This window comes from Blennius ocellaris, assembly GCF_963422515.1.
Source record: "Blennius ocellaris genome assembly, chromosome: 21".
Classification (NCBI taxonomy): domain Eukaryota; kingdom Metazoa; phylum Chordata; class Actinopteri; order Blenniiformes; family Blenniidae; genus Blennius; species Blennius ocellaris.
In genome coordinates this window covers 17,294,164-17,582,521 of record NC_137670.1, presented here as the reverse complement: position 1 = coordinate 17,582,521, position 288,358 = coordinate 17,294,164, and the positions used below count along the sequence as shown (strand labels likewise).

Genomic DNA, 288,358 nt, shown 5'->3' with positions numbered 1-288,358 from the left:
ATTAATTCATTAGGAAATTTCAATTGATTGGCAGCCCTAATTATTACTTACTTGGTGGCTACAGGGCAGAAATCTGAAGCACAGGAAGAGTCAAGGAGCTGCTACCCTTTCTAAATGGTGCTGGTGGGAACTGCAGATGGAACAAAAAAGAAAAGGAGAATGGCATAAGGCCAAGTAAATCCCGTGTAAATTAGGGGCGAGAGAAAGAGCACCGGTTTATGGAAGAACAAATCCAGACGGCAACATAATCCCATACTGAGATCAAACTTTAACACCGGAAAATGACCCACTGAGAGTCGCACAGCTGTTTATTTTAAGAAACGTCACATAAGGTAGCTGCCATGTAAGTGCTTTAGAGAAGGACTGGTTGGTATGCATGTTTATTTTAAATTATGCATTGTCCCCCTGAGAAGCCTGATGGTGACACAGTATAGAAGTTATACTCGGATTTGAATGAGTGGGGAACATACATTTTGTTTTTAAATTGATTTCGACAATTTAAAACCATTGTAGAGTTAGCTTTATTCACATTGTCGATTAGACACACTCAGGTTGGCGCTGTGTTTGTACAGCAGCCATTATTACACCTATTGCAGCATTTATACCGTCCACATTCTAGCGTTTGAGCGGGAGCACATCTCTCTGTAGCTTTCCCCACGTCAACCAAGCAGATCCTTTGATGGCCCGTGATAAGCTCTATTGCCATAGCAAAAGCTAAAGGGAAAATTATACAACCTGCCATGAACACTATTTGCATATTATCCACTCGTACAGCTGTAAATCTGCTCTTGGTATCTTGAAAATACGACGGCTTGTGCAGTGTGTTTGGAGCAATGAATTTTTGATTTACACCCTCGCGCCTTCCCACACTGGAACACGTGGTCTTTCTCTTCAGATCGGTGTACATTATACATCACAGCTGTCACATATACGGTGTGAGTTGACCTGGGTTAACAAAATGCTATCTAATATTAAACTGTTATGTCACCGTCTCTGTTCAATGTCCATGTATTGGACGAGTGTGCACACATACAAAACAATTTAAATGAATCATGGAAGGAAAGAAAAAAAAGGTTTTTGTTCTATTCACTTGTCTTGCTCAACAAAATATTTAAGGTTAATACAAAATTAAGCTGATGGACCTTTTGTAGTTGATTTGTCTTTGTAAAATAGTCAATATTTTTATTCCTATGATTGATGTAGCACAGAGAATACAGTGTAAATCATGGCAGGTTGTTTTACTCTGGAGGTTTTCCAATTACTGAGCCCATAATTAGTGGGGGTCATCAGATTCTTCTGACAATATCTAATGAATTCACATTTGAAATAATAATTAAAAAAACATTTTTTAAAATGTTTGAGTCTGCAGGATTTATTTTGAAATGCATTCCTAATGTAGAAACATAAGAAACAAAAATTGTATTTTTGACACCATAACAATTCCTACAGAATTATCATTAACGTTGTGTATGGTTTGCTGTACATTTAACAAGAAATTAGTCTGGCTTTGTGTCAACCTTCCCCTGCTGCTTCTTGAGATTTTTTTTATTTACCCCCTGAAATGAACAGATTGAATCAGATTAATGTCGAGACACGCACAAAGACAACTGAGTATGCTTTGTGAAATTGTGATAAAGCATATCTCAATCTTGATCTTTTGAACAATCTGATAACAATAGACGTCTGACCAGGTTTTTTGTGTGTATGTACACAAGCTGACTGACTGCGGCCCATTTTACACGACAACATTTCAAGTGACGCAATTTCACTTCACCACAGTGCAACCTTGTGAAAACAATGTCCGTTTACATGTAAAGGGCAGAAATGCAGAATACAGTGAAGTTAGCATGCTAGGCCATGAGTTGGTATTGTTTTGTTTTTTTGTGTAATGAAACCACTCACACTTGGACAGACGATGAAGTTGGATTGCTATTACGTGTGATTCTCAACTATAAAACTATTAACTACCACGAGAACATAGACTGGGAGTGATGACACTCTGGAGGCCGCCATCTTTGTTACTGTCCATCCAACTGCACATGTGCAGAAGCACTATCTACGAAGGTTGTATAGCAGTTTTGCGTTTCCCCCCGTTTCCATGGAGACGGAGTCAGAGCATTTTCAAAAACCTGCGTTTCAGTGTCAAATAATAAATCAAAACACAAAAAGTATGTCGCACAGCAACATCTTCAGTGTGGTGCAGTGCAGACGTAGTGGAGCAAACATGTTTCATGTGCACGTTGTGAAGGTACAAAACGTTCAGTATTCAGTCGAACCGCATTCAGGTGAAAGATGTTTGCTATTCCAGATGTTTTTTGCACAGATGCAGCGCGTCATTCGTGGATCCGCGTTGCTGTCCTAAGCCAGGACAGATGTCCTTCATTAAGACCACCAGGCTTCGCGTGTTGATTGATGCCAACTTTCTTGTTTTCAATTGCTCTTTTTCATGGAAAAAACATCTTTTCAAATTGAAAATGCATCACAATCTCAGTTCTATCACCGACTGTGCTAATTTAGAGTGGTTTGATTCTCATGCAGGCACACTGATTTTGACTTGATGTCGATAGTAAAGCATTTTCAAGCAGACATGGCGATGGTGTCTAGTTGCACTGATACAACACAACACTCATCAATCAGACTAAGAATGAAGCTGTTTTTGCTTGAGTTATTCAACATCTTTTGTCATCTCTGTTTACACAGTAAATCTGCTTCAGGGAATCTAACAGATTCATCAATCAACATTCAAATACATTCAAATGCTCCCTTTTCTTCAATCCTGGATTTCTTGGATTCCCAATATATTAAGTGCATAAACAAAGGATGCTTTCTCTTTATTCTATGCTCTATATCAGTTTATCTCCTGTGTAAACAGATTGGTGTATACATTGCTTATGTGGATTGCATAAGCAGCTTGCCTGCGTGCGCATGTGACGTGAGCCTCCGTAATTATTTAGCAATTAAAATATTTCTAATAATAAATTGGATACACAGGACATAACCTTTTGCATCTCGGTGTCAATGGGCAAATCAAAAAACAGATATTCTGAAAAAAGTCTATTTCTTTAACTATTTGCTTTTTATTACATGCAAATCTTGGTGACTTATGTGGTTCTACATGAGCCAGTTTGACTAGATAACAATTTGGTGTTCCATCAGAGCTTCTGGCTGCAGGGGGAAAAAAACAAACTAAAAATATCAAGCGTGATTAAAAATGAGTCGAAATCTGTTGTTTTCAATCCGATAATTAAATCACAGCACAGCGGAGTTGCTGTTAAAAGGCATCTTAAGCATCTGGGCAAAGAATTAGTGTGGCCGATGATGCAAACGACGATGGGGAGCGGAAAATAAAGCAGCAAGTTATGAACAGTAGCTCCTGACTAACGAGTGCTAAGATCCACTGATGTGCTTTGTCATGTGAGGTGGACTGTAAGTGAATCATAGCAAATCTGTTTCCTCCTGATGCACATTGCCGGATAGATGTGGCCGTTTCAGATTTATAGCAACAGTTAGTTCTTCCTCGGGCGACTCGCCATCTCCTGATAGATCGCTCGTCAAGATGACTGACAAGTGCTGCTGAAGAGCTTTTCCTGCCGAGGTCTTGGAAGCTGCGACCAAGGAAGTTATGGCCTATATGGAAACTTAAAGCATCTTCTGTGGGGGCCGATTAAAGTGCAGTGAAATTTTGGCCGGGAGACAGCGATAATATCTCACGCTCTTGTTTGTAGGCAGGAGACAGTTGTTGACGCAGCAGAAATGCAGGAGGGATTCCCTGTTTGTTCACCTCTCTGCTTTCTCACTGGGGGATTTTATAAACCAAACCTTGAGATGGTAATCGTTATTTTCATTCTGGCGGGACAAATATTGCTATTACTGCATGAAAGACACAACGTGGGGAATTTGGTCCCAATCGAAGATTTCTAGTATCCTGGCCAGCTTCTATTCATATTGCATATGATGCCTACGCTTTCAAAAGGATTCCAATCATCAATATTTCAAACTCACTAAGGTACTCAGACTAAAGTTATGGAGTTATTTCTGTAATGAAAATGAAGAGTGACACATCACTGTGGAAAGGAAGCTAGAAACTTTCCTTCAAATAAGCCTGATTAGTGTGAACAGTACTGGAGCTATTACTGCACTTTCGCTGTGAGACATTGGTAAAGCTGGCAGCACTGACTAAGTGCTGGTTCACTCATTAGGTTCAGCCAAAGATCTTACCATTCTTGATGTTTCAACTAATGAAGCTGAAGCCCCCCGTTTATGCTACAACTGTTTAAGAGAAAATGATTTGTTGCTTCAGAGAAATGTTGTGTTTACATAACGTTTTCAAAGAAATGTCCGTTTGTTTACGTGGGTAACAATATAGTTAGCATGCCAGGCCACAAGTTGGCACTGTTGTTTGTTTATTGTCATGAAACCACACACAAAGAGAACAATACTCTATATACGATAACAAAACGCCTAAAACCCACATCATTGTAGCTAAATTATCAAAATAATCATTCAATCTTTCCATCTGGAAAGCATCAATAAACTATTTATAGAATCTTGCACCTTAAAATTCATAAATATCATATGCTTAAAAACATTACAAATACTGTTTTGAGTGAAAAATAAACATCTTGCCATCTTTTTTTTTTTTAAATTAAGAGAAAATAATTCTATTCTAAGAGGATTCTGTGTATTTACAATAGGTAGTGTGAGAAGCAATGTTAAATATAGATGTGTTTCCTTTTTGGGATATTATGCAATGGACTTAGCGAGGACATTGTGCAAATCCCTGTTGTGCTTCAAAAAAACATTGAACGGTAAAATAATTAATAGTTACAATGAAAAAGGACTTCTTTTTCTTGTATTACCTCTATTATGTTCTAGTTGTCTGTTTTGTTTTACTTTGTTTTATTTTTCTCTTGTATCAATGGTGTCCTGGTTTATAAGGCTGATTTCTGGGTGTATAAGCAAACATCAGCCTTGGCTCCAGCCTACACCCATTTCAGCTACAGAAATTGGAATAAATAAATAAATAAATAAAATAGAAGAAGAAGAAAAATCAAAACAAAAACAAGTGTGTGTGAATGTTTATGCACTATAAACTGAATGCACAAAAATTAAATTTTTGCACTGTAACTGAAAAAAACCATTGATTCATTCATGGGTTTCCAGCAGGCGATGTCAGAATATCCTACCGCCAACAGCTACTCAGCAACCAGTGGAAAAGCAGCAGAATACGGTGCACATGAACAGTGTCGCAGTGGTAAACAGTAAAAGGCTTCCTAGAAACCTTGGAGCTGTGACGGCAGAGGCCTTGTTTACACATCCTAACATCCGGCTCCCGGAACATTTTGACATTGTCCTTCTGTGTTGAAACGCCATATGTCTACGGACGTCGTGAAACATGTTGTCATACCCAAATTTGAGATCCACGTTGCACTGGGTCATCAAGTGAAGAGCTTTTCCGACCTCTAAAAATCATTTGGCGTGTGGAAGCCTTTAACACAGCTGCTGAGAAAGCCCGTGCTGAGCTTCACAGTGAGGCGGAGAGACGCGGTTTGTAACTGCACTGCGTTTATCACAACAACCAGTTATTAGCATTACTGTCAGATGTAGAGGTGTTATGGTAACGCAGTGTCTCCTTCTTCATAGGACCTGTGACAGCTGCGGCCAGTTGATGGGCTAACACCTCTGTAATGGACTGGTGACCTGCCCAGGGAGACGAGCGCCCACATATAGATTCACACCTAAGTCCAGACCAGAGTCACTAATTAACCTAACAGACACTTCTTTGGATGGTGGAAGAAAGTGCGAAGTGGAGAAAACAAGGAGAACAAGGAGAACATACAAAGGTATTTCAATGGCAATACTGCCATTTTACCAAAGATTCTAATCGAAAATCTACTTTCAAAGATGGAAATATGTCTCTGCAAATGTTGGACATTACATTATTTTGTGTGTTTTACTAATTTAAACAAAAAAGTTTTTTTTTTAAGATTCAGATCCATCTTTCAATGTCACTTAGCTGAAAATTCAAATTAATGTCTGTGCCATCGCAAATGTCACCCCGCACACAGTACGTGATCCCAGAGGAACACACAACTGATTAATTCTATTAGAACAATCTGTATTGTTTTGGCATCAGAGAAAGAAGCAGGGATAGCATTTCGGCGCTTTTCAGGCTGACTAATGGAATGCAGCGCCGTGACATTTCCGAGTGAAAGTCAGGTGAGGCTCTCTGTAACGTGTACACAGGGACAGCTACACACAGTATATGATCTCGGCGAGAGTGCGTAGATGAGTAGCTTGTGATGGTTTGAACCGCTGGAGATGTTCAGCCAGGAGGAAGTCTGTGATGTGCTTTTGATAAAAGATAAGAACACGCGGCACGGCGGTGGAGTGGGTACATAAATCAAAAGACAGATAAATGATACGAGATACTGCCAGTTCAGCAGATGACACTTGCTACTTGTTTAGGCGGCGCCACACCAGACAAAGCATTGCTGAATTGCGTCCGTACACGCGCTGGCCTCTGATCACATTTGAGGGGCTAAAAAAAAAAAAAAATACAAAATTGGCTCTCATACCCAGAGGATATTAAGCTGCTTCAAAGCACAAGCATTACATTTAAATTATGCTAATTAAATAAAACAAAGACCTTTGCCAAACAATGCTCAATGGTTTTCACACACCTGTTCTCTTTTGGATGGAATATTTGGTTAATTTTCAGGCAATTTGGCTGAACAAGCATGTCTGTCAATGACATGTTTCTGTCTTAAGGGGGGTAAAAAAATCATTTTCTTAATCTCCAATACTATCACAGATGAAGACAGAGGTACAAGTAGACAAGTGCATCACTACTGGAGATAAATTGCAAATGACGGTGAACAAAAACTTGCCTGTTTTTTATTTATGGTGCCATTCATCATTACTAAACTTGAGGTTATTTATAAAAGAGCAGACAGGCAGCGGAGGCCGGTAATGAATGTAAAAACATCCATATGCATCATGTTCGCCTGGATTGGTGCCAGTGTTTTTGTTTGTTCTCTGCTTCTGGAAGGCGTGCCGAAATGAAAACGCAAGAGATTTTGTTTCCTGGCGTGCTGAAGTCAGGTTGTAGCAGACAGGTCTGTGACTGTACGGGCCCCCTTTTTCCATTCCCCACGTAGACTCGGCCCCCGAATGTGCCGGCGAGCGGTTCTCCACCGTCAGCCATGGATTCCAGCACGTGTGGTCCGATTTTCTGCAAGCATATACTCTAATTTGAATCTTTGTGGTTGTGCTGTATCTGCACATGCTTCGCCAATCATCGTCTCTCCATCGTCTCTGGCAGGATCCTTCCCCCGGGGATGCCGCTCGACGCAGAGAAGCACATTCTTCTTGCCTTCCTTGCAGAATCTCCTCGGCACTGTATTCATATAGGGACGCTTTAAGTGAGGGAGCAGATAAAATGTGGTATGAGTATGAGAGTATGTCATCATCTATCACATCTTTTAGGAGTGGGATTCCTCTCCGCAGCAGCGCAGCAGTCGTGTCAGCCCAAGTTTAAAGAGCTGGGTGCGAAGCTCAGCTGCGGAAATGACATTTAACATTTTACCTCTTTCTAATCAAACTCATTCCTGCAAATGTTTGAGCGCAGCACATCCTCCTGCAGATCCCGGGTTATAGCGCAGCGAGTGTATCTGGAACATGAGTGTGAGGCACCGTATCACAAAGCCAGACCATCAAAGAGTCGACACAGAAAGGCAGTTTGGGGTCTCCAGTGATTTGCTTGTCAGAAAGTGCAAAGAAACTCACACAGACTTGCCATCTTCACACCATGTTGCCCCTTGAGATAAGGCTTGTGATTTAATCATGCAAAAAAAAAAAAAAAAAAAAAAACCCAGAAAATGAAAGACGGTAAGCAACCTCTCAGAAAGTTAGGACGAACTATATTTAACAAATTGTTTTCCATTCGGTGGTTTTGAATAACCTTGGTCTTTTGTTTCAATTTGGTCTCATATTCTATCTTCATTATTCTGACATTCTACGTCCAGTGAAAATGTCTTCATTGTGAGATGGTGGATTTGTTGCTTTTCCACAGTTTAGCGAAGGGACTAAATGTTTTGAGAATTACTTCAGGAATGTCAATAAATGTACTTGCGAATGTCTCTGATAATCAGCTGACTAAACAGAGCACAACATTAGTCTTATTCTACCATCTATCTTCTGTATGTCTCTATCCATTTCAGGTAAATGCAGATCAGACTCAATAGTCCATCAGAGAATAGAAACAGCGATCTGCGATTTTAAGTCCCAGTACCTGGATGGTTTTCAAAAGAAAACGGAAAAAACAACACCCACTAGTGGCTCAACATGAAAACTACATAATTGTATGTGTTTCTGCCATTGCTGTGTAGACGTACCTGCTCAGAACGTTGACTTTTCTGAAATGAAAACACAAATAAGAGGCATTTTCACCTGAAACATTACATTATAAACAGAGCCTTGAGTCAACAACTGGCCTCAAATGAATGAATGTATTCGAGGAATGACCATAACAGGGATAGCATGCAAACCATGTATAAATATTCCCGGTCCTGACAAACCCCAAATATTCGGACGTATAACAGTTTTGCACAGAAACGCCTATGTTACCATTGTGATTTGTCCAAATTAAAATGCACATCACATTTAGTTATTAATTAAATGTGTGTTTTAATACTATTCATCTCAGTTTAAACTCCACTTATTCCATTTTTGAGAGGATTTATTTTGACAGTTCATGCAGTGAAAATGCAGCTTTTCCTGTTCTCGCTGGACAGATTTGGTTAAACTACTCATCCAGATGTGTTTGCAGGAGGTACAAAGCAACAGGTGTTTTTTAGAACATGGATGCCATTCCTACTAGACGTATCGAGAACAAACATGCAAACTCCACTCAGCGAGGCTCCCACAGCTGGATTTGAACTGTTGCTGCTGTGAGGTGAAGGTTCTCAGCGCCACACCAACATGCCGCCATCATATCAATGAACCGCCTGTGGAAAAAAGCTGCGCTTGATGTCTTCGGTGCACATGCCAAGGTGAGTGCCGGCAGGTTTCATAACCCCCTCAGCCTCTGTTCAGGGTGCCATTAAAAATGATCTCACTGTGGAGATGAGCCCATTTTTGGCACATCGATGTTTCTACTTAACCAGGAAAGTGCACCTCTTTGATCATAAAGATTAACTTGGAGACAAAAAGTGAAATCTGCCTTCAGATGTGCTACTTTCAGGTGTGCTGCCTCCGTAATATTAACACGTTTGGAAAGACAACCCCACCCCCACCCCCCCGACACACACACACACACACACACACACACACACACACACACACACACACACACACACACACACACACACACACACACACACACACACACACACACACACACACACACACACACACACACAGACAATCTAATGGAAATCCAAAACGTAGCAAATTAAAAGGAAAATCTCTGCATTTTGAGTTAAAAGTTTAGCATTTTCAAAGCCCGGAGATAAGACACTCCATTGATCTCCAGACTCTGTAACTCCAGCCTGTTTGTCAGGATGTTCAGAGTTTTTGACAACTGCTACAATCCTGCAGCTATGCCTGCCGCACATCAAACACTATTCTCCACAATGAGCAGACTGCTTAAGATTCAAATAATGTTTATCCTGGGATCTGAAACACGCATTCTAATCATATCTTGTTGGAAAAGATGAGCCCTCAGAACAATCAGAAGTTAAAATCTCCCACTGCTGGGGCCTCTCATACCAATTTGAGGCATTATGATGCGTCACTCCAATGACTGATAGTGTTTAGGAGTGAGAGACAGCAATGTATTGTGAAGTCAATACATCACCTGGCTGAATCTTCCCTGGGAAACAATATATATATGTGGTATTTTAAAGTAAATGAACAAAGGTGTTTACAGGAAAACAACTGAATAAAAGTAATCAAAAAATGAGCATGCCTCTGTAATGGGGCGATGCTTGTGATTAGGACATCAATGAAGGCGACTGCGTTGAGTGTTCTCCAGACTGTAGGAGAGATTAAAATACAATTAATCTATTTCTCACTTGCCTTTGTACAGGCTGGTCCTCAACATAAAGAGCACGGTTCACTGGAGCTGCACTGTGTGTGGACATCACAGGACGCATCTTTACCGGACAATCGTTCCAAAATGAATGAAACTAAAAACGTCTAAAACTTAAAATAACAGTCAAAACCAGAAAGAAAGCAGCTTGGAAGGACAACCAAGGCAGAGTGCAGAAAGGTGATTCAACAGTAAAGCCGGATGTGACGTCTGCAGCCGCCTCTCCTCCGCCGCGTCACAACAGTGACCCTGCGTCTGATAAAAGGACGTCGTCACACAGTGACGCCTCAACGCCTGTGGGAGGCGACGGACATGTTGGCGAGTTTTTGGGCGTCCTCGCAGTTTAGATCATTTGTGACATTGGTTTTCTCTTTGAATGTCACTCATGGTGTGTCGTGCGGATCGATACTAAATCAGTGGCACCTTCGAACCGAAATGTTGGTTGGAGGTGGTTTTAGAATGAACCTCGAAAGGGCGGATTGGGGGGAAAAAGCCATGGCTAGACTCTTTTGTCTTCAAAAAGAAATATTTGTGAAATAAGAAAGAAAAGAATGTTTTTGTTTCATTTATTCACATTTGGGACGAAATACCCTGCAATATTAGGTTCTCTGAACACTGCAAGCCTTTGATAAAAAAAATTAATAAAAAATTGGTTTCTCATTAGTAACAGCAGTTTGGTTTTACCTGGATGAAAATGAAAACCAGTGGTGTTGCACATCAGTAACAGCGAACAAGTCCACATTGATTCTGGATTGTTGTTTTTGTTAAAGCTCCTACGATAGCGGTTCTTACTGTGGGTTTTCAGACCGCCACGAGGGAGTGACTGTGATGATAAGAAGAACTCGTGATTCATCAGCTTGGAAAAGTTTGGTTTGCAAACCTTGAGAAAATAAATCCTCATAACAAAACAGGAATGTAGACTATTTACTTTCCAATGCTTGCAGTGAAGCCACACTGATGGCAGTCGTGGTCAGCAGTCTTTCTTCAACGCCTTCTGAAGTGAAGCTCAGCAGCTGCAAGATCACTGATTTCCTGTTTTCATTGGGTTTTCTGAATTTTTTGTCTTTTATGACAAAATCTAAATTGTAAAGTTGTGGCCATTTAGTTTTCACATTGTCGAACTGAAACCTGAACTTTAATTGGCGAACAGCTTCACTGGATTCTTTATGCTGCTTCCCTGATTTAAAACTTTTTCACTAGTTGAGTTCCTTTCAAGTGATGTTCTGTCGCATTAAGATCGAGCCAGTTCATGTGAAATCTCCCACAGTGCATTGCAGTTCTGGGTAATAATCGTTATGTGAAGCTGCAAGCGCACACATGACTGTCCTCACATAAATTAGACACGCATGTTCTCATTCTGACAGTTTGATCTGAGCCGTCATGTGGACTCGCTGCAGCTGCACAAAAAAAATAATGGCTCCAAAAACGTGTAATCTCGTGTGTGCATGCAGATCCCTGTGATGAATTCCCCCGTGCCGAAACGGACTGCGGACGACTTCAACAAATCCTGCAGGACACTTTCAGAACAAAAGGAGAAGAAACAACTGAAGTCAGTAGAAAGTTTTTTTGTTGGTTTTTTTTTCATAATCTTGGGGAAAAGTTGATCGCTGCGTGGTGTACAGCGAGTTCACGGGGGAAAGTTCCTTAAAGGTTATACAAAGTACCCGTTTCAAGCACACATATGAGGTATTTTCAACCTTGTCACCGTGCAAGCACTCAGCTCACACTTTTTTTCTGTTGCGACGTTCTTGCTGCCACAGTGCTCGGCTGAATGCGACGCTGTCAACTCTCTACAACTGCAGCTGTTCATGCACGATTTGAAAAAAGCCGAACCTCCATCCCTGCGATCCCCCTCACGGCTCCGAGTCTTCAGTTCCTCTTGGGAAAAGATTATCGCTGTCACTCTTCGCTTCCCCGCTGTGCCGAGTTAGGTAACTGTTAGTGGGGAGTAACAAGGTGAGCAGCGAGATAACAGTCGAATCCAAATGTTGACACAATATTATCAGAGCAAACCGGGGGAATGGATGCTGCTTGACGAAATCTAAACATCAAGAGAAAGAAGAAACTTCAAAGTATACCGGGTCAGGCACTGTTATTACTATTATCCAATCCATCCAACATAATTTGATTGACAATACAGATGATGAATAATACTTTAGGTTATCTGTTGCTTCTCTTAGATGAAGATTTTTACTTCCAACAATAATACCGAAGGTGCAACTGTGGAAGTATGTTGCTTCAAATGAGTGTGAAAAATCTGCTGGCTGTAATAACCAGAGTGCAATTTGCTGGGAGAATGCATGTGTATCACCCCCCCCTCCTGTCTGGTCTATGTATCCCCACTTCAGTTAAATTATTATTTTTAACTGCAGGGAGAGATAAAAAGTATCTCCCCATGGTGGCTATTAAAATTACTCCACCAGCAGACTGGCCACAAAAAGAAAAAAAAACTGTTAGATAAATGTCTTTTTAGAAATCTGACTAAAGTGTGGTTGCCAACTCTAGAGTGAAATTGACCCGATTAATTTTAAACGTGCAACTTTTTAATAAAAGAGCTAAAAACTTTTTAATTTTTTTTTGACAATTTCCCACAAATTCAAGTGAATCTGAAGCGATATTACGTGATTTACTTTCTCATGAAAATAATTCCACTCATTAGGTTATACATATAGTTTAGATTTGTTTTATTTTTTATTGTATTTATTTTTTTGACCAAAACTGTAAGTCATTTGGTTTATGGAGTTTTAAGAACTGTTGACCCATTTTGACATTCTCACATATCCCATTTCACCCATAGTTCATATATTTCAGCCTTTTTGCCATAATTGTTAAGCCATTTAATAGTTGTACCCATTTTAGTTTTATTGTTATAATCCTTTTCAGATATTTCTGGTTACCTCTTTAATGCTGCCTGTTTTTAGTGGCTAAAGCAAATGAGACTTTTCTCCCAGTGAGGACATTCATTAAAACAAGATCTTTTTCAAGGCTTTCTCAAATGAAATAACGCATGCACAATTTTCAGCATTTTCATAAACAAAAGAAGTAAAGATGGAAAGACAAATTACAATTATAAATCTCAGCTGACCAATGAGAAATAGTTATGTAATTTTAGCGAGGTCATGAAGTTGCCAACAAATGAACAAAATTTGAAAAATGATGCATGTTTATTAGTAAAAACATTTTTTAAAGCGCGTTAAAAAATCCACAACCTTCCATCTGGAAGTAATTCTATAAAGTGAAATAATTATTTAACTATGGGAGAACATTGAGTTTGATGTATTTAAACACCATCAAAGAGGAACGTGAGCAAACATGAAACACCAAAGTCTTGTCCTTCAAACTCTGTTCTTAATTTTACTGTAATATTTTAGGGATTTTGGTGTAACTCACTGTAACACTGACAAATCAATCTAATGAATGGACGCCACAGACTTCACACACATCAGAACCTAGAACTTATAGGGTGATATTTTGGTTTTTCACCCACGTGACTAAGTGATGTTATAAATAGTTGTGCCTCCATTAATCGCAAATAAACACAGTCTCAAAATGGCAGTTAGCACAAGTGATAATATACATTTTTAAGTGTGTTAAACATGTCTTTCTCCTTGTAAGATATGTAAGCAGAGATGTGTGGATAAACTGACACAGATGGTGATAGATGAACATACAGTATATGTTGCCTCCTGGTTTGTTTACTGATGTTGTGATGTGTGATCTGGCTGCTGTTCCCCAGTTTGAACATCACATCTCTACAACTATTCAACGACATGGGTTGGTATGTGGTGGTATGCAGTGTTATAAGGATATGTGTGTGTGTGTGTGTGTGTGTGTGTGTGTGTGGGCCGTGTGTGGGCCCTTTAACAGATGCTGGGTGCTCATGTTGTCTTACTGGTGTGTGTAAGAGAGCGAGCGAGTGTGTGTGTTGGAGGTGAGAGAAGCGGGCGATCGCAGCAGGTCTAACTTCAGTACAAATAGCTGTACATGTCGAGAGTTAATGGAAAAAAAATGCTACAGGTGCTGAGCACGAAACCCAGTGCGATGTCCTGCTTCTCGACTGCTGTGAAGCGAGTGAAGCTGAGGACGGCTTTGACCCCGGAGCAGAAGTTAGCCTCCTGTGTGTTTCCCAACCACTGTCTAACTTCTGTGATTGAACCATAGAAACTGTCCACACAGAAACAAAACACCAACCTGATATGAAATCAGCACTGCAGAGTCTGGAGCACTTAGTTATCTCCATGCAGCCTTCCCTCCTCAATGCTGCAATCCATCTCTCCCTTCTCTCAGGGTCAGCAGGGAAACGATTCAATGAGAGCTATGACAGATTTCCTGCCTGTCGGTGGAGCCCACAGCTACACAAAAGACACCCATCTTCACTGATATCTGATCAAATTATGCTTAAAGTGTGACTGTGTTTAGCGTGTTGTTTCCAGACAGGGGACGTCCAAAATGACGGGCCCAGTAGTGCTGCTCGACCTCTCATGTCACCTGAAACAAACCCATGAATACATCCATCACCGAACCTGCTCCGACCGAGGAAACAACATTCAACAGGGTGACCCAACAAAAACAGATACGCAAAAAAAACTCCCGGGGTAAACAGAGGCCACGTTTACTCACCTTTAGGTTTTCAAAAATAACATTGTTTACACTAGATTGTTTGTCAGAAAATATTAAATTTACACAGAACCACGACGAGCAATGGCAAACATATAGGTGGCCATGTAACGAGACTGGTTGCCAATCAGAATCCTAGAAAAAAACACAACAATGACTGGCACATATTACTTCCTGTTGTTTCAGCGATAATGTCACGGGGGTTGTTTGTTTGGACTGACTGTGGAGCTCAATGCAAGAAAATATTGACTTGGAATCATGCCGACTAAAGTATAGGGACATATTGGTACTGTTTGGAGAACATTAAACACAGATCACACGCAAATCATGCTGATGACGCTTTTGTTGCATACTGTGACTTTAATATGTCGCCTCCCCCTGTCTCCGTGCAAATGGAAAGGCAGTTTTTCCAAAGCTCCACTTTGGACGGAGTTTTCAGGTGGAACTATTTTCTGTGACTTCAACTGAATTTACATAGAAACGAAAGGCTCCAACGCATTGAAATATCACAGTTTTCAATGTTTTTTTTATCGTCACGTAAACATAGGCTTAAAGAAAAGCCCCGGGAAATAACATCCCATGATTCCTTGCACTGTCTCACTTGCCACATGTCTTAACTGTTTCCCTTTCTGTTTTATTTTAGAACTCACCTGTCTTGTCACAGTCGCTGCACACGTGTTTGTCCTGTCTGCCCTCCCTCCACGCGTGATTCTTCTTAATGCGATTCACCTGGAACTTCCCCTCCCGCTGTGTCGAAACCCTCTTCCCTCATGTCTGTGTTGCCAGATCGTCCAGATCTCCTCGTGTTTTTGGACTCTTGCTCTCGGTTTTGCCGCCCCCCCCCCACTTCGGAATACTCTCCGATCACCTTCACCTGGTTTCTAAGCCGTTTAATAAAACTCTTCGAACTTTAACACCTGTGGATGAGTCTTCTTTTAGGTGATCCTTGACAACCTGACAGCTTCGCCGACATCCCGCAGCCACAGCAGCTTCAATACTTATTGTCAGTCAGCTCCTCTGTTCAGCTCTGTCAGTTCCACTGGTGAATAAAACCCTCTCTTTCTCTTCCAAGGTGTTTTTTCTTGACAAACTATTCAAGTATCTCATTTAAGTGTCTCATTTGTCACCTCAAGATGTGAGATAAGAGTCCCCTCGAAGGATTGTTGGCTTTGCAGCAAAATTAAAATAATTTAGAAAGGTTTATTCACACAGAATTAAATGAAGGGTTCAGAGAGCCTCTACAAAGAAGCTGAAGAGCCACGAGTATCCATACAACTGCTTCAAACTCGCCCACAACACACATTCTTCTTGTTTTGAGTGGTCATTTTTGGCTTAATGCTGAACTTTACCTGTCTATTGGAATGTGCAGCAAATAAAAAGGATTTTAAGCAAGATGTTCAACAAAACACAAACAAAAACAACCCGTAACAGTTGGGCCTGTTGCACTGTTGGTTTTTTACATTAAGTCTTAGACCCTGTTTATACCACAATGTTTCAAGTGAAAACATGTCACTTTTGCATTTTTACTTTGGAAACATTTTTTGCGTTTACATGGCAAGTTTTCAAAACAATGTCCATTTACATGGAAATGGTAGAAACAGTGAAGATTATGTCGTGAGCATGCCAGGCCACAGGTTGGTGCTGTTGGTTGTTTTTGAAAATAAAAGCACACACTCATGCACACAGAAAATGAAACGCAATAAATGTGGACAATAATGGCCGCCGGTGAGTGTGGCCACTGTCGTACCTGTTCAAGCATCTTAACAACTATGTTTTAATTGTTATTTACATTTTTATTTAACCCTTCCACGACCTTCACCATGTCATATCCTGGAGGTATCAAATACAAGAGACACACTGTTGAAGAAGGGTTTATCATACTTTGGTTACTTGACTTGAATAACATCGATGCAGCCTCCAGAGTGTCACGACTGCCTGGGACTGCAGTTTTATAGTTGTCAGTCATCATGATAGCAAACCAATATCATCATCTGCATCTTGCAAACAGACATAGTTTTCAAAACTTTGCCATGTAAATGTGAAACTTTTCTGAAACGAAAATGCGTTTTCACTTGAAAGGTTGTAAATGGGGCCATTGTTTAATTATTTATTTACTTATTCATCCTTTGTTTTTCACGCTGCCATTTCGTCCAAACTTTGCTTGTGAATGATCTGACCTCAAGCAAATGGAAAAATAACGTTCATTATCAGGTGTTAAAAATGTATGACTGTTAACTATAACTGCTAAATGCTGCACATTAAGTGTTCAATCACAACCACATCTTAAAGTTGAATATCAAAATCTAACATATTGCTTTTGGCGGATTGGTTCCTCTTCAGCTCCCTCATGCTTAAAAAATGAATATATATATTTTGGTTTGTGACTCGCAGAGTAGACATACTGTCCTCTTTTAAGACATGACACTCTCGCATCCTGGATGAACTCGGAACAGTACTGCTGGGTTTTTATCACATCAACAAAACCAGGAGAGAATGTATCTTATTGTTGGGTTCTTCTCTGTGAAAGTGTTGTATTTTACGCTACCTAAATAAAATTGAATTGAATCAATTGCAGATCACTGATCTGTGTTTTAGTTTGGCAGTCGAGCTTCAATGTTTGCAATAATTTGTGATTTATGACCTGATGGTCGAACCAAACATTTAAAAATGGGGACTTAAACCAGGAAAAACAAAAAAAAACATCCGTGGTTTATGGCCTCATATGTACAAAGGCAGCAGGGTACGATTCTGTGCATTATAGTATAAACAGTACTCATTGTACTTCAGGGAAACTTGTAGGAAGTGGGCTTCAGTGTCGAGGGTGCAGAGAAGTATACTGCCAGGAGAAACAAAAGAAGATATATTACATCCAGCACTATCAATCTTTTCAACACAAAAAACATTTAATAACATTTCTCAGTGGGAGCTCAGTATGTGGTTCAGTATGCACTCCCCAGTAACAGGAAGGTAATTCAGATCACTGGCAATATATTACAGCCCAAAAAAAAGATAAAAAATAATATCACAATGTGTGGTTTTCATCTGTTCGCAGCGGGAAGGACATCCTGCAAGAGATGAACCTCTTGCTCCGGACATTTAATGCTTCAAAGCGTATAGCGTAAGGTGCTCAAATGTTCCCTGCTTTGAGAGATAAGTCCTGCAGTCTAGAGATTGATAAATGCCTTTATCACTCTGGCTCTCTACTGTTTAACTGTTGTGGTGATTTCAGCCCAGGATCACGGTTTCTCATCGGGCTGCAACGAGCGAAATAAACCGAAGTCGCAGAGACGGAGGATAAATGGCAGCCGCTGCTTTCCGACACTCAATCCCCAACTGGATGGGAGAGATAACAGCTCGCACATCAACAATTGTAATTCAGAGATTACACCAAGTTTAAAGCCACGTGAGAAAAGTGTCATTAATTTCCCCTTGAAATGAGCAGGATTAAGTTTCTGCCACTTCAGTATACCTGTGTGGAGAATAAAAGGAAGAGCTTGTATATTTTGGATCATGCCCAATGCCTTTTTGCTCGTGATAATCTGTGCTAATCTGTAATTGTATCCATTTATCTAAGATGTCAGCTTGTGAGGTCACTTCACCATTTGTTTCTACTGTGCTTTAAAGTCCCCCCCCCCCCCCCCCCCCCCCCCCCCCACCCCCACACTCAAATCAACTGCCAGTATTTCTAGACTTGGATTGACACTTTAAATGAAATAACTATCAAACAAGTCAAAAAGAGGCCACCTTTGTATCGCAGTACAACAAAGAGCTGTAGGGGGCCTTTGGTTTTCGGTGGTGGCAGTGGGACGCTCCGCTGAGAAATGTCAGGCTGTGTGGAGAGTTTCATGCCAGATACTGTACATGCCTTCATGTCTTTGAGTTGCCTTCAGCAGATGAGACGCCTCTGGTTTGTGTGTTTTCAGTGTGTTCAGTTCCCGGTGGTGGTGGTGGTGGTTGTGGGGCACTTTCTCCATCAGGACCACAATTCCTGACAGATTTACAGGAGATTGAGTTAAGGCAGCCCGGCTCAAATCATTATCTGTGGATCTGCAGTGCAATTGCATCTAAAAATAAAGATGACCAGCAAATGTGCAAAACTTGCAGCATGGCCACCGGCTGCCACGGAGAGCAACACCTGGAGATGTCAGCACCGGCTTCCTTACTCGCTGAAATATCTCAACATTCACTTGTTAAAACTGACTCTTGTCCAAACAAAAAGTGTCATCACTATAGTTTTATCTTAGTATATGCACATTATAGTTCCCCCTGACTTTGTTGCAAAGGTAACAGCAGGATATTTACACCACACACTGTCATGAACAAATTCAATCTGCAGCCAACTGATTGAGCAATTTGCTCAGCAATTGAGCACAATAGGCCATCAGTGTGCAGGAATACTAATGTTTCAGTGTCTTACCAACAGAGGAGTAACAAGGAGTTGTTAGATATATATATATGTATTAGTAATGATACGGATGGTAGCCAAATAGTGTGGAAAGACAACCAAGAGCTTTGCTTTTAAAGTAATGAACTTCATCATAGCTACAAAATAAATGTCATTAAAGATAAAGAAAACAAACAAACTTGTTCAATATAACAGATGAGGTGGACAAAAGTAAACACAGTAGAATAAGGCCTGGGTGAAATTAAACGTGGAAAGGATGTTAAACAAAGTGGTAATAACATATTATATCCTTTACAAACAGGGATGTGGAAGCTACCGATCACAACCGCTTTACAAATGATTAATATAGGAGAATATAACAGTTGCATGGAGAATGAACTACTTGTAAAGTAACAGTCTTACCTAATTATGATGCCTTCAAAATGTTCCAATCACTAATTATGATGACCAGTTGAGGTTACATTCATCAGAAGGACATATAATGCACACGCATTATTTTCTGCTTCAGTTAATCATTTAAATGTGCTTTTTCAACTGCAAGTGCCTGAAAACACAAACTTACACGTCTTCAATGGTAACTGGGTTGTTATTTCATAATGGAAACCAGTTGCGACCACGTTACTGCCAAAAGCAGCTGCGTTGAACAAGACGTTGGTTTATAGCACGTCATATCCAACTGAAGTGAAGCACAGCCTGAAGCTGCAGGTGTGGCGGGAAACAGGATCGTAGTGGCTTGTAGAAATGTGTGAGAAAGCAGGTTTGCAGTGACCCAGAGGGTTAGTATGCACGGCACGGCACGGCACGGCACGGCACGGCACGGCCCGATCACGCAATAGCTCGGAAATTGGAAGGGGAGAACAACATGGGGTAAAGCTCTTCTGTCTTACAACTTCATTGCACTTTCAGTTAGAGACCATTGTCCCTTTCATGGTGCAGCAGGTGTAGAGTCAGCTTTCTTCATTTTTCAGCTTTTTAATGGTCCGTGTGCTTTTAAATTACCACAAAATGTGATTACAAGGAGATTCAAACTGTCAGTGAAATACACACAGAATTCTGTTCTTTCATGCTAAAATGTACTTTTAATACAAGAACTAAATGTTTCTCAGTGGAGCAATTTATAGTCAAAACACATATACATAACTTTAATCCTCTCCTGTGGCACATTGTTCATCGAATGGGAATATGTATGAGACATTAAGAAAAACTTCAGCTTGAATTTTTACAATAAGGAAAAAAAACATTTTAAAGGGATAAATCACATAGAGTTGCTCACAAACAAATGAAAACAAATGACTTCCCCCCTGCCAATGATAAAGACGACCGTAGAAAATACTCCATTTTGCTCCAACTCACTGTCGATGATTCACAAATATATTGTTTGTTTTCATTTTTCCTTCTGCAATAACAAGTGTAATGAAAACAAATGAGGTAAGCGTTGAGGTTTCAGTGCATATTGTCTCTTTTGATCCCTAATTTCAGTACAACTGCTCAGCTCGTCTTCAGATATAAACCAAACAAAAACACACATTTGCAGGGTCTGATCATGAGCGGGGCTTGTTACTTACACTGCAGCGTCCACAGGGAAGGCAAAGGGCTCTGATATGAATACGTAGTTCAAAAACAAGAAGCAAGGAGATCGAGGATTCAAACAGTGGAAGTTAAAATGGGGTATCGGGCACACACGTAGCCCTCCCTCGGAAGGGATGAATAATGTAAAATAGACTGGTTGGCTGTCAAAAGAAACTTCTCGTAGATTTTGGGTTACTGCAATCTGCTTTGCTAAACAGACTCTTTTCATCAAGGGTTCAGAGCAAACTAGGTATTTTATGAGCTCCCATTAACACAATCCCCCCCTCCAAACCATTAGCACTAAACTATTAGCACTAATTTCAGATGGACAAGAAATGAGAGAGAATCAGTTTTGCATAAATCTGAAGCTGACCTACATGACAGGAGAGAGTAACTAAACTGGGTTACACTTTGATGCGGAGGCATTCTGGCTCGGGCTTCATGTTATTGTATTATTAAACCGTTTTGAGCATCTGCTGAAGTGACCAGTGACACGGAGTGGTGGCCGCTGCTCCTGCCAGACGTGCAGGCGTATACATATGTGCCAAGCTGGAAGCACTTCACACATGTATCTTTTATTAGTGTTGTCCGACGGCGATGGAGCGCTGACGCTGCAAGCGAATGCAGATGTGTAGCACACGACCAGGAGTGTCCAAAGAGACAACAACCTTGATAATATTGATTTAAACATTGAAGGATTGTTACTTTTTTTTTAATCTGCATATTATTCGAGAGACAGAGATTATTTAAGTGTCCCCTTAAAGCAAATGTATTCTGCAGATTAATAATAAATGATAAATGGACTTTACAAATACTTTACCACTTCTGCAGTCTCATGATCAGTGGCTTTTACTTCATTGGGCATCGGTGGCCATGAAGCTAGAGAAGCAGACTTTTGATTTGATCTTTGCAGGTTCTTGCCCAATGTCACTTCAAAACATAGATGGCATGAAATGAGGGATTGAAGCGATGTTCCTATATTACACTAAGTGATTTGACCCCTGATCACGTAAAGAACTGCTGTGACAGCTTTCACTTGTAATTTATTGTATGGGTACAGGAATAGCATCTTTTTTCCCCTCATTGTTTCCGAACAAGGCAACAATCTACGGAAAGAATTTCCCTTTCTATGGAAATAATATTTCAATTTCCACCTTCAAGATCAACTTTCCTCTTTTTGCTTAGCTATGACGACTGATTGGACGGAGAAAATGAAGTCCTCCACTGCCTGATTGCCGAGGAGTCCCCGGCTGCAAAGACTCTGATTGGTACACTTGATAAATAATTGATTAATAATACACATACTGCAGCTATCATGAGTTAAAAATACCAAAAACTGAAGAATAACCGATGATTGGCTTTGGGGTTTGACTTGGGCATGCCAATTTTTGCACACTTTATGGAAAAAGCAATATTTCTACCCAAGGCCATATAAAAAAAGAGTTCTCATAATCACTGATTCATATTGTGAAGTTAAATCTATCAATAACTATATATAATATATACAGCAAATATATATTGAATCACTTTCTCACAGTGATTACATTTTCTTCTTAAATAAAAGTATACATTTCATTATGCCATAACTTTTATAATTTGGACAACACTATTAAACTACACTTTTTATTCCACTGTTCTATCACTATTCCTTTCTTCATAATACTGACACTGAATGAACAAAGCTTTGGTCATACATGCAACTAACACAGATGTTAATTGTCTGTCGTCCATGAATGCAGTTATTTCTTTTCTTTACCTGGGTAAATAAGTTCTGTGAGTACCTTTGCTCCAGCACGGCACGTTGCACTCTATTATTTGTGTTAATGTCTTATTTCTTCACAGTGAGTTGATGTTTTTGCAAGATGACACTATGACACAATGAATAAATCTCACAGACATGGTTTCATACAGTGAAAAATGAAACAGGCAAATCTTCAGAAGCAAAGCTATTGTGTGACATGCAAATATTGTTTGTATGTAAGTGCAGAAAAACTATTTACTCCAGCCATGTGGCACATCGACAGTAGCAGCGTTTTCACAATCTACATGGAGAGGGCATTTCTAAAAAGTTGTGTTTTCCCTCTTCCACCTTGGGAGTTATTCTCAAGTCGAGCACCGTTGTCACGTAAACGGACCCCAAAACCGAACAAAGGTTTTGTGTTTTCACTTCAGAACGTTGTCATGTGAGTCCTGGGGCCTCCATTGGACCCAAAATGTTCATCATTAAGCCATAGCCATACTGCTTTTACCTCCTTTTTCTCTCCAAGCAATAAGTATTGAACATTATGTATTTTATAGTTTATGTCTGTACTAAAAGAAGCAGCAGCGCCTGACATAGAATTTTCAAAAAACTCAGGATTAATATTGGCGGCCATGACAGGGGAAACTGTCAGTCCAGAGGCAGGCGTGGTAAAAAGAAAATAATAATCTGTAGGAGTCCTGTTGCCCAACATCTCTTTGTATCAAATTAAAAGGCCAGAATCGCTGTCCTCCTCAGAGGGTGTCAACCCTTCTTGTCAAAACCTAACGAGTCATTTGCTGCACGTTATTGTTATTGCATGACATTTAATCCAAGTCATGATATTAGCATAATTTCCTAACCCCTCTTCTTAACCTCTAGTCACCTTTAATTCATTGCGCTGACTGTAATTCTTGTCATAATTGTTGGAGCTGCCGAATGGGGCTGCCGGGGATTTGATGGATAGGATACAACTCCGGGCAAAGAGCATCATCCAATAACGGTCACAACACTCCTGAATGAATGCTGACTTTCTCTTGTGAATTGTTTAGAATACAAGTCTAATGTGCATTACTGTCTAATGGTGTCGGGGCGGTAGCACGATTCCTGGAAAGCAGTGCACATAGCAGGAGGACAGAGGCACAAAAACAAGTCATCAAGTGTGCAACAATAGGCTTGTCCTCGTCGGGAGGAGAAGCGATCGGTGACAGAGATGGGGACCCTGCGGCACCTTGCTGTGTGTGAGCTGTGCACTCCTGGCCTGCCTCAGTAATGGCGTCTTGGAGAGATGTTAACCCTTCGTGGCCCGCGCTTGGTCAAGCGTGACGATCCAGAGCCAAGATCAAAAAAATGCCTGTCCTGAATACGAATGGTTTCGCGTCGGATCTCCAGAATAGGACGGATATTGGTGTCTGCAGTTCCCCCATTGATTGTTTCAGACCCCGTTTACGCAACAAAGCTTCCCATTGGACAAGGAAAATGTCTGTTGTGTTTTTGATGTCAGTTTTTACGACAACAGTGACTCTTTTTGAAAACAGCTCCAAAGGTGGAACTTTGCTCTGACTCCATCTCCTTGTGAATGAGGAAAAACACTGCTGCGACTATAGATGGACAATAACAATAATAACAATGGCGGTCTCCAGAATGACTGTTGGTGTACCCTGCCATCGTTTATCTTTATAGTGTATTGTTATCAGATGCACGTGTGTGTATGTGGTTTCATGACCAACAGTGCCAACTGGTGGTCTGGTAATGCATTGTTTGTGGTGTTTCAGAAAATGGACATCATTTTTAAAACGTTGTTGTAAACTCAAAATCTTCCTGACACAAAAACTCAAAATGGACGTGTTTTCAATTGAAATGCCGTTGAACAAGACCTTAGTTGTGATGTACCTCAGGGGAAAGTTCTGGGCTTCCAGTTTTTTTGTTTTTTATTGTTATACACTACTTTGATAAATTTGTAGAAGCACACAACTTTATTTCTATTTTGACCCCACAACTAACTCTCACTTGTCAATTACATTAAAATTAAAAATTCAGATAAACCTGGAGTCAATTCCATTGGTCTAAATTTAACACAGCATCGTATCCACCAACACCAAAGCACATTTGCACATTATATCCATCTGTCTTTCATAGCACTCCAACTCAGGGTTGCATGGCGATGGAGCTGATCCGGGTTCACGGGTTCCGGTTGGGTGAAGGCAGACTACACCTCTTAACCCCACCCTGACGGAAATATGGAACATTTTCACGATGAGGCGGAAATCAGTCATGGGCTGGAGTCAATCTCAGCTGAATATGGGTGAAGGCAGGATAAGCTAGAGACAGCTAGCTCATCACAGACACGTTCAAATTTAATGCCTATGGGCAAGTTAGGATTATGAATTAATATCGAAGTCGAATTTTTTTTGAGGAGTGCCCAGAAAAAAAGCTCATGCAAACACTAGTAAAACACTGATATTTACACAGAACGTCCCCCCAAAGCCCAGAGCCAGTCTCTCTTCTCTAACCCTGACTTTTACGAAAAAAAAGTCCAAGATCAACTCTCTACTGATTCTGTTTTTTATTTCGATAAATAAAGATATTTGGCCACAACATGTCGGAGGTTTCTAGAGAGAAAAACTAAACCAAACGGACACATTTATGTGACTTGTATGTCCTTTCACCTGAAACTGCAATGCACATTTCATTGGAAATGGGCCTGGAATACATCTTATTATGCTTTTCTTCTCCATTCCACTCAATTTTCTTGATGAGACTTTTTGCGCTAAAGCCTTCATAATATACACCCAGGAACTAATTTGTTTGCCATAATAATCCACGCAATAATGGCTACATTTAGATTGCAAGTGTTAATGTTCAATTCTGATTTAATGCTCCCATTTTCCAAAGAACAATGCTGAAGACGTCCTACTTAAGAGGCTCGTGCTGAAACTCAACACACACTTAGTGTACCCTGCATCGCAGCATATATCCATTAAACTTTATTTTCTTGATGAGACATGTACAGTAATGCAGCAAAGAGACAAGAACTCATTTGTTTTACAGAATTATCTTGGCCATAATGACTTCCATTAAAATTGCATATGTAATGTTAGTTTCGGATGTAATTCTCTTATTTTATAAAAAAAAAAAGAACTTAAATGTATCGTGCACAAGGCTATTGCAGAAAAGCTTAATATACTGTAAAAAGTATAATTGCTTTCCTTGAACTAGATCTGTCACTCAGATTGGAGCAAATAGATGACCTGACAGGTTCTTCATGAAACATGTCGATCACATCTTCCCACCTGGACGAAAATATAAAAGTTCAATTAAATGAGATGTGAATGTTGATATTGAGGTCACATTGCACAAATGTACTAACATATGACTAATTCAGATTTTACAATGTCAGATTTTAGTTGTTCTTTGTAATTTAATTTTCTCTGTCCAATCTGTTGTTTTTAAAAACAGTAAGCCCGATGTATAATGGAAACCAGCATCTGTAAAATCCCATTTTACTTCCTGCAGTGTGAACCTAGCCACTTTCAGCTCAAAATCTTAAAAAAGATTGAAAAGATTAAATTTTCCGAAGGCTTGTCCACAGCCTGAAGCGTAGTGAAGACTGCGAGGTCACGCCACGGTGTTGTTCAGACTGTAGCACATGTCCCTGGAGTGTAAAGCAGTTCACTTGCATCCTGCTGAGACATTTTGCACAACGCAACCCAGTACATGTTTTGATGCAAAATATCGGAGAGGATTCCGGATAACTCGAGAACAGCATTTTCCGCTCTGAACTAATACATTTATATTGTACCTTATACAATAGTTCTATGCCAAACTGGCTTTTCTACAAGCAGGTCATCTGCAAAGTGTAGAGCTTCCCACAATCTGCAAACAGACACATTACCGTAAAAAGGACTCAGTATTTAAAAGAAAAAAAGTACATCCTTAGATTTTTGTATTTTTTTCTTGCTCTTCTTGCATATGGATCACAGGTGTCCCCATTAAACCACTCGTCTATCAGTATTCCCAGTTGCTTCGGCAGGTAGTGGCTTCCTTGCTTCCCTGCACACTAAACACCTTCCTTTCCCTCCATGAATGTAGAGCCAGATTGTGTTTTCTTCAGTTTCCCATCATTTATATTTGCCAACCAGTCTGCAAATATCCTATATCCAAACAGCAGCTCTTCAGCATCTCCTGCTCTGTTTTATTTATTTAGGTTTTTTCATCCACAGTCTGGCACTAGTTGACTGAAATGTTCTTTTCATGGTGGAAACATATTTGTTGTGTCGGTGCCGTCATCCAATACTTTCATATCAACTTTCATATCACGCATCACAGGAGCAAATGTTATTTATTTCCCCCCACTATTTTTAAAAGAACTAAATTTGTTGTTAAAACACGCGAGGCAGGCAAAAGTTAGCTTGTTATTACTCATGTAAAAATGTTTGCTCATTACAATCAGTCGTAAATAACAAGTTTAGTGTGATTTTAATGTTTTAATAATGTGCTGGGAGCTGAGCCGTTTTGTTGCTGTGACATATTAGAGCTGTCACACTGTGTGGGTCAGTCTGATGACTGATGCACTCGTTCAGGTTACCTGAAGTCATCAGTTACTTGGCGGAAGATGCTTTTTGTTGGTCGTTATAATGAGGTAATAATTAAATAGAAGACAAAGCTTCAACAAAACAGTGGACATGACAACAAGGACCTAGCAGACAGCCTCTTTAAAATATTTGTTATGAGGTTAACAGTTTGCGTCTTAGAGTTAACAATTAATGAGCGTAGATCAAATGAATAAATTGTACAACTGATCAGCAGCAGGCTCGTTGAGCAGTCTCTGATTTTGTCTTTCAAAAAGTGATAGAAATAATAAAAAGTAGCACTGTTTTCTAAAAATAATTCTGTCCGGTGAAGCATTTTTCATCCTTCATCTGAATAGGTTGTCGAGCTCCAGCTAACAGGAACTGTGCCCCCGGGCAAAGGGAATGACGACACCGATGAATAAACAACTGTCTGTATCAGAGCTGTTGTGAAGAAACAACTACTGTAGTTGATGAAAGATCTCAGGACGGAAACACAGTTTCCACTCCACCTCTTGTCAAATGTTTATCATTGGAGTGAAATCTGGTTTCAGGCAGCACATTTAGGCATTTTTATGCTTTTCACATTCGATTACGACGGCACAATGACTCAGGGGCGATTTTGCCTCTCAAACCTCATCTTACCTTGGACTTATATTGTGTTTTAGGCGCCATAATGTAAATGCAATCAGGAACAAATTTGAGAGGTCACATATTCTCACCGGATGTGGAGAGGGTGTCAAATTTACTCGTCCCCAAGTGTAACTATGTCAGTGAGCAGTAAAGTAGCCTGAACCGCATCTGCCCTCTGTGATAACGGCGGCTAAAGTTACCCTGAAATTGCACTGAAATTAGCTGTCGTTGGGCCTGAAGTGACAAGAAAGTGACCCCATATCCTCATGCAGGTACTCGGTGCTGTTTCAACTGAACTTGAGATACAATATTGAAGTGAATAGAATGTAAATGACAGCCGGCTGTCAGCAAATCCACGAATCATCATCTAAATGGCACAAGATTTTCTTTTGCTCGTGTTTCTAAATATTACAAGAGAGCGCCAAATGCATTACAACCCAACTCTGCACAAGAGTTATTTTCATACAGATGAGCCCTGCTGTGACCACTACCAGCTATGTTTAAATGTCAATTCTAAGTCTCAGCACTTCAAATGGCTAGTGTAACAATAAATGAGGTGATCTACATGAGAATTGTTCCTGGAATATATTTAATTCTTGGCAATATTAGGCACTTAAAATGTTCTGATGAAGCAGATTCACATGTGGACTGAATTCGACTGAGATCAATGTGTTTTTAACAAACTGCCCGCAAACAGATAAATATCTGCCAAATGGCATCTCCTTCACAGAGCTAAGTGAAACTACGTGAAACTCGGGCCTGGCTGGGAGCTACGGATATAAAACCGAGAGCACGGGCCGATTAAAAGTTACACGGTCGACAGTAGTTGTTTTGTGTCCGTCAAACTTCACGGACAGCCCAACTGCTGCAAAATGTGCCGTTTAAATGAAAGAACAGACACCGCTGCGGGGCCTAGTGAAAGGTGAATCAGATGATACAGGGTGTGGAGGAAAAATAATAAAGCTTGGTAACATAGCTCAAAGCAACACAAGGAATACCAATGAGTGACCTCAAAGATATTTGTCATTGTAAAGAATAAGCCCATCTGTTAACTAAACCTGTATGAAGACTTCGCCGGCAAATCTGCTCCTGTTGCTGGTTGCAGAAGCACAATATGCTTCACTGAAAGTCTGACATAGAAAGCAATTTTCTCACAGAGTTTCTCATCTGGGCTACAGTTGTGAAGTGATTCGAATGATTTCGAGGAGACCTTTTTAACGGGCGCATCTTGTGTGCATGTGCAATGTGGCGGCAAAAATAATCATTTGGGTATCATTACCTTTTTTTCCTGGGAGAAAATGGCGTTAAAGCCTCATGATGCCCTCCTAATGCTGCCGTATGCAGAGCAGAATTCAGCTGCAGACATGGTTCGTTTGCTTTATTATTCAACTTAAAGCTCCACTATGTAGGATTGAGAGACACTGAAAAAAAAATAGAAGATGGCATAACTGCATTTTCATCATTATATTATCACCCTTGAATCACCTTTGAATGAGTTCTTCATGTCAACATAAGCAGTGGAATTTGTGAAGTCGCTCAGAATCAACAAATCACACATCTGCATTAGTGCGGGCTGATTTTCATGGTTTTTCAGTCTGCCAAAGTTGAAGAGGGTGAGTGGATGACTAATGCAATCTGCAGCTTTACTGATAGTTGTCGTTAAATTTTACAAATTTTGAAATGTTCGGAAATAACCTCCGAGGGTGACAGACGCTTGCATTCCAAAAGAAGTGCTCCTGATACACCTCTGAAGACCAATCCCCGTGAGCTTAAGGGATTTCTGATGTTGCTGTAGAGGTTAGAAATCCTAAGTACAGGTCATGGGAGCTTATTTGAGCTGACTTTATTATACCTGTAGTTGAAGGTTTGCTGCAGGCGGCTGCTGTATCTATATTGTCATCCAAGAACTTAACATGAATTCCTTTTGCATTCTGCTTGCCTTCCATAGCACTTTGTTTCTCTCCTCCCACACACCTCCTCATTGCCTCCCAGGATGTAAATCTCTAATGAGGGGTTGAAAATATATCACAGGAGGAGATTTGTACAGAACTGGGAACAGACTTTAACGGAAAAAAAAACACAGAAAAAACAAAATATCACCATGAGTATAGGCGTTGAATACATCAAGTAACCTTACTGATCAACCAATGCAGGCTTTCATTTAATCACAATTAGCACAATTCAATTGTATGGGTTCTGGATGAAGACTATACACTTTCTATACGCTTACAAGGACAAACATTTGAGGAATAGTATTCAGAAACATACTTTGCAGCTGCTGGAATCTATGCCACTTTAAAACACAGTTTCTTGTATGTAGGTCAAGCAACTTGCACTGCTTGTTGTGAGGGGCATTGCATGCAAAGACGCTTAGTACAAAACTTACTTCCACGTTCTCTTTGACAAAACTACTCTGACGGATGTCAAAATATTGGGACAGTCATCGTGACGGAAGGTAAATATCAGAGTCTGAGTCACAAAGGAATGACTGAGGTAGCAATGATGGAAGGACAGACGGAAGGACACTGGAGAGAAGCAGCTGGGTCCGGCTAATATTAGAAATGGTCAAAATAGGCATTTGGGCAAATGTTTACCTTCCGCGCACATCAAGGTGGCACGAACACACGCATGCCTGCACCTTTGGATTTATACATTCTGTGCATCCCACAACGAGCACGTATCTGAAGTCCCTGATATATTAGTGTCAATGCAGGAAATGTCACCTCAATAAATCCCCTCTCAAAAATAAATCCCCACAAGCGGTTTTGGTAGTTCAGTTTGCTCAAACAGCCAAACATCAACACTGAAATTTCAGATGCTGGCAGACTGCCAACATGCAACTATAGTGTGCAACCTGTTATCCTCGCTTTTTGTTTTTGTTTTATTCTTAGTGAGAGTAATCGCAGTATTCGCAGTGGAAGAAATCAGGCTTTAAAGCTGGTGAAATTACCTAAAAAGCACAAGGCTGAATTACGAGAAGTTACTGTTTGATCAGCCCAAATGAGCTGGAGGCCTTGAAATGATTTCCCAACAAGTGGCTGTGCTAAGAGTTGTTAACAGTACGTCTAAACTCTAATAGCTCTCCCAAAAAAAGGGGGGCCGAGCCATTTATCCATAGTTTCATGTAATCATCAGACTGGTATTACAATTTAACCTGCCATGCCTAAAATAGCTGCATTAATAACCTATTTGGAGGCAGTATAGATCTGCTGAGAGGAAAAATAGAAGCAAAAGCATAATGGGTCTTTTGTGTGCCGCTGTACTGCTGCCATGGCAACGGCTACCTGTTTTCACCACATGATCTGATTGGTTCGCAGTGTTTTTCTGCTCTGTCCACAAAATCCTATTTACGCTCTTTCCGAGAATTAAACTGAGTGCACGGAGCTGGAACCTGGGCATAATTAGTCTAAAAACAGGCAGCCGAGGCCGGGACAAAGTTCACCGGCTATCTTCGTTAGCATTGGGTTGGACTTCAGATCCACATTCGCTCTTCACATCATGGATTAAATAAAGTGCTGGAAACATTCCTTTGAGATTTCAGTCCATGTTGACATGATAACATCACACAGTTTGCAGCAGATTTGTTTGCTACACATCCAAGATGTGAATTTCTCATTCCAGCTCTTCCCAAAGGCGCTCTGTTGGATTGAGATCTGGTCCCGGTGTCGGCCGCTTGAGTATGGTGGGCTCGCCGGTCTGTTTCAGGAGGCTGGTTTGGACGAAATGGAGCTTTGTGAGAGGTAAAAGCAGTTTTGAGAAGACGGATACAATGTGCTCTTACACATGGTCAGGAACAATGCACGGGTGGGCTCCAGTGTAAGTAATGCTTGGTTGGTATTAGCAGGTCTAAACTCTGCCAGGAAAATATGAGCCCTGAGGCACATTACACCAGCATGAGCTGTTGATACAGCCCAGGACGGATCTGTGCTTCCATGTTGTTTACATCCAAGTCTGAGCCACCATCTGAGTGTTGCCACACTCATCAGACCATGTTATGTTTTTCCAATTTTCTATCTATTTTTCCAATTTTTCCAGGTCATCTGAACGTGTTGACTTATTCTTGCGGTTACAGCCTGGAGGGACACCCAGTGGAGTCCTCGGCTGGTGTAGCCCGTCGGCTACACGGTCTGGTGTGCTCATCTGCATACCCCGGTTGTAATGAATGGTTATTTGATTTATTGTTGGCTCTGTCGTCTTGAACTAGCCTGCCCATTTGGGTCTGACCTCCAGCATTATGAGGGTGTCTTGAGGATGGTGAAGCTTCTGACAGTAATTACGGAATTATAGCCTCCAAACACAAAGGTTGATATTCAACACAAGGCTCAAACAAAGAAACGCATGTTCATATTTGTTTTTCTATTGTATCGTGTGTGTATTGTAATTGGCATGTTTTTTTTTGTTGGGTTTTTTCTGGCTCCCAGCTGCACAATGGAGACACACATAGATAATAAGCGAATGCGGGTGTTGTGCTGGCCCAGCAGTTGGCACTGTGGCCTCACAGTGAGAGGTTTCAGGGTTTGAATGGAGGCCCTGCTCCCCATGTTTGAATGCCAGTTTACCTCCTGATTGTTTTGGAATCCTCTGCCTGCTGTGGGTTTTACAACCAACATCCAACCTCATGCAGCTCAGGTCAACACGGATCTTCAAATCGGCCACAAGTCTTAACGTATTGTGGGGATTTTTTTACATAGACTTATCATTTTTGCGAGTCTTGACGGGCCTGCCAATTTGGTGAGATTTTGAGCGTGTTTCGGGGGTCAAATTTGAGCTGATTGACATATTTTTAGTGAAAGAAAAACGAACAAATAATAATAATAAGAAGAAACGAACGAAATAGAATATGTAATATCGCCTGTAGGTAGTGGCCAGGCCTCCTGCTCATTATCATCAGCTGTTTAATGTGTAAATTGGGTTGCAGGAAGCATGAGAAAATGCACAGTTATCATTATTTTGAAAGACAGTGGACACAGAAATGGCCATGCAAATGTTTTGGAACTACGACTGTTTGATAAGTTCAAGTGGGTATTTTCATGTTCTGGTGTTAGATCTTTTTTTCATTATCGTTATCATCAGCAGCACATCAAACGCTTGAAATGTTTTCCTCTCCATACAGTGCTAATTGTAAAAATATATGACCTTAACCCTTATCAGAAATGTACATATTTAGTTTTATTTAGGTTTGATGAAAAAAAATACATACATTAAAGCTTGATGTAAAGATCATGTGTGAATGCCATCTCCAGGACACTCGTGTGTCTCATGCATTTATATGAAAGGAAATGTGTGCGCTTGCATGGAAATTAGATCACTGTTTGTCACATTTGGAGTGAAATATTGAGGTCTTGTTTACTGGGACCCTTTTATGGCGCATCTGATATATTCTCTTATCAGTTTCAGAAAATGTCATTGAACGTCAACTAAGATAAATGCTTTTGTAGTTTGAATTATGAATGAATCACATTAACAATGTTCAGATGCCATTTCCCATTCTTTCAAGTCACTTCAAGAAAATGTGCCGAAGTTGGGATTTTGCATAATTTAACAACAAAATCGAGTGGGATCTCTAGTGGGGTTTCTATCAGATCTTTTCATTTAAAAAGGCTGGCAAGAGTGCACGAGCAAAAGTTGTTTCACGAAAAAGGACATTCAAGTTGTCTTTGTCTGACGGTTTTGCTTTGCCCCCGAAGGGCCGGTGCATCGCTGCCGTCTGTCTGCTCACCTGCGCCGCCGCAACCAAGTGTTCATGTGCAAATGACTCAAATAGGCTCGAATCATCGACGCTGGGATGCAAATTTGTGGATTAGTCCTTCATCACACTGAGTCTCCAGGGCGCAATCGTGTCATTCACAGTCGTGCTAATAAATACCAAGCTCATTTCACACCGCGTTTCACTTCGATGTTGATGATATTAGAGGCATTATCCACTGCGGCCGTGTGCTGTATGGGCCAGAAGAAGAAGTCTGGGGCGGGGCAATCCATCAGCTCTGTCTTTAACTGCACATTTGAGAGTGGGGACAGGAAGGTAGGTTCAACCGTGAAGCCTGTATAAATAGATGGCACGATGAATGGATGATTAATAGAAAACAGAAAAATGAAAATTGAGGCCACAAGACTGTGGCACAAAAGCAAAATAACTTGTGTCGGAGACAGTGAATCAGAAAAATTATCGCAGGTACATAATTAAGTGGGAAGGAGCTGCCTTTTGTATCTTTATTGCTTTAAAAAGAATCACTGATCTGTAACTTTTTATGTCATAATTACATTGAATGTTGCCGAATTAAATTCTCTGCACTCAGTCGTTGATAATATAACTACTCATGCCTGATTGCAAAAAAGAGTCCGTTTAATTTTGGCTGCTGGCCCATTGAAAGAATCACCAATTAATCCAACAGGTTAACCACTTCGCTGTGCATGGTTGGTCTGGCTTCCCTCTCATCAGGATGAGATCATCATAAAAATGGGCTTTAATGTCCCAAAATGATCACAGACAAATATTTGTGGACTTTTCATATCAAAACAACAGATTAAGGGTTTTCACAGTGGAAGTTTCAAGCTGTTCACACAACTGTTCTTCTACCAAGTGATCACTTATTTTCTTTTTATAAAACTTCTGGACCTAATCAAGTTTTTGGATGATAAGAAGAGGCAATAAAAAGGAAGAAGTTAACTTTTAGGTGTGTGATGCATCTTCATATACAATCTGAAACCATTGCAGCTGACACTAATCATTTTTAAGTCACTTCTCCATTTCACATACAATCATTTGTTCAAAAACACCATGGTTCAACAAAAATCATTATTGGTTTTACCCTTTACACGTATATAATCATCATTACTTCTGCTAACTTTTCCTCGATACCCGCCAGGAAAGGTGAACTTAAGTGTTTTATCTGTGTGAGAGTCATTTAGAACATGTTTTTGGTTGCGTTAACACTGTAGCCCAGGTTTAATTTCTGAGAGGATCAACTGCATGATTAAATATCTATGTCCAAGCTTGAATTGATTTCAATAGAGCTTTGGCCAATTGTTTAATACTGTAGTACCTTTTAAATGTTGTCATTCCTGGTTAATTCAGGACACAACAAACAAAGGAAGTCATTAATATGAACAAGATATTTGTGTAACTCAACAAATTACCAAACTGAAGAAAACACAGATTTTCCAATGTAAGAATACTGACATTTGAAGCCAAGAATAATTTTGACGGTGCCAAAAGGAAGCAAGTTGGATGCTTAAAAGGCACCAGTCTGCCAGGTGAGAAGGAGACTGATTGCCATTTTGGAGAAAGCCATGCCACCAAGAAGGGGAAATCAGTTTTCATACTACACCCAATTATCCTGATCCAACACACCAACCTTGGGTCCCTCTGACTTGAACAGAAGCCTCATTCCAATAATGACCAAAAGGCTTCCAAGTCATGCAGCAGGGAAGACAAGAAAGAAAAACTGTCTTCTTTACGACATCCACTGCCATGAGAAATGATAACTATCTGTTGCGAGAAACAGAAGACGCTACAATTTATGCATGTTTAAGTTGTATCTGCCTCTTGTGGGGTATGAAATTCACAAATCCAATTCATGTTTGTCTAAGTGTTCACAAGTGACCCTCAGAGAGCGATGCATGCGGTCCAGGGAGACGTGTTGTATTCTTGTTTCATCTCAGTTATATCAGCTTCGCTGCTCGTTTTCTGAGAACAATTTGTCCTGACTTACTGCTAATATAAAGGGGAAATGTCCCGCTTGCTGCCTGCTTCATTTTAAAGTGCTGAGCTGATCGAGCATGGCTTTTATGAGGAAGATAATGTGGCTAATTTAGCGACGTTTATAGTGAGATTCAATTTTTTACACTATCGAGCCAGCATTTTCATATTTTAATGAATTTTATGAAAAAAAATAAGGGAAAGTAAAAGTAGAACAAAAACAAACAATTTGTAAGTTCATTAGCCTTCTTGTAAAGTAATACGGGAAAACAGGAAATATAGCTCCTATTTATTTATCGTAAAAAACGTATACATTATTTTGATTGGGCCTATTCTATATTAATTTCTATTCTATCTTATATTACTTTTCAATGTAGAAGCAGAAGTCGAATTACAAGTTAGATTAACAACAATAAAAATCAATTCAAATGAACACGTTTTATTTTCTTTTAACATTACATTTTTATACATAATTTATTCTTTTCCATTTTATTCTTTACTCATTTATGTTTTGGCATCAACTGTGCCTCGAGTACAGAATCTCATCCCATGTCAAGCAACGTGTATTGACAATTACGAAAAAAATATTTAAATCCAGTAATCCTTGAAAATGTAATCTAAAAAAATCACTAGCACTTTCTTCTCAATGTGAGTTTGTATGTTCTCCCTCTGCAGTTCTGGGCTTTCTTACCACAATCCAATATCATTAGTTTGAAGCCAGTTGGTAATACACAAATGCTCAAGTGCCCATGAAAGTGTGTGATTGTGTCTGGATAAATAGATGAACCAATATTCATGTTTTAAGACATGACATATTTTCCACAGTTGGCTATAACTCTGCAGATGTAACCTCTCAAAGAAGTACTGGGAGTTGCTAAATCATTGCTGTTGTATTGAAAGCAAGAGCATGAAATCCGATAACGGGCTCTCGTCTCACAACATGATGGAAAAGAGCCAATGATTGATCGTCTGCGTTATTAAAACGGATTGTTTGGCAGCGTGGTGAGTAGCTGTACTTTCTGATTTACCTGCACAGGAAGTGCTTCTCCTTTCCAGCTGTACCACAGCCTCCTTTTGAAAGTCATCAAGTGGAAACAATGAATGATTTACTGGGAGAATGTCTGCAGTGAAACCTGTTTAAACCACATGTTTTAATTGAAACTGGTAGAAACACATGTCCTGAATTGTCTGTAGGTGTGAATGTGTGTGAGTCATTGTCTGGCTGTGTTCGACCTGGCGACCTGTCCGGGGTGCCTTTCAACCAGCGTTGGCTCCAAATGCTTCCAGCCTTGTTTGCCCTCACAGGCTGCATGAAGCAGACATACAAGGTGGTTGAGGAGACAAAGGCACCAACCCCCCCCCCCCCCCCCCAGAAAAACAAGACTAATTTTGCATTTGTACTTTTTATATTTGTTGACAATACATCACTATACTAATTTTCTTTTTTGTGTGGAAACATTTAATAATATGATTTGAGAAGTGTTTTTCATCTCTTATAAAACCTGAATCAAGTGCACTCCCTTATTACTTGTAATGAAGCAAAGCCATTTCTGCGAGAGATGATTATTTTTCATTTGGATAATGGCATTAATATATGCAAGACTAATATAGATTATTTGCAACATTTTACGGCACCGGAATAATTCCTATTATCTCAGATGGCAAAGAGGGGACAGTGTTCCATCTTCATGCATTTATATAGAAACAGTTTGTTTTATTATTCATATATAGACCAGAGACAGTCAAAGCATATTAAAAACAATCTAATGTACTTGCTATTTACAAGCAAAGCCATATGACTGTACATCGCCACACACACCAAGTGTCACACAAGTTTTGTCGAGAGTGAAAAGCAGATTTGCAGATCATGTCACTCAATTTGTTGAAAAGCTCATTTTGATCAAGGGTGACAATTAGGGGAGCATGGCCAATCATTGCAATCTGTAGGGGTCAGCGAGTGCTAATGAATGGTGGCCATTTTTCAGACTTCATTAATCGTGCTTTGCAGTGAGTATAATAAATGGTCCTCACAGCAGTGTTATTGGCTGGTGGGCATAGCAAACAGCACACGGCCATTGATCAGCCTCGAAGGCTCCACATCTGGTGCGTTTTTGTTTCCATGTTTGCCCTGTTCCTCTGTTCCTTTGTTGTTTCTTCTGTCTGCAGTGGAGCCTTTTACAGCAGCCTTGTATTTCTAAAGCAGGTTTTTATTATTACCAAAGACACTACTACGTGACTCACAAACCAAACCAAATAATAAATAAAAAAATCAAGGTTTTTACATGCAATGTATGCCACAATTCTTGTACCTGCAGCGATCCATTGACAGGCGAAATGCTCCTAAAACCATCTTTAGAGCAACGCTGATGCTCACAGTGTAGCTCAATAATTACAGATTTGAGATGCAGGTAATCTTGTTTGAATTTTAATGTAGAGTGAACACTGTTGCCCGCAGTATAATGAGAACTGTGTGGCGCCATGATGTGACAGGTGGCTAATGGGGCATTGTATACCAATGCCCCGTCATGGACGGGAGCCTCAACGTTAAATGCCACTTGCTGTGGCAAATAATAAGAGTCTCGCCCAAAAAATGATCACAACAACGAGAGCAACTCAACGGTATAATAGGCATTTAAAACTGTGACTACAGCGCAGTTTTGCTAGCTTGTTCATTTACTTGGCCTGCAGTCATCTCGTAGACGAAAACCAGACGACCGTTTGAAACAATCACATGGCATGTGTGTCAAGTGTCAGAAGCTGAAAGACATCTTCCACCTCCCGACATGCAAGCCACCTGCAAGAAATTGGGAATGTAAATGTTTTCTCTCCCAGTCTCTGCTCATCGACATACATTTAGCTTTTTCTTTGAACGGTGGTATAAATTCAGAAGTGTGCTGCCTCTGCTTTTCTGCTGAGAGCATGTTTCTGTCCCGATGCGGCATCAGATCTGTGATTATCGTTGCTTTTCTTTTGCTAATCTCCTGTGCCCACCGGCTTCGTATATTAAGCCCTGATAACATTTTAACAGGAGTGCCTTTGGCTACCTGACTGTCCTCCTTCCCCTTACATGTTATTGCCACTCGATTTCTGAAATATGTAAGGGGGCATATATTCTCCTGCTTCCACTGTAATTATAACTCAATTTCACCTACAGTTTAACAATTTAAACACTGCTGCCGTTCCGCCTCTCCACTGAAACTGCAAGAGTAGCTGTAATTGAGATCCCAGCATTTATTTTCCTCACGCCGTGCCAGCGCTGAAATGAATTGAGACTGTTTGAATCATATCATGTGCAACTTCATCTATTTGTACAGAGCCATGTCTAGATTAGGTTGTATCAAGCTGTTGGCTATTATTCAACGGACTTGCTATAGGTTGCTCTACCTGTATTCACATGTGACTGCCGGGTCAGCAGGAGGGTGGCACGTTGTGGAGAAAGTTGATGCGGTGAAGTGAAGGTCAGTCGGAAACAATGAGGTCAATGTTTATTGAAAGCAATGTTACCTTAGAGAAGTTGTACTATACACAATATATTTTGTTTTTTTGAGGCAGTAGTTTTCTAATGGTCTATTTATCCAGCTCACTATCTGCAACAATACACCTTGGTAGTACACCAATTACCCATTGTTCCTTTTGTACGCGTTGCCTCTTTTCTGTGTTGTTTGTTCTGACTCTCTTCCCTTTGACCAAGAATGCTGTATTCCTCTTTGGCTCGGGGAAGAGTGCTCACTGACCCAATTACTATGAAACAGGTAGCGACTTGGCTCCTGGCCTCTAACGAGGGAGCAGGACAACGATGCAACAGAAAAAACGAATTAGAGTACGAAGTGATAACATAGTGGATATCACAATTTACTGACAATAGACGCCTCTCATTAGATGCTTCTGACCATGCTTCATCATGTTACACCGTCACGTCTCAGCATCGGGTGATTTTAATGAAAGTAACCTCTGTCAAAGCCCCAGTTCAACGAAAGCCTCCTGTATAGCTGCGTCTATATTTACTATAGAGATTCACTTTTCCACATAGAGGAAAATGCAGTCATGTTGACAATTAAAAGGTGTTTGTAGTGTTTTCCAAAGTTGCAAATGTAGACTCCATAGCCTAAAGCCTGGTGTTTAAAATTACAAGCACACACTGACAGAAAACTGCCATAAATGACGTGTGAAATTTAGTTTCCCTTTGATCAATATTTGAGCATGATTTTCTTTTCTTTTTTGCAGTTTATTCACTGAATTATCAATCAGGTATTTTGTAAATGTCACAAAAATAGGATCACGAGTTTGCATAATCACCTGCACGGTCAACCGGCATGCATCTTTGAACGAACCACGACGACACAGTCTGAAGCCGCACGCGGTGAAAACTTAATAATTCAATTCAATTCACTTTCAGTTACACAACGCCAATTACCACACAGTCCTGTCACGGCACTTAATATTCTAATGAAAAGTATGAAAACCGCCAACAATCCCACATGAGCAAACATAGCCAACGGTAGAGAAAAGAAAGAACAGAAAAGAAAAACCTCCCTTTTGACGGGAAGTAACCTCCAGCAAAATCAGACTCGGAGGTGGCAGCCATCTGCCTCCACCGGTCGGGGTTAGGGGAGATCAAAAAGCAAAATAATCGAGCTACAGAGAGAAAGGACATAGAGGAGAGAATAAGAGTGGCTGATAATTGTATGGAAACACAGTTTAAACAGTTTAAACCTACAGCAGGGTAACTAACAAACTGGTCTGTTGTTCGACATTCATCCAAAGTAAAAAGTTTGAACCCTGATCTTAAGGTTGACCAGGGTGCAAAATGTGAATTGGATGTGTTGTAGTTTGTCAACGTTCCTGCTCACTGCCGTCGCTGTGGCCCACTCGTCCTGTGACAGTGTTGTGTTTTCATGATTACTAAGCATAGCGACACTAAGACACTCCATGTTTCCGTGGCTGCAACCAGTGTTGCTCCAGGTACTTTGTGCAATTTGTCGAACCACTACACTTTTTTTTTCCCTTTTATGCTCCATCGCTTCCTGTTTTATTAAGCACACGGCACACTTTGATATATTTTTCGCACAAAGCCTAAGGGTTTTTTCTTCTGAGCAACAAAGCCCCTTTCTATGAGCCGCACACTGAAGACGGCACACACACACACACACACACACACACACACACACACACACACACACACACACACACACACACACACACACACACACACACACACACACACACACTCCTGGTCCTATGACTTCGTGATTGTGGCAGGTTTATGAAGTTATCTGAACAAATATCAACGATTCATCAAATCTCGGTGGTGGTTGTTGCCACAATGCCTTGCTCATTGGGAACCACAAGTTAATTGTTGTTGGTTTTTTTTCATTTTCAACCAGCAGACGATACAAGACACATGTACATCTTGCTGCAGTTGCTTTCATAATCACACGGCATGTTTGGGGCTGCAAATCTGAAAAACTCAACAGAAAGTGAATGTTTTTTTGGGAGAGAGGAGCCTGATGGCTGAAAGCTTTTAATTCAACGCTGGAGAGCTTTTAATGTTTTTAAATCACCATTCATGGCATTTGAGGTCAATGGTCAGACAGTTGGCAAGACCTTGGTCTTGTACAGACCCAGGAACCACAGAGTTTTAACAGCCAAACAACTGAGAGTCGAATCAATCTTTTGACCTCAGACTGATTGATTTTAGCACTTAATATGGAAGGAAGCTACTGGAACAAAACAGACATGAATATTATAGTATCACAAGGCTTCGCTGAATGTCATCAGGACAGTTACAAGTCTGTAGGATGCTAAATGTAAATAATTCACACGGATCTTCAACCAATCTGATGTAGACGTAGACGTCGTTGAATTACAACTACACACACACACACACACACACACACACACACACAGACACACACACACACACACACACACACACACACACACACACACACACACACACACACACACACACACACACACATTTTTCTTTTCTTTAAAACAAATTGTAGCTGTACTTGAAGGTCTAAAGGCTTACTGCCCTGCACGCTGTGCTCAGTATGTACCGGTGGATATAGGGCAAATCCTGAACAGCAGGAGCTTTTCTTCCTTATACAGTGCATCTTTCAGTTTCGTACTGCAGAAGACAAATCAACTTTAGCATTAGCAATAGTTTCTCAGCCTTATAAACACTTTAAATACTACACCGTGATCTCCTATTAACAATATCAAACTTGATATGACTATTGTGAAGGTGTTAGTATGCTGTAGTTGCCTTTACCTGCAGTCAGCAGGCATTATCACCTCAGTTCTCCTTTATGAATAAAACCGTAGGATACCTGAACTTCTGAAGTTGGGTTATCTGCAATTCCCTCTTATAGACTCAAGTCAGCCGTCCACCTTCATCCGTGGGGTTATGCAGTTTCATCCTTGACTTGGAAAGCGGCTTTCCTTGATAGAATGCCAAACAAGATCGAAATCATTCTTTTGAGTTCAGCTTGAACTTTTGAGGCCGGTATGAAATATCACTGTGTGCTTAATGTTTGTGTGCTATAGTCATAAGCAAATGATTTATACTGATTTTTTAACTGATTTATAAAAAGAAAAAAAAAACACTTTTAAAGCTCTTACATTTGCATGTATGCACATGGATGTTTTTATGCAGACTTACATTGAGTTCTTGTAGACTTATTGTAAAGTCCAGCCATAATTAGTACTTGAATAACATTAACACACACACACACACACACACACACACACACACACACACACACACACACACACACACACACACACACACACACACACACACACACACACACACACACACACACATATATATATATTTATTGGCTCCAGGGATTGGCTCCAGTGACCCTACACAGAATTAGATGGTATAGACAATGGATGGACGAGGATAGACCAGGAGTCAGTGAGCTGCTGCTCTGGAGTCACATGTGGTGTAATTTTTCAAAAATGTTCTGGCTAAAACTGATAAAATAGCTCAAACTACTCAAAACATACGGGTCAAATCACTAAAAACGGCTAAAAAAAAAAAAAAAAAGTTAAAACTGCTAATGTAGCTAAAGCTGTTTTATAATAATGGAAATAAATTGCTGAAATTGATAAAATAGCCAAGATGCATGAAATCAACAAAATGGGAAAAATCTGTGAAACGAAAAACTGCTGAACTTGGCGAAAAGAGCAAAAAACAAATATGTAAAAATATATCCAAATTGTAGCTATGAAACATCATGAATCCAAGGTAAGTTTTTACAATGTAAAGCAATTTTTAGATATTTCAAGATTTTCTTTTTTATTAATTTCAGATAATTGACATGATATGTGGCTCTAGACAAATGTTTTTTGGTGGGAAATTAAAAGAAAATGGCTCTTTTAGTCATACATGTTGCAGATCCCTGTACGTACCCATCACAGTGACTATGCAAATTGCAGGAAATGCAGCTTTGCAGAGAAACTACAGCATTTCCAATGTTTCTTATGTCCTTCATTGTACAGTGATCAGTTTGAAAATGTAAATAGGATTAGACTGACCTTCCAACTTGTCTTCACATTGAGATTCTATTGATATTTCCTACAATGGCACGAGTCCCAATAAGTCGAAGTGCGACGACATTGATGTCCCAACCAGTACAGCAAAGCAACGCCAGTGGCCATGGATCAGCTGGTTGAGTGGGTCCACTTCCAATCCCAGTGTGTCCTTGGGAAGACTCCAAGTTTCAACACACACACACACACACACACACACACACACACACACAGACACACACACACACACACACACGCATAGATGGGGGAAAACAAAACAACGTACAGTGACCTAGGATAAATCTATTAACATAATGAAGCCCTGTGACGTGACATCACATCCCTTCTAATTTCTGCATAAGTAAGTGTATCAAAGTTAACAGTGCATCGGTCGCCCTGCAAAGCTTTTTAGTTCCTGCAAGAGCAAAGGAAAGGTGGAGACGTGTGATAAGGAGGGCAGAATGGCTTAGAAATTACATGCTTTATATTAAAATCCCTTTTCTTTAACAAAGTCTTACTATCACTGGCAGACCTTGGGTGAACTTTTTGCACTTGGATAATGGGTGAGAGTGCTAAATTCCCTTCTAAATTTTGACAACAGAAAATTCAGGTAGCAGAGTTTAATGTGCTGTTTTAGACTTTCTCTGCTGGTCCAAAAGGTTCTGGTTGCTGTAAGCTGCATGTGAGGATGGGTGAGGGTGTTTTTTTTTAAACACCATCAGATATTCATGTGTTGGGATCCACAACTCTTTCCTTTTCATTTTCAAATAACTGGAAACTTCATTTGCCACAATGACATTTCAGTCAGTTCAGTTCTGAAAAATGTTTTTTTGGCAAAATTATTAAGTACTCCATTCATCTGCCTGTTATGCTGCTTTAGCCGTTGCAGGGTCAAACAGAACAATGGAACCACTGCCTTCAAACTAATTTTAATTGTGGAAAAACACCCAGCTGAATAAAGACATTGCAGACACATAACAGAAAAAAAAGAGTAAAGACAGAACGAAATGTTATAAAAGGTCAAGTGCTGAGCTTTTTGTCTGAGCAGAGGGCGTTTCAATTTCCCACTTAATTGCTGTTTTGTATAGAAAGGTAGCAAATGTCTAGGAGATTTCAGCATAAAACGGTGAATTGTGAACAAGTACATAAATATATTATTATAGTGTTGAAGCAGCCGAGACAACAGAAGTAGTGACATAATATATAATATAATATTTAGGAGAAATACAATTGTAATGGTATAATATCAATATGGAAAGAAAAGGAAGAAAAGAAAAACAGAATGTAGTAAGAACACACTATAATAATGATGTACATGGTGTGAATATGGAAATTGATTTCCACTGGTGTCTTTGTGTAATACTGTTGCTGAGTTGATGTGCTGTAATGGATAAAAATGCGCTGAGGAATTCTACTGTCACATTACTGTTTACATTTCTTGGTAAAAAAAAGGAATTTAGCCTTGTTTGGGAAACCGTACACTGTCAAGTAAGAGAATCTGAAGTGATGATACCTGGAACATCACATTTCCTCTCCAAGCTCGGTGCAACTTTCTCTATCGCACCACGACAGTTGGTGCAGAACACAGTTAAGCACAGCTGGCCTTACATCCCCACCTGCCAGCACTGACTGTAACCAAATGTTAGTCCTGGAGACATCAAAGTTTTCAAACAAAGTCTGTATGGACTTTAAAACCCGAGGAACAAAAAAAAAAAAAGAAAAGAAAAAGAAAAAAGTTCAAACATTGGTTCTCATTCTGTAGAGTTTGATGTTGGATCTGCTCCGGCTCCTGGATCTGGATTTCCCCTGAAAACATGATCATTCGCTTGAAACACAGAAGCTGCCTTCACTCAGAGACAAAACCTACTTCTGCTATGGAGGGAATCCATACTTGGTACTTACTGTAATTGCCGGCCCACTTGGTAGAGCTCACAACATGGAATAAATAAATAAAAAGGATAAATTCGCCTCGACAGCTGCGGCAGCGCACACATTTGGCTCAGACTGTTCCGTTTAGCAGTTAAATAGCTGCCTGATGGAAAATCTGGCCGTGGACTTGTGGCTGTGGTAATTTAATAATTGATTTTCTTGATTATGATGTAGAATTTGTCAGATTAGGTAAAGAGCGGTGTCCTTGAGTATACCGACAGAAAGTAACTCATGAAGCTGTACTCATTCTCAACCACATGTGTTCTTTGGATTTCATGCCGATAGGAGGTTCGTCATATATGAAACACAAGTCTGTTTTCTATTTTTTTTTTTATTCTACTTGAGAAAAGCTCCTTTATACTTTCAGTCTTTTGGTATTCAAGGTCAAAACTCTCTGTTTTGAAGTCTTCGTGTTTCCCAGGTAACACCATGGCGAATCTGACTATTACCCACATCAGAGTCAGAGTCATCGCTGGATACACGTGTAATTCAAATCTCTTAAAATGGAGACGTGGATAAGTGTCTGCAGCCACTGCAAACACGAAAAGGTGTTTTCCACCTTCGCAGTAAGAATAGTAATACGTCGATAAATTATAGATATGTAGCTGCTGTTGAACTGGGACTGTTTCCTGCTTTATATACATTTCCCTTTCTCCTACATCATGTTGAGGCATTATGGAAATAATGTAGTCGAGCCTGGAGCCACAACTCTCCTGCCTTGGGCCGATGCCTCTTGTTCTGACGTTATCATCAGCTTTGCCACATTTCAAGTTCATGTTCCCCTCCCTGGAGCTTCCGTTGTCCCCTGCAGCTGCCCACTTCACCCTTGGCCATTTTCAGCCGGGCTGCTTTTCATGCTCGGGGTTTGAAGTAGCCGCTCAGCACCCCTTTGGTCCCCCCTCCCTCAAAGACTTGCAGCAGAAAGCCTGAAGACGGGTCGAAGGTCGGGAACTCGGGAACAGTCAACGCGGTGTTGGCGCTGAGGTGAAATTCAGATTGTTTTTCCTTAAGGGGTAACGACGTGCGCTCCCCGCTCAGTGTGGATGGCAAACCTTGTTAGCTTTCAGGTTGTTTTTTTTTATCACTCACAGTTTTTTAATTTGAGCTACTACATTGTGCCGTGTGAGCACAACAATCCCAAACAGTTAAAGCTCTACTCATGGTCCGTCCATACCAGACCACAGTCCACAGTGTTTCCACTGACTTATTATGTGTCAGTAATAATATATATTAAATATATTAAATATTAAATTAAATAATAATAATATATGTATATTATTAAATGATTTATTTACAGGTTGACTGTTGTAATTGTTCCCACCTTTGATTATCAGGCAGCATCAACTTAACTTGTCCAGATGTGATTGGTAATTGAATAAAACATTCTACCTAAACAAATGGAATTCTTCCAGTCAAGTCAAAGAAATCCATAATTTTGTTCATTTATCTGAATTTTATCTGTCGTCACTGCCTAAAAAAGTTGTCAGCGGAACCCCCAGTCATTGTTTAGTTTGTTAACAAACAAGATTCAACGATTGAAAATGCTTTATTGTTAAAAAAACCAAAAACGAATTCTGTTAGAGCAACACAGCATAGTATGTTGTGGGATAGAAGGAAAGAAAGATAACTAATAAATAAATGAACAAAATGAATCCAATGAAATGATACAATGCATAATTAAGGCAAGTGTTTTCATTGATCAGAGATAGTTGACATAAAGAAATATGATAGTTGTCCATCTTGTGTTTGATCATGTGTGTGTTCTCGTATTGTAATTATGTTTCTACAAACTGACACTCTTCATTGCGGCTCTAAAGTGTGTTGTAGTAGTTTTAACCTGCATCACATTCATTTTTCTTTTAAAGTGTAATTTAATTAAATCTAATCTAGTTCTAAACTTCAGTAATTCCTCCTTTATTATGATTTTTCGCAAAAAGAATTAAAAGAAATATTGTTGCATGTCTAAAATTATTCAGAGGTATGTTTCACTTACATTTAAAATCACATAGTGATGACTAATCATTATTTATTTCTATGTTTAAATAAAGGATGGTATCAAACTGGCCATGAGCCTTTTGTAAATGCTACATAAAATTAAGCTATAATTAATTACCCTTCCATTATAGTGTGCTAATTATCAGTCAAATTAAATAACAGTGTGCACTGCAGTGTGCTTCGTCTCAATTTCCTTTGCTGCTCTAATATGATTATTTGCTCTTAGTGGAATTGAAAAGGTCTTAAAGTTCATTAAACATGGATTCCCCCCCCCAAAAAAAAAACATTGTTCAGATACTCTGAACTTTTTAATTGTGAAATTGCGTTATCATGGCCGAGCGTGTGCAGAAATGACCAACACAATTAGCGCTGTTAAAATGGGCGCCGCGGTGCAGCGTGTCTCCTCCATGCAGGTTCATGTGAGGACGTGCATTTTCAAAACATCGGATCAGATCTTTGCGAGGAGAGCTGACTGTTCCAGCTCCACTGGAGCCCAACAGACACCCAGGGGGCCCTTGGTTTTAAAAAAAAAAAAAGAAAAAAGAAAAAAAAATTTGGCGAGAGAGGTCTGCGCGTCTTTTTGGCACATGGATGCATCACATTCCACTGTGTGTGAAAGGCTGAGTTAAAACTATGGCTGGCTTGGTGGAGAGGGCCAAAGGACCGGGGAGAACTGCCGCGAGCAATTAAGGAGCTTTGATTCACTCTGTGGTATTTCTGCTCTCCTTTGCCACAGAATAGTCATTAGTCAATACACTCGTGGTGTGAAAACAGACAGGTAAATAACCAGATACTTATGTAGTGAGGAAGATAAGCAGCCCGATAGAGAGATCACTTTCCACCCCCTTAATCAGGAATTGATTAAATGCTTGGGAAAACTTTGAATGGCATACATGACAGTCTCGCTTTTTGCATGAATCCACATATCTACAGAGCAAACTGTGACATCTTTTCTCTGCGCTGCTGCTTTTCCTGCTCACACTGCCCGCCAAGATCACTCCCGTGTTAAAATGAGTCCTAAAAATTCGTCGTTTTTAACAAAACCGACGCTTATCTTGTACAACATTCCTGAGCCTGTGTTAATATTTTTAGCCCCGTTTTTTTTAAATTCTCACATCCTGTTATGAGTGTGATTCTGAGGGTAGTCGGGGTTGGAGGAGTGGATTTGAATAACATGACATATGGATGTGAATATTAATGCGGAGTAAATGTACTCTGAATATGATTTAAATGTTTTAGAGAGAAGTCTGCTGTCTGAAGCGCGTGACACTCCTGAACTGCTGGTGCATTGTCAAGAGAAAAGAAAGGGGGGGGGGGGGGGGGCTCTTGAAGACACAATTGTCAGCTTGGGAGGATAATGCTCTGCTGCTCCACTTGACACTTGAGAGAAAGTATGAAGTAATTGGAGGTAAATCATCAAGTAATGATACTCTCTTTGTAATTACCTGGTAAACTACACCACTTATTTGGACACATGAATTGAGTAAAGTGTTGCTTTCCTTTGAAAAAAAAAAAAAGGTTCAGATGTGCAAAAAAACAGTACTTCATTTCAAATATTAATTGTATATTAATCAAAAGGTAATGAGTACAGCTAATTAGCATGTCCATAAAAAATTAATGGTAAACATTATCTGAATTTTCCTTTTAAAGTATTCTCTGTTGGTATTCCTTTTTTGGAATCTGTCCCGATCCACTCTGTTTGCGGAATGCTTATGTTGAAAAGTCGGATTGGTGAGTGATTTTTGCCCTTTAGAAACCTGAAAATGTCAGATATGCTGATAATGTACAAGCTTGGAAAAGAATTATAAGCTTTGGACTGACTTAATTAGGTTAGTGATCTGATTTGACTGTAAACTTGTTTTGGTTTACAGAACTGATGTTCCTTAAAGCTTTTCGACTGCAGCTGTGTGTGTTTACAACACGGGATGTCTCAGACATCCCGTGTTGAATCAGTGTGAGTGATTAGAAGCTTCGGATTGTCTTTATGCATCTAAAAAGTACACAGGGGATGATCTTAATTTTAAATTAAAAGCTTGTCAAGAGCAATTAAATCCGGAATGGCTTGCTTCAATCTAAAAAAAAAAAATACAAATAAAAAAGTAATTTCACACAAAGGAACAAAGCAGCATCTCTTTTTATTCTGATGAAATAAACAGTGCAACACATTAACATCTTTAGCAGGGTGTCTCGGATGCCCCACATCCACTTCAGGCGCCAGTTTTCCCTTTTAAAGCAGGAGTTAATGAATGGAAAGTCACTGTAGCCCACAACACAAATGAAGTGGATGAGCTAAAAAAATATATATGAAAGGGAGATAAGCGCAACAGAAAGGATGTGCACCTTCCTTAAGGCGTAAAAGCCCCAGCCGCCCAAATCAAGGAGACTTTAGAGGTACAATGAGGAAAAAGCAGCAAGTCTACTGATGTGTTTTACATGACAAATGAGTGCTTTTAAATAACCATGAAAAGCTCTAACACAGAGTATAGAAACCAAAATCCTAAAGACCAACGCTTACAGAATATTTAGATATGTATAAAATCAAATTGCACCAAGCTTCAGGACTTGAATCCTATCACAAACTACATAAAGTAGGTAAACTTAGGAGCGTGGGGAATGGAAAAATAAATAAAAAATCAACACTCCAGCCCTCAGAGAAACAAAGATGAGAGCAGGCCCCTCTCGGTCTGAACCGTAGCTAAAGTTGCATTCAGGTGTGAACGTTCCCACTGCACGCCGTTAAGCCTTCATCTCCAGCAGCCGCGGGACATCGTCCCGGAGTTTCCTCCCCGTGCGAAAACACGGGACTGTTGTGGGATTTTAAGTGAAATTGAGCGCCGTCTTTAGCACCCGGCTCAGTTACTAGGTAAGACGTTTGAAATGAGAGATAAAAGTCGGAAATCGCCCAGCGGGCATTGAGCAATGATTTTCTCATCTATCACCATGAGAGATCATTTTCATTCCAATTTGTTGCTGCAAGGAGGAAATAAAAGCATGTAATCATCTAAAAGGCCTTCCACTTGCTCCACAAAGCATTTGGTGGCGTCGGAAAAATGAAGACTCAATATGGATGGATGTTTACACAATAGTCTTCTGCACTTCGGAGCACTAAATATTACGACGAAACGAGTTCGAGCAGCAGTTGGATGAATCACGACCCGAGAGCACGTCGACCAGCCTCCACACTGTGGCTCCTCATTTAATATTTCAACAGCTACATATTTGAGAAAGATAACTGGTCAATCATTCAGGCGGTCGTAATGAACAATCACGAGCCACAGTGCTCATAATTAACACGTACTCACGGTCGCCTTTTCCTTTTTTTCTCTGGCTCTTATCAAGAAGACACTTTCACTCGGATGTTGTAGCGAATTGGGTCCATCACATATGCTGAAGGCTCTTTCCTCTTTCCACTCTGATAAAGTTATTAATTAAAAACAGGATGTGCAGCGAGAGGAGATGAGCCTCCTTTCCTCTGTCGGCACAGACCTTTGGGAGAAATGTGTTGCATCGACACGCCGAAGCTCACCGATGGTGTAACTGTATATACAAGAGTGGGACTGTGCATCAAGTATTCATTTACTGAATGTGCTTTAAATAGTTTCAAATAATCCTTTTATCATTGTTTTAGACATAGTTTTTAGAGCAATTGTGTTTGTTTTTCTGTTAATTTCATATTACTATGCTCATAGTGTGGCTGATAAATTTCATCTGCAATGTCCGTCTGTTGTATGATTGCTTGTCTCTTCTGTCTCACCCCACTTTTCTTCGTTCTGTGTAACAGCTAAAAGTTCTTTATAAATAAAGTTATTATTATTAGTATTAGTATTATTATTGTTATTAATAGTAGTAGCAGTAGTAGTAGTATTGTTGTTGTTATTGTTATTATTATTATTGTTGTTGTTGCACTAGTCACACTTTAGCCATGTATAATCTTTAATCTGTCTTCTTAATGTCTCAACTTCAATTACCCATGGGATTATAAGTGTTATTCTATTCTATTCATGATAATGTAGTTAATAGTTAATACTGTTAGAGCTATTATTGCAACATTATTAATATCTATGCTTTTGCTAAGATATAGACATTTTCATCATGTACACTTTGCACAACAACAAAGAAAAACTTTAAAGTTTGAATTCAAAGATTATTAAGGCACCTTTTTATTGGACCTTTTTACCCGAACAAGCTCACAGAACTCAAAACTTTTTGTGTGAGATAAGATAAGATAAGATACGCCTTTATTAATCTCACAGTGGAGAAATTTACTAATAGTGTAACAGATTACACAAGAATATTTAAGTGATGTTGTTACATGTTTTAAGTTCATATAATGTAATATTTAAATGATTTATTTAAAAAAAAGTTTCGAGCTCTCTGAGCTTGTTTGGGTTTATATTGTATGCAAATAGTGCTGATTTGCTGTTACACTGTACCTTGAGTGGACAATTTGATTTTACTAGAGGGCCACATGGGGGAAAAGTACGATTACATTACATAGTAATAGGACTGCAAGTTCAGTTCACTGTACTTGTAATGAGCACGTTATAGTACAGTTCAGCAGTACTCAGGTGGGTCTATATCAGGTCTCTTGGAACCTTTTCTTCCGAGCTACTTCTGGACACACTATTATTCACCATTCATCTGAACAAAGTTTAGTTTGTTTTTAGAAACGTTTTTGATTTGAAAATGACTTGGAAAAGAAAATGTAGTATATTATTGAACCTGCTGCGCCCCAGCTGTGCGGTAATGATGGCTCGGTCAGGTTGAGCGAAGTCTTGCATTCCTTTCGAGTGATACCGACTGAAACTCCACATGACCAAGTTGCAGGGCATGAAAGAGTTAAAGTCTCACAGCTCAAGGCATGTCCTCAAACAGCTTTTCAGACCTGACCAGCAATCAAATTCAGACACAGTGTCTACATAGATCCACCTCACCCACAAAATTGCATGTTATTAGCTGATGTTATGCATTTTCTAAATAATTTAAAATATGATTCATTAATTTTTAATTTCACTGACTTAGTCATCAACTGCTGGTGATTTTAGCTGAGGCATCAAATCCAGTTGCCTGCCCAAGTTGTCAAAATCCAGTTGGTCTGGATGTAAAAGGCATCATTCACTATTAAGCATATTTTCCTAATAACATGGACCTATATGCAATACAAGCAGAAAAAAAGCATTTGAAGTCTTCCTCTGAGTCAGTTTTCTGCTGTCTGATGGTTGAATTCAACCTTCTTTAAATACTTTCCCAGGATTTGAAAGTCTCATCGTCTTTTCTTTGCACTTTAACATTGCCATGGTTACCAGTGGTGTTCATGGCCATATGGAGCTGCCTAAGGGAGGAGGGAAAAAAAGATATGCTGTTTACTTCTTTATATACAAACTCCTAATTTCACTTAGCTGAGCTGAAGCATGTGCAGCATAGATTTCTGATTCATTCTCAAAGATAATTATTGTTTTCAGTTCCAAACAGTGATGTTATGATCACAGTGTGTGACTCAGCTGAGCCCATTCTGTGTAATGGTAAATGATTGCTTTGCGGCATATTTGCTAATGTAACATAATAGATTAAATGAATGAATAATATTGCAATGAAAAATACAATGCACAACGACCTGGTCAGCCTGTGACATGAATACCAGGTACAGGCTCAAACAGAGGAGTGTTGACATTCATCATTAACTGTTCTCATTGGTCTATTTTTATCGTGACTGTGCTACTTTCTGTTAAATTCGGTGATCAGTTTTGAAAGCAAACCACTCCTTTGGGAGTTATTACATGTCAGCGATTCTGACAACCTATTTCTAGAAGCAGCTGTATCATTAGCAGACTGAAGTGTGCTTCACGCCGTTGCTCTGGCTCATTGTTTGTCCCACACCCTTGAATTAGTCTGCTCAAAAGGTGTTGATGTTAACAAACCATCAGCAGCAGCCGCCCATGTCCATGTGACTTTCTCATACCATTAGTGTGTCACCGTGACAACCCCTGGCATGTGTTATTTCCATTCAGTCACACCCCTAGTATTCTTTGCCTTGACCTTATCTTCAGCAAAACTCTCACTCAGAAAGCATCATTATATACTTCCCGTCTTTCAATATGTTGCCGGATTACGTGTCATAAACACATATTTTAAACCATGAAACCAAAAGACGGGAAATGCTATCTGCTTTGGCGAAGTCATCCATCAGCTTGCCCACAAAGACAGATTGTGGAGGTGATGAGGAACATTGAGGAAGTTCTCTAATCAATATTGACAATCCAGGAATTCATGTCCAATTGAGTGTTCAGATCAATTCCCAGTGCTGGATGCTTCAGTGATGAAGATGGCCCTTTAAGAGACAGATGCTTTATTGGGTGGCCGATCTATGGGGGGTTGCACGGGTGGTGGGTCACACTTTCAAGGTGTTTGTTCTGTTGCTGGGCTTCGCTGTGGGAAGGTTGCATGTTCCCTCTGCTTGTGAGTTTCATCGACATATTCTGGTTTTTTTTTTTAACCCTGAATTTCCTATAGGTGTGAATGTTCGACTCCCATTTTAATACGGTATAGAAGATGGACCGAAGTTGGATATATGGCCATTCCTTTCCCATAAAACACATAAAACAGGCTCATGAATTCATGGTAATCATGGTTTTAATCAAATTAGGCATAAACAGATAATCTGGGAGACAAGCAGTTTGTATTGCTGTAGTCCAACAATGATAAACCTCTTCATAATCACATCTCCATCTCTGGATAAACTTGGGGCACCAATTAACCTGAAAAGTACCTGGAGAAAACAAACCCACGCACAGAGAGAACATGTAAATTCCACATATAAAGGCCCACAAAACCCAACCTGAATTAAACTTGGAATGGTCTCACTATAAAGAAACAGTGAGAGCCCCGACAGCACTGTGCAGCCTGGAGCTTCCCCTAATCATGCCTGCATGATTGGAAAAAAGTGCCTATTTCTCATCATTTATATCGAACTATTTTCACTGCACACCATTTCAGCCAGTGTATTCTTAGCAATGGCTTCAGATTTAGACAAAAAAAAATAAAAAATTGAATCCCCAAAGTTTTAAATGATAATACTTTTTATTTCACAACTTTGATTTCATGCATCCATGAGAATTAAGGATTTAGTTGTTCAGTCTAAATGAAACCCAGTAGCATGATAAAGTGGATGTGCAGGAATGGGAATGAGCAGAGTTGAGCCATATTACGTGTGCTACGTCATCCAAGGTTCTTTCCACCATTATAGCGCTTACATCCAGCACCCAAGTGTTTTTCTTTATCACAGCACCTAAGCCAAATGGACAGGAAGAAGCCCGGCATGTTCATTAGATCGCAGACAGTGAGTGTGCATTTACATTTAGGTTCTCTTGTAGCTGTCATCTGAAATCAGGTGAAGTATCCAATGGTCTCGGCTATTTTTGTTGCCTGCAGCAATTTCATTAAATTATAATTTATAAAACAAAATATAAATACGTTCCCACATTAAAAAAAAATGCATGCACAGTGTTTTTTGCACGAGTGTATCATCATATTTGCATTTATATACAATAAACAGAATCATGTGTATGGGAAATTTGCCCTTGAACTCTGAACCTCAAACAATGTCTAAATTTCGCTCTGTGGGGAAAAATACTGCCTGCAATATTTAATGTGATGGTGGGAATCAAAAAACTCTATTTTCCTTATCGCCACCATTGCAAATCTCACCAAATTGCTTTTTTGCACCACCATGAAAAAAAAAAAAAAATCTGACATTTATTAGTAACAAAACACAGCACTTGCATGGATGACAGTCTGTTTTGAAAGTAGGCAATATGCAACGGAAAAGCTACTGTAACCCATGTAATTTATCAGTCCACAGCAATTGATCCTCCTGCTCAGAGTCGGCTCCTGTTATGCAAACATACCCTAACGCCACACAGAATATCCAACGTAATCAATTCCTAGCAGCCACAGTATGTATGCAAACCAGAAAATTAGACATGTTTCTTTTGTCAGTGTGTGTTCTTTGACTCGCTGTGAAATCCTGCTTCTCACCCACAAGATATTACTTCTCCCTCCTTCTCAATATACTGTGTGACTTATTGACTCACTCCACTGTACAACCAACTGCACTGTTCACTCTCAGGTTGCAGGACTGCAAGGAAATCTATATATCAGAAAGGAAAAGGGTGGGCGGGTGGGGGGTGTCGAATCTGTTCCTGTAGGGCTTCCTACCTCAGGAACAAGCTCGTGTCCTTGTCAGTGACTCAGACTCGACGGTTTTCAGATCCGTGCTCCAGACCCGGAAATTCAGCACAGCTTGCAACATGCAGCTTGTACCTCACTTTCCTCTCCAGCAGACTCTGCTGGTATTGTTGGATATCTAAGTGTGATTAGTGGATGTGCTGTTGTGTGTGTGTGCGCATGTGTGTGTGTGTGTGAGTACACACAAGGCACAGCAAGTACCAGAGTCTGACTGCCTTTAATGCAGGAGCGTTTTTCCTCTATCTTCTTTGTATAGTATGGTTGTAGCCGAGTCCGAGTTGCCATTTTCCAACTCCAAATGGTGCTCTATGTATATTCTTGACATGACCAGTTGAATGTGTTTAGTCTTTAACCTTATCACCCTGCACAGGTCGGAGCATTTTTTAAATTAAAAGATAAGAATATTCCGTGGGAGTTATTATTTCTCAGCTTTGACATCACTGCAATTTCTCCTCACTTCTACAGAAAGCAATATGCTGAATTCCTCTCACAACATCTTCAAAAGCTCATGTGGATTTTGATATGCGCCACAAATGATGCATGCAACTCACTGTCTCACCTTGAGCAGCGTTTTGTTGTCTTTAGTGTGTTACATGAAAGTTACATCCTCTGATCTCAGATCGACTTCACTTGGGGCAAAAGCAGATGCTAACTTGAACTGTGAATTGTAACTGTCTCATTACATCGTGGATAAATTGCTGCTTGTAGTTTTGCCAAACAGGAATTTACTGACAACATTAATGCCGCACCTGCTTTCTGTCAACAGTAGCCATTTTAGTTTGAATTTAGGACTTCCCAATGTGGTAGTGCTTGTGAGCGTGAAAGTAATACAAGACGTTAGTCCTTATGTACGAGTTATAAGCTTAATTAGTATTATGATGCATGTCTTCACATATAGACTGACTTTGTTGTAACTGTTAAACCTATAGTTTGGCACTCCAGTCCTAATTTGTCTGTTACACCTGCCCGAAATTCTCTGACACACCTACTGGGTGGCAAACCATTCCTCAAAAGTAATTCCACTATATTTGTTGATAGACTGTTTTGTTAAACTGAAATTCGGTCAGGATTAGCATTAGCATATCCGTCTTGTAGATTTAAATGGTGTTGTCCAATTACACATACTTTTTTTGTGAAGAGAATTGCATTCATCAAAAATGCAGAAGGATTAAAGGAGCATTCTGCGACTCAAGCACGTCGTGAAAGTTGCAGCAACATTAATTTAAAACTAGTTTCTCATCCTATGCATAAATGTAACAGTGGAGAAAGTTCTGTATTCTGAAGAGTCTTTCCCCATCCAAACCTACTCCCCCGTACTCCGCTTTGCAATATGCAGGTTACTCGTTTCTTTGCGACAGGAGTAGATGTAAAATGTAACTTGGAGACTTTTCCAACACTGGCTTAATGCACGGAAGCTCTGCTGAACAGACTGGTTCGGATCAAAGCTCGGTAACATGTCGCTGTCTCACCTTCTAAACACTTTTTATGCATAGTGGGATAGTTGCTCATTTCTGATTCTAACTTTGGAGGTTGCATGGTATACCGGGGCATGTTCCACAATCCAAAGTTTGCAGGTTGTGGTAGTATGTGACTAAAGCACCTGTAGGATGTGTGTGAGACTGTGTGTGTCTCACCGTGTGTTGGCACTGTGGTAGAGCTCCAAGCTGTCCAAACTGTGAACATTTCACTCACTGTCAGCTGATATTTCTCCTGCTCCCGCTAATCCTAGAACTTCACAGTTTCTGTAGTTTTGCAAGAAACTATTGAAATGCCTCTAATCGTAGAAGAGTGTGCGTGTGTGTGTGTGTGTGTGTGTGTGTGTGTGTGTGTGTGTGTGTGTGTGTGTGTGTGTGTGTGTGTGTGTGTGTGTGTGTGTGTGTGTGTGTGTGTGTGTGTGCGTGTGTGTGTGTGTGTGTGTGCCATGTACAGGCTTAGACAATTGTGCTGCCTTCACCATGCCATCGTATGGTTCCGAGAATAGTCCTAAGAAAGATTTTCAAATTTCATCCTATAGCTGGTGTCTTTTCTATTCAATCAGTGACTGGCAGCCCTTCTTGGCTGCTTCAGAAGAACGTCTGTGTTCTGCTGTAATCCCAAACCATAAATCCCTGGTGAAGCACGCTGCTGCTAGGCCACCACGATGAGCCTGCAGTCCAGGAGGTGCAGGGTTTTTTTTTCTGGGATTCCAGCTCTCTCCATTAAATCTTAAAGCCTGACTGCTGCAGAGTGTGCGTCATGACAATGGTACATGCGATACTTGTCTGAATGTGGCCCGCTTTGTGTGTGGGCGTCCCAGGACTAAGAATACCTCGCTTAAAGGCTTTACCAGCAGAGAGCTCACCTTAAAAACATACTTTCATCCATTTCTCGAAATGCTTCCCACTTAACAATGGTGCCATTAAAGGGTCAAACCATGGATTTCCTTCAAGACTAATCACGCTGAGCTTTGCAGGAATCTGCAACAACATTTTTTTTGCATTTTCTTCGACTCTGTGAGAAAGTCTCAGCTATATCTCGGCTCAAATATATATAAAATAATGGATTCCAGTTGACTGTCACTGGCTTGACTGCAGAGTCGGAGAACGCTCACCTTTTGCATTTAGACAGAAAACTAGAGGAGCTGCTCCACCTGCTTTCCCCTTGACCATTTCTCAGCTAGAATATCTCTGAATGTGACTGCAGCCTTTGGATGGCACGGCAGTCACAGGCGGCAGCCATGGCCGTGCCTCGGTTGTTATGTTTATGGCGGTGACACATTCGTTTTTAATGGCTGTTACAGTGTACATGTGGTGTTTGTCTGTGTGCAGTAATGTTTCTGTTGGCTGAGCTCTAGAATGAGGCCGCTGTATTTTCTGGAAGTCCTGCAGTGTGTCAGTAGCGTAAGCTATCATCAAAGCACTGCAGGTCCAAACAGTAGCAGCTGGACTCGTTCGAGGTACCGTAGGTGGATCCACGCGACAATATTCATTGTCCAAACAAGTGGTCATATATTGTGATGGCCATCAGAGCTGCTGTGCACGCAACCAGCAGCTGGACACGGTTGGAGTTCAGCTTTTAAAATGAATCATAGCCTCTTAAAGTGTCCTGCAAAGTATTTCATTCGCTTCCAGAGTGTTTCACTTAACTGGCATTAAAGTACTCGGCTAACTGTTCATATGATGACAGAAGAGTAAAAAGTATTATGCTGCATTGTGATGGTGAGTCAAGGAAGAAGTAGTTCTTAAAAAAAGGGAAAGAAAATCTTACCTAGACCTTTCAGGCGCACTGTAATTACCTACTACGACTGAGAGGACATAATTAGAAATGTGTTTTTAATTTATGTTCTTTGCAAGTCGTAGAAAATGACTTGTAATCTTGCTTGGACAAGCATGTTTTTGAACCCACAAAATAATTACTTTTAAATAATTAAAAAAATTATGAATTAATATCATTTGATAACAGGTGTCTCATTGTTTCACAAACCTGTTTTCACATTATCTTTATAGTGAAGCTGTGAAAACAGCGACACATCTGTGTGATGATCCAAAAATATGACATTAACCACAGGAGGCTAGAAATTACTAGTGGGAGGCAAGAACTGTGAGGAAAATGAGCGAATGGGCTTTTATTTTTGCTTCTTTTATAAGTATCTGAACTATATCATCAAGGTGTTCTTTTACAGTTTTCCTGATGAAAAAGAAAAAAGTCATCTTGAGGTATTGTTATTCGTGTGGTGAAATCTTCCAGCAAAGTGGAGACATACTGTTGCATGCTGAAAAGACCATTTAGCAAGTATAATTTCATTCCATAATTATGGCCATGTGAATAATATGGCCTGCGCTGCATCACACGATATGTACACGTTAAAGCCAGGAAGTCGGCAATTACACTTTTATCCTGTGCATGGCTCCCGCAAATTAAAAGCTTGTTTAGTTGGACTCACGCTGAGCGTGGCGTGGGGACCTTTAGAGAGCATTGCCACAGAGTGAGAAACATTTTCTTGGATGATTTCGCAATCTACTGTGCTTCTGATCTTCATGTTCTTTCAGTGAGGTCACCGCCCCTTTTTGGTCTAAATCAAGGACAAGCATTAGGGTATTATACATTCAGACAGATCCCCATTGTTTTGTTTGCTGTACTTGTTTGCTGTACATCGAAAAACTGTTTCTAAGTTGAGTTGAGTCTCCAGTGTTTAATGAATCATTCACCTTGTGCTTTCAATGGGAATGCTTGAGTTAATGATGAGACTTCAGAGGCCTTTACTATTCAGTAGGATTAACAAACCTAGGATATCTCTTTGTTACCAGGGTTGACTTACTCAGACATCCGAGAGCCTAATAAGTGGTACTACGAAGCAGGTTATCAATTTGGTAGCATTTTCTCTCTAGGATCAGTGCACGTTCACATAAAAGAGGTGGAGCGTGAAACGTCTAAGTGATCACAAACCCTGCAGGGCAGCTTACGTAATGGAGGAGCAGACAATATTCCAAAATATGAAGAATCACAAAGGCCAAAAACAACACTGTTGTCACATCGAAAACCAGGAAGGAATGTTGGCAAAAAAATTAAAAAATAGAAAATTCTAAATTGCAGACTGTGTTAATGCATAACTTTATAAGATTATGCCATATTGATTCATCGGACCGCACTCTGATCAGTCCATTTCAATTCATAACGGCACAGACGTTTCAAGCAGAGCTTCCTCACTGCTCTTTCTTTAAGTTTAAGAGCGGATCTTGTGTTGGAATATTGATAACTCTATGTGACACCACGAGTACTTGTGTGTTCCATAAATTCATATTTCTAAAGATATGCCATGTGCGATAATCATAATTAACCTCATTATTTCAGATGCAAAGCTAGTTGAGCTAAACGGACTCGGGAACAAGTCAAGAACCCGTAGAGAAACACACTTTGTGTGCTCAGTGAAATGGCTTTATTTCAATAAAGGATTGCTGCTCTCGCTAAAAATGCTTTACCTTCTCAGTGCTCCGCTCAGGGTCTGCACACCAATCAGGATCCTCTAAAAATGGGCAGGTCATTTTCTAAGAGATGTGATAGGTCAGGAGGTGGTGCTTTTATACTCTTATCCAGATCATAACCTTCTCCAGAGTCCGACATGTTTTGTGTGCTTCCCTGCTCAAAAACACCTGGACTTAATGCACGCGTCCCCATGGAGCTCTGCAGAGAGCCGGGCAACGGGCCGATTATCAGGTGTGATTGAAACGGGGGCACACTGAAACCACGAGGGACTGTGGCCCTCCAGGAGCAGGTGAGCTCATCTCTAATCACTTCTTGTGGACATCAAAGAATCTATGAGCTCATTTATTTGCACAATTGAAGTCTAATCAATAGCCGATTGATGGAGCTATCAGACATTGTAAGTGATCATGTAACAAGTATTAGACCGCACCCTTGAGCACTGGCTTGAATACGAGCGATCAAATTAGCACACCTCGACTTCTCTCTCATACCATGAGGCTTTTTATACTAGTTTGCCTGATTTTGTTTAAGAAATGCAGGAATGGCAACTCGACAAAGACCCTATCCTGAAATGAAAAGGAGATGAAATTCTTCATAAATGACAAACAGCTCAAGGGTTGCCAGGTTCAAGAAGACAAAACCAGATATTTTGAAAGTGATAGGAAGCGTGTGTCTTGTATCCTGATATCCAAAATCCAATAATATGTTAAGACACTTTAACCGCAGTTCTTTAATTAGCTCATTTCTGAAATGCTTGTAGGAGCATCAGATCAGATTATTCCAAATTAATTATTGAATTTTAGTGTTTGTGTAAATGGGCCCATTGATAATTATTTCACCTTAATCTGAATCATATTGGGCTGCTGCAATCCAAGGCACAGATTCAAGTAAATACAGTTTGTCGTCCTGAAGGGGGGGGGGGGTGTTGCACACTCTACCGCATGACAGCAAAGTTTCTCACGACCTCAAAATAATCCATTGTAGTTACACGGCTGCGATTACACTCATGGATAATTTAAGATTCTTCAAGTCAAGGTCGGCCAAAACCAATCTTTGCAGCGAGCGTTTTCCTTGTTGCTTGAAATAGTGTCTGAAGGAGAGCTGTCTTTCAGATGATGTTATTGTCTCCCTCCTTCCACACAGCTTCTTGGCTGTGGTCTACAGCTCTTGTCAATATGGACAGCCATCAATCTGAAAAGACTTGTGACTGACATAATGACTGTCCGGAGGGTCGTTGCTTTTTTTTGTCCCCACTGATGGCGATGTCTGATGTGATGAGGAAAAGTATATAAGTGTCTAATTTCAGCGCTTTTGGTGAAATGACTTAAATATTTACAAAATCAAGGTCACATTATCTTCAAATTTCTGAATTCAACAACATGGCGTGTAATGTCAGACTTTTAAAATGCAGTGGCATTGCTCTATGAAGGCACATGGATATGGAAAAAAAGAGAATAAAAGCCTTTAATTTGCAAGGCATAGGGCTTTGTGGAGGAGCAAAGGTTGAGTGCCTGCTTCCTGGGCACAGAGTGCAAACTTAACATGCGCCATAAAACCACAGCATCCACATTAACAGAAAATCCAGCAAGCTGTAATAACCTGCTTGGGAAGACGTTGGTCCTTTTGAACTTCAGAAAAGGTTTGGAATATTATGGTTGACAGTAAAAACGATACAGCAAAAAAGTAGAAAGTTTATAATTTCTAGATTTAAATGCAACCCTTTCCAAAGAGAAAGCAAAAGATGCTGATTGACAACAGATGGTACACGAAAGTCACTTTTAATTCTATAGTAATTGTCAGTTCAATATCAGATTTAATTAGCCTGCTTCATAAGTTACATTAAATACACTTCAGTTGATCCAATACACATAAGTATGAGATATTGGATGCCTCGTTTTGTTTTGATTGTGGCTTTGAATACATGTTGAAGACCTAATCATTTTAAATCGTGACAAAAATAAACTATTTTGCCAAGTATGAGAGCGAACACATTGGATGGAAAGGTTTTGGTCCATTTGCGAAGGTACATGATGCAGAGTCTCAACATTTCCTGTTCGTACTTTAAAAAGTACAGTCACTTTAACGTCATTTGCACATTAACTTTCATTCGCACTGCTAAAAGCCTTTGGCTGTACATACCATCTCCATTATGTCATTGAAAAAAGTTCTTTCAAAACGAATGAGACTACAACGCCAACCAGAAGAAGAGGCCTTCAAGAGAACTTTTAGCTTGTGCTTCAGAAACAGAAAAGTCCTTTACTGGGAGAAAAGCAGTTTTTTTTCTTGTCAAGTCTGAGCTCTCACTCAGTTCATACTGAGTGAGAGTTTGCCTTTAAAATATTACCTGATGACTGCACTAACAATTATCCTGCATGGAAAAAAGAGATGAAATTATAATTTCCCTCCCCTAATCCAATGATTTTGTTCTCCTCACCTACAGTTACTTCAGGTGGGGGCTTTATATGTCTTTAAAACAAGCTGAGGACATCTTTTGATCATGTCGTTTATTTATGATGCCCCATTTCAAACTCACTTGCTTTCATCTGGTGACAAGTTAGCAGTCTGAGTTGGCCTAAGGTGTGCACGACTGCCACAGTTCAGTAATGATATCTCCCTCCACAGACTACCTGCACGCAGAGGAATTTTAACCTTTTAAAGTACACTAGCAATGGGTTATATTGACCTACAAGGAGTGATGGAAATTAGCTAATCAAAAATGTTGGAGGTTACCCAAGAGTCACACTCCAAATTGGATGGCACTTGAACATTTGCAGCATTACAAATGGCTGTAATTGCATAGTGCAGGCTTAGATCGGAGAGATGCACAAGCAGATACGAAACTGTTTGGGATGGGGCTTCGTAATGACTTGTAAGTGGTGATTATGTCTTTGGAATAATTTGTTTTGGAAGGATTGTCCATCTGAAGTCTATGAAAAAAGAAAAAAAAAAAGAAGCTTGGCCAATCTGACGAAACATTCACCTCATTTAGGGCAAATGTATGGTTTGTATGACTATGCAGCACTTGCATTGTTCTCAGCCAGAGTTGGCGGGGTGACAGCGATTTACCATTTCAGGTCAGTTCATCAGCAGAGGATGAATGGTTCAGGAAAAGCTATGAAATATTGTGAAAAATAACTCGCACAGAGATAAAGTGTTTGTCTTCCTCGACAGGCTCACTGGTTCACTTCAACTCACAATTTCACTTACACTGTAAATGTGCTCAAATTGTGAAGAAGCTCTTTTATCTCCAAACTGCTCATTATTTGCTTAAGCAGCCTTTTTCTGCATCGACTCAAAATTGTTTAGATGCCATTTGAAAAAAAAAAAAAATCCTCCATTTCCAATCGGAAAGCCACTAATATTGCTCAGGGTGCTATCTGTGTTCATGCTGAGGTGGATATCAATTAGGTGAGCCAAGCATGTAATTGATTTCCACCCTGTTACCTTTAGCTCTGGTATTTGTGATGTTGGAGACAACGCCGCTGTTGGCTGTCTTTTTCTGCCGCCGCGTGTCAACACCTCCACACATACATGCACTTTATTACAATAATGGGGATAAATGTGATCTATGAATTTCATTTAGGACACATGAGCCACTGCTCATTGTCATTTCATTAACTTTAGCCGCGCATACTGTGAGACAGACACCGGGTCATAACCAAGTCCCTATTAACGCCATTACAATAAAATCTGATATATGAGAAGGAATGATGTTTTTTTTCCCCCCTAATCAAAACGACTGATGTGCTTTGAGTGCTTGTCTGGCTGTCTATTCCGCTCACGTCACGGGAAAAGGTTGTATTCTCCTCTTTGCTCGTGGCAATTTGAATAATTCAGTCAGATGTGTGGATGCGATTGGTCCTGCGACCTGTGTCTGTGCGGTCTACCTCACTGTATGCGGCGAGGAGATAAGGAAGTGAATCAGAGACAAGAGATACCTCGGGGAGGCTTGAGGTGCGGGGAAGGATGGGGCAACCCTGGGTCAACTACCTGCCCAGGAATGACAAGTCATGCCAGCAAGATGCGTGAGACTTAGGAGATAACTCTGGCTTTTTTGATAAGTTGAGTTTTGAGAGAATACGATAAGCTGGGATTTTGAGGCTTTTTGCCCCTATCTGACTCCACAGGTTGAAAGGAAAATGAAACCAATTCTAAACTGTACCATTATAAATGCGAGGCTGGAATGAAAAGAGGGCAAATCAGAAAATGTGTCAGAAATAGAGAAGCGTGTGGAATAGTTTTCGACCGATAATTACTTTGTTATTTGCATGTGTCACATGGAGGGGGAGGAAAATGTTTGATTTCAGGTATTTGTATCAAATTCAGCCTTGTATTTTCATGACTAAGCCCGTGACATAAATATTAGTTGCTGCTTGGTTTGGATCATATTCTGTGAAGGTAACTGAATCTCGCAATTCTTGCTGTGGACAGACTGTCTTTTAAAGATTTGCTTCTTTTAAGTATGAAAAAAAAAAAAAAAACCACACTACTTTGTAAAACATCACAAACCAAACTGTACTTTAAGCTCATGAAAAATGTGATTGAAATTGCTTTTGCTGGCTGTTCATATACAGTTTGTATCATGTAAATTAGAAAATTAAATTGCACTAAAGGGACACAGGACAGCACGGATGTTATAAAAGGAACCAGAAAATAAAAGGAACCAGAAGGATGTTTTTACACTGATAAACTTGATAGAGGAAAGCATGCTCAGGCAAAAAAAAAAAAAAAAAAAAAAAGATTATGCTTCAGCTGACAAGATGCCCCATCTTCTGTATATGTAGAGTGATAAGATGAAATCCCAGCAAGAAAGATAAGTGTGAGTCTGTTCACTTGGATGTCATTCATAAAGGCAGAGGCCCGCAGAAAGGGGAAAACAAATTCCGACGCGGAGATGGAGTGCTGAATGTACCCTTTTTTCCTCCCCAGTCCTCTCACACCAGCCTTTTTAAAATTCTGTCAACATAAAGTAAGAGGGGTTACTCATGGAAATAAAGAGGCAGAAAGAGAGGTAATTTTACATGCAGCCTACGGGTCCAATAGTTTGTTTTGTGGTCCTTCTGGGTTCTCACATACTCAGAAGGCAGCGCTGCTCAATGCTTCAAGGTTAACACTGAAGTGCTGTTTTCATTCGTACATTCCTGGAAAAGCAGAGTGCCTCAGTCACTAAAAGCCCCTGTCTCTGTCTGCCGCTCTGCATTGTGTGCGTATGTGCATGCAAATGAGTGTGTGTGTGTGTGTGTGTGTGTGTGTGTGCACATGCGTGCCTTTTCTTTCTGCCTACACATATACACCATCTATCAAAAGGGCCTCTCTGTTCCCTGAACTGGGAAAAAAAAAATGTTGTTTTACCACAAACTGTTGTGAATACAAACCCAGGCAGTCTGTCTGTTTAGCCTCAGAATCAGGCCGAGCTATCGCTGAGGCGTTACCTCAAAAGACCTTTGTACAGTGCGTGCAGTGAGAGTGTGTGCATGTGTGTGTGTGTGTGTGTCTGTCCTCTCGAAAGTGATATCTCAACTTCTCTCAAAATGAACAATGTCATCTGTAATATGTCACGGCGATTTCAGATGAAACCACCCGGCAGTTCCTCGTGGCATATCAAACGGCCAAAAAGCCACCCATTGGTGGTTTTCTGTATGTCATTACCAGCAGATGTGACGCGGCCGCGATTACGGCGAGGAAGAGAGCCTCTCACCCTGCCTGACAGTAAACAACAAGGCCAGCGTAAAAATGTGTGGAATTGCTGTCACACTTCGGCGACGTCAGGTCTGGTTGACATGACAACTTTGAAGTCGTGTTCATTTGTGAAGTCATTGCTGGAGGTTGTGTGATCATTATAAGGAGCAAAAAAAGCAGGTTGAAGGGAAAAAAAAGAAGAAAATAAGTCAGGAGTGGGAGTTACATTGATACTATTAATGACTTGGAGCTCGGGTTTTCTAGCACCATGATGATAAAGGATATATAACCGCTTATCTTTTGTCTTTTGATTCTGTGCATACACTACAATCGCTGACTGATCTGTTTTTTTATTATGTCTTTAAAGGTGCTGCAGAAATATTATTGTGACAAGCATGTTGAAAATGTGTTCACTTTGCTGATTTCCAGTGAGTCCAGAGTTTGCATGTACATAACATTGAACAAATGAGCTTTCTGGCTGTCATCCTACCTATCAGAGAAACATAGGAAGTAGGTGGTCCCCGTGTCACTAGTGTTGTATGTGACAGTTTGACAGCTGAAAATGCTAGGGCGCTAGTTTCCCTTCCATCTGTGCTGTTATCCCCCAGCTTCTTTCGGATTCTGTTTTCTTACCACAATCACCATGTACTTTGCATTAATTAGGGTTCTGCTTCATTGCATTTCTGTGGGAAATTGCTTTGTCCTGAGATCCAGTGAACTGGGCTTGCTTGCTATTTTAATAAGTACAATGATTTTAACGATTTGGTACCTGACTGGATTTGTATGCTTTACAGTCTCACTGCAGTTCAACTCAGAGTGGTATATTTACGTGCATGCTCGCGCGCATGCATCAGCCACTTTATTAAGGTGCACCTGTTCAAACACCTGTTCAACCAAAACTCAAATAAGCTATTTAAATGGCTGGGATGGGGAAGAAAGGTGATTCAAGTGGTTTTTTAACATCGTATGGTGGTTGGTGCCAGATGGCTCATTTGAGTGTTCCGGAAACTGTTGATCTACTGGGATTTCCACATACAACCAACTCTTGGGTTTACAGGGAATGGTCCAAAAAAAAATTCTAAATCCAAAAATGTCAAACCTTGAAAGTAATGGTGCACAACAGCAGAAGACCACAGAGGATGTCACTCCGTTCAGCCAAAAACAGCAAACGGAGGCTACAGTTCACACAGGCTCTTCAGGTTAGGACAATAGATAACTGGGAAAACACAGCCTGGTCTTTTGAGTTTTCACTTCGGCTGCCATGGTTAAATGGTCGGATCAGAATTTGGTGTAAACAACATGGAATGATGGATCCATTCTGCTGCTGCTGGTGTAATGGTGTGGGGTTTGAGATTATTTTGGCGCACCAATGAATAAATGAATGAATGAATGAATGAATGCATTTATTTGGATTTTCTACATGTACATACAAAATAAAACATACAAATATAAATGCATCATTTTGATGAAATGTAAAAATAAAACCGAGGACGACACAAAAAAGTAATAAATAAGATATTATACTGAACCATTAAAAACAAAATTGCACAAAAGTACGGTATACATTTAGAATATAAAGATAAATACATGTTCTACCTAAATAAATCCATTGCACAAAATTATTGATCACAAATGTATATATAGATCCCAACATACAAGATATCAACTGAGCATGTCCGTCCATTTATGACCACAGTATAGGATCTTGATGGCTACTTCCTGCTGGATAACGCCACGTCACAAAGCTCAAATCACCTCAAACCAATTTCACTGGACCCCAATGTTCTCCATCTATTAGAGCTTCTTTGGGACTTTTAACACCATGTATGCTCAAAAGAACCTCCAGCCCTGCTTCTTCCTGTGAATGTGGTTCATGCTGTTCTTTCACAGAAATGAAGGGAAACGTCTGACACCTTTACTGAAGCTGATCACCGGAGGTCAGTCACAGCTCATACTCTTTCAACAATTGTTTGCACCTCTGTGCCAAGTGTGCTGCTTCAGGAATATCTGTAAAACAAACCATGATAATACAATATTACTGATTTCACCACTGGTTTGGATTCTAGATTATACCTGAGTGCCTTCCAAGTATCACAATGTAGATGCGCATACATCGTACTGGTTACTTTTATAACGCCACGTTGTACCTTGCTTGGACAGTGTGAGTATAATTGATCAGTTGATGAACAATAAAATCTAATTTTGCCAATGTCATAGTCAGCACTGCAAATCTGCTTTAAAACTTTTTTCCATGAACTCTCCTGTCTTCTAAATAAGTTTGAATCCCCATAAATAAATTTGCCTTGCTTTGTCTTGATAAAGGTGAAGGATTCTACTACAACTACTTCTACTGCTGCTACTTCTACGACAACTACTACTAATAATAATGAAGTAAATCTTATTAATGACATATCTGACTAATCCGAATGGATATATATATATATATATATATATATATATATTGTATGTGTGATATTTGTATCAACAAACCAGCAGACCAACTATAGCAGCAACTACATGGCCTTCCCTCGATTGGCGTTTATGCAAAACAATTGCAGGGACATTTTCTTTGTGTGTATATCACCTTGTAAGAGGTGTATTAAATTTTATATTTGCACGTTCTTGCAGTGTAAATATGCAAAATGGCGCCACAGTATGAATACAGGGTTTTAGAATTGGAGTGGGAATTACTTTCAAAAGACAATGTAAAGACAGTAATAAATGATTGTACAGATTCATCTGCAGTAAGTGTGTTTTCTCACTAAATGTTATTGGCCTTCCAGTTTGCTTTGTTGTCTTTCATTGCTAAATTGCAAGTGGAGTGCATTAAAGATAGTTCATGCATTACTTTTAAGCACAGTGGCGTTAGTAATTACCACAAGGCTCATATGAGTGCTATGTAAAGATGCAAGTGTTTCCCCAGTAAGGACTTACTGTGGCAAAATTAAGTGTGTATGGTGGAGAATGGTCCATGTGTATTAATAAGCAGTCCTTTAACAACAAGCCTCCATGCTGTGTGGCTTAACTGATTGATTAGCTCAGTGGCTTCTTGGCTTGAAATCGTTCGTATTTTGTAACGTAAGAGGCAGAGACGGATTTTGACTGCTCCCTACAAAGCAACACGCACCGCATGTTTTGTTTTGAGACTTCCTGGGCACATTTCTTTTTCTGCATTAATATGTAGTGTATTCCTAATTTGACCAAATGGAAACATAGATAACAATTCCACCCATGTGCTTGTCTCATTATGAGCAAAAACATGACTGTTTCCCCCGAGTCATTCATTGTGTTTTTCTCATGTTGCCCCGAGTATTTGACACTGGTCTGAGGGCTCTTCCTTCACACCAATTAAAAATGTACTCACACACACACACACACACACACACACACATGAAGATGCAGACTATTTAATCACACAATATATCATGTGTTATTAAGCCGGGTTTTGAATAAAACATAAAGGTTAGTCTCTCCCAAATTATTCTCACAGGAAAAGGGAAAGAAGAAAAAAAGTGTGGGCATATTTGTATGGTGCTGTCCTGCAGCTTGAATTAATCCTGCTGTGAATTTAGAATTCGGCTAATACGGTTTCTTTCATGGTCAACTAAGACACGCAAAACATATTTAGCTATATTTTATTTTGGATTCTGTTCCAGAACGGTATGTTGAATAGACCTCAGCCAAAGTCCCTTTTTTCACGGACATTTCTTTGTAATAGTGACTCAAGAGATTTGGAAACATTTTATTCAAAGCCCCTTGGTAGCAAAATAAAATATTGTGTTGGAAATTGCTCTTTCCATTAACCACGGGGTAAGATAAATGCAGTGAAAAACAAAGGCTAATACTATCTCTAGGAGATGCAGTTGGTGCACAATTTAACAGATATTTACCATCCAATGATTACGATCCCCGGAGACAGGACAACCCACCGAGTAGGACACGAACTGGTGGTAGAGGGAGGATTGCGCAATGAGTCTTTGGAGGTCAGCTTAGTGTTTGTGGGCGGGAAACTCACAGCTAATCAAGTATGGAGGCTCAATGCATCGATGGTTTCAGGCATTAAGGCAAACGGAGAAAGCGTGAAGGACACTGGGATGAGCGTTGTGCACCAGCTGAGACGAGAGATGTATGAGGTACCGAGGAGTGAACGCCACTATACTTGACTTCCTCAACGATTGTCATGGATTGCTTCCTGTTCTATATTAGCTCATGTATAATGAAGAAAAATATGAACTTCTGAAGGGACGTATAATGAAAGAGTAAAAACCTTGTGCTCGTACTCAAACATTGGTAATCTGTCACGTCTGGACTGTTTGATTACGTTTGTTCTTATGTGTACAAAATGTCTCACAGAAAGATCACTTTTATTCTGAGTTTAGAGACCATTCTGTGTGGAGTTTGCATGGACTCTCCATGTAAGTTTTTTTTTTTTTAAATGCTTTTTGGTATACTGGATTCTCAGAATTAGCTGCAAATGTCAATGAGATCTGCTCCAGTTGTTTTCTGACTCCAAGTCGGATAATATAAAAGATGGATGGATGAAGATATAAACATGATGGTGCAGTGAACATCACCACGTTTCCCCAAAACAATGGAAGTATAGACCTTTCTTTGAAATGTTTGTATGTTCTCTCTCTGCAGCCCTGACTCTTTTATGTATACTTTGTCTTCCTCCCACAGTCCAAAAACATGCCCTTAGGCCTAATTGGCAGCTGCATTGGCTCTTGGTGTGAGCATGTGACTGTCAGTCTCCCTGTGTTGCCTATAATGGGCTTTCCACTAGTCCAGGCTGCTCAATATCAAAATAAACTGCAGCCCTAACTTGGGTGACCCTGTATCATAAACCCCTATCAAGCAGGTTTAAAAGATGTGCGCGTGGATGTGAAAACATATGCACAGAGAGAAAACTACAAACAAGACAGGATGTTGTTGAAATATTGGATGGTTGTGGAGACAGGGTTCAGTTTGAATAAACTTTCATCCTAATAGCTGCCGGGTGAGTTGCATTTGAGTACAGACAAAACTTATTACAATTGACACAGCCAAACTGAAATGATGAGCCTGTGCAGCACTGTCCCCAGCTGGGGAACCCCCCCCGCCCCCGCCCCCGCCCCACCCTCCCAACATTAACGAAGAATGAAATCCAGTAACTAAATGTTGTGATGTGCCCACTGGCAGCAAAAGAGGAGGTCCACCGCTTTTGGCAACAATGGCAGCGAGCAGCTGATCCCATTTGTAAGCGTATGATTTGCTGCTCTGACAATAGAGAATGGAAACGGCTAATTTTTTTTGATGTTCCTCATTGTAGACTTATGAGACAATCACTGCTATATATCTATATATATAATATTGTATGCCTGCTACACACTGATAAGATGAATCCAGTGAACTTTTTGAGATACATACGTAAAAAGCTTTGGCGCCTTGAGCCACACCGCTGACGTCATGTTGATGCTCAAGATCAAGATGGTGCTGATGCTGATTTTAATCACTCCATCAGCACAATCACACATCATTAAAGTTGTATATAATTACACTAATTAAGAAAAATAATACTTGAGGGTGTGTATTTTTCTGGATGTATTGATTAGAACTTTTGTTTTGCTGGTTATTATGTATGGATTTCCAGTGGGCTCATACTTTCTCGACCTTTCCAATCAGCACCATGGACAGCTCTTGTTCTTTTTTTTCTTGTATCTGCTGCTGTTCGCTTTCAACTCTTAAATAAGCATGAGATTTTATAACAATTTGGGTCATTGTTACATATCGGGCTCTAACAAGGTAAACTGTTCACTGAGCTGATGTTTAGCTTTGACCAGTGCTTAGGGCATTTTTACTCTCACAGCTCACAAACTGTTACTGAGAGCAACGATGGGAAAGATTGATTGCTCTGCTGTTCACACAGTAAAACACATTGCATCTTCACCTTTGACTGCATTCGTGATGATTTGGGGACCCAGACTGTTCCACAAACTAAAATCTTTTTGTCTTGTTTTTTTAATTGAAAAGAAACTCATGGTGTGTGGAATAATAAACTGCAGCTTGACATGCACTACTTGAGCTCTGACATGACATTAATCCAACCTATATCAGAGCCTCTCACCAGCTTCTGGTATTCTTGAGGATATAAAACACCTCACTGAAAACGCAAAACTACATCAGATGAGGATTCAGACCTAATCTTACCCACGTACTGCTGATGTACTGTCACAAATGTAAAGGACATTATAATAAATTGGTCAGATTCTCAGCTCGCACTGTCAAGGAAGTTTGGGTTTGACATTCAGCAGGAAGATTCTGTCTCTTTTTCAATAGTGGACATGTTGCCTAACAAGGTCCTTTGCTCTCTCCTGCAGCAGGTACCTACACCTCCAGGTTCTGCTCTGACAGGCAACCTATCTAACATTCAAATAGAGACTTTCCCTCCAACACGACCTGCATTATATTTGCAAGTGCATTGATCCCACAAGAGCAGGGATTTCCAAGTGGATGAATTAGATGCAGTCAGGGAGCGCAATGTGGTTTCTCCTGATTAACTTTCTCATATTCTCATTTAACTGAGTGCTGAAGGCCAAAGGGAAAACTGCAGCGCCATTTATAAGGGAAAAAGAAATCCTCGGAATTTAGAGATGAACTGAGGCTCTAACGCAGAGCTGACGTCTGGGAAGAGCCCCTTGCGGGAGTGGATCATACAATCTCAGGAGAAACTACACGCAGTTACCACCCTGGATTTTCTTTTTTTTTTCTAGCTGATGGAGGAAGACCAGAAATGGAAATCCACAGAAATGTGGGGCCAGCTAATTATTCTTATTGCCTGAGGAAAACCCTGAGCTGTGTGGCAGCTTGCATCCAGAGTTCAGCAGAATCACACAGGGACTTCACCAAGTGCAGGAGCAGTGCTAAGCTTTCCACTGATTCACCGGTCGGGATTGGTGAACCCCATTAAGTGCTAATCCTGTTTTACAGGGTTGAATTAGGGCCAATTCAAGACTGCATTCACCACCTTTTCTGGCCACACACACACACACACACACACACACACACACACACACACACACACACACACACACACACACACACACACACACACACACACACACACACACACACACACACACACACACACACACACACACACACACACCACAAGAGTGCATCGCAGCAAGACCAGAAGAGCACTAGATAATAATTTTTCTTATCTTGATGTGGGTACTGGTTGCCCAGTAGTCTGTTGAGAATTTTGCAGATACAGCACAGGGTTGTGTTTGATCGGGAAATAGGCCCTGTTGATTTCCAAGAAAAATTAATGCACACCCTGACATGTTTTGTGGTCGTGCAAAAACACTATATTCCCATTGACAAGAAAAAAAAATGATGTGTCTATTCCTGGATGTGGACAAGGTTACACATCCTGGAAGCTATGCTTAGGAAATATTGGCTCTCTGGAGAAGCTTGAATGAAGCCACCTACAGTGGGAGGAGTCATTGATTTTTAATAGCATGCAGAGGGTGGTGATCAATACAGTGATGGAATTTGTAATTGTTTATGCACTGTGATGTGGGTTAAGGGAAAAACCACATCCAAGGAAGGAGCTTTTTTCCCTTCAAGAAACTGGAAGGTAATGGTGTTTGTGGGGGTTGGCGAGAGTGAGAGGTCATCTATTTCCTTCTGAAGACCTCATGCTCATCATTCACATTATCTGGTGGCACACTGGTCGAGATAATAGCTTTGTGTTGGAATTAAGGAGGCCATGTCAATTTTATACAGGTTAATGACAATGGACACAATGGACTCCGCATTCGATCGCAAGTTCATAAAGCTATAAATAATCTAGGACCAGGAAATACCCGAGGGAACCGACCAGATGAAATGATATTTACCCGTGACCACCCTCCAGGATCAGGATAAGTGGGAATTGCGGCAAAATTAACTTGACCGGCATCAGTGGACATTCATCAAAGGCTGTGACCTTAATGGCTCCCTTCAAGCAGAGAGGTGGTTCCCAATTCCTCACACATGAATGAAGGGGACTGTAGGCGCTGAAGCTATGGTCCATAGACTTTCATGGCCTTGAATCACACCAAATAAATGGATGAATAAAAATTTAGACCCAATAGATTGGATAGCCCAACACAACATAACACAAGTGATAATTCAGTCTAGACTGTTTTTTAGCTTGGTGATTGAGGTCACATGTGGTCACAAGGGGCATAATTAGTACATTTGTTCATTTTAAGACCCACATGGTGTGAAATATACAATAAATAAAAAACCAAACAAACTAAGCAACAAGCTCGTTATTTTTATCCGGGAAGCTGTTCAGAAGCACATCTTCTAAAAACTCAAGTTTTAGACAATTTAAGCCAACATTTCAGCGCACTGAATAAATTCCTCCTCTGGAAATCCTCATATTTTTTTCTTCCTTTAAGAATCTTCAAATGTTTGAAAGGGGTAAAAGAGCACAGTGAATTCCTGGGAGGGAACGACTGTCGACAGCCTGTCAAGTTCAAAGGCGTCATCAGAGTGGGACACTACCTCCACTCCTGAAGCAGTAAACAATGCAGTCAGACTCATCATACACATTAGCAAAGCGGCTCAGGAAAATCCGCACTGGAACATGAATAAGCATGGAGTCACATTGCTGCAACTGTGTCAGTCATCTTGTGTTATTTATAAAGATCAATTGAGAACCCAACCTCGGGGGTAATGGGAATCGGTATTATGAAAACAGAGCATTCAAAATGGCATCATTGTGGTGTCATTTGGGGGAAGTGGGGAGTTTGAGATTTATCACAATCTTTGCCATCAGCAGTTTTATTTGTAATGAATGAGAATGGTTTGGATTCTGTGGGAGTTATTGTGAGGTTAAAGGTCATGCACCATGTTTTTATAGACATCGGATGGGGGGGGGCAGGGCAGCAATATTGGTAGATTCTGACTCTCCCTGTTTTCTTGATCTGATAGCACAGCACAGATTTTAGGTCATATTTATCATATTCATACTGCCTGGCCATATTCTAGACTGTTTTATAGTTCATCTCATTATTTTATTGCTGTTTAGTTTGAAGCAGGCCTTTGATCTTGATTGCGTCTCACTTCATGTGTAAGTATGTGTTGATATGACAATACAGCCATGACTCATTAAATCCATCTCTCCTTTTCCCTCCACACCACTTTCCTCCATGTTCACAGTAAGACATAATGAAAATGCCAATTGTCAGGGATTATGATCACAGTATATACCCACACAGACTTTGCAGTGACAAGATCTGTTTTGGACTTGTCAACGACTCCTTTTCCATTGTTGAAAAATAAATCGATCCTGCTCTAAAGAACCAACCAGCCAGCCTTAAGTAATGCCTCTACCATACTTAAATCACTGTGACAATGCTTCAGCAACCAGAGGAAATTACTGTGTCGACTTTTGTGTCTCTCACAGAATTTTTATTTTTTTTTAGATACTTATCAGGATCAAAAGTCTCCAAATAAACAGTTTGCTGAAACTGAGCTACTCTCCTAACACACAAACAGCGGGTGAAGTGGTTCATGTTCTATCCTGAATGCATCTTCTGTCATCTGAAATCACCTCTAAGTTACAAGAACCAGGACAGAAAATGGAAGAACAGAGATAACAATGTACTGGATCTTAAAACACAATGTGCAGTTTTAAAGATCCTTTTTTTATAGTTCAACCGACAGTGAAGAGGGGACGGACACATCTCAGAGGCACTGAGGTTTTTAATCATTCTTATATTTTGGCATGTCTGCTAAGCCTCGAGCTGAACATAGACATTTAACATGAGAGATATGTATTCACTCTGAAGTAACATGAGTGAAAACAAAACTAAATGAATGACACTGAGGATGGGTTAGTGTCCGAACTCTATGAATGAACCTGCAACTGTGTGGTATTTGGTGCTATGTAAAGTTGGATTGAATTGAATTGAATTGAATTGAATTGAATTGAATTGAATTGAATTGAATTGAATTGAAGCCAACTCTGTGTAATTATCTTTGGCATCGCAGACAACACCTACTTGCTCAAGTATTAAACTTTGGTGATTGGTTGATGAACTAATTCCACTTTGTTAATGCCTGTTAAGAGCCATAAACAATAAAAAGCATGACAGGAAGAGTGCTATAACTTTCACTTTGAAAGTGAAACTAGCTGGGTAAGTGGTGCAGGATGGAGCAGTGGTTAGCGTTGTCACGTCTCAGTGAGAAGGCCTGTGTTTGAATACTCGCCCGGCCTTTCCGTGTGGAATTTGCATACTTGGGTTTCCTCCCACACACACACACATGCATGTGAGGTTCATTGGTGACCCTAAATGGCACCAAGGTGTGAATGTCAGTATGTGTAGTTGTCTGTCTCTCTGTGTTTGCCCTGGCGACCTGTCCAGGGTCCATCCTGGCTTCACCCATAGTGAGCTGGGATTGAGCCCCGCGACAGTAAAAAACAGGACATAAGGAAGATGGATGGATGGAAGTCATCAAGCATGATCTGGTTGCACTTGTGCCGCTCATGGTTTTGCACAATAGCAAATTTCCTCATTCTGACTTGCCTTTATTCACATTACATTCATGATTCTGCACGATAATTAATTAAATTTTTTAAAAATCTCTTGTATTACAGTCAGTTCTAAAAATGTGTGCTTTAATTAAAAAAAAACCCAACTTTTTAAATCCCCACTCAATTATTCTAAAATAATTTTTTGTACAAAATGACAGATTGTGGGAGACGTCACTTCTCCAGCTTCTTCAAAAATCTGTGAGCACTGAAATACACTGGCTGCAAGCATGGAATCACAGATGATTTATTCATCTTTACTGGTTCAAAACAAAGACATAAAACCTTGTGATTTTTGTTTGGAATGCTTCAAATTTCATACCAATATATCTCCACTTAAAGAAAAGGACACAATAACAAGAAATATAGCTTTCAACACCGACACTCCTCTTTTTAGATAACCATATTTGATTTAATTTTTGTTTTTAAGATTGCACCATTCATACGTTTCTTTTATATAACTCTATAACCTTTGCCCTGTATGTTTTTTTTTTTTTTTTTTAATGTCAGCCAGTCACACCGCCAATGGAAATCGCCCAAAGCACTGGTGTCCCATGTGAACTGTAAAATAAGGGATTCATCTGCTGCTGCCCGCGGAAGTATCAAGTTGAAGGAGCTGCTCTAACTCGCTCATAAATTATGAGCCTGGTGTTGGGTTTGTTTGCTCTTGTGTGCCGCTGCTGGAAGACATCGGGGTGGCGCCTCATCCCTCTCCCTCCCCATCCCTCCCTTCTCTCCCCCACAATCTCCCTGACTCCCTGGGGTGTGTCTATGGTTGCTCCTCTCCTATCTCTCTCTCTATCTGTGTGTGTGTGTGTGTGTGTGTGTGACAGAGAGAGAGAGAGAGAGAGAGAGAGAGAGAGAGAGAGAGAGAGAGAGAGAGAGAGAGAGTTTGTGTGCTGGTGTTGCAGCCGCTTCCTCCCTCTGCCTCCCATCTGCATCTGCTGCAGAGCTCAGCCAACACGCATCCATGCTCTCCTCTCTCTCTCTCTCTCTCTCTCTCTCCCTCCTCGGCCGATGAGTGTGTGAGAACACACACCTGAAGACGAGAGGAGGGGGACAATTGGAGAGAGGGATGGGGCAGTAGTCACTATTCCTCACTTTGGAGCGTTGAGGACGGTGAACCGGTGAACCGGCGGCGGGGAGGGAGAGGGAAGCGCCGGATGGGATAGGAGCCGTGAAAAAACCCACATCACTCACCGCGGATTGAGCAAACCTCTCTCTCTCTCTCTCTCTCTCTCTCTCTCTCTCTCCAGTCTGCAGCCTCCAAGAACAGCCGCCGCATCATTTTTTTCAGAGCAGCAGCCCCCTCCCTTTCACTCCCCCCCCCATCACCATCCTCGCCTCTCTCCGTCTCCCTTTTCCTGCTGCTTGCACCACTATGGGAATGCAGAGAAGGTAAAGAAAGAGAGAGAAAAAAAATATGTTTTTATCCTCCTCTCTCCATCCAGCCAACACGGGGATCTATCTACCATCACCCTGACGCACGGCTATCATTCCGGGAGAAAACGACCAAGCGCAGGGATTGGACCTGGATCACTTGGATGCTTTTTTATTTTTATTTTTTTTCCCCCTTTTTTCTTTCGCCTGCTCTAATACAGCAGAGCATTGCCAACAATAACACCCGCCACAAATCTCATCTCCACCGGATCCCTCTCTCCGTTATTCCCTCCAGTTTCGGTGGCTGGATGAGCGGCAGCTGGGTGGCCGTCCGCGGCAGCAGCAGCAAAGTTGAGGCAGCCGACAGAGACGCCGCAAGTGCCGGAGAGGCGGAATGAACTCAGACGCAGCCTGACGGGACCGTGCCACATGAGAACAATCACTGGTTTGTATTAAAAAAACAAAAACAAAAAAAAAAAATTACATTTTTTTTTTTAAAGACCATATGCAGCCGATAATCAACCGATTGAGAGCGGAGAAGGGTGCCGCCGTAGCCTGGCTGCTTGGTGTGCGCACGGACACACGCACATGGATTTACAGCGCCAGTCTGAAGCCCAGCGCGCACCGGATCGATATTCTTCTCCCTTCCTCTTTTTCTGTTTTTTTTTTTTTGTTTTTTTTTTTTTTGCGACGGCTTCTTAACAAGGGAGTGAAGCTTCTTGGGATTTATCATCGCTTCGTTAGCGCTGAACGACAGTGAGGACCCCCACCCCACCCCACCTCCTGTACCCCACCCCAACCCCCTCACCCTCACCTGTCCATAACCTGTGCGCTCGCGAAGGAAGTGTGCGGCTATTTTCTTGTTGCATGTGTGTGCGTGTGTGCCTGCGTGCGTGTGTCTGGGTGTGAGTGCGCGCGTGTGCGTTTGGTTTGTTGTCCGCCAGAGGGAGTGTAGGTTATACTGCTTGTGTATGCATTTGAGTGCTGTGCCAGCTTTTAATTAGTAGTACGTGACTGTGAGTATATATATTCTGCTCGTGAGTCTCGGTTCATGTGTTGATGTTTGTGCATGTAGGGATACAGGCTAAGGCTTTGTCTTGGTATTTCCTTAAAGATGCATAGCATTTCTCCTGCACCACATCTCCTTCCTTGTACTTGCCCTTGTATGTCTCGGCCACCTGTTTGACCTCCTTGAATATCACTAAGAAAGAAAGAAAAGAAAAGAATTCAATCTTCAGCAAGATGAGTGAGCGCTCGGGTGCAAGCACTCTGGCAGCCATGACACTGGAGGAGCCAGGGGCTGAGCAGGCGTCTCCTCGGGCCCCGGGCCCTCTCCGCTGTGGCCCCTGTGCCGTGTGGCCTCGCCAGCAGACCTGGCTGTGCGCCGTGCCCCTGGTCATGGGTTTCGTGGGACTTGGACTCAGCCTCATGCTACTGAAATGGATTGTGGTGGGCTCCGTCCAAGATTACGTTCCCACTGATCTGGTGGATCCGAAAGGTAGCATTGGACAGGACCCAATATTTCTCTCCAAACCCAGTGCCATGCCCAAGGGGCCTGACATTTCCACCACCACCACACCTTTGGCCGCCTCTACAACAGCAATGGTGTCGACGACCACGCCGTTGGCGGCGGACGGCACAGCTCCTGCACCCAGAACTCGTTCAGAGCCACCAGCAAACCATTCTGCCAATGGCAGCACTGCCACAGGAGATGGCAACCGTGCCCCACACCTTCACAACCGTGTCGGGACGCGCATTAGTGGAACTGTGGCGACCACCTCTGCTACCCGAGCCACCCGGCCACCCAGTGGCAAGGAGTTTCCCCCTCGAAGTAAAGGAAGCAGCAGTAATGGACGTAATGGAGTTGCCAACCCAAAGCCGGGGCAGACTTTGGTCACCATCACCACCACGGCCATGTCCACCACGAGCACAGCTACCGTGAAGACCACTGCCAAGGTGCAGCTGACCACCTCCCAGCCGGCGGCCCCAGTCAAGCCCACATTGCGCCTGAACTACGGGCGTCCAGGCAGAGGCCCGTCGACCCGCCCGCACCATCGCTTCCGAACACGTGAGTTCAATTTTTCCTATTACTGCTATGCAAAGAGTACAATTGTTCAAAGGTATCTGTGAAATGCAGGATGCTTATTACTGAAAGCCTCTTTTCTGGGCCTTTACGGCAGGAACAGTGCTTCATTATTAGTTTGCAGTTGTTACCTACGTACAGCATATCTATATGCACGAAACCCCTTTCATATGAAATGCTTTGTTGTACTTCACCGTCTCAGAATATATTTTTCTTTTCATAGCAACATGGAAAGTGGATACTCCAGCAGCTTAACATTAATCGTATTCATTAGCACAGGCAGATATCAGGGGATATTCTCAGTATTTTCAACCTTCTTGTCTTTATCTATCACTTGTGCATTAATCCGATATGAATCTCACCCCTGAGGGAGTTTTTTTTTTTTTTTTTAACTCCATGGTTTAAGTACCATGAAAGGCAAGGTTCCAATCTAGCAGATTTTATATTGTTTTGTCTCTGAGAGTAAAAGCTTTGTGATGTGCGCTGTGACTGAGGACAGCATATTTGTGTTACGAAAACAAGTAAGAGGAGCTGGTGAGGTGCCGAAGTGGGAGAAAGGCTAGCTCTCACCTCCTGTCTAGAGAAATCAGATATAGCAAGGCCACACATCCTATTTAGATGAAAGGATACTGGGAGCAGAATGTCGCAGGTACTGCTTTCACTCTGCAGGGGGATGTGGAGAGGCAGAGGGAGAGGAAGAGAGAGAGAGAGAGAGATGGGGGATAAAAGAGGCTTTGGAAATAAGATGCAGAGAGGGCGGACAACAAGGTTTCGTAGGACAAGTGGAAATAAACAAAGTGGAAAATATGGAGAAAAGAGGAATATTTTGACGGCAACATAAAGTTGAAGAGAATGGTGGAGGAAGCCAGTGGATGCGGCGAGCGTAACAGAGCAGGGGATGGGAGTGGGAGCGATGAGAAGAGATAGATGGCAGATGGAGAGGGCTAAGTGAGGAAAAGGCTTGAGGGAGCTGGAGAGTATAAAGCAGGGGAGCTAGGAATTTTGCATATTTTGCATTGTGTAAAGAAGGAGGACTTTGTGGTTATTAATTCCACGAGGGGCATGCTTTTGACATCACACAGAATTTATCTTTTTTTTTTCTTCTCAGATGTGGGTGGGGCAGGATGTGATCATGAGTGCTAGTAAAGCTTTGTAGAATTTGGGGTTTTCTCCAACTTATGAAACACTTTCTTTTTTTCAGAAACGCTGCTGGAACTTTGCAGGGATTTAATTGGTTCCTCTGATTTAATGCTCAGTTTTTGCACATGATAATCTATATTTAGTTTCATTTTCTCCTTTGCTTCCTGTAAAGGGCTTATTATGGGAATGCATTTTGAAATAGTTTCCTGTTTATCTTGGGGCAAACTGCTCGAGAGGACACTGGCAACGTGTTCGTACTGTATGAAAACTGAAACCATTATTTTCTCCTCATTCCTGCCGTGGATCGTATGTTTGAACAACAGCGCCGGTTGGTTACATCCTCTCGTTTTTCCGCATCAATGGCATCGATTCCACTGACAAATAGTGATCAAATGACATTTCTTCTCCAAAGGTGGGGAACATATTTCCAGGAGAGGCGTTTCAGCAACTGGAATCAGTATAGCGGTTGCAGTTTCGCTGCTTAGGAGGTTGTACTGTAAAGGAGAGAACGGGCTTTGGTCTGTTCATACGTTCAGAGATCACAGGTTCCAGTGGTACCGGATGTATAGAAAAGCCTATCGGAAATCATCAGACTGCTTCTGCAAAAACAACCCACTGACCGAGAGTCAATTACATCACTCGATAAAGAGCTGCCAAACAGCTGAAAGCTGCCAAAGCACGCAGCCCCCTCGTCTGAACATCAGGAAGCATCTGTTTGTACTGTACAGTGTGAAAGGGCACAGTCTTCAAAAGCCGAGGCTCACTTTGGCAATGCCACTATATTTTTAAAAAGCATTAAATACTAAAATGTAATGTTGATTTTGATTCAAGGTTTTTTTGTTGGTTTGTTTTTTTTTTTTTTGATGAGTTTCCATCCTGCACGTTGACATCGTGCCGAGTGGGCTGACATTTTATCCCACTTGTTGATTCTTTACTTTTAGTAAATATCTGTCAGGCAGCAGGTGGCACTTTACAAGCACTAAAAACACAATGCTGCCATATTCAATCAGATTGAAATCAGCAATCTATCCGTCTTTTAAACCCGCCCAATCCAACTTTCCGTTGCTGGAGGCTGGAGCCAATCCTGGCTGACAATGAGTGAAAGTCGGGGCTACACACCAGACAGGCAGCCAGTCCATCACTGCACTAACACAGAGAGACAAATCATCACACACACACACTCGCATTCACACCTACAGGGAAGTTAGAATCACTAATTAACCTAGCAGACAAGTCCCCGCACGCTATGAGGGCGCCAAAGTGCCATAATCCTTCCACGCAAATGTGCAGAGGGACCATGCAAACTCTACACATAAAGATAACCAATACAATCGCTATGTGGCCCAGTTGAAAAATCAATGAACACAATTTTCTCCCCACCAATACTGTAGAAAAAATGCCACGCAATTAAAATGTGCATGCAAACTGAAAGCAGGAGAACAGAAAACCCAACTCTCAGCCTTCCCAATGTTTGTCAGAATCACTGCAGCAGCAAGAGCATTCGGTAAGCAAAGGTAGGAAATGATTTAAAAAAAACAAAACAAAAAAAAAACCTCTGGCAAACATGGTGATATCTAGAGAAATAGATTCTGGGGATCTGCACCTGTCTGCTGATTGTTGGGGGGGAAAAAAACACCAAACATCATTAATATCTTCAAAGCAATGTCATTTTAACAGCCAGATACCTCACCAGAGAGTTATGGCAGTCTTACGGCTATTGTTATCAGCACATGAAAGCTGTTGATCACTGTCATAGCATGTGCAAATTCATGAAGAGATTTTATTGTAGGATGAAAACGTTTGCAGAGAAAATGATCTTTTTTTCTTTTTTTTTTTTTGCAGCAGCAGCAGCATCATTAACACTCCAGCGCTGACTTTCCATACGCACATGCACAGACTGTATGAGATAGTGTGACATGACATTTCATCACTTTTATTTCAGTATTCAAGGTGTAATGACATAATGATAAGGCAGGATACGGCTTTTTCTGTTGACATTTCACTAGTGTGATGTTTACTCATTACTTACTCTTTTGCCAAGGGTCTTGGATACAGTTTATTATCATGGCCCCGAGTCTGTGCATGAATGTTTTTCTTACACTCATTTGACTGTCGGCTAATTGTTCTTTGTGTAAAACAGATTGAATACATTGCTTCTTGTCTATCATGTGAAATCTTTGTGTGGCAAAACATTTGTATGGATAAACACACTGCAGGGTTAATTTCTAAGGGCTACTTTTATTCGGGGACACATTTTATTGAACAGATAAAGTAAAGTACTCCGTGGCATTGGAAATGGACTCTACTTACAAAGTGTTGAGCTTCAGCAGTCTCACAGCTCTTTACACTGTCAGACACATTCACCTATTCATGCGCACACCCAATAGCAACAACAATAACCGCCTACCACGGGGAACAATTTGACGTTTAGTGTGTTGTCCAAAGACACTTAAAGACATATGGCCGGGGCGAGATAGGAAATCAAACCACCAACCTTTGACTTGGAAGACAACCCGCTGAGTCACAGCTGCATCGTTGTATTAAAACCAAATAAATTTTTATTGAACTATTTATATTTGCTCTTTACATTGCTCTCATGGTTTATGTTTTTGATATCTCTTTGAAATGAACCATTGAATTCTCACATTTGGTTTGTGCTCAGGCTGGATGAAGTCAGCTCAAACAAAACTATAAACAGGAGCACATTTGGCTGGAATTTAATGTTCAGTGCTCACTGTGGACCCTATTACTGTCATTACTCACTCAGTTTAGTCAAGGCTATACTGTGTTGAACAGGTTTTCATTGCAATATAGTGCTTCACACTGCAGCAATGAGTTAAACCTGGGCCTCCTTTTCCCTTCAATATTACATGTTTTCCCATCGTCCCTGTGCTGTTTATATTTGTTCGTATAACCTTTGTGTTTTGCATGGACGTCCTGTGATATGTGCACTGCACCGACAGTGTTCCTCCGTGCAAAACGTCTCTTAGTCTTTTATGAGGTTAACTCTGGAGTCTTTGGATGCAGCCACCTCTGAAGCCCGACCCTATCAAGCTCATTGTAATAGTGTGTAGAGTTGTGCAATGCAGCCTATTTAAAGTGTAATGATACGCAGAAAATGTCTCGGCTGATGATGAAATACTCTGTAAAACATGGCTTCAGGTACATTTGCCTTTTACTCACAGCCCAGCGATCTCATGTTTTATGTTAAGTTGTGTGCTAATGCATTTACAATGTTCGATCTCGGGTTTCAGGTAATCTGGACTCGTGACGTGTTGTTGTTGTCCCCCTCCTCCCAACTCTACTTACTGCTGTGGCTCCTCCTGTTTGGTGAACATCTAAAAGAATCTCTCTGTCCTAGAAGACGGATGAGCTTTGTCCGTTGGGGAAGATGACATATTTTAACTGGCTTCTCAGTCTTATACCCCCGCCGCCCCCCCCCCCTTCCCTGTTCTTATTGTGTCCGCTCTCTGTGTCATTGTATTCCACCATCTATTTTTGTTTCTTTTGTGCTCTGTGTCTTCCTTTCACTTCGGATTCTTAGCTCACATTCATGAGCATATGGACAGTTTCAGAGAAAGAAAAAAAAACAACAAAATACTGGCACACGGGTGAACAGAAACACAAGCACGTAACGTACATACTGCTCATGCTCATGAATCTATCATTTGATTTTCCCGATTTGAGGCTGTTATGTATCCAGCTCTGCTCTCTGTATACAAGCCCCATTGGCTCAGAAGTGAGGATATAACAGGCGATCGGAGCAGTGCACAATGAATGCCTGTTGGGGAAACCATGGGACGTTGTCTTGGCTCCGGGCCCATTCCACTCTCTTCTCAGTTGTAAGGAATCTTCCTTAGTGAAGTGTGGTTGTAATTCCATGCACATCTCCCTTGCCTGATTCCAGTCCTTTGAATGGCCAGGCACATTCACATTTTTTGTCGAGCGATTCAAGGGTCTGGTGTTGGATCAGTGGCTGTCTTCTCAGTTGGGGAAACAAGCAGCGTCTTTTTAAATGTGGGAAGTGCCGCATTGTGTGTCGCCGCCTTTACATTTTTTGGGAACGTTCTCGGGCTGATTGAGAGCCAGACTGCACAAGACTGACACCACCATGCAGACTGGTATAAATCAACCAACTGAAACAGCATCTATTACATCAAAACAGCTGTGCACCAAAGGAATTTAACGCGAAAAAGATGAAAAAAAAAGGTCTTCTTTGGTTCCCCGTGGGTCTAATTTATCAGTTTGCTCCCTTGCCACTGAGGAAAATTAATTGTTAGCAGTTATTTAGTTAGAGCCACATCTTACAGCCACTTGTTCTGGCAGTTTTCTTTGTGGTGTTCAGTTAATTGAGCTCTTCAGTTTGCTATTGTTTCTTTAAATAAAAATTAATTTACCCTAAAAAAAAAAGAAGAAGAAAAGGAGACTTTGATCATAAGTGACAGGCTGACATTTCTGAGCTGCTTCTAATACCAGTGATTCCTCACCTGGGCAAAAAAAAAAACTTCAAACGCACACTCTGGCTACCATGATCAACCGGGGTTAAATGAATCACCCTTAGAATACAAAAGAAGCGGTGAATCCTGGAGCAGAAAGTGAACAGCCGAGGATCATATACTTGTACAGTGAAACAACTCATTTTCCTTCAGGTTGCCAGATAGACAGGAAAACACACAGTCAGAGATGACTGTTTTCTGTAATGTCACAGGGAAAAAAAAAAGAAATGTCTGCTTTTCCAGACATGCAAGCACTGCTGTTTTTTTTGTTAGTTTTGTTTGATGTTTTTGTTGTTTATTTTCCCCCCCTCCCCGACTTTACACGGAGCCTGGGCAAAGTACTACGGTAGAACCAGTGGACCGTGTAAGGGGGATTAAAAACAAAGATATAAATCCAGTTTGCCTCTCTCTCCTGCTTTCTTTCTCTCCAGGGAGGTCAGGCTCAGATTTGCTGGGCTGCCTCTGAGACCCCTCTGTCTCTCCCGAGACATGCTCTGCTTGTTCGCTGAGGCTGGCTGAGGCAGGGCTGCTTCTGCACAGTGTGCAGCTGCACTGATTTACAAACACCTTCTTCGTTGGAATGCAAGCTCTTTTGCCTCACTGTTTTTTATTCATCATTGTGGATCCCAAGTCATTAGGTCAGTTTTCAGTACAAACTGTTTTCTCGACTGCAACATGTGACTTCAAAGCATTTGGTAGCATTCAGCTGAATAGCAGCATTTTTTTTTATCTCTTCTTTTTCTTCGAATGAAAATGTCTCTTCAGGAATACCTGGTTTACTCAACTAGCAATGAGCACAGATGGCTTGCCTTGCCACTGTACATCAGTGTCTCATTTAAGTGTTCTTATAAACGGTTAATTATTTAAAATGAATGGGAAAGTTATTTCAGTATTCATAAAGCGCTCACATGATGACAGGACCAGAAATTATTTATATTAGCTTTGCTACAGGTTGCATTAGCTCCAAACAGTCATTCGCATGCACGTAAGTCTACTGAGATGTGTACTACTTTTATTAATGTTCAAAAACATCTACCCAGGCCAAGTGCGAGCAAACAGCTTCGGAATTTCTGCAAATTAATCAAAGGGATCGAATAAAAGAGGAAATCATGAATTAACCCGATAATATTGACAAATTTGAGAGCCACGAGCCCTGGAAACGAAACGCACATATACATATTTCTTTTATCTTTTTAAATGAATGCAGCTGTGCAGCATTCCGCAGCGCTGGCCCCGAACATCCATCTCGCAGACACTTGACACTGATGGGCACCAATTACAAAGCTGAATACATCAGTGTATTCAGCGGGGTAAGCCTGCAGTCAAATTATCCTGGAGTGACAACCCGGTGAATGCTTGAAATTTTGTGGGAATTGATCCCATGCCCTTTCCGCTGCGAGTGTTCAGCTCTACCCACTGAACCTCAAAGAATCAATAGCGAAGAGGGAGGGAGATGGAGCTTTGAGTCCGGACAACTGGCAAAGATAGAGAGTGACTAAAAGTGAGAGAGAGAGAGAGAGAGAGAGATTTTTATGGGTGAAATACTGTCAGAAACCATAAGAGCATGCTCCAGGAGTAGGAATCCAGCTGCAAGGTAAAGGCATATCGACATCACAGCTGAATGAATGAGCCTTAGCCAGACATTTTACATTTCTCCAACCACCATTCTACCAGTTCTATTATCTCACTCATTCTTATGCAGATTGCCCTCCAGGTATTATCTCTATTTTATAAAGTATTTCACTTCTGTCCAACCGCCACCATGTCTACATGATATACCTATTCTCAACTGATTTAACAGATTATGTAAATCAGTAAAATTCATTATAGTATATCTTATACAACCTCAAATACAACCGTAGACATGTATGTTATTGTCATGCATAATGCAAACTTATGATAAGAGGAAGCATTACTAAAGTTAAAACACAGCTTTTCTCGATAGATAACTTCATTAAACAAGCATATATTGTAAAACAGACAGCAGAAATGTTACTTTTGACCCTGAAAAGTGATCATTTTTTTTTAATCAAGTAATTGAGATAATAGGCAAAATAATGAACACTGCCAATAATTAATATTTTTTGCCCAAAACACAATTATTGGTGCTGTCAAAGCCAATTGTCCAGTACTTATCATGCATTACCACAGTGCACGCTGGTTTTCAGAGCATCCCAGACAGAAACAAACTGACATTAACAGGCAAATATGAAAAATGTGTTAATGGATCAAAGCAGGTCAGGTAAATATGAAAAGTGTGTTAATGGATCAAAGCAGGTCACACGGTAACAAACATGTGCTCTATTTTGCTAAGTGGTCCTGTACCAGGCCTGTAGTCTGACAGCCATGACTCAAAACTTGGACTGTTTGTTGCATGTTGTTTTCTATCAAATTTGACATTTGATGCTAAAGTTGACCGTCTTTGGCAGAACTTCGGGCTGTTTACGTACCCGGTCCTCATCAGACGAGTTGGAAAGCCCCAAAGCTCAGCCGTGGCTCTAACCCTAACCTATTGTGAAGCTCTCCCAACTTATGTGGGGTTGCAGGCCTGGACCCAAAGGAGCTTTGTCTGTCTGTCCTTTCCTGTTGTATGGAGCAGACTTAGACAACATGACATGAAGTCATGCTGACTGATTCCTTTTACATATCAGACCTTGAAAACCACTTGCAATTAGAGGGGGTTCTATACATTTGATTACCATTTTCAGTAGCCCATAATGCTGATCCTGCAAAGCTGGAGTTACTGGTAGCGCAGAGAAGACGGCTGCATTGCTGCATATGCTTTTTTTTGGTATGCAGGCATTGGATATGTCATCAGACATTAAGAAAAATAGGAAATCTTATGTGAAAATACTAATATTGTAGGATTATTAAGGTAACCATTAACCGCCTTTAAATAAATACAAAAAAGAAACTCGCCATACATTCTATAAATCATATTCATGTTTATTTCGCTGTCGAAGTCATCAGACACTGAGGTGGATGTGAGTCATTATCATGTATCATGTATGTGTTGCATCCACAGAAATACTACCATTGTGCCACTGCGGCATTATATGTTTATGAAGTTTATCCGATGCTTTTACGTGATAGTTAACCCTCAGACAGATGTCAGTGGACTAGATTGCTGGAGGAGAAGCTTACTGTAAGCACTGACTGGGGCCATCTTAGGGCTTCTTAATGTCACAGTGTGATTTATGTCGACAAAATGTCCACCGGGAGGTGGCAGAGAGAAGAAGAGGTAGGGCGGGTGTGGTGGGCACCAGCTGAAATATTAATCTATGGGAAGAGAAACATGTGGAATGTGTGTTGCCGGAAGTGTGAATAATTGATGAAGCTTCCTTTTTATAAAGTGCTCAAGCTGTCCTGTGCTTGGTGGTCTAATGGCAGGAACATGGTATAGGATTTTACTCTGTTACCCACAGGGTCGCTCTCAGGAGTGAAGGCACCATGAGTCATAAGCGACTTTTTACATCATGAGATGTTCCTGACAGGAGTGCCACTGAAACTTTGGATTGCTGTTCGACTTGTTGGTTCATCTCTTTTCATGAACATTGCGGCGCCGCCCCTCAAGATTAGAATAGTTACTAATGTCTCCGTCGAGAAATGAAGGTGTCCCTCGCCTTAGGAATGAAATAATCCTAATTGAAAGAAAACAGATGGACCGTTATTGTCTGCAAATAGTAATTCCTATCAAATTGGAAAAATGGGAGGAGAGAACAGTTTAAAAGCCTGGTTGAGGAAGGACTCGCCAGCGCTTTTTTTAATCACATGCTGACAAGCCGACTCACACACCAGCCCACCGCAGAAGATATTCAATTACAACCGTATGGGCCTGCCTCTAATCCTAAAAAGAACTGCAACTTTCATTTATTCATTCATTCGTTCTCTCACTCATTCATTTAAGTGCGCAGAATGCAGATAGCTACGTTGCTGATAGCTGGAGGGGCTCTGCGATATAGTCACGCATGTGCTTAACGCACTGTAGAGAGGATTATAGTCCATCATATCTGATCTGAGACTGTTAGATCCCAATATTGAATTACAGACCCTGTGGGGTCTCTGCTTCCGTTATCAATTTGCAAACGAATAAAGCGGAAAAGCGTTGAAGTGGGAGCTGCAAATTTTGGATGTTGGCGAGGCTTTCAACAGGTTTTGGTGCCTTTTGATGAGCCTAATGGTTTCCAATTTCAGGACTGAAAGTGGCAATGACTGCAGGGCTATTTTTGATCCTGGCTAGTTTAGGTTCGTCTCACTTAAATGTCTCCCATTCCAGATAGATTACAACTGTAGTGGTTATTTAAAGTCTTCATTAACTTTTCTAAAACAAAACATTTTTATTTCCCCTTTCAAGCTGTATAGGGGGTCATAAAAGTAGAGTATTTAAGATTTTAGGATACAGAAAGAATGATCCAATATGTCTTTTATGAAATCACATTTATTTTTAGAATAGTTTTCAATCAGTCTGTATAAAAATACTGCATCACTGTCTGACACATATACACAAAAAAAGTGTTAAACTCACACATTTCATGCTGATATGGAAATATGCCCCCTGTTGTGAAGTATAATTTGAACACTATGTCACCACGTCTCTCAAACTTCCCAACATCTAAGTCATCGTAGCACCGGGCGTTATTTTCAGTCACGACTTTTAAAAAAGACAAAGGGGAGGTGCGCACCATGTGTAGCGTATGATTGTTCACGGTCCCGCTTCGCACATAGCATCTGGGAACATGACGAGCCGGCAGGAAAAAAAAAAAAAAGAAGAAGTGTGGATGGCGGAGGTTGCAGCAGTCGGATTGATTCACCGCAATGTGTGGCCCGCTGCCACCCCCAGTGACTGGAAACATGCCACGGCGCCCTGGTTGAGATGGAGAGGGTTGTTGTGACGTGTGGAGGAGGAGGTGGAGATGGAGGTCACCTCTCGCTCTCTCGTCTCCCTCCCACTATCATTCATGCCTCTATACTTAGTTTATCCTTTTTTTTTTTTTTTAATCTCGTCCTCCCGTCCTCTATTTTGAGGCAGCCTCCTCTCCTTCCCCTTGCCCGTCTGTGCGGGGTTTGCTCATTCACCACGTCGCGGAGAATGTGAACTCCAGCCAATGAGAGCTCTTATCATCCGAGGGTACCGGAAGAGATAAGAGTATCATTCATCATTCTGCATTAGCTGCTGTTCCCACTTCCTCCAAAGAATTCCCAAGGAAATTATGACAAGAAATCAGGACTCTTTCATTATTGTTATCAGCGAGTTGGTTTTTCCTTTTATATGGCACTGAAATTCTTCATGTTGGAGGATCTTAAAGCTTCATGGGTGCACACTCACTTCTTTCCATGACAGCTCAATGCCTTACGGAATAATTTGCATTGAAATCATTTTGCACCCGACCTCAAGATGTAACACCGTAACTATCAAATAGGATTACAAATAGATTATCCAATTCATTTGTTCTTTTGTGACACAATGCAGATTGCAACAGAAGTAGAACTAGCTAAGTTTTCTCACAATAAAACGAGACAAGAGCTTGTAATTCCCCATCTCACTTCATCCAAACGGGAAAATAGTCGCTCCTTCAGAAGGCAAAAATTGATTTTTCTACCTCAGAACTCTTTAAGGTTTAAATTGAAAATAAATCCTCCCGCTACTGTTTTTTTTTTTTTTAACAGTAGATTTTTTTTTTAAATGTAGCAATGGTAGTGTCTCAGATGATGTCCTGGAAATTAAAAACATATCCCGCGAAAATGGGATTTCTCTGGTCAGACAGCTGCTGCTGCGAAACTTAAACAGTGAAGTTCAGATGATCTTCTCCAAATACTCCTGAGGTTGTTTTTTGGGGGGGGTAAGTGTGGCAGATCACAGTTCAAGTTCTCTTCTCTTTTACATTTCTGTGAACTATTTTAAGAGGTTACAGAATATTTCATCTTGTGCTGCTGGACTGCTGATTAAAACTAAAGTGAGGCTGCACGCTACACGAATTGAAGTGGAGTGATAAGCGATTGTAAAACAGCACTGTATATTTTAAATAGAGCTGCCTCCATGTATTGTTTGTGGCTCTCTTTAAAGTAATTCTTATCACACATAAAGCCTCGTGTGGTTGAGGAGGACCGGCCTGCAAAGCAGAATCTTGTTATTAAATGTTTGTTCACAGTTGGTCTGATCTCCCACTGTGTGATATCATGAAAAATGGAAATGTTCTTTAAAAAAAACTCCATGAAGGGAGCACGAAGAGTGTATTAGAGAGGGACATTTTGTGATGTAGTTTCACTTCGTTTAAATCTTTTTTTACTGTGATTCCACTGATCTCATATGGTGTCTTGTTTAATCTCTGTCCATTTCCCGTCTCTCGCTTTATCCAATTCTTTGGGGGAAGAATATGTGCTTCCAGTAGGAAAGCTGCTCTCTGTATGAATAGCATGCATTGTGATTGATGGAATATTCATTTATATATAACCCATTTAACCTGGCTGTGAAAAATGTTGCTTTTGTCAGATTATTTTTTTTTCATATCTGATACTTCAATATACAATCAAAGGTGACCTAACGCCCCTTGTTAAGCTGCAGCAGATGCCATTATTTTCACACACCGTGTCAGAAGCCCCAGGTGCGCTGATCATGGAACTGATGAATAGTGAAAGAAGGAGAGCGAGTGGAGAGGGAGATGGAGACAGGGATCAACAAAGGTCCTCTCATGTTATTTTCCTGGGGGCGTGCACAGCTTGTCTCATGTGGTAATCCATGCATAGTAAAACCTTATCCATGGGGATAATGTCAACTCTCTCCCAAAGATAACGAGACAAAAGCCCTTGCACAGCGATCACTCCACATTGTGTTTCATACTTGCCTAATCTGCCATCTTACTTAGTTCAGTTCTATGGATTTGTTGCTCCAGCTCGCCGATTAACACAAACATGCGCCCAGTCTGGACTGTGTAGCTTTGTCGAGCTTTTCTGTTTCCTTGACTCTAAAAAGATAGTGGACAAAAATGACTGTTATTTCATTTCAACTACATCAAGTGTCTATTCTGCTTGGGTAAACACAACTGCCAATATGTTCTTGAATCAAAAAGGCTGCATGGAAAGAGTCTGTTACCAATGGAAGTGCAGTTGTTATTACACAGTACATCATCAATAAAGTCACTGGGGAGTAAACACATTTATCAGGCTTCATATTTTCCAGTATTAGCTGTTATTTTAGTCTTGGATTGAGTGTTTTAATACCCGCTGCACTCATGTATGTTTGATTACTCATTGCCAGTTGATTGAGCAGCTGCGAGCGGAGAGTCGGTGTACATAACCTGCTGCGCCGCTTTGGTAAATGGAAGAGCCAGCTCTCGCTTATCTTTGCGTGTGTGAGCGCTTACCTTTTTCCTCATGCGTGTGTGCGTGTGTTTCTATGCGTAGACTGCTGTTCTTCAGTTGCACAAGTATGCGGGATCAAAGGATCATGAAAGGACTTTTAGCACAGTGGTTCGTACTCGGCGTGGCCTAAAAGATCCAAGGGTTTAAGGAGCCTGAATCGTCACCGCACACAAAGAGCATCCGTCACGTTCACACCCGAGCTATCAGACAACTCTGTGAATTATATATTGAAAGTTCCCCCTCCAAACATCCCGGCACACAGACATCTTTCTCTCTGGCTCATTCTTCCATCTGATGTGGTGCATTGAATCATTGATAGGACATCCACAACAACAACGCTCCTGCCCATAAAACACCTGTCACAGACGAGCGAGATGTGGAATCCGTTTTGATCTTTTGAATAGTGACTGAGCTGCAAAGTGGTGCATATTGACCATTCATGATGGTGAGAGGTTGCGTTTGCCTGCTGCTGTACCTGAGCTGACACAGCGGAGTGGGGAGTTGCTGTGCGTCGTTAGCTAGGGAAATCAGTTTGCGTCCTATAAAGCTAATAAAAAAAAACATAAAAAACCAACAAAAAAAAAATAACGGCAACTGATGTTCTCATCTTCATAATTCAGTGAAAAAGCATCAGAGCGTGTGAGTGACATTCACATTCCTCGGCTTTTTGCCACACGTGTGTCTTCTCCGTGTGTGTGTGTGTGCGTGTGTGTGTGTGTGTGTGTGTGTGTGTGTGTGTGCTTACTGAGGAAATGGAGACACCAAACCCTATCACATATTTTTCCATGACGGCTATTAATGGAATGGAATGAAGGGCTCGGCACAAGTGAGACACTGCCTGTGCAGGCACTAATATGCACTCCTCTCTCAGTCATCAAGTATACTCTTTGATCCCAGCTGGAGTCAGGGATGCTTCAGGGAGATGATGGAATATTTTATTGCAGTTGTGGGATCGCAGTTGTTGGGGTTGCCTCAGTCCAATGGTTTCACCCTCTCCCCTTCATAATAACTTAAGCTTTAAAGCCTCAGCCGGGTACCCAAGTGACTATTTTGCATGTTGTTACTCCTAAACCGTCTGTTTTACAAAAAGACTGCATTCCCTTTCAATTTGTGTGTCAAATAAGGGTGGTTTGGGACTAGCAGAAGCTGGGAGGGGGAGTGAAGATGAGGCTGACACGAGCCAGAAAGAGAGCCTGTGGCATTAGAGGGAATAATGAAGATTAAGCTGAGATCGGGTAGGGGGGAGATTTGAGGGTCAGTGTGTGAGATCAATGTATGGAGGAAAGTTAAGATAGATGAAGGTGAGGGCAGACAGATTTCCTGTTTCTCAGAAGTGGGAACCGTCCTGATTAAAAGAACCCACATTTCTCTGAGTGGCCACGTCACCGCCTGATCAGATAAGGAAATAAAGCACAAGGCATAATTCATGGCTTCCCTCTTGGTGGAGGGTTTTGGGGACTTTAAAACCGACTGCTTTTGCACGGCGAACAGTGGAAATGCTGAACACACACAATATACATTTCATTGCTAACTCCTTGCCAAAATATGAGGTTTTTATGGGAACAACATTGACGACTTTGTGTTGTGAACTGCTTGGCTACCTGTCATTTTCCACTATAAGAGCATTTTCTTTCCATTAGGAGTCACTGGCATATATCTGAAACAAAGCATGAAAGCATTATTGTATATGACAATAAACAAGCCTGTGCTTTTGTGTTGGGTCACGTCCAGGGTAAGGCCATCAAACGCTGGGCATAAGTCAGAAAATACAGCACTTGTTCTTTGGTAATCCACAACAGCTGGTGTGTGTGTGTGTGTGTGTGTGTGTGTGTGTGTGTGTGCGTGTGCGTGTGTGCTGCGTGCGTGCGTGTATACATGATGGATTTCATGCATGTCCATACGTGTGCGTGTGTGTAGAGAAACATAGAGACGATGGCAGGGCCAGATGGGTCCAGCTGCAGATCTGCTGGCCTAGATAAAGGCCCGATGGGTGCCACCCCCTTCATGAAGTGCCAGCGAAACATTTAGCCAAGGTGTTAAAGGCTTCAGTGGACATTTGGTGCTGGGTTTTTGTTGTTGTTGTTGTTTTGTTTTCTGTTTTTTTGTGTGAAAATGTCAATCTAAAATGCCAAACATATCCACGGAGAACTCGGGGAACCAAACTTGTGTAACTCCTCACCCAAATTAGCAATGATATATGTAATTTTAAAGCAGACTTGATTTGATGTCAAGCATGACAATGATTGTTCAAAGATACAGTCCAACAATTTGATGACAAAACACACATTTTAAACGCTTGAGCGTGCATACTTGTTGAAGTACTAACAGTTAATTAGAAGTCAACGTTCCTGCCTGCTGATACTTAATTGGTAGAGTAACCATTCGATTAACTAAGCATATTGTAAGACTAATTAAAATGCAAGACAAAGAAAAATCCCATTTGATTTGACCAAGATTTGGACAGCGCCTGCAGACAGTTGCTTGTACTTCTACAGCAGCCATTTCAGAAAACCTCAGCGCACAGCCCACTCCCACACAAACACTTAAATGGCCATTATGAAAGGGAGAGGTGGAAAGGTGGCGCTGGCCCTGAAGAGAGGCAGTAGGTGTGGTGGCCGGCCTGTGTCCTTTTCCAGGGGACTCTAGGACAGAAAGAGCCTTCACCAGCACCCCGGGGAGAGGGGAGACAGATTAATGCAGAGGCTTTAATATTTCAGATGAAAATGTATTACCGCTCTCTGGCTTAGAGCGCAGGGGTTGAGTCTTGCTTGCTCTTTCCCCTTTCTCTTCCTATGTCTTCCTGTCTGGTTAGCAGCATGACTGAGGGGTAGATTCCCTGCCTGATGCTTTCCCGTCTACTCATTGTGACAGGAAGTGGCAGATCAGCAAGAGACAAATCTTAAATGAATCGTTGAGTGTGTGTTTTTTGTGCGCATGAGTCGGGTGGGGGTGGCTCATCTGTCGCTCTGTGAGTCAGTGCACTTGTACTGAAAGCTCTTGACCTTGCAACTAACCCTCCCCGTCTATCTTTACGTCACCTTGGATGAGTGTTAGGGGGACGTTCTGCCACTCATGCTGCTGCTGCCATTTAAATCCCTCCGAGGAGCGCCACACCCGCTGATGCCTCACCGGCCAGACGGCCGGTGTCTTCAAACGTCAGAAAAATCCATTGTGATTACATTTTTCATCTGATCCGCTGGCATCAGCTCTGGCTAAAGATTCAACGTATCATATATCACAGAATGCATAGGTTCCCAACATGCCTGCTGGCAAGTAAATCCACCCTAAGAAGATTAAAACAGACAAACCCTATCCACATGTGTGTGTGATCAGGCCACATAAGGGAGCTTCATGAAGCTAAGCTCAAAGGCTGTGTCATAAGGCACCTCCTGGGCACTCATGCACCAATCTTAATTGAGCGATGGCAAGCCAATAGCATGTTCCTACTCGTCCCAAGCATATATTTTCAATGCTCAACGTCTTTGACATTTTCTTTTGACTGAAATATCACATTTATCATCGGCGCTTTCAACAGATTGTCTCATCGCAGCAAATGTTTCATGTAGAGACTTGCCTTTGGTTCAGTTTATGTAGAAACTACAAACCATAAATAATCTTTAAAATCAGATAATCCTCAGAAATGTCTGATATATTTCTCTTTTCAAGTGACCCGGCTTATTTTTTCCTCCTTGATGAAATAATGATGCAACTGTTGCTGCTCTAATTTCAAATAAACTGATAAAATCAAGCAAGAATCGGGAGAAGAAGAGGCCCTGCTCTACTATGCAAAAGAAAATCAGCTTGATTTATTTACTTTCAGTGATATTTACTACATTCTGCTCACTTTGGATGGAGCTGCAGTGTTTGATTCATAACCACAGTTGACATGCACCACTCTGCAATACATCCATCTTCCATACTGTCTTGTCCAACTTATAATCACAGGGGGCAGAACACTATCCCAGCTGGGCATATATATATTTGTTAACACAATCATTTATTAGTCCCATTATTCAGTATATTGTTATTCCTTTTCGTTTTTGTACACCCAACAAAACTGCTATATTGGACTTTAATCGCATAACAAACTCATTTCAGATCTCTGCGCATGCAGACTTAGTGTAGTACCTGAATAATCCATGCTGAGCTATTGCACCACGTTAATTAGACAGATACTCACTGGCCAGGTCGGGCTGTTTAGAGTACAATCATTGTAATCACTTCACTCCACTGGATCCCATTTATAAAGCGGGGTTAGGTCAGGGTCATTATGACAACATGGCAAGCAGAGCAGCCATGGCATGCTGTTCTCCAGAGAGAACCTGGTGGAGGGGGGTGGCTGTAGGGCCTCTGGGAAACGCTTCTCCGCTTGTGGACGTGGGGTCGTATAAGGGGTTTCCTCCCCGATACGATGCTCGATGGCCCGATAAGTCTCCGGAGGGAGATCGTACATGTGCACACCCCGCTGATGCACATGCTTTGTAATTATATCTCATGGTGGCAGGTACTTATTTCTCCTTTTCATCCTTCTTGGTTTTCATAGGAAATATATGATTGCTCACCTTCTACCTCCCACTTCCTGGACCTGCCACTGTTTCTTGAAATGGTCAATTGGGTTCATCCGTACACTGTACGGTCACAATTTGAACGGTTTCCGTCTGCTTCATGTTCCTTCAATTGCACACAGACTTACAAAAAAAACTCTTGCATGCACGCACGCACGCACACAGACGCACGCACACACGCACGCACGCACAGACGCACGCACGCTCACACGCACGCACACACACACCAATGGTTGCTGCCATACATGTTGCTCGTCCTCCATCAGGAGATTGCCTCAGGGCAGTTTGGCACATGCGCAGGCGAATGTACTGCCAATTGACCATTTTTCACTCCCAGAGTGAAAAATTTCGAGAACACATGCAGACACCGTCATCACGCATACGCTGCTGTGCTTCTCTTAATTCTCAATTTCTTCATTTTGCTCTCTGCTTCGACCGCACACACACACACACAAACACACACACAAACACACACATACCTCTGCAGTTCACCTCCCAAGAGGTCTTCTGCCTTTACCCAAGCTAAGCACTGTGTTAATGTGCTGATGGGGTTGTGCTCGTCACTTCCCCCCTTGTTTTGCCAATTTTTCCCCTCTTCTTACCCCATATCCCTTTTTTCACACCTCTCTTACTGATCTTTTCCACGCCTGTGGATGCATAGCCTTTGAGATCACCACACACACACACACACACACACACACACACACACACACACACACACACACACACACACACACACACACACACACACACACACACACACACACACACACACACACACACACACACACACTGTTGGTATTTTACTATGAACAAACCCTCCCCAACGTCATTGATTTGACAAACAGGATGACAGCTACTCGAGGCCCAGAAGTAGTTTTAATTGCCAGTGAATTGTAAATTGCATGCACATTTGTAAATGCAAGATGCTATATGGTTAATGAGCTCTTTTTTTGTGAGTGTGTGCTTTTCTGTGTTTTACTTGCCATTGGCTGGACAGGTATCAACAGCAGTTCAAAAGCATTGTGTCTATGAAGGCATTAGTTCCATCTTGCATTAAGGAAGGAGAATGTTTTCAGCCTGACTTGGCTCTTTGTCAGTGCAGTCAAACCAGGGCAGACACACATACATACATCATTTATTTAGTATTGTGATGGATGTGGTGCAGTTCAGAGTGGCTCCATGGAGGGCAATGTTGATCTGTCTTACTGGTTCTTAAAGCAAAACATGATTACTTTTGGGATGGATTGCTCGAGTATTTTTGCACATTAGCTTTTCCCTGACTGAATCCCAATAAGTTGTGGTTCTTTTTCCTTTACAACTACCTCACTTTCTCATTTGCGGCATACAAATGTCTCAACTACATAGTGGTTTAGCTTTTCGATCTCCTTCACATTTATTGAAGTGGCATCCTGTAGCTTTTGTGAAATGATGTGTAACTAATTTTCAATTTTTCCTGTAATTCTTTTGAGTCTTGTAAAACAGCTCTCATCTTGCAGTTGAAGCTGAGTGACCCCAGCTGACTGTGTGTGCAGGTTGATTACATCCTTGACTGGTCAGTCTGGCAAAGCGGCAAGCGAGCAGTTGAAAAGCATTCTGCTTGATTTAAAGTACAACAATATAATAGGGATGGGGCCGATCCGATCCAGTATCGGTATCGGCTTTTGATATCAATGTAATTCATGGAAATCTCTGATCCAACCTGCAGAGATTTCCATGAAGCCTCGTCTGCTTTACTATTGCTGAAATGACTCCACAGTGTTTCCCTGCAGGCTGCTCTGCTCGCTGGCTGCAAAATGTGGAATGCATTTCCTGAACAAAGGCGGGTCTCAATGAGTTGCAGACTAATCAGTCAGGAAATCCATTCCACAGTTTGCAGCCAGTGAGCAGGCTAGGGAAGTTGCACTGTTTGGACGTATTTGGACGTATTTTACGCTCAAAACACCACAAAGTCATTGTGCAGTGAGGCACCGCTCTGCAGCCAGGCATCACCTTTTTAAAATGCCAGCTCGCCAAGGAGAGTGACGCTGACAGCGGCATCTAAACAATGAAAAGCTCACCCCTTCGCTGCAGCAGGCGATTCATACCTACTCCAAGCTCTCAGAAAATAATACCAATCATCTGTGCTGCGTTAGTGAGGGGAAAATTGCTGTTTCTGCTGCGTTGCTAAATACATTTTCCAGGAATTAATGAAGTGATTCTGAGGTTTTAAGATACAACAAGTTTATTGTGAGACGATGACATCACACAGACCCCCACACTGTCCACATTCAACAAAAATAGTTTTCCTTTTCTGATTTTATACCAACCTCAAGTTGCATTTTTGGAGAATATTTGCATACATTTGAATATTTCATACTTTTCTGTAGAAAAGAGTTTAATACTTCCTCATATAAAATCAACAATAATGACATTAATATTAAAGCAAACAGAGCTCTGGTATTGGAATAGTATCAGAATCAGCAGATATTTAAATTCATGTATCGGGATCGGATCAGAAGTGAAAAAATGTGGATCGTGCATCCATATTTCATATTTATTATCATTAGTAGTTAGAGTGGTGCAGTGTTTAGCTCTCTCACCTCCAAGCAAGAAAATCCAGAGTTTGAATCCAATTTTTTTAATCCGACATTCTGTGTGGTGTTTGCATGTTCCTCCTATTTACATTTGGGTTTCTTCTCGTTTCCTCCCACAATTCACTGTTGTTGTCTCTGTGTCTGGGTCTGTGATTGCCTCCCGACCTGCCCCATTGTCAGCTGGGATCAGGAACCCCTTAACCTGAACTAGATAATAAATAGAAGATGAATGGATATCAGCGTGTGTGAGATAAGGGATTTCTTTGCACTGTTACAACAGCTGTCTTAAACAAATTATAGATCAGGAGCCACGTACGGCCTAATTTTATCTTGAGTGGGCTGGACTGGGAAAATAGTGCCATAATAACACTTAAATTTAAACCTTTCTTTTAAACTTTTTCTTTGTTGTGGTGCAGAGTATACAAGATAAAAATGTCTATATTTTCATGAAACCAAACAATTGCTGTGACAAAATCACTACAATCTCAACATAAAGCCAATTTTAATTGAATATAATTGTGGCCAGAAGACAGTGAAATGTCTAAAAACCTCTCCTATAGCTGTTGCATTATGGATGTTTTAACAAATTCATCCTGGCAGAATGACTTTGAGCGCAGCATCACCAATATCTCAGCTCAGGTCTCAGTTTTGTGTTGCGTTCCCGACTCTTTTCTTAAAAAAAAAAAAAAATCAACAATGTTTTATTTGGAATTTTTTCTGGTGGGCCAGATTGGAGCCTTTTGAAGGCCAGTTTTGGGCCACGAGCCTTATGTTTGACACCTCTGTGTTGGTGGAGATGGAAGTAATATAATGTCAGCATTTAATTCTAATCTTGGTGCATGTAGTCAAATAATGTTTTGAAAAATCTATCAGCTGCTTTAGCTTTGTTTTGGAGCTCATTTATGTTTTCCTGAATTGGTTGAAATGTTTTTCATGGAAGGAGGAAAATAGGCTTGTTTGATCCAAATGTTGCAGACCACAGCACACGTTCTGTTCACAGTCTCTCCCGGTCCAGTATTAGTCTCTCGTTATTCCTGCTGTCTATATTTCTGTTGTTGTTTTTGTCTTGTTTGGTCTTTTCTGTGTGGACGCTGTCATCTTTAGTTCCCCTGCTCGGGCCGGCGGTAATGACACAGCATTAGGAGCAGAATCACTGCTCTGTGGCCTCATTGTGCTGTCTGCTCGAGGAGAAAGTTGGTCCGTCCAGTCAAGGAGCTGTCCAGTGCTGAAAGTGGCAAAACAGGCAGCTACAACGCTGAGCTTTTAGAGGTCAGCGAGAGTCAGCAGAAGACAGGGTGAAACAGGAACATGATGTTGAGAGGCCCAGACACAGTCAGAGCAGCTGGTCAGGGAAGAAAGGGGGAGAGCGGGGGGAACTGTAAGGGGAGAGGAATAAAGGACAAAATGGGGAATGGAGCAACAAGAGTATCATTCTCAGTTACACAGTTTCACATGGTGGAGCCCCTCTTTAAAAGGCCAATTACTCTGTAATAGTCCTAGACTGACTAGGTGATTTCTCACTGTGCTGAGTGGAATGGCAGAACAGGAGGGGAGTCAGTCCAGTGGAGAGACCCAATCATCATAGCAGTGGAGTGAGGGGAGTCAGGACACACACACACACACACACACACACACACACACACACACACACACACACACACACACACACACACACACACACACACACACACACACACACACGCGTGTAATTGTCACAATGTCACCTAATTCATTATTGAATGCAACCTTCAAACACGAAAAACCTCCTTCAACAGGACGGCGATGCCGGGAATGTGCCACATGTCTTTTTATCTTTTATTTTATATGAAATAAAGTGCTATGTTCCTCTTAATACAACACACTCTCGGAGTGCTAAATCTAACAAACTGAATTGAATTCTTTTTTTTCCTCTATGTTTCAGTTTTAGTTTCTGTATTAAATTTATTAAATTGGAAGTGAATTCAATTTTAAAAAAAGAGCTTTGCTGCCTTTAATTGACAACCATGATAAATGGTGGTTCTCTGTCACCTTTTCCCTCCTGAATCGCACTCGCCTCGGCCCACACCGAAAATACCCTTCATTTCTCCTTCTGGCTTTTATTTATTTTTCAGTCCCTTTTCCCTTTTTTCCCCTTCCATTCAGCATGGTGCTACTGTGCATTTAACCCAGGCAATATATTATAGTAATTAGTTTCCTGTAATTTTGAAGGATTTTAGCTTGACTATGTGTTGCGGCCACGTCACTTTGGATAAAAAAAACAACAAAAACAAACAAAAAAAATCAGGTATCAGGTATGCTTATTATAAATGACTGAGGGGATTTGAATTGCTGTACAATGCAGTCACACCGGTGACAATGAAAAGATTATAGTCACACAACATGTAAGCTAACATTGTGTCCACGAGGTACGCTATGAATTTCATTAGCAGCTGAAAGAATAGCCAGATTAGCTGTGGCAAAGTAGCTGTGGCACGTTTCAGTTCAGAAGGGAAAATATGATCAAGTGCTGCAAGGAAAGACTGCTGCTGAGTGACCAAACAACACTGGGAAATGTAAAAGAAAGAAAGAAAGAAAGAAAGGGTTTTGGAGTACACAATGAATGAGTGGAAAGATTTCAGAGTTCAGTGTACAACATCTGTATCTTTTCAAGTACTATATAACAGTAAAAAATAAATTACGAACAGGAGTACTTTTGGACCTTTTCAATGAAATAAAGAAATGAAATGAAAATATTTAAGATTATATTGAGGGAAGTCGGAAGAAGAGATGGAAGAATAAAAGATGGAAAGAAAGTACAAGGGAATACATTTTCAAAAAGGAAAGAAATGTTTTGACAATGAAGGACGGAATAATGTCAAGGAAAGAACACGGAAATATGTAGGGAGGAAAAACGATAGCGGAATAAAGGAAGTCGACGAGGGAGGGATACAAATTTGATAGGTGGATATTATGGAGGCGGGGGTGGATGAATGTGGGTGTTTGAAGTGAGTTCATTGTTCTACACATGTTGATACGAGTGGGTTGCAGTCATATTTTCATGAATGGTTCACTTACACCTTAAGTATGAATAAGAATCTTCACTGCAAAGCTGAATTTAAATCCTGAATTACTCGTCTCTGCAGATGCACTGATGTTTGCCACAGTGGGCTGTTGTCCGTCATGATGAAGCGGACTGTGCTGCGTCGTGTTTAAATTCCTTGACAGGCGAGCTTTTCAAAAGTGTCAGAATCTAATCTAATTAGATTGTTGCTGGAAATTAAGTAGGGCAAGCTCAGAGCACACGATGCAGAATTCCCTGACCTCCTACGCCGACTTTAATGGTTCCTCCTCTGTGGCTCCCTTTAAAAGCCAACTTACCACAAGCTAATGGCTGCGTATGAAATTTTAAACACATATGGATGGGATCAAAGATTTTCAGATGTGCGTGACAGGACCATGCCATCCCCTGTGGCCCTCGCTGGCCTCGAGTAAAGATCCTTGAGTGAGGTGATGCGGAAAAGACCAGATGACACCGCTGCTGCTGCTGCAGCACGACTGAGTGTGTGTGTAGTCGCAAGGGGCAGTGTAGCGAGAGGGATGATGGAGGTGAACAACAACTTGCCAAGAATGTCTCTTAAAATGATACACATTTTTTGCATGTGAAGAGGTACAGCGGGTCGGCCCTCTGTCCAAGATTGAAGGAGGCAATGGCTGCCAAAATGGACTCCTCCCAAAACATACAGGCTTCTGCAAATATTAAAAGGCTGTGACTCTGGGCAGATGCTTCGTATGTGGGAGTGCTGAGAGCGTGTATGCACATCCTTGCTGACTATTCAGTGGAAATTATCCACATTTGGAGTGTACTCTGTCTGTACTATTCATATTTTGCAAATGTGAAGTAAGAGGGGAAAAAAAAACATGTTTTTGTGTGCGTCACTTCTTGACTATTTTTGTGATCGTTGGCACTACTGAACTAGCTTTTGCATGCACAGCTTCCTCTGTGCAGCTGTATGTGCTTGTAGACTAGATTGAAATGCACTAGAGGGCCTTCTAAGATATTGATGCTGCTGCTGCCTTCCCTTTAGCTGACAATTTGACAAGAGTTTTTAGTGTATAAGCATGACGAGGGAGCCACCGGGGACAGTATGCAGACGGACAGAAAACAATGGAGCGACAGCTCAACAAAAATAAGAAGCGCGAATAGTCACAAGTCTGAAAAGGCACGGTGCAGTTTGCTGGTAGTAGCAAACATGGGAGTGGGAATGTTTCTTTATAATATTGATCAAATAGTAGCAGACATATGAATGCAATCGATTGGAAGTAACATTTAAAATCGAGACACGTAATGGGACACTAAAGGTATAAGAACAGCTTTTTGTAATACATATTTTAAAGCTTTGGAGGAGAACATGCTGGCATTTTATCTCAAACACTGATACAAAGACGGGCCAGCTTCAAAAACACGAGGAATGAAGGAAGGACTGAGAAAAGAAGCAAGGATTTAATACATTTTGAAAATATCGTGTATTTTCGTTAATTCATCCCCTACCCACATACTTTTCTCATATTTCAGCTTTTGTTATTTCAAAGAATACTATTGGCTCAGCCAGACAAACTATATTTTTTATTGAGTCATAAAACTGTTGTGAGATTTGTTTAGTGACTTTTCTAAATTGTGTTGGGGTTTTTTTTTCCCCTTGAGAAATGCTTTGTTACTTTGAATAACTATACTAACCCGATTCCAATAATGTGCCAGTTTCCCAGCAATAAACACTTAGATTGTAATCCACCAGGAGCCATCTGATCAGTCACATATTTATACACCAGGTGACGATGATACCAAATGTATAATTACAATTATAAAGAATAACAGGATCGTTCTGAAACAGCCTGAGCACACAGAGGGAATGTGTCAAGAAGCTTGGAGCAACCTAGCCAGCGTAACAAATGATGCACGTCGTAAGTAAACACATTCAGTTCAAGCATTTTTTTATTCTTTTTTTTTTTTTGGAGAATTGATGCGTCCAGATGTGAGGAGAGCAGTTAATACCCAGGGGCATCTTTTGCTGTCAGAATATGTGGCATTTGGTGCATAAAATGCAGAGCTGTTAAAACAGATCCGTTCAGACGACGAGCTCAATTTCACAAGTCAAATCAGGCTGCTTTAATGCATCAGTTACAAGTCCTTATTGCCAAGCCTGGTGGCGGCGGAGTAAGAAAAAAAAAAAAGAAGCAGGGCCCATATTTGTCTGTGTCTGCCGTCTTCCAGAAAGTCAATAATGTTCCAATTTCTCAAAGTAAATGCAAAAAGGAGTGATGTGGATGGGAGCGGTGAGTCAGGGCAGGCCTATCTGGGGCCTTTAAATTGAATCTTTCCAGATCAGGCATCACTTTTTTGCCTGCGCCTTGTAAACAAAGACTAGTTGCATATTGTCTAATCTAGGATTAGATTCACCTGTAATTGGGTCTGTGTGGAGTGAGTTAACTGTTAAATTGCTCTTCAGTGAGGGGAATGCCACCCAGCGTGCCTGGGCCAACCATCTGGGGAACACAGCAATGAGCCTCTAACAAGATGGGAAGACAAATAGCGAAGGCGTACTGAAAAAAAAAAAAAAAAATCGAAACACTCGCAGTCGTCCTGGCCGTTAGATACACTAGATTTTGAACTGCAGCCGACATGATAGCCAAGACCATAAACATCCCTGTCCACTAAACCCGTCATTGGCCGACCACAATGACGGTGGATTGCAGCCCGTGTGAGAGGATGTTGTGACCACATTAGAGGCATTCATTGGTGCATTTGGAAGGTGGGTTTATAATGATGCAGAGTGGCAACCATTAGTGTTGTGGTGTGGTAATGGTAATAGTCCGGCTATTGCAGCAGGTGCTTACAGGGGTTATGGGCCCATTCAGACCTCATCATTACAGAGCAGTTAAGACTTGAATGAGGAATAGCTCAAATCGGAATGCGAAGCAATTTAACATGTGCATGCTTCATGTGTTGCCAGCCGTCGTAAATGCTCCTCCTAAATCCATGCCCATTATTGATCGGTGTCGTCACTAATAGTGAGCGCCGTCCGGACGTTTCTCGTCTCTCCCACTGATGAAATCAACACCTCAACACTCGCATGATAAAACCATGCTGTGTTACCATGGTTGTCATAGAAAATAGCTTGATTTTATTTATTTATTTCTTGTGAATCCATCTGCCCGTCCATTTCTGAGGGTTCCACAGTCACAGGGATCTCTTTGTGCTTGAGCCGCGTCGTTCGAACGGGATTCATTTTCCAGAGGCATGAGGGTGAAATAGTTGCCATGTAACTCAGCAGCCAGACTCGTGGACACTTTTCCACCTGGGCCGTCTTCCAGAGGGAAGACACGACACAATCTAGCCCGATATCACCTTCCTTTAGCTATACACTCATCTATAGCCAAGCCATTATACGAGTCATCTTTAAGAGATGCCGGAGCCTCGTGACGGTTGTATTTGCCCCTTTGTGTGTTGAATAGAACCAGCGTGCATTGATGTGAATTGGTTCATATCCATCAGGCTAGTCAAAACCATTTGCAACGACCCCGTTACATCTGTTTGAACTTGAACTGTAGCAGAGCTGATTGAGTGAATAGGAGGCGGACATTTGATGCGCTGAGGTATTCCGGTGTAAAAGCATGAAGGTCTTTAGTTCAGGCACAATTGGCCAATAATGCACCAGCACCATGTTTGTTACTCTGGAACTGAGGGCCTCCTCTTCTGTACATTCCTGACAGGGCTGTTGTGGGGCTTTATTATTAAATTCACAGCTGACATGCACTTCAAACAAAACTGCATTCAAACCATGCAAGATATGCAACTATGACATGAGGGGAGTCTGTCAGGACTTTCTTGTGAGGCCACACAATCCAGTTAATCCTGAATGGAGTCTCCAATAAACATAGATTTCTGTGGACAAGCCACATGTTCCATAATCTCATCTTATCTCAATCTATGAGAAAATCTATGAGTCCTGAAGCTGACTAAGATTTCTCACATTAGTGATTTTTTTCATGGGTACAACCTTCATACTGAGTTTGCATGTTCTCCCTGTGTGTCCTTCCACCAGCCAAAGTAACGCTGACAGTTTTATACAGCTTTGTGAGAACGATGAAGATGATCAAGTTTCTTTGACTTTCCGACAAATCAGGGACACTGATTAATTCTTAACGCGGTCGAATCTTCTGGGGAGCAGTCATGAAATATGCATTATTTTCAAAATAAAGAAAGATGTGAAATATGCCTATGATGAATTAATAATTTGTCACAGTGGAACAAAGCGCTTGTATATGTGGATGACAAAGGACTAATACAACATAGGTCACTTGTTTTTGTGTGTGCAGGTTAATTTTTAATTTGTTTTTGTAAAATGGATGAGGATATGTACTGATTTGACCTCCTGTTTATAAAAAAAAATACTACAAAAAAAAACCTGTCAAAATGGCCTTGGATGGGTTACAGCAGAGAGAGAGATTGTAAACGCACTGAGTAACATCTCCCTTCACTTCTTTTATAAAAGCTGTAATACGAGCTGACATTTTATGGAAGTTGTTTCCTCTCAGTCCTTCCATTTTACATCCGTCGTAGCCTTGTCTAAAAGCCTGGATTTTCATCTACTTCAGCTACAAATACAGTGAACCTCTGATTAGATTTGATCTCACCTCCACTGCAAACACCCTAACAACATCATCATGAGCTTTATGTGGGAGATGGGGGGCTTGCAGGGGGGGTTGTATAACGGTAATATGTTTAAACTTATTTTCCTCTGCTCCTCGACTGCTGAGTCTGTATGATGTGCTCTTTGCTCGGCCAGCAGATAGGGAGTAGCTCTACAAATCATATCAATTACGCCTCATTACCATTCCAAAGTTGTCTTGCACGCCTTAATTTCGGAGCACACACGGTCATTTATCCTCCCACACCTCTGGGGAAAGTGCACCTTATCTCTGATCGCTGCCATTCTGGATTTCCTGCTATTGTTGTCGCGCGGATGCAAAGACAAATTGCCGCCGTCGCCGCCATCAGATTCTGGGGTGGCGAGGATCTCCGAGGCTCTTTGAGCGCTTTGCCAATACCTTTGAACTTATTAACAGAGTTGGAGGGAATGATCGATGCATTTCTGTCTTGCAGTTATAGTTGTCCAGATGTCTTGATTATAACCAGTAATCATTTTAATATGGCCATTTGGCACAGCAATGGTAATTGTCCCTCTGTCACTGTTCATTTGTCTCTATTTCTCAGCATTAGAATAAAGGCAGAGCACCAAATGAAGACCATGTTTTAAATGACATACTCCAAAGCACTTTCAGATCCATTCTCCTTAATGAAAATAAGAGGGGAAAGTACAAGTCATGCTAAATGGGTATTAAATCACAGCTATTCCATTTCCAGACAGTGTGATGCAATAAGTTGCATTATTTTACAGTTGAGCTATCGTGGAGCTCCACTGAAGGGAAATCATGATCTGCACAGTCATCCTGTGAGACATTCGTCACAAACATAATGTGTGCTCATGAGAAAATAATGCGGGCAAATCTAATCTTTAAAGGAGAAAACTGTTTAAAAAAAAAAAAAATTCAATTGAAAAATGTCTCAATGTGCGCTTGACTTTTTTTCATTAATGGAAAAATATTTGGTGATTTAAAGAGCTGGATTGTCTCACCGACTTCAAAGCTTTGGGTAGAAATATGAAGGATTATTCCATCATAGCTTGGACAGAGTGGTTTTGTCTTAATGCCTGGCTGTTTGGGATGATGGTGTTGATGGGACGACTCCACACTCAGCTTTATACTCCAAGGCCCTCTGTAATAAAGCAGTTTGTTTTTTTAACCACCTGCCAAAAATATAACTACACTATAGCCAATATGTGTTGTTTGGCTTGGTTGGATTTAATACACGATAGAATACCCCCACACTGTACACTGTTGTGTTTGGGGATTAACCTAAAATCATATGTTGGAACCAATTTCTAAGTTTGACAGTATGAATCAATGTACTGAATTTAACAGGTGCTGGTCAAGTATATCTTTACCCCACTGTCTGAGCTGAGAAGATAGAAATTCAAAATTGGCGCAGGAGTCTTCTCATATGAATCCTGCTGCATATGGTTTATTTATAATGCTCAAGATACTGTCCATCAAATAGAGAACGTCTGCTATTGCCACACTGGTTGTTACAAACTCTCAGGTTAGATTTGAACCAATAGAATTACAGTTGTGCATTCTACAATTTTTCTCATTGGCCGTGTTGAATCTCCAATTAATAATTTACTTAAAATATATGTGGGCGGCAGTAGCCTGGACGTTATCACGGCCAGTGTGTGACTTGAGGTTGGAGGTTGTAAACCCACTGAGGGTTGCGTCAGCAAGCGTAAGACCTGCGCCAAGGATCAGGATCTGGAGTGGTGACCAAAGAAGAGAGCAGTTTAAAGACCTTCATTCCTCCATCCCTCCATCTTCTATACTGCTCTGGATGCACGCCGACTGTGAGCGCCGGTCACGCTCACACCTACATACACACCACACAAAAAGACCAAAACTCAAACTCACTGAAATCGAAATAGCTTTGGGAAAATGACTAATAATAAGCAGTGTTGATAGAACAGTCTCAACACTTGAATATTATAACCAAACGAAAACACACGAATTAAAAAATACATTTTCAGAATCTGTTCAGTGCATTCACCAGACATCCCAGGTACAATCCGACCCCAGCTTGCCGAAAGGCAAGGATGAAAACCAGCAGTGTCCCGCACGACTGGGATGACGAACTGCCTCAGAGGCATCTGTGGAGGCGCAACTCCAGCGCTCCCAGATCTATGGCTGTTGTCACAATCCTGACTAATGTGGAGTAAAGAAGCGGGCAGCTCTCCCTCTGCCCCGGCCAATCCAGCCAGGAGGTTGCTTGTAGCCGTAGAGGTCCGGTGTCGCATTCATCAATTATCTATATTAGCAAAAGAGCCACATGTGGCGATTCTGTAGAGAATCAAACAATTGCAATTTGCTGTTCTGCTTCTCTATTATTTTTCTCTATTTTGCTACCGGCAATCAATGAATACGTCAAAGTTCTGAAAGGGGAAGGAATCTGAGATCAGAGGAGTGTGTAACCCTATGATTTGCTGCTGGATGTTTGTGCTTATTCTGGTAATGGTTTGACCTTTAGCAGGCGATCCATAATGGTGTGCTCAGAGAGGGAGAGACTGAAAGTGATCAGATTCGGGCTCGCCATTTCTGTTGGAAAAATCTTAATTGCCCCTGGCCTTTACTTTCAAGAGCCTGTCAGCATGTAGTATTTTTCCACTTGACTGTGTGACTCTAAACATGTTGTGTTTGTTTTTCTGCACTGAAACAATTCAAAAACACTCCACAATAGTAGGCAAATATTTAAGTTACATTATTGTGTAGTTCTTTCCATCTTTTGGGGTTTAGACAACCAATTAGCACATCCATCCATCTTTTATATTTCTTAATAACGCTCAGGGTCACGGGAGCTGGAACCAATCAAAAACCACCGTGCTGTAATATTTTCAAAAGAAGCTTTTCAAATGAAAACTGGATTATCCTATATTCTGTTACTTTACAGCTCCATCTTCTCTCACCTGTTTTTTTTTTTGTTTCAAAGCTTGTTTTTGCAAAACTAATGTGACACAAGGCTGTTGTTTCATTGACTGATGTTGTTTTTTTTCTGTCATGTTACAGCGACGCAGCTATGCTTTCATTCTCTTATTCATGTTCTTCTACAAATGTGGCAGATATGCAAGCAGGGTGTGAAGTATTATTCCTATTTTACCTTTGAACTGTGTAATAGATCCATACATGGGCATTAAAATGCCAAAAGAACAAGTGAACGCGTGCGTGCGCGCGTGTGTGTGTGTGTGTGTGTGTGTGTGCGTGTGTGCGTGTGTGTGTGTGTTCAGCCTTGTGTTGTAAGGGATTACATCTTCTGGCGATCCATCAATATTATTTTCAAACAGGCATGTTGGTGTTATTAAACTTACATCACATGTCACTGACCATCATGTGGATTGTCGATTTTCAGTCACATCAAGTGAGCAGAGGTCATTGATATGAATTGCTGGTAATAGAGCGAGTTAATTTATACGACCATAGAGTACCATGTACCACGGGGCAAACCAAAAACTCAATTTAAATCAATTTGACGTTTTTCTTCCTGGTTATTCCAAAAATGCTTCACAGTTATTATTTGGAGGAAATACAAATGCAGAAAATGGAACTTGAACGTTTGAGCCTGTGGTTGATCAGGCGTTCCGCTCTAATACTGATTGCAGATCGATTGCAGGCATCACAGACTGCGACTAAATGAAAACAACACAGATGGAAAATACTAATTTCATTGCTGACGGGAGGGGGTGCGCAAAGCTGCATTCATTAACTCTGTTGCGTATTTGATTTGAAGTCTTGCCTTATAGTCTTTTCAACTCGACCAGTTGAGGTTCAGTAATGGGGGAGTGACAATGATGTAATGCTGTCTTGTCTTTCCTGCGCTGTGCAGTCACACTCTTTCGTCCATTCGCACTCCTTTGACAGCCCAATCAGATGAGCTGCACTGGATGATCAATAAGCAGATTTCAAGTGAAGTGGTGTTAGTCTATGATGGAAAAGGGGGGGGGGGGGGGGATACAATTCAAGCGTAGATCTTGCCTGTGAGCTTCTCTGAAAAACCCCTTTCATTTCTTTCCTCCTCATCTCCTCTGAGCCACATTAAACTGATTGGAGCATCCCTGGAAATGGTGGCCTTTTGATCGATTCGTAGGTTACGGAGTGGAGAGCGAAGGAGGGCTGAGTAGATGTGGAAGCGTAAATGGCGGCCATAGCGTAGGTTCAGACAGGAACAGACAGTCATTGACGCCATCTATATCAGCTGTGCATTGGCTGATCTCACTAAATGCCATCCTCACGCCCACACCTGCGTTCACCTATGTAATTTATTTAAAGGTCCTGACCACCGCGGCGCTGGCTGCACCCACGCAGGTGTTTTCGCTCAGTTAAGCTCGTTTGATCTCCCCATAGGACTGTGAGGTCTCTGACTATTTTCATTTCAGTTGTCCAAAAACTGTAACATCCATAATCAACCTTTGAAAAGGCTATGCTATTATATCTCTTAATGGTTTGTGACTATCACGTGAAAAGAGATATTTGGACCAGTTTAACAATGTTTTTGTGCATGGCGACAGAAATTATGTGCCGTCGTATAACAATGTTTCACATGAATAATAAATGCAATTTATTTACTTGACTCGTATGAGTTCATTTGTATAGTTTGGACACTAAAATGTTGCTTCTCGGTGCCGTTGGTTTCGTATTAATGTATTCACTTATGTCACTTCAGAGTGAATGCATGTCTCCCGTGGTAAAGGTCTACGCTCAGCTTGAGGCTTAGCAAACATGCCCTCAATAAAAATAATTACCAAACCCCAGTGCCGGGGTCGGCATTCTCTGAGATACGTCTGTTCCCCTCTTCACTGTCAACATGTAAAAGGGTATTTAAAACTGCCTGTTGTGTTTTACCATCCAGTATATTGTTCTCTCCATTCATCAAATTTCTGTTCCGGTTCATGTAAGCTGGAGCTGACTTCAGCCAGACACATTTTCTATAAACCAGGGAGAGGCAAATAACCTTTAATTTTATGCCTTGGAGCTTGGAGCGCACAATACATGTGATTAAAATGTTTAGATTTTCGCAATACTAAAAATGTATACCAGAAATGTCTACAATTTCAACGTAAAGTCAATTTTAATTAAACCTTCCAGTGCAAAATATTGAGAAATGGCCAAAAAAAAACTCTCCTGTAGGTTTTGCATTATGCATGTTTTTACAAGCTCTCCCCGATGGCACTGAGGTGAATGGTAGTTTTATAGCTTTCATGGCAGCGTCACTGATATATAAAGTCTGGTGTCCACTACTCTTAAAAAAATCTCAATAAATCCATGTTTTCTTTGAAGTTGTTTTAATTTACTTTGTGGTTTGATGGATTGAAACAGGGATAGATCATGCAAACACTTGCGAAAGCACAGAAAGCTCAAAACCAGAGACATTCTTGTGCTAAAATCTTTGAGCAGAAGATGTTATCTTTGCATTTGGAAAAAAAAAACACTTCAGATCTGTCCTTTTTCACATCTTGTAGATACAATAGTTAAAATAAAGAATATGTGCCAATACCTAACTGTTTCTGGCTCAATTGAGCAAACTGGAAAGAACCGCTCTGTGTGGCCCTTTCTTCTCTCCTCTTTTAAAAATTCCTTTCACGGGCAACCATCTGTTGGGTGATTATTTCAGTGACCTTAAAGCGCATCCTGCATCAAATTTTTATCAACTTTAGAAGCCAAGCCAACCCACCAGAGTTTAGTTTTTTTTACGCCAGAAAGAAAAGAAAAGGCTTCTCTAAACAAAAAGTACAAAGTTCAAGTCAGAAGTTCCAGACTGCTAGAACGACTTGTTCAAATCCACAGTGATAAATTGTCTGTGAAATGTTCTAATCACGTAAATCGGATGATGGATTTGGGAAACATTTTTGATGTGATGTGTGACATTCTGGAAAAAACAGCCTGTGTTCATTTATCAGTCAGAATTTTGGACAAATATTTCAAGTGGAACTTCCTTAGAAGAATAAATAACTCAGGCAAAACGGCACCACTCAAAGTGGAAAGCATTCGTGGTTTGTTTACAGTTCAGTTCGATTCAGGATCTGCTTTTAGTTGGACATGGGAGGTGAAACAGAAAGTCAAGCTGAATGTCGAACAGAATGCGAAGTCAGAAACGAAGCGCGCAGTACCTTTCGTTGTTTTTGAATAAAAGGTTTGGTGTTGGCATCACTTTTCATGCAAAACTGAGAAGCAGAAAGAGGAAGAGATAATCCACATATACTTCCTCAATACCGAAAAACAAACAAACTAACAGCTGCAAAACACCTACACCACATGAAGATGCAGGTATTCGAAGGTGGCTGCCATTCATCAACAGTAAAGAGCCAGCAAGTAATGATTCATAATCAAAAAGGCGAGGCGAAGACATATTACATTTGACATCTTCAACCATTTTCAAAATAAACAAGATGCGGTAATAAAAACCACTTCAGAGGTAACGACAGTGGAGACTGCAACACATTCAGGCTGTGTGCGAAGTGCAATTTCCAGGCGCTTTGAAAAAGTGCAATGCTGAAGCAAGTGGGCCTCAAGTGGGTGTCAAACACCAGGCCCGTGGACCAAGAACGACCCGCCACACACTCCCAGCTCCTTCATTTTTAATTAGATTACATTTTTTTAGCAAATTAATTAAGAGTCACGGACACAACACAACACTCAGTGATGCTGCCATCGAATCTCGCTGCCTCGTTTCTCAATGGGTTGAGTATTTCGTGGACATTTTGCGCCAGAAAGTATCATTGATATTAGATTTTTCGCTTATAATCGTTTGGTTGTGCAAATATAGCAACATTTTCATCTATTCTGCGAAACAACAAAGTCAAACCTTAACATTTGAAGCTTGTCATGGCACTATTTTACCGAGCCGGCGCACTCAAGATGAAATTTGACTTTCTAATGAATTTCAAGTGGCAAGCTTTACTCTGGACATGTGTACAATTTGACACGTTAGCTGCAGTCTCTCTGTTGCAGCAGCTCTTGTCTTGTACTATATGAAGAATAATTAAGATGTAATTGTTTTTTCTGATTCGAAACATCTAAATGAAATGACCAACTCTGTTATGATTACTGACATTTCATTAAGCGTGTAGTTAAGCTGCCGTCTCTTTCTGTCTTGCTTGCCGACCACAGCATCTTCAGTATCAGCGATACATCTTCTCTTAACTATTTCACTAGACTCCTGTTTACTTTTAGGAGTATTTCTTAGCACTGATGGATAATCATGAGTTTACATTTCTAAAATCTGTGTCCTGCTGACTGGATGTTGGTAATTCGTCTCACCTCTTTTGTTGCCACTTCTTCTCACTCTCATTTCTCTTAATTATTGATCCTGTTGCCAGATTGGCCTACACAATGTGGGTCTCAGGTAATGTGTCACACCGACACTGCAATATTACGGCTATGTGCACAGTATTAAGTCACACCTGATTGAGTGGGGCAGTCAAAAGCAATTCAAGAGTTGCTCTACTCTGTTAATAGTTACTATTATGTCCTTTAACCAGCAAGAAGCAACCGGTGCGATTTTCAGTAACTTGCACAATGCTGTCTGAAGTGCTTATTAAAAACAAATGAGGAGCTCACAGATTGTCTCATACTGCTATAACCACTCCACAGCCCGATTAAAAAAACACATTGTGTACTTTCCATGGAGGTGAATGTCCTGATGCAAAGGTCGATTCAAATCTGTAAGTTGTGCAGATTCTTTATCTCGCAATTCACTTTGCCCGATGCCACTTTAAAACTGTGTATCTTATTGAAAGCTGCTTACAGGAAGGGCAATGGAAGAAGTTTTAAAATATGGTCTTCCATGTTTGAGATCTCATTTAAAATGTAACAATATTTAATTATAAAACATTTCCACTTTGCACAAAGCAATGCCACTCAATAAGTGAACCATCCTGTTGAAATGTAGCAGCCGAGTTATTTGCATGACTGGAGTGAGTGTAGCCGGGCCTGCTGCGTGTTGTTTGGAGGTGGCAGGACGCCACAGTGAAAAGGACACCGTCCCTCAACTGGAGGATCCGGGTTTAAGCTTCTGTGTTGGTAAGCATTCGGCCTGCTTAAGCATACTTGAGCAAGACACTGATCCCTGCCAGCTTTCGCTCCTCTGCAACTGACCTCCTTGTGGAGAGAGGAGGGCACAACCACAATTAGCACTTTTATTTTTTAATGTTTATTGCAATTTTAACAACGGGTTGTTGTTGGTTTTTTGGGGGTTTTGGTTTTACTGGGATTATAATTCTTTTGTGGTACGCTCATAGATGGACTTTTACTATTGATGTATTCATCTAATAACCAGTCGCCAAAATGCTTGATTAACAGTGATGACAGAATGTGTGCCAAGAGTTGGCCTCTACGCTGAGCCGATGTCTGTTTTAGATGAAGCCAACTAAATTTTATTTCCACATCAGATGAAGACGGTGTAGAACCAATGCCAGGATCCTAAAAGTGCTGTTTGTTCTAATTGCACCATTAGCTTTTATTTATTATTAAAAAAAGGACAATACAATCATTGGTTTTGTTCAAATATGATCTATCAGAAAACATTGAAAAAATGCAGCCTGTTTTTCATGAACAAAAACCTTCAGCTCACGTGTAGCGTCTCATCGAGGTTAAAAAGAAGAGGAAAAGTAAACACTTTACGTGTGGAGACTGCACAGTGAAACCTCGCCTTGCTCACATTCCCCCCTTCGCAGCGGCTCTTTAGAGAGAGTGTTGAGCACTCGAGCCTAAAACAAATGAGCTCCAGGGAGGCGAGACGGAGAGCGAGCGAGAGGGGAGCGCACAGGAAGGGATGAATGGGGCCACGAGTATAAAGACTTCATGTGTGACTGAGCTAAAAGTTCCATGGAGGGAGGTGGTTTCATTCCCTCCTGAAACCTAGATTGAAAGCATTTCCTGATCTTCTGATCTTCCTTAATCTCCGTGCAACAGATGCCTGACCTTGGCTCAAAATGGCTGCCGCGCGCGCACAGCACTGTTATAGTACTTACAAACAATGATACGAGATTATGAGACGGGGCAAAGTGCTAAATAAAGAAGGATTTGCATGCAGATGAAATGCAATGTTCAGCTAGGTAGAGAATTAGTTGTTTTGGCATCATTTTTTTGTTTGTTTTTTATCTTATGTAACTTGTACAAAGCTAATGCACACTGAGTTTTCTTTTTTTCTTTGAATTGAGACATTTTGGGACTGTATTTTGCATTAAAATTGACATCCAGTTGTGGTTCGCTGTACTTCAACAAAGAAAGACTGAAATTCAAATGATGTCATGGCCCCAATTTACCGGTCTGACAAATGTAGCTTTAGAGTCATAGTACAATGATCGAAACATTCTTTATCCATACTGAAGGTGCAGAGGTTGAGATATTGGAGCGAGATCCTGTTACACCACTAAACCATTTCAAAAGCGAAGTCAGTCAGGTTATGGCATGTTTATTTATTATTTAGAAATGATTGAACGAAAATCATTAAATCATGAAGTTAAATCGATGTTGTCTGTCTATGTTGGCAGCAGAGTTACAATCAGTGCCGATGTAAATATGCAAACATGCATGGACAAGCGTGTAGAGATCTGGAATTCAAAATAAAACAGGAAGTGAGACAAACACAAGAGGGTTCTTTACACAAAATGCATAAAAGAAACTCATTATTTAATGATAAGTCATTATAGTAAGTGACAATATTTTAAGGGATGCAGTCAGTATATGTTTAAAAACACTGAGGTTGATCGTGGCTCTCCTCTTTACTGAATTTCCAAGGTTATAGGATATTGGTTTTATAAGTCGTGTTTATGCTTTTTCATCAGATTTTATACAAAAAAGAAAAATCCCTCACCAAGTCTGTTTAGGGAAGCACATTGAATGCAGATGCAGGTCAGGGTCAATACTTTGAAAACATGTGAGGAATTTTAGATGTCGACCGCGTTGAGCTCACAGTGACCTTGAATAAGAAAGGAAGCTCAGACCGTTGAATCCGTGGCAGGTGACTCAGAGAATAATCTGTTCACTTTGCTCGCAGTCATCAAGCAGTCAGCCCCTCATCTGCATGAGCCCGAATTAATTATTCATAAGGTCTGTTTCAGCGCGAGCACTTTTGTCACAGTTAAAATCGACAGTCGGGGCTAAAGCATGCCTCCACTCTCCTCACACGTCTCATTGTGGAGTGATTGCATTACTTGCGGATGACGCAGTTTGTATCCAGGATAAACAAAAGGTTTAGATTGCTGCTTTTAGTAAATCTTCCGGGAAACATGCCTCGGTCTCAATTTGCATTAATCATTCTCCTCTGTCCTTGCTTCACACTCTGCAGATACTGTGTGGAGAAGAAGGTATTCAACATGTTAAACCGTCTCATGAGGATTTTGCTTATCAGTTAAAACACCCGAGGGATTTCGATGTAGTTTGCATGTTCTCCCTGGACGTGCATCAAATTTCTTCATAGGGGTTCTTCTTCCCTCCGATAATCGTAACAGATGTTTGTGGGGCTGTTGCATTACTTGGATTTATGCGTTAAAGTACATTTAAAAGTCAGAAATTTCAGTCAACATGATTTCTTGTGAAAATCCTGAGCCATATTTGTAGCCTCTACTGTCTCGTGCAGTCTGTGTCTTTATCCACTCTTCTCAATAACACAACTGCACTGACTTACAATACAAAGCTGCACTCTAACAATGTAAAGACCCACTTATGGGAAATCCCTTTGTGATAAATTCAGTTTGCATTTGCATTTTATTTCCCTAATTTAGTCACAACTTGGAATCACTGTTAACTTGATCAAACCCAATGAAATGTGCATCGGTTGCGAGAAAAGCAGGCGAGATCGCTGTCCTGGCGAGAAAAACCCACATAATGCCGTGATATAAATGTCTTGTAATGTAAGCTGCATGCACAACAACACTGGAACAAAGCAGCAAGCTGCGAGAAACACCAAACGTGAATGCTGCATAATACATGCAGACCTCTGCAAGACAGTTTGAGCATGCTGCAAGCAATATATGGGCAAGTATGTAGGCAGCTTTACCTCTGAGATTAGTGTGGATTGTCGTACTCGTGTGAGAAAATCAGACTATACAGTCATAATAAATGATAAAGAAAGGATTAATGAGGGATTTGTGACCTTTGATAGAAAACCTTCTTCCCACACTTGCTCTAAAATTATAATAAATTCAGAAAAAGGTTATGAAATCTGTTGAATGGAATGTAGGCAACTAGCAATTATTTGAATTGTGGATTGATCGTCTGGTTATTTTATCCAGTAATCAATTAACGGAGAGAAAAATGTTCTTTGAAATATCCTGAAGTGAATGGTGTGTCATTAATTTTCTTTTTCTGTTTTGTCGATTCTACTGAACGTAATGCCACTAAAGCACTTCTATTATCACTGAAGATGAATAAAAGTGGCAGTTTTATTAAATTAGTGTAATTGTTTCTGTATGAATCCTTTTATTTTATCCTGGGAAACAATTTGCTGCTTTGTAAGCAATTTTCACAGAAAATTAGGAGCATAAGGAATATGGGTGAAATTATACCTACTTTGTGGTTTATTTTTGATTTTTTCTATTATCTATGAACAAACACGTCGGAAATGTTGAGGTAAATGTCGATAAACAGCAGCATTTCCCACATTTTCATTTTGAAACGGTGAGCCTGAGCACATGGCTGGACTGCTGTGAACAGCTCTTAATGTAGAAACGCAGTTATTCTTCCATTTGATTGCCCACACACTTGTTTCATTAGCTCCGAGAGGCCCCTGTGACATAATATATGCATCTGATAAATCATGAAGGTTTGCTGCAGTCATCGTTTCTTCTGGAATCCTTTGAGGCTCAAAGGTCTTTATGCTGCAGTCTTTTTCATCTCAACACAGAGCAGTTGCATTGATGCTTTTGTGCTCTAAGGGTGTTATTTATTTGCAGAAACTCAAAGTTAATGATATTTAAACTATGTAATATCTGACTACATTCTTGTCAAACTCTCATTAAGGAAAATCCCATCTTCTTCTCTCAAACATTCTAAGGAGAAATGCTTTTAGCATGAATTAAAGGGAATTCCAACTCATGATTAATGAGAATATTATTTAAGAAAAACAAAAAAAAAAACACCAAACCCCTTTGAGTAAAGTTTGAAGGCAGCAATACTGCAGTCACTCAAGGATTACTGCTACCATTTGTACAGTGTATGGCAAAGAGCTGCCTGAGGTGGGATTAACTTGCGGCGTTATGTAATCCAGATGTTAGAAGATGTTCATGCTGCTCTCTGTGTTGTCCCTTTACTGTTAAACACACTGAAATATCTTCATAATCTTGTTGCATTTTGAGTTTCTCTTTCTTCTGCTCTTTGCCTCTTTGACATTTAGATTATCTAACAATTGACAGACTGTGTGCATGTATGCGTGTGTGTGTGTGTGTGTGTGTGTGTGTGTACGTGCATTTGCCTGCTCAGGCTTCTTCTTCTTCTTTTTTTTGTTTTTTTTTGTTTCTTGCTAAGGGTTCTTCTGTAGATACAGAGCATGGAGCCCATAGATGCATTTTTCATGCGCTCTTGATTATTCATTTGTGCTTAAGTATGCAGCAATTAAAAGTGGAGCTGTAGTCTTGTGAATTCTGTTTGAAATCCTGGTGGGACTTTGCGAGCCATTTGCTGGGTTTACGGAGCCGAGGAGAAGCATGCCATGCGGCTGGCGCATCCGCCCGTAATGTGTCCTTCACAGTTTATGACTTGGCAGAGCTGCACTGAAACGTATGCAAGGGATAAACAAAATTGCGTTGCTGCTTTTTTTTTTTTTTTGCTGGGCAAGATGTATAAAAATTCTGACACGGTGCACAGCTTAGAGTTTGTGCAAGCATATGCTGATCACCACTTTTAATAGAAAATCTCCAGTCGGTATGTGCGTGAACTCCAGCAGCAGACTGTGAGGTGGAGGGTAATTACTATGCAGTGCAGAGAAAATGCTCTTTGAGCATGCCCCCTCGCAGCTTTAACCATGACTGAAAGAACTTCCAGGCCCTGTCTTCAACAGGCACGTACACACAAATATGCACATGGCCAACACAATCTATAATTTAGAAGTAGTGTGATGGAGTGGACGTGTATTAGCAGCAGGAGCACACAGAGACTTAAAAACCTCGCCGGATCCGAGTGCTGGTGGGTCGTTAGGTTAGATATGCTATAATCATAGGTGTTGTGAGCAGAAAGCCATTCCCACAATATAGACAATATAGAGTCATGCGTTCATCACGGCCCATCAGTAGCCAAGTGACTGGCCGCGAAGTCTCAGAACAAAGTATTTCACACGTTAGATGGAGACGAAAGCACGGGCACTCGAAATACATTTTCCAGGACTTTGGGTGTGAGACTGCTCCAGAGGAAGAAATGTATACGTCACGTCACTGAAACTGAGGAGCAGTCGGAGCGTGTCTAATAAATATGCAAACCTCTCGTATACTTCAAAGTCTGTACAGACACCTGTGATGCTGAATGTATTGAGCAGAGACCGTCTTTATCATTTACTCTTTCACGCCATAAAACTTTTCATTTTCAAACTATTTCCTCCTGAGAAATATAAAATTGGCTTTTTATTTTGGACATTGTAAGAAAGGTTTGCAGCTCATTTATTTTTTGCTTCATTTAACCGGAAATACCGTCTGAATCATATGTGATTTGTTTGAGGTATTTCTTTCTCATGAAAAACGGGATGTTAGACATTGAAATCTTCCAGGATTGGAGTCCCGGACAGAATGCAAGGTTACCCAGGTCTATCTATCTGTGCCTGAACAAGGCCAGAAATTATTTCAAAATAAAGAAGTTGTGAAGGAAAAAAGTGATTGGGAACTGGTGGATTTGGAAAATAAATGGAATGGACCACATTCAAGCTCAAAGTTTTCAACGCAACAACAACAACAAAAAAGAATGTGAAACACCTCCCCCAGTATGCTTTTTTAAAAATTATGTTTTGTCTTTGTTGTTGTTGTTATTTGTAACTTACTTAAAAACGGCAAACATATGAAGGTAAAGAGATATCTGCTACAGGAACTACAGGCCAGTTTCTCGATCAGTTCAGCATGGTTGTGTGGGAAGTTTATTTTGGAAGCTATATACCACATGTGTATAGGGAAATCCTTATAAATAAAATCAAAGTTGAATTAGTTAAAATGTTGTGTTTCATGTTTTAGATTAAGAAATTGTAATATTTTTTATAATTTCTATCTTTTTGTTTATTATTTTTTTCAGAAAGGCTCTATTTTCAAGAATACATTTTTTTTTCTGGCAATTTTTTCCTGGTTTATGCTTTCCGGTGTCAAGTTTTCAGGAGTGTTTTCACATACCAGATTTAGTTAGAGAAAATAAAGACCTATTCACTGATTGTGGCACACAAGCTAAAAACACACGTGATTACAGTGTGAATGCTTTTACTGTAATGTGCTAGTGTCTCAAATTTTGTTTGCAATTTTGTACCTTGAGTCATGTTGCAATCATGCCAAATATCTTCCTATGAGTGAGTTTATCTCGGTTGAAATTACCAATATTTTCTGCTGTAAGTGTAACAAACAGTCGGTCCTGTGGCTACACTGGACTCCATGTTTGCAGGCTACGGGAGAGGAGTCGATATAAAGTAATCAGAAAGTGTCATGTCCTCCATTTGCCTGCGGACAAGCCTGAATGAATGTTTAGTCTGGCCGGCCTTGGTTGGTGGCTGCATCGTTTGTCACCGAGGCACTGAGGGGGCTGCTTGTCCGGGGCCTCTCTCAAGGGTCATTGACTAGTTTGTAATCAAAGAGCTTATTCTGTTAATGTACCAGTGTGACCAAGGACCGTGCAGCGTGAATCACTGTGGCAGGAAATAAATAAGAAAATCCTTCTTGTTTTGCGACATCTGTGGAAGTGAAAATGATGATTCCCTGAGAACGGGATCATTAACCTGTGATTTGCTTTCATGTAGAAACGGGTTTAAGAAGTCATTGCTCTCTGTCGGAAAAAAAAAAATACAAAAATTGGACCATCCCAAGAGCTCCGAGCAACATCTTTTTCTCAACAATATAGTCCCCTTCATAAAGGTATGTGATAGAAATAGATGTATACCTTGTACCTATGAAATACAGATGGCTATTATGCAGGTACTCTGTGCTGCAGAGTGACTAATGCAGCCTGAGTGCCTTCATCAAGAGGCTACATCATGATGATCGTAGTAATACACAAGAACTCCGGCTCTGTTCTCTGTATCTTTATCCCAAATTACTGTTGTTCCACTTAAGCAGATGAAGTCTATGTTTAAGTGAGGCTTGAACTTGAACTGATTGACCTTTTTTCAGCAATCAACATTAAAAAAAAAAAAAAAGCTTTTCTCTAAGCGAAATAAGGTGATCTGGTTGTAGTTAAAAGGACGCATGTAAGACATTACTCATATGGTTTGATCTTATGTAAGGTCTGCACTCACTTTAACCTTTGGAAGAAACACAAAATGTCTCTTTAACCTGCTTAATGGGCCACATTGGTCAGAATTGATTTGACTAATGTGACGATAAAGTTTATCAAACCAACTTGGATGCATGGGAAATGTCCCATCCAAATATACAGAATATTAAAAATTGATATTTTCTTAAAATGTTACATTATAATGGCTTCTGTATTTGCCTGTGCAATCAGTAATTTAAAGATTTCTGATGATGATGATGATGATGATGCATGTCTGATCGTCTAATTCAGTTATCGTGTTGTGTAACGTTACCTGTAGGAGGACTTAAATACATACAATCCACACTTTCTGCTTCACTTCACGACTCCTTCAGGTTGTTAGGCTTCCTCCTACAGTCCAAGCACAATCTTGTTCGGTTGATTGATGACTCTAAATCCCCCATAGGTTGAGTGTGTGGGTGATTGTGTCTCTCTGTGTTAGAACAGTGATGGACTGACGACCTGTCCGGGGTTCATGCTGCTGCTTGGATCATGTCAGCTGAGATACGCTCCAGCTGCATGTGACCTTAACATAGATAAAGAGGCGTTGCTGTCGAACATACAGCCTGCGGGCCTGAACCGGCAATAGACAGGGGTTCAATCCTGCCGATACGATGGCTTTACAATGTGGAAATATAACAACCAAGTCATTAAACGCAATGTAGGTAACTGCTGTCGACAACATCAGTCAAGAGAAACACTGTTAACACACATTACATTCACTTAGAAAAGTCATTATTGCACTTTTGGATGAAATAAAACTCAAATGACACAATATGTAGCGAAATGACTTTTTTTTTTTTTGTATTGTTCCAGTGGCCTCAATGGACATGGATGGATGGAGGGATGGATTAATGAATAAGCCATCTAATGGAAAACAAATAATAAAATAAACTGACTTTGTCACAGATAAAAAGTAATTAAAAAGTTAATGTTGTAGTCAAAATGTGTTGGGAGCAATTAATAACAGCAAGAGAAAAATAAGGGGGAAAAAATTATTCTCAGAAAAAAAAAAAAGATGAATTTTGCCGTGTTTTGCAAACTTATTGGCCCAAGCAACCCTTGTAAACTTGAACCCAGCTGCTTGGTTTCATAAAAGGATTTCATGTGCTTGCAATTCTCTTTGTACTTTTAAATTGTGATTGAAGCATAAAGTCCAAGTTATTACTGGTATAACACATCAAGAAAACACAAAAGCTTTCTCTATAATAACATTAATTAAACAGTATTTAGCGTGTTTTATGCTGGAATCCATTTAATCCACATTATTTGGTGTTTTCAGGAGTCTATATATATCTAATATATTCTCTTTCGTGGAAATAAAAAAAAATGTGGATCAAGACTTTTTTGTGGATTTGTCTCGACAAAGAAAACTTAAGAACAGTCAGTGGGAAGAAAATGTAGATTATTACTTTCCCCAAGTCTCAATCCTGTGATCTTTCATAAGTTAACTTAAAAGGCAGGGAAGAAATCAGCCTTGCCCAAGGTTGAGTTTAGAAGCACAGTCCAGAAATAGTCAAACCTCTCCCAAAATGTCAGACGAGGCTCTGCAGAAATTCCTCTGAGGCAGAGGGCCGCAGTGTTCCGTCAGCAGTATTAAAACTATTGTCTGTAATGGTTCAGAGTAAACAGGAAGAGACAAGTAATCACAGTTTGAACTTTATTCCCAACATCTGCTGCCGTTCCCTTTCCCTCAAACATGAACCGTGTCTATTTTCTGTTGGGGCTTGTCTGTTTTCTTGTCGATGTATGAAGACGTTTCAGGCTCCAACACTCAGGTCAAGTATTCTAAACTGCGGGGAAATCGAAGCACACATAAAGATGATTATTTAATATATACACTAGAGAGGGTGAGCTTTTCTTGGCGACTGTTGCATCCTCTGTGCTGCTCTTGGTGGAAGCCCTATCAAGTCCAGGGTGGGAGGATCTGAGGGCCCCAGTGGTGCTGCGGGGGACGGCGGTTTGCTGTGGGGGACGTTTTCAGAGAACATGCAGAGGTGTGAAGACAAACAGTAGCATCTCAGTTTGTAACAACAGTAAAGGGGCTCGCAGTTCTACAATGTGTTGCTTTTCTTTTTCGCATTTCAGCAATTACCAATAGATGATTCACGTGAAAATGGGGAGATTTTCCTTTGCCATGAGGATACGATTCTAATGTTCACCGGGTTGATCCGTCATCTGGCCCGACGTCAGTGGAGAACAGATCCAAGCTCTGGGTGGCGACAGGAGCTGCAGGGACAAACAATATTCTCATTCAGCAGAGACAGTGGCTTCAGCTAACTTTTAATCTGGTCGTGGCGACTATTTCCAAAGATTTTAGCATCCCGATCCAGTTGTCAATCCTTTGGCTTTACCCGCTTCGGCCAACTGGAGGCCAACCGGGAGATGAGCTGACGAACACTGTCGACTGGAACACAGACAGATAACTACACACACTTTAAAAAAATATATATAGGAGGTAAAGTAATATCGGGGGGGGGAGGGGGGGGGGGGGGGGGGGGGTGCATGTATACTCTCCCAAACCCTGTTTACACGACAACATTTCAAGTGAAAACCGTTTTTTTGCATCTTTGTTGGGCCTCAGTCAATTCTTCTGTGACAAGATTTTCTTTAGTTTTTCCACAACCAACAAGCTCCAACAATCAGGAAACAGATCAACATTACATGGAGAGATTTTATTCTGTGCCAGCTGCTGCTGAGGTTTTCAAAGAAACCTCTTTTTTTTTTTTTTCCGGCTGATGTTTCCTGTGTGCATGTCACTCCACGTACAGTAAATGCCGGCACGGCCGACTCCGTGCAAACGTATGATGATCATCATGCAGCAGGAACAAAATGTTTACCCAGTTGTAACTGGAGCTTAGCAGAAATAAGCGGCGCTTTCAGACGTAATTGCATGAAATGAAAAGCTGCCAAGCAGCAGGTCCTTAAAATCAGTGTGGCGTGATTGAGAGGGAGGGAGGAATCTTCTGAGCACAGCTGGAGTCCCTGAGAGTACGAAGCCTGTGGCTGTAGCACTGTGTGTGTGTGTGTGTGTGTGTGTGTGTGTGTGTGTGTGTGTGTGTGTGTGTGTGTGTGTGTGTGTGTGTGTGTGTGTGTGTGTGTGTATGGGCTGATGGTTTTTCCCGTAGTATTTGCACATCGGTGTTATGTCTGGGTATAATATTGAGTATTATTTTGCGTGGGTGTCGCCGCGGGTCTGAAGTTGTATGTACGTGGCTTTATTTGTGTTGGCGTGTGCATGGCGGCACATGCACCGTGAACGCACAGTGCATGCTTTGTGGGACGAGGAGAATGACATGCGAGTGTGTCCTCTGTGGCGTGGTAATGAACTTACAAACGAGCAATATTGAGGAGGCAGGTGAAGGGCTCATCCAGCGGGTCTTAATTACACTGCAGCCAGTCCCAACATGCCTGGCTGAGCAGCGCTGGCTTAGCAGGTAATGGCTCCCGTGCATGTGAATTTTTAAAAAAGCCAGCGGTGTAGATTTGGGAATGTGTTATACATTTCAAATGAGGGAGGACATTTTCTTGACAATGTTGACAACTATTGGCTTTGGGAGGGAAAATATGTGCCCCAGAACACTTTTTATATTTCTCTTACTCTGTATTTCATTTTGATGGTTTTTCATATTTCTAGTTGAGTCTACTTTATAACACAGGTCAGTGTACACCTTCTTTTGAGTCACGTCTCGATCTCTGCATGCTCTCGTTTGACCAAAAGCATGTCCCATTAAATTAGGAGTGCATTGTTGCCTAAAAGATCTGAATTTAGTAATCTGAAGCTGTGATCCTTTTATATTGATTATAATTCATCAGAAGGGCCACACGCACAGCCCCTCTCTACTCCATTGGATATTTAGTTCCTACTCTATGCTAGATAGCTAAAAGTAATTGGGTGTCAAGCACCCTTAAATGAATGATCCGGGGTCACAAAAGAGACTGTGTGCATTTAGTGAAGGAGACTGGCCAATTACTCGGAGCTTTAGGAATAACTTTCATCTAAGTTACATGCTCTTCTCAGTATGACCGTGAAGAACTTTAAATCATTTAGCTCCCAAGATGAACTGACTGTCACATTTATCCAATAAATGCTCATTGCCCCAATGTATAAGAGCAATTTATGAAAAATCACACACTGCATGTTTAATCATTGGTTTTTAAAATACTACACGCTCAAAATAAACGAAGGTGCAAGATGCTGAGCGTTTCCATTAGTAGCTGTTGATTAATGATCAAAATGAAATAAAATCATAGATACATCATGAATAGTGTTTTCTTCGTGGTTCAAATGGACACAATGGCCAGTTACATAATATCCCATGCATATTTCAGTTTTCCATCATAATATTTAACCACATAACTCAGAATAACATTGGCTTTTATGCAGATTATCTTTCAAACATCGCATACAAAATATAAGATATGATTAATTCAGTTGAGATCGGCCAATTGAGAAGCTCACCATGCTGTGTATTTGGGTCTCTCAATGTGAGTTTCCTAAGGCACATTTTTATGTATGCTGGAAGACCCTTGGATTGTTTTTTGGGTTTTTTTTTGTCCTTGCACATTTTACTTTCCTATCCAGGAGGCATTTTTAAAGTTTAAAGAACACGCGGATAAAACACACTGGCGCACTTACCCAGTTTGTGTACACAGGCTCACAGTAACTTGAAAAATCCAAATCCACTCAACCCGTGAAGGTGAGAAACACCGTGAAACCCGGCCTGTCCTGTAAATACGAGGTGAATTTTGTCCAGACTCTCTAGGCAAACATTGAGGCCATCTCATAAATTGTTAACATGGCTGGAGGTGAGTAAATTAGAGGGAGTAGACTCATTACCTGCTTTGTAGTGTAGCCGAGACAGTGCCTGGAGCAAAAGCTGTAAACACACCATTAACACAACACCGCGTTGCACTGCTCCAATGCTGTCCCAACTTTTTTTTTTCTCACTATTCACTAGTATGGCCTCTTGCTGCCTCTCCTGCTCGTTCTCTCCCTCGCCAGTCAGCCTCATTCATAAAATCTTTCTGGGACATGAGTCTCTTCTGTGCAACTTCCTTTTGCTGCTTTTACCATTTCAAAGGTCTTTACAGGTTCAGTATTACTCAGGTGGGTATCATTCTTTTCTTCAGAACATGCGGCGCAGGGGCTCAGGGCACAGGGAAAAAAAGCCATCTCTCAGGTCTAAGTGGACACTTTGGCAAGCGCAGTTGTTTGTTTCTTTCCAGCACGAGATGAGACGATGCCACTCATGCTACTAAAGTATATGGAAGTATTGTCTGTAGCCAATTAGCTCTGGAGACTGGAAAGCGCCTGCAAAGAGGGGAAACAACTTCCCTGGCTCCTACTAAAGGCAACAAAACCCACATAAACAAATCCCACTAATCAACTTGTTACTGCACAGGTTGTGTTTGGAGTCTGTACAAACAGCATTATGTGCTTTTAATCGGGAGGTACGCGTGAAGTGGTTCCCCCTGCTGACTCCCTGCCTGCTGACACAGGCAGGTAGACGTGCAAGTATCATCGACTGACTTTAACAAAACATTTGTAAAACACTGTACTGTTCTTCAAACGGTGTATGCGAATCCTATACATTTTACGAACCCTGAGAATTTGAAGCAGCCACAAGAATGCTCGTCTATATGAGCTGTAAGTTATTAGCAGATGACTCGTGTCGAAATATTTGCAATAATCACTGAATAACAGTGTTTGAGCAGCGGCCTCAAATGCTCCAGAAACAGAAAAATATCTGCACTGAAAGAACAATCAGGACCTTATTCACATTTCAAGTGTTTTTTTTTTTTGTTATTGTTTTTTTTTTGTTGTCTGCACAGTGCATAGCCCTTAGTCAAAATTACACTCTCAAATAGCTTTCTTTCGCCTACACCGTGGAAGAAGAAAAAAAACAACTCAATAAAATGAAGAAATAAAAATTGCACATCCCACCGTCAGCTCAGAGGAATGCTGAGAAACGTACACAGAAACAATTATTTCAAGTGTGACATGACTTAGCTGCAGAAAATATTGATTTTAAATTTGAATGATCGCCTCCCCGATTCTCTGCATGTATAAGAGGGGACTGTGAATGGCTATAGCTGGGACTTTGAACCGTCTATAGCCCAGTCTGTGATGGGTCTTGTATTCCGGTTCCTTTATGGGGGGGGTTTGAAGGCTGAGAAACAAGTCAATGGAAATAGAATAGCGCTATGCACCACGCAGGATGATATAGAGTCCGTGTTGCTGATGCTTGTTTAAGTGCAGCGCACGCACGGCGTCTCCATTACAAGGTCTCTTTACCTGTCTCGTTGGGTCTGCCGCACCGTTAACACACACGGCGTGGACAATAGAAAAGTAAATCCAGCTTGTGAGGCAATAACTGAATGCATATTTATAATTTATGTTTATTGTGCGGTAATGCCGAGAGGCAGAGCGGTTAGCACTTTACCCTCGGTTTGAGGCGGCCTTGGGGGGTGCCTCACTATGTGGAGTTTGCATGTTCTCCCTATTTCAGTGTGTATCTACGTGTTGGCGTGATGTGTGACGTGTCCAGTGCCCTTGCTCATTGTCAGATTGACTCCAGTGATCAGCAACTCTTAAATTAGGCAAAAATGGCTAAGAATATGGTAGAATGTATTCCGTGAGCATGGAAGGCATTTCATTTGAAGGCTAAAACAAAACGGAATCCTGGCAAGTGACTTGATGTAAAATAAGTGTTGCTGTACAGTTTAAGTGGCTGAATAATGAGTGTGCACGCCTGGCTGCATTCACAGCCTCTCCTTCATCTGATTAAAGTGGTCTACTTTAATTATAGCTGTTATCGATTTAAAGACAGGTTATTACCTTATTCATCACAATCCGCTGTGACCTGGTCAGTAACCTGGCATAACTAATTCAGGATTAGTTATGCTTTGGTGGTGTCCATGTCTGGCTGTTAGACATAAAACACACCATCATGACCGCTTTACAGCGCCCCGCAGGTTGTCAGAGGCCCGGCTTTTTTGTTCTAATTTGACTGTTGCGGATGAAATCTCAATCCTTCAGATGTCAGGCGGGTGAGGGATCACTGATCAGATAGAGTGTGTGCTTAGGAGGATTCAAGAAATGATATTCAGCTGATCGCAGAAGGATTGGCTTGACAGTTTCACAGTTTTTAGAATGAAGAGGAGAAGCTTTGAACATTACCCAGTAACACGTACAAATTCATTAATTTTTTTCTCCCCTCACCAAGGTAGCAGGATGAGTGATGGGATGTTTTGGCACATCATACATCTAGCATTTGCTGAAAGTATGTGGTCTCCTATAGTTAGGGAAAATAGACGTCTCCCCCCATCTTTGTGTTCTGATGGTGAATACTAAAAGCCTCCTCTTAAGTCAGTGGTTTTCAATCACGGCTTTGATTCCTGAGAAACAATTTCAAAAAATGGAAATAAGGTTGGATTTATTCAATTCCAGCATTTGCAATTTCATCCCTATGCATTTAACATAATGTCACTTGTAGATTGAGTGAAACAAGACAACACTGGAGAGAAGAAAATATCTCAGATTGTTTTTAGAGGAAGGTATTCAGTGTGAATTGCAAATAGTTGCTCAGTTGTGCAGAGAAGCCTTAAAATGTGTCACAAAACCAGATGCACTGTGTTTCACTGAGTATTTTTAGGTTTCACAGGGCATTGCTAAATTAATGCAGCATGATTCCTTGGAAACTATTAGTAAGTCTTTTAATTTCTGGCCTCCACATGAATTGCGCCTTTGTTTCCAAACACAGGAATTCCACATAGTTAACATTCAATATAAAAAGCATGAACTTGAAATACAGATGCCAAGTTCAAACCTGTTCAGTTTCCCTTTGCACAAGATGTAAATCTATAACTTAGGCAGAGAAGTAAAAGAACTGATAACATACATGTGAATAGAAAAATGAAATAACATACCGACCCACACAGCTGAATGCTGATTAATTATTGTCTATTTTTTGTTTGCTTTAATTAATTTGTGCCCACCTCAAAATCTTTAGAATTAATTTGCATTGCCTGATTTGTGCAGTTCTGTTGCAGGGTGATAATCGTATCAGTGTGGGGAATAGATGAATGGCTCAGAGAGCAGGATTGCTTTGGGTTGGGGAGAAAAGAAAACAAGTGTTTTCTGTTTGAAGATGTCGTCTTAAACACCCAGACACTGAAGAAAGATGTAATTTTAGTTAACATTTATATGGTAGATAATTATTACTATTTCAGGAGTCCTCAAATCAGTTCATTTCTTGCATTCCCTGCCTGCGCACTAGTTTTTTTTATATCGATATAGAAATGTGCTGCTTTGGAAAACATCAATTAGAGACCTTTGATAAAAAAAGTGGTTGATGTAGTTTTTTTACATAATGTGTTGCCTTCCTGGAAAACTTCAAAAGAGGGAGGAAATTAAAATAGCCCTTGTAAAACATCACATCAGAGACGAGAGGATCCGTCCTCCCTCGTCGGTTGTCCAATTGGCGCCGGGTGATGAAGTGACAGCAGTGAAAAGTCTTATTACTCAAACTCGACTTTCATCACCTTGGCTTGAACGTGCTGAGCTCGACATTCAAAACGATCAGCCTTTTCTTTGTACGGAGCTTGCGGGAACCGTTCCCCTCGTCCTCGATGGTGGTGAACACACCTGCAATGACTGCATAATCACGCTCGTGTTTTTACATCATGCGGGTTTGGGGGTCATTGCATGTAAGCCCATGTAAGGAAACAGTGAGTGGACGTTTTCTTTTTTATCATCCTTTAACAATTCATATGAGAAGCCATTGTCAGTTGAGCTGGCATGGTTATTTGTGGTTGTTCAAGCTCTCATGCAAAGTGCTTATTCATTGAGTCTCTCCCGCTCTCTCCAATTCGTGTTGCTGCTGCTACCAATGACGCTCTAACTAACTCCGACAGCTGGCGTCTAGTTGAGTATCCAGTGATACCGGCACGATCAAAAGCCAAAGCCAGTACAGTATCTCTCAAGCTTTGAACACAAGGATGAGACACCATTTGTAATGATGCTCCAAATAACAGAGGCAATCTTGATTCACACCGTGCTGTGGTCACATGACCTCTTTTTTTTTTGACTCACTTCTGTCTTAAGCTTTTATTATTTACTTTGCCGCTGGTTGGAACCACGCTGGTAATCCTGATAGCCTTTTTAAGTGATCACACGCAGCCTGATTAAGGATTTTTTTTTTCCCAGGCAGGAATGTAAAATGTCAGATACTGTGTATAACCATGGGCATCCTCAGTTCGAGGATTTCCCCCTCTCATTTTTCATGCACCATTTTTTTTTTTTTTTTATAATACATTTGAAAACTTTTGAACTTCCTCCTGCGCCAAACATTAAGTGAACCATCTTATTTAATAATAAATGCAACTTTTGAGGGGAAGTCTTCTTTATCGCTCAGTGGGAGTTTAAAAGCACTCTCTGGCTTTTACGCAGATAGTTAAACATAGGATTCACAGAGAGGGGCCTGGTTCACACCCACTCTTCTGCGGCTTGCCACTGTGCCGCTCTGCTGAAGCCTGTTCAGAAGCTCTTTAACGCTGTTAAGACAATACCGCTTTTCTCAGCGTCATGAAATAAATGTACATATTCTTAAGTGATTCAATCAGTTTGAACTATATATAACATTTTCTCTGGACAAAAAAAAAAAAGACATTTGGGAGATTGTTTCTGTGTTGTATATTGTCTGAAACCCTGTTTATTTAACCTTAAAATCATCTGTATTTTGTAAGACAGATTCGTGGGATTAGCGGCAGAGCTGAATGTCAAAGTTGTTCCACTTTGTATTGATTCTTATCATGAGTTTCTGGCATCCCAGTGGCTGACAATCAGCTGTTTTGATTTGGCAACGAGCCGCAATCCTACATCGCCATAGTCCGGGTACGGAACTCTCTTCTCTGAGGTGAGAACGCCGGCCCCCACCGAGCGGGATGAACCTCAACCTCAACCGCGCTGAACACGGGTGAGATCCGCCTGTAATTGCTGTTTGTACCAAAGTGACCGACACGAGCACATGTGATTTGGAAACCGACTCTTACTTCCATATTGGATTAACCTATATTTTCAAGATAACTGAGAAAATGTGCCGTGTAATCAAAAGGTGGTCAATATGAATGCTTGGAAAGCCCACACTTGTTTGACGTGAGTGGAAATTGTGACCAAAGAAAGTGTTGCTTGAGTCACATGAATTGATGCTGAGTCGGAAGTGGAATTCAGCGTAATGGAAATTGTGAGTACAGAAAATTGTTAAAGTATAATTGAGGGGATACAGTTGCATAGGTAAGAGAGATAGAAAGGGCCAGAAGCAAAGGATGCGGCCCAGCGGAGAAGTCCTGGCTTGTCCTCGAGTGCTGCAGCTGCCAGATTGTGTTCCTGTGTGCCGGATGGAGTACCCCTTCTCTAACAATTGGATGGTAATGAGAGTGACTGACAGGGGATGCTTGTGGAGGCAGCCAAAAATAATGTTTGGTGTTTCTCTCCCTCTGTCTGCCTCTGTCATCCTGCCTTTTCGCTGCACCTCTTTTCCCTTTTTATCTCGCTCCCCGTTGCATTCAACTGCATCGTCAGGCAGAAATAGGGAAACTTAAGCGAGATTAAATTTAGGATGAAACTGAACGATTCCAGCAGGGAAAATTAGTCACTGCAGTAGAAAAATGGGACAGGAAAAAAAAAATAGGGCACAGCATGTCGTCGATTGTAAGAATTTCAGAGTAGATGTGACGGATAATGCATATGTGCGTCTCGGTTATGGACGTCATCGGATTTTGAATGGATATTTTGAATTGTCATGACATTTAAGAGTTGGTTGGAGTGACACCATGGGAGGCATGATGGAAACCAAGATGGCACCTGGTCCCAGTTGTTGTAATCCAGCGATTACAAAGTGTGCGGCACTACACAGAGCATCTGCATCAGCCGAGTGCAGTACGGTAACAATGAGAGCAGTGGCTTGTGAAAGTAGCGTGGCTCTAAACCCCTGGCCAGCGGTTCAAAAATCCTGACTACGGATATGTGCCTGCACTGTTATACAGCCGGGATTACAACATCTGTTGTTGTCAAAAAAAAAAAAAGGCAGGACCACATTGCTTTTCCCTTGCCAGTCTCATTCTTTCTGTCAGCCTGCAATCTCTGGAGGGCCTCCAGAGCTGTCTGATGTATTTCCGTATAGTCGTGTTTTTGCGAAGCACATTAAACCTCAATATTCTCCCCTCGTCCGGCTCATTATTTCCTCCGCGCTCTCACGGAACGGGCAAAGTTCACTTTTACTGTTTCACTGCGATTCCCATAATGCCAGATTGAAGATATAAGTCGAGTCTCTGTCCAGCCGCTCTCACTTTAACCCCTCTGCTCGCCTGTCCTGCTCCTTTATTGAAGTGATAAAAAGAGGCGCGGCGCTCTCTCTCGAGGCCCAAAAAAAATACTCAAAGGTATAAAGGGATATGTTTTGATTTTGAAACCTACACCTGATGCCAATCTTTGTGGGAAACGCTCTTATCATATCTGCTGTTTACTCAAAATGTTGTGATTTTGAGCTTGTCAGGAGAGAAAGAAGAATGCAGAATGGTGAAATTTAGGTATTTTGTCCACATAGGATGCAGTACCTGTCACGCCTCTTTTTTTCCGTCTTATTATTGTTGGGTAATTTTGAAAATAGCACGGTGCAGCAGTGAAAAAGCGCCAATCCCTCAAGCTGTCAGAATCCATTCACAGGTGTCCGTAACACTGAATGTGATGGAACGGTGCACCAACTAAGAACCCAAGTCATCTACCCAGATTTCATTATGCGGGAATGACTCTCACTTGCGTCCATTTTTGATGCGAGCTCTTTCAAGGTAAAGTACTTAACACTATAAATACATTTTGAGCCAGAATACTTTCAACAAGAAAGTGGCAAAAGGATGCATATGGAATTTTTCACTTTGGCTTGCTGGGAGACTTCAAGGACGTGCCTATTACTGTGGAGAAAATGCACAAGTCTGCGTTTGAATCCACTAAATAATTACAGAAAGACTTGTATGAGAACAAAAGAGATGAGTTCCGTGACCATGACAACTTGTGTTGTTCAAACTATATGTTTTCATCTCACGAAGTAAACTGAAGTTACCTGCCATCATCTGCCAAAACATATGGGATGTTATGGTGCCAGAAAGTAGAAAGGATACTGTATAGAATTCATATAGTTTATGTCTTTGAAGGGACACTCATTGAAATACTTTTATTCAAATTCTTTCTCTATTTTTGTGGTCTAATTTGCGCACTGAAACAATATAAAAATAATAAAATAAAATGGCAGCGTCGCTTTTTGATCCTTCGATGTCGGCTCTTCCTATCATTGTGAAGCAGAATTCACCAAGCGTTGGATTGTTCACCCACTAATTAGGAACATGAGCTGAGTTTAGACCGTATATATATATATAGACGTATAAAACTGTCCAGAATTGGTCAGAATTGGATATATTTTACTGATCATGCATGTTTGAATACAGTGAAAACTCCAGTTGCTGCATTATCAACATCCCTGAATACTGTTTTCTATCATTATTGGTTTGCAGAAAAATACATGTTGTGTCTGTTGTTTAAGTGGACCTGTGTTAGATGTCTAAACTATAACATAGATCAGCAACATGTGCATTGATGCTCTGATTTCAATGAAAGGAACCAAGTCCAGGAATTATCATGAGGCATGTAAACCAACAATATTTTGATTTAGAGACTCTGATTATTCTGAAATGCATGTTTTTGGGCTTAGTGAAGAAAGGCAATCGGACCTAAACTCAAACTGGGTATATTATTGCTGTGAGACATAAATGTTTAACACAGCACAATCTAAAATGTTCAACATTGTCCTCAAACCATCGATGCTTGATCATATTTTACAGGTTGAACCTATAGTGATTTTATATGCAGTATGAATTTCCTAATTTAACAAAAGGGAAAATCCATAAAAAAACCAAACAGATATGAATAAAAGGACGAGTAGAAAAGCAGCTCCGAGGAAAGGAAGACAGACAACACAGAATTAAAAAGTTGAGGGATTGCTGGTGGGAGATGAAGAGGCCTTGCAGGGATCAGAGATTAAGCCAGTGTTGATGGGGTAGGGCCTGCCAGCTGTTCTGTCCTGGACAACCAATTCAGTGGCTCGGGATGTGAGCGACCCTTTTGTTCTCAATAAGACTACAGCCAAGAAATATTTTCAGAACGGGCAACACTTTAAATCTGGATAAAAGTCATTATCTGCACATCTTTGTAATTCTCCGGCAAATGGGTTCTGTTGTACACACATCACACACTAAATCACTTTCCTCTTTTCTTTTTTTTCCATCTTGTGGAGCCTTGGTCCTGCTCCTGTATGTTTCACCTCAGTGTCATACAAAAGTGAACAGATTGTGCTGCCTGGTTCACACTGTCTGACGCTGTGTCATACAACACAACTGGGAGTAATGTGAGCATTTTAATAATTCCCACAGTGAATAGAATGAACAGAGAAGAACAGTTGTTTGGGAGAGAGAAAGAGACAAAACAAAACAAAAGGGTAAAAAATAAAGAAAGGATGATGTAGTTCACACTAATAAAAACTGGAGATGCCTGGAGTTTACTCATGAAGCAGGGCGGATAAATCTCATGGCGCTCCGGTGCCACAAACGGGACGCAAGGCTGAGCAGTTCGTTTGCCCGCAGTTGGCAGGATTGATGCCGCTAATTTCAAACCTGGATTTGTGAGATATCATGCCGTTAAAAGACATAAACAAAGAAATGCAGTTGGCAGGAGCAGCGGTCATCAGACAGCCGTGATAATGGGGACAGCTGCAACCTACTCACCAAGAAGAGCTTTCACATTTTGAGCAAAAATTATCTCCAGTAATGCTACGTTCATTTTTGTATATATGCCCCACCCAGTACGGAAAATCCACCCAAAATGACACAATCAATAATATTGGAACATTTTTGGTTGGTTCATTTATAGTTGTTTTAATGTAAAACTGCTGCGGTGATGCAACAAAACACTTGCTACCAGCTTTTGACCATCCAAGTTATGCTCTACAGTATTTATATATCTACCAGATTTAAGGATCCCTATCTTTAATATAGTGTAATGTCTCAGGGATTCTCATTTTCCTTATGCAAGATGTTTTGGTTAAACAAGGTTGAATTTATTTCACTAAAGCCTTGTTTAAAGTCTTTATGTTACCTTGCTTTTTATGGGGAAAAACTCTCATTGGAGTCTTCCACGTTCTGTTCGGCTTTAGTGCATAAACTGTAGGTGTTATTCTTTTCCAAGCACAACCCACGTATGTTGTTTGCAATTAAAGTGCCTTTAAAATCATCCCTGGAAGTGCTCTCTCAATCCTCCTCCTCCTCCTCAATCCCGTTGACCATTTGCCCAGGTACGTCTCTCGGAGGAGCCAGCAGAGGGCTCAACTGCTGGTGGCAGAGGAGGGATTTAGATCCTCCCTTGCGAGGACAGCCAAACCCCTGTGATTACTGCTTAATCCTCCCCAGCATATCATGTGCATCATGGCAGTACAGTGAGCCTTTGTGACATCATGGCAGAGGCGGATGCACGGCTTGCTCGGTCCGTATTTCTCTCCGTCGATCTTATGTTGTCTATTCAAAAGCATCTCCCCGTCTCCTGCAGTACTCCCTTCCTTACTCTGTATTTCCCCCCCCCCGTGTCAGTCTCTTTTATCCCCTCTCTCGCCATTGTCTGATGGTCGGGCAGGATAGGAGGGTGGTGGCGGGGAGGCAAAGAGGAGATCAGTGGGGATTATCACTGTCTGGAGAACACGCCATCGCCGTAGTTGGATGTTGTGCCAACCTGCCGTCAACTAATGGGACAGCAGTGCTCTGTCAGAGCACAAGTTGATATCTGTCAAAAGCTCTTAACCACCAAAAACTACCCCTTTGGTGCCTTTTGTGGGGCAATTTTCTGAAGCAGGGTTGTTTTTCAATCTGAGCAACACATTTGTGTGCAAAGGTGGCAAATAAAAGGGGAGGAAAGAAACTACAGAACATTACGTAGGAAAACTGTTATCAGCATGGGGTCCAGCGATGTAAAATGTTAGAAACATTTAACCTGAATCCTCTTATTAGAAAAAAAAAAAAAAAAAAAGATTAAGCCCCTGGTGCCGCTCCTCTCCTCTCCTCTGCCTCTCTGCTGCCTGTTGTTGCATTTGGTGCTTTTGTCATCTTTCACTCTCACTCAGGTCTTTCATGCCAGCTTTCTGCTCTGGTCAACATCGAGGTCACGCACAGCTTGATGAGGATCTTAAGAAAATGCAGCTGCAATCAGAATTTTGTGAAGACAGCCACTCCAGGTTGAGGTGGCGGTAACCGGCTGAGAGCTCCACGGACAAACTCTTAATATCAAAACCTTTGATATTCCCTGTCAACATCCTCGTGTAGCGATGCATGTTCAGATACTTTGAAGTGATAACCAGAAATGTAGCAGTGGGCAACATGTCTGTTTTCATTGCATCCTCCTGACATGCAGTACTTGGTAAATCTGTTCAGACTTTTTTTTATGTTCTTGTTCTTGAAACAAAACAAACATCAATTGGACAATGGCGTCCTTTGAAAACAACATCTGAAATTTGCCCTTGCAGGGTAAAAAACTACTACTGTCTGAGTGTCTCCTCTCCCCTGATTCTCTCCAAGAAAGCAAGGAGGAAGTGATCTTAAAGTGCCTGTTATGTCTATTTCAGGAAAATCTAAAATTATGTGTAGGTGCATCTGATTCTCAGAGTGAGGTTTTTTTTTTTTATGATATCCCTGACAGGCATCGGTGTGCCGCCGCAGCTCAGTGCTATTTTCAATCACAAATGACATGATTTTATCTTGTTTATTTTATTTATTCACTTTTTGTCTTTGTGAGATTGAGGAAACCGATGATGATTCACTTACATTGGAGCCATTGTCTCAGAAGGCGCGTGCTACTGCTGCATGCTTTGCAGTTAAGCTGCATTTAGTACATAAAAAGAAACTCATAAGAGAAAACACAGATTTAGCCAAACATGAACCCAAACAACTGTATCAAGCTTTAATCATCATACCATCCAGTTGATAGATATGAGAAGCAAGGAAATTGTATCATAAATCAAATGGTTATGTTCTCTGAACAGTAACCAACAATTTAGCTTCAAATAAATCCATAATTTCAGACCGAATGCAGCAGAGGCAATCCCCTAAGAAAACATCTATCTTGTTTGCCCATTTACCTAACTTAGGTTTGTAGCTTGCAGCTTGTACGCCAGTCGTGTCTGGGGGAAAGGCAGGGTACAACCCACAACAATCTGCCACTCCAACACAGGACTGACACAGAAAGACCGATAGGAACTCATAGACACAATCACACATGACCTATTTCAAATCAACAATGAACTTTGCACACGTTTGCATTGTTGGATTAAACCAGGGCAGTACTTATGGTGCTGAGCTGAGAGTAAAACCAAGGGGGATTGTTTTATGAGCTATACCTACTAACCACTACACCAATGTTCACCCCAAATTAAGAAACACGTGAGTTAAATGTACTTGTACAGATATACGTGCTATCCACTGTATGTAGGAGTCTTGTTATGTTTTAAGACATTTGCCTTTACAGAACAATTACAAATGTGTTTGCGCCACATGAAGATTAGAAGAACTGGTGGTTCACTGAGCTGGACTACGTATGAGAAGCCGGGGCAAACAGCTAGTGTGGCACACACAAAATCCAATTTTTAAAAAATATTTTTCAGGAGTTAAAATACATAATACATAATGCCATGATTTATGTTGGTAAAAGGTTTTGGTCTTCCATGAATCGTTGGCTCTCGCTATATATATACTGAACAGCCATGATAATCTTGTATCTTTTCTGACTTATGGCAAAGAAATAGTGTTTCTTCTCTTTTGATCCCAAAGCAACAGGTTGTACCTCTCAGCGTGATTCAAAAGACTGTGGTCTTTAACTCAAATGGTGATGAATTCTGTGCCGTGCCTTTATGTTGCGTCTGTGACAAAAGTCTAACTTTCAAACGATCCAATTGAATTTGAACCCGTGTGAGAGGAGCAATGAGTGTCAGGGAAAGAAAAAAAAAAGCACTTTGTGGAGTGTATTTCTGTCCACTGGAAGGCAAGGAGAGATGCTTTCCGGCTTGTAGCTGAATGCTTGATGTAATGACAGTCTTTCGCATTTGAGTTGTCAGTCAACCTGTCAATTAATCACAGCCGTCAGCGAGGGCTTCAAAGAGTGCTCAGACACATCCCTGCACATTCCCGCCAATAAAAGAAATGTTCGCGCTATTGACGGGGCCATTTTGCCCCACGATATTCACCAGACCTTGATAGGATATACTCATGCTTGGATGGAGGCAAAGCAGCATCACACAAAAGGTGCTGCTGAACAAAATCATCACTGGATGTTAAAAAAACAAAAAAACAAAAAAACAAAACACTTTATCATGCAAAAATGAGCATTAGAGGCTTCCGTCCAATACGGTATCAATGAGCTTTGGCTCATTAGACACACCATGTATTCTGGAAATCATTGAACAATTCAGCACAACAATGCAGAATATGAAAAATTGCAAAATTATCATTGTGGCACATGAAGAAGGGTAAAAAGACAGCTTTCCATATTTAATGTCACCCTATATATATATAGTTTATGTGACTAATGTCTTCTCTTTTCCAGAAACCCACTTCTTGTGTCTTTACGATAGCTTTCTTGCCTATTTCTTACAGGTAAAGCTCTCGGCATGTGTGCGCGCTCTCAGCAATAACACACCCAATTCACGCTGTCACAGTGTAAATAGATGCACATAATGGTATTGGACTCGTAATATGAAGCCCCATAACATAACTGTCAAGTCATATAGAGGAACTAATAATCATCTATCATCAAGGATTAGTTTCATGAAGGGTAAAAGACCAAAGGGAGCAGCATGGAATAAATCCATCGGTGAGATTCCTGCAGTTTTATTGTCTTATTTATATACAAATATATGTATTTCATTTTGTGGAGCAGCTTAGACGTTGCTGCGCTCCCTCAGTGATCTTTTCATCTCACTCGATATGTAGGAGTTGGCGGTCTTCAAGAGAGGGCACACGAGATGATGCAAAAAAAACGAGGTGTCGCGAACAGTGGGCAGGCCGTCGTGATGAAGAGAAAAGATGTGGAGACTTCTTGAGTGCAGTTTCTGGATAGCGGAGGAGAGTGTCAAGTACAACAGGGACCAGAGCGTGTGACTGTTTCTTTTAGATGCATTCAGGTGCTGAATATTCTGGACATTTACTGAGACACAGGCCAGCATTATGCATAAAGCAGAGTCCACATTTTGCATATATAACTTGGAATTGTAATAGGAGCTATTTGTATAGTTTTCTTTGCTTATTTTTTGCAAGTGAATGTAATTTACATTCATACTTGTGTTAAAAACAAACTATAAGTTTATAATTCCATATAAACAGTGGTCCAGGATGAGATTTCAAGTAAAAATGCAGCTTTTTGCATTTCTGTTTCAGAAAGGATTCGCGTTTAAATGGCAGAGTTTGGAAAACGATGTCTGTTTACAGGGAAACGGCAGGAACACTGAAAACTATGTAGTGCCTCTCTACTGTAAAACTACGAGAACTGGTGTGCATGTGCAGTAGCAGTACTTCCGTTGTCTACATGGAGACCAAGTTGGAACTGGAGCATCTTCGAAAAGTTCCACCTTATGATCCATTTTCAAGCACTTGACACTGGTGTCACGTAAACAGACTCCCAAAATTCATTTGAAAACCTTGTTGATAATTCATACAGCACAGCACTGGTAACTATGAATGAAATCATTATTTGTCATGGTTCACAGTGTAACAGACTGAACCTGCCGCTCCCATAGATTCACCACAAACCCAACATCTATTTGACATGTCAATTTCATATAGAATTTGAACACACAGCAGAGCAAACCTCTTGTTCACATCCCAAAGTAAGGTTTCCTGCATTTGTTACATGCTCAGTGAATTTGCTTGCTGCTGAGCCGCAGATTTGCATCCTATGAAAGGCAGATAATGAGAACACAGGGGAACACAAAGGAAATGTAAGCACCGAATTATGTATTACCGATAGTTACGGCGAAGGAGATAGTAATGGTCAAATAAGGTTGCTGAGATAGTGCACTAGTTTGAATCGTGTGTGTTCCAAACTTTGAGCTGTTTCCATTTTTTTTTTTTTAAAGTGCAGCAAAAGCAAATGAGATGGAGGGAGGGAAAAAAAAAGCCAACTAAAAACCCGGCAATAGATGCTCAAAGCAGTCAAGTAACACTTCACCCTCCAACAGCAAAGTCTGAAGTGGCCATTGGTAAGAGCGCACTGGCGAGCTGGCTGGTGTGCTGTCAAATGTCTACATGATGGTGCCAATAGATTTGTGGAATGAATAATGGAAATGACCATAAAAGTGGAGGTCTGACCGTTTTGCTAAAACAAGCCGGCGCAGTGCTTCAGCACATGTCCACGCTCGGCGCGGGGTTGTGTAGCAGTGGTCGTAGTATCCGGTTTCCTAAAGTAATCTCTGCTTTGGTGATGTGTTGGGGAGGTGTGGGCCCACTGTGGAGTGTGAATGATAGACGGGCTGCCAGAGTGGATGGATGAAGTGTGCTGGCAGTACTGACGCTCCTCGGTGCCAGAAGCTCTGCACACATTGTTCATTCTTGGCCTCTAATCCGTGTGATCTGTAACAGAGGTGCTGACTCCAGTCAAAAAAATCTGAGCACCGTCAGAAAAGAAAAAAAAAGCTACCCCCTGCCCGCCGCCAGACGTCACGCTATAAAAATAGCTCCGCCGTGAAAGAACACACTCCTTCCTCGTCTGTCCAAACGCAATTCGTATCCAGCCTGTCCCCCTTTTATTAGCTCACAGGATTATGATTACCCCTCCAATTTCGAACTCGTGCCAACAGCCCCGATTGTTTTCCATCTGATCTTTGAGGCAGACACAAGTTTCTCCACACTCAGTTGCTAAGACCAACAGGAAGTCTATTCATAGTGTCTCGATCTCTCTTCCAGGCACATTTTCTTTTGAGTTTGGGTTTTTCCACCACAGTGAAATAAAACACACAGCTGAAAAAAAGAAAACAAAAAAAGACAAACAACTGAGAGCCTGTGACAGCCATTATTTGAGCTGCATCAGTGAGTACAATTCTCTCAGCTTAAATGGCCTTTCTTTAAAACAACATTATCAATCAGCCAATGAAGCCAACATAATAAGTTTTGCACCTTTCATACAAGGCTCGGGTGATTGACACGGTTATAATAAGACACAGAAGTACAGGAAAGAAATGAGAAAGTAAAAAAAAAGCTATCAAAAAAGCATTTTGATAGTGAATATTGAATTTGAGCGAGATAAAAATGGATTATAGGTACTTTTAACTGGGGGGAAAAAGGTAATTCAGATGACAGAAGAACTATAAACACATTGAAAATGAAAATACTAAAACATAATCAAACATATATGTGTTAAAAATATGAGTAAAAATTAATTTGTATACATTTTTCACTTAAGACCTAACCTGAGCAGCTTTCCCATAAAAACTAGATAGAGCATTAACACGGTGACTGTATAGCCAATTTCAAGCCTCATGAAATGTCTTTTTTAATCAGTGAAAAAAGGTTTTCTCTCATATTCTAAACTATTCTGAAGCTTAGCTTTGTTTTATCTCAAGGATATTCCTATTGTGCCTGCAGGTAACAACCTAGCCTTTGTTCTCTCGCAGCCCAATTAGTTTAGATTAATTTTGAATTCTATTACTTTGACCCATATAGAAAAGAAATAATTGAAATATGACGAGGAATGTGTCATTTATTTGGTTCCTTCTCTTCTGGAGTGAGTTATCAATGGAGCATTTAATTTTATGTGTGCAAGTGCAAATGTGGAAATTAAAAATGCATTCAAACGACGAGTCGATTTACATTCTGTTAAATGCTGGGAAGTGGGAAGTATAAACAAGTACAGTTTCAATGACTATCGCCATGCAAAGAATGGATATTCATGATAAACACAGCAGAGCTCTCTGTCGCCAAGGGATATGAATTCAGGTCATGACTCTGCATGTTCTGTCCACAAGGCCCGAGGGAGGCGTCACATCGCATCATGCAGCCCGTAAGTGGACATGTTTGTTCTGACTAGTCCAGAGGATCATCAACCTTTCGCCCTCAGCCCCCACCTCCAGCCACAGATAGCCGGCGCTTCATCTCTGTTTAAACAAATTTCAGTGACTGGCTGCTGCCGCCAATGTCATCACCCACCCGAGTGAGATCGTGTCTCATCCACCCGCCCGGCGAGCGGCCGTCTCACTTGAGACGAAGTGTGGGGGCGCCGCGATTTGAAGGGACAGAGAGGGCGGCTCGCCTGCTGACCCAAGTGATGCGACGAGCCGCTGTAGAGTCCGTCACACGGCAGACGTCGGAGAAAACGCTGACGCTGATATGAAACCAGAAGAGGCGCCGTGTTTTCGTGACGTTTCGGAGTCACGGCGGAAGATTCACGCCCTCTCCCAACGCCTTCGCCCAAACTCATTTCTCTGCTCAATTACAGTTTATGTCAAATGAAAGATGCCACAATTAACGTTTTATGACTGATTAGGTATTGAAGTGTGGATTATTGCTTCATGGGGCATTGGGCGTGATGTTTGTTTAAGGGCTGTAAAGAAAAAGCATCGCCTTGCTTTTGTCATGAACTTTAATTGCCACTTGATTGTTTGATTGTGTTGTGAAGGACGTTGGTGCATTGATTAAGGAGGAGTCATGTGACCTGTGAGAAAATGCCAGAGCATGTGACTGTTTGCGTAAGGCAGCCTGACCGTGAATCCGTTGAAATTGTTATTTACACTTTGGATGATGTATTTGAGAGTATCGGCGCCTAATTAATTGGCGAAATTCATCACAGGGTGGAACCTGCCAATATACGTGTCATGCCTGCCTGCCACCATAATGTCCTTTGTCCTTTGAGGCTGTAGTGCTGTGTGAGCTTCACCAAAAGAAACACCTCGTCTTGGAGACAGTTTTAGTGTATGTTATTCGCCGTTCACTTCAACAAACCAATTAAGGCATTCTTGCCATTAATGCGGTCCCGGGGGTGGCTGAACAGTTAATTTAACCCCTGTGTGTGCTATGTCACAGTAGATTATCTGGCTCTCATCTCTCCTCCAAGCACTGTCATTGGGTTTCTCTGTTTGTTCAAGGCAAGTCACTCACAATACAGTCACTTTTTTTTTGTCTGTACTTTACTTTTTTTTTTTCTCTTGTAAATATTATTTCACATTTCAAGGCATTCGATCAAACAACAAATTGAATCCAACACTCAAGTACTGTAGTGACCTCGCCTTCATGTGGACAATGGCACAGCTATGCTTTATAGAGTTTAGAAAAATATCTGCCATTAACATGGCTCCTTTGATAGGTGCCCAAGCAAGGACATGGGAAATGTGTATTTTTTTTTCTTCTTCTGTCTTCCTTTTATGCTGCAGCTCAGTCTAAAGCGCGCAGCTGAAAGAGAATGACCGGCAGGGCTCGCAGTCGTCTGCTGCAATGGAATAACTTTTCCAATCTTTTCTGCCACTTCACACTTAATCTAATCGCCTTCAGAGCTTATTTGCTTGTACCTGCTGAGACAGAGCCAGATCTCAAGAGGGGTTAATTGAGTGCACATAACTCGGTCTACTTCTGACTCCCCAACCCGACCGGACACACACTTTAGCTTTTGTGTGGACTGTTGTTGTGATGTTTGTAGGCACTTGTGAATAGCTTCTAGATACACAAACATACACACAATATTAAAGCAAAAATAAACCAAGCATGAAAGAAAAAGATAATTTTGTGTTTGCCTTCTGTCCAGGTGTTTTATTTTATGGCCGGAATGAACAAACAGCAACGGACAGTTTTCAGTGTGAGAATGGGATCCAAACTCATCTTAAGTTTATTGAATCTGTTACCAAAATAAACACTTGTGTGTGTGTTAAGTGACTGCACAACCTTAAGCGCAGCTCTCCAAATGCAATCTCCCTTCTTGACAAGTTTACTATCCCTAAGCCTCACGATATCTTCTGCAAATACAAGCATCATCATGTGTTTATTCGCATGGATCTGCTAATCATCATGTGTACATAAAATAGCTCGTACACACAAGTGCTCTTAAATCTCTCCCTTTATTACATGTAAAAAATAAATATATAAATAGAAAATTGTATTTGTGCTTTCCGTAAGTAAATATTGAATTTTGATCATAAGGTCTGTTAGTCATTGTTTCAGTTCATTTTAGTCTTCGCTAGATATGCTTTTATTTTTGCTGGTTAAAAATGACTGGATCTTGAAATACATCTCTTATAAAATTGGCAGCTGGGAGTGAGGAAGCAATGTCACCGTAATGTTAACTTAATGTCAGGAATGAAATATGAGTAAATTAGGCAGCAGTCTTTACATATCCAAGGCACATTTGTCCGTCTCTGCATTTGAAATAAAGCTCATTTCCAAATCATTACCCATATAGGACCTACAGTACATTCATTTCCATTATTTTTAGATATTCCTGCTTTGCATATAGCATGTTTATTCAGCAGAGGAGGGACTAGATGCTCATTTACCTTCCTTCACAATCAGGTGTCTTGCTTACGAACTGTTATCTTTCATTTTCCCCCACAGCGTCGGGAATAATGGGCTCAAGGGCACGCAGTCACGGCAAAAGCTTCTGAAAATAGATTAAGACCCAGAAGACCCCCTCCCCATTACCTACTCTCCCCACTTCATGGCGACTCATCTCCCCATTCATTTCCCTGGACACTTCCCCACGACGTCAAATCTCTGCGTTTTGTCTCATCCATTGAGCAGGTCCCACATTCTCCCTTAAGGGAATGGTCCAATCGACTCTATATAATGTTGCCAAGCAGTTGCTAATGGGAGCATATATGTAGTATTTTATGTATGCGCTACTGCTACTACTACATATTTCATTGCAAAATCAGCAGTGTCTGTTATTATTTTTGTTTGTGGCATGTTTAGTATGAGGCTATTAGGCCACTGCGCACGCTCTTGTTGATATGGTAATTCTTGCAGTTCACACGGTGAAAGCAAAGAATGTTTTAGTACATCAGGTTCCACATTTCAAGCGGCTGCAGAGTCTCTTAGTCTGCCCCTCTGTCAGAAATACAACAAAGGTACCGGTGTGCCTGTTCACCACGCAGTTTAAAACAAACTGGTTATTCAGGAAACCGGTTGACGACTCAATTCCTTGTTCAAGGAGCGACAGCTCGTTCCACCAGCTGCATTTATAAATACAATGTGGAGATTGTGGCTTCACCCTTTGAACTCTTCAAGTGGAAAAAGCAGTAGCTACACACTTTGTGGACAATAAGCGACCATTACGTAAAAAGTAGTCAGAGCCACCTGGATTTGGCGCAGGATAACTTGTCCGACGAATAGATAAAATGTAATTATTAGTAAATGTTTTCTTTATGCATTTCTATGAAATCCTCTTCGGTATTTGATCTCTGCTTCATTCAGACTCTTATTGCGGCGGGCTGGATCCTCCAGTCAATACAGGGCGAAATGGAAGACACACTTTGGAAAGGTCTCTAATGCAGATGTACTGTATGTCCAGAGTAATCAGAGAAAACACAGAAAGAATATGAAACCGATTTTCTGATTGTCCTACTGTGAGGCAACCGTGTTACCTCCTTTACCATTTATCAGACAAATGACCATATTTGTTAACTCACATTTTTTCTTCTTTTTTTTCCCCCCATGCGATAAAGACATAGAATTTCTGAATATGCAGGGAGACAGGCATGTTCAGACTGTTTACATGATGTTTTCAAGTGAAGTTCCATCACATTGTGGTTGTTTCATAGCGAGTTTCTGAAAATTATACTTTTTTAAAATGGCTTCATGAAAACAAGAAAGTGTGGAGTATTGCACCTCGACACTACAGTCTCAGTTGGGAGTTTGTTTGTTTTTTTGTTTTCCTGCAATATCAATGGCCTGTTCTAGAGTCTATGTGCTGCTTCCTCTTCTGGATTCACCAGCACTAGTCCAACTGTTCAACGGCTCAGTGGAGACGTAGTTGTGACTTGCAGATATTGAGCAGGCTTAGATAATGAAGCGATGTGAATGTTTACACCATACCCCTCTCTGTGCACATGCATGTGTGCCAGAGTCTTGCATGGGTCCAGTTTTGCAAACCTGCAACCACAACGCAACCCAAATTCTGGGATTTTCTACACATTTCTCTCAGACACATTTGAAAGAATGACATAAATAACACCGTTTTTCATGGGATATTTGTTGTTATGTCAGTGACATGCAGATTCCAAGTAAAACACACTCGAGACTTATGCCTGTTCTCTCATTATGAAGATGTGAATTTTAAATATGCCAAGAACAGAGCTAACACACACAAGATGAAAGGGGGAACAATAGTGTCCCTCGCAGAGTTTTCCCACGGTTTCCTCAAGCTAAATGCTGAGTTGGTGACACACACTCAGCGCTCATGTATTATTCAACAGCCTAGTTTCAGTTTTCCCCAAAAAAACTTTGGCTGGGGGTGATTATTATATCTACTGTCTTCAGGGTATATAAACACGTTTGCTGGTTCTTCTCTGCACCCATTGTATATTCCTTGGCTTGAAGATGATGAATATATCAGCTGCAATATGAAGTAGCTGCAAGCTATGTTTACATACTGTGTGTGTGTGTGTGTGTGTGTGTGTGTGTGTGTGTGTGTGTGTGTGTGTGTGTGTGTGTGTGTGGCTGGGGAAATGACCATGCAGCTTTGGGTGTTTTTTTTTTTTTTGGGGGGGGGGGTCTTTCTGCTTGATCTTGGTGTGCTCAGTGTTTATCAGACTGGAACATATAGGGCCAGTTCACTATATTGAATAATTAGCGTTATCTTATTTGATATTATCCCAAGCATTATCTTTTTTTCTTCCCTCTGGCAAAACTAAAACCCTGCATTAAAGGCTTTAAGTAGTATCTTACAGTTCTTTGAGGCAGTATTTGACAGAGATGGTTTTGTTCAATTATTTACATATTCCACTCAAGTATTCGTTATTGTTTTCTTTTGTAAATATTGCCTTGAACCTACTAAATACACGTAATGTGCTTTATAATGTGATGTAATTAATGGCTTCAAAGGACTTTCATGTTTCATTTGTTGCTTTGCATGTATGTGCATAAGTCAAGCCTCTAATTGGCATTTGATTCGTGGAAAATAAACATTGTGCCCTTGTATTTACATTTTGCACAACTCTGAATCACACTCTTAAATTACAAAAGGGCGATGATTTTAGGATTCCAAATGTGCCGACATGGAAACACATTGCTGGTGAATAAGGCAGTAGCGCATAGAGTTGTAATTGGCATCCACTGCATAATGAGGTGGAGGTGCTGGTTTGGAAATGAGGCGTATGAAATATGAAGTCTTTCAAAAGACTGCGATTCATTCTAAAATGCATTCTTCCAAACAAACTCGGGTTTCAGTTTTGCGTGTTTGTGTATTGTTTAATAAGCTGACAGCGAGTTAGATTCATAAGACTTACGGACAGCAAGTAACATGTAGTTTAGCCAAATGACAATGGATTTAGATTATTTGCTTTAAGTTTGCTTTCCCATGCAGGCTGATAGTAAACCATTTATGCTAAATATGCCTGGTCGGTTCATGAGTGGCCAGCTCTGATAAAGCACTGTGTCTAATTAACACGCTGACAGCAGCACTGTCTGGGCAATCACACTCTTCCAGTTTATTAAAGTGGTTAAGGAAGTCACTCTGGCCCTTGGGGGACTGGTACAGTAATTTTCCCCCTGAAAGCCAGATGATACGCCCAGAGATGAGGCAAACCAAGTGTGACTGTCTCTCCCTCATCCCCTCTCTTTTCGCTCCATTTTCTTGGCCTCCCTCCCTGTGTGTCTCTCGCCCATCAACGTCTCTTCTTCCCCTCCCTTTTTCATCCATCTCCTCCTTTACTCTTCATGCGAATCGGAAATGTAATATCACATGCATTCTTTTTTTTTTTCTTTTTTTTTTTTGTACCCCCTCGCAATCGAGTCTAAAAATAACTCACAGCAGGAATTGCTGACTTTTCGCTTCCGACGCCACTTTAGTGTAAACAACAGGACATTTTGATTGGTCAAGACAGGCTTCTGATAGCAGCACAGGAGAGTTCAGCTTGATTGGTGTCTAGTCAGCAGCAGTAAACAGCAAAAAAAGAGCACAACGTGAAACACTTTGAAGCCGCAAGCAGTAATTAGCATGAGAGATGAAGGGGCTCTGGATATTGTTTTAACAACGTGGCATGCTGCACTGTTAATTCTTCATATAAACTATACTCTTTCAAATGTGATTGAACTGATGCTTTGCTCACGATAATTGCTCTTGACCCTGTTGTTTTCTACCTAAGTAATAGAGATCATAACATCTATTGTCCTTTACCAATAGAACAAGCCATATATCAAATAAGCTTTTTCCAAAAAGACCGTGGATTACAGTGTAAAATAAATACATTTTATATTTTAATTTGCCGTAATGTTATATTGCTTCCCAGCTTCTTGTTGTTGTTGATAGCTTATGAGTTGATTACATGCAATGGCATTGCAAACTACGATACAATTGGTACGCCTGCTTATCGGAAAGCTGATATCCTTTGTCGATGCCTGGTTATTTGTCACATTTCTATAAATGATCGAGTGTGCAATAATTGACCTTCTCCTGAATATGTGATTCATCACTGAAGCCATCTGCTCCATGCGAGATGTTTCCAGTGCTTTGTTCAGCAGACTGTACCAGTCAGGTTCATCCCACAACAACCGCCATGATAACACCTGGCACCTGCCCACAAGACGCATGGGACCGGTTGTAAACACAGTATAAATGGACAATTCACTAACAGCTGGATTCCATTCAGTGTCACCGCCGTATTGGTTGAGGATCCAATTCGCCTCCTGTGCATTCAGCTCTATTGACGCCACCCTGCTGTAAAGAACAATGCCTGCTAATGATCTGTTGTAACCTGTATAGTTACTATAGTTACTATTACTATCTAAGTAAAGCAAACTGCATGAAAGTTGGTTGAAAATTATGTGGGACAATCTGAAGACTTCCCCACCCCACTGACGTGAATAGACAAGGAGGAAGCAGGGACTCATCCAAGATGGTGGCCACACTGAAACCTCAGCTCTCACTGGCAGCAGCAGTCAGTGAAGCCTCTACTGTTTATCTACCAGCTGGAAATTGAGTTACAATAGGCCTATTTTTTGGTCATGACAGCTGACTAACGCTACGAGTGTTACCTGTGATTGATTACTATTGACTTGACAAATACTGAGGTTTTATTGAGCTTGTTACTTTCCATTCTTGTCATTTTTGTATTTTCAGTATAACTTAAGAGAAGTGACTCATTGATATTCACATAAACTTTGAAGTAATACTTAGACTATAGTTTGATGTTTTCTGGTGTGTAAGAAGCTGTATATAAACATTAGGTTACAGTTTTTATGTTACTGTATGCATATTGGTAGTTTATCGTGGCTGTTTCGATGCTGCTTCTTCTTATTGTCACCACCTCATTATTCTATTCCTGCCACCATCTGGATTAAAGGTTAGGGCATTTCCCTTAAACTAATTGTAACATAAGCTGAACTAATGGACCCACGCAGGACTGACAGCTCAGCCAATGATTCACAACAACAATGCAGAAATGTGTCTATGTGCACATCATTGTGACAGGCCTAGTTAGAAGAGACAAGAGTCATTCTCTTTTGAAACGATCTTGTAGTGTTTTCTTTCTGTAACTAAAATGTGCACTCCGTTTATGCAAGGTATGACTAATAATGGCAAGGAAGTAATGGTTTTCGTTGATTTATTGTATTGGTATGACAAAAAAATAAAAAAATAAATCGCCGCTGTTGTCACCGGTTGCGGCATGGTGGTATAGTTTGTCTCTGCAAAATTCACAGCAGCTCAAAGGCACGAAGAGGAACATTTTCGGTTGAGGTTACAGCAGTTCCCTCAGTCGGTTTTCAGCACTACCTCTGAAGATTTGGCATTAGGCTCATGTTCTGCTTCACTTCAGAGCGCTACTGTATGTTGACAAAGCTGGTTAATGTTTTTACAGGCGAGGGGACGTCTTGCTGGGATGGTTAAAGGCTGATGTCGTCGTCCTTTTCCTCCCCTGGCTTTGAGATATACCCCCGAGAGACCTCTGGGCAGTTTTTAGCACTCCTCTAACTGATCAAAGGTCAACACTTGGCACTGAAGTGACACTGACCTTAGGCCTGTGTGTTGTGTGAGGTGGCGAAGTCTAAGGCCTTCTGACATGAGCCATAGTGACTCAGTCAGGCTTTAACCCTCAGCACACGCTGACTAAACAGCGTCTCCTTACCTAGCATTCGAAATATTCACATCACTGCACTCCTGATGCGCCCTTCGTCTTCTTTTTTTTTTTTTTAATAACCTTCACTTGTGAAATCTGTGGGATGAGGTTCAGAGAAAATAATTAATTCAAACAATCTAAAGATGGAAATCGCTGGAAGCTATTGGCAGTATGATGTCACCGGGACGATGTGCTTCTATTGCCCCTTTCAACTGGGATTGTAGATGCAGATGAATAAAAATGGCAATTATATAATAAAATGTTGTTTATAAATATGAAATAATAAAAAAAAGCGACTCAATAAATGTTACTTTGTGTTACTGTTGCAGTAACATTTATCACTCCTTACAAATGTGAAGAATAAACTAAATGCTTTCGCTTGAAATTGAATGGAGGAGTGTAGTCCTCCATTAAGTGGACTCAATACTTCTAATAAATGTGTTGTATCACCATGACCATATATATCACCATATAGTCACCAGCTAAGGCGAAAGTGAAAACGCACCTCAGAAAAGTGTCAAGTTTACACAGCAACGTTTTGAAAACAGTGTCTGTTTACACAGAAATGGCAGAAATGCTGAACAAATGTAGTTTTCATGTGGAGCGACTAGTGAAACAGGTGAGCCACATTTTCCCTCAAAGTGCTCAGGTGCATTCTCCAACTGGCAAATGGGAATTTTTACCAATTTTACCAACGGTTTCCTGTGAATCGTGGACGTGAACTGTCGGCCGTGAGCAGAGCTCTCCTGGGAGATTTTATGAGCTGTTGTGGTCATTGTCACGGTAACAGGCCACCAATGAAGCAGCCCATTCTCCCTCCATTAAACAATCCAAGAGTTTATAACACAGTTTAACAATCTTGTTGGCTGAGTTTTTGCTATTTTCACCACAACACAGGTTACAACAAATGTCATCGATTCTTTGAATTTGTAGCTAAAAACTTATTTTGCAGTTGTTTTTTCTCACCGCAGTTTTTTTGGGGATATTTTTTGTGTTCCGTTCTACCATTCCTTGTGAGTTTCTGTAGTTTCTGTTGCACTTTTTTTTTTTTTAACCTGTGTTAAAGCTTGAATTTGTTGAATGACAGAGCCTCATTTTATTTTTATTGTGGGAATGTTTAAATGCATTTTAGCTCCGAGGACAATCACATCAATAAAGTTTCACTTTTGACGATATATCTGTGTCTGCAGTCATTTCTAAGTGCATTGAGAGAAAACAAATCTAATCAAAACTCAATGCTTTAAAAAAATCCTAATATTATTTTTTAAGCCAAATCGCCCAGCCCAAGGCCGACCATTTAATAAATTTTTCATTATTTTTATTCCGTTCTTTCAACTAGTTAGGTGGCTGTTTCTGTCATGTTGGCTGTTTGATGTTGTTTTTCGCTGTTTTCAGTGGTTTCATATGTTATTTTCGTCATGTTAACTTTTTCGAAAGCGCAGCGCACTAATGTGGAATGGCGGGTTGCAGACTCTATGGGGGGACTCCATGTTGTCCATACTGAAACTGCACACTGTATGGATTTGGTCCACTTTGGAGATGGAGCCACTACAATATAATGAATAACAGTAAATATGTAATTGTAGTTAATCAGACACTGTGTAGAACTAACCTTGATTCTTCAATTCTTCAAATATGGCTGCATATCTGCCTGCATGCAGCCATATTTCTTAATGCGTCACACAAATCAACCCATACAATGAAGGCCAAAAATTAACATTCTGTTTTGAGATAATTTACTTTTTAAAAGTGGCGTTGCAATATTGCCCTACTGTGCCGAGACATATAATTAAGCTCGTCTTTTCCCACCTGCCTCTAAAGGTTAGACTTATCAAAGCAGTAATGATAATTAGGAGGCTAAATTACCTTCATGTTTTGATATACGTGGGTAAGTGCCCCCCCCCCCCCCCCCCCTTTCCCCACTGCGCCTCCAAAATCAAGAGCTCAGCCTGCGACACAGTTCATAAAGGAAGCAACAACCAGTTAACTCCCCATTGATTTTGTTATGCTTATATGTTTGTGCATTTCCTTGTAGTGATAATTAGTCCTCACCTGTATGATTTGGATAATGTCCCTGGTGTCAGAAGTTTAGTTTAGAACTTTAGACTTCCCCCAATGAACCACACTTAATTAAAAAAAAAGGAGGAATTCAAATGTGGGGCATTATCTTATGTTGTGCGTTTGACTACAATGCATTTGGAATGATTTTCTTTCTTTGCTCATATTTCTGCTGGTAATCTTTGATCTAGCGCTGTTTGGCTTTCAAGACAAAGGTGTCGGATGTCTTTCTCCAGGAAACGGATATGCCTGGGTGCCTTTTGTCCTCTCAGATCACACTGCTATTATCATGCACTGCTACAAGTAAATATTTGTAAGAATGGGATTCAGGCTGATTCAACCTATTTCCCTCTCCCCCAGTGGTAATCAGTCAATGCACAAAGCAAGTCATTGTGACTGTAACGGCGCTCAAACCATGATATTGCAGCATTGTGTACAACATGCCCTCTTGACACCTGATCCCGGAGGTCTCTTTCAATCCGGGGAGATCCAATTTGACTGCAGGAGATGCAAATGCTTTCTTATGAGTTAACATGCGGGCTAAGGATGGGAGGCCCAAGCTGTCAAGTGTTGCCTCAGTCAATAACCAGAACCAGACCGAGCAGAGTACAAAAAAATGTAGAGTGGTGTTACAGCCTCCTGTTTTCTTTTTTTTTTTTTTCTTCTTCTTCACCGGATCCCTTTTCCACTCACCCTTGAGGCTGGAGCTTTCTCTCTTTTTCCCCAGAGGGGTGGTTACAGTGAACGAAGAGGCATGACTACCTCGGCAAAACACAGGAGAGGGAAGCCTCCTTCATGCCTCATTGACTTTGTTTTCTCTGGCTAATTTTTTCCCTTTCTCCTCGCTGCCCGCCCCTTGTCCTCCCCCCCCCAAACACACACACACACACACACACACACCTACAAGCATGCATTTCATTCATCGCCCCACCCGCCGTTTCCCACGCCTCACCATTTTGATGGTGATTTTGACACACAGGCTGTCATGCAGCAGTTCTCTTGGAGGTGGCGATTAGTTGTCAACAGGGTTGTCGCCATATGGAGTGAGATCAGCCGTCAAAACCCAACATAATTGGCTCGGAGAGGAAAAATACTTGCGTAATCGGGCTGAGGAAAAGGGAGGGGGGAGGAAAGCGGTGAGGGTGGACACTTTCCGTGCCTGCAACAGCCAATATTAAACGGCCATTAAAACACTTGCAAGTGATTCATTAGTCATGAAAAAACTAAATGCATCATAAAACCCAAAGGAAGTCAGGACACATCCAGCATGCTGCATCGCGGGGGAGGCGAATAATTCCCCGTCGCCCCCAAAAGAGGAACGAGTGTAACAGGACCGAAACATTAGCCAGTTGGGCGTTGCGATAAGCCACATAGCGGGATAAGAAAAACACATTTATCAAATTAACACAGGAAGAACTCACATTTGATAAAGCCATTGTCATGTCTGCACCTAATATTGAAATGGACTTGAAGTCTGAGCCAGGGGTTTACATTGCTGACGGCCTAATTATATGGATTGGCTGCAGTAGAGCGTAGCCTATCAGCTCTAGGGAGAAATTAATTCTGGTACAGGGGAAGAGAGAGCGAGGCGCAGGCTGCAGTCTGCCTCGGCACTGTGAATTGATGGCTGCAGAGGGCTGGGCTGCCCTGTGTGTGTGTGTGTGTGTGTGTGTGTGTGTGTGTGTGTGTGTGTGTGTGTGTGTGTGTGTGTGTGTGTGTGTGTGTGTGTGTGTGTATGCAAAGGGTTGTGGTTCTTTTAAAGCTACATGCAGCTTTACTGTAGGGTGTAGTCTTTGTGATTTAGAAACTGTCTCGCCCTGACAGATATGTGTTGAATTACAACAACAGCCATAAGCAAGATGTAAATGACATTGTGTTGATTCACCACCGCGTCCCTACACATTTCCGTGGGCATCGGGATTTTTTCGAGCCGAACAGTGTACATACATTAGCCCTGTTCATTTTGAAACCAGCTGGTGGTCAAAGTAATGCATATCATCTAGAAGCGTGCTGTGAATGTTGCCTCACAAAGGCGCTTTCAGGCAGGAAGAATAGCCTCTGAGCTTGTTTATCGAGAATTTTGTTTCTGTAGCAAATAACTTGATGCGTAAAAGACTGATTAACAAAAAAAAAAACCTGGGTTAAAATCAAATAAAACTAACAGTGCTGTTTTATTCGTTATCACAGCGACATTCTGAACTGTCCAGGAAGTATTTGCGTACCATTTCTGTTTTTCTTGCTCTGAAATGTATTTATAAGCAGCACAAGCAGATAATAGAGTTTTGCCAGCAGAACCTTTCCTGCTGAAACTGCAGACATGTCCTGCTGTTATGTCTTGCTTTTACTTGAGATTTTTCTCTCAATCAGCCTCACTGAGACCCCAACACATGTCTACAGTCGGTTATTTATGCGTAATTGCTAAATTCTACTGTGAGAATAATGCAGGGACGTCAACGCACAGTGACATCTTTGATGTCAGTGATTGGCCTGTTTTTTTAAAGTCTAATATGACATGTCAGTGGCAGAATCTGCTGCAGGGCTCGTCATGTTGTTGTTTTTTTAGTGCACACTAACATGGACCAAATTGTATGAGTTGCAGCTGCTCCAAGCAAGAAGTGATGGCTGCATGTTTTTGATCTCTTTTAATATTGTGATGAATAGCAAAATGGTGCATACGGAATGTTTTTGCGGGCTTTTTCACAAGAATTGACGTGCTTAAAATGCAAAAGACAGACCCGTCGTTGGAGCCAACAATCGCCATGCAGACCGAGCATAACAAACCTGAACAGTTCAGCAGTCAAAGCGTCCTGCATGCCCTGTTAATTGCTTGTGTTTTGGGTTGGAACTCCACAGTCTGATTGCCGTCAACAAAGAAGACCTCCTAATATGTTTTGTATCTTAATAGGAATCCTCAGCCATTTCCATCCTGTTGATACATACAGTAGCTCGATTTTCTCCTAAAAAAGAAAAGAAAAGAAAAAAGCTTGTTTATGCACAACCCATCTTTTCCGGTTCAGTTATCCAACCTGAGAGATGTTCGACCTACTTTTTCCAGTTTGGCAAACATTCCCTTGGCCTCTAATTTCATGCAGCATCCCAACTACATGACTTGGAGGGCATAGGCTGCCGGTGATTGACAGACTCGAGCGTTGTGTACACACTGGAAGTTCCCCGAGCCTCCCAAGCAGAACCTTCTTCTCTGCCCTCTGTCTCATAACGCTCCAGTGTTATCGGTCCCGGTCAGACCGACCACTTTGTTATTTGTGTGTACTATCTAACTCTTTTCCCATGCTCTGTGTTGATATGTGTCAGTGGCTTTGTTAGAAACCCTCTACCAGCTCCTCTGTCTTTCTTATGCTTCGCTGTGAATTGCTGTCATAGTTGGCAGCATTTGTTGGCAGTGGTGTCTTTCAGAGTGACACTGACGCTTTCCAAAATCTTTTTTTTTTACGTATTTCTAAAGCTAACGATGTCATGGTAGAATGTAGATTAAATATCCTAAATAATCCATGTGCGTTTTGGGATTCTATAGCTAAAATTTTAAAAAGGAAAATGACTGAGTTTTCAATTTGTGAATGTGCATTCAATACAAGATGTTTGGATGTTTCACAATTTTAATTAGAACGCAGTAATGATATAACAATCTTAGTAATTTAATTCTAATACAATGATTATAATACTACAAGTAATTTCAGTCTGTGTGAAAAAAGGAAAAAAAAAATCATTGTGTCTTGCGGTTCTCAACGGAATTCCTCAAGATTGCATGGCGAAGCAGTGAAACAGCTGCCGTGTCCATCAGCAGACAATTGTGTTTTCAAAATCAGACACTAATTCCTTGCCTGCCCACTAAATAGTCACTCTGCTACAAATGTGAACTTTTCCTGATGCAGCTCACAACCGCCCAATCAAGACCTGATGCGTGAAGTGTGAGAATGCGAGGAAAGACTACAATCAGCACTTGTTTGTTCGCTCATGGAGAAGCGATAGTGTTTATATGTGTCGGTGGTGCCTCATATTTACTTTTTCTCGAAATAAATCTCTATATTTTCACAAATTAGAGGATTGCCCCACTATTTTTTTTCCTACTCCTACAGTATGATATAACTCTAATTGTGTGGGTGATGCCAACTACAGTCAGGTTGTGTTTTATGGTTGTTTTTATATTCTATCCTCCGTCGCCAGTAGTGATCTAGTAAATAAAACATCAGTGGCATATTTGAAAGCTATTGCAGATTGCTAGTTCCAGACCGAGCATCACCATACCCATTATGTGAACACGGCACAGTCGTACTTGACCTTTCCTTTGACTGGAATGAAAATAGTCAACATGACAAGCAGAGGTTTCTGGCAGAAGTTCCCAATTTTGTTGCGAGAACACCCACCCGTCTGACAAGAATAAAGACTGCAGGCTGGTCGGGGTGTCGCAGCTGAGCAGCCATACTGTCAGAAAGGCCACACTAACTATTAACTAAAATCGGTATCACATTTGACATTTATTTCTTTATTTCTTTATTTTGAATAGGCCTTTTTTGCAGTGAACGTGGTTGTATTTGGTTTGGAGGTGCAGCGGAGGCTCACTGAGCCGTTACTTTACACGGCAGTGGGGGCGGCAATGTCAGCTGCTGTTGTGGTGTAACTGGATTAAGGTATGCTGCACAATTTGTCATCTCTTAAGCTGCGTTGCCCTCGTATTTGTCACAGGTGACACTTAGAGATTCAGCAGCAGCATTCACTTCAGCTTTGACATCATGATCATCAGGTATTACATCAAAAACAACTTTTGACCCTTGATAGGGAAAGCGATGCTATTTAATAACTCACCACCTCTTCTGCGATTCACTGATTCTGTAGTAGCGCTTGAATTTGTTCTAAACAATGACCATCGATTACACTTCCGCTTCGTACGACTCACAATAGCATCCTCTCTTCCTTGCCTAGTTTATGTCTCTATCTGAGGAAGAGGAGACAAAAAATGGTGAGCATATGTGATCATATGCACCATAAACATAATCACACTGGTGGCGTGTCAGTTTCCAAATGTTCATAGAGTGCGTTTCATAAATTAGATTAGGTTAGATAATCCTTTATTGGTCCCACAGCGGGGAGTTTCCAGATGTTGAGGCAGTAAAAAAGGGGGACACCACACAAAGAGCAAAGAGGGAAAGAAGTTTTAAGAAATATATGCATATGAGATAAGTAGGCTACACAATAAAGAATACATATTTTGTAGTATAAGACGATAGTGTATATAACCAATATGAGATGTACCCATTGAAGATAGAACAGAATTATGTAAATAAATGAAGAATATCATTCTAAATAAAGATTATATATATATATATTTATATATCCTATGGGTAGAAAGTACATATTTCTCAGTATTTCAATGACATTAAATAACAATGATGTAACAATTTTATCATGATATAATTATATATTTAATATATAATTGATATATTTCTATATTCTAATTTTTGCCAGTTTTCCAGGCCAGATCGGAGCCTCTTGTGGGCTGGTCTTGGCCCACGGGTCTTAGGTTTGACTCTGTGTAAACCGTGAATGTGTGTGAACCAGGTCTGATTCCTGGACGCGACAGGAAGTGCATCCAGAGTATAAACTAGCCAGGTTCATGATATCAGATGGAATAACATTCCTTGATATTTCTATCCTAATACTGTCTTCATTTCAATAATATTAAATAAAAAAAATCTGCACATTCATCCAGTATGTCATATTTAGTCCAATCTACTGAATCTCATATTGTAGCTATAAAACAGTTGCTGCAGTGTAATTATGATTGCATAGTTGTGCATTTAAATCATGCTCTGCAGTGTCACTTTTGTTAATGGTATCTTCCCCTTTCTTTCTTGCGTGAATACAAATGCTGTGCAATAGTATAAGAAACATAAATTATCACAGTATATTAGAGCATTAATTGGAGAATTCCCCTTCACACGGTCATAGTTTAAGGTGACTGTGAATGTCACGAGCAATTGCCGACACAACTGTCAGTCGTTTGCAACAGTGATTCATCCCGAGCCACTCACTCCACTGAAGCTCTGTTTGTTTGCTGTTCAAAGTATTTTTATCTTGCGCTTCAGCCTGGGAGTTTTCTGTCCTCAGCTTTCAGCAACCTGCGCTGTGTCCCACTCCTAATGTCCCAGATTTAACGGTGACACGAAGACAAAAAAAATAAAATAAATAAAAGCTGAAAAGTGACTGAAATTTTACACGTCGTCATGAAGCCAGAGCTCTCCGCCTTTCCTCAAGAGAAAGTCATTCCCAGTAATTTGACGACAAACATCCGAGTTGTTAAATATATATTTGCCTGTGGCCTTCATTGAGTGTGACACGTCAAGCGGAGGGAACATTGTTGTGTGGAGGAACGGTGGGGTTGTTTGTATTTATCCCCAAATGGCTCCAAGCGAAACTTCTTTGATTAATATGTCTGTTAGGGAATGCTATGCACCGAAGAGAACCACTTCCCGAAAACACCACCATCATTCACACACAACATTTTTGTCCGTCAGGTTTAATGTTTCTACACGTCCTTTGATGGAGGCCATACAGGAGAGCGGGGGAGAATATTTTTTTTGGGGGGGAGAAGCAATATGTTTTACAAGGGGCTTTAACAGCTCCTATGCCACAGGTGAAATCATCACCATTCATCACTACGTACAGTCATTGCTGCATGACTTGAATTAAAATCAAATGAATAAATCGCTGCATTGGCCATGGTGAAGGCAGCCAATTAAGAGGCTATATTGTCTTTACATGTGTGTGTTTGTATGTCTCCCGTTGGTGTGTGCTGCCTCACACAATGAGGTCACCCCTGTGGTTAGACTATACTATATCTTTTTTTTTTTTAATTTCTTGCACTGAGAACATACACAGAAACGCTGTTTCTGCCTTGCCCTTAAACACAGTCTCATACACACACACATGCACACAAATAATAACGTAGCAGGTGGCGAGGTGTTAAACAGGCCATATCTGGCTTGAATTAGATGGCAGACCCTCCCTGAAGGCCAGGGGAGGGGGGCTAAACACCATTTCTAACGCCAGGGCCACTGCTGCCAGTCCCAGTCCATACCCAGTTCAGTCTCAGTGCCAGTTTGGCATCTCTACGCAACTGGAGATGCCATACAGTATGTGTTTGGCAGTTTCGCTCCAGGGTAATGCCTGTAGCTACATATGAGCTAATGAAACTTTAAAATTTACTTTCAATCCCACAGGCACCCCCCCCCCCCCCCCCCCCCCCCCGCCCAACAAAAGCTTCTTCTTTTTTTTTGGTTGAATATATGGTTTTGTTATCAATGATGAGGCAGTGTCACTTTGTAAGTGTTATCATGATTAGGTCTATTAGCACCTTTTTAGTGAGAGCACAAGGAGCATGTGAATGAGTTTCTGTTTGTATAACCAATTATTTAGTGTTTAATTTTTTTCTGAATTCAAATAGTTGGTATTGAATGTGTTTTTTCTTCTGTACTGATGAGAAGATCAACTTGATTGTACTGTGGAATCATATGCAGACATCGTAACTGGGAATTCTGGAAAATCTAAGTCGTAACATTCCAGTTCCAAGTTGTAAAACAATATGAGCCATGATAGTAGTTTTTATGCTTTTTGATTATATAACATAATGCATTTTGTTGATATGAAGATTGTAACTTCATAATCGAATGCATCACTATTGTAAAACTGTCAGGACAGATCATTAAATAATAATAATAATTTTTTTTTTTTTGAAAACCTAAGTGCTTTAAAATAAATGTCAAACTGCAAACAACTGTTTTGAAATCAAAACTTGGAAATTTGAATCTTCCCATATTTTTCATGACTTATTTCTATATTCCAAGGACAACTGGAATGCACCGAAAGGTTCGAGTCAGGTTACAATAAGATAGGGGTGTCCAAACTCGGTCCTGGAGGGCTGGTGTGCTGCATGTTTTAGTTCTCTCCCTGCGTCAGCAGACCTGAATCTAATGATGGTGTCATCGCCAAAGTTGTCAAAAAGCCCAATAACGAGCCCTTCATTGCAATCAGGTGTGCTGCAACTGGGAGAGAGGAACCCTGCAGGACTCCGGCCCTCCAGGACCGAGCTTGGACACCCCTGCAATAAGACAATGGAAAGTGCTAAAATCAGTAATGTGAGTCAGTGCAGTGTAGCCACAAGGCATGGATCCACAGTGTCTGTGTACGTGTAAGACTAAAGTGCGAAAGGCTTTCTCTTCAATGATTCGAACAGACAAGAGACTGGGGTGACGGGGGAAAAGTCCCTCGTTTAAAAGGAGGCAGAACTCACCAGGGCTTTGCTTTGTCCATGAGACGCGCAGTTTGAGAGTTTTATAATTGGGATTAACTGTTGTTCCCTGGTGAGGTTTTCATGCTAGTTATCATTAATGTAATCCAATTAGTAGGCTACATTCATTGTGTTTACAGATTTGTCTCCGAATGACTCATTGCAGGTATGCTTTAAAATACACTCAATTATCAACCTGGACAGATTCACTTGATAAATTTAATTCCACGCGCAAGGCTCGGATTAGTGTACTTATCATTTATTAAAAAAAAATGTAATAAACTGTACGGCTTGAAAAATGCTTTTGATTTTTCTTTGAATGCATTGCCATTTAAACTGTTTTCACAAGTTTAAAGTATGTTATTTGTCCTTGGCCTCCAAAGTGATTAAAAAAAAAGCCTTTTCTGATTTATTTCTGCCCTTTAAAAGGATGGTATTGTTTGTGCATAAAATAACCTTATCTAAAAGAAAACAATATTTTGAGCACTGCAACACCTTCGTTATTGCAAAATTATAATAATGTTAGTCTTTCACTTCCACACTTTCATATATATATATACATACATACACATATATATATATATGGGTATTGGGCACATATATATCATGGGTATTTTCTGTAACTCCTGTCATTTGTCTTGAGAGACATTTTAAGAAATACAAGAGCAAAAAGGTTTACAGGGTTATTTTGTAAGCTTACTGAGCACATTGACCTTAGTGGATAAGGCAGGATTAATCCTACTTTGACAATGTACATCACTCAAATTCGGATTTGCAGATGGAAAAAAAAAATCTTTTAAAACATGAATGAAAAAAAAGTGTTTTGTCATCTCAAAGAAAAGCTTTTCGCTCGGCTCGCTCGCTGTTATTGAACAGACGGGGTTTGAGTCGGGGCACGCCACTGTAATAAAGCCTTTCTTAGATTAGAATATATATTGACACGACATTCTACATTCTGAACTTAATTACACCTTTAACTTCGAGGTTGTACTCGAAGCAGTCAGACATTAGCTTTTTTTTAAATGTATTTCATACTAAATGTAAGTTAAGTAAAAAAAATCCACAAAAAATGAACACCCACGAGTTTACAAAATGCTCAAAACTGAGTAGATAGAAGACTTATTATTATATATTATATCAAAACACCTTTCTTTTTTTCTTTTTAAAGAAATTATATGACTAATTATAATTAGAACGAATTCTTGCCACTGAATTTTGTACAATGAGCTGCAGATTTAACCAGAAATTAAAAAAACCCTCAACAATACAGATAATTTAACTTCCAATCAGTTTGAACCATCAGGCAGTAAGCTTGCATGTCATTGCAATAACATCGTATCTACAGCAGGATATTGAACTTGGGCCATTGTGAGGGCCGTCAAAATGCAATCTTCACTATGAGGAGAGCAGATTGGGTTTATAGTCCTTTAGCTAAAGAAAATGCAACAACTTATTCACTTTCAATCATATTTTATATTTAATGTGTTTTCCATTTTAGTAACACATTGATTCCAGAGTTTCTACAGGTAATTGTATTAGTTAGTCATGTCATTAATCCGTCTAGGATGCATGGTTGATTGATTTTTTTTTTTTCTTTGGGGGGGGGGGTCTAGAAGAGAACATTGCTGCTGATGTAATAAAAATACAACAGGACATGGATGTGCCGGTCCCCGTGTCCAGTCGACCTGCAGGCAGGCGGCAGTTGGCACAAATGTGAGCAAACTTGACATCGAAATTACAGCGCAGTGCTGGATTGCCAGCGACGCGCCCCCCCACTGCACCTCTCCTCCCACTGGAGTGCACATCAAATCACCAAAATAACAAACATGCCCCTGGTAAGAGGAAAATAAACTTACTGAAAAATACCACTTTTGCAGTGTGCCTACACAAACATAGAACCCGGTGAATCTGATTTTATACAGCTGCCTGACATACTTACACAGCTAAACCTTTCCAAGTCACAGTTTATGTGTCAAATACAAAGCAAGGCAGCTGTGTCTGAGCATATATTTCTCTTCTTGAATATCCACAGTAGGACTTTGCCTATTTTTTTTTTTTTTTTTTTCATATCAATGGCATCACCAGTTGAGATGGCATGGGGGCTAATCACATCTCCTTTCAAGTAAGCCTAAGTCCCAAACCGCATCTCAGTCAATTTTTACACCGGCTTCCCTAATCCTCCTCCCTTTTGATCTTTCCTGCTGTTTGTATAAAATCGATGCAAAACACTGAGGAAATATGCCCTCCTCTACCTTCATCTCGGCAACTTTGAACAGACCAAAGCCACCAAAAAAAGGAAAAAAAAGGAACTCGTGGCCGTGCCGCTAATCTCCCGAGGCACAAAAAGAGAAACTTGTATCAATGGGTGCTAAGACCAGCCTCCACTGTTATTGCTCATGTATGCCCTTAGTAGCTCCATATGCCAAGGGAGCTGCCCGAGGAGTGGACAGGCAAGCTCAGTGACTGCCAGTCTGCAGATGCAGGAGCTGTCCGCTCATGCATATTAAACCCACACCACCTGCTCGTCGTACATCACACCCAGCGTTCTTAGTCCCAGGAATTTTAATCAACCGCGCTGACAGGAAGCCACTCTCTGGTCTACGTAGGTGAATCATTCAACACCCCTCGTACCCTCCTCTTCCTGCTGAGATGAGGATGCATGTTTACGTTGCGTTTCCTCAACGCCGGAGACTTCCCTTGAGGGGGTTGAGTGGCAGGGAAAGAGTGTAATGTGGCAACGAGGGCAAGGAGCCATTGGAAGGAAAAACAAGAAGGGAAGAAAAGATAGCTGCTCCCCTGGAATACTAAGGTTTCCGATTGTTGTTGTTCTTAGCAGCTTCTCATCCGTTTGCACACAGCCCCTCCATCCCCGTTGTCCTCACAGGTGTGAATAATTACTTGCATGTTGGTGGATTATCCAGAAAGAGAAAGAGAAAGAACAAAAAAGTGAGACGCAGCGTCTATAGCTTGTGATGTAAATTACTGCAAAATCTGTATCAGTTGGCATAGTCGGAAGAAAATCAGGATTCCTATTTCCGTAATTTTTTTTCATCTCCCTCCTCGCTGTCATTGCTATTTGATCTGTTTGCATGTCAAAACCCACATCGAGAGACGAGTGCTACATAAAACAGTATTTTGAGCCATTTCCAATTCAAATATGTTTGTTGGGCATAAATAGGGAGCACGGTCACAATTTTTTTTTTCTCTCTCACTATTTTAATACAATTCTGTGGTAATTATAACAGTGATAACAAGCCATCCCAACTCATCAGCATGAAATACATCTGCATATATTTGTCTCGGTGGCCATGTCACTAAAGATTGTTGAGAAAGCAGATGAAGACACAATTAGGTACTTGTCCGACTGCACCTCTCAGTCTCTCCGCCAGTTTCTGCTGGCAAGGCACAAACCCCCAGGATTAAATTTTTATGCTATCTCTTTTTTTTTTCTTTTTTTTTAATATAGTCTTTAAAAGAAAAGGCAGATGGAGGCAGGCACTGCCAAGACAGGACGGAGTGTGGTATCAGCAGTGTGGTAACGGTGAGCCGCACACTAGCATTCAAGCCAAATATACTCTATTTGATATATGGTTTGTTCACTTTGTTTATAAATTGTAATGAAGAACATAAGATATGAAAAAAAGCAGCATGTTGATGGACACTGTGCACGTACACAGTGTCACATTGCATATCAATGGTGTTTTAACATACTTGAGTGACGTGTACTTTTCCAGCTGATCATGAGAAGAAAGTAGGATATAACCTGGACACCTTACCAGAACTACATTCACAAACATTAAAATCCGCAGGCATTTAAGAGTCACCAAATAATAAAGTATTTGAATTGTGGAATCCATACACAGACATACAACATGCAAAACAGAATTGAACCTGGGTTAACTGATCTTGCTATCGCCACGACACTGCCATCCGCCCCCTTGTGTATAGCATATATTTAGTTTCAGTCATTATATTTTTCTTTGTGAATAAATTTAATTTTTGGTCATCCACACTGCTTTTAGCACAATTGTGTGAAAATGTTCCATTTTCCATTTGTTCAGAGGTCGAGTTCCTGCCATCCCCTCTGTGAATAAAGATACATGACTAACTGCTTAGTTCTTCCTCAAGCGGTACCACAGGTTTATGTTTTTCAGCAGAACTACAGCAAGCTTTACATTATTTGGTCTTGACTCATCCCAGAACCCTGATCTGGTTATATTGTCATTGCTGCCCCCCCCCCCCCCCCCCCCCCCCCCCCCAAAAAAAACAAAACAATAAAGTGACCCTTCTCATTAAATATACATTTGATTGACTCAGGTTTATTTCTCTAGTCAGGTTATTCTCCAATATTTGTGCTGTAAGTAATTGAAATAATGGCATTCAAGTTCGTTGCTTATCATTAATGATAAGGTAAAGGCACTCATCCCATCGTTAACGGCTTTTATGAGTCTCCCCCGGAGTAACTGAATGAAAATTCATGGCCATGCTGGCGTCGACATTTGAGAAGTTTAACTAAAGCGATATGAGGGACATGCATTTCTAATGAGAGCCACACCGAAAATGTACACGTCGAATTCTCAGTTATGACAAAAAGAAGACAACTCATCAACAAACATTGCATCAGATACATGACAACAAATTGAGTGTTTGTATTATCTTGCAATATCATAACATCATTCTGTCCCTCCTGGTGGTGTATTATGATAATTACACCACAAATTACAATCAATGAATCAGGATAAATTATCTGTCTTCCTCCATGTTAGTGTCTATTGGTTGTGAAGACAAATCGGCGCAGGAGAAATTGCTTCTAATGATATTGTTCTGTGTTTGGGCTTGCTTATAAACATCATTAGCAGCTTCAGCCTTAACGGGGAGTCAGTAACATTTGGCAGATCGCATTTCACAAACTGCTACAGGAGGATCTTCAGGCCAAAAACACTGGAGTCATCGCTGTCTGTGTTGTGGCTTCTTACCCGGCACTGAGTCAGGGAAGTGTGCAACTGAGCTGGCAAATTATCTTTGAAAGCCATTAAAGCCAAGGACAAGACGTGAGACCAAGCTGTTTCTGTGATAACCTGTTGGTTTCAGAAACATTTGAAAAATGTCCATTGCATTGTAGTCCTGTCATACTTATGAAATACTTTGTTTCTGAAGTATACAGCTGGAGGTCCAAGGTCTTCGTACAATAAGATGGGCAATACCGTAAATCATGTTCACAAATACTTTGTGTTCCTGTGTAACTTGAATGTTCGAAAAGCTTTCTGATCTTTTCTCTCTCCTGAAAAATTCTGGCGGACTCAATTTATGTGCTTTTCTTGAGGGGGGGAAAAAGTCTACCTCCTTCAAATATATCCTCCCTCCTTCTAATGTTTGCATAACCTTTCCAACAGTGCAGCTCCAGCACAGCCATTGTACGCCTCAGAAAACAAGCGAGCCGGGCTTTCTGATGGAGCCCAGGACAGGCAATTTGGACTTACGGTGCAGTCTCCCGGCTGCAAAGCACTTGTGCTTATTTCTGCGTGGGTTGCAGAGAGAAATCTCACGGTCACTTTATGAGCTCTTCAGAGCCGGTTTGGGAGCAGCGGGAGCCGACTTGTTGTGTGTATGTTGGTCATTTGAACTTTAATCAAGGTTCATCTGACACAGGATCAGGAGATAATGTAGATAATTAAAGCTTTTCATTAGGGGGTGAATCGTTCCCTCGAGGTTTAATTCCAGGGCGGTGCCTTCTGGTGTCAGCTTTATTAACCTGCTGCATTGGGCACTGTCGCTGTGTGAGCACTGTGCACACTTTCCACACCCGTTGTCACTTTAGCCAGTAATGATGCTGTTAGATAATGCTCAAACTCAAATGTCTTATCTTTGGCTGAAAAGAAAAATACCACTTTAATTAATCCCAAGAAAGCATCTATGATGACAATTTTAATCAAAGTGGAATCTTCTATTTATTGAGGCAAACATTCAAAATCAATTCCTTAAGATGTAAAAATGTCCAGAGCGCCGTGAGGGAGGGCCACCTCCAGCAGGACTGGATTGAGCGACAGATCGAGGACCGGTGACAAACGTCTCACCCAGTGCCTATCATTAGGCTGTCATGGTAACCAAGGCCGCGTGTTCTTTAGCACCGCTTGCAGGCGCTGGCCACCACCTTCAACCAAACGTCCCACGGGTCAGCTCCTATTTGTCTGTGTCGTGTCAGGGACATAAGGTCTCTCAAGGCTTGTCGTCTTCAGTCTTCATGATCATGCAAGACACACAGTGCTGTGCAATCAGTATAAGCATGTTTCTCCCTGTCTCTGGGCCTCTGTTTGTTTGTGTGGGTGTTTGCTACTGTTGTGGGGACCTACATCTACCTACACAGCTGTGACACAGGGACTTGGGTTCTTTGTGGAGCCAGACACCAAGTTATCAAGGGGTGACTATTAGTTAGATTAGATTGTGGAAGAGGTTAGAGTGAAATTATTTTAAAGAAGAAAAAAAAGATTCTGTGGATGTGAAGGGTCACAGTTTCTGAAGGGTCACAGTCTTGCATGTTTTCTGAATGTAATGAATGTGTCATCATGGAGCTCTGCAGAAAGACACTCATTACAATTGTGCAAGAAAGAGAGAGAGAGAGAGAGAGAGAGAGAGAGAGAGAGGTTGTGTTTCATCTTTCCACTTGAATCACAGGTTTATACATATTGACCAGGGCTTTGTGTATGTATTGGTTTTTCAAGGCTGGTGCAAGTATTGGCAGTCAGTGCTTTCCCTTTCTGTCTTGTATATGCTGCCCACAGCCTTTATATTTCAATGTCCTTCATTTTTCTCACTGGCTCATTCTCTCCTTTTATTCATTAAAAATTCATGCATGCTGTTCACACCATAGTTAGTTTTTGTAAAGTTTATGTAACAAACATATTTCAGGTTTTTACATGTGTATTAATTAGAAAAGGTTGCATTCAGATGACTTCATCTGCTGGAGCTAACACGGCACCTGGAACTAGACTACTTGTTCTTTGATAATATTACATTTACATAAATTCCCCACATGTACATGGGTTTCATTTAGCACATGCTTTCATCCACATTGGTGCACATCTGAAAGTTTGTCCAGCATAAGCAAACATCTAGTGGGGAGATACCAACCTAAGTGAAAGTCAATATTACAGTTGTGATTTCAATGAAACATAGATTTCTGAAAAGAAAATGAAAAAAGGAGTAAAAGTTGCATTAATCCCCTTGGTTGAGTACTACTTTCTATTATGGAACTAGTGTATCAACTATACTAGTTTGTAAGGCTTACATAAGAACCAGTCGCCTAATTTCCATCCATGTCAGAGCTGTTCAACATAAGGCTCATGGGCCAAAACCAGCCAAGAGGCTCAAATCTGATCCACCAAACAAACAAGGAAATTGTAAGATCAAACATTGATTGACAGATTTCTTCAGAATCGCGGAGACTGTCTGCACTGTCAGGTGTGCTGTGTTGTCCAACAGCCCCTGCACTGCATATTTCTCTGAATATGGTTCTGTCCAAAAGGCAGCGGTGCATGATGGGTAAGCAATCAGCAGCCTCTCTTAGGACTTTCCCTTTACGTTGTAAGGCCTTCTTTGATGTGAGCTGCAGTAAACACAGCCGGCTCTCTCCCGACCACGGTCTCCTGAGGGATAAAGCTCAGCACAAGAACACTAATGAGCACATTAGAAGGAAGCCATAGAAGGAAAATGCTACAGTTGTAAATGGAATTGTCTCATGTCTTGTCTATAGCAAGGATGCTCTGTATACAGTAAGACTGTGTGCATGCTTCTCCGCATTCTCCGTCATTCCAATGCACGCACAAGCAGACTTTGGTTGTCTGCTGTTATACAATCATATGAAAAGCTTTCTAGGAACAGTTCTTGTCTAACTAGACAGTTCTTGTCTAATTTCATAAAAGCATTATGTGAGATTTTGAAATTGGATTTGAATCCAAGCGGCCAAAATTGCAATATAACAACTGCTTTCAGCCATGCCGTGATTAACGGGTTGAAAATAATCAAGCATTGGTATTAAAAAGTGAAAGCGGGACTGTAAAACTCCAGTGACATAAGCCACTGACAATAACAATAGCAAAGCATTACAAATGGAGCATTCGCCATTTATCCCATTTAAGATAATCACGGGGCATGGAGAAGTAATGCATAACAATTCTACCTGCCTGAGGAAACGTCGCCCCATCCCATTTTTCATGGCTAGCCCAAATGTCAAGGTGCCTCTGTGTTGGTTACAAGCAACACTTTTGTAATAACATTCTTTCCTGTCAAAGGGATTTTTGCTCTTGTTGCAATCAAATGATCAAGGAAGAGTCAGACGTCCTGGATCCATGCGGCAATAGTAGGTGACACTGCCCCAGATTTAGTGCAGTTTGAGTGATTGCAGGTGAATGCAATTATAGAGCCTGTTCAGGAGTAACTTCTTATCTGTTTTTATTACATGAAAGCATGATGTGTTGGATTCCCATGTGCCTTCCACAGTCTTAATTATCACTTTTGGTAGTGTCAAAGTGAATTCAGCAAAAGTGTGTTTTTATTTGGATTCACGAGTTCTAACTCGTGGGACTTTTCTATTTGTTAAGGAGTTATTGTAACCCTCAGGTTATTGTACCCTTTATGTTTTGTGATTCTTGATGTTCTACCAGTAAAAAAAAAAGGGATGAAATAGTCTTTTCAAGTTTAAGTCATTGGAATTGTGGAAGGTATCGATTGAGAGTGATTCAAGACTAGTGACTGAGAAAAAGTACTCACCCTTGTATTCCTCTTAGATAACGCCGATCTCCCAAGCCTCATCTGAATCTGTTATCCCCAGCCAGTAGATTCCTTGAAAGTCACCAAGGGAATCGGCAATCTGGATTGCTTTTGTGCAACGGGGAGACCGAGAGACGTGAAAATGATTTCAAAGAGTCGAGGATGAATCGCACTCCCTCTGCAGCTGCCATTTATTAGCAGATTTTCCACCATGGTTTTTTTACAACCGCATAACAGACTCAGGTTTCGGAGACTTTCCTTCAGGCGTGCATTGCAAGGGTTTGGATTTCGTAGAAAGGCTTCATTAAAACTGTTGATGAATGAAGCTAAAAGCGAGTTGTATGTTTGTCATAATTAGTAATGGCACTACGTCTTCGTAAAAGCTAAATGCATGGGACACATCATTTATCAGCTGTTACCTCTATAATGAAGATGAAGACGGATTTGAAAAGTAGTTTGATATGCTTTCACTGATGATTAAGTTGGTTTTTTTTAAGTATTAAATATAATGCTTTAATTGATTTGACTGCTTGGGTAAAGACTGTTGTTCAGGGTCATCCCCTTGATAAGACAACACAGAGATTATGACATCAAAAATTAAGCCTATTATCAGTTCCCTCTTCTGAAACAATCAGAAAACAGTCTAATTGATTCTATTCACCTGCCTCTGTTTTCTGACAGGAGAATATTTAAAGATTGCAGCTTTTGAGCAGGACTCCTGTTTGACAGGTGCTCATTCACGAGTGTTCGTGTTGTGCTTGCTGTGCTGCGGTTTCTTTTTTTATACCGCTTCTCTCCTGTCACAGTGATGAAATGGAAACCCATAAGAGATTGGCAGCCCATATTGCTCAAGGGCAAACATATCTGAAGATGACTTGTTCCCCGATGTGACCCAACTGGGCTAAAAGAGCGGGCGTAATGCTTTCAGGCGTAAGGGGCATTTTGTGCAGATTCTTCAGAGGTAATCACTCCATGCTGTCTGTTCAAAGATGTTGGGCCTCGTTGGGAAAGGCAGGAAGTTTAATGTGGCTGTTTTCAAAATGCATTATAGTTAGCAAAGAGGGAACAATTATGTTAATTGGTTGTTTTTTTTTATTTCTCAAAGAAATACCAATGAACCTAAATGGATGACCAGTCATCTATAGACTATAGTCCACTGAGGTAAAGGCATAAACAAATCTGAGACGTGGGCCTAAGACGTAACATGGTCACAAACAATAAATAAAGGCATTGCCAGACTTCAAAAGAAAGACTAGAAAGTGACTCAGGGGCTGTCCACACCATGAAAACGGTCAACCTGTTTTTGGCCTGTCATCCACATGAGGCGGTTTTTTTGAAGTGTGAAAACAAGTTTTTTTAACACGGGTCCCAGAGTGGGGAATTTGTGGAAAAAAGATGACGTAATCGCCCCTCCTCTTCCCCCCGCCACGGTCCGTGGTGTCATCAAATAACCATAACAATCAGGGACTACAAACTCTGGTGGAGCTGCATAAAGCTACATGATGCTAGCAACAGCCATAGAACTCGAATTATATAGAGATTTATGAGCAGGACTCTACTTCTAATGTTCTATGTGCTTCGTCTTCTTCTGCGTTTTTGGTGTGTTTGGTGAGTCACACTGCCCCTAAAGACCTGGCATGTGTCCTTCAGGCCCTGAAGCCTCGTGTTGATCCGTGTTCATAGTGACGTGTGGACGGAGGTTTTTTGGAGAAGGCTGGGGAGAAAAAAGATTGTTTTTCTCATTTTGTCTGCACCAGACATGAGTAATCAACTGACTGGTGTCAACACAGATCATTGTACATATATAGAGGCTGGGAGTGGGTATTGATGGGATGCAGCTGATAACACCCAGCAAGCGATCAGTTTAAGGGAGTAAACACAGAGAGAACATAGAGACAATCACACACACAATTATTTTCACTCCGAGGGGCAATTTAGAGTCACCTATTAACCTCACATGCATGTTTTTGGACTGTGGGAACGAATCCGACTACTCGGAGAAAATCAATGCACGCACAAAACATGCAAACTCCACGCAAAAAGGCCCTGACCAGTATTTGAACCCAAGGGAGCTGCCCCCTCCCACACTTTACAAACCTCTGATTCAAGGAGAGGGCTTAATGAAATGACTGCATTTACCTTCATGTGTTTTTGCAGGTCCGATGAGATATTGGATATTGGCTCTGGCTCGGATTACAGAAGCCATTCTAGAAATCCCGTACACATTTACTATGCTTCTGTGAGCATCAACCCCCCCGGGTGTGACACAGGCACACTCTCTGCCTGCAGAGACGGGACCAATACACAAGAAGGTACTGCAGTAATGTGCCTTGGCGGTTTCATGGAGCTTTCGCCCCGCTGAGAAATAATAAAAAAAAAAAAGTACATGCAGACGTCGTACATCATCATCGATTCCCAAAGTGCTGTGTCATTGGTGCCACAGTGACCTTGTGATGTTCACATCCTACTCCTTTGCTCTGTCAACAACATATGACAAATGAGATCATGCTGTACTTGAACCACTTTCCATACTGGAAGTAACGGCAGATCAGGCAGGACTGCGGCTCACATAAAGTGAAAATGACAAGTTCGAAAAAAGTTTTTTTTTTTAATGCAAGGTTTCAGTCCAGATAAGATTACTTGTGATGCAAGTGCTAAAAGGGTGTTGGATATCTGCATGACCTTGGCTTTTCTAATGTAAATATTTCAAGGTTTAGACTTACAAGCACAAAATCAATTTTTGGTTTTGTCAGAACCGCTCTGGCTCCTGAACCGTTGACCCAACGCTGTGCTGCATTTGTCTTTGACTTCCAGTTGTGGTATTTTTTTTCCACATGTAGTCGTTGCCGCTTTCTAAATAATAGATACGCTGGACTTTAAAGGACTGACAATAATTGCAAGAGACGTGCACACCACATAGGGGACATTGTGTTCTATTTTCTAATAATAAAGTTGCATCTTGAAATAGATAACCTTTTGAACATTGCTCCGTGGGAAATTGTGGAATTAATAATACATATAGCAAATAATTCCGTGTCTTCAAAGGACAACTGGAAGAGTCAGCTTGGGTTCAAGGCCTACTTGTGTATGCTTGAGGGGTTGACAAAGAAATAGGTTCAGAAGTTCTTCTAAATAGCAATCAAAAAGATGTGCAACTAATACTACAAATACGCACCAGAACCATCTTTGTTCACTTTTAAATCCCACCATTGTTGTTGTGCCATCACCTGAGCCACTAAAGCAACTGCTTTAAAAGATACCTTCCAAAGTTTTCACTCTGACAGAGCGGCGCCACCGCTGGCCCCAGGAGCAACACATATCTCTCTTTGTGTTCTCTGTGATCGCTCATCATCTCTTGGGTCTTACATCGAGAGCCCCAGATTTATCGATCAATAGTCATAAACAAAACATAGATTGAACTGGACACTGGGGCACAACAAACGGATCATCCAGGGTTGGTTTTTTTTTTGCTCTGAGTATGATTGGTCACTGGAGCTTCGATTGGAAAAAGGCCACTGGTGCGCTAAAGTGTGCCACATGTAGCAGATCAGGCTAAGAAAAAGAAGAAGAGGAAGAAAAATATGACCATTTCAAAGTAAAGAGGACAGTGTGTGAGTGAATTGTGTTTGTGCATTCAGAAGTTGTGTGTGCGTGCACAGTATAAATGGATGAAAGCAGAATCAGATGTGTAATCCAATTGTATTGCAAGGTATCGGGCATAATACCAGTCAATCCGATTTTCAACGCTCAACTCCACGATGGAGTGAGACAGCTTCTGAGTGATCATTTCTGTGTCACTGCATCCATGTGTGCACTTGTGCATGGGTGGTTTCAGCAGAATGTCTGCACACAATAGCAGGTGGCTGCTCATGCCAGCACACGATGTTTGTATGTTACTGTGATAACATGTGTGACAGCTGTGCATATTTCACAGGGTGGAGAACCCGACATTGCAGTGCCCATACATGCCTCCCACGGTCTTTATGTGAAAGCAGCTCAGGGTCAAGCCAGAAGAAGAGAATCAAAGCGACATCGCCGATCACATTGCTCTCTCTCGTCTGCCACGTTGTGCCCCAGCACAAACGTGTCCGGCTTTCTTACCTTGAAACTGCATTCTTGTTTTTGTTCCGTCTTTTCATAAAAGCTACTGACCAAAATCTTTTTCAGACTTAATTATCTTTAAATAATATTTTTAGAAGTGAATTGCCACTTCAATGCAAAATAATGAAAAAAAGAGAACACCCACACAAAAACATGTACATTCACTGATAACAGCAATACGAGGGTATGTTATTACAGTTGCAGCATGTCTTTTCGTTCTTTCTTTCATCATGACAAAGTCAGAAGCCTACAAGCCATAAATGTTCACTTTAATTAAGGAACCCGTTACCAGGGCGCCTCAGCCTTCAGCCCACTGAGAGTTACAATTCTATGAGGGATAAATCTGAGGGAAGTGGTCATTTCTGTACCAAAAACAGTGGTTACTATAAATGAAAAGATGACATTTCTTGAGCGGCTCAAAGAAAAAAAATGGTTCTAGTTCCAATTAGATGTGTCTTAAGAGGGAAAAGAAACGGGGGGGGAATTTTTATTTTTTATATATATATATATATATATATATATATGTTCAAAACTAAGCGAATTGGTCTCCTTTTGTTCTAGCCTTGGCTCCGACACTTCCCAGTCTACGTTCAGAGGTCTTCAAACCATGTGTGGAAGACAAGGACCTCGCCTTTTGCCTGAATGAGGGAGAATGTTCCATCATTGAAACCGTGGCCGGGGTTCACAGACACTGCAGGTGAGTGTGTGTGTGGGTGAATGAGTGAGCGAGGCATTGTTTATTTCCTCGCCCTGACATTTCCTCTCGCTGCCCTTCTCCTCCAATCACTAACCTTGGGTCATTTTCATTCAAACCTGCTTTTCTCCTTCCCGTCTGACAGACTCTTCTCAGAGTGATGAAACACTTGAAACTAGGAAATTGCTGTGCAAACGTACCTGAATGGCATCGAAGATCTATAATCACTCAAACTGCTGATCAAGTAATCACAAAAGCTCATGCTGCTTTAGTATTACAGGCACCATTCTTTTTTTTTTTTCTTTTATGTGCAATTCAATCGCAAATACCACTTCTCAATAGAAAAACATAAGTAACTCATTTTCCATCGATGCAAAGTAATGTGGCACGGGCAACTCAAATGACCAACATTTAATTGATTTTCTTTTGGTTTTCTTGGGAGCCACAAGAGGATACTACAAAATATTATTCAGGAATACGTTCCACCCACCCATCTTCTATACCGCTGCATCCAACACGCAGTATTTGGGGCCTGGAGCTGATCTGAGCAGATTATGGGTAAATTGAGGGCGCACTCTAGAGAGGTCATCAGTCCATAACAGTATAAATACATGGAGACAAAGACTCACACAGACTTTCATATTTACACCTGTAGTGACCAATTAATTTCAGTTTTCTCACTGCATGGGGAAACTCTTAATTCTGGAATATTCTCAGTGTGATACGAGAGCCCTGCACCAGCTTACAGAAATAAACTAGTTTAACTTTGCAGAAGATACCAGAGCAATGATCATATTCAATGGGGTTGCCTCTGCAGTATTCCATTTAATTCTGTCTTTCATTTAAGTAAGTTTTATCAAATAACATTGAGAACATAAGTTCTTTGCAAGCTGGAGATATGGGAATAATATTAAAAAAAAAAAAAACAGCTAACTCAAACAACACTGATCAAACTCATTAGATTGCTTGAACTTTATATTCACTGACAGTCCACTGTGTCGGTTCTGTTTGTGCAGCAGCCATCAAAAAGACATGAAGCAGTGCTACCTGGACTGCAGGATTGGATGTGCATTGCATATTCATCCACGTGCAACTCATTCTAGCTTTTAATGTTGCAGCATGTCTGTTTTGCCCTCATGACCCGGTACAATATCCACTTCACATCTAAGATCTCCCTGATATACCACTTTAAAAATGCATCACATTAAATATATATGACGAATAAATAAAAAGAAAAAGCTCATTAGTGCACATACCTGTAATTCAAATGCCAACAATTGTCATCTGGAAGAAAATAAAACAAATGCAATATATTCCACCCATCTGCATGAATCCCTTTCTTCAGATGAGCAAATATTAAGCATAGCATAGCACACATACATAATTAAGTACGTCTAAATGTATATCAAGAAAAATAAATAATGCCTAGTTTGATGGAAAATGCAGCATACCAAAGAAAATAACTTCTAAGAGGCTGACATGAAGTAGCATAGATTGTACTTTGAATTGTCCACAGTCTGCTTATGTGATTCACTGCGAGTGGAAATATCACAGGGATAGTCGAGATACTACGGTGTGTCACATTATATCAGCGGCCACACCAATTTTCAAATGTGTTACCTGTGTAACAGCATCATATATATACTGTATACTGTATATATATATATATATTTTTTTTTTTTTTTTTTTTTTTGCGGTAGCTTCACTGTGGGCTATAATTAGTGAATGACTGAATATACTGTGAGACTGGGGAAAAGACTGGAGGGCCTAACCCGGAGACACAGCCTGCTCCTCTCTCCAGAGCTGAGTGCCTGTTGTGTGAAAGAATGATTACGGGTTTTTATTAAAAGGTTGTTTCCTTTTCCAGCAAGATGTCTTGACGGTAAGTTGGAAAAATGGAATTGTTTCGCTCACAAATGATGTGGATGCTGTTTAATGATGTTACTCCTCCCGGTTCACCTTATGTTGCAGGTCAGTGATGTATGAAGTTCTGCAGTAGACACAAACCTCGAAACTAAATACAGGAAAATGTTCTCGTTATCATGTGAGTTTTGCATGTTCCTATACATGCGTGGGTTTTTCACTGGCTAATCTGCATTCAATGTGTGGCTGTTTGCTCTCTGTATTCACTATATTAAATTGTGATAGATCATGATGTTCTACCTCATTTAATAAGATCTTGCTCATTTAAATTGCTAACATATAAGCATTGTGGAAGTAAAGTGAATACTCAAACGTGCAATAGAGTGATGGCACTTTTCCTGAAAGAACAGGATTGTTAATTTTCACCTGTAACTGTTGATATCATGTATTTCCACTTCAAACTGGTTCAGCTCACATTTGAGGCGCCGCTTTTGCAACTAATTACTTTCCCATGCGCTGCAGATTAGCTTTGCCTGGAGCCCAAATATCCGTGTGTGTGTGTGTGTGTGTGTGCGTGCGTGCGTGCGTGCGTGCGTGCGTGCGTGCGTGCGTGCGTGCGTGCGTGCGTGTGTGTGTGTGTGTGTGTGTCAGACAACAAAATCTACTACAGAAGAAGTAGCTTCTGTTTGATGGGTCTATTTTAGAAGAATACATTTTTATGATTTCCTGCTATAAAAAAATGCCTTGTACACTGTACATTTCTCCAAAATCTTTTTTTTTTAAAGATGTTAAAAGGTGATTCTTCTCGATGGTATTACTCGAGGAAAATGCCCCTTATATATCCCTTTTATAACAACTTCTTCAGACAAATAATCTACCAGACAAATAATTATCCGGACTTGGCTTGGACCTTTTGTAAAACATTGCACTTGTTGATATGGATAGAATGTCCATTCCTATATCTGCAAACAAACAAACAAACAAGTAAAAATAAACAGATGGTAGAACAACAACAAGGCATCATGGTTGTGAAGATGATCAGAAGATCAGTCAGTCTTCATGGCGAGCACAGGTCATTTTCTTGATCTAAGAACTACTGACCCTGCCGGCCCTTTTGCTAAAGCTTCGAGATGAAATGCTTTAACGATCGCTGCCTTCGTTGACGTCATCTCCTCCTCCAGGCCTTTCCAGCTTCATTGACGGTTCGACTATTTTCAACGTTAGACAACTAAAGATGTCAAAATAATCTTTAAAAACTTGAATCATCAGCTTAGAACATAGTCCTCAACTTTATTTTATGTTGTTATGAAACTGTTTCTTTTGCACTTTCCTCTACAGCCCCCCCCCCCCCCCCCCCCCCACCACCACCACCACCAGCCCCCTTCTGCCGGATGTTCATGTTTGCCAATGCTAATAAGGCTCCCAAAATAAACATGCAAATGTAAATTTAAGACCTACTTCCACATCAGTGCTGTGGCTTTAGTACAATAAACATACACTAATTCAAAGGTCTGGAGCTCGACGCAATGACGGCTCAGTCACATACAGGGATTATGACTCAGTAGATAACAAGACATTAAAGCACAGTGTTGAGGAATGTCAAGTCAGTGCTTCAGTAGGAGGTCCTTTCAACCTTCCAAAAGGTTTTCCCCCTCTGATCAGTGAAAAGAGACTTACAGAAAGAAATATAACCATATCCAGCAGTTACATCCAATGAATGTTTTGTTTTTAGTTCCTTTTCCAAAGAGAGACAGAAACAAGTTGTTCCAGCAGACGTATGCAAATACGAAATGCCCTGGACATAGCCACAGATGTGTGGCCTGTGTAAGGATTCACAACATTTCTAAACAACTTCAAAATTAGCATTAGAATTGTAAAACATAATTAAAATAAAAAGAAATAAACAAATAAAAAATACATGCAAATGTTATTCACATTGAGCACTATATATTCAGTCTGTAGTGCAGACCTTCAATGCAAAAGGAGATAAGACAGCAGAAATACCTTCTACCAGTAGTATATCCGACAGCATTGCTTTCAACATATGAGCAAAGTGGAGCAAGATGGTAGATTACAATAGTGCAAGGTCCCGTTTACACGACGTTTCAAGTGAAAATGCATCATTTTGGCCTTTTATTTGTGTATCTAAAGTTACAAAAACCATGTCCATTTACACCGAAATGGCAGAAAATCTCGAAAAGGATGTAGTTTGCAGCCAGAACTTGAGTGTGCTGTTGATTGTTTCTGTAATGAAACCACACACAAATGCGCGCAGGGAACAATACACTATAAGCAGTATCAATGGGGAAAACACAGACGTTCATGGCGGTGGTGCACATGCATGCAGTGTTTTCAAAGAGTTGCAATATTTTTTCCCCTTTTACAAATTAAAAAAAAACTGATAAAAGTTGCATTTTCAGTTACTCATAACACCATTGTGTAAATACGTAGACACCCAAAATCGAAACCAGAAGTTTTCACCTGAAAATGGACACAAGAATCAGAAACGACCAGTCCTATCCACAATATTATTTGCACCTCCAATATAAGAAAAAAAAAATCTAATAAAGTCTGTATAACATCTGTAAAGGGCCAAGTTGTGATCCGCAATACATCTTTGGGAGCCATTTAAATACAATAGTCCACAAGTTGCACAGTGTCGGGAAAAACCTGAACATAAGTGCCAGATGCCCTTCATCTTACCAACACACGGAGAAGCAATTTTCGGAAAAATAAGTGTTAAATTCCAGGGATTATTTACTAAGATAATAAGTAATGGTTCCTTTGCAAGTTAAATGAACTCATTATTGACTTGTGCATCACCTTTGTGGCCTCAGTTGAGCCTGTCTTAATACGGTGCATGCGTAGGTGTAATTTTGTGGTTTCGAGGGACTCATTAGCCGAGTTCCCTGCTCTGTGTGGGTCATATGGGTTAATGACTGATTCACTCGTTAGGTTTGGCTTCATTTACAGTTGGTTGGAGGAAGGTGCTCTAAAACTTCAATCGTGAACGAGTTAGTGATGTTGAGAGCAACAGAAAGCTTGTATAATGGTTAGCTGACCTTTATGGAATGCTGTTGTGGGTACACACGAATGTCAATGTTACAAAGGCCGTTTGCATTTTCAAGTGTAAACTCATTGTTTTTGCACGTAGGATTCCGGAGAATGTCACCTTTACATGGCAACGTTCTATAAACAAAGTCCGGCTCTACAGCGATGGCATCAACATTGTAAACGATGTCGTTTGCATGCTGGGCCACTAGTGGGTGGCATTGGGTTTTTTGTTTTTTTTCCTGTAACGAAACCACACACACAAAGAACAATATGCTACAAACATTTAAAAAAATGGCAGGTAAATGGGCAAGAATGTTGTATTATTATTACAGTGACTCTTCATAATAAAACGACCAAGTACCGGGAGAATAGAGACTGGGACTCATGACACTCTGGAGGAAACATTGTTGTCATTGTCCATCTATGCATGCTCATTTTGGTGAAATAGTAACCATGAAGTCAACAGCCATAGTTGGCATGCTTGATGAGCCACCAGGGCTTCACATCATGGAATTATTTACTAGCACATTAATGTATTTAATTGTTAATGCTCTCACCTAACAGTGACATTGTTACCACTTAATGTGCAATTCACAAAAAGTAGCAGTGTTACAGTAACAAATTACTTTATTATTTCCTATCCGCAACACTAACGGTGACAAAAAAGTGTGATGGTATTACGTGGTCTAATTTAGTTTTTCAGTAATACTGTCAACGCTTAAATCACAGTATGATTTTTTTTTTTTTTTATACAAATGCTGATGTGTGTGTGAAGATTCCTCAGAAACCACATCAATGCATAGTTGCCCATATCGATATAAATCCAAACCAAAGTGGAGTCATTTGAGATATCAGACATGAAAACTCACACGTTGCAAATTATTAGGAACCCGCAGGTATCATTTGTTTCCAGCGTGGACAAAAAATCCCATCAATTTTGCCTTCGGGGGGAGGGGAAACATGATTTCGATGTGTGCTTTTGATAGCAGAGTGATGCCACACTTTTCTTTGGCCCCGAGACGTCAGCCTCGCTAAGCGCGCGAAGGCAAAAAGCATATATTCTCTAAGAGTATTAAAAAAAAAAAAACCCAAAGGTGGGGGAATACATTACGGAGAGGTGTATTGGAGCGGGCCGTCACAGCAAATCATGTCACCTGTTTTCACTATTCTCATATTCAGCAGTGCCTCTCCCAGACGGTCTGAAGCGGCGAGTCTGGGAGGAAGTCGCCGCTGAAGTGCGGCGCTGGAGGTGGAGGACGGCCATGAGCGAATATACCTTAAATTAAATGAACGCTGAAAAGGATAATAGATGTTGCCATGATCCTACGAGGACTGTGGCACTGAAGAAAAAAAAAGTCAAATGAAACCTTCAGCAGTGTGGACCTGCCGGCACTGATAGTGTAGCCCCCTCCCTACCCACCTGTGACTCCTTGAGTAATGCTGCACACACACACACACACACACACACACACACACACACACACACACACACACACACACACATAGTCACAAGTGTATTTAGTTATACTAAAATGGTTTGAAAGCATTTTCTCTCTCTCTCTCTCTCTCTCTCTCTCTCTCTCTCTCTCTCTCTCTCTCTCCCTCTCTCTCTCTCTCGGTGTGGCGCTTGTTTGTTTGGAGGGCATTGTGGAATATATTCGTTGCAGTGAAGGTGCACTGCAGCTCTCTGGCCACCGCCTGCAGCATTGTGTTGTGTTTAGGTGGCACACAGCAACCGGAATCACATTCAAGGGGCTCAGGAGCTGCCGAGAGCGCGCAAACATGCAACATTTATGTCCACCTGCATAATGCCAATTTCCCCTCCACAGAATGTCCTTCTGAAATCAATTTACTTTGCAACATATTTTTTCCCTGCCTTACAAGGAGGGTTTATTTAAGGAAATTAGCAGCAAAAAAAAAGAAAAAAGAAAATAAGGAATAGGAGTCGCTGTTCACTGAAACGGATACTTGCCTGCTTTGAACAGAATGTTTCCTATCTTGTATCAACAACACACTACACAGAAATGAGCCCGTGTTGCAAGGATGATGCAAAACTGCTGCAAGTTGACTTTATGGTGCGAACAGCTTTCTGTTGCCACCTCGCCAAAAATCCATAAAACGGACTTTGTATTTTGTGTATTGTTACAGTTTTGTGTTACAGTTCTTTAGATTTTTTTTTTTTTTTTTGCATTCAGATTGAAATGCAAATCCGTAATGATAACATAAAAAGGAAATATTACAACGTCTGACCGAGTATTGAATTAAACAGAATGCATTTTGCATTTTAATGGGTGAATTTAACAAACAGTTTACTGTTTCAATCTGTATTAATAGGTTGAACACGTACTTTAACGTGATGAAAGTGGTGTGCAACAGATTATACCTGAGAAACGGAGTAAAAGATGTCGAAATCACATAAATGTTCATATTGATGCTGTAACAACAGTTGTTTTCCCCAATCGGCGCAAATTGCCCCTTATAATTTTAATTAAAGGCAAGGCAAATAAAAATGTGTTTGGTTGGCTTAGAATAGGCAGAAAGATTTGCAATCGAGTATTAAGGACCAAACTGAAATAATGCCGAACTGGTCCTGTCTGTATGTTTCACCACGCCTGAATATCAGTGTGTGTGTGTGTGTGTCATGGTTTCCCTTTTATTTTCCTCGGTTCTGGACAGTGAAGTCAGTGTGTGTGTGTGTGTGCGTGTGCGTGTGCGTGTGCGTGTGCGTGTGCGTGTGCGTGTGCGTATTAAAAGCCTGGCAAGGAAAGGTAGCTCGTGTCTTCTATTACCATGGTAACTTCTTCCCTCATTACCGCGAAGCCTCTAGCTGGGAATAAAAAAAAGAAAAAGGAAAAATAGTTGTTGACTCACTTATATTAAAACTACTATGGCTGCTACTGTGAACTGCTCTACTGTTCCTGCATTGATTGTGATTGATTCCACATTAAAATAATTGCCACCTAATGGTATGAATGATTACTGCTGTGAATAATTCATTGCACACTTCTGCACATTTGATTTCCTCATGCAAAGCTCTGCTGACATTAGAAATTAGATCATGTTTATTGGTGATTGTTTTTTCCCCCCCCCCTGTATGTCAGACACCCTCCAACACCCCTGGGAATCTTGTGTACAGCTGGATAATGAGAAAAAGTCAGATTTCATAAGAAAAAATGCTGAGCCCTTGTGTGTTCACCCAAATGTTTTTGGGGATGTGGCCATTCATCCTTATGAGAAAGAACATGAAATCTCTTGAAAGGGAGGAGGACAAAAAAGCCTACAGTCCTCAGGTCCCTGTGAGGAAAAATGGCTTTTTCTGTTGGTAGTTTGCTCCGGGATTAAGCTTAGGGATGGGCTGAGAGTGCTTCTGTGTTTGTCACTCTCCATGAGCCTGTTTATGTTTTTTTTCCGTTTTTCTCAGGACCCGGGAGACATCGGCAGCAGTATTAACAGAATCTGATATGACAAAATAAATCATATAAATGAAGACCACAGCCTCTTAACTTTCCCATCCTGCTTCTCTTTTCTCTCTCTCTCTCTCTTCCGCTTCTCATCTTTCCTCTTCTATGGGGAGCCAGGGTAGCGATTAAATTGTCACTGCACCGTCAGACCTTGACAGGCTGCACTAATCCACGATGCTGTCGCTCCTCAGCTGATCCATCCTGCAAGGGAGGACGTTCTCCAGGCTTAAAGCCAATGGGCCATGTCCCCCACTTTCCCACCCAGCGGCTGTGTGAAAGCGACACCGCCGTAAACGTGGCGGCGGGCCTACCTGTCGATAACGTACGCCGACAGACCCACCGTACGACCCCACTTGCGAATGAACGTTTCTGATTCGACCAAAGCGATTCGTCAATGAAACATCGACTGTTTTTTCCATTCTCCAGCCTCACAATCCTGATGCTTGAGTGAAATATCACTGACACAATTCATCCAGCCGTCTTCTATCCATCTTTTGGGTCGCAGTGTCGCAGTGACTATTGTTGAAGGCAGCAGCAACCTGAACAAAGCCGCCGCTTTGCCTCAAATACACGTTTTCAGACTTTAGGAAGAAATATGCACAGGTCGAACAATAAACTACATTTAAACTATTATGAAAAGAAAATCAGAAGCTATAACTATAATCTTCACTAGTTCCTCTAAACCAAGACATATATACAGTATGTAATACTTATAACCAATGTTTATCTAAACCGCAATTTTGGGAAGGGTGAAATGTCCCAAAAGTCAAGTGAAATTTATGAAATGATTCAGAAAATAACATTTTAATTGGCAAAATGACAGTTTGATATTTCATTAAAAAAAATTGTACTATTGTGACTGTTTGGGATTATTGTGCATTCATTATCTTCTGAAATTAAGTGTTGCTTACGTCAAATGTGTGTATTAAATAGCTTCATTTTAGTTTCAATTAGGAAACATTTAGGAAAATGTGAGGAATTTAAAAAGGCAAGGAAAATGATTCTGGAAACAAAGAAACAAAAAAGAACTACTTTCTGACTTTTAAACCATGAAATGCTTCATGATTATATAAACAAAAATAACTTGCTGAAGCGTAAACCGCGCTTCATCAGAGTTTTTCATAGTTTACCATATCCAAGGTTTCTTTTTCCACATATTTTCAATGGCATCTGTCATTGTAAGTGTTGAATTTATTAAAAAAAATGTTGCCTTGGTAGGTGTTCTCACCTCATTCTGTCAAAAAGAGGAACTTAGATCACCTGGAGGAGCATCACTAATGATGCACAAGACTTTTAGAAATGAAAACTAAAAATGAATGACAAACATCCCTAAACAAGGCTGCGCTGTGCCGTCCATATTTCATCCCTCCTCCTTTTGTACGCGTGTGATCTGAAACAACTCGGCTCCTTTGTGCAGCTACGAGTCAGCCCTCCGTCCGTACACAGTATCTCCACTTACTAATACATGCACATGACTAATGTCCCAGCCCTCCTTCCATCATGACTCTCCCAGCATGTCTCTCTCTTTTTTTCTATCTCGCGAGCCACGGATGAAACACTCACATGTCCATATTCGGCAAACTCGGGTTTGTTTTTCAAGCTGCAGGACTTAATGAGCATGGGACAGACGTGTTGTCAGGAAAATCCACCGTCCCTGCAGACACTCGAAGCTTTCACAAGGTGTGAGAGTCTATGATTTGCACTTTCTCATACTCAATTGTGGTACTACTGAAAATGCTACAACTGGAGTATTTTATTCTGAATGTTGCATTATATGTTTATATGTAACCGGGTATTTGAAAAAAACAAACAAAGAAAAGAAAAACCCAGTGATTTTTCTCTGTGTTTGGGCCGCGCATTTAAACATCAATGCAGCGACGACTCACCACAAACGATGATTCCTGAGAACTCTGGAGTGGAGATGTGGATGAACTCGGTAAAGGGGGTTAGGTGGATATTTACCACACAACTCATGATGTGGTGTTTTTTTATTTTTTTCCAGGATTGTGATTGGCTCTCATGACTTCATGCTTTTCGCTACACTGCCCCCCACAGGTTTGGATGCTCATAGTCGCTCTGAGCCAGGTGTTAATGCAGGTCCATGTCAATGAAGATTTTCTTTGTAAACATAGAGGGGAAATGTCATTTTTTTGTAAAAACCTTGGTACTTAGAGCCTAAGTACTGCATGGCACCAAAATATGGTTGATTGGTTGTTTTTGAAGATTTTGCAACACATTTTGTTATTCAACAGTTATGGGTTACACAGACAACGTTTAAAGATTTTCTGGGATGACAAATGAAAATGACACATGATTACTCGCTCTTATATTGTAAATGCAATTTCTTACAACAAGGAAAGACATGTAAAATCCCCCCCAAAAAATCCACAGCTCGTAACACTCCAGCTTAGAGAAGCAAGTAACGCAGCAGGTCATTTGTCCGACAGCTGCATTTAAAGAGGGCTGCCTGTTTGGTAGTCTTTGGCGTGCAACCTCGATTTTGGTATGTATGTGATGTAAACGCATACGTGAGCTGCTGCTGGCATCGGCTCAGGTGGAGTATTTGGGTTTGTGTGTTTTTGTGTTACTAAACAGCATCGGCAGCGTGGCATCCCGCTCTTTGTAAACCCCGGGGAGGAAGCGTGCAACACAACGAGAATCCATACGACAGCTGGCACTTGATTTGATAACGTGTGTGAACAGAACAGGCAGATTGACATAGCGTTGTTAATTAGTGGTTTTGTCGGTAGGGGCATCGGAAGTTACAGTATAGAACTGTGCTCGCGTCTGGAGGTTTGCAGGTTCAACTCCCAAAGTGGGCCCGTTACCACTCTGGCTCCGACATGCGTACAGCGCCAATTGTAAGATGGGTTCAATGCAGATATGCAATTTCCCCACAGATATAAATGAGATGCATCTGAATGTCTATTTTAAAATGTTTAACTGACGATAACTTCTGATCACAATTGAGCACAAATTTAACATAAAGACAAGCAAATTTCCCGTCGATTTCTTCCCTCTTTCTATCATCTAAAAACTTTTAGATCCTATACGTCTCGTTTTTAAAACCGCATTTCCAGAGAAAAGTGCTTTCAACGTCAGTTGCAAAGCCTTGAGAAGATCACAAGACAACCGGCAGCAGACACATCCACGCAGCGTCTGTCTTTCCAACATCAAATGCACCACAAGACTTTTGATAAAGTAATTGCGGATCATTTGATTGTTCGCACTGCGACGAGGCCGCGCTGGATTGGGAGGAGGCGGCAGCACCGTCCCAGTTAGTCGCCCGCAGCACTTTCAGTTGTTATTTCGTTGTGGGCTCAGCTGGCGAAATGTAACAGCTGCTTCTCATTACTGACGTTTAGACTAAATGATCTTCAACGGCGGACACAGCGTCAGTGTGGCAACATCGTGTTCAAGCACGGCAAACACTCTTGATAGCAGACTTTTGAAATCTTCTGTAGCCACAACATGCAGATGGGCTCTCTGGATGTTCTTTCAAGGACCGCCTGCTGCATGTGCTACTCTGTCATTAGGATGAAGTGATATACATACAGAAGAGGCGCTGAGAGGGACACGTGCTCCTGATGTGCGTGTGTGTGTGTGTCACATACTCACACGTGTAATGATTTCTGAAGGCAGTTGGGTTAGAGTGTAGTTCCGTCTCTTCTCGGGGGTAACAGATGGTTTTAATCTCGGAGACCTTGAAATTCACCCTTCGACTGTGGTTAGGATTGTCATCTGTACTCCACCAGAGGGAGCTCCATTGATTTCAATGTTATAGGTAGAAACTCCATGAGAGATTGGGGGGAAAAAAGGCCATTAGATCTTCTGTTTCTTTGTGCTTTCATTGTGGAGTTTAACGTCTACTCGTGGATAAGTCTATTTTCATGCAAACGTTGTCTGTTATGTCATTTCGTTCTCTTTAGTGCATAAATAAATAAATAAATAAATGGATAATGAGCTTCTGTTCTTCTATACTGCTGCCAAACTCCACCTCTATTTTTCCTACAGTGTCCCTTGTGTTTCTCTCTGTTTTTTTTTTTTTTTGTTTAACTCCTCCACTCTGATGAAGAACAGCTCCATCTCCTCTCTGCCGCATCTTTATGGCTTTAACCGAGCTGCAGCTTGTACATTTTGTCCTCAGAAGGGTGTCAAATAGGATAAACATGTCAGATGGTTTGGAAACACGAGGCAGAAGGCTGAGCACGAAGAAAATAAGTAAATAAATAACCACTTCAGACCATTTGAACGCTCGAGAGGAAGAGTGTAAGGCAAAAAAATAGAAGAGAGCTGAGGTGATATTTCATCATCAAATGATCAGATGTGATTTTTTTTTTTTTTTAATCTTTACTGATATATTCACTCCATGTTTTCGCAGGAGGATTTGCTGTAGTGTTGCACAGGCAGAACTGTCCATGTTTATTGATGGGCCACTCCTGACTTGAATTTGAATTTAATTAAGTGAAGTTACAAATGAAAAAAAGGAGCGAGAGAGAGCGAGAGAGAGAGAATCCTATTGTTTCACCTCAACGTGTCTCTGGCTGAGATCAATTATCAAGCAAGAGACTAGTTTAATCCATGTTTGCCGACAAACAACAAGCAAACTGGGGATAAATATTCGTTTGTCAATACAAATGGATGTTGACTAACAGGCTTAAGATGGAAAAGGAAGGAGATTCCCCTCCAGCTGCAAGAGCGAAACCTATTTTCAATTCTTTAAACAAGAAACAACAGTGATGCCATGTGGATTGTCTAATATTTACCCCAGAGGAAAAACAAGTAGTATTTCAGGTAATTTTAAATAATTACAATTATAAGACACACTATTAGTCTAACGTCTTTCAAGCAATTGCTTAATATTATAAATTGAAGCTACGCAGTGTCCCTTAAGCCATTTTTCCTTACTTAATACATTCATTACATGATTGAATAATACATGAAATGTAGTAAAACACGTTCTCAATTTGCAGGGGTTCACAAGGGTCTGCATGACATACCTGCTGAAAAATCGAAATGAATCCAGCGGTAAGAAAAACAAAAAACATTAAATTCGAGCCGCATTCCTGCTGCATTAGGACCATCAAACATGCATGAAACAGCCCCTACAAACAAGCTTCGCTAGGAGTGTCCGCAGAATTTTTTAAGTCAGCCGTCAACCGTCGTATGTAATTCTGCAGATTTTGGTTGTGAAATGTTTATCAGGTCACCTGATCGTACTCATTAACTTCCTCAATTGTATATATTTCTCCCAAACTACCAGTAATGACATTAACAACAACTGATGGCATTATTAAGCAGCTGTACTATTGTTGCCAGTATAGTTTGTTGAGAATGGTTGAATATTTTCGAGATGTAAAAAAAGAAATCAAACAAGCCATGATATGTAAATGTTTAGCGATACATTATGAAATAAATACAATCAGTTTTACACATTAAAACTGATCTTTTTCAGAATGAATGGTCTCCAATGGCATAGTAGTAGAGTTAACCTTCACTGCATTCTGTATAAAGGGTTTATAGGATGCTTACTGTTAAGAAGTTAATATTAGCAGGGCAAACATTTTTTTGTTGCCGTTCTCCATATAAAGCCTTACTTCCAAGTCTCAACCATTATAGCATAAACAACAGACACATTCTAATAACTCGTCCTTTATTTTAGCCGGCAGAAGAATGAACACACTTCTCCGTTCAGCTGTCAATAGCTGGGTTTTAGGAGCCGTCGCTGGCGGATTCTGTCAAGTGAAGGTAATGAAAGCTACACCACCGGATTTTTACATTTAAATGAAGTCCAGTCCATTCAAGTCCTGATAAAGCTGGCTCACACGGTGCTGGCTGAGTCTTCAGCCACCGAGAAGAACTGTCTGTGTTTTAGACTTTTAAGGAGTATAAAGCTCCATGTCTGGTGACACATCCTCATGTTGTATAAAGGAATTCAAGGTGAGCAGTGGAGAGATAAAGACAGTTTGAACGTGTTGAGGAGACATGAGTGGAGAAAGGATGTTAGGGATGGAGCTGCCAGGCTGGAGGACAAGAGGAAGAGTCAGGGAGGATGCGGAGATGGACTTTGGTGGAAGTTGGAGGGAGCGGACTGGGTGGGGTTTCGGTAGATGATCCAGCTGTGAAGACGCCTGATGAGAACGAGACGAATATGACAAAGTTCTGTGCAAACCCACTCGAAAAAAAACCTCCACATGCTGAGCTGGCGAGATTAATCTGATTTTACATGCTCTCTAACCTTTATTAGAATAAAAATCAGTCAAGAACCTTTTTCAGTTTTAACAAATGATATCAGAGTGAATAAATCTTTGTTTGTAATAGAAATTAAATGCATTTTGAGCTTTTCTCGCACTCACAACATTGTACAGTTGATTTAGCGACTGATTTTAATTGTAATTTATATATTTAGACAACACTGTTGCTGTCATTCTAAAACTTTGTTTGTACAACTTTAATGAGCATAAAGAGTTTGTAACCAAAACAAAAATTCTGCATTGCTGCAGAGCAGCTTTTCTTCGATACCATTTAATGGATTTTTTTTGTTCTTTTTATGTTCTTTTTTTTTAACTGCAGTGTTCCGGAGACTAGAACATTTTACACTGACAATATCCAAATTGCTGTAATTTTACTCCACTGTCAGTTACTTTCTTTGGAAGCTAATGAGCGAAAGGAATGTGCAATTGTACAGAGATAGCCAAGCAGCTGCAGGGAATTTACATTGTGACTGAAATAAAAAATTCAAAGAAAAAAGCCTTGACATGTTGGAAAACAAACTAAAGAACGGTTTGAAAACCCTCCAGGCTTCTGTAAGTAGGAGCGGTAATACACTGGCTGTGAGAACTGACATGTTGTTTGACATTATATTATTAACCGGGAATAGAGAAAATTCCCAGGATGGATCTTTGACTTTAAGTGCTATTTTATTTTAATTATACTTGCTGAAAGAAGAAAATACGGAGCACGGCTTCATCAATATAAAGACGTGGTGAATTAATTGTGTGTTACATGTTACGAATGATCCCTGATGAATCGGCATTGGAGCTAATGGGCCGTGCTCTCGTTGACCTCTCCACGTAATGAACTGAGGGACTGCAAAGACATCCCTGAGACCTGCCCTGTACTGGCTTCCTGTCAGTATGTTTTTGGCACATATTGGTGATTGCGTTAAACAAGCTTAATTTAGTATGTACACTGAGCCGAGAGCTTGCTCGCATTGCCTTTGGAAAGACTGCGGCATCTATCCTCACAAATTTCATTGAGGACAGACATTAAACTCCTTGTCAGTGCCTCTAACGTCATGTCTTGTCAACACAAATCAGGACGTCGGGAACATTTTCAACTCCACAAAGTGCACCACGTCTGAGAGAATTTGTGCATTTTCATTTGAGCCATGTTAGGACTTGGGAGTTGAATAATGGAAGCATCAAAAGCTGATTGTATCATGTTAGAATCAATAAAAAGAAAGGCTAAGCTCAATCTACATTCTACACTGACACCATTTCTCTAGCCTTGTACTACTCCTAGACTAAGAACTAACAACTCTGTTCTTGTCACATTCAGCGATCTTACAAAGCAAAATGTACATGCAATTAATATAAAGTTGATTTTCATCGTCAATTTTTTAACAAGACACCACTGGAAGTCTGTGATTGATAAAGTCCTCATTTGCTCTCAGCATAAAGTTGTTCACCAAACTTTCTCAACTTGTGCCAAGAAATGGGGTAACATTGTCAAACCCGGCATCTTATGAGCAAATCAGTGGGAAAAATGAGCATTTTTGTGGGAAAGCGCCACAGTGATTCCGTGCTTCGAAAGAAGGCCTCTGGGTTTTGGTGTCGATGGAGATGAAGCTTTGTTGATGTTTTTTGTGAGCGTGTCAGTCTGCCGCCTGTCACTGCTGCTTCTATTAAATCTCAGTGTAACTCAGTTTATGAAAGGTTCTGCCATTTCTAATTGGGTGTTACTGTATGTCAACAAGTAAAAAAAAAAATCCACGGTCAAAGTGTCTCCTGAAGACAGGTGTCCACTCTTCAGAGAGACACTTCATGAGGATTAAGTTGTTCCCTCGATACTGTATGGTGTCGCCGAAATGAAAATTGTGAACAACAATGTACTGTAATCGGATTCGGCACATTTCATAGTCTTTGTTTTTGAGCACGAAAAGCCCCCCCAAACAATGATCGCTTCCTGCATGCCGTCTTCATTTCTACTTTCTATCCAAAAACTACAGGCTAAATGACATTTGTTGCCCTTTGGCACGACGGACCATCCTGCTACGAAGCTCATCTGCAGACATAAGCAAGCCTAAGTAATGTATTTCTTTATTACTACACTCTGGTGGCTGGCCAATAGAGAGTGCGAGAGCGCCGCCCCCCCCAGGACCCATAACGAGAAAAAATAAAAATCCAATCAGCGCTTTTCAAATCGCCCATCGCCAGACCTGCTCGGCGATTGGTTGAAAGTCAGTCCTGGATTGTTTGCACGTGTTTCTACAAGATGTCAAGATATGGCAATAGAAACAGCGAGCAGTGCATCCCTGATTATGAACTCTGCTACGTCTCTTCTAATTTATCCATTTGAAAGGAGAAAAGGAGTTTAGGTTCAACTTTCTCCATTATAGTTTGTACAAACATACAGAAATGTGTTCGGAATTTTGCAAACGTGTACAGGTTTGTTTATGGTTTATACATTATTAGATATGCTCACAAATTATGTTGCAAGTTGAGGCACGACTCTGAAATGCTTTCAGTTGTGGATTAATGTGTCGGTCACAATCTACTTGAGGTTGACTTTATTTTTTCAGTAAACCAGTCCCAAACACATTCATTTTCTAAAACGGACTAATTAAGCATCTCCTTTATTTGTTTACAAGTATGTTAATAAAAGAGTCATCTTAATAAGTGTTCTTTATTCACTATCTGTTTAAAACTACAGTAATTGTCATCACTTAGGGCCTCTCGCAATAAAAAAAAAAGGCAAAATGGTTGTAATGTGGTTTATAAACACACTGTATTTAAATTAGCAATTGCTGGAATTGGAAAATAATGAAGAGCCTCACCTAAGAAATGTGCCACCAGCCGCCACTGATTACACTGTATAATTTTTTTTCATACCAAATTTTTATTTAAAACTCCAGTCATGTTACGATGAAGTCCAGCTCCAAACTGAGTTTTTAGTCACCTTTGCTTGCTGTAAACAAAAACATGAATTGTTATTGAGTGTTGTGCGGCACAAGAAGTCAACTCAAAATCCAGTGACCACGAAGACGCGTACGTCACAGCTGTCAGTACCCATGGAAAGTGTCATAAGTCTCAGCAGAAGGTTAAACTTTCTAATTGATGTCCTGAGCTCCTTAATCACTGCTTGTGCTTGTATGTGTATGTGTATATGTATGTATATATATATGTGTGTGTGAGAGAGAGAGAGAGAGAGAGAGAGAGAGAGAGAGAGAGAGAGAGAGAGAGAGAGAGAGAGAGAGAGAGAGAGAGAGAGAGAGAGAGAGAGAGATTAGAGTGTCTTGACAAGGAAAGCCTTTCAAGTTTGTAGGTTTGAAGTGCTAATGACATGCAAATGTGTGCAAATGAGTGTGCACCCACCCCCTAAAAACTCTAGCTGAATACTTGGAGCTGAGTGAAATTCTGGGCTGGGGTTTTGTCTATAAATAGTGAAGTTTGGGCAAGTTTGAGTGGTTTTTTTTTTCTCAGTTTTTGTTTTTACCACAATCAGCAGTCGTCCAAATCAGTGGGAACCAAATGAGACCATGCAGGACTCGCAGCATGTGTCTGGCCTCACTCAACAAATGTGTCTCACTTTCTCGTGTTTTTCTTTCATGCGACAGGGGCGTTAAGACGTCTATATGCTTTTCTAGAGGTAAGCATGAGCTTGAATTTAATCATACAAAACACACATTCTGCAAAAAGGACCATTTTCCAACGTGTAGAACGACAAACATAGGGATGAATGAACAGATCAATGATCCAATTACCTTCGTTGACGCAGTAATCCATAGACAGTCTGAGGATAGATGGCAAACTAATCCATTTTGCAGCACTTAACAACTTTAATAAAAATAAATAAATAAATGCTTGTAAAACAAAACAATTAGCAACTGTGTGGCAAAATGAGTGATAAGATGATTAATTGTTCCATGCTGAAAGAGCGAGTGCTCAGGCGTGGGGGGGGGGAGACGGCATAATTTCATGGTAGGTTGACAAAAACAGAAGGCTTTTTCGAAAAGCGGGGCCACACGAGTACGATCCGTTTTCGAAACGCATCGCTTTGTACTGTCTACAGGTCGGATCCTCCCTTACGTGATGAGGAGAAGAGGCATCACACAGTCGTGGAGACGATCTTCATAGCTCCCTGTGTGTCACCGACATAACGCATCAAGGCTTCGAATCTCACACCTTCCTCTGCAATCGCATCCATACATCTCCGTGCATAATAATGTGGATTATTATGCAGTGATAAAAAGAAAGCCGACGCAACAGAATCTGCTGTTTCGCAGGTTGGGAAACACGGCGATCTTGCACTCGCTCTTGCCGCCCAGCAGTTCTCGTATTATCAGGGTGGCTCAGAAGAGTCCACAGGTCAATTAGGGTGATTAAGATGGATGGATAAATCTGTAATGCTTTCATTCCACCGCATAATCTGCTGTAACTCTTCTGTCCCAAACAGTCCTCGGACAGGGAGTTCACATTTGATCGTCGTTAGATGTTGGCACACAGAGGTTTTGCTTCATGTCTTGTTGAAATAATATGTTTTATTCAGAGGTTAAATTGTCTCTCAGGTGTGAGTATGTTTGGTTTCCTTTCATGTGATTGCTTGACAGTGCCACAGATAGTTTCATAATATGCTCTTTGCAAGCCAAAGTAATTATGACAATATTCTGTGAACAGTGCGTGTTGTTTTCAATTTCGCAGCATCTGTTGTCTTAGTGACAACAGATGTATTCGCTGCCACCGAAAATAATTAAGTAGTTTTGCCACAATATCATGACAAGGTTTCAAGACATCCAGTCTGCGATGTTCCATCAACTTGTGTAGTAAAACATAATTACTGCTGTTTTCCTGAAGAAAATGATGTATACATTTATCTGAATGAGGTCTATAGTTCAAAATATTACAGAAATAAATGTAAAATATAGAAGATTTAGAACATTTTATATGTCATGGTTTAAAAGCAGTCAAAAAAGAGCTCATTAAATAATTAAAAAAATATATTCAACAGGTGGTAGCTTTTATTATGCTCTTTGGCGGTACAGAGTATATGTGCAAAAAAAGTCACAAATGCAAACAACTACTCCTGAAAATGGAAATAATCTCAGCATAAAGCCAATTTCATTGATTAAATCTGGTGTAAAATACAGTGAAATGTCTTAAAAAAAAAACCTCCTTATAGCTTTTGCATTATGCATCTTTCATTATGCGATTTTTCTATTAAATTTAAATTAAGATTTTAAATCTTATTTTTAGACACAATTGATGTCTTTGTTTGTTTTAAAAGTGGCTTACTTCTTTTTTAGTCCTTGATTTTACAGTATAAAAATTAAAATTTCAAGATTTCTTATCAAGTAAATTTACTAAGTTCACTTTATTTTTCCAGTGTTGTATCTGCTCCTCTTTAGCAGTTTGTTGTACATGAACAAAGTCGTCACAGTGGGAAAGTTAGGAGGTCTGAAGATCAAGTTTGTAAAATCGGTGAGAAACTATAAAGACATTTGAGTGTTAACTGCAGGATCTCGTACTATATATGTTGTTTGACCCAGAGTGTAAAAAAGAGGTGTTATTTAATGTGTTTTGTCTCGGTGACAAACCGTGTAACTTTCATCTGAATTACTTAGACTCAGTTTGAGTTTAAGAATACCAGTGAGCGCTGCATATTTCAGTGGAGTGTTACGTTAAGGCTGGGTGTGATCTTACAGTCCAGAACCAGACGAGTTGTAGAATCACCTCTGTGATTGAAATGAAAGTGTGAAACATGGCAAACAGGAGCTGCTTTCCATGTATTTTCATGTTAGATGATAACTTCTTGCAGCCTAAAAATCAATTTAAATAGTCTTTAATCTGTTCAACCTTGCTGTGACGAGTACAGGAGAAACTCTGCAGAAAACATTTCAGTTCACACGGATTCAGTCAGATTAACTCTGTGAGTTTTGTAATCTTCTCGCTTTGGTAATTTCCACCGCTGTTAAAGCAGTTGTGCCGTTAGCAGCTTTTATTTTTTTGTTTTTTTTTCAATGGGAAAAGGGCTCCCAAAAGAAAATATAAATCACACAAGTGTACAATTCTCAACTTTTACAAACTTGATGAGTAACTGAAACTTGGAAAGAGTGAAGAAATAATGATGGCTTAACAAAAAGAGAGAGACGGAGGGGAAAAAAGCCAGTAAATATCACAAAGCACGCTGGTCTGCTTGTACCTTTACAACATTTTTAATACCACCAGGTGTTACGAATTTTTCGTTGCAGTAAGTATGAACGCTGAGAGGTAGGTTGCAGTATTTTAATGCAGCGTAGGTGTGAAACTATTAAAGACCCTGAACAGAGAATTGGAGGCAGTGAACTTGGTAAAACGACGCTGGCTGCAGACAAATCTGATCATTTACTGGTTTACATGGCCTCACCTGCACCAGGATTAAAGACGTTATGGGGTTGGAACTTGGAAGCATTTGATTAGATGGAGCACCTCTTTTAACACTTTGTTTGCCTATTTCGGATGAATTTTCTAAATGTTGATTAAGGAAAAGGAGAAACGTCAAGGCGGCTCTGACAACATGGCGGTGTGATGCTGCCGGCATGGAGCGCGGCGGCAGAATGATAGCTGAAGTTCAGCTTCTTAGCCCGCTTGCTTTTAGTGGTCGTAAGTAGAGTTTTCAGCCCGTATTCCATTTTCAGCCAATTGCAGCAGCAATCCACAGACAAAAAGGGAAATGGGGGGACAGTGAAAGGGAGGGAGGAAGGGAGAGCTGCAAACATCTGCTGCCCTGCGCCTCCCCCTGCAGATTCCCACCGATTATTGAGAATACTGAATATTATGCCAGCAAAGCATGTGCCCTGAAATGGCCAGAAAATAATAATCCTCCCAATTATTGCCTTTTTTATTGTGTACATCAGGTTTATGAATAACTCACGTGGTTTAAAAGTCAATGATGAGAATTAGTAGCAGCAGTGAGATTGAAATCATGTCATTTCTGACACAAAGCAGAGACACTAACTTTGTCTGATGGTGACATATAAATCCTTCGTATAACTGTTTCAATGGCCCTAATGTGTGAGGATGATTTCGTTTTTCTTTCATATAAATGGGACTGATTGATTTAAATTAGCCACATGTTCTTGTAATCATCCAATAATAATCTGATATGTGCAAATCCCCTTAAATGTAAAATATTTAACACGTTATTTTCAGCTCATTTTAACTATGCAATGTTTAATATTTACTAATTTCATTCGAGTGCCATAGTGATATTTAATGTGATGCATTAATTCAATCTGTCTGTTAACACAATCACACGCTGTTTTTGTTTAAGAGACACAATGCAGATGTGCATTTCATCTGCTTCACAATCTTAGGGGAGGCACATTCAATCCAACACATGCAAAACACTCCGGGATTAACCTGGTTTTTTTTTGTACATAGTTGTACATACATTTTTGTACATAATTTGGATCAGATCGAGGCATAAATGGAGACATGATATAAACCGATCTGCTCAGTTTTTGTCTCCCCAACAAAAAAAATCCTAAATGTTCTGAGAAATGTTTTTTTTTTTTGGTGGGGGGTTGTTCAAAATACTTGTTTTTGAGCCATAATTTTTTTTTAAATCCTCAGGAAAGCCGCAGTCTGAAAAATGACAAACCAATTTCTAATCTTTAGTCCACTTGCTCTCTCTGAGTCTATCACCTCCATGAATCTGCCTCGGACTGTAGTGTACAGAGGCACTTGGACAGCGGTAATGAAAGTAACAAATGACCCGCGGTGTTGACCAGAGCTCTCCATTAGTCCTTGTTTTCTGGGACTCAAGTGCAGCCCTTTGATGCCGCCGGACTCGACAACCTTCAGCTTGTTGGCGTCTGCCCTCTTGTCCGCTGGTCTTTCGTTAAATCCTGATGAAGACATGACTTTCCTATATGGTCTACAGAATCAAACCCTGATTGTATGCACCACCCTGAAAGGTTACGTCTATTTTGTTATGCGGGGTATTTCCCTGGAGTTCGGCTTTATTCGCTGGGTACAACATGTGATCACCGTGTTCCGTCTCACTTTAATGGTGCTTTACAACGTAACATTGAAGGTGACAAATTCAGCTCTCATAACAAAGTTACCCTTAAGGGGTGACTCTATGCCAGCTGCACCCAAGTATCATCCAACAAAGTCTATTTACATCTTAAGTAATCTTTCACTTTAGAAGCTGAATCCAAGTGTTATTAACCGCGGCAACGCTGAACCACAGACAAACTAATCAGCCTGCACATATCAGTTATGGCCTTGCAGGATTACTCATTCCTGCAGTCAGCAGAGAGAACAACATCTTGAGAACAATAGCAAACCCCTGGGTTCAGATGAACTTCCCACTGGTCTTAGGGAACCAGACACTGTCTCAGAATTTAGGTCCAGACTGCATTTATGCGCCACAGCATGCAGCCCACCTCAACTCCCACCTTGTCAGGCAGTCCCTTTTATCCACTGCCTTCCAGTGGATCTTTCAGTTGCCTGTGCAGATGGACCCAGAGCTACAGACTGCAGGGCACACATACACATAGTCATAGTTGCATGCACAAATACTTGTCCTTTCTCTCCCTTAAGCTTATGTGAACAGATTCACAAGTAAAACATGGCTATTTGCACACATTCAATTAACCACAAATAGTTTAGCATCCAGCAAATACGCAGAAGCACCAATGCTATAAAAAAAAAAAAAGCAATGCACTTCAATGTCTTAAATTTGAGATGAGAAACAATATCTTGAGGTAAGATGATAAAAACCCACTTCAAAAAGCATTTCACTCTAAAGAAATACAAGCTGCGGGAATTGATCGGCACTCAGATTCAGTTTAAGTCAGGCGAATATTATTGAATCGTATGTGACAAAAACAACGTTCAGGAAGTGTCCTACGTCCATTGTAGCTGCAAGGGAGTTTGGTAATGAACGTGATTTGCATGCATGCCTGAACATGTGTAGGCTATAGGCAGCATGCTCCATACCTATAAATGGTCTCCTGTCAGATTAACGTATTCTTCCCTAATGAATGTGCTTATGTATTTTAATTTGTTTATTTATTTCTGTCAGGCACTTGAATACAGTGTGGGTGAACGGGAACATTAATGTACGACAAACTGGCACCAGTTGCTCCTGGTGTTGGCTGCGAGGGCTGGTTAGTAATGTTTTGGGGACTGTAGGCTACTGACATTCCCTGTAGACTTCTGCTTGAATGGGTGTATGATTTGCTTACCATGACTTATGTACGCCGCGTTTCTTTCTCTCTCTAAGGCAGTGTACTACTGAAATTGTTGTTTATCTTTGAGAGAGCTTGATGGGAACATTCTGCCCCAATCCACCTTCAGTGGGTTATTTTCAGATATTCTTTAAGACTGTTCATGAAACCACATCAATTCATGCGTACCGTTGCCCTCTGGGAAATTGGGTAAATGGTTACATTTCTTTACATACATTGTATCCTTTTTTCTGACAGACAGGAGCACAAAAGGTAGTAATGGCCATTTTTAAATGCTAAAATCATATCAGCGTTTGCATTTGACTCAATTTGATTATTTCACAGCAGGGGGTATGGGGGGGGGGGGGGGGGGGCATGACATGGAATTGCTCAGGGGTTACAGGGAAGAACATACACATTGTGTAACGCAATGCAACGTAACATCAGTGCAATGAATATCACCTCAAAGGCTGAGGATCCTTTCCACACTCTACTATACCCGGCTGATATCTGAGACTACTGTTTGATGTGATGCTGAGAATTATCCTATATAGTGTACCACCTGGGAAAATGTTGAGCTCTCCATGAACCACCGCTATGAACCTGAATGTTTACCCCACCGGCTACCGAGAGTTCACAAAGGAGCCACTATGGAGAAAAGCAGCAATATACCAGACATCTAAACTCCTCCTAACAAGATGCAGCAAATGAGAGCGTTATAAGCATTTCATTTTTATTCAGATATTTGAAAAATTCTATATATATAAAAATTCACCAGGCATCAGAATGTGTTGTTGAATTCTTTCCAAAAGAATTACTTTTCAGGTATGTAGTGAATGTAATTCTGAATGTTGGTCTGCTCTGTTGTTGCTAAATCAGGCTCCTCCTTGGTTAACTCTAAAATACACAATGGCATGTGGTGCGTGTGTTTTCCTCAATAAAAATACATTTAAAAGGCAAAGCGATGAGATAAATGACATACCCTTCACGTCTGAGTCTTTTAGGCCGTCTTCAGTGATGATGTGTGTTCCATATTATGTTATAGTATAGTAAGTGTCATATTATTTATTTTGATTAACTTGCTTAAAGCTCTGTAAAGTTCCATTACTTTGAAGTGTTCCCACAGTAGCACTTCACCTGACTTGAAGGCAGATTGTAATCGGTGCGCCTTCAGAGAGGTGCTGATGATAGCAATCAGGAAAAGTGGCAAGACTGTAGATCAGTTTCAGGACCTCATCTGTGGAGAGAGGAGATAGATAATTTACACGGAAGTCAGTGAGGTCAGCAGAGGAAGTAGAGAGGGAATTGAGGATAGGGGCCAGTGAGTAGTTAAAAGAAAGAGTCTTGAATATTGTCAAACTTCCTGTGAAGGTGAGGTGACACAGCCCTCAGGATTATGAGAGTTGGGAGGCAGGAGGGGTGGAGGGGAGATATACAGGGAATTATTTGCCGAGGTTAGAAGCGCAGGATTTGAGTTAGACGACGGGAGTTGAGGTAAGGGTTGCAATAAACGTCGATAAGAAGGTGAGGAGCCGCTGAAAATGAGACAGGTCATCAGACAAGCCAGTATCTTCCAACCAACTTGAACTTGTGCACACTCAATTTGCAAGACTTCCGACACCAGGCAGGCGGATTGACAGGGAAATGGAGAAGAAAATGAACAGGTAAGGTCAAACGAGGTAGTGTAGTCACTTCACAGGAACAGTGTCAAGTAGAGGAAGTGAGAATAAGATGGACATGAAGTAAGAGGGATATGAAGAGGCAACTGGCGATTCTGAGAATTGGTGATGGTGTGAGGTTTGATGTATATTGAACCGCAGCCACTCGGAAGTTAAATGGGGCAACAACAAAAAAAAACAACCTAAAGAACTCAAACCGACAGTGTTGAATGCTACGATGCTGTGAGAACAGTTTAGAATAAAATTCTCTCCTTTATCTTAATAGAAATCTTTATCAGCCATCTATTTAGCGGCGCCTAAAGCCCACGAATAGTAAGAACTATCAGTAACACTGCAGAACAGACTCAACATCCTTCAGTCAATTGAATTATAAGTTATTTCTCAGAAGGCACTTGGAATGGAGTGCTTACAGTTGTCACCTGACAGCAAGACAGCTAAATTTGATTTGAACTTTTTTGAGGGGAATTTGCATTTTCTCCCTGTACAAGAGAACTTTGTGGGGGTTTGTTTTTTTTGTTTTTTTTTGTTTTTTTGCATGTATGTTCAACTAAGTATGTTTCTTTGTTTTGTACCAAGTGCACCATGCCTTTCCCTCTGTATTAGAGGGAAAAGACTTGGATCAAGAGGATTTCTCAGGCATATCTTAGTTGCATTGTGTCGCACATGAACCACTTGTGCTTGAATCAACGTACCTCCCGTGCCTTCCCTGTGATGAGTGATGACAGAACAGCATTGGACTAAACATGCAAAGAAACACATGAAATTCACTGAACAGTGACATGTCAATAACACATACAATGATATTCTGCAGAAATGACTTGCGATGACTGGTATGTATTGAAATTAAGTCGCTGGGATACTGAAAGGGGATGAAGATGTTAAGCTGCATGTGTGATTAAAAAGGTTTTCTCCATTTATCAAATGGCTGCCCAGCAATAAACAACATTATGTTTATTGCAAAATCTGGCTAATCAATGTTGGGGTTAAATGGAATGCAAATGAATGGAACAGCTTTGCTCAGTATTTTGCATTTAAATTGATTTAAGGGTGTTGGTCTCTTTTTCACTCCAGTGCTCCATTGACAGGCTCACTGTATGCAGTCATGGAGTATTTATATACAACATGTGTATTAGGCGTAGCGAACATATGTTTCAGTCAGATGTTGTCTTTTCACTGTGGGCTGAAGCAGATGTACGGGACTTGTATCTAAGTTCTCCGGCATCCAGTGTAACTCCATCCGGCCGGTGACGGCAGTAACACTCACTCATCTGTCACTCAGCCTGATGAAACGCTTGTTGCACATGGCCCTTCCTGCTAAGGAGTGCACTTCAAGGACGTCCATTCATTTCTGCTATATGAAGGGCTGTAACCTTTGTACGGTCGGAGGTGGCCCTACACAAAAAAGAGCTCTTGTAAAATCAAATTCTTCTCTACACCATGCTAAAAAGCTGCTTATGAATCATGTAATTGCCCAAAGGATTCGTAGCTTCTTGTTTATTTCAGTGTTTCACTGGTTGCATAAAGTCATCGGTTCCTCTGCTCGTTGTTTCTTCTTCAGTCTTAAATGATTAATATACTCTCACTGCTAACATATCAGTCATAGCCAGAGCTTCCTTTACCTAATTCCCACAACGAAGCCTCACGTTTTGCAAGTCGCGAAGAAGCTAACGGACACATTACACCTGATGTGATACTAAATCATATGCTTGAAGATTATCCATCACATAATACAAAGTATACATATAAGCAAATGTACATGTCACGAGGAATACTTTTTAGCCTATGCAATTTCTAACACGTTCCATCTTTACGTCCAAACGCAGCGTGGCAGTGGTTGCAAAATTGAACTCAATATGTTTAATTTTTAAGGATAGAATTTCATAATTGTTGATTTATTTATTAGAATCAATCAAGGTGCTTCGTGTAGCATCGAATGCTAACGGAGCTAATCCCATACAATGGAGCCAAACATCCATGCCTCAAGTTTGAACCCGTATCTTAATCGGTTTTGTGTCAGACCTGCAGCTCGAAGAGATGCTTGTATTTTCTTTTACATGTTTCTCATGTAGGCAGTGAATAAGTAGTCCTGTTTGTATTGGATTGGCGAGAGAAGATCGCTCCACTGGATGTGACGCATCCTTGAACAAGTCAATCCTTGCAGTAAGAGAATATATTTCAAATGCAACGTCTTTTGTGGCAATCAATAATAATTACGCCGCTATTTTAGTAGTGGCATATTTGATGGGTGGTGGTAGCTCAGCCCTCAGAGCTACACTGTGTAGAGCCACACAAGCCTTTCTGTGATTGTAGTGTTTTTTTAACCGTTCGCTACTGCAGGGTACATGTAGCACATGTAGCTGTGGGTTTACTCCAACGGGAATAGATTACTAGGAAATCTAATAGGAAAATCACATATCCTTTGGCACACAGTGTAATTGCAAGGAGTAACATCTATTCAAATGTGAAAGGTTAGTAATAACAAAAAAGGCAATTAGCTTTTTTTTTTCAGTCATTTTACAGGAATTCCCTAGAGTCATGGTAAACAAACAAAAAGGGCAACTATTTTCTCCACACCAAGATCTCAGTACATGCATATTTCAGACTGGAGTGGAAAGTAACCACTACATTGAGTTCCCCTGTCTATAGAGATCATAAAATACCCCAAATTGTTCACTTTACAGTTGTTGCTCTCAGTGGTGAAATGTTTTCTTATTGTCATCCTCACAAAGGTTTCATGAAAGGCCGCTTTGTGTTCAAGGGAAGGCGCGGGTGGTTTAAAACAAATATCCAAATCGTATTTGTTTGGTCTCCATGCTTCTGCTGCTCCCGTGTGCTACTATCAGTGCTTCCAGTGATGCACTGGCAAGTTGCAGCAGGTTTATAGTTACTTTTTCACCCTCCATTAGCAGCAGTGTCCCGCATTACAGCCATGTCAGTGACAGATCAATACAATGCAGGGGCGTTTGAATTGGCTACAGAGAGCTCCTCGACTCCTGCCATAAAATTTGTGTGACGTGAAGAGGCCGACATGGTTCACTGCAGCCTCTGAAACCACCGAATAAAATTTCCACCCATGAAATAGGCAACAAAACAGTAAATTCACTGGACCTTCTGTTGACCTTTTGAGCTTACAATGCATGCAAACAAAAATGATGGTATTTTCCTGGCTGTTATACTTGAGTTATGTGATTTTTGGATGACTAACTCTGGGGAAAAATTGATTTAGGACTCATTATATATGATTTCCACAACTGACTGTCTACCTCTATTACCTTTGTCTGCTTTTCCTCGCGGTGTCTCAACATAAATCATACCGGCATGTAAATTGTTGCTGGGCTGAAGCAGACAATACTGAATTCTAATCACAAAGTGCCAGCTTGGTGTCATTCATTATTGATATTGACAGTGCAGTAAAACTGCAAGCAAAATCCAATTTTTATGTATCTAGATTTGTCAGTGGATGTATCCTGGCATGACTGAACGAGAGGAGTCTTGTTGAAAAAGAACCACAGGGTACTCAGAGCATTGTGAAAACACTCCTCGTCACCCAAATTATCCTCATCCTTATTGAGTATGTTCAGTAGGCTTTTCCCTCTGTATGCTTGAAAGTCTGAAAGTGAAGTTTGGCTTTGCAAAGTGTGACATGGGTCAAACCTATTGAAAATGCAGTGGCGGTTTGTTTCAGCGAGACATATCACAGGCCTTCCTCTTCTCTCTAGTTAGATTCAGGGACATTGTAGGGGTTGTCATTTCATTGAATTTGGGACACGAATGAAGATGCTTATCTTAATCTGCTCTGAGGAAATCTTAAAGTAGAGCAGAGTTTCCAACGGCATTGAAAATTGACCCAAAAATCTATAAATTCAAAGTCACATTTGCGACAGGATCCCTTTGTAGTACAACGGAGCAGAATTACTCGCTGGCACGTAGCGGCATTGGCGACGCGTATCTTGTTTCCTTTGACAGGTGAGGATGTCAAAGGAAAGCACTAAGGCGCAAAAGTCTTGCAGGAGAATGATCTTACTAAAGGGAGGAGAGGGAAAAAAGCGTCTTCTTCATGTGCGGGGGAGAATATATTCATCCAGGGAACGACTCATCGCATGTCGTTCTTGCCAGAGTTCATCCTCTATTCTTATGTAATCTGGCAGGAGCCTGCCTCCTGGAGCCCACTTACCCTCGTCCTTAGCCTGGGAATGGGACTGACAGGACACTTTGCTGTTCATGGAGCTTGGAGTTCAAACTACAGTCGGTGGAAGCGTCTCGCGGATGTGTTACCTGAAAAGAGTTCCAGTCCTGTTGCTCCCATTGGCCTTTTTTGAGCAATACTCATTAAAAGGTATTATCACATAATAATGGTGATAAAAAATGTATCCAGAATAATTCAACGAGGAATGGTTTCTGCGGTTTCCTTTATTCAGTCGAATTCATCGTCTTCAAGTTCCCCCCACATGTTTCCTTGACCCACTTTCTCTAGGAACTACAGTCGTCACATTTTCAAAATGACACAAGGAAACACGGCTTTGAATTATATTTACCCTCCCTTTCAGTTAACAGCTTGCAGGAGTTCTCTATGACCACTAAAACATGTTTTTGGACCATCTAGTGGAAAGCAGATGGTCATCTTTGCACTCTACAACCTAGTGTTTACGCGTGAGATGAATTCGGTCCGCTATGTTGTCATTTACGTCCCACAATGCTTTTGCAATACAGCCACTGCCGTCTGCAGGGACGAACATCAATCAACAACAACAAACTCTCATCAAAACAAGTGCTGGTTATGAAAAGCTCCACGGAGGTTACATCTTATTGATTGGTGCATCTGTTGAAGTAAACGTGAACAAATATAGGGATCCACCGTGGAGGGATCATATTTTTTCACAAGGAAAATGACATCAACAGAGGAGATGCTCTCCTGCTTGCCTGCATTTCAAATGGGAGAATGTAATCAAATAAACACCCTTCAGCTGACCTTTCAGAGACTTCCAGCATTTGGGTAAATGTAGCACCGTTGTTTGAGCAATCACTGATAGATGAAAAGATGTTTTTGAAATAATTATGCTAATTTTGTTATTTAATTTTGGAGGCTTTTAAAGTTTTCTGCTGCGCTATAGATAACGGCCGTGCTAACTTAATATCGGGGCCAGAAAATAAAAATCAACTGGAATCATGATCACCCCAGTGAGACAGATTAATAGACCATTGCGCTGACATGATAATTGTTACTTCAAGCTTTGGATTCAAGTCATTATTTGAATGTCTTTCATTTTTCAGGGTTACTCTAAATAGTGGGTTCGGGGCCATAATGAGTTTTACATTCATGATGTAGCAGTCAGACATGAATACACTTATTGAATAAAGTCATTTCTCCAAAAACTAATCGGCTAAATACAGATTTTTTTTCAACTTTAACAAATTGCAGTTCTTTTTAGATTCTGTCGTTCTGCATTGTGATCCACTCACTGAATTTCTTGCAGTTTGTACTGATTCCAGTTTGTTTCTTTTTGTGTTTCTTTTGCAAATAAAGGCCAAATGTAAATGAGCACCCACAAAGCAGCAAAAAAACAAACAAACTGAAATTGGATTACTTTTGGGGTTGTGAGTCTCTTCTTCATAAATAGTAGGTACTGTATTCATACACCAGGTTACACTGACACTTTTACGCAAAAGGCTTTTACCCCTCTGTGACTTTTCCATTTGAATCATCTTTGCTTCTGAGCAAAAGGACCTGACCTGATGGGCCTAATGCTCATCCTTGACCTCACTTTACCAGCGAGAACTAACGAGTGTTCTCCTTTTTGCCTTCCGTATGCCAACGCTGTACCACTCTGCCTGTGCAGAGACTGGATTGCATCAAATTTATAGTCACTATAATACATTCAGTTGTGAGATCGTTAGACACACGTCTTCGACAATGCCGGCATGCACCGAGCGAGTGATTATGTACTATAGAGGGAAAAAGTTGCTATTTATTACAGTTGACTGCAGCAAAAAATCAAAGCCGAAAAATTCGATCGGGATGCTCTGTTGATGAATTTTTCCTGCTCAGGCCACATTGAATAGATGGCAATGAAATTAGTTTGTTTCCACAGTCAGATCGAATGGCTTTACATTTTGTGGACTGGATAGAGCATTTCCTCATTATCACAGTGCACGAACTGATGAAACTGTTTACGTACAGTGCTCCAGCCTTGGATAAATATGTTATATATTATATAAATATGTTATATGCCATTAAAGTGATGAGAAGATGAATCCTGTTTTGATGGGCACAACCCACATGTTCTTAATTCTTACAAAGTTAGCACCATTTAAAAGAACTTTCCCAAAGAGTACAAGCGGCATTGTTCCATCAGAGAAATAAACAATTTTGAGTTGTATAGGGAGGGATTTGGGTGAATTATGCACATCATCATATTCACATCACCAGAGGCAGCGAGTGTATTTAAAATATAACTTAATTTCCTGATGAATTTTTACTATTACCCCTTTCATTTGACCACATCTATCAGTCTTTCTCTCTCATTTTCTTCAAACTGGCCAGTTGCTTTTTCTTCACCCAATATAACAATGATTTGAAGTTAAAGTAAAAATAATCAGTCGTCAATACTTAGAGTGCACAAGTTGTCAAATTTTTGATTTAGTGACAAATTTTGTGATAAGAAATACTGTTTCACTGTGGAACTACTTGTCCAATCAGGTTAAAACCGTGAAACCTCTGCAACATGAGCACCACTAAAAAATCATATCATATTAATTAAAAGTACAAATAACTTTTGTACTCGAGTACATTTCAGAACTGTGCTTTCTTAATGAGGTTTAGCAAAGTTATTTTTTCCCCACAGAAGTATCCTAATTTTACTTGACCTTTTCTGCTACTTATCCTTTCTGCTATATATGATTTCTTCTCTCTCAAATGTACTTATACACACAATGATAGAACCATTGCTCTTTAGGTATTAATTAGTGGCAGTATGGGGGAAATACTAGTCAGCAGCAGTGACAAACAAAAAATGTAATTAAAAATGTTCTAGTTAAATTTAAACTTTAGAATATGTGTGCTATTGACACATTTTCCTATTATAACGATTCTTACATGAGTACTCCTTCCTACAAGAGGAAGACTCACACGAGTAGATATCTGTAACACCACAAGATCAGTCAAGATTTCTTGACATGATGTGAAATGAGGAAGAAAAAAAAAAAAAAGAGCAGTAGGTATATATCTTTTTTTTTCCCCCCCCAGACTGGGAAATGACAGGTAGGGCAGAATCAGACAAACAGTCACGTGTGGGCAGTACAGCCCTGCAGCCATTTCTACTCCACCAATAAAAGTTGATCCGTGGGGTTAAGAGTGTTTCGGTGTCAAGTATTCCCTAAGAGCTTTTCCATGAACGCTCTTAAGCAGGGTTAGGGTTACAGTTACTGAGAAAATAACTGCCTGGCGGAATAAAAATGGAAAAAAAAAAAATATATAAAACCAAAAAAACCATGGCATCACTGTCGAAACGTCAAGGACGGCAGCGTTTCGTGGAAGAGACAAATCACATGTGAGGCACGAATAGAAAACGCTCAATTACCTGATACACCAATGAAGAAGTAATACATGTTTGAAATAAATAAATATATAGAGCTATAGGAACTCTCGTCATCTTCACATCAAAGCAATGAGGAGTCAAGTCTATACGGGCTGAGCTGCACATCACTGCAGTGGCAGTGCCTTCACATGTAGGAGAGGACGAGGTAGAGGAGGAGAGCAGGAGATGTATGTTCGATGTAAATCTGACAGAAACAACCTGACAGCAGGTTGGTTTTTTGGGTTTTTTTTTTTAGGGCATCAAAGTGTGCCTTTCGTCTCCTTGTTTATTTTAGTTTTTTTTTTGCCACGGAAAGATGTTTTTTTATTTTCTTATCTAAGAAAACTGCAGCATCGTCGCTAATATCGCTCCAAAAACATTATTTACAGGTGGCACCAGAGATCATTTTGGCAACTTTTAAGGTGAAATCAACACGGCAAAACAAACATTGAGCGTTTGAAATCAAATCACTGGACTCTTGTTCTTCTGCTATAGGCAAGCTTTTCCAGCGTGCTCCACTGTGTGAGTGGGTAGAAAGCACTTGTTCATTTAAAAGAGACACACTGAAAATCCAAGAAGATGCATAAGGATTTTCTACTGATTAAGACATGTTTCTTCAAACCCAGCAGCTTGACTGTTAATAGGACAAGATATGAAATGAGATGAAATGAGAAATGCTATGCATTTTTAGTTCTTTTCTTTTTTTTTTTTTTTTTTTTAAGGGTTTACAGATGCTAGTTGAAAAATGCGGGGGTAGCGTAAAATGATGCCAGTGTTTGTGTTTGGTAGCGCCGTGAGAGCTCTAACAACTAGTGTAGATGGTTACACTGCTTCTCTGCTGACAAACAAACCACTGACTTTTATACGTCCTTTGTTCGGTCAGCTGAAACGCACATTTTCAAATCAAACATTGGAATCGTATGACATTTTTACGGGCCCTCTTTCTACACAATGCATGGCGTGAAAAACAATAAGCGCTAAGACTATATCAGCATCTGATGGAAAAACCATCGGGGTAGACGTTTGATTTCTCTTTTCATCTCTGAATTTCATTAGACGTTGACATAAATACCCTGCTCAGTGCGGCGCAGAGATAAAAGTTTCACGGACCCGCACAGTATGGACATGCACAGCGGATCCTTGTGTGCAGAAGCTTACAGGGAAGAGTGCCAAACCATGCAGATACACTGCCAACAATGCTAAGAGGTGGCTTAATATTCACCCGCCCACCCACCCGCCCCTCCCCTCGCCTCGAAGATGACAGCAGCCTGGCATTTGGCGTTGAGACGCAAAGCCTCTCACTCATTCGTATCAGTCGTGGGGGGAAAAGGTATCAACAAATGATTTCTCACACTAAATCAAAGGCTCTTTTCTTTTCCGCTGAATTTGCATGAGGCTTCGTGCTGTCGCTTCAACCTTCTGATGGCAGTTTTGGGCACAAATTAATGACACCAGCGAGGCCCCTCCAGAAGCCACCGGGGTTCAGTGACTCGTCTTTAAACATTCATGTGTTCCCGAAACAATTTTCTCTGTCTAATCTGAGGACGTTAGCAGCGGTGTAAATTATTCATTAGCAGGTTGTCTGCCAGTGGAAGGGAGGTTGTGAGAAAGGAAGAGATCAGTCAGGATGAGCAGGGGCACATCAGCACATGGTAATAAACAAGCGCAAAGTTACTTGTACAATTTAAGCCAAGCAGAAGGACAACGCAGCTCAGAAGATAGAACGCAGGGGTGTATTTTTACATTGCACACGGTTATTTATTTATTTATTTATTTATTTATAATTTTTCAGGGCTGAAATGTTTACTTGATCTCACATGCATGGGGCGCGTTTTGGTTCACATGTGGGGATGAATGGATTATAAATCATGTCAGTCAATGCTGTGTAATCATGTGTAATTATTTCACTTTTATTTTTTGCTTCTTGAGTTATTAATAAATAATTAGCTTGATGCAATTTAGCTTAATTATCCCCCTCGTGTCGATATGATTTATTCATTTTGATTACATAACACCAGGGCTTAAACAACTGGTGTTTTACCTTTGCTGTGTCAGCAAATCGAAGCAAAAGTGTTTTATTTTTGTGTTCTTATCAATCCCACAGAGTGTCAAAAATCCCAGGAGATAGCGGGCGAATTTAACAAAATATTGTCTTTAGAGAAATGGAGGTAATGAGCCGTTTGCTCAGGACAGGTTTGTGCTGTGGGTGGCACAGTGGCTCAGTGGTGAGCCGTCTCACCTCCCAGGGAAAAGGAGTCGGCTTCAAATCAGAGCCTTGGTCTGGAGTCGACGGTCCCTGGTAACTCAAACATAAGCTTGTTAGCCAAACTGGTCACTCTCAATTGACTGTGGGTATGAAAATGCGTGGGAACAAAGAGAATACTCTACCTTTCATCTACCATAACTTGAATAAAGCAGAAACGTTTTCTAATAAGGTATGAAGAAGTTTGTAGCAACTAATAATGAAACAATGGCCATAGTGTAATAGATGTCGTCATTTTGACTTTTTTGTGCCATGACAAAGAGAATGTTGTAGAGTGTGCACCCCAATGAATGAATATGAAGACTATACTGTCCACTGACTATTTAAAAAAAAAAAAAAAAAAGCAAACTGCAGTAAACCTTCAAAAACTGCTTCAATGTCCACGCAATGTGGCCCTGTTTAGGTATTTTCACATCAATGGTTGCTGTTATTACATTTTGAAAATGTAAATTAATTAAGCAACCTTAATTTATGGAGCACTTTTCACAGATATAAATCACAAGTTGCTTGACAGTAAAACACAATTAAACAGGTTACTTCATAATGAGACAATCAAGCAATATATTTTCTTTTTTTACGATAATTGATTAGATAACTGATTTTCTTTTGGGATTTATCACATTGAAAAGGGCAAAAATCATTACATTATTGGCAGGTAGTATGTTAGTAGCCTTTATTACATTATTTGTTTTTACGAGGTTTCAAATTGTGGGAGATCAGATCTTCCTCTTTGTACCCCAACTTCTCTTTAGCTCTGGATATTCAAAGATTAGACCCGTTGGCCAGCAGTATCCCAGAAGAAGCTCCAATCCGGTTTGCAAACCACCAAGGAAATTGTCCAACACAACACTGAGACCAGAGCTGATATATCAGAGATGCTGCCATGAAAAACAGCCACGTCATTGTGAGCAAACTGGCCTCAGCGCCATGCTGTCAGCATGAGTTTGGCAAAACATGCATAATGCAACAGGCAGCAAAACAGAAGTTTAATGGACATTTCACTGTATTTTGCATTAAAATTGACTTCATGTTGAGATTGTAGTGATTCTGGATCATTGCTTGGATTCCAGAAAATATAGATATTTTAATCCCATATAATCTGCAGCACCACAACAAAGAATAACATTTAAATTTAAAGGTTATTATGACACTATTAGATCGGTACGCCCCACTCAGGATGAAATCGGCTCGTATGTGGCCCCTGAACGACAATATGTTGACACCCCTGCTTTAGATACTAAAAATCAATGCAGCAGGCATAATTGAGTTAGCTATCATGATGACTGGAGTTATTTCCCCTGTTGCTGCACGCATTCTCAAAAGTTCTCGAGCACCCCTCAGAGTGTGAATTGACTCACCCATCCACAGTTTGTTTTTGCTTCGTCCAGTTCAGCTACCGAGGCAGAGTCACCAGTTCAACACGGAGCAAGCACAGAGACCACAGACACACTCGCATTCGCATGTACAGTCAATTTAGAGTCACCGGTTTACCTTACATACATGAATTTAGATGAAAAGAAGGAATAGGAGCAACCGAGAAACGGGGAGAACATATAAACAACCATAGTTTTAGACAGCGAGCCGTCCAGCCGTCATTTTTGGAAAAGATGGTCGAAACAATCGCAGATGTGTTGCTTAAAGCTGTCTAAAATATGTGTATAATGGCCGTAAGTGCTTGTCATTGTCTAAGTTTGCTTAAATTCATCTTGCCATTTTTTTCACCAAACTATAGTAAATGATGGGCTTGTGCACATTATGCCCAGTGACGAGCAACGTGATTGGTCAATTGATACCATGTGGTCTCTACTTTTTGAAAGGCGGCCTCTGATTGGTTCGTAGTTCGGGGCAGAGTTGAGGAAATGGGATGGATTTTTTTTCCAAAACACTGAGGAATCATATCTGCAGAATCCACACTGGTGTGACGGAATCTATGAACTTATGATCGATCAAATGTCTCGTTCCCAAAATGTTGACACATGTTTGGATAACTGCACATCAATCATGCTTTTCATTGAAGAATAAAATATGTTTTGCTGTGAAAATGCTGATTTTGATATAAGTATTGACAATCATGCTTGCTCCTTTTATTTTAATTTTCACCGATTAAATTATGTGTGACTGTGACATTCTAATATCTTGGGACTGAGCTATAGGAGGCCTGCAGATATATGCATCTAATATTCAATTAAAAACTAATAAGAGGATGATAAAAACTTTTTTCAGACCGATTATCATAAGGAATTGGTTCTTCAGTGGTTAAAATAACAAAATGAATGTGGCCTATTGCGACCCATTAATCAGCCAGCTGGACTTGCGATTGTTTGCCGGCCTCTGCCTGTTGGTTTAATCTCTTGGCTGAACGCTCCTCAGGTCGCCTCCTCACACTTTGGGCAGCGTGCCACGCATCGTGAGGGGACCGAGGGGGTTTGCATCTATAGTGGAGTCTGGCAAGAGGATGTGTTAGGGTGCTGATAAGAGCTACCTGGGACACCCTCTGCTCATCCAGTTGATGGAGGGGGTGTTTGTGTCGCCTGCCGGACAAGAGGAGTTATCTCGGGGCTTGCTTGTGTTCCCACAGTGAGGCCAAATTAGTAGAATAAATCAGTTGCGCTGAAATATGGACATCACATCAATGCTATCATTCTGTCAGGATGAAACTAAACATTTTCGAGCCTTGACCCGGCGACATGGAACAAATATTTTTGCTGAGATACCGCACACTCCTCCGACACCCTCCACTTGCTTTGTACTTAATAAGGTTCCTGCTTATCTCATTAATTCCCCTTCACATCCTCCATCCTATGTGGAGGGAGTCCTGATTGTAGTTCCAAGCTTTCATTTTCACAGCTTTCTTCATCCCGCCTGTCACGACCGACTCCGCTCAATTTATTTGTTTTTGTGTGTGTGTGTGTGTGTGTGTGTGTGTGTGTGTGCGTGTGTGTGTGTGTGTGTGTGTGTGTGTGTGTGTGTGTTTCAAACTTTCCCCCATTGAAGCTCTTTCTGCTTCCATGTTATTTTCCAGACCATTTTCTGAGCACCTGCTCTCACAAATGACTTCATAGGCAAGATTTTTTTTCTCCTTCACTGGTCCATCAAGGCCAGAATGCCGTTCGCCTGACTTAGCGAGCTGCATAGGAAATTAGTTTTGTGTTAAATATGCAGCAGTGCATTTACATAATGACTTCAGTGGATATCACCTGTGCTGTGCCTCTGAATAAAGGCACCTGATGTGGATGGTAGACTTGCTGCGGATCACTTGTAATTATCTGGTCACAGGTTTTTGAAGATTCCACTGGAGCTGTGCTTCACAATTCTTCCCCCATTGCTTTTGAAATAATAAGTGTGTATCAAACAGGAGAAAATCACCTCTTGAAAATGGCTTGAAATTGTAGCACTAACTCCGAGCTATGCATGTTCATAATAAATAAGAAACGTTTGTTTTTTGGGGGGGTTTTTGGAGCTAAATTGCAGGTATGGTTTTACATGTTGCTTTACCTTCATTTATAACTTTGCAAAAAGTCTGTTTTATAATCCAGAGTTCACCTCAAATAGGTCGCCAATACATTACAATGGAAGTGCATAACATCCAACAGGCCAACACATCCACAGCTACGGGCAATAAGTCACCAATTCACCTCAAATGACTATTTAGAACTCATCAAAATCAAAGTGCATCTCTACACACATAAAACGCAGCAGGCCACAGTAACCAGCCTCTTGAGCTTGGTCTTTCTGCTTCTTTAAATCTTCTGTTTGTGCATTTTGTTTCGCACTAAACGTTATCCAACCAAAAGCATCCACTTAAGTTGATCTGACCAATATTAAGAGACTGTTTATACATCTAACAAACATTATCAGTTAATAAAAAAAATGCTGTATTCCTGTGACCCTACAAATCTAAGTAATTTTTTTTTTTTTTCCCCTTGTGGCTCTTTTTTGATCCCGCTTGCTTCTTCAACTACAAAGAAAAACATTTGGCTCCTGAGCCGGCGGCTTCTTTACTCTCTGGCTTCTTGTTGATTTGCCTGCCGTTTGGTGCCGGGCAGGTAGCATTTGCGGGATTTTTACCAGCGCTGTCTCATTAAAACAGCTGCCTGCTGCGGCCTGAACGGGGCCTTCATGAGAGCCCAGAGAAAACGGGAGCGCTAATGTTTGCAGTGCGGAGCCATTAAAAAACCCAAACAATGAGTTAAGAGATGCTCACCGTCTCCATAGGGCTGAGGTGAATTGCTAATAATTCCTTGTGGGTTTGGCACTATTACACGTTATTAAACACATCTTGCACATAATTTCCATCCATTGTTCATAGGAAAGTTCCGATAAGTGCAAGCTTGAATGAAATGACTACAGTGACATTGGAAGTCCTGGTAAACACAGATGGCTCATCTTCAATCAGTCTCGCCCAACATAATCAGTATAAGTCAGCAGCCGTCTGAGGAATAATCCTTTCATTCATGTCACATTATATACTGCTTATCTTTCTAGATTGATGCTATATTTAAAACATGTGGTTGGAAGTCAGTACAAGAGTATCCCGTTATTTCATTCCAGTTTTAAAAGGAGTCTCAAGGTAAAGTCGCTATATTTTTATGACTAACTGTGTATAGTTCTGTCACCCACAATAAAGGATTTTAGTGTTGGTTATATTTTATTTTCCCAGTTTTTATTTTACTTAACTTCATCTCAATTTTTTTTTTTTTTTTTTTTTTTTTCATATAACATTAACCCAGTTTGTTCGAACTTTGATACTCTCGTGGGTGAAGGATATTTTGGGTCATCTGAATTAGCTGAAAGTATACGTTTTTATTTGCTTGCATTAAATTAAGCTAAGTTAACCCATAAATAATCACCTCGCTGCAGGAAATGAGGTCTGCTGTGTTTTTATGCCACCTCTCCCTGGGTTTGAAACCATGCTGGAGGGATTCTCCGTTTGAATCTATTGGCCTCATCATTAGCAGCCCAGCAAACATGTTTTAGCAAAAAAAGCTCATTTACATCTGTGAACATGTGATCTTGATTAGTCATTCTTTAGTATAACTAACCTGCTCATAAGCTCTGACGTGTTTATTACATTTGAAGACTTCATTAGGTGAGAAGACAGTTGAAAAGAGGTGCTGCTTGTTTATGTGCTATTTTTTGGTAATTTGCATAATTAATATCACAGCATGACGATTCTCCTTTAAACTTGTCATTTATTGACTTGAGCACGATTGTGTTTAGACCCTTTGACTTGGAAAAGCACATCCTACTCAAGTAACCGGATTGATGTTTTTATTCTGTAAATCTGATGAACTATGAAATCTTTGAAAGTTTTTGCGTGTATATCATGAAATAAGTGCAATATTTCATCACAAATAAGTGTCACATCTTGCTGTGAAAGTTGTTTGTGAGTCTTAATAAATTCGGGTTGAAAATGTTTCAGTTTTAAGTGCAGTCGTACCATTCAGTATCGAGATGTGCATTGGTGACATTGGTCATTTGCAAGATAATGAATAGATTTATATATTTGTATTTTTTTTTTAGAGCAATAACAAGTTGACTGAAAGCCACCAGAGCAAAATTTTTTTTACAATTTCCAATCCACCCACCACCATCACACAATTAGTTAAAAGTGCCTGCCTAATATACAAATCCACACATGGGATGGCCCAACCACCTCGGGGGATTCTTATCAAAAAAAGAAATGGTCTTACTAATGCCAGGCCAATCATAGGGGGTGATTGTGAAATAAAATTGAGAAAGTCCTCTTTCCCACATGATACACCTAATCTCTCAAAGGTTGCACAAACTGGAATACATATCTGCAGTTATTCGAGAAAGCTCCACCTTTGTTGGTTTTAATCAAACAGTACAAGATATGGCTGATCAACAACCAAATGTGTTTTCATTAGGACAATCATGTACTTTAAACTAGATTTTCAAAAACAATAAAAATATCACTGTACCTATGTCAGACTACCGAGTGAGCACTTTAATATTTGCACTTCACGGTAGGTTTTTAAGAAGAATTATATTATATTATCTTCTTTGTCTTTGTTTTATCGTATTGTTTTATTATGTTTTTATATGTTTGTAACCTTGTATGGTTTTATGTGGTACAACGGATGGAAATTAGCCTTGTGCTAAATCCGGCATATTTATAGTGACATCATGAAGAGATGGCTTGTTAAAGAATGTGCACTGTCCCGTCCAAATAAACCAATAAATTAAATGACATGAGCAGATATGAGGTTTGTCTGCATTGATATGGTTGTTTGTCCTACTTTGTTAATCCCTGATGATGATAGTTCCTCGTATTAGACGTCCAAAAATCTTTTTAAAAATATCACATGGAGGTTTTCTTGGCTGCAATTATTTCTGCCACCAGGTTTTTCGTGCTCTCTCCGGGAAGGAAAGATAAGAATAGTCATTTAGGAGTTGCACCACAGGATCAAGTCGTAGCGTCGTTCCAATTAGACCTGAAAGGGTATAAACTCCAGGGCATTTCCCATACTGCATGAATACTCCAAGGAAGCAAAAAGAAACATCTGGTTCTGGGATCGGTCCAATTTGATGTCTGCATAACAAATAATTTTTAATATGTTGTGCCACGACAAGCTTGTTAATGTGCAAGTACAAGTTAATCATTCTGAAATGTATACTTTATCTCAAATAGACTTGAAATGAACCATCAGGTAGTTGTCACTAACCCTCGACTGTCCTTTTGCCTTCATTAATCCACTGCTCTATATATAATTCATTGGCACAGTCATAACAGAGAAGGGTACCTGCCTCCATTACTCGACGTGGGTCTATTTTCGTCGACTGACCAATTAGGCTTCAAAACAGCATGCCTTTAACAGTGGATGCAGCTTTAGGAGCCTTAGGGATTGATGGATTAACTGTGCAAACAGTGTCCTCGGCTATCTGTTAGCAGCACAGCAGTGTTAATGATGTGTGTGACATGTGTGTTTGTCCGCAAATTGTCAGCGACTTTGTTGATTCCTACCAAAGCAGCAGACGCTGATACATTAACTCCTAGCTTTATCAATTGTTTCATTCATTTTCTGCCGTCGCGGCGAGTGAGGAAAGTGCGTGCAGTTGACATTGCTGTTACGTGGCACACACCACGTTTCACCTGAAGCCATTTCTCTTCTTAAACAGTTTCCTGACCTCCTGGCTGGAAACGCAACAATTAGAGAGAGCTATTCACACTATCAGACTGCTGGCTCGGCTATAAATGTTGGAAATGTTCTGGAGGTGGAAGAGGCCGATCTGTAAGATTTCTTTTGTCCCTCCAAAACTGTGTGAGCAAAGCATTTATCCCCATCTGCTGCAGTCACTGCAAGGTTTTCAGGGTTATCACTTTGTTATTGTGGTTGGGCTGTTTGCTTGTATATTCATGGGCCTTTCTGCTTAAATGCAGATTAAAACTGCATTCCATCAAAACATATTGCTTTCCATTCATGTCTGTGCCACTTTTTGGGGTTTTATTTTTCTTTAAATGTAAAATATAAACAGCACTTGGTGAGAAGATAACGCATATATAGATGCAGAAACCAATTAAAGCTTCCATAATAAATGATGGGCTTGTTTTTCAATGTTTCAAAGTTGGTTTAGAGGTTTGGATGGAAAGTGAATGACTCGTTGAAAACAACCAAATCACCAGAAACTATCCCAAATGTGATGCCTTCAATCCTCCTAACAGCCATACTCAAATAGGTCACAATGAATATAATACTGCAGCAGCCTGAGTTTTGATGCTCCAATCACGACTTATTTCCCAGAGCTTTTAGTGCACACTCACATTATAATGCTGTGATTTCCTACACATTTTCAATTGTAGCAAGAATAAATAGAGCAAGGCATCTCATCTTATCCGTGAACACTAAATTTGTTTCCAACAAACAGCCCTTTCACATTTCAAAGTCTTCATCCTTCAGTCATATCATCCGACCTGGCTGAAGACACACAGCTTCATTAGGGCTGCTACTTTGAGTAATACCACTGTGTAAAACCAATTTGGAAGACAGGACATGCCAAATTAGCCTCTTTTTTTTTTGGGGGGGGGGGGGGGGGGGTTTATCCTTTAAAGAAAAAAAACTCTTGGCACTTTTTATTCCAACTGAGCTAAAAGCAGATGACAGATTTGTGAAGTTGTGCTTACGTTGTATCTCGTTGCCATGCCTCACAATATCATGAAATTCCTTTTTCGGGAATATTGACACAGGTTTGCTATCTCTCTTCCGAAGCTTTGTGTGCAACCAAACAGACCCTCAAGTGGTAAACTCAATGATCTGTCTTACACCTAAACAATGCTGTTTCCTATTGAAGACGGATGAGAACATTGTGGGATTCTAGTAGTATTCTTCACATCAGTTCACCTGCACTCAGCCCTAGATACTCTGTGCATTTCATTTCCTGCATGTAGTTTGGTTATATCGACGAGGAAAGGAGATAGAAAATCACAATCTTACCCACTGAATCACTAGAATGCAGCCAGTGTTCATACATTTCTGACAAGGCTTTACGGTACACCAAGGAGCAGTGAAAACTACCATTTCAATTTTTCTTTTCCTTTCCTGGTTGTTGGCCATGAGTTTCAGTCATGCTGTAGAGTGCGACTCTGGGTATTCTGTCCTCCCCTTCGCTTCAGACGGAGAGATCTCAACAACCACTCGAAAATTTGACCCGGGCGCCCCACAGGATGAATTGTGATAAACGTTGGTAATGTCTCAGGGTCAAAACTTGCAGCACAGCTTATGAAATTCTCTCTCGCTGAACTCAGAAGGTCAGCATCCTAAACATGTTCATACTAGCATGTGTTGGGCTCCTATTTTGACTTCCATTGGCTCCTGGCCTCGTTATTAGAAAATGCCACATTGTAATGTGTTTTTAGTGTCCGTAGGGAAAACTCAAGGGAAGAAAATGTACACATGCTGATATGTTTTAAACACATTTAATATTAATGTACCTTACAAATCTCCCACAATCCGCTCATTAAAGCTGTGTTCTCTTGACAATTACATAATCACACTTTTACCAGATTATGGAGGGGGTGGGGGGTGGGGGGGTGGGGGGGGGGGGGGGGGGTGGGGGCTTTATATTTAGGCCACCTTTTCCCCTGAGCAGGAACACTGCACAATAAAACAATAAAAAGGAAAAAGTCCTGAACCTGAGCGATGTCAGTGCCTCTCTGTGTAATTTCAACGCGCGCGCGCGCGTGTGTGTGTGTGTGTGTGTGTGTGTGTGTGTGTGTGTGTGTGTGTGTGTGTGTGTGTGTGTGTGTGTGTGTGTGTGTGTGTGTGTGTGTGTGTGTGTGTGTGTGTGTATATATACATCCATGCTGGAGTGGTGCTTGACAACAGCTCTGGTGCATTGACTGAGCTGAGTGCTCAATTTCTCAACTCTGAATATTAATCCGATGAAGTAGGACAGAATCAGTTTAACGTAAGGGAAGTGGGGATGCGAAGAGACTCGATGAGTGAATTTCACCACAAATGAACTTCTGGAAAGCACTGAATGCAAATGGCTGATGCTGATAGACTATCGCTCATTTGTGCGAGTCGTCTTTTATTAATTAGCATCTATAATCCAGCTAATTAGCTTGTAGTATCTGAGACCCTCCAAGCGTTTTTTTGCTCCTCGGGGCCTGACCTTTCTGTAGTGACAGTTTGAAACAGCGATATTGTGTCAAGTGCAATAATGAAACTTTATCGCCGCCGGCCCCAATATGTTAAGAGCCCACACAAACAGAGAAAGAAGGGGAAAAAAGCCACAATAACGCTGCATTGCCATGGTTGCTGCATTGCTATCAATATATACCTAACACACCATATTATTACGTTGGAATCTGCATTTGATGGATTTATAAGGCTGCCTCCTTACAGGCACAATGTATTAATCAGGATCACCTGTGATGTAAGAAAGCTTATTCATGATTCAAGAAATAAACTTCCTGCCTAAAGAATTGATTGCAGGATAAAATGTGTTCTCAGTAGAAGTAGTATAATAAAAGTCAAAAAGGTAAAAGGTACAAAAGAAGCTGATGTCTATGGTTCTCAGTTTTTCAATAAATGGAGTGATCTTTGTTTTCAGGGGAAAAAATGCTTCTGTATGATGCATATTACAGCTTCATGCTTTGGGAATTTCAACAGAAGTAGGTGAAACAGGTATCACATTGAGATAAAAAATTGCAGATCAATGCACGTGTGGGTTGCTTTTACTAATAGAACTAACTAAAACTAATTCTAAATCTGATAGGGGTCAGAGTCTTTGCTCAGGGAATCAAACCTATGTGCTCCTGATCACAAATCTTTATCCTCAAGGCCACTAAAACTCTTTTTATCATTTAAACTAGTCATACAACACATTTTTTTATAGACAACTCAACCTCAGATCTCCTCAAAATTGTATCTCAGTGCAACAAGTGATTATCAGTTTTATGCCAAAGTGACAAATATGTGAAAATATGGACGAGGACAGAGGACAAAATATTGTGGGCTGCTTGGACAACATCTCCACCTACCAGACAAAGACAGACGAACATAACACGACACGATAAGCACGCCAGTGAAGAACTGCAATTACATGTTGACTACGGACAAAACAAGAGGAGAAAAGGGACGGACAGGGCACGACAAACATAATCAGAGCAACGGGGAGGCAGAAACAGGAAATCCGGGGGCACCGCTGAAAAAGCAACAAAAAAAAAAAAAAAAGCAAACCTCCACCAACCATGAGTCACCATGGGCTGCACTTAAATCACAGCATGGCATACGAACACTACAGACTCCTGGACTCGCATGTGTCGATCCAGTTTTATACAGGGCAAAAGGGGAGGTTTCAAAAGATAAGGACGCCCAGAGAGACTGCGTGTTTACCGAAGTGAAGTCACTTCAAAAGCCACCCGAGTCTTCCACACCGGGGGCACAGGAAAACTGTGGAATATAACCTGATTATATCAGATATATACCCAAACCCCCACAATGAAAATAGAGCTGGTTGAAACAAATCAACTGTGAGAGAATGCATGTTTATGTAATCTCTGCACACCGACGCACAGCTAAAGTTCTGTTGCAACGACTCCCCTGTGTTTGTGCCGTGCACAAGTTGAAAAAGGCATTCATTCTTTTCACCTCTTACAGATTATCATCGCACATTTAAGATACAGTATCCTAAATAGCTGTAAAAGTTGTAACCACCAGAGGATGTAGTATCCATGACCTGCAGCCGAATCCCCCCACCACCACCACCACCACCACCACCACCACCACCACCACCACCACCACCAAGGCTCACTCAACGTGCGCATTTGCTCTTTTCCCTTCAGTTTGACGAGAACAGCAGTCATGATAGCAGCGCTGAATGTCAACGAGCAGGGAAAACCGTGTTCTTTAGTTCCTGAGCAGAGGGCGCCATCGGGGTTCAGATCAGCCACGTGACCAGGTGCTGTGACTCATTTCCAGCTCACTGGCATTAACGAGCGGTGCCCTTTCTGCTGGCAAGCCCGGTGTGGGAGCAGGCAAGCTGGCTTGACAGTGTGATAAGGAGGAGGGAGTGAGGAAGGCTCCTGCTGTTTTCATCAAAGAAGAAGTCAAGAGTGGAATACATTCACCGGCGCGGTTCTGTTCAGATAATTGCTTTGATAAAACTCATTCTTTGTTATTCTGCTTACCTGTTTAAGGGACGTTGTCATGCAAGTGATAACATGGTTGGATACACTCCGAGATAATCACGCTTTTCAATGATGAAGGGGTTTTCTTTTGTTTGTTTTCTTTAATATGTTTTAGTCTGTCCTTGTTTTAAATACATTCAGAATGCTTTGTTCGCTTCCCTTGAGGCTCCAGGCCCTCTTCAGCAGTACAAAAACAAATATTTAACATGATTTAATTCTGCACAGAGCATCATAATTGTTCCTAATTTTTTATCAGATTTGCTTTTAAAACATGAAGGGATGGAATTTCTCTCACTGAGAACAACAACAACACATTATTTTGCACAGACTTCAGCTATTTAAGGGATTTAAAAAAAAAAAAAGTTTTATCTTTCCATGGCATTGACAGCTTAGCCAACAAATCGCTTCACCTTAAAAGAAGAAACGCAGTTTTGTAAATGTTGAGGACAGCATTAACAGTTATTCACATCAAGGGGCAATTCAGCATCACAAGATTACCACACGCACACGCACACACACACACACACACACACACACACACACACACACACACACACACACACACACACACACACACACACACACACACACACACACACACACACACTACATAGCACAAAAAAAGCACAAACTAATGTCACCATTTGTAATGAAATACGTCTACTTCTGTGTATAAGTGAATGACTTGATGATGTACCAATGTGTACTCATCATTTCCTCCAAAGGGAGAAAGGCAGGCCACAAACTGAGGATATCTGTTAAGGCCTTTCAAAAGGGATAGCAAAGATATCACCTGGGTGCGAACTGGCTGAAAGAGAAGCTATGAAAGCAAAAAGTAGAAAGCAGGCTCGTTTGTTCATGTTGTGCCCATTGAGCGTTGTGAAGTTTCATAGCAGCTGGTCCCCTTAAACCGTCACAGATCTAAAATTGAGCTTCTGTATCGAAGTTTGATAAAGTTTTGTGAAGTGATTTTTTTTTGTTTTGGTCAGGAATGCAGAAGTTGTAATAGCGAATACTGTGCCAGTCGTCAAACACACGGAGAAGACAGTCTGCTTGAGACGTGAGCATTTAGGGCAAACGGAACGACGGCAAACACTCAGTTCTGGGTGAAAGAGTCAGAGCCGTATGAACAGGTGGATCAGTGGAGATAAACCACTGAAGGTTATCCTTGATCGCTCCATGATGTAATCTCATAGCAGCCACTTCAAAGTGACAGAACGAGGTGGGGCGGGTGTGTATGTGTGTGTGTGTGTGTGTGTGTGTGTGTGTGGGGGGGGGGGGGGGGGGGTGAAAAGCCACCTCGTGCTAATTCAGCAGGTGTGCGATTGGTCGTCCTCGTATCTTACGTGCTCCTGCATCAAGGCTGGCTGGCTCCTTAGCTGAAAATAAACCGATTTTCAAAAATAGTTTTTCGGTATAATTTTTTCTCCATGCTCGTGTGTGGACTGGTTATTCGCTGGCTGCAATCAAATGGAATTTTGCAGGCATGTCGTTATTCTGTGAGAACAGGAGTGATTAGGGTCCTTGCATATGGACACATGGTGTATCGCCCTCACGTGCATGCACACACACACACACACACACACACACACACACACACACAAATATATATTGGGCTCCAGGCAAAGCTAATCTGCAGTGCATGGGAAAGTAATTAGTTGCAAAAGCGGCACCTCAAATGTGAGATGAAGCAGCTTGAAGTGGAAATGCATGATATCGACAGTTGCAGGTGAGAATTAACAACCCCGTTCCTTCAGGAAGAGTGCCATCACGCCATTGCACGTTTGAGTATTCACTTTACTTCCACAATGTCTCCTTCTCTTGGCTGATTGTGAATTTCATCATTCAAAACGTTTTATTTTATTTGTTCTCATTAATGGAGCTGGAGAGAACAAGCCAAGTAACTGCTGCAAACTGCCACATCTTGGAATCCAAGAGAAAGTTCAGTTCATGCCAAGAAGAGCCACAACTGAAGATTTGTTTTTCTTTTTTTTCTTACCCCTCCACAATGCGCTGCTTGGGATTGGCTGGAAGAGAAGCTGGAGGCAGCAGCATGTAGAGCCTCCATCTTGACAGATTATTGAAGGCTTTGCAGCTCTTTTTAACTGAATTCCTTCAAAACCTTAAAAAACACTGCCTGCAACATCAAGGTCAAACAAGGGTGTGATTCATGCAGAGATTAATCATTTAGTGCAAATAGCAGGCGGATTGATGGATGGATGTGGATTTTATAACATTTTGATCTGCATGTGTGTAATCAATACATTTATTCTTTTATCAGAAAAGTCTTTTTTTTTTTTTACAATGTGTAAAATCTATGTGGTTTTTAGTAGTTTGTCAGATGAAATGCAATCTGAATGTTGGAGAATAGAATAGAACAGAATAGAATAGAATAGAATAGAACGTACATTGAAAGCTGCTCCTCCCACAGTGCAAATGAACAAAAACAATATTGCAATATGAAAAGAAAATAGGACAATATAAGAAAGAAGTTCACAACAATGCAAGTAAGAATAATTTTACTCCTGTGTTTTTTCAGTCCATAGATATATATTTATTTTCATTCACAATACACACCAAAGGCGCACACATAAATACAATTAGGCTCTGAAAAAATGGCTAGCAGCTTTTGAGGCGCAAGTGCTTTAAAATAAAAGTGTCTAAAAATAAAACAGTAAAAAAAAAAAAAAAAAAAAACAAGCTGAGATGCACACAGACACAAAGACAAGCACAGGTGTGTCTGAAGAAAAAAATAGTTTTGTCGGTTAATCCTAAACTCTTGCGAATATACATCTTTTTATTTAAATTTTGATAATAAGCTGGAATAACAAACGTTTTCTGATATTTTTGGTATATATTCTTGATTTGCATGAATTATAAGGTCGAATTAAATAGAATAAAACACAAAAGGCTAGAAATCTTTCAATTTGTATCTAAATTATGTGAAAATTGATCTTCTAAGATACACCTGTTTACCATGAATACAAACACAGAACATTCAATAGCTTCAGATAGTCATCTTAGATGTTTGTCTGTGATATTCAGAGCCCGTTCATCCCTTCATTTCTAATCATAGATTTTGTTGTTGTTGGGTTTTTTTTCCCACAGAACCTGTCATGGTATGTAACCAGAACATGCATCTGTAATATCGGCTCTAATCCTCGACTCCAAACATGTTTGCAGGCCGTGCAGCTGACTCAGTTGACAATGCTATCAGTACATGTCAGCTGGCTATTGAGTTGCAAAATGTTTCGCCCTATCAGCATGATTTGTTGAGCATAGGAAAATCTAATTAGCCACCATCATTGGGGATGGAGCTTGACTGACATTGATGCACTCCACGTTGACGGTTTCCCCTCTTATAATTCCCAGAGTCACCCACCCTTCATTTTCATTTCTTTTGCCCATCACTTTCATGTTCATCCTTTTAGCCATGATGCTAAACTGTGACAGAGATAGATATAGTAAATTTAACCGAGGGCTAAACGTGGAAGCGTATCCAGTCAGAACGGCATCGCTGGCGCGCTGCCTCGCCTCAGACAGACGCTCGTTCTGGGTTTATTCTGCTCGCACGTTTTGGAAGGTGAAACAAACCGAGCAGAGAGTCGTTTGGATCTGCTCTGCCACATTTTTTGCCGTCCTCTAAAACATTTAGAAAGATCCGCCTGGCCCCGAGTCTCGTTTGCAACTGAAACCTAAACAGATTTTTTCGCGGCTAAATATCGCCACTTCTCTCCTCTTATTACTAATTCATGTATTTAAAGAAAAAAAAAAAAAAAAAAAGTCCAGCAAGACAGAAAGAGCACACTGACCACACAGCATGGGATCAAGGGTAAACAAAGCAACAGAGGTCGTCTATTTCAGTGTTGGAGCTACATTTGCCTGCACAGGCAGTACATCTCGGCTCCTGCAGGCGATAGCAGCCAAACCAGAGGAATTGAGTTAGAATTTAATCAATACCAATTCATAGCTGTCCACTGGTTAAAAAATTGCTTTTGCTCCCACAAAAACTCACGAATAGGTAAATCATAAAATATCGGTGTATTTAGGGTGCATAGTAAATATAGATCACTGTCCACACGGAAAAATCCATACGGTTGACATCTGCAGTACGACTGTGGGTTTTTTTTTTCTCCTGCTGAAATCTCTTTCAATTAGCTCTGCAGCCATAATTTTACTCCACTGCCTCGTTTTTCATTTCTAAATGTGAGTGAAATCCATTTCTTAAATCTTTTAGGGGGGGATTTTGTTTTCTCACCGCCTGAGGACTGTATTTGTTGTGCGTTCCAGCTGGATCTGGAGGCTCAGATTTGTGCTGTGCCAAAGCATTGACCTCCTTATTGTGTGGTTAATTTTAACAGCACCAGCGAAATAAACTATTTATCAGGGATGTTCAGTTTCTGATAGGATATCAGGATGCTAAATGAATGCATAACACTGTGTTAAAAGGTTTGGGAGTGGAGGTGAAAAAGTAGATTAACACGGCAGCAGAAACATTTGTTGTTTTAAAAGCGGCACTTGAATCTGAGTTGACTGGACTCAGTTCCTCACAGTTGTGTGCAGATTGGAGCTTTAACACTGCCGGCATATTTAGATTTATATGCAGAGTTTATGAATACAGAATGCGTATGCAGGGCACTCATACAGGCAACTTCATTTCTGTTTCAATATATTTTGATCTTCAAGAATGCTTATGGAAAATAATATAAAAGAAGTCAATAAGACTCATTGTTTTTGTGGAGCAAGGTATACATGAACAGGCTTTACTTTGATGTCCTTTCTCTTTGGATTTGCATGTTGATGTTTTTTTTTTTTCTGTCTGTACATTTTGTACAATGTGCTATACCTACTCAGGTATTGATGTGATTTAATTGCCGGTTCATACCAGCATGAAATGAACTACGTTGCATTTTTTTTATGCAATCAATGAGTGTGCAAAAGTGTTAGTGGGGGGGGGGTTTGGAAAGTCAGCAATAAGCAGAGGATATTACTCAGTGATTTGTGCATTGTGTGAAGTAAAATCATTTGGATTTGATTGAACTGTTACATTTTAGAGCCTTGGTGCACTGCGTTCATAGTCCATATTCACAATTGGGATGTTTTATTGTGGAAAACTCATCTTCATAAAGTGTTGTTCTTAGAATACAAATTCATATGTCAGAAAATATGTCAGAAAATGACTTTAGTAACTGGAAAGCTGTGGAAATCACAACGTTCCATTGTTGAAAGTTACATAATGACATATCTGCATTTATATGAGAAAGTATTCATGTTTAGTAATGAAGTAGCAATCCAGTCTTTTTGCACTAAAACTGCACACTGAATAGTTGTGTAGCAAATTAATTTCAGAAAAAGGTATTGTTTCATCCGTGTGTTGATTTTTGTTGGACTGACCCAACTGTTGAATTTCCAACTTCCCAGCACATGGAAATAACCACTTGTTGTTTTCCTTAAAATCAATCTATAAACCACCAATAAATCAACCTATTTTCAAGTCATAGCAAGGTATGAGTGCTATTCTCATTGCTATGGCTCCTAGAGCGTCTGTGCGTGCACGTAAAGAGGTCTCACTTTGTGATAACTGTAATTCTCTCAGTACAATTGCAGCAATCAATTGATGGAGTTTGACACTTTCCATTTGAACCGGTGGGTATCCAAGGTACTGGGGTATCCATAGCTGTGAATGTACAAATAAAAACTCAAGCCTTCTGAGCTGTGTTTTTTACACTTATTCACGCTGATGACTTGGAGCCATTTAAGACGTATTCAGGCAGTCCACTGCAACGTGATGTTGTGAAGATGTAATTACATAGTCACAGGTTACCATTGGAGTGTGATGACAGATTGCGGGCAGGGTTAAGAAGTCATCCATTGTGAATGAGAGTGCGCTTGCAGACTGAAGAAATGTGACCATCTATTCAGGGCTGGTAGGCTGGAGCAGTCAGATTGATCACAATAGGAGTAACCCCCCCCGCCCCCCCCAGACACTTGTTTGGCTTCTGTTAGAAGTCAGTGTAAGATATTACAGTTGTCTGTATCGGAGCACACGCCACTAAACCTCTCGCACTTGTCGGCCACTTGAAGAGGCAAACATACAACATTTGATGCACCAGAGCAAAAGTGCCAGTCGCAGCCACTTTAAGCTCTGCACACACACACACACACACGCACACACACACAGGTTCACCTTATTACACTGCGCCACAGTGTGTGAGTGGTTATAGAGGACCCTAATCCATCTTTTACAGCTGATACTGTGGCTGAGCCAGAGGGTTTGGCTTCAAGACGGTTCGTCTCCAGACAAAGCTTTTCCTTGACTGTCTTGTACTCCCTTTGTCCGTGGTAAGATATCCGTAATTGTGTTTGTGTGTATTTATACGCATGTCCCTTTTCGAGTCCATTAGCATTTGGAATGATTTGAACTCAATCATGCTGAATGTAGCCGACAGGATTAGAGTTGTACAGGCAGATGTCAGCCGCATCCAAAATATCAGGCACAAAAGGCTGCAGTGTCCCCCTTTTTTTTTTTTTTTTCCTCACACACACACACAAAAAAAAGCTTAAAAAATACTGCGTCGTCTCTGCTGGGAAATACAAGTGGGGCAAAAAAAAAAAAAAAAAAAAAAAAAACGACCGGCTCTGCTATCAGTCGACAAAAACTCAACCCCCATTTCTTTGATGAGCTCTTGATATGAATGCAGAACGGTGTGAACACCTGAAGCTCCTTGGCGTTGTGGTTTTTGCTCTCTGTGATGCATCACAGAGCAGAGTGATCCCCCAGAAAGTAAAAAAATAAATAAAAAAATATCTTCACTATGTAGGGCAAGACGAGAAAGGGGAAAATGGGCATAACTAATTTCATTGATGTTCATGGACAAAACCCCGGTCTAATCCTGCGCGCATGCTAGTAGTATTCACTCACGGCACCCGAGGGCATTCACGGTGTCAGAGCTCCTCACCAATTTCTTATGTAAAAATTGTGCCTCATAATACTGTCCCATTATACTGTATACAATATATCGTCTGACTTGTACGGGGAATATAAATAATGTAAACAGTGAATATAATATATACTAAACCGTGTCTTATGGTAGACCTTTAAACGGTGATTTTTCTGTCCAAAATTCAAATAAATGTAAATACCGGCATTCAAATCCTGAGTACCTCCCACACAGGGGCACATGATTATTCAGAGAAGCTTCGGTAGGAAGTATGTAAAGCACATATGTCAGTGGGCCGTGACATCTCGTGACTAGTTGGAGACACAAAATGCAAGAACGCATTAGCAACAATTTTCAATGGGAATATGACTGAAAGATTTGGGTTAAGATTTCCCCTGGACTTTCCATGCATGTGGTACAAAACTTGCTTATTAATGCATATCCATTTATGCATTTTTTTCCATAGCAAATGCAACGGATGCACGCATGCTATGCAGCAGTCGCAGGAGGGAAGTTGGCTTTATGAATGCAGGGTCTGTCATCTTTGCTGCTGTCTTTTTGTCATCTGACGTGAAACAGAACGCAGCTCAGAAAGAAAGTGTAGAAGCTTCTGGATGAAGACTCAACTGACACACTGAAGGCTCATTTCTTTTTTTTTTTTGTCACACTCACTTAATGGGAATTGCTTCGAAACATCAACATATGCGAGGCTCTGTAACTCGAGCAAGGAGCTTGTGAACTTCTTGTAATAGAAACTCCTTCATAATAAACTCCAGTCATTGTAAGTTGACCACATTACATCAGCATTGAAAATATCCTTGTTATTAATATAATGGTGGCTTTAGTTCAAGCTGAAGCAAATTATTTACATTGTTGAGGAATTTCATTAGGTTTTTCATCCTTGATTAGCTGAGTAACGTTTTAATGTGGAGAAATTATCCTCTTCACAAATAATACGTCACTATATTAAATTTCACTCGACGTTGTGCATTTTCAACACTGTGACAGGAAGTTCATTGGGGGAAACTTCAGCATCCCATGCAAAGACGAGGTCTTTTTCACCCACAGAGGCTATCCGTGTGAGGAGGGAGAAGCCGGTGAGCTTTTTTGTTGTCTTTCTTTGTATTCCATATAAAGAAAATATGAACTCAAAAGTCAGATGCTTTTCCAGGGGTTAATGTTTTGGCTCCCGGGGACGCAGATAACAACAGTGTTGAAGAAATCTTGTCACTTTGTGTCAAGTTAGTTAAGTGCGTCGTACAATAGCACTGTTTCCTCTCTGCTCTCGCTCATCCTGTAATCACAGTATAATCATGTTTTAATGGCAATGCCTTTGCCTTTAAGACTAAATTGCTGGTGTGCAGAATAACATCCCTATCACCCTGTGATATCCAAAAGACGCCATCATATTTCTTTACACACTGAATCCATAGCTTCGATGGAGGCAATTTCTTCACAGTTCACAGCAGTGTTATTGTTTTTGTTCAAGGGAAATGAAGGGAGCTAAAGATTAAAACTGACGCTTTCAGAAATTTCCTGAGTAAATAAAAAGGCATATTGTATTTCTTTATAAAGAGTGCTATCTAAGCACACAGAAATGGTTGTCATACTCGCAGAATCATGATTATTACCTCATATATAGTTGAAAGCGTGTTGAGTAAATGCCTGGTGAAGTGTACGTAAGTTCTCCCTTGTGTCTATAAGAAGCTCCACGTTTTAAATTCGAGATTTAAAAGCACCAAAGTCATGTTTCTTTCATGTAACATGCAAGTGATCTCCTGCAAAGATCGCCACCTCAAAGACAAAAGCTTCCCATTTAACATAATGTGTCCAGACAAGGCTATGATGTTACACACATCTTCACCTCGCCATTACTGGGAGGGGGTTTAATTATTCATCTTCCTCTCGCTCCTGCTGTGCCGATGCTGCTCCAACTCTTGGCACCTTCAGCACACTTGAATCACACAATAAAGTGAAATTCATACTTACTCATCCCCAAGCATTGAGTCATGTTAGCACTATTTCTTTTTTTTTTTTAAATCCATTGTTTAGATTTTAAACAACGGTTAAGACTTAATTACTTTCTCAGTGACTCTGCTCCTCCAGGGCTACGTAAATGATATCGAAGGGGATTAGCTTCTGCACACCTCGTTGACTAGCAGCGAGGTCTTTTCTCTTCCTCTTGTGTCTTTCTTTATTACTGTTTAATAATCACATTATGTCCTCTGACGGCTAAACCTGTAATATGCTGCTGGCCAGATAACTGTGCCGCGACCGCTGTTAACAATATAATAACAAATAAAAGTCATTGAATCGTCCCGAATGGTTCAGTAAAATATTGTTTTGATGATTCTCATAAACTCATTGGCATCTTTAAGAACAGTAAGGCTAGTCAATCAATGTAGCACCTCCCATGCACGTTGGTATAATTCAAAGTGGTTCACAGGAAAACTGATAAGTCCAGACAAGGAAACAAAAGTGCTAAATATTTACAAGGGATTATTAAAATTGAGATAAAGTAGTGGGTTAGAATAGCCTTTAAAAAGAATTAATTAATATATATATAATTAACTGAATTAATTGATATAATTAAAGGAGAAAAACAAGGCAAAACTGATTAAAAACAGCATGAATAAGCTTTAACGTATAAGATATGCAAATAAAATGTAAATAGGACAATGTATTAGTAAAACTGGAATTAAGACACGGAAGATATACAAATAACCCCACATAAGGATAAAGAGAATGTTTTAAAACTCCTTTATTGTTATCTTATATTTGTCTCTCAATGCACAGAGAATACGTGTAGGTTCTTCTGTTGGCCAAATCCTTACGACTGTACCTTTCGTTGTCAAGCATTCACTCAGATTGACAAAAATAAACCAAAAAAATATAAAATCCAGTTTAGTTGAGACAAATATTTCATTTGTATCCACGTGTTGTCACCATGCTGCTGAAGTGACTTGATGCAAAGCTCCCAGATCAGATCACATATATCAATTTGTCTTGTGAGTGTTCTTGTATAAGTCGTTCCTCATTCCATGGTGTGTTCAGGAGTAAGTAGAAAGTGGGAAAGTACATCTCAAAGCTGTACAACTTGCAGCTCCATCGGAAAGTGGGAAATATTGGCGAGCTCCAAGAGGAATCTCTATATAGTAATATACCAAATGTCTGTCCACACATGCATCCATACCAAATAACCTTAAAATTATGTTTTTGGTTCTTGGTGTGCTGAATTGTATTTTGTCTTTCAAAGTGGGAATTTCCCTATTGATCCTTTTCCAAATTCCCACCTGCATCACATTGTAAGGGTAAGGCATAAAAGGTGTACAATTCAAGCACGGTTTCACACAATATTGGCAAAATAAACAACAGAACCAAAGCTAAGAACACACACACAATAGAAACAGTTTCATGCATCTAAAAATAGGCACTCCTCCGCCAGTGTTTGCTTTTAGTCTCGTATGGAAGTAAAACATTTTCCCTGTAAACTTCTGAATTATGAATCAGCAAAGTGACAAAAATAATAAACTGTGCCTGCAGAGGGTGAGGGGTTAACGGTACATGATGTAGACATCTGGTATTATGCAGGGTTAGAAGTGCAAATCTCATGCATATTTCACCTATATGGAGTACAGGCACAAGTCATCCTTCTTCTTCATGGGGGAGGTTTAAAGTAATATTCTCTTCAAAACAGAAGTTCCTATTGTGCTTTTTTTTTTAATGTACTTGCATACATTGAGATAGAGAAAGTGAAGAGAAATCTCCGAAGATGAATACATCCCCTTCAGGACCTACCCCCTCCACCCGCCTCTCTCTTTCTCTCGTCTGTCTCTCCTCACCCTTTTTTTTTCTTTCTCTCGGTTATCTCCAGTCTTTTGAAACAGCACCTGTTAGAGGCTCGCTGCCTGGGAGCCCCGTGATGATGTAGTGCACACTCCTGCATGATACAGTGCCAGCTCCCAGCTTCTGTCCCGCTGATGTGCGAGGCAAACAGGCCGGGACGTCTTCATCCTCCAGGAGTTTAATGAGTTCTTGGAGGAGCGAAGATAGGACAGACCCTACCAGGACACAGTGTGCCGTGTCTCCCTTTGTGCCATGTGCCCACTAAAATATTTCCCTCAGCTGGTTTTATCAGATGACATTTGATGGCGAGGTTGCGTGTTTTTGTTTTTTGTCTTGATGAATGAAATGACTGCGGCACCCTTGTTTACTGTCTTTAGCTGATGGAAATGTAATGATCCCTTCAGCGAAGTTGGGACATCGCAGAAGCAATTACACGAGGGTGCAGCTCAAGAAAATGTATTATACTGTAAACATTACTTACCAGGCAAAAATGTATTCAGGGTGAGATCTAAAGAAGGGGTGATAATGAAATGAGGGAACGATCACCTTATTTAACTCCTCACTGTGTATTTACTGTAGCAGTCAGCCGGCTCATTAAAAACAGCTCTAATGATGCTTCCTCTTCACTGTAGTGGTGTTTGTTTATGTAATATGCCAAGCTATATAAATATATGTATGTATAATCACAATATTATAGCAGTTTATATACACATGCTACTGTTGTGTGCCCAGCCAATGAATCAGCTGAATAATGACATGCTTTGTCAATAAGATAATTAAGGTTACCTAAAGGTATAGCGTCAATTATTCAACTTCTATGATAACATTATGTTAACAGCCACATATTTTCAACTATTTTATGAGAATAGAAAGTTCCTCTGTGACAGCTATTTACCTCGCTTTACCTTGTACAGCTTTAAAGTCTCAGACAGAGACACAATTCTGGCAGCTGTATATCACTCCTGTGTGTGTGTGTGCGTGTGCGTGTGTGTGTGTGTGTGTGTGTGTGTGCGTGTGTGTGTGTGTGCGTGTGTGTGTGTGTGTGTGTGTGTGTGTGCGTGTGTGTGTGCGTGTGAGTGTGTGTATAAACAGCACTCATGCAGTAATAGACATCCATCAAATTCACTCAAGGTATAAATCTCATCCACAACGCCTTCCCAGCTGCACTGCTGAGAAAGACAGATAGGAAGGAATATGTATAGGTGATCTGATAAAGGCAGAAGACAGTCTTCATAGGGAGTGTTTTGGCCTTGTATTATGGGTTTATTTTTTTTTTTACTTTTGTAGTATCTGGGCAGATTGTTGCCAACTCTTACCTATTCATTCCCCCCAGCCCATCAGTAACAATGACAGAGGTGTCAGACATTGATTCGGCTTTGATACTGAAAGTGAATCTGTGTATGTGTGTTGCAGGGATGGATGTACTTTTTGTAAATGAAATTGGATCATTGGAGGTCTGGGTTTTTGTGTGTGGGTTTTTTCCGTTTATGTTGAATAGGTTTCCGTCAGTCGTGCTGACCTTCCTGGTGGTGAAAATGAGGCTTTGGCGGAAAGCAAATGCAGCTTAAATCAGCTGCGTGCCCTCAGCCCCCTCCCATGCTGTATTTATAATCTTGAAGGAGTGCATCATGGACTGCAGCAGGTGCTGTATCTCAAAAAAATGAACAAATTAAAATACCACCAAATTCACCAACCGTGCCGAGTGGATGGAATTTAAATAATTTATGTTTGATATTTCGCAATTAACATAATGCCACATTGCGTGTGTGCTTCAATGCATATGCAAATCTTGATGATATTATGCATGACTAGTAGGTCAAGTTATGGAAATCAAGGGTAACGCCCAATTCAGTAATACTTACAACATCCACAGGACCGGTTGGTTTTGCCATATGAGGCGTGGCAGTGAGTGAAAAGACTCGGTGCAGTGGAATGAATGTGTCCTCCGAATGTGGGAAGAACCCCTGCTGCCAAATAATGATTGGCTTTGATAGTGTGACTCAAGAAAGTCACATCCAGGGAGTCATTTAATTGAACTAAAAAATGGTTTTGCGCAACATGATTTCAAATATCTACACACACGTCAGGTTAACTTCCCGGTTACCAAGTCTGAGCAGAACGCAGTGTTTATTACTCATTTTATTCAAGTGCATTAACATGTGACGCATCACTTAAACGTATCCCGCAGCAATCAGGTAGGAACTAGTTCTTTCGGCAGCAAAGCACTTATTTAAAATAATAACTGTGACATTTGATCTCATCATCCAACTTGTAGCATGATGAGATCAACTGTGACATTTGATCTCATCATCCAACATGTAGGACCTGCAATGGCAGCGGCTCCTTGTCCTTTGAGATGTGAGGCCATGAGATGACCGCTAAATGTCAAAAGTGGCCAGTATTTTGCACATGCGTTGCATCTTTCGCTCACTTGACAGTGTGAGCACACCCGTGCACTAATGTGGGCGTGCAAACGCACGAGATGTGACAAGCCACAGTTCAGCCACAGTGAACACAGATGGGTTCAGTCAAAAAAGAAAAATGGCAGGGATTTCAAGAGTAAAGTCTTTAAGTGGCCACTTTAAAAAAGAATTAACAGTGGCATATTTGACCAACATATAAACACGCCCAACACTTGTTGTGAGATATTTCTTTAGGCGGGTGGTTTTACCAGCAGGTATCCCAGAACCAACTTAAAACATGTGCAGGGAAACAAACCACGGCATTTGTGAGTGCTCATGCCGCCCGTCGCTTCAGTTTGTTGTAAGGCCTTTGGTTTGTGCTGCAGTGAGAGGTCAACCAAACTTCAATCAAGGCACCAAAAATATAAGCTTTCTCAAAAGTGGGCCAGGACCTGCTTTATAATAGCCTCTATTTTGCCCTCATAAGTGGGCCGCACAGTATTTTGCAAAAAAAAAAAAAAATTACAAACCAAATAAAAACATTGCCGTTTTCATTTCACCATTCCAACTGGTACAAAATGGTCAAGTTGTGTAATTTAGGGTGAATTACACTTGATCAAATATGTTCTCATTGTGACTGAACCTATGAGCATGTTAAAACACTGGTGCTTCAAACTATATGACAGACTGCAGTGGTGTCAGGTTGGCATTAATTGACAAATGTCATCAGTTTAACATCACTCGTTGTTAGTACAAATAATATTTTTTAGGGCCCTGACATTAAAATTGTCCCTTCCTGCCCTTGAAGATACCATTCTGTTTCTCATTTTAAAATGGTAGAAATGTGCGTTTTCAGCTCACAATATATCAGAATACATTAGACTCCAACCTTAAATAATGAATTACTGATCAGCAGCTATGTACATCTGCATAAATTGATAGTAAATATTCATGAGGATGAGTTTATTTCTTTGCCATGTGTGTGTTGAGTTAAAAACTGGCACTCTTTGTTTAATTTTAGATATGCAATAAAAAGTCAAAGAAATTAGACAATTTCATATTAATATTTGCTCATTCTTTTGTTGTTATTATTAGTTTCTGCTTGAATTGCTGATAATTGATGAGCTGGATTACTCAACTGAGAAAACAATTTCACCACAAGGCCCATTCACTATCAGTTGTGAAACAGCATGTGCAGTTTGCCTCTTCGCCACTGATTATAGATGTAATTAAAACATTTTGAGTGAGCAGTTTCTCGAGTTACGAATGAACCCAATCAGCTTCTGAGCTCGAATAAAAGAGATGTTCTGAAAGGACACATTCAACATTCAACCTGTTTATTCTGTTAGATTAGAGTTTAGCCAGGGTTTAGATAACAAATGTCATGATTATGTTCAAATGATTGTAAGTAAGCTGTATTTTTTTTTAGATACTAATTTTATACACCAGGACAGTCTATAAAATGTAATTTATGGTAATCTATTTTAATGTCACTGTTGAGTACACACACCTATTTTTAATTAATATTCAAATACTTTTTGACATTTTGGCTCCTTTAAGTTAATTATTAAAAAAAAACAAAAAGTATAGACTCCAAAGCCCTTTTTGAAAATAAAAAACCCCACAAAAAACTGGATATGTATCAAAAAAAGAAAATTCCTCAAACGTACATATCCATTAATCCATTGATCCAGCTTTGATGCCACTTAATCCAATGCAATCGTGCAGGAGCCGATTGCATCTGACTGTGGGATAAAAGCAGGGTGCACCCCGGACATGTCGCCGATCTGTCACCGAGCAAACCCGGAGAGAGACAGGCGCTCACATATATACTCTTTCAAACTGACAGGCCATTTCAGTGTCACCGATTATCCTCGACTCCATCATTTTAAACTGTGCTGTGAAGCCGCGGTACATGGTTCGCAGCCCATGCGAACACAGGGAGAACGTGTGTCAAACCCAAAATATTTAATGCAGATAAAAATAACTTGTATAGTTCTTTATAAATAGTACTTTTCCTTGGAATTATCTTCAGTAGCCTTTCCACCGCTCAAATTCAGATCGTTTTCTTTACATTACACGTAACAGAAAGCTTAAAGATCAGAGCGGCAGTACATTTTTGCATCTGTAAAAAAACAGTGCCTTTGTTGCTTTTAAGGTCATGAATGCGTCTTTAACTCAAATCCTCCAACTTTAGCTTCACTGGAGCCCACATGCTGAGCAGTAAAATTGCCTGTGTGATTTCAAGCGGCTGTCAACATGTGCTGTTAAATGTGAGAAGCTAACTTACTCCTCCCTTAAAGATTGTGTTTCACAATTAATCTTTTGAGAGAGAGAGAAAAAAACGCCATTCACAGACAGAAACACTACTGCCAAAAATAAGTTGAAAGCTTTGAGTTAATCGACTCAATAATTGCTCAGCACCTCCCATGTTGCATCACCAGTAATAGCAAATGGGGGTTATTTTATAGGACATGTGGAAGATAATATGCACGGGTGTCAGAAGGTAAACGAAAGCTCAGTTGACATGATTGCGCTCTCTTCCCTTATCTCCTCCTTGAACCTCTCTTCCCCTCCCCACGCACTCAAAGCGTCCTCCATTTTTCTTCACGCTAATTAACTGGCGGCATGGTGATTAGTTATGAGGCAGAGCTCCCCACCCCTCCGTCATCCTCCAGACTCAGAGGTGTGCTTTCTCTGTGACTGGAACATGTGTTAAAAGCAGCTGGGAAGTCACAGACAGCTCTGAAGCAGGAGGAGGGAAAAGAAAAGCATGCTCTCAAGTCTTACGCATGCTGCCTGTGCGTGCACTTACTGCAGCATACAGAAACATATACTTGAGAGGGGGAGGGATTCCATATGTACTCCGAACCGCGTACACAAACACACACATCAGAGTTTACATTGAGATGTCCCTCCCTCTCCCACGTGTCCTTATTTAAACATCAATGCACAAACACACACACACACACACACACACAGAAGCACGAGCTCTTTTTCTCCCGTTTCCCCTTTGGAGATAGAAACCCAAACGCACACTCCAAGCACGTCATTATCTCTTATTGTTTATCATCCATTTAGACATTCAACGCCATGTTCGCACAAACACATTTACAAAGCATTGTTTGCATCTCATTGAGGGGTGGCTGAGCTTATTTCACAGTACTACAAAGATTGCTAGGAGGGGAGAGATGGAGACGTAGACAAACAGAAAGCAAGCCCAGACGTAAACAGATAGCCAGACAGGCATTCTGCCTTTGGGTTTGCGATTCAGAATACTAACAAGACATCTCGGCTCACGCCCAGGGATGGAAGGTGTGATCTCGGGCCGTGCCGAGCGATGGGAGGGGAGGGATCATGTACCCTTGAAATCTGACTGGCCATCTTGGGTGCCACCCAGGGTTTCAAGGTGGATTATTGGATGTTTGCGTAACATTCTCCTGCCGACGTCTGTGTTTCTTTACGCCCAATAGATGGTTTATGGTTGAATTGTGAACAAAGGCATGCCTGGAATTCAACAGTAAAGTTGAAGCAGACTTTTTCGAATCGAGTCCGATACTTTTTTTTTTTTTTATGACAAAAAAACGTGACTGCCAGTAACATGCATTGTGAGATTAAGTTCTGCATTGCAGCTCTCTTTATTCCAAAGCCCTCTCCCACTGGAGCTCCGACTTCCTGTCTCCCACACAAAGCAGTGTTAATTCGGTCACTAATCTGATATCTTTGCATTAGTCATTTGGACTGCTGCTTAACACATCATATGGCATGTTATTTTGCATATTCCATTTCACAGCAAAACGTTCAATCATGTTTAATGGTCTATCTCCGTGCTGATTAAAGATGCTTTTTCAGATGGATACGCTGTTTTGCATTATTACTCAAGACTTCTATTTCATATCACTTAAATTGTATTTGCTTCTCTTTTGTGTTTTTGTCTACTATACAATGCATCGTGAACAATGATCACACGAAGCGAGCCAATGGTCTTCAGAGCAGAAATCGTTGCTGCTGCTGCTGCTGAAAGTGCGTGATGCAATTAAATAATTAAACCAGTTCTGGCTCCAAAACCAATCATCATTAGGTTTCTGTCTGGTCATGGTATTTACATTCTCCCCAACTCTATAGTTTTGGACTAAACTATTTATTTATTTGTTTTGTTCCCCAAAGCTTCGGCCAAATAAAAATCTACTAGAATCGGTCTGTGTTGCTCTGCAAGACATAAAGCGACACAGTCTTGTGTATGCGTGTAGACACGCAAGAAAGGAAGACTTGGGAGAGAGTTTAGAGAATACTGGGGTTTTGCATTAGTCATTTTTTAGGCTGATTAAGTGGCAGAAGTCTGGCTGTGGGAGAGACAATGACAAGAGAGAATCAACTTCTTCATCCCTCTTTCGTTTCCTGAGCAGGGAACTATGGGTGTTTTGTGTGTTTTGCTTATTACTTTGGAAAAGAAATGACAAAGAGTTTGAGGTTTAAGATTTAGCGGGTTTAATTCGAGGGTATTTTTCACACATCATTGGAACTGTGATGAGTCCCACTGTTTGAAGGTGCCGTCAGAGAGAGATTTTTACTGCCACATAACGCAAAATGGCTGTATGAACGACGGCGCCCCGCAGCCTGTCAGGGGCGCTGATCACCATGAGGGCCACTCGCATTTCACTTGTTTTCCCCACTCTCCTTCATTTTACACCAACCAGCCTCATTAATAATGAGTATGATAATTGCAATGCATGCATAGTGCAGAATGATCCGTGATTCAAAGCTGCCAGCTCACTTTCCTGTGCAGAGTTTGCATGTTTTCCCTGTGCACAAGCGGGGTTTGTGTGGCTGCCTCCTGCAAGCCAAAGACAAGCTTGTTGCGTTAATTGGTGACTCTAAATTGCCCGGAGCTGTGTGTGCAATCATCTCTCTCCCTTTGTTAGCCTTGTGATGGACTTTTACCATGTGTTTGCTGTAATTAGCTGCGGCCCCCCTGCGACCTGAGCAGTGCTGAAGCGAGTAGAGAAGAATGAATGAAAATAAACTTCAAATTCAGCACGAAATTGATAATAAAAATAATAAAATAATACCAGCCAGTCCTCCACAAACTTGCCTCTAAATCCATGCTAATTAATGGTAATGTTTGTTTCCCATTAATTTTTTTTTTAGGATATTTATCTATGCTTAACCAGCATTTGTCTCTTACTTTGGAAATAAAAAACACCTTTTTAAAGTATTTTCATATACTCAGTCCAAATATTAACAATTTTGAGAATTCAAAGGTCAACCTCGTACGATTTGTTTCAGACAGACATAGAGCAATTATTCGAATGAAAGTGCGATGGAGAACAAGTGGGATATTCCCTTATTGCACACCATTAAAAGCCGGTTCGTAATTTATGCGTAACAACTGACACAATTATGGATTTTTCATTATAAAAACTTACTTGGAGGTTTTATCCAAAAGGGAACTTTGTGATTTAAAAAGAAAAATAGAATAAGTGGAGGATATCTCTGATATTCGTGATCTGGAGGCAGCTGAGGCTCAGTACGTAGAGTGGGCGTCTCTCAGTCGGACGTCTGCACGTTCGATTGCACATGTGGAAGTGTCCATGAGCAAGAAACTTTCCCCCAAACTGCTCCCATTTGATGGATAATATGGCAGCCTACTGCTCCTGGTAATAGGATGAATCATATGCTGAGAATTAAAGAAAATTCCTCCAGGATTAATACGTTTCTATTCTATTCTATTCTATTCAATGTTTCCAAACCGATTATAATTTTTAAATGTTTGACAAATCAACACCACTGAGTACAGTGTACAGTAAGAAAATTATTTGTTTTCTCAGAACCACACATGAGCAAAGGTTTTTTCCCATCAATAGATTCCAAACACTCTTAACAATATTGTCCATTATTCTAAAGTTAGCCTGTAATTACTGAATTAAAGTAATTACTGAGATGAAAGCATGTGTGGCGTATACCTGCATGAATCTGTGGTGGTGTCACTGTCTTTACATCCAGGGCAAGTAAATAAATATTCTCCACTTGTCGACATATAAGGTTTCACTTCCTCGATAACAGTAGCACGGTTTATTGTGATAACGCCAGAATTGCAAGGTTCAATCTGTTAATCAATCTGCCAATCACTCGTTCTCTTGAAGTGTTTCCAGCTGTGTTCTGCAGTGATTGGTTGATGAGGGACAAAGGAACAGAGCTCAGCAATCGAAACGGACTCTTTCGGGTTTGTTTGTTTTTTTGGGGTTTTTTTTTACAGCATGATTTCAAGCATATTGATCAAGTCTTTCATTCTCTTTTACAACCATAAGTTCATCTATCCAGATGTTTACATGTATCAATGACATAATATTTACTGTCAGTGGGGAAGAATTTGATCAGCATCACTTAGCCTGCAAGTCAACTTCCTTCCTCCACCCTGCAGCAGCAGGTTCCCCCGGAGCCGTGGCAGCGCCAAACAGGTGCAAATTAGGAAAATGTGCACCAATGAACGTCTAAATGCGGTTGCATTTACATCGCCATCAGCTCCAAGCCGCTCGTGAGAGTGAGAGATGAGAAGCTGCACATATTGGGCCGGGACATTCGCAACGAATGAAGCTGTAACTGCAGCTTGAGATGTAAAAACACAGACTTATGACAGGCTTAGCACAGTTTTCACTTAGATCCCAGCCACATACTTGTGATCTCCACTGCTGCTCGGTTTGTTTTACATAACTCCCTTGTTGTTTGTTGGGGTTTTTTTGTTTGGTTATTTTTTTCATTTCTCTTCAAGCTATCAGGTCGAGCCAAGCCGAGCAAGACTGAATAGTCCACTTCTACCTGTCACTCATCCAAGACATTACAGTGAATGTGCGATCTGTGACAGCGGCTGGAAGAGCGTTTGACAGATATTGATGGCTAACTGTGGGAGTGTTAAGCCAATGCGGTTTACCAAACAATGCATCATCGACTGATGGCGACAGTATAGACAATCCTAACATATCGCTCAGTCATGTACAAGTTAATGTCGGAATGGACACATCAAAGTAAATCCCCCAATTGTCCCCGGTTAAGCCTTAAAAGAGTAGCGAGATGGATCATCCCACTGACTGTGTGCACATTATGGCCACAGTTGAAGATGACAACAACAACAAAAAATGTCTCCTCAGGACTAAAAATACTGAGGATTTCACCAAGCAGATTGGTGTCGTGGTATTTTCATACTTTATATGTTTTGTTTCAGGGTATATTCATGGATTTATATCCGGTTTTATAACATAATGCAGGAGTTGATAAGAATAACATATACTAATTAGTCTAAATATATTCACTTCATATATTAGTCTGGCATACTCATATATACTGTAGCGATCACAGAGGTGGTCGCTGCAAGGCATGATGGGAATTCATGTTATGTGTTGTTGGAGGTTATTGTTGGGGTTGTTGTTGTGTTGATTGTGCTTGTGCTGTGTTTTTGTTCCTCAGTTCAGGGAGTAATTATTCTATCTAGTTTATTTTGGTTTGTTAGATGTTGGTTTGCAACCATGAGTGATGAAGGCGTTGTGTGGAGTGTCATCCGCCATGAAGTTCCGGTTGCGGTGTTCGTGTTGTCAAAATAAAAGCCTCTGGTTGATCAGCTGGCAAATAGCAGTCTCTAGTCAGAGCAATTCTTCCACGGCGCTCGCCACAATATATATCTCGACATATGATGTTGATTTAAAAATAACAGGTTGACTGAAGTGCTAGTTCACTAAGTACTGACTTAAATGCTGTTTTATGTTGTCAAGGCTGATCCGAGCTGAAACACACACACACACACACACACACACACACACACACACACACACACACACACACACACACACACACACACACACACACGCATGCACTGACATGCCTACAGTCATCTTTTCACAAATCATAGAACCAGGAGAAACGAAATCCTAGAAGATACAAGATTTTAATCTTATCCATCTTCAATACACATTCCATCCAAGTTAGGATCAGCTTTCAATGGAAAATAATCAAAGACAACAACAAAAATACCCATCCACTATATACTATGTGAAAATAAAATTGAAATAATGTGATTATCTGAGAAGACCCTGGGAGATTTAATAGCTTTTCAGGGGCTACATGTCGGCATGCAGCACATCAACTGAGCTTATCTCGAGGAACATTTGCAAGAATTCTTCATTAACTTGTCTTCTCCACAGTATTTGCCCCACAAAAAGTGAATGGCATTGCTAGAATATCACAACAGCCAGACATCAAATGTCATAATTTGAGCGTCTATATCTATGACAGTTGCTGCGGGATCTGCAGGCATCGACAGTGCAACATATTTATATGATGATGAAGGCAACTACTTGGACTGTGCCAGGACTTTGTTTATATGAGCATTCCAACCACGTCAGCTTCACTTCTGCAGTAGATCTTCTGCATCGCACCAACTACTCTCCATCCCTGGCACCCCTGTTTCTTCCACTGGGATCTCGCATTCCTGTCAGTCATGTGCTATCAGTGAGGCTGCAGACGCCGCTGAGGCCTGCCCAAACTACCTTCCTCCCTCCTCTCTCTCTTCTTCCCCCTAACACTTACCGTGTATCTCCCTCCTCTACCTCGGTCCTCGGCGAGCACGCCACTTTTCACCGTCCATTCATCCCTCTGTCTAGGTTTCCTGTTCGCCACTTTCCCTTATCTGAAAGACTCTCCAGCTGATTGTTGGACTTTGGTACTCTCTGCTTGGTGTGTCTTACTTCTAATCTCAAATCTTGTTCTCTCTCTCTCTCTCTCTCTCTCTCTCTCTCTGTCTCTCTCTCTGTCTCTCTCTCACAGGTGTAAGGAGGGCTACCATGGACTACGCTGTGACCAGTTTGTGCCCAAGACAGATGCTATCTTGTCAGACCCAAGTACGCTCTCTGTTCTTTTTTATTAGTTTTTTTTTTTATTCTCAATCTTGATTTATCGATTTCCAACATGAAAACCAATTCAGGACAAGTACAAGCTACATGACTCAGAGCATATCGCATCAGTCAAGATAAATACAAAAGTAAGACTTCTATTAACCCTTAAAGACCATGATCGTATGAGTCTGTTGGAACTATATCTCCCAAGAACGTGTGTCTGTGAGATTTTCAGAGTTGTATTTTTTTCAGTTCAGAAAGAATGTATGGTGAATTCTCTCGTTCTTCATACACAGCTCAATCAGCCTCGCATGGCTCAAGGAGCAACAAGGATCTCTTTAAAATAATGAAACTGCTTACCAAACAAGGATGGAAAGTTTGTTTTGCTTGTTTCTGCTTCCATTCTTCATCTATGCCATGGATGAACAGTCTTGTCCAGTCATGAACTCTCATGAATTCCATCATGAACAGAAAGCCAATGATTACATTCAGCTGAAGTAAGGAAAAAGTCGATAAGATGCAGACCAGGTGTGTCCACTTAAATCCACTGAGGGTCACAATGAGCCGAAGTTTATTGTTCTCGACATTAAACCCCAGTTGGGCTGAACGGGACTCCAGGCTTTGGTTATGTAAGGAGATATGTCCATCCATCTTCCTTTTTTTCTGAGGGACCCAAATTTTTATCATTGTAAACTTAGGCGACACCCAATTTCATTCTCCACATTTTCACCACAAACAATGTATTCAGGTCTAATTTTGTCCATTGCTTCTGCGACACAATATTCGACGTATTTCTCTTGGTGCACTCTTTTTTTTTTTCTTTTTGACTGATTCATCTTTCTCTTAAAGGACGTGCTGCCATTTTATTTCCCACTGCTTACTTACACACTGCAGACAGCATGCTCACATTCAACGCGGCCATATCCTCACAGTACTTTTAAATAGTTATGAATTTTTTTCAAAATAAATGTTACACTTTTAGTATAAATGTTTAAACTTAGTAGTTTTCGATTTTTAAAATACCACTTAAAATCAAGAGGGCTTCATGAATCCCCATGAATGAATCTCCGGTGCTCCTCTGATTATGACTCTCCATTGTAGACCACTTAACCACTTAGGTTTAAGTCTAGAGATGCTAATTAACCTCAAATGCATGTTTTTTTTGCAGGAAACTCATGCGCATATAGGGAGAACATCCAAAAGCCACAGAAAGAACCACTAGTTAATCACTGCACTGTGCATGCTTATCGTATCCGATCATGTCTCAGTGTGTCGTAGTGCTTAACTCAAAAGGCCACAGTTGCTTTCAGCTGCTATAGTAGCTACTTCAGTCATACAAAGTTAATTACACCAGCATACACTCATAATGTGACGTTTTGATTTCATTGCCAATGTAAGTAATTAGCAAGCCGATAAAAAAAAAGCCTAATTCAGTTTTGAGACAAAGTAGGCATCACAAGAGCGGATTTCTTTATTGGCCAACCAAGATGTCGTCGTGAGATAAACCATGTGATTTGAACTGCATTTTCCATTATACCCTTCAATCTCTCTTCACAGTAGTCGAGTTAAAAGAAAAGGAAAGTCGTCGGTTTCCTATTGTTCAAGAAAAACGGTTCCCCTGGAGTCTTTGAAATCCCCATGACAGCTGTGTGGTGTAGTTAAAAAATAAAGCAAAAAGTCAGAGGTACATGGGAGAGAAATTGGAGGCCTCGAGCCTCTCCCACGAGACTGCGGCTTTCCAAATTCACACCGTTTCACGGCGTGACTTGACTCCTCTGCGGAAGGAGTCAGAGCGAGAAACTGAACTTCTATTGCCTTCTTTTGGAATCCAACAGGCCCTCTGAGTGTCTGTTAATGGGGTCGCAAGTCAGTGTCACCAGACATGTTTTATGCGCTCACATGGCACACTATCTTCACTGCAGGATTTATTTCATCTCCTATGGACAGACATCAATTGCTCCTTACATCCAGCTCAGCAGACCATATTCTGTCTCTGAAATTGAGCTGCACTTTCTTTTTATGTTTTGCATAAATAGGGACCGTCGGAGTAGCAAATCGATTACAACACATTTATACAGTATGTGGATTGATCAAAACTATGTGAGACGATAAGCGTCCGAGGCGGGAAATATAAAAGAAAACTTGACGTTTTTACGCTCTACCATTCAGAAGACAAAAAAATGAGTTTCAAAGACCAACATCTTTTACGGGTAAGCCCATAAATCAGTTTGATCAGTACGGTGGAAGTGCAACACTTCACAGCAAGAATCTCCCAAACAAAAGCAGCAATCCTTGACGCTACAAAGCTGTGTTTGCTCAGTTACTGCGATTAGCGTAGGAGTAGCATTGTGTTGCGGCTGGATTACAATACATTTTCAATGTGTACATCATTAAACAAAGGTAATAGCTATTACCATTTTTACTTCCTTATTTAAGAGATAATAAACCATATATACATACATATATTTCCTCCCGATAGTAAATTGCCCTTTCTTTTCTGGAGAATTTTTTTTTTCTCTTTGTTTACAAAGTATTTTTTTAAAGATTTATTTAATGGAATAACCACCGAAAATAAGCCCTGTCTCCACTTGAAAAAGTGTGGATGTATTAAGAAATCAATGCCTTCACCTGAGTGATTTATTCTTCTCTGCTATTTGGATACAGATGGTTGGATTATTTTGTTTTTCAGACCTGTGGTTCTCAAGCCGCGAGCCCGGGACCCCTTTGTGGGCCCCCAGTTGTCACAGTGGCCGTCCAAGTAATTTGCAAGAATAGATTTGCACATCTCAAATAAAACTATAAAGACACATTTTGTGAAGTCGAGAGGAGACTTCAGAAACTCTGGCTATTATTCGAGTGGGCGTGTCCATCAGCTCGGTCGCTCGAGTGCTCGTCTCTCAATCGGCCTTTCTTTGTAGAAGTTTTGCTCAGCTTGGAACATAAATTGCTAAGATTTAGTTTTAGTTTTTTCTTTCATCTAATTGAAGGATTTGTGAGCTTCAAGGCCAAACACTGAAGTTGTTTACATATCTGCTTTTGGCCCTTTTTTTTGTGTTGAAAGTTCATTCTCTTCTTCGTTTTTTTCATTTAGTTAATTTGCATCGGTTTGTTTTGGTCACAATACTTTCCTTTAGTCTTTGTTGTATTCATGTCTGAGCATAGCAATTGTATCTGAACTGAAAAACGGTGATCCATCAATGAAAATGGTTATTAAAAGAAGTTGTAGGTGTATTAATAAATAGATCAATGAGTAATCAACATACAATCTACATCCAATAGAAATAGTAATGCACCAGCAGCTTCACAGAAAGCCTGGCTACTAAACAATTGACTGGTTTTCAATTTTTTCGTCAAATAGCTGTAACTGATTACCTCTGAGGATTTAAAGGAGGCAATGAAGCCTATTTTGATCTCTGTTGATACTGACTGATCCAAAATGTCCCCAGATTCCAGAGGGTTTTGTGGATTATCCTCCTTTCAAGTGCCAACTCATGTGATAACAAACACACATGCACACACCAACAATTGGGACAAGCTCTTCTAAAATTTGATTCGTTGTGGGTGTGTATGAGTAAATTTAAGGTTTTTTTGGGTTGTTTTGGTTTTTTTCGTTAAGTCATTGACTAAATCGGTAGCAATAGATACAAATTGTATCCCATGGTGGGTGGAAACCTTTCCCTGCTTTTACCTTTTATATTCTAAAATCAATTTCTGTGCACCACCACTGTCACATGTCAATATTGAGTGTCAAAACACCCCCAAAAAACGTATTTCTACTGAGTTGCATGGGGTGCCACTCTGTCACTCGCATATCCTCACTGAAGTAGAAAGTGAGGCAGAGACTGTCCTGCACATCACACAGGCACCAGAGACAAAGGGGAAAAAAGAGACTCCCCGTCGCGTCCGCCGGTTCCACTGCTGTGAACTCAGCTTTGGAAACGAGACAGGGAAAAGGTACCGGCTCTAACATATTGATGCACAGTGGGGGAGTCCGAGGTTCTTTAATTGGAGTCTTTGTAATTTAGGAAGATTGCAATTTAAGAGAATACACTAGTGCAGAATTAGAAGTTGAAGACAGTTGGTAGTAAACGTGTTTAAGCGCAGAGGAGTTGCTTTACCTGTTTGTGCAATTAGCGATTTCCTGCTAACATGGTAAAATAACTCTGTAGGATTGTCTTATCAGTGTACATAGAGCTCAGTTACCATCTCAGTAATCCAATAATAATGCAGCAGCGAGCTTTGTGCGGGTCAGCAAATCAATTGATGAAATGATTTACTCATTAAATCTAGTAATAAACTGGAGGAAGATGTTCGAGAAGCAGCAGCAATATACCCTGCAGGAGAGACGGAGACGTCTTATATAAAGATGAGCAAGTTGCATCTGTGTCACAGCTATTGTGGATACAGATTAAAGTTAGAGTTACTTACAGTCAGCTATCTTTGTTGCTGTCAGGAGAACTGTGGTCCCATTTACTTGACAAAGATCGACTGAAAATATCATCATCTTTGCATTTTTGTTTCATAAATGTTTGACGTTTAGACAGCAGTGTTTTGAAAATGATCGCTGTATATGTGAAAACAACATGGCAGTTTTTATGTTCGGTCACCTTGCTGTTGCTGTGATTATGTAATAAAACCATCCATATTTCATTTTGGCCAACTCAGGAAAATGTCTCTCGACATGTGAACCAGATGACGCTATTGTAAATGTGAACTTTATTGGTGAAGTGTGACCAGCATAAAGCATAGTGCACATGTGCTATAGCACCGTTGACGTGGAAACAAAATAATAATTATGTGGACAAAAGCTCTTATGAGCAGCATAGAGACAGCGGCTTTGCAACTCTCCAACTGCTTTAATGTGAGTAAATGTAACAAGAAGCAAGCTCAATAAAGACGAACTCAGGCTCTGTTGACACAGTTTCATGCATTTTTGTTTCAAAAAAGCTTTGCCTTTACACAGCAACATTTAAAAAATGACGTCTGTTTCTACAGAAACGGCAGAAACACTAAAAATGAATAGTTTTCATGCTGTTGTTTGTTTTTGTTATGAAAGTAAACACACTTACGAAAACAGACAAGAATAGGCCATAAACACGAACAATGGCAAGAACACAGACGTCCGAGTCCCAGGAGAATATGGACGGATATGCGCAAAAGAACTATTGACTACGGCCGTGGGCCACATGCACAGGAGCAGAAAAGTTGCATTTCCTCCCATTTTGAGGGAGACGAATCATTTTCAAAAAGTTGTTTTTCAGTGAATCCAACCACCATTGTCATTATCACCTTTACCAACGAAAGTTTTGGCGACCAACAAATTTGCCCGAGAAGGTTATGTTTTTGTCTGCGTGTATTTATTTATGTATTTATTGGTTTGTATGTATGTATTTTACAAACCTTTCACAAAAACTAATCACCTGAATTGCATGACATTTTCAGGGATGACTTGTCTTCATCCAAGGGGCAATTGATTTGATTCAGGAATGTTAACAGCTAACTTTTTCTGAATAAATACAAAAAACACTACGTAAAAACATCCCACACAAAATGGAAGGGATCTCAAAGGAGATCAGCGTCTGTTGCCACGGAGACGCCCCCTGCTCAGTGTTTCACACAGCGATGTAGCTACCTGAGCTACCCAGTTAACATCGATATGAGCTAATGGCTAACATGCTCGCGATGCTAACTCAGGTCCACAAGCAAATGTGGCATTGGCGAGTGTCCGTTCCAGTTATTATATCATCATCATCATCATCATCATCATCATCATCATCATCATCATCATCATCATTATCGTCATCATTATGGTTAGTGTTTTGTGTTTTATAATCACGTTTCATAACATGATATACGCAACATTTCCTGCAGCGAGTGTTCATCAGGGGGCTTGCACCTGTACAGCCGAGGGGACGGGGGGAATGCTCAGTGAATTATTGACAAGGAGAGAGAGGAAGGTGAGGCGGGTCTCAGTTTTGCCCGGCAGCTGATTGAAAGAGAGAAAGAAGGAAATCCTCTAATTTGAACTATTTATCTCTTGTGGATATTAGGCCTGGGGTAAGTACCTACACAGGATATTGAGCTCAATGCTACACACACACACACGCACACACACACACACACACACACACACTGGCTCCTCGGTTTCCTGCTCACCCAAGTGAAGGAGGGGATTAAGGATTTGATTCACTCCTGCCATTGTCTCTTCCACCTGCCAGATTCCTGCCTCTTAATCGGGCCAAAAGCATCTGACACGATGCACAGGTATTCTCCAAGCTTGCTCAAGGCTCCCACAAGGCGCCGTAAATGATTCCCCGAGGTGCTTTGAGTTGCCAGTGCGAAGGATTGGGAGGCTGCACATATTATGATTGGTGAATGTGTGCAGACAAGGCGATGCCAGAAGAAGGGATGTGTATCAGAGTTGTAATGACATCATCTGCACAGCCTGTGACAGTCGGGGCGATTTAGAGTGGGAAAGTGTCGGCTCTTGCCACGGGTAATCACAGGGAAAGGTTTGAATGGATAATACAAATCAGGCAACATCAGTGAGATGCCGCATTCATTTCTGCGGCTTTGCCAAGTGTTTTTGTGAGTTGGTGACAACAAAAGCCTGGTTTCAAAGGTGGAGGATGAATCTTGATCTTGAAGGTATAGCCGCCTCTTGGCAAAAGGGTATTTTGTCCACCAGTCACATAGGATTGCCTCTAAATTGTTTGAATCATTAGTTTGCAAGTAGCAAGAAGCGTGACTGTTATTCAGAAGGAACACATAACAAAAGCCAGCATGTTAAGTAATCCTTCCAGCTGCAGGATTGTATTCAAACAGAATGAAACCTGCCTTTTGTCTTATTGCAGGAATTAATTTATTGTTTGATTGAATTTCAGACCAGCTTTTAGGCAGTTTTTCCCTCTTCTCATCACTTTAATCACAAACTCACTTCTCCTCATTAGCAGCCTGTCTTGTAATTATAGGGTGAATTAAATGTAATATTTATTTTAACATTTGCAAGTCTGAATGCGTCTCAAAACTTTCCTTAAATATAATTTAAGGAAGTTTGCTAACTGTGTGTCTCATTTTAATAATTCACATTATGAAGGACCATTTTCTCAAATCACACTGGTTAATAGAGTGAGCCAACTCTGCAGTTATTACAATCTATTCATCAAATCATTAATTTGTCTTTGTACTATCAGGATCTCCCTCCTGTTCCTCAGCATGTTATTTCCTCACATGTCTCCAAAAAAATAAAGCCGATGATGGATTTCTTCTGCACTCCAATCAAAATGCCATTTTCCTACTTTTATAGTTGTCTTTTTTTTTTTTTTAAATCTGGCAGAGCTTGGCAAGTCGTATTCTATTTAAAACTCAGACCACCTCTGTCCGAAAAGCAATTACAAGTGAGGGTTTCATTTTCATTTAAATAAGATTACATTACAGTGACATAAAAAGGGGGCACTGTCGGGATGGGAAGAACACGAGTGCTCCCTTTTATCTGTCCTCCCAGCACTGGGATTGTGGGAAAAGACTTAACTGCATGAAGAAAGACTCTTTGTGTGTGCACGCATGCACACGCATTCATGGGCACGTGCGTGTGCAAAAGACAAAGGGGTAAAGACAAGGGTATGCTCTATGGATGCACATTCACGTTGCGCCTATGTCTGGGACGCATCTGAAAGCGACCAGCTTGCACAGTGTGCCTTGCTGTAAGACAGGAGAACAATTACTGCAATGCCTCGGGCTCAAATCAATATAAAAGGCCCGTGCAAAGCGACGTCGGTGACATAAGGCTACATGATGTGTCATTTTCAACTTTCATTTTCTCATTTCTTATGTCGCGTTTGTTATTTCCATGATCCTCCCTCTAATCCTCTCAGCCCCCGTATCTTTGTTGTTTTCTTTCTTCATTCAAAGCCACAGCAAACTGTAGGAATTCAGAGTATCAGTGCAAAGCGTCCCAACTATTTGGGGCTGGCTGGCTCATTACCTGGTGCGCGAGGGGACGCTCTGTCTGAGAAAGCCTTCAAACTAACTTTACGGTCTAGTTACTGCTTGCATCTCTCCCAAAGGTGAATTTTTGACTGAGATAGAGGCGCATCATGTTATAACTGTTTTATATTCTCCCTTCTCTCGCTCTCTCTCTCTATCTCTCCACCTTTCTATTTGCCCATTCTTTCCTTTTTCTCTTGCCATCCTTGAATGCTTGAATGGAACAGCGGACGAACTTGGGATCGAGTTCATGGGTAAGACAACTTTCCATTGACTGCACTGAGTGCTCAATCATTTATGTGCCTTACATCTGTGAAATGCCGCATACAAAACACACAATCCAGCACAACAAGGCCACTCACCTTGGAAAATTAATGTGGGCCAGTCGCCATGGAAACACTGTGGTGGTGAATTAGGTGTATTCTGTCTGCATGAGGAACAGCACTGTTGGAGAGGAGTGATGTAATGAGTACGGGGCAAAGACAGACAGCAGCGATACAAGCACTGGATTCTGCTGTCTCCTATAATACCTTTAAGTTTGCAGCAGCATTATATTGGTTTTCTGCTACATGCCATCAATTCATCTTGATTCATGGAAGTCTGCTTGATTTGTAGTGAACTGAAGATATCTCATGTTTAAAAAGCAAAGCATCTCTTTAATAATGATACACTGTTCTCTGTCCAGAGAGAACACACACTCTTCCCCCCCTACACACACACACACACAAACACCCGCATACATTCATCACCCTCCCTCCCTGACTGCACTCTGTTTTCCATTTCCTTCATCTTCTCCCTGCTCTTTGCCCGCATTTGTGCATATATAACAGAAAACCAACACAGCATGCTATGAAGTTTCCCATTTATGACTGTACGCCGCCGTCACGTCACACACTCGCTCCCGGAAATAGGAGGTGAACGGCAGTGTGGAAGAGCAGCCTGGCCGGCACGCAGCATTCCTCAGTTCAGTGATTTTAATCTGGGGACTAAATTAGTGGAGAAAGCTACTGCAGGTGGGCGGATGCATTAGAGAAAATGAGAAGGGGATTGATCGATTGATAGCCGGGCAGCTGACAGGCAAAAAGCTATGGTAGTTTTCTTTTTCATGTTGACCTGAGCATCCGCATCTGCTTATTGTGACTTTCTCTCCTGTTTGATCCTAGAGGGGTTTTTTGGTAATAAGTCCAACATAAGGTAGTCTTAGACAGGTACTGAGAGTATAGCAGAGCCTTGAGTATTTCTTTTTAAGAATATAATCTTGCCTATTGATTCTCAAACCCAGCCGCTGAAGCTTTCTGTGTTTCACTAGTTTACTCAGATTTATTTCACTGAAAACCTTGTTTTGTCCTGGCGACTATTGCATGATCTTCATTAAAGCATTTTATTGTAATCCAGGAGACAGTTATTACTGAGGCATAATTGTACTTATGTGACCATCTTCTCCTGGTTCAGTGCGACATAGTTTAAGTATGAACGGAGAATGTTCACTTTATACTGTCTTCTCCAGCGTCTCATTCCAAGAATGCCTGGTAGGCATCGGGCATAAAAGGCCTGTAATGGCTTTATGTACGGACTGCATGTCGGGTTTTTCCTCGCAGCCATTCAGCACAGCTTTGGAGGCAGCTGTTTTTATGTTCAGATTTTGGAAAAGCCAGCTTCATCTATCAAAAAAGGCAGAGGCTCGTCTCAGGTGGTGCGCCACATGACCACTGATGATATAGCAGCGGGGAAAGATATTCCTTTGTATTTCAAATCTGCAACTATTGAGAGGTCAACTCACTGAGAGTGAAGCTAAGGGAGTTTAGAAACACACACACACACATGCACATAAAGTTCATGTGAAATATTCGTCAGTGGCAACTTCTATTGTTCATTTAACAGCAGTTGAAAATATATTTCTTAACATGTGCTTGTATAACTTGGCTAAAGATCTGCAGGGCCAGAACATGATGAAATGTAACCATTTAAAGTAGTTACAACACCTTTTGTTGGGATTCATTACATACCCAGGAGAGCCTAACAGCTATTTCTCAGATGTGAAATATACTGGTGCTGATCACTTATATTTCTACTTTTTTGGGGTTTCTTTCTTAGCTACAATTAAAGGACTCAAAGAAGGTTTTCTGTAGGAGTTTGACAAAAACAAACTGTTGGCCACTACATTAATACACATGAGAGTGGGCAAGATGTTTAAAGAAATGGAATGAAATGCAGTCAAACTCAGCGTCACTGCAATCTGCAACTTCAAAAGGCGGCATGGAAGTAAATCAAAACTCCTCTGATATGATTAATTTCACACAATGTTTCATTGTACTGAAACACATTTGCTTGTAACAGTAGCCAGTGAATATAGACCAGTGAATTCTATTTGTTAACTATCTTTGAACATTGGTTGTATCCAAATCGTGTATTCAGTGCCAAGTATGAAATAGATTCTTTGTTTTTCATTTTCTAGCAGAAATTGCCACAAATCTATTCTAACTTCCACAATAGATTTGGATGCCCTTCTTATCATAACCAGGATTCAAATCCAGGTTCCCCTGTGCTCTTAAGGAGAAGACTTAACCTAAATGCTTTCTTAATTTGCTTTGATTTAAATCAGAAGCTTAAAGCATTTTTGCAAGAGATCACCCACATGTAAATCTGTCAGTTGATTAAATATTAACAATCGTTGATCCAGTGTATTAATTCTGTGCTTATGTGAGCTATATGTATGCATTAGATATTGTAATTTTTTTGCCTCATGGATTTGTTCGGATGTCATCTTTTTCTATTGCCAGAGGCTTTCTTACATTTAAGATGTTTTCCCCAAGTTTGAACTCGGCAGTTACAGCACGCCGCCCCCTAAATGTGTTGATGCAGCACTAATGTAAAGCAAAGGAAGAAAGGGATAAGTGCTTGGTTGCACTCTCGCTTTTCCTTTGACCAAAGGAAGCTCTCCGACAGAGACGGTTGGAGTCTCAGCCCTTAAAACAAGAGTTGGAGGAAGTTGATAAACCTGAGCAGACAAGCACAGAAGAAGACCTCCCGGGACAGTTCTCTGTTGACAACATCAAAAGCCACAGATGAGCCTTCAAAGGTCATGAACAGGATGCAGCATTGTTTTAAGCACTTTTTCTTGCAGTTGTCAAAGTGGTGAGATCAGACACGAGGGAGTTCATTGTTTTTGAGTGATTGAGCGACGCCACCGGAGGTTGTGTCAGGTCACGAACAACAGTTGGACAGAAAAGTTTCTCTGCTGTAGGCTACATGCCTAGAAGGATGCAGGTGCTCATTTCGGTCGCACGCAAGATTTGGCTGGAGGCTTTTGTGATAGTTCAGCGCATGCAGAATGCACCACCCCGCACCACGCAGCGTGGTGAGGAGTGCAGCGCCACAATCCAGCTGCTCACTCAGACAGATATCTGCTTGGATCAACTGCTACTTGTCCCAGCTGCTTGTGACCTTAAGCCTCTGCTGCTGATGTGCACGGGTCTGACAAGAAGCTCCGGGAGCATTCATTTGCTGCTAATTCCCCTGTCGCCATCAGTCTCTGAATGCTGACACACACACACACACACACACACACACACACACACCCACACACACACTCAGTGTGGCCCCTGCTGTGCAGGCAGTCCACTGGTGTTGCCTGCTGGGTTTGTCTGAACGAACTGATTATCACACTTCAGTTAGCACATGTCACTGAGCCCTGCCTGCGCCGTCCATGTCCCTATCCCATGCTCAAACACTGACATTTACTGACAGCGGCATCGGTCGCTTTATGCTAATGCCGATAGTGCACATCTGCGTGTGGTCGTGTGTGTGTCGCCATCCAGTTCATGTGTGTTTGGAGTGTTTATTCATTGCACGATCACGGCCCATAATGTGTGTCTGTCACAGTGGAAATTCTATGGCCTGAACTGTTTTCTCCACTCTGCAGAGAGTGGCGACACCTACCAGAGGCAGGTGCTGTCCATCTTCAGCATCGCCTCCGGGATCTGTCTTCTCGGAGTGGCATGTATGGCTCTCTACCGCCGCAACAAGTGAGTGATGCCAGCCAGAGCCACATTAGTGGAAGATGCCCCCTGGCTGTGCAGAAAGAGCACTTTACTATCATGGCATGAAGCCCAATGAAATCCTAAGTGTGAGTCAGCTGTAGGATGTTTTAGCAAGGGATCAAATCGAAATTGTGTAGGGTGCATTTGGGACAGGTACTCATGTAAGATTTATTTGTAAAGTGGTTTTAGCAAACAGGTGTGTCGCAAAACACGTCTGCATAAAAACAAAACACGCAGACATGCCAAGAGCAAGGGTGAGTTTGAAAACATTAGACTCCGAAAGTGTGTGTGTGTACATGCATGTGTACATGAGGGAGGGCAGAAATAGAAGCTGCCAAGTCAATAACTCAAAGACAAAGAAAAGAAATGCAGATAAATAAATAAAAAAAAGTGATGACATGATAAAAAGAGAATATGCCCATTAAAGTGAGTACTCAAACAAAAATTGCCCTGAGTTTCTCCCTCCCCAAAACAATGATGCAGATAATATAAATCAAAGCCTTTTGTGATAGTACAGTTTAGTAGCTATACAAGATTTTAAAAAAAACAAGGTACCAAGTATTACAGTAGGGCTGATGTCTCTCAAAATGCCATCATCAATTATTGATTATCAAGGGGACTTTATTTGGCAATAACGATCATGATTTGCAATACAAAATCAGAAGGATGGATGTAGATCAGTGTGGGGGGAGCCTTCCCTGAGGGGTGTCGCAGCAAGATAAATGTTTGGCTCAGGGGGAGGCCTTTTTCGAGAATGATCTTTTTTTTTTCTTCTTAATTTTTGTGAAGAAATCCCGTTAATGAGCCAAAGCAAATTAACCAGATAAACCCTTGTGGATGATACTTAAGTGTAGCAGAAATATGAAAACTTACTCAATATTTGATTTGTATGTGAAGGAAATCCTGCATTGAATGGAAAAATGCTACTTTGTATGAGATTGGGCATAAGCATGCATGAGAGTGGTTGAATATCTGTGGAGGGCGAGGGCTCATCCTCCCACACTTTAAATTCTCCTGATGTAGAAAAATACATCAATGCATCTATACAGGTTGCTATCATGGCTGCTACTACTTTTTCATGTCTCAGCATCCCTCCTAGCAATCACTAATTTCCAGTTTCACTTCTTGTTCTTAAAACCAGTTTAGTCATTTGCTTTTTTCCCTCCAAGTCTTGGGGGGGGGGGGATCCTTTTCTCAGGAATCATTTAATAGGCCTTGGATGCAGTGAGAGTTTAGGAACCGAGTGCTTAAAAATGAACATTTAATGGTGAATTAACATTTAATCCAGAAGTCCCGAGCAACAATGAATTTTTAATCCAATCAAAGTTTAATCTAGAAAGAAAGAACACTATCATCTTTTTAAATTTAGCATAGCTAAAGCACATAGCGCGCGTAGCTGAAGCCCTCTCCTGGACTGTGGCCTTGTGACGGAAGGGCTGGTGAGGTCCGATGATCTTCAGGGCGATGCTCCTGGTGGGACCACGCAAGGCGGATAGATCTGGAGTGGAGGCCAAGGGAAACACGTCCAAACCACTTGTGGTCCCCCCAGGAGAGCTGAAGGAAGTTGCAGAGGAATGGGCCTCTTTGATCACTTTGCTGCCACAGCGACTCCATATGAACTAAGAAGATGGATGGATGGAAGGATGGCTAAAGCAAATCACTTCTCCGTCTTACATTTTCTTTGCTCATAAAAGCGTTTTTTTTTTTTTTGGTGTGTGTTTTTTTTTTCTCCAATATTGGTAGCAGTTACACTGGGTGTGTGAAAAAAAAAATATAGCAGGAAAAGTGTAAATGAAGCCAGGAGACTGAAACGTCTGCCAAGGAGACTTCTTCTGTCTCAAATTATCATGGTTCAAACATATAGGAGTGATTAATTAACACTTATCCTCATTCTGGAAAGTCTCTCGTTTTCCCAGAGAACATTAGCACAAAGTCATGTAATGTAGATCTCATGGTACATTGCCTTGATTACATTTTCAATTGTGCAAACCATGTCTCCCCCGATGCTCCCTTTGTAGCTTTTTTGTTGTTGTTTTTCACTGCCATCAGTCCTTCAGTCAAAGCTCTTTGACCTTTAAAGCACTCACACAATGACGGAATTTAATGATGGCTTTGGATTAGGTGTTGCCAGAGAAAACTTGTGATCAATAAAATCACATATCAGATATAAGATCATACAGGCCTATAAAGAAAGTTCACATGTGTGCATTTATTTGAATAGCACATTTTAGCAAGAAACAATGACAGTGTTTTCCATTAACCTTAATGAGTTTATTAGGTTGTTATTCTGGACTTTTTCTTTGGAAAGTCTTTCTTACTGTCAGCCAGTGCACCTTACTGAGGATTTATATTACTACATCTGATACTATATTTGATTATAAAGAATACAGCTGAAGTTGAGGGCACTGATTTTCAAATGGGCACCTAATGCACGTAAAATTACTCCAGTGCTGACTCAGTAGTGTGCAGGATGTGACATTAAAAGACCTTCAACCAGAATCAACTAAGAAATGTTTTAGCACTGAATTGTGTAGAATCTGCAATTTTCTTTCTTAAAATATCCAACAACGCTGGACAATCCAAGCTCTATTAATGGTTCAAATTAAAGTGAATGGATTGATCTCTGTATAAGGCCGTATACACACTGTATCTCCAGGCTTGTGGCGTGAGTGCTTCAGGAATAAAGGGCAGTCAATAAATATGATCACGTTGCTGTACGGTGTTCGTAAAGGTCCGACTAAATGAGTCCAGGAAATCAATAACTGTATTAATAACCGTTATCAGTGTGTGTTATTATTAGAGAGAAAATCACAACACATATTGCCAGATGTTATCTTGTCAGCACCGTGGTCATCTGTCCAGCTTTAATTGTTTTTTCTTTTCTTTTTCTTTTTCTTTTTACTGCTTGATGGATATCCCCCTTTTAACTGGCGGCCCTCAAACAGCTCTTGATTGTCTCTTTAGTCCGGCTCTTATTTTGCAGTCGTCATCCCTTTCTTTCTCATGCTCCCCCCCCCACAGGAGACACCGGGAAAAACTCCAGGCTCATTTCTCCGATAGCCGCAGCCTGAGAGACTGCAGTGTCAACGCCTCTGGTCTCATGTCCAAATCCGCTCCCAGGCTTCAATACAGCCTTCAGCTCCAAAAGGTCAGTTCACACCTATTATAGATTTATTTCCACTCACATCTGAATCATCATAATAGTACAGCAATTTTTAAATAGAGGACCGAGTTTCGAACGCTCGACGGCCCGACACTTGATGTGTCTTTTGTCCACACTCGCTTCTGACATGGGTTGAGAGGCAGGTGGACTAATTATTGAAAGAATAAACGCTTTGTACATTTCTCTCAAAATATGATTGTCAGACTCGTGTGAGAAGCTACAGATGTGATAATGATCCTGAAGCCGCCATGCTCGCGTGGAGACAACACCGAGAGAGAATAATGAGCAAGTGTTTCTAAACTGCATTCACTCTGTGAATCTGGGAGAGCTATATTTTCTGTCAGAAGATCAAGGGGTTTGTACAAAATGCAATGCTGAACCAACTTTGATGTGTGCAGGAAAAAAAGATAGAGAACGCACTGTTACGTAAGGCATTTATTGATTAATGAAGACATGCACTAACAGCACAGTTTAGTGACAAAAAACAAGAGTCAAAAAGAGGAAAATGCTATTTGGGAAGCTGTTTTCTCAATAAGAAATTAATAAATCACAAAGACATTGACTTGGTAAAGTTGAAACAAATGCAAGTTGTAAGCCCAGAATAAATAGGAGCTTAATAAGAATCCCGAGTCTGCAGAAGCAAACACAGCAGATACTAGAATCGACTCACACATCTATAGCAAATCAGGTGAATGATGTACGTAGATGGCACTGATAGGGAAAATGTCTCCGCAGAAAGGTAATTGCACCCTAATGCACACTTGTGAGAGTGTGTCATCAAAAGAGTGTAATTGCTCACCATAATGCATTAGCACTTTCATGAATGCACCCTCTGTGTTTCGCGTCAGAAAAATGGGGACATACAGTATTTTTACTTGATTATTTTCCACTGTGATTTTCTTGAATAAGATGCGAAGATGTCCATTTGTGCGCCCCCCCCCCCCCCTTCACAGCTCCCTGTTGTTGTTTGCAGAAATGAAACATATTCCTATGTTTCCATCAATTATTAAATAAAACTTTCACATCCTCTATAATCCTCCACGCATTTCTGCAGTATTTACCTTTTAATTCTGTGCATAAGGTAAGACGGTTCTGAGCACACTCGATGCTGATTGCAAACCAAGGTGACATTATAATCTATCTTCTGGGCATGCGTGCCGATAACATGATTAACTATCTTCTCGCATACAGAGATGCATTTGTTTTTGTTCGAAATATCTCGTTCAGACTCAGCCTTGTTGCGTTATCTCCGGGTTTAGCCTGTTCTGAGGCTCCTTAATAATGCAACAGTGTCGAGTGTCAACCACTGGAGCAAGCACCCCTCCAGCGAGCCCCACCCACACGGAACTGCAGTTGGCAAAATGTAAAAGCTTTTTAAGGGTGTCGATGTAAATTATGGCAGATCAGACACGGTATATTTGATGGAAACGTTAAGAGAACTGGTAAGTACTCAGATTCAAGTTTAATAAAAAAAAAAAAAAAAAAAAAAACATGATTCCCAAACACATTGGTGTTGAGACTACAAAACAGTCTGAGCACACCAGAGCCTAGTCTGATGTTGTTATTTTTTTCAGAGAGTTGCCCTTAGCAAGCCATTGAATTAACACCATGATCGTGAGATTGTGGTCACAGGAATGTATGAGGGCTCAGCAAGGAGTGAAGCCCTACATCCAGCCACAAAATGCTTTCCATGCTGGACACAGGAAGAAAGCAGGCAGGAAGGATGAAAATAAAAGTCAGTAATAACACAACACAGAAACAGAAGCTATAATAGAACAGTGTGAGGGAAGCTTAAGGTGGGATGTGAAAGATCTGTGGCTGTAAGTACCCAGGAGGGGGCATGAGCTGAAAAGACCAAAGAAAGATTAACAAGTGAAACCTATTTTTCTACAGATTTGACATAGCGACCCCCAGACCACTGCTTCTCCTCCTCCCACTCCTTCGGCTTGCAACCATCCAGAGAGAGGACATGCTGTGGGTGTTGTGGTCCCACAAGTTCTCTGTTCTCTTTAAAGTTAAACTGGCAAAATGAAAATGCTCTACACAGAAGAACAGAGCGCAGTGTTCTTAAAGAGGCTCAAAACATTCGCTGTAAAGCTGCATAAATCAGCATCAGGGCGCGTGTGCATGTGTTCGAGGCGGCATGGTGGATGAGTGCAGTGAGCCAGAAACAAAAGGCTGGTTCTGTCGGGTCAGGTGCAAAGAGGAGACGAAAGCTCAAATCTGTTTTGGTCATTGTCTTCCATGCCGACTCTATGATAAACTACTGCATTGCTCCATTGTATTTAACCCCCCTCAAAAATATGTCGTCCCCTTGAACTGTGGTGGAGACCGAGGCATTTTCCCATCACGGTGTGCTGAGCAGAAATGCAAAGACGTATACTGTATGCTGACATGATTATAACAGAATGATTTCTCAGGCTGTGCCCAAAGTCTGAGACAGAGGCGACTAAGCCCGGTGTGCTCTACTTAAAATAGACACCTGAGCACCTGCACTGCTTTTACACTGGATGTACATACTCTACAGCCTTCAACTCTCATACCTGACTTGCCCCTGCACCTGTCTTGAAAAACATTTACAGATATTTCTGTCTGTTCCATCTCTAATTGCAAATGCCTATACATATTGGCACATCTGGAACATTTCTATACATATGTTCCCTCCATCTGTATATTTGTGAGTGGGAATAGCTATGCGAATTGCACGCCCTCCTGTACTCCACCTTTAATTCACACTGCCAAGAAATGTGTGTGAATGTACAAGTCCCTTTCAAATACTTCGACGAAAACTCCCTCGATATAAACAAATGGAAAAGGTATTACAATGTTAAACACTTCCCGTCTCTAAAGAGATTAAAATCAACACTTCTGTGGTGGTGAAATTGTGTCTGAAATTAAAAGAGATGGAGTATGCACTCATCAGACACACTGCACTGAAGCAGACATACACCAACTTGAAGGAATCGGGACACAGGCTATAAGCACAAGCCAAAGAAACTCTCTTTCCATCAAGTGGTAGCTGGAGTGGTGCTAACTAACCAGACTTGCCTTATTGTAAGAGACTGAGTCGCCCTCAGGAGTGAGCATACTGTATGAATACTTTATGGAGACAGAGAATGGTACGGGCCCCAGAACAGAGCCCTGTGTTCCAAAGTTCTGTGAAATGTGACCTCAGAATATTTTTGCTGAAAGCTCTGGTGTGTTGCAAAGCCAGGCTCCCTTGCGCCAGGGTAAATTTCACAATACTCTGAAGTTGCATGTTGTCAAAGACTCAGTGGCTGGCTGTCAACAAGATTTCACACTGAGAAAAAAACATCAATTCTTGAGCATGAAACTTTTTTCAAACACAAGACCATTCATTTTTTAACCATGTGGTTCTCATCAAATCAATTTGAGCGCTTCTTCTTGATGTTTGAAATGTAAACATTCGGGACCCCTAGTGAACATTTGAATGAGCAGCTAATCAATGAATCGGCTGCCTGCTCTCCTCTTAACCATGCTAAAATGAGGAGATAGTTTGTCAAGTGTCTGACAAACTCAAGTTGATAAGCCTTCGAGATTGATCCAGTGTGCCAGGAAATGAATAATGAATATTAGCCAGTGGATTAGAAAGACTGTTGTATCAACTAAGAGGTGATCTAAAAGCTTCATGATTATTAAAAGGACAGGCTGTGGAAGCCAAATGCAGACGTGGGTTGAACAAAAAAAAAAACAATCTTTAATAGATGAAGAAACATCTACGAGAACAAAAACCAAACGCATCCTGAATAGAAAACACAAGTAAACAAGCAAAAGTCGATATGGATCTGGGAAACATAGCAGGTACACAGACATGAGCTTAATGGCACATTGGTAATGTATGAATGCAAACAACAACAAAAAATGCACTGGACAACTGTTGCTGTCTTACACAACGTTGCGGTGTCATGTGCTGAATGCAACCCAGAGCGTGTTAGATTACCTGTGGAATTCTTACAATCTAATTGCCAAACAGTGCAATAAATGTGTTATAACAGTGAAAACAGTGACGGGAATTCCGTCTCTCTGCACTTGAATTTCAACAGCGAGGATTAGGAGTATAATGTCCTCTTTAGACGATCACCGAAACGGATGTTTGCAAGCGGACTGAGACCTGCCACTTGTTTGGAGTGCACCAGATGGAAGCATAAATGAAATGCACTAACACAGCAACTTTATTAGGGTGTTAAATGTGACCAACGCATACGGAGGCGGGTAACACAGAGTGACTGACAAAGACCCCAGGACAGACACGGAATAGTAATACACAAGATTAATTAAGGAGATAAGACCACAAACACACCTCACATAAAAGGAATGAGGAACAGGTGGGACAGAAGGAAGTCCGATCAAGTAGACACTGACAACCAAATGCATAAAAACAAAGTTTCACACTACAGCTGTGAGGCTCATGCAGCTTGAAATCTCATAATGCAGTCGACATGCTCATGTGCATACCATTAAAAAAAACAACCCAACTAAAACTAATAAAGGTTAAAAAATGTGTTTGCTTTTCGCAGTGGTCACACTTTACACCCGCACAGTTTTAACAGTAAACTATATAGAGCTGTGTTTTGTGCTGCCAGCCCAAGGACTGGACTGTCCTTGTTGAAGAATGGTCAAATATCCCATTATACACAGTTCAGGGCCTGTGATTTGGTAGTAATCCAAGAAGGATTATGGTGCTGCTCTGAATGCATAGGTTTCCCTTGCGCTTCATTATGTAGGGTATAGTCAACATATTGATAGATTTCTCAGTTACTCTGCGCCCCCCCCCTGATATAAATCCATGTTGTGTTGTGTTTATCCAAGGCTTTCACAAGTGGTGTAACACAAGGCAAAAGTGAGATAGGAAGGTAAAAACTGAAATGGCCATCCTGCCATTGCCTGCCACAACCCATTTATTTAATCCTCTGACATAGATATCGTCTTCCAGGAAAGTTTGCCATAGCAATTGTTTTGGAAAGTCAGGCGTTCTTCGCCCGCAGGGCATTTGAGAGGGTGGCCAAAATGATACTATTTTCTTGCACAACTGGTGAACAGCGGTAACAGCCCCCTCTGGGATTCAGGGGTGTAAGGGAGAAAAAGAGGCTTATTGGGCACGGGAACCCTGGACCGGCTCTAAGTCACATGCAATTGCTTTAATGATGTACAATCGGAAAGAGAGAGAGGGCAATGCGGGAAGTACTGTAGCTGGAATAACAGAATTATCTGAGGATTTAGTGTTTCACAGGGTGGGGGGGCACTTAGGGCATTCATGGTCACAGTGCCACAGCTCTGACTGGAGCCTGTTGTAAGATAATGGTGTTAATTTTGATAAGAATAAAAGAAGAAGAATCGAGTGTGGGAATTCTTTAGGAAACCATTAATGTAATCTTGCGAAGGATTAATTCTTGAGTGAAGCTGGAGTCCTGTGCAGCTCAATGTGGAGTTTATTCACAGCGTTCCCCTTCTAATCTGCAGTTTAAAGTGTAAAATGCAATTAAAGGCACGCCGCCCGACTGAGGGAGGATACATCAGCAAGAGAACATCCTCAACCTGGCTGGGGATTGCTGTTAAGCCACACACAGAATTATCAGCGTTACGAATTATATCCAGAGTTTGTTCTTTGCGTTTACTTCCATATCAGCTTACACTTCTGACATGGTTTTGATTGTGATCATTACAACAAAGAAATGTCGAACAAGGTTAATAGTACAGATTAACCCTGAGCCCATTACCGTGTTTTGTCACTGACTGTATGTACGACTTTTCTTCGTTTTTCTGCAGAGCTGCACTGCTCACGGATCCTCCGTTAAAGGCGTCACGGTGGCACCAGGCACATCAATGGTGGCGCCGCCCATTCTCAGCAAGGCACTGTCGAAAGGAAAGCGTTTCAGGTGAATATACAGTGTACTCTTATTTCCAGCGCTGTTTCATATCCTTCACCCCGTCAGCCTGTAGCAAGATATAAGGGGTAGCCAAGTGTGAAATTTAATCATTGCCGTATAATGCTGGATATAGACCTCCAAATAATAAACAGAGGGATTTATGATGATTATAAAGGGGAGTAACTATGTTAATATATATCATGGATACCATCCCAGTACCGTAAGCCGAATGTCTGTGTGCGCATCCTCAGCTAACCTCGGGCATTTTCCGAAGGGGATTATTGGTTTATCTACTTTGATAGAATAAAAAATTACAGGCTGTCAAAATAGTTGGGCATGTAGACGTCTTTATTTATGTGGCATTCCAGTAAATCGCGGAGTGATTAAATGTTTACCCGGGCAGACTCTAAAACAACTGGTTGCACAAAGAGAAGAGGAGACGTCCTCAGAGGGAGAGGCGTTTTTTTTTTTTTTTTTTTTAATGTGCGGAGTTAAACATTGACTCAACAAAGTTCTTTTCTTGCCACCCTTCAAGTGGCGGAGAATTCAACAAAAATAAACAACATTTTTTGCTACAAGGGGATCTCAGACGCAGCTATGCTTTGTGATCACAGCCGTCAAGTATCAAACAGTGCCATTTGAAATCTGCGGAGGAACACAGGGACGTGGGCATGCGACAATGGCCCGATCCCGGGATGTTTTCAGAGAGGCTTCATTTGCTTTGATGATATTGGTGCAGGGACACTTTGACAGTTAATGAAGTTCAGCCACACAACTTGCAGGAACTCCTGTGACCAAAATGTATTTCCCACAACACCCATTATGAGAGTTGAAGGCAAATCCTAAAAAAAAATTAATCCAAAAAAAAGCCTCATTGCTAATGATGTCGTTCTTTTATTCATTCTCACTGAGCGGAGCAGCAGTCAGAGTCACCGCCAGGCAACAGTGTTGTAGCTGCGTACGGCAGAGAACAGGCTGGGTATACGTTTCCACACGTTTATTTAAACCCTCATTACGATGCCTTATGCATTACCCACGTTCTCAGCTTTATGAAGTGATAACGCAGTTTATATGATGTACCGTAATTAAAGCAAGCTGAGATAATTCAGAAGTTCATCGTACACAGACGTGTATGTGTGTACGTGTAGGTGTGTGTGTGTGCGTGTGCGTATAGACAGAGGGAGTTTTTAATATGCCTGCGACATCTCAACTGAAAACTCCACCGTGGAGCAGTTGTTCTGTTTTAATGCACCGGTGCTGTGTCACAGAGGAAAGTTTTTTTTTTTTCTTTGAAAAGGTTGTCACATATGGCTGCGGGGACAGTACCGAGTCCTCCTGGCTTTTTACTCTCCACGCTGTCATGCAGGTGCCTCATGAAGGGCGGCTGACAGTCAATCATCTGTTCAGCTTGTTCTCGGAGTCGGGGGAGGCAGGGGAGAACGAGACGGTGATGGATGATGTTGAGATGCTTTCAGCTATTGACCTGAAACCTGGACCCTATCATGAGCTATACCCAGCAGCACTGCTGCCAATGGTTACCTGTGCATATTCGCTGTCATCATTTGAATGCGGTATGCGTGTTTGACACACCAGTGAAGGAACCACACACGTAACAGGATGAAACAATTCACCTCCAGTCACAGCTGCATTAGTGACATTTTTAAGCTGTAGACTAGATAAAGCTAAACGCTAAAATTGGCATAATGGCTATGCTGGTGTTTGGATGCTCTAATGTTTACTGCAATTGTTTAAATGGCGCTATGGCCCTGCCACAATCCACCATGTTGAATATGCTCATAGTCCTTCACCTGCACTGTGTGTGTCGGCCTTCATTGACAAAGGACAGATAATTTATTTTTCTGCCTGCTGCAAACTGAATGGCTAGCGTTGCATTGCAGTCATTGATTTATCAAATCGGCTCGGCAAGTTGATGGACGCTGCGGAGGCTCTGCCCTCTATTATCATAGCAGTCTATTCTTGTTATCAATCTCACTACTAAGCCAACAAGAATACCGCCTCGGGTTTTCGAACAGTTCTAGAAAGAAACTGTCTTTGAATAGTAAATTATAAAAAGGTAGAAATCATTACACTTGCATGTCAGATTTATAATATTTGAACTTCTGAGTTGCTGTGGCAAAAAGAAGGCTGTATGCAGTCAAGTGTGGGTCAGGAAGCTAACATGCCACGCATATGCCTTTAAAGACAATACGGCGGGTTTTTTTTTGGAGGCTTGTCCAGGAGTTTGAAACCTGCGGCTCTGGAGCCACATGTGGTTCTTCGGACCTTTTGTTTGCAGTTCCCTGAAGCTTTTACAAAATTATACCTCAATAAACATCCTATCTTATTTTCATTCTATTTACACAAGAGTAATTTTGGAGTAAAGACTCTTAGCCCTTGGCTAAAAATGGCTCTAAAAAGGTGACAAAAACCACTCTTTTGATATCCACCACCGTTTATCTTTAAAATCAAGTAAATTAAATCTTGTTGCTTTATGTCATGAATTAAATGTGGAAATCTATGAAGAAAAAACACAGATGCCTTATTTCAGTAGTTTTATTATATTACATCATATACAAATATGCCTTTTCTATTTGGGTAGAAGATTCAATTCAAACAAAACAACCTTTCTCTATAACCAAAGACCAATTCCGATCTGTTTCAGCATGTCTCTCTTTGACATTCAATGGTCCAAATAGGACAAATTATAAATTAGGAAATAATGTCTTGGATAAGTATTTATTTTTGAAAAATTCCGCTTTAAAAAATATCTTACTGAGGCCTTTTTTAATGGAGTAAGGAAAGCAACAAAGCAGTAGCCCCACAAAGACATTAGTTTAACGAACTAAAAATAAATGTACTTTGCTTAATGGGTCCATGTGAGCTCTGGGGTCTTTTGTAGACAACAGACACATATGCGTCAGTTTTGGATGCACTCCACCTCACATTTGTACTGACTGGGATGGTAAATTGTTTTGTTTTTTTCTTTAGTATCTCTGAAACGCAGCGCTTTTATTTTTCCATACAGGCTATTTGAGCTTTGATTCCATATTGTTAAATACTGAACCGACTTCCGTCTCCTTCCTGTTTGTGGGTCGTCATAGACAGTCGACAAACTGTGCAAAGTGCCGATCAAGAAATCATGTCTGCATAGTATACATACAGACAGACCTTATATTGACACATATCACCTAAATACACGTATATTGCTTAAATGTTAAGTTAATTTGGGGTTTTACGGACTCAAATACAATGTTTGCATGTCTGCAGGCTTGCTATCGGTAATCACAAAATACACCTTCGACTGGTGGGAAAAGTGGTTTCACAAGAAATTGGTCACGAGCAACAAATATAATGTTCTCTCTCACAGAGTACCTCTAAAGTTATTATGATTCATTCTTTCTCTGTGCAAAATGCCACTTCAACTCACTGCTGTCAAGACATTTCATTATGAACCACAAATGTCATCTGCATAGTGGCACAAGAGGAAAAGTCACAGGATCACATTAGCATCAGTGGGATTCATCCTCTGGGGAAACGAGGTGTCTTTACAAAATGTGATTTCATTCCATCCAGCAGCCTTGATCCAGACATATTTCACTGGGAACTAAAAGAGCTGGTTCACCTGAAGACCGACATCAAATGTCATATGAAGAGGCCTGGCTAACAAGAAATGTGTTCATGAATTTACATTTGAAGTACTCAGACGAAGACGGTTATTGCACAGGCCGGTGCGAGAAAAATGAACAAATCAATCACTTTCACCTTAATCATTTGCATTTGATATTTTCTGAATCAAGTAACCGGCAGCAGCTCTCTCTGTTCCGTCTGTCCTTGGGCACATTTTTGCATCTCACATAGAAATAGCGTCACACTGCAAGAAGTCAATCATTGTTTTCATTTGTGCTGCTGTGGATTAAATCAATCACTGCCTTTGTCTCGATTGGATGGGGAAAATTGTAAGTACGTAAGCTAATCAATATGCTCATATGGAGTCGGTGATTTATTTTTTTTTCTCCACCTGCTGAGAGGGAAACATGTTCAGTGTCCATAGTGAACGTTATGTGTGATATGTGGGTGTAGCCTGCTGCTTCTGTGAAGAAGGATGCCGATTCTGCGCATGTCCCGTCCTGTTTATAACTCAGCTCAGGTCCTTTGTCACATGCCATTTTCCCTCTGTCTCTCAGTGTTTCTCGTTCCTCCCCGATATGTCCAGGAGAGGCACAAACAGCCAGTAACTGGTTAAAGTGTGTGCTGGATTACTCTCCCAGCCAGGCTTAGTCATCCCACATCCAGAGGCTGTATAGTTTTGGTGAATTGTGGAGATAAGCAGCTGCAGTCCCGTTTTAAACATTTAACACTAATAATCGCAACAGACAAAAACATTTTACAATTTTCCGGCTTCCAGTTAATCCTAATTAAAAAGAAAAATCAGCTTGCAACATAACGGGTAACAAAACTGCCTTAATTCAGCTTTATTCATATCAACTTTTACAACATCTGTCGATAGAAAAGCTAATTCCGGCAAAAGCTCGAGCCACTATCATGCTCTTAATTTCACAGCAATGAACATAAAGGTAATAAACCTGAACATTATTTATAGTCTTCAGTCAGCTGTCAAATCATACCAGATTTGTTTTACATTTACAGTTTTACATTTTTCATTCAAGGAATGAAGTGAATTGACATTTTTAATTATATGTACAATATATCATAATTATTAGTTTAAACCTTGAAAATGTGATAAAATGAAATAACCTTCCGTCGATGTATGCAGTTGGACTGAAGACAAAATTGAGTACAGAGACTCACTACTGCCACCTTGCCACTGTGGCGTTACTAACATCTTGTATACTGTATTCTGAAGCCTTTATACCATATTTGGGAACTTCTCCATATTCCTAGTTGTTTTATTATAATACTGTAATTACAATCTATAGCTATTCTAAACAGATGCATCTTTTCCTTTTTTGTCATTTCAGCAGATTTGTGATTTGAACAATGAAAAACCACAACAACAAAAAACAATTATTTGAATATTTACATCCATTGTCATATATATGACAAATTATTAGATATATTATAAAACAATAGTGTTCAATAGCATGTATTGTTCTACTTTCAGAAAGAAAGGTGTCCAAATCCAAGACTTTTAAAACTATAATTCATCAAATATGTGTGAGACTGGTCAGTAAGCTTTTCAATCTATTTCAGCATGTTGAAAAAGCTGGGGACTACTTTAAAAAAAAAAGTTTGCAAATGTTGACAATTTGGTACTGTGTGCCTTTCACAGTTCCCAAATTATTCAACATCCAAAATCAAGCTTAAAGAATGATTGTCACTGATTTGTTTCACACTTCAATACAAATAAATTGTTTTCCCAACACTAATAATATGCTTCAAATCTTTTCTGGTGGTTAGATTCAACACAACCAAGTGACCCCCAAGGATCAAGTCAACATCAGACCCTCTGTCCCAAAATATGTATTCAGATAAGATGGAAACTGGATTCCATCTGGATTTTCTGGTCACAGATGTGTCATGAGAGCGTTTCGTTCTTGTGAGATACACCAACACATCACCTTGCAGTGTACAGCTGTATGACTCCGATTCATCCTTGATGGCATTGTTCTACCGCTGTAGACCTGCAGGGATTTTCTTTGGAGTCGACCACCGACGGTCTCCAGAACAATTTAAAAAGCAGTGTGCCCGGGCAAGAGACACAGTTTCCAAGGGCTGCTGCCTCCACCTCCAATCCCAGCGGGGGATCAGTACATGCCTGTCATTTTCATGCTCCAGCATACAATTGAGTACTGTATTTTAAACCTGGCACAGAAAAACACTGTTGTCTTACATATATTACATGAGTCCCGTCGCTGTCTTCTTATATTATACTGTAGTTTGATTTAGTTGTCGCTTGATCGGTCTGGAAGACACTTTAGTTGTGGCTGAAATATCACTCAGACTTGTGCAGGCTTAGATGATCCCCAGAAGTGTCCTCTTATAGGGTTGTCCAGCCAGGATCTTGGTGAGCTGCTATCCAGCCAGACTCCATTCTCTCATATGGCGAATATATAATGAATCCATTTGTTGTTGTTGTTGTTGTTGTTGTTTTTATCAGGCTCCTGCGGAGCTTGAGGAAAATCATTGTTTTGAATGAGGTCTGTGGAAGTAAGAGACATTTGAACATGTCCTCGGGACCTGAGAAACACTGGCACTCACCGAGAAAATGGTTTGATCTAAAAATGCATGTATGTATTGTTTCACTCATTCTGTACAAATGCACTAATGGTCACGCACTGCACTTCTAATAATGTTCTTGCAAACACGATATATATATATATATATAATGAATTAGTGCTATGAATTAATATTAGAGGCAGGTAGGAAAATGTGGATATTTCGATAAAATATATTCTATTCAGGTTGGTTGATTTTTGCAGTATTTTCTGTGTATGTAACAAAAGAAAACAATCATTACATCAAAAAACTACATGCACCTATGACACAGTGGCATGAAGAGGCTTCTGGCAACTGCTCCCGCTCTCCAGTCCCCTACAGTGAGTCAGAGAATATGCTAATGTGGCAAAAATCTCTGTCTATTTAAACATTCGTAAAGGTCATCCTTGCCACGCAGAAACACTGACTATTCTTGCAAACACGATAATCGTATATCATTTACATGCAAGGAAGACAGCATCAACATAGGTCTCGGCTAGCAGAGGTGCTACGCGGCTCTCTCCAGAAATAGACTGTATTCACAGCAGGTATTGTGTCTTGTAATTGCTCGGAATGCACAGGCATAATGTGAAATGTGGAGAGGCATTACTGTAGCGTATTCCAATCGGCCAGTTTTAACTTCCTGGTGTCGGGATTGCCGGAGTTTTAGTGGGAATTTTTTATTCTTTATTTTTTTTCCTGTAATTACGAGTACAAATGTCCGACCTGAGATGAGTGGATGTTCAGCTGCTGCTGTTTGTCTCCAACAGGGAGACGAAACCAATGAAAACACAGAGAAGGCATATTTATCTCGAATTGAAATTTGCAATACACTGAACAAACAAGAAAATTAAAACGTTTTTTTTTAAGCTTTGATATAGTGAAACACAATAATAAGCTGTCAGCTACATTACCATTTTGCTTTAAGCACAAAAAAAGACGACCTGAGCATTGATGCTAATTTAGTTTGCTTCCACCAAATTTATTTTCTTCTCTCTTTGATTTATTTATTATGAATTATTTATTTGCTTATGTGAAGAGCATTGTATTGCTCACTGAAATGGCCATTCTCCTCACATTGTTGCAGTAGAGAAATCCCATGTTTAGTCTGCAGTATAGTCAGGTCATTTGTGGAAGGAGTCAATTGAATGTATAAAAATATGTTGTTTTTTATCATCTCAGAAAGGTCAATCGATTCCGTTTCGCATCAACATCAGAAAGACGAGATAAATGCGATGAGATGAATGAATTAGATGAGGGCGGCGTGATATGACGAAGCTTCGGTGAAACGGCGTGTTCATTTGGCGAGTTTCCGCCGCACTAATTCGTTTGCCTTCGGTTGCAGGAGCAGCTCCCTCTCGCTCAGTCCCGCTCAACAACGACGAGAGACTAATTACTTCAGGACCCCGCCCATTTCCAGAGGGAAACACAAAATATCGACCAACCTTATTGACGGCTCCAGAGTGGCAGGGCACGCCTACAAACACTTGCAGGAGGACGACTCAACAGACGTGGAGTCCATAAGAAGGTGAATCTATCTTTGTCCTCCTCTGTCATGTTTGCTCCACGAAGGGGAGACTTTCTGTGCCTCGAGGTCAAGTGCTCGGTTCAGTGATATGGACCTCCGGATTAACCGAGGTTAAGTTGGAGTGGCAGAGGGATAATTTCGGGAGAAATTAGTTTATGACCGAAAATACTCCCGAGTTCAAATCCGCGAAGTAGCCGATGAAATCTGATCCAGGGAAATAAATGAGATCTGCAGTGCCCTTCTTCTACTGAGACTGTCACAATTAATTTGGAGAACGCACTTGATCCCAGCCCGCTCTACAGTATCGTGGTGCCGGGGAAGATACGAGCCTGTGTGTAATCCGGCCTGCACTTGCCACTGAGCTGCTGCTGTGAATGGAAATGTGTTTTATCTCCGTGTTTGAACGGGGTTAAAAATTACAACTGTACCAAAGCTAATTACCAGATGATGCACAATTTCACATGGATTTCAAGCTGTCCAGAATGGTTAGATGCTGGCTAACGCTCAATGAGCATTATTGGGAAATGTATTGGTCTGCACACCGGCTCAATCACTTAACTTAATGTGGTTTCACTGTCAGGATCTGGGGCCATATTGGCTACTTGTGACCAACTAAAACAAGGCCACACGTGGCAAAGTTTTCATCTTTCGAACCTAGGCCCATCTGGAATTCTCATCATGCTCACCCCGATGTCGAGTGAGGACAGCAAGTTTCTCCGTTTTGGCGGGCACCATAAGTGAAGCGCAGCCACTGGCACCGTTTCAGGAGGCGATAAAAGCAAGAAGGAGTTTTGGCAGAGCCAGCTCTTGCCAGTTGGCTATCGGGGGGGGGGGGGGGGCAGACAGACTTAAAACACATTTTTAAAGTATAGTCTGATCATCCTTACTGGCACAAACTCAAATAAAAGTAGCCTGTCGTGAAATCCTCCCTGACACATTTGTTATCAAAGCGGAAATGCTTGTCCACTGTCCTCGAGGAGGGAGATCATTTATGGATGAGGCAAAGTTGCGTGTTTCTCCACATGACTTCAAACTTCCCTTTTGCATTAAGGATATTCAAATCATAAGAAAATTAATTACTGCATAAAAGCTGGCACGGCCAAAGTATATTCATCCCATATTGGCCACTGAAGTGCTTGCTCGTCTAGATCCATGCATAATGTCAAGCAGCTCCACTGGCATTTCCCCTTTAATAAAGCAACACTGAAAACATTGAATTATTTTAGGTTTTTGTATTTACAGATGCAGACAACAGTATCTTAGGCCTGAATGAGGCGGGCCTGTTTAGCATATGACTCAGAAACAGCCTAATTTGCCGTCAGTGTGTGCAACTTGAGCGATGGCACTGTTAACAGAAACGTCTGTCATTAAAGCAGCAGTGTCCCCGGTGCATTTCCCCGCACTTAAAAGTGCCTTGCAATGTTCCTATTAGCATGCCAACCTGATTAAGCGTTACAGTGACTTGTAAGATACACTGCGAGCTGCCAAACTCTTTATGTGACCTATTTCCATAATTTACATTTTTAAACAAAGCTCCATGGAGCTCAGCAGTTCTTTCAAATGGTTGTGTGGTGAGATCCTCCAGGAGCAGTTTCCCTTTCCAACGCACACACACACACACACACACACACACAAACACACGCACACACATGCACACGCACATACACGCTCGGCCGGGAAAACAAACAAACTAATAAAGAAAGTAATGAGGATTTTCTTTGTTAAAGCACAAAGGCAAAAAAAAAAATCTGCATGCTACGGGCAATTAAATCTGATGCTGCTCCTTCAAGTATTTAGGAGAAGAGCTGAAATAAGGCTTGTGCTCTTCTCAGGGATAACACTGCGTTTTTGCAGTTAAACAATTCAGATCTCATTAGCCATTGATGATTCCTTTATAGATCCTTCACTTGTATTTTTTATTTTTTTTTGCCGGCCTTCACAAGGCTGAAATGACCCATTTCTCGACTTACAAGCCACACAACGCCAAGCTAGCAAGCTCACAGCCCCCTCCTTCTCCTCCAGCCCCCACGTCTACCCTGTTGCCATGGAGACACCCTCTCATCTCTGGAAATGAGAAATGGGAGGTGGAAGGGAGAGTGAGAGAAGCAGAGAGGGGAGAGTGAAGAGAGGAGGAAGACAGTGCAGAGACGATGGGAGAGCAGAGAAGTAAAGATGGAGGCACGGGGAAGTGTTAAAGGGGAGCAAAAAAAAAAGAAAGAAAAGGGAACGGGGAAGAGGCGAGAACAACAAACAAACAGGAGAATGCTCCACCATGTTTTCCATTTTGTGACAACAAATCCCTGTAGAGTATTGTCAGTTTCATTATCCAGTGTCAAAACCTATATTTACCCAATGCAGATAGGGACACAATCGAAGGCAAATTTGCTATGGCAGTTATTTTTAGATCTATTTTGATCTGTTGGGTTTACCTCCAGCTTGCTTTCACCCTTCTAATACGGAAAAGGTGAGTGGGAAAGTAATTCAATTATTTAAACCTGGTTATGCTACAAACAGTCTCTGAAGGCTGACAATAACACCGGCTGCCTCCTAAGGCTACGCTGGGGTGACGCTTAACGTGAATTGAGTCTTCAGTAACAATATTAACTCTTATGCACACTCACCACATACATCAACGCACACACTTGACTCGAGATAAGTTTCCTGCTCCGCTGTATTGTTCTGTGAGAGAGCCCGACGTCTTCCATGCCTCTCTGCAGTGTTTTTGTGGCATTTTCACTCTTCGTCATCCTCCAGATATACTTGCCAGAGCGCTCACGCCTACATATACACTGATTTTCACCCTAAATGTTATATCACACCTGTCAGGCTTGGTGGGTTCAATGTGAGATGGTACATTGTGTATTGTTTCAAACCTAAAATTAGAAGACACGTGAAGCAGATAGTCAGTGTATAAAGTTTCCATAGAGCCCCAACAGGGTCAAGATTGAAGCTCCATAAAGCCTTCAATCTCTGATAAGACATCCACCAGAGAATGGATTTCTCTGGTAAACACTCCTACCTACAGCAATAAAACAGGCCGCTCATGTTGAGGATTATAGATAATTGCAGAAAAGATTATAAAAGAACAAAGTCAAGTAATGACCATTTTGATGGTGCAAGGTGGGGGTGTTTTGTTTTTTTCCTCAACTGAGGTAAAATAATATAAGCAAGACAGAGCCTTTTTATTTCAGTATTTTATATGCGTTCCTCTGCTATATATCTCTTAGGTGATGATTGTCGAGAACAAAGAAGGTCACGGTATAAATGACTTGGTCTCTCACTCTCACCTCTCCTTTTCTATTCTTTCTTCTGCCTAAAGGTGTGATTCTGCCAGCGGGAAGGTCGGCGCCCTCCTCAGCAGGACCTCACTCTCTCACTTCACAGCCAGGAAAGGATGGACCGAGGTCCCTTGCACCCGCCTAGATAAAGGAACAACCTTCCTCCCGACCTCCCTGCGCACCCGTTCTGTGCCAATCATCCCCTCACTCCAAGCATGCGACCTCGAGCCGGGGCATGTGGACCCAAGTGACCGGAAACAAGCAGGGCTGCTGAAGTGGCACCCTGTGCTGGCTGGTAAGACGGGGCTGCCCATTAGCGATACTCTCTTCCCACCTGACACCGTTGTGGTGGCGACTGGCATTACTCCCAGCGGTGTCAACCCCCTTGCGGCCGCTGGCTCAGAGAAGACCCCCGGCTCCTTGCGCTCCGTCGAAATCACGGTGGAACTTTCACCGGATTTAAAACAGAAAAGCCTTTCCGACCCGGTTAAAGCGTCCGAGGGCCTCCACGACGGCACGAGCGCTTCCCGGGCTGCGACTGAGCGGGAGCCACATGCAAAAAGTGTCCAATATCCTGCCAGAGGTGTGCACACAAGCAGTGGGAGCAGAGTTCGGAAGGCAGCAGGCCAAAGAGAAGCCCAGGGACAGTGCCAAGGTCAGACATCTCGGGTGTGCGGAGGCGCAAACCGCTTCTTGGACACCAAAGGACCCAGCTGCAGAGGAACTGGAGATGCTTATGCCAAGCCCTGTGAAAGCTGATTGGATTAATTCTGTAAAGCTTCAAAGACACTGTTTCCTAATAACTGTATACCTTTGCTGGTGGCTCAGGATGGTTAGCAGGTGGGACCATCTGTGTGGCCACATGGACCAATAACAGATGGCCGTAGATTTTTGAAGGCACCCGGAACAGATTGAACTGCAGAGGAAGAAAAAAAATATTGACACAAAAGACATCAGATTACAAAGAAAAAGAGACAAACACACATTGTGAATAAATGTGACTCAATAAGGAAAACAAAAACCGTGACTCGAGTGGGAGCTTGACTTAAACAGTGTATTGAAAAAAAATGCCACTATTTAAAAGGAGCTTCTACTTAGAAACCAAAATAGTGTGTCATCTCTATGTTGTTTCTCTATTGTAAAGAAATGAAATTATATATGTCATATAATATATGTCATATAGACGTATATATATTTGACATACAATTGTGACAAAATAAAGACTAAGATAACAGTGTTAAGGGCTTTGTTCATCTCCATCCATTTACGTGACAATGTGCTTGTGTTGTGTTCACACATGGTTGGTTACTGATGTCCGAGTGTGTGATGATAGTTTCCATTCTTTGATGAGAAATTGTGTTAAAAAGAAATACATGAATGAGAAAACAATTCATTATTTTAATAAAATCATTTTAGCATTTAGTATTTTAAGGCTAAGAGAGATAATTAGATTTTTTAAAACTTTATGAAAATTATTATTATTATTATTATGACCATTGCAACCTACTAAGAGAATTGAACTGGAAAGGAGCCCAGTTGCCAACAATAATTATATCTTGTGACACTTTGAGAAGTCCAGCAGTCAATGCAAAATTTGCACTTGATTTGAGACAAATCATCTTCTGGGGCGTCACAATGGGGTAGAAGCCCTGTGAAGCCAGCCTCCTTCTGCACTTTATAAACCCCTAATTTCAGATGTTTATCAGATAGCAGCAAAGTTTAGTTGTATTTTTTCATTCAGATCTTATTTTTCAGTGTGGGTATCGTCATTCACCTTGTAAGCTTGCTTCCGTATGCCAAAAACTCATAAAGCAGCAACACTGATTTAAAACAAACAGATGTATTGTGCTCTCATATATTATTGTGCTTTCATTCACAGAAAGCACAATGATATACTTTTTCCCGCAAGGGGGTTGACGGAAGTAGTGCTTGAAAGATACTCAATGAATGCAAAATTATGCTCTTTGTTCATTATTCCTAATGATAAACCTTAGTCTGTATCCATAGGCCACATACACCAAGGAATGTACTTCATTCATGTTGAATTCTAACAATGGCCATGAGGTTTGCAAATGAAAATGAAGCATACAAGCATGCGAATGCTGTACAATTCTTTATTTATGCCTCATTTACATTGAATTTAGTATATCTGAGCTTCCTCCTTCCCCAGTTTGCTGTGTCTGCTGGTGTGATAGTTTGTACAGGACTCATAAATGAGTATTACCGAGATTTCTTCATCACTTCTCCGCAGAAGAAAAGTATCTTGAGTCTATAAGAAGGTTTTTGTGAAGATTAAAATGAACTTCATTGATCCCTGAGGGGAAATAGAGCCGAGGCAGCTGCAAAAGAAAGATAAAATTGCCATAAATAGAAAATATTTTGCATTATAAATACATATAGTGACTGCTGGCTAGACAAAAATTCACCACACACTGAATTTTCAGATGCTTACAAATTTGCATAGTCTTCTTGCAATGCAGCGATCAAAAACGGGCAGGTGTGCAAATATTGTTGAATTATAGATAAAAACCCGAATAAATAAATAGAGCACTTAATGAATGCAAAGATCTGCATGCGGCGTAAATTTGAGGAGTAAGGAGAATGTTTGTGCGGAGGTGAATATCACTCCACGCTCAACAACACCCGGGGCCATGAAATCCATCCTGGAGGCTCATGGGAGCCCGGCACCTTTTTAAGACCCACACCTCCACGCCCTGCTGTTCATTTACTGCTTCAGATGTATAATTTGTAGACACTTACATGCATCGCTGGCTAAGAAATCTTTGCAGGAAAGTTAGTGCGAGGGGAATGGGTGGCAGAGAAATCAGCTGCGCCGTTCAGGAGCAGCAGCTACTTTGTATGCAACGTCATTGCGTGTTGGAGATAAAATGCAGATGCTTGGAGCACACGAGGAACACCTGTGGAATATAAATGGAGTCTGTGACCAGTGTGTTGGAATTTTATTTCCAGCACCGTACCAGCAGGAGGTATTTGCCCCATCAGTCAATCTGAATGGCACCTTTTGTGCGGGTTTGTACTATTGAAATCAAGTGACATTTTGACAGCTGACATCAGACAAGCATTAATAATAAGAGTTTGGAGGTACACTCAGAGTGATCATTGAGACTGGGCGAGATCAAAGTCGATGAAGCTTTTACTTCAAGCAGAGAATATCCCCGGTTCAAGTAGTGGTTCAAGTTTAATGAAACCTTTTGGTCCAAAAATGTTCCCCCCCAAAAAAACTTGTATGATGCATGACAACATGACTCTGTTATGCTTAAGAAATTAGTTTGAAAAAAATATATATGTTTTGTTGGTTTACATGGTTTATGAGTAGAAATCTACTTCTATATTTCTAAGTGCTCTGTCTTCTGTGTTTTTGGTGTGTTTGGTGAGTCACAGCGCCCCTAAAGGCCTGGCATGTGTCCTACAGGCCCTGAAGCCTCGTGTTGAGCCGAGTTCATAGTGACGCGTGGACAGATTCTTTTTGGAGAAGGCTGGGGAGAAGAAAGATCGTTCTTTCATTGTGTGGATGTACCCAGAGTCTAAAAACATGTTTTGAGGTTGTGATTTTGTGAGATTGTTTGCCTCTTTCTGTTTTCTGAGTGATTGACTTGGAACCTGTTTAATGACCAAAAATAATATTCTGTTCAATATGAACAAAACATAAATAAATGTCCTTAACCTTATATTTGGCATATGTAGGTTAAAATTTACATTTTAACGACGGGGCAAAGGTGGAATATTTTATATACATATAAGCATACAAGAGAGTTTATACAGTTTGAATATCTTCACATCGCACTTTATTTATATTTCTGATTTTTTTTTCCAATGAGATGTTCAGGACCAAGAAGTACCTAATTTAAAAATGAATCTTTTTTTTTTTCATTTCAGTGCCAAACTGAAGGCCTTATTTATTTTTTAGGATTTTTTAATAAATATTTGAAAACTACCTTTAGCTTCTCAGGCAGACTCTTCCAGAAGAACGCCTCTCCTAAGGTTTTAAAGACTTTTTCATGGGTTAGGATAACATAGATACTTCATTTGTCCCTCGCGGGAAATTGTGTCATTTTCAGCAGCAAAACACAAAAATAAACACACAAGTGGGACATAGGAATAAGCACAAGACATCTATCTCAAACACGGATAATTCATAACAAGTGCTAAGAAAATGCACTAAACCAAAGAATCTAAAATAAATAAAAGACAGTTATATAAATAGTATTTTTAAACATGAATGTACAACTATCCAACATGCTGCAAAATACCAAATACGAATCGTTTTTTGTCGAAAATCACAGATTTCTAGTAAATTAGGCTTTTTTGTGGGTGTTACTGTGTGGGTGTGAGCCTTTTATTCATTGACCAATCAATTAGTAGAAGTGGCTCCCTTCAACATGCCTTGGCACACTTTGTGGTCAACAAGGGATAACACGGATCTGGCTCAACTACCAGTTGTGTTTCCATATTAGCTGACATATTCTCCATTCATCAGTGAATTCACACAATCGGCATGGAAGTAATAAAACCCTGACATATTAATCTGACGTATTAATTTCAAACTAGCTTAGCATTATTGTGAAATAAAGAGCTGGAAACGATGATCCTATAATAGATTCCTGTCAGAGACGTCTCTTCGCAGTGTGGCACTAATTAGAGGTCGTGTGGTTTCGAAAAAGAAGGGATCGGTCTTTGATCATAGCTCATACCGAATGCTGGTGACGCTGTTTGAAGCGTCATTTGAAAGAGTTCCAATTTCAATGTTTGCTGACTGGGTGTTCCCACCGAACACCAGGAAGGACCTCGAGTGAATAGACTATGCTTTTTTGACTGTCACTCGTCTTAAGCTACACTTCAGTAAAAGGCAAAAAAAAAAAAGATGTCATTCTTGGGTTCATTCGTGGACGAGATGAGAGGATGCTGACTTTATGAGGGGGCTGCAATCCACTCGAGTGAGGAGTTTCACGATGCAGATGGGGGGGAAAAAGTGAGCGTTCTCATTACCTGAAATGAGTCAGGTCTGTTGGAGGAGGGCCGTGAAACTGTTCAAATAACACTTGCTGGTGTTGACTCTTTTATGTTTCTGAGGAATATCGTGCGCACAGTGGTCTCTCTCGCTCGGCGTGAGAGGAATACTAATGAGCCAGGGGTGCGGAGGGACAGTGAAGTTCCCCACCAGATGGCGGGGAGATTATGAGGACAGCAGGCCAGCATGTGTAATGCAGAGCTACCAGTGTGGATGTCTGCTAACATCTCTCAGCAGCTCCCCTTCGACGTGGGATATCAGGTGATATTTAACAGTGCCCGTGGCCGCGTTAACACTGGAGGCAGTCGCTATCTTGAAGTGAAATATGTTTTGTTTGTTCTGAAGTGAGAGCGGCTGACATTGGGAGCGCAGCGCATTACAGTCACCGAGGCACGATCTCCACTGCAACACTGTCTCGTAAAAAATGTTGAATCTATTTTAACTGTCTGTGTTGTAACTTCTCACTCCAGAGATCCAGCTCACAGGCACGAGGACTTCTGGCACTGAGTCGTGTTCACATTATCCTGGCGATTTTGACAAAAAGCTATTGGGATTCTCACATTCAAAATCTAATGATGCCTGCTGCAAGAAAACATCGAGCTATTAGCAAACTTTTATGATCTTTAAGGACTGACAGATTCATTGACTTGAAGACAACGACCAAAAATGTCCATGTGTTTTCCAGCTTTCATGATTCCTTCCATGGAGTTTCTCCTCGAAGTGCTGAGAGCAGATGACAGAAATCAAGTCTTTAGATTTCGCCAGTTTTGTGACTGCGTTGTCATTTGCGGCCTCTGCCATTAACCTTCCAGTATAATTCAGCATATTTCAACAATAGTGCAAAATGGCAGGAAGAAAGACGACAGCCCCTTTTTGAGTTTGAGCAACTGACAAGACTTGACATTTACCAATTATATTTCTTTTTTTTCTGTTACTCAACTCTAATGGAGCTGCACTGAAAATGTCTCACTTTGATTTCTAGCTACTGTCCAGATGAGTAAGAGTCTATTTTTCCATTAGGCATACTCACAATCTATCACTGTGTATATATTTGGTCCAGTGACATGTGGAGGAATTAGCCCAGCAATGTACAGCTGCAGAAAATGTGTAGTTAACGTATCAGCAGAGCAGTGTCATTGGGATGCAACAGTACTTAACAACAATAGTCCATCTGCCTTCCCTTGCTCAGGGCTGCCCAGATAGTGTGGGCTGGAATAATCAATAAACAAATGTTTACCAACAACAAAGAATATAAATTGATCACAGAGCTGCCAAAACAGCTTCTCGAGTGTGACACAGTTAAATAACTCAATGGTTCTGATCAATTTCTCATCCCCTTTCAGACAAACACCGAGCCACTAGTCTTATTAATGCTGCCATCTAACAGAACAAAACGCATTAAGGCGGAAAACCTCTGGAGAATCTGAAAACATAGATGCCTTTTAGCGCCGTACTTGGATTATTAGCATCCAGTGGAGACTCATACTTGTTTTTAGCTCTGGAGTGTCAGGAGAAAAAAAAAAACAAAGAAAACAGCAGGCTTGTATTTTTTTTATTTTTTATTTTCTTTTAGCTTTTCCAAAGGCAAAGTGCAAAAGCCTTGTTCATCTTGAAACACTCAGGTCATTAAGCACGCCGCTGGGAATCATATAATTTTTTTTTTTAACAAAGTCTGACATCGTGCTTGTCTAATGACACTTAGACAAGGGAGAACTAATTAAAACATACAAAAACACGCTGCAATATAATCCAGTTTGACAGTGTTATATCCAAGACGTTGACAGTTAAAATTTGCCTTTTGACAAATCGGAAAATACTGGCTGTGTTTGAGTCATTATAGCATATTGATCCACATCATGTCAGATACCAGGAAGCTCATATTTCAGGCAGATCTCTTGAGAAAATATAGGGCTTGTGAATTCAGTGAAGGTTACATGAAAGCTACAGGCGTGGACAGTGTGAAGCAGTGAAAAGGAAAGCCCGGACATACAAAGAGTCAGCCTGTCTGTCCATTAGTTTGTATGTGACGGCCGCAACTTCCACCTTGGAGCAGAGATGAGTTGAGGGCGTGTACTAACTCACTGACCAATCAGCAGACGGCTCTTCACAATCAGACCCGTTGTGTTGTCCTGAGTACCCCAGCGGAAGGGTGGCGGAAAAGCGTCAACCTTAGGAGTGGTTATTGCCGCAAAATCCGCAATTCTTGCGGTGGAAACCCGAACCATGCCGGACCTTACCGTTCCATTCCTGCACTTGTTGTGCGGTGGAAGCATGGGCTAAAGAACTGACCCGTGAGAGTTGTAAACCAACTTTGTCGATGATCAAAATGATTAGATTATCTTCATATATTAAATAATTTAAGTGTGTCCTATCAAACGTCCTGCATGTTAGTGTGATTTAACCTTTTGTGTGAAATCATCTATGAACTCAATAAGTGCAGGGCCGGGGCTATATTAACTCCACGAGCGCCACACGTTGGCTTGGCACCACAGGAGATAGTACAATGAAGAATATGAGGAGAAATATTTGATAGATAAATGTTTAATTTTGAAAATCTTCAATCAATACAGATAAAGCTTTTCTTAATTAGCATAGTTACATAGTTTCAGCCAGTGTAGTATTTTAATATGTCTGAGAATGAAAAGAAGCTTTTTCATCTCGGTATTGATTACATTTTATTATCTTTATCTAATAATGTGCCAGGGGTAGTAGAATACTTGATTATATTCACAATGTCCCCGACAGTAGTGGTTCGGAAAAGGAATGGGTGACTGAAATGCAGCCACACTCACGTTTGGAGTCAGTCAGATGAGTTTAGACCACTTGTGCCAGCCACAAATAAACACATCTTATGAACCCACGAACAGCAGAATTTCTGCGGAGTGTGGCAAAAAACTGCACACTCAAACCCTTAAAGACTCCCAGGGAATCATCATTCCTCACAGAACAATCCTCTAAACTCACTTATACTGCTGACAAGCAGAAGTAAAAGCGACACTACATGTTTTTATAAGTATTCCTCACAACATAGTAAAACCCTCAGGGCGGTTATGATTACTGGGCCATCCGCAGGCTGTATCCCCCTGATCTTCAGGGACTCCCATGTCATGCCTACAAGACAGATTGTGGCCATGACCTCAGGCTCGCTCCCTCGGTCTCCGCCATGATCAGGACGCTCCCTATGCACGGGGTGTCAAAATGTACATTTCAGTTTTTTTGCTGGGCTCAAAGTGGAATATATTCACTTCATCATTGATAAAGACTAAATGGAAACATTTTATTTTTTCATTACTGTGTAAGATTGCTTGGCGATTATGAAAGCATCATCACTGCTTTAATATTGCTCAGGATCTTATTAAATAAATCCCTAGCTTTATTAGCTTGATACTCGAATGCATGTTAACTGAAACATTTTGTCGGTTAAAGTTTTTATGTGCACCCACAAGGCTTCAGCCAGGAAACATCCTCAAAATACCATTAAAAATCTCCTCAGGTTACCTCTAATAAATACTGTTCAGAAAAATGAGTCAAGTAAATCTAATCCTGCCACTTTCATTCATGAACATTTAACATTTCATATGTTAACCACTGGGGAAAGATTGGCTATGCTGTGCATTTGCTGAAAAACACACATGAACTTTAAAGGGCATCCATGTCAACGCCTTTAATGTGTCCATTGCATTGGAATGAGCACCAGAGGCTGTTGCTCTAAGAGTCTAAGTTAGCTTACGACTCAAACACCATGATGTCTTTTTTGTTTTTGTTTTTGTTTTTAGAGTGAAGAACGTTGAAGGTAGCTAGCATGGCAGCAGCAAAAGAAGAAGCAGAAGGGCACTCATAAAGCTGTAGTCTGACATTGGTTTTTAAAGAGTTTCTGAGGAGCATAGCCAGACACATGAAAGAAACAACTCTATATAATGTTTATGGTTCCGTAAGTGTCTTCACAAACGACAAGCAGTTCCCTATATGGTTCACAAGTGACTGAATGTGCATATTTTCCCATCAAGTATAAATGCTGATATTGAGACGGGGGTATTATCAGAGGCAGTTTTGCAGGCAGCAGTGGTCTCTGAGGCCATTATAAACTTTGGGGCGTCACACAGTTGTTCTCTGAAAACTTCCACATTTGTTATTTGCTCCCTATCTCAATGCTGCCCTTAAAATCCTCATGTTACTGCAAAGTTTGGTCCAGATACATAAGCTTTTAAGAGACGTGTATGTGTACTTACCACAGAGCATAAAAGTCCTAAGACAAATGTGGTTTCAGCAATGAGTAACCTAAAAAAAATCATACTAACCTGGTTATCAAAGAATGAGTAAGCACAAGTTCCAGTAGTATGATGGGGACTATAAATAAATAAATAAACAAATAATAAAAATAATAGTAATTATTATTATTATAAATATTATTGTTGTTGTTGTTGTTATATCATATAGCGCTTTTTTGAACACTCCATAGCTTGTAAATTAAATAAATAAATAAGATTTAGGGAAAAACCGGTTTGAACAGGTGGGTTTTGATGAGTTCAGTAATGAGTTCCTGATGGGTTATCTAAAGTTTAGGTTTATTCACTGGTTCTCGTGCTTTAAAATCACAGTGAATTATCTGCATAGAAGTGGGAGCTAAATATGTTTTGACTTTTGGACATACCAATGTACCCAAAACCATCACATTGTTTGGATTTATGCATCACAAAGCCGGGAATACTGGAAAATATTGATTATCCTCCTTCCTGCTGCGACAGATGCAACTGTTATGGTTCTCACCACAAAGATGAACTCACTTCCACCTCGTGACGATGTGATCCAATGTCACTGAAATCTACAGCTCTCTGCTCAGAAGAGGCTTTGAATGAATTCATCCAGGAAAATCCTATTAATTGGGGCGGAGGGAGTGCAGGGAGGTGTGTGTGTGTGTGTGTGTGTGTGTGTGTGTGTGTGTGTGTGTGTGTGTGTGTGTGTGTGTGTGTGTGTGTGTGTGTGTGTGTGTGTGTGTGTGTGTGTGTGTGTGTGTGCATGCGTCAGTATGGGTGTATGTGTAAATACACTTATTCCCTCTCCTTCTGTCCACCTGCCTCTCTGTTGCCCACCTGCATTTGAGCTTACCTGAGGCTCCTCCACAATGTATCATGGTGATAATGTGGGTTAACATGTGTCACATGATTTATTTTTTCGCCCTCTACATTGTGAAAAACATAACAACAATTGATGACATGAGCCTCTGGCTTGACCACAGCGCGCCGCTCAAAACTAGGATTATCCCTTCAGGTCGGCGACTCCATGTTTCTGGCACTGTCAGTCATGACTACTTCTATTATTCGTGATCTGTCTCTCAGTATATAAATATACAGACACAGGTATGTCAACAATGAACTTGATTTAATTGGAAGGCTTTTTAAATAATGAAAAAAGGGCAATGGGGCAAAAAAGTAGTAATAAATTTGAAATTAGGTGAAATTGTGCATTTTTTTAAAAACATTTTTGCCTTGGGCTTTCTTGTCCAGATCGCTCCTGAGTCTATCTGGATTCATTCAGCCTCACCTGCTCTACATTGTCCTGATTACTCACCAGCTGCTCCTAATTGCTCAGGTCTATTTAAGGCAGAGTCTCCTGATGCCGCTTGTCAGTTTGTCACATCCTGCTGTTGGTTTACCTGTGGGGGCGTTATACACGATTCTCTATTTCTGATAACCAGTCGGTGCCATTGCCTCCTACAGCTGCCTGCCCTTTCCCTCAGCTAGTTTTCAGCTAGTACCCCCCCCCCACCAGTTCTCATCTGCAGTTACCCCTCACCTCCATTGTTTTCAGTCCATCCTCCTCTGCTTCCTGCTGATCTTCAATTTTCCATCATGCTTATCTGCTTTATAGTCTGCGTTTGCTGGTGCGT

General features: G+C 40.8%; 1 protein-coding gene across 1 annotated transcript; it reads left to right on the top strand.

The window, feature by feature from the left end:
- Positions 1–78,868: 78,868 nt before the first annotated feature.
- nrg3b (neuregulin 3b) lies at positions 78,869–278,473 on the top strand (the record flags this gene model as incomplete). Its single annotated transcript, XM_080517790.1, has 9 exons — positions 78,869–79,694; positions 176,154–176,289; positions 245,276–245,349; positions 253,557–253,583; positions 257,252–257,354; positions 260,391–260,517; positions 266,320–266,429; positions 273,982–274,164; positions 277,484–278,473. 9 exons carry the CDS (start codon positions 78,869–78,871, stop codon positions 278,199–278,201), a joined length of 2,304 nt encoding a protein of 767 aa, XP_080373916.1. The 3' UTR covers positions 278,202–278,473.
- Positions 278,474–288,358: the final 9,885 nt, after the last annotated feature.